General features: G+C 47.0%; 4 protein-coding genes, 1 long non-coding RNA gene and 1 other non-coding gene across 12 annotated transcripts; 2 read left to right on the top strand and 4 right to left on the bottom strand.

Moving 5' to 3' along the window:
• Nucleotides 1-42,224: 42,224 nt before the first annotated feature.
• Nucleotides 42,225-73,457, bottom strand: ERI1 (exoribonuclease 1). 2 transcript variants are annotated; one of them, XM_073340171.2, is made up of 7 exons: nucleotides 73,174-73,457; nucleotides 63,222-63,397; nucleotides 52,196-52,403; nucleotides 49,763-49,846; nucleotides 48,047-48,156; nucleotides 45,115-45,229; nucleotides 42,225-43,147 (listed from the first exon to the last, which is right to left on the bottom strand). In XM_073340171.2, the coding sequence occupies exons 1-7, from the start codon at nucleotides 73,261-73,263 to the stop codon at nucleotides 42,905-42,907; spliced, it is 1,026 nt and encodes a 341-aa protein (XP_073196272.2). In that variant the 5' UTR covers nucleotides 73,264-73,457; the 3' UTR covers nucleotides 42,225-42,904. The 2 variants fall into 2 exon arrangements, with proteins under 2 accessions (XP_073196272.2, XP_073196273.1); XM_073340172.2 differs by lacking the exon at nucleotides 73,174-73,457 and adding an exon at nucleotides 64,666-65,219.
• Nucleotides 68,824-72,005, bottom strand: LOC144930473 (uncharacterized). The gene is made up of 2 exons (XM_078852411.1): nucleotides 71,253-72,005; nucleotides 68,824-70,581 (listed from the first exon to the last, which is right to left on the bottom strand). The coding sequence occupies exons 1-2, from the start codon at nucleotides 71,452-71,454 to the stop codon at nucleotides 70,319-70,321; spliced, it is 465 nt and encodes a 154-aa protein (XP_078708537.1). The 5' UTR covers nucleotides 71,455-72,005; the 3' UTR covers nucleotides 68,824-70,318.
• On the top strand, nucleotides 73,371-85,941 carry LOC140910065 (uncharacterized). The gene is made up of 3 exons (XR_012158415.2): nucleotides 73,371-73,807; nucleotides 81,599-81,776; nucleotides 84,512-85,941. It is a non-coding gene; the product is annotated as an uncharacterized LOC140910065 (long non-coding RNA).
• An 11,801-nt stretch (nucleotides 85,942-97,742) lies between these two features.
• On the bottom strand, nucleotides 97,743-228,388 carry MFHAS1 (multifunctional ROCO family signaling regulator 1). Of its 6 annotated transcripts, XM_073340179.2 has the most exons (6): nucleotides 225,019-228,388; nucleotides 128,359-128,485; nucleotides 124,557-124,658; nucleotides 120,895-121,356; nucleotides 109,989-110,940; nucleotides 97,743-99,056 (listed from the first exon to the last, which is right to left on the bottom strand). In XM_073340179.2, exons 1-4 carry the CDS (start codon nucleotides 228,251-228,253, stop codon nucleotides 121,353-121,355), a joined length of 3,468 nt encoding a protein of 1,155 aa, XP_073196280.1. In that variant the 5' UTR covers nucleotides 228,254-228,388; the 3' UTR covers nucleotides 97,743-99,056; nucleotides 109,989-110,940; nucleotides 120,895-121,352. The 6 variants fall into 6 exon arrangements, with proteins under 6 accessions (XP_073196280.1, XP_073196279.1, XP_073196284.1 ...); XM_073340178.2 differs by lacking the exon at nucleotides 97,743-99,056 and having other exon boundaries at nucleotides 107,904-110,940; XM_073340183.2 differs by lacking the exons at nucleotides 97,743-99,056; nucleotides 124,557-124,658 and having other exon boundaries at nucleotides 107,904-110,940.
• A 23,873-nt stretch (nucleotides 228,389-252,261) lies between these two features.
• Nucleotides 252,262-252,334, bottom strand: TRNAK-UUU (transfer RNA lysine (anticodon UUU)). The gene has a single exon. It is a non-coding gene; the product is annotated as a tRNA-Lys (tRNA).
• A 9,919-nt stretch (nucleotides 252,335-262,253) lies between these two features.
• On the top strand, nucleotides 262,254-273,167 carry SPINK2 (serine peptidase inhibitor Kazal type 2). Its single transcript, XM_073340186.2, has 4 exons — nucleotides 262,254-262,383; nucleotides 262,463-262,512; nucleotides 265,051-265,160; nucleotides 271,736-273,167. Exons 1-4 carry the CDS (start codon nucleotides 262,320-262,322, stop codon nucleotides 271,779-271,781), a joined length of 270 nt encoding a protein of 89 aa, XP_073196287.2. The 5' UTR covers nucleotides 262,254-262,319; the 3' UTR covers nucleotides 271,782-273,167.
• The last annotated feature ends 15,191 nt before the right edge of the window (nucleotides 273,168-288,358 follow it).

Consider the following 288,358-nt stretch of genomic DNA (forward strand, 5'->3'; position numbering starts at 1 on the left):
TTCTGCACTGGCCTGGGGAGCTGGCCAGCTCCATGGGGGAACAGAGCGCAGTTCCAAGGGCTGGAGCAGCATGTGCATGGGGAGCTTGGCTCCTGCCAGCACAGGTCCGTGCCGTGACACAGCACAGCAGTTATGCAGCACCTGGGTGGCTTACGAGGGTCCCTGACACCAGCACGGCCATGCAGAGCCGTCACTCAGCCTTTCAGTGCCTGCGGCAAGCAAGCATATTTGTGCCCCCTAAAGGTGATGGATCGGTCATGTTCCCTCCCACCACCACCACAGCTTTCTGCCTTCCATTTAGCACAGAGATTTTCAAACTGTGGAATGCGCACACATACACACCCCGGGGATGCTCCCCATTGTTTGAAAACCATTCCTCCTGCCAGGAGCCGGTGGATTGGAAGCTGGTAGGTGGCACCCGGCCTGCTCAGGCCCCTGGCTCTCCACGCTGGGGTGAAAGTAAAGCCGAAGACGTACTGGTACAGGGGCCAGCAGTAGGGAGGAGGGGTGGGGGTGAGATTGTAGAGGGCTGGGGCTATATTTAGCACTTATGTTTTACCCAACCGTACTACTGTATCCAACACTATGTGAATAGTGGGTGCAGTGAGTTGGCCAGCTGCTACGATAAACCTTTGCAAACACGCATTCAGTCTGGGAGCAGCCATTCCCTTCAGCTACATGCATCTCCCTTCTTCTTCAGTGTTCTTAGGCCTGCAGAAATGGGTGAGTAGCTGCGTGACAGTCTGGGTATCAGCTGTTCTCCGTGGGTGAAATTCAGCTGTGTCTAGTGAGCCCGCAAGAGTCCAGAACAGATACAACCTGCAGTGGCGTTAGTAAAGCCTGTCCAAGCCCTTGAACTGCTGGGCGTATCCCAGTCACTCTGACCCCTAGGCAGTGGAGTTCAGAAAGGCAGTGAGGTCACTGCTGGAGGGAGGGTTGGGCGGGGAGGACTTCTTGTACCAGTAAAGTTGCATCAGTGTTAGTGTGCAGCTATGGTGTTGCATCAGCATATTCCACCACTAGGGACCTGTGCCACTTTGCCAAAGGGAATAACTACCGAGAATAACAGGGACCCACACGCTATTCCACCCAGAACAGGTGAATTCTACTGGTGCAACTCTTGTGCGGAGACTAGGTCCAAGGCCCACCTAGGCAGCTCTTGTGTCCTCTGCACAGCGGTGTGTTTCATTCTATTCTACTATACTACTGCACTGGGCAGCACAGCCTGGGGAGGAGGTGACCAGCCCTCTGTGGACAAAGAAGTGGTTCCGGACTATTTAGAAAAGCTGGACGAGCACAAGTCCATGGGGCTGGATGTGCTGCATCCGAGAGTGCGAAAGGAGTTGGCGGATGTGATTGCAGAGCCATTGGCCATTACCTTTGAAAACTCATGGCGATCGGGGGAAGTCCTGGACAACTGGAAAAAGGCTAATGTAGTGCCCATCTTTAAAAAAGGGAAGAAGGAGGATCCTGGGAACTACAGACCAGTCGGCCTCACCTCAGTCCCTGGAAAAATCATGGAGCAGGTCCTCAAGGAATCAGTTCTGAAGCACTTAGAGGAGAGGAAAGTGATCAGGAACAGTCAGCATGGATTCACCAAGGGCAAGTCATACCTGACTAACCTAATTGCCTTCTATGACGAGATAACTGGCTCTGTGGATGAGGGGAAAGCAGTGGACGTGTTGTTCCTTGACTTCAGCAAAGCTTTTGACACGGTCTCCCACAGTATTCTTGCCAGCAAGCTAAAGAAATATGGGTTGGATGAATGGAAAGGTTATGATCTGCTGGAAGTCATTTCTCTATCCATAGATGTGTAGCATTCATGCATATGAAGTTATGAGAATTGTGTTGTATGGTGGTCACTAAAAGAAGCTGTAAGTTGGGGAATCAGCCAAATATTAGCTTCCCAGAGGCAACAGCAAGAAAAGTAACCAACACCCAGGAGGGGTGTGAAACAACCATCAACAGCCATTGTCCAGCAAGGGAGCTACAATGCAATGACTCACCTGCATGAGGCCACAACAGGGGAATTGCTCAACCTTGCTTGGGGAGACTCAGCAATGCCCCCCAGACATGTCTGGACTTGTGCTCCAAAAACACATGGACGGAGGGTATAAAACAAACAGAGTGGACACATAGGGGACCCTTCTCCTGCCCCACATATGCTGCAAGCAACCAAGACACTTAGAAGGGACAAGACTCTTGGGGGGAGGGATAGCTCAGTGGTTTGAGCATTGCCCTGCTAAACCCAGGGTTGTGAGTTCAATCCTTGAGGGGTCCATTTAGGGATCTGGGGCAAAAATGGGGGATTGGTACTGCTTTGAGGAGAGGGTTAGACTAGATGACCTTCTGAGGTCCTTTCCAACCCTGATATTCTATGACTCCAACACAGGAGATTGGCCCACGTTTAAGGAACAAGCCTGTATATTAAAGACTGCAACATCCAGTGGGGTGAGAAAAACTGCATAGTCTAGGTGCTGCCCAGTCTAATAGGGTTGAGAGTTTAGACTGCATGCTTATATTTTATTTTATTATGGTAACCACTCTAACTTGTTATGCTTTGACTTCAAATCACTGAAAGTCTACCTTTATAGTTAATAAATCTGTTCGTTTATTCTACCTGAAGCACTGTGTTTGGTTTGCAGTGTGTCAGAGATTCCCTTTGGGATAACAAGCCTGGAATTTATCAATGTCTTTGTTAAATTGACGAACTCATAGAAGCTTGCAGTGTCCAGCAGGCATAACTAGACACTGCAAGATGGAGGTTCCCAGGCTTGTGTCTGGGACCAGAGACATTGACTAGTGTCATTCTCTTGCAAGTAGCTGGGAGCAGCTTACCTGCCAGAGGCTGTGCGTGAACAGCCAAGGAGTGGGGGTTCTCACAGCAGAGCAGGATATGTCTGGCTTCCAGAGTCAAGGATTGGAGCGGCCTAGCAGATCACTGGTCCAGACACCACCAGAGGAGAATGTCAAAGCCTCACACTGAAGATCTTCCTAGTCACTATAACGTTGGCCCCCAGGAGAGCGAGGGAGCATCCAGAGTTTATGGCTGAACCTCCCCAGACAAAATTCCCTGGGGACAAAAGGGTGCTGAGGCCTCGCCTGACGTTCATCCCCAAGGTCTCTCCGAATTCCATCAGAACCAATCTCCCAACTTCCCTGTCTTCTTCCCAGAGCCACATCTGGGACTGGAAGAAAAGAAATTGCACCCGCTGAATGTGTGGTCAGTCCTCTGCTCTATTCCATTGACAGGACTGACCCACTCAGACTGTCGCCCCCAGTGTTTCTGACTATAGCGAGGCATCTCCTCTCAAGGATATACAGACGGGTCACACACTGCTTCTCCTTGTGTTACCAGCTGGCTGGAGCACCACTCCCACTGAACAGGGAGGCTCACTCCACCAGACTTCTGCCTGCTTCAGGCCCCCACCAGTATCTGAGATCTGCAAGGTGGTGACGCCATCAAGCACAGTGCCTTGGACTTAGCTGTGAGGTCAGATGCCAAGTTCTGGAAGGCAGTACTGCAATCACGCTGGGACTGATGCAGCTGAAACTCCGCATTCTCACCATCCAGGCAGGATACTGCCTGCCAGTCACCTGCAGTAGAATCACACTGACACATACATGAAGGGGACAACTGCTTGAACCTGGGTCTACAGGGTTTATAGGTGCAGCCATGCACCAACTCTCCACCCAGCAGCCTGCTGATGCTGGCTTACCCGGGACCCATGATGCCCAGCCCCAGTCTGAGGCTCTGCCCTGCAGTCCTATTGGCAGAGTCCCAGAGCAGCTGATGGCCTGCTGGCCCTACATAAGCCAGCAGCAGGAACAGGAAGTTCTCTAAACAACTGGGCTTCATCCCATTCTGAACTGTGAGCCTCTGCTTCCTGCCCCTTCTCCCCTGGCTCAATTTCCCGGCATCCTGACCTGGCATGACCCCTGGCATCTGATTCATGGTTCTGACTTCCAGTTTTGTCTCCTGCCTCTGACTTCTCACTATCCTGACCCAACTGTCTCCTGCTTTGTGACTGCAGACTCTGCCTCTGCCTGCTAGGCCCCTCTAGGGTGACCAGACATCCCGATTTTATAGGGACAGTCCAGGTTTTGGGGTCTTTTTCTTATATAGACTCCTATTACCCCCCACCTCCCGTCCCGATTTTTCACATTTGCTGTTTGGTCACCCTAGGCCCCTCTGATGCGCATTTGAATAACTGGGTGGATCACTTGATGATAACCACAACACTAGGGGCAGGTTCGCTCACAGTAACAGGAAAGCACTGCTGCAGGTTTGTTTTCTCTAGAAAATGCGTGTGGACATGCAAACAGGTGCAGGCCAGAGTTCCTGGAGAGGAAGCTATTGTGATTTTTCTTATAAATATTGTGGGCTCTCTTGCCAGGCGCTCAGTAAGTAAGTTTCCCCCTTCCATTTCCTTGGCCCACGCCCATGCATGCATAAGAAATACATACAAGCACCTATTTAACCTTTCTGGTAACTGGATTTCACCCTCATGATTACACCACAAAGACGCTTACTTGGCAGCAAATGTTAAGGTGTCAGAGTTTAGGCTAGCTCATTATATTTCTACGTAATGACTTTCGGGGCTGAATAATTAAAATGCATTCCTTTCCTCTGGAATGTTGGCAAGCCATGTGTGTGAAGCCAGAATCTTCCTGAAGCAAAGTATGTGCAATAATTTAGCCGCTATTTGTAATTCTTCAGAGATTGCTGAGTTCCTGAGCTTAGTTTTTTTTTTTATGAGATTCAGTACTGTTGATCCTTTGGTGCTCACATGCCAGGGCAACAAATCTTTTTTGGAATGTTTTGGGTAGCAGCTGTTCCTAAGATTGTAATTGTGTAAGGCTAGACATTGAAATTCCCTATTTATAAAACAGTATTTATCATCATCCCAAGGGGAAAGAAATACACTGCCCTAGACTCCTTTATGGATTATAATATGGGGTTGAGTCTATAGCAGGGGCGGGCAAACTACGGCCAGGGGCCACATCTGGCCCTTCAGATGTTTTAATTCAGCCCTTGAGCTCCCGCCGGGGAGCAGGGTCCAGGGCTTGCCCCATTTCAACACTCCAGCCAGAGAGCGGGGTCGGGGGCTTGCCCCGCTCTGCACATGCTCTTGCTCTGTGCAGCTCCTGGAAGCACCAGCATGTCCCCGCTCCAGCTCCTACACATATGGGCAGCCAGGGGGCTTCACATGCTGCCCCCACCCCAAGCAGCGCCTCCACAGCTCCCATTGGCAAGGAACTGCAGCCAATGGGAGCTGCCTGGCCATGCCTCCATGTAGAAGCCAGAAAGGGGACACGCCGCTGCTTCCAGGAGCTGCTTGAGGTCAGTGCCAACTGGATCCTGACCCCCTCCCGTGCCCCAACACCCTGCCCCAGCCCAGAGCCCTCTCCCACACCCTGAACTCCTCATTTCTGGCTCCATCCCAGAGCCCACCCCCCCCAACCAGATCCCTCACCCCCTCCTACACTCCAACCCCCAATTTTGTGAGCATTCATGGCTCTCCATACAATTTCCATGCCCCAATATGGCCCTCGGGCCGAAAAGTTTGCCCACTCCTGGTCTATAGCCTGGGTTTATAATATGGTTAAAACAGGAAAAAATTCCACGTTGATCCTGGAATCCCTGCTAGACATGCTGAAACCTGATTATTGCTACCAAAATTTGCACCATGGTGTAGGGGTCTAAAAGACTCAGGGTGTCTTGAGCAATGTCCTCTTTCACCGACATGAAATGTTTCACCCGTCCTTTTTCCTGCAATGACTGCAAACATCTCTGCTTTGTGTTTTCCCGTCAATGTCCAGCTCCATCCCCACCAGGAGAAACAGTCTGTACACAATGGAGGTATCTAGAGCCTCTTCAAGAAGTGCACTAGAACTACCAGCGACTGTGTTTTTGTGGCTGGAGTTGGATACTCCTTCCCCACTAGCCTACTGCATTCTTGATTAAATCAAAATTTTTCATTTTGGAAATACGGTATTTCCAGAAGAAAAGGTGAAACTGACGTGAAACCAAACTGTGAAATGTGAACTGAAACAAAACAAAACTGTTTTGGCAAAAGTTTCATCGAATTTGCAATAGATGTAGTGAAATGTTTCAGGCCATTGGCTCAGCTGTTTTTGTTGGAATATTTCCAACCCGCCCTACTTTCCTCTCTTTTTAATTTTTTTCCCACCCTCCAGATGGTTTCTCAGCTCTTTAGACACCAGATTTCTTCCTGCCTCTCTGGGTTTCTTCCACAGTGGGCAAAAGATCCTTGGATCAGTCTCCCTGCTCTTCTGTGCTGAAGTGATTTTCATGTTTCAACTCAAAACCTGCCCCTTCTCTTTAGCCTATGACTCCTAAACATCACTTTGGCAATGAAATTCTTTCCCTTTGGACTCCCATGGCATTAGTATATTATGCCTCGACATGAACTTGAGACATAGAGTCTGGATCCTGAATTGGATCAGAGTGCAGATGGCCTCTGAATTCAGAATTGTTTGGGTAGTGTCAAGCCTGTTAGAGATAAGTTTGGATAAAATAAGAACTGGGCAGAATGTCTGCCCCAGAGTGGAGTTGAATCCAAACTCAGTAGGAGGCTTGGAAAAAATGGAGCAACTTTCTGAACATTAAAAATATTCAAATACCTTTGCAATTGCTGGGTTCAACCGGGGCTGGACTTAGGGCATGGCTACACTTGCGGATGTAGAGAGCGTTGCATTAAACCTGCCTTCGGAGAGCACAGTAGGGAAAGCGCTGCAGTCTGTCCACACTGACAGGAACAAGCGCACTGGCGTGGCCACATTTGCAGCACTTGCAGCGGCATTGGGAGCGGTGCATTATGGGCAGCTGTCCCACAGAGCACCTCTTCCCATTCTGGAGCTGTGGCTTGTGGGAAGGGGGCAGAGGGGGCAGGACGTTCTGGGTCTTCCCATTCTGGCCCCGTCATGCATCAGTTTTCATCCCAGCAATCCCTGTGCTTCCGTCCACATTTGGCGCCATCTTGCAACGTTTTTTGTACTGCGCGCTCTGTCTTCCCTTGCGGTCTGCGATAATAGAGCCCGAACTGCTGAGGAGTATGCTGATGGGTCGAGCCAGCACGTCACGGTTGGCAGTTGAGTTATTCCTTATGATCCAAAGTGACAGTGAGGACTCCGACAATGATATCGACTCGAGTAACGCATATGACATGAGTTTGCTTGTGGCATTCACGGACATGCTCACCACCGTGGAATGCTGCTTTTGGGCTCGGGAAACAAGCACTGAGTGGTGGGATCACATCGTCATGCAAGTCTGGGGTGATGAGCAGTGGCTGCAAAACTTTCGGATGAGAAAAGCCACTTTCATGGGACTGTGTGAGGAGCTCGCCCACACTCTGAGGCGCAAGGACACGAGATTGGGAGCTGCTCTGACGGTGGAGAAGTGGATGGCTATTGCAATCTGGAAGCTGGCAACTCCAGAGAGCTACCGATCGGTCGCTAACCAGTTTGGAGTGGGGAAGTTGACTGTTGGAATCGTGTGGATGCAAGTTTGCAGGGCCATTAATCGCATCCTCTCAGAAGTACCGTGACTCTGGGCAACGTGCATGACACTGTGGCTGGCTTTGCACAAATGGGTTTTCCTATACTGAACATAGTCCCCACATTTTCTACAGGAGTTCGTCCTGGAAGAGATCCCGCTGTTGAGGGTGACCTGGGAAGCCAGGGAGGTCTTCCGCATCTAGGCATGCATGCAGCCCTAACGCTCCTTGCCCCAAGAGCCCGCACCGAATAACTTCCTTCCTAAAATAAAAGCCACTTACCGAGCACCTCCTCTGCTGTTTGTTCTTCCCCAAGCACCATCCGTTGCAACTGGCTACTTTCCTCCTAGCTTGAAAACAGCTCCTGGCTGCATGCATCTAGGGATTCCAGGCTGTCCCCCTCCTCCTCAGCACCCTTGCTCCTGCTTTCCTCCTCCTGCCTTGTTGAACTCTGTGCTATCTCTGAAGTGTCCATGGTGGTCTTTGGAGTGGAGGTGGGGTCGCCCCCAAGTATCACGTCCAGCTCTTTGTAGAAACGGCAGGTCATGGGGGCAGCACCGGAGCAGCTGTTTGCCTCGTGGGCTTTGTGGTGGGCATTCCACAGCTCCTTCACTTTAACCCTGCACTGCAGTGCATCCCGGTCATGGCCCCTTTACATCATGCCCCTTGATATCTGCCCGAAAGTATCGTAATTCCTATGGCTGGAGCGCAGCTGGGACTGAACAGCTTCCTCCCCCCAAACACTGATGAGGTCCAGCACCTCGCCATTGCTCCATACTGGGAATTGCCTGGCGCGTGGAAGCATGGTCACCTGGAAAGATTCGCTGAGAGCTCTCCACGCCTGGCTGAGCAAACAGGAAGGGGAATTTCAAAATTCCCAGAGAATTTAAAGGGCGGGTCTGGCAGTTGATCACCTGAGGGCAGGGCAGTAGAGTTCAAAGTGATGACCAGAGTGGCTAGCACAGGCATTGTGGGACACTTCTGGAGGTCAATCACAGTGCAATAACAGACCAGGGCGTCCACACTAGTGCTGCGGCGCTCCAGCCAGGGTGCAGCAAGCATTATGCTTCTCGTCGAGGTGGATTACCAGGAGCGCTCCAGCCGCGGAGTCCGGGCACTCTACGTGCCTTGCCAGTGTGGACACCTCAGGAGTTAGGGCGCCCGGGGCTGACTTAATGCGCTCTAACTTGCAAGTGCAGCCATGCCCTTAGATCTGTTCTTGCAGGGCCTGATTGTGGAGCCTAAATGCACACTGGTGAGTGCTTCCCAGGAGTATTGCTTTGCACTCTATGGGGCTACTCGTGTGAGCAGGGCACTGCTTCAAGTGGCCTCTGCACATTCATGCTGATTAGAGGCCCCAATGGTGCAGCTGCAGAGACTGTGCAGAGTCCATCTCGAAGAACTGTGGTCACAGGCAAGTAACCATTTCCCATTTGTTGAAACTTTTATGAAGAACCCCTTTTCCCTGAAATTTCCAGCCCCCCAGATTTGGACTAGCATCCCAAAATATTGACTATCTGAACTGCACCAACGCTTTTGAAACTTGCCTATCACAAATTGTATCCTGTGGCACTTAATTTATAGTCTTATTTTGTTCTGGCTGCTCCCAGTTGCACTGATCTCCTTCCAAATGCAATTCCTCTACACATGGTTTACACATTAATTGGGTACAGAGTGCTCTCCTTTGACTTATATTTGCTATCAGCCTGAGGCTTTATAGTCTCCTAAACTCTCATATTGATCACTGCCCTCCTGTTAGGTTTTGTCTTGGGTTTGGAAGGTCAGTTAATCAATGCTATTTACTTGAGCACATGGCAATAGCTTCAGGACCTTTAATAGCACCATTGATATCTCATTGCTAAATTCTATGTTCTGGAGAGGCAGCTCACCTCCTCAGAACAGATCCTCCTTTGTTTGTGAAGTGCCCAGTTCAGGTTATCTAATCAGAATCTCAGGACCTGCTTTCATCAGTGTCTATATGAATATTATAGATGTCTGTAAGATATGCATCTCTCCATGCAAGAGTAATCTCCATTAGAGTCCATGAGAATTGAGGGTTTGCATCAAAGGGAGAACAGATGCCCTGAGGTTTTTAGCTGGCTTTGTTTTAAGGCTTAATGAAGAAAGCTGGAGAATAGAAACAACAGTAACTGGAGAAAATATTCTCTCTCCTGCCAGAGTGAAGGGTTAGGGTGACTAACCAAGCCCTGGCTCTGGATTTGAGATGAGGGAACTCGCAACCCATCATTTAGAATCTTTCTGAATTCTCGGAGGCTCAGGAGTTCTCCAAGCCTTAGGGCACTTTAATGGTTAGGGGGTGTGACGTTACTGACATAACTTGTAAACATATAGATCATTGTTGCAATCACTGTTATATATTTGCAGAAAATATTGTACAAAGGTTGTCCAGTAAGGTACCTATGAAAAGGTTATGATTTGCTAATTATGATTATGCTATCTGTGTGTGTGTATCATTTTTGTAGTTGAAGTTATGAATATTGGCTCTGTACTTGTATATCAGTGTGTTTTGATCCTGAAGTAGTCTTAGGGTATGGCTACACTTGCAGATGTAGAGCGCTGGGAGTTAAACCCGCCCTCGGAGAGCACAGTAGGGAAAGCGCTGCAGTCTGTCCACACTGACAGTTGCAAGCACACTGGCGTGGCCACATTTGCAGCACTTGCAGCAGCATTGGGAGCGATGCATTATGGGCAGCTGTCCCACAAGGCACCTCTTCCCATTCTGGCGCTGTGGCTTGTGGGAAGGGGATGCGGGGTGGGGGGCATTCTGGGTCCTGTCCCAATGCCCCGTGATGTATCGCTTCGCATCCCAGCAATCCCTGTGCTTCCGTCCACATTTGGCGCCATCTTGCAACGTTTTTTGTACTGCGCGCTCCGTCTTCCCTTTCGGTCTGCGGAATGGAGCCCGAACTGCCGAGGGGTCTCGCCAGCATGTCATGTTTGGCAGTCGAGTTACTCCTTATGATCCAAAGTGACAGTGAGGTCTCCAACGATGATATCGACTCGAGTACGCATATGACACGAGTTTGCTTGTGGCATTCACAGACATGCTCACCACCGTGGAACGCTGCTTTTGGGCTCAGGAAACAAGCACTGAGTGGTGAGATCACATCGTCATGCAAGTTTGGGATGATGAGCAGTGGATGCAGAACTTTCGGATGAGAAAAGCCACTTTCATGGGACTGTGTGATGAGCTCACCCCAACCCTGCGGCGCAAGGACACGACATTGAGAGCTGTCCTCACAGTGGAGAAGTGGGTGGCTATTGCAATCTGGAAGCTGGCAACTCCAGACAGCTACCGATCAGTCGCTAACCAGTTTGGAGTGGGAAAGTCAACTGCTGGAATTGTGTTGATGCAAGTTTGCAGGGCCATTAATCACATCCTGCTTAGAAGAACCGTGACTCTGGGTAACGTGCATGACACTGTGGATGGCTTTGCACAAATGGGTTTCCCTAACTGTGGCGGGGTGATAGATGGGATGCATATTCCAGTTCTGGAACCAGCCCACCTAGCCTCCGAGTACGTTAATCGGAAGGGGTATTTCTCTGTGGTTCTCCAGGCGCTTGTGGATCACCGTGGGCGTTTCATTGACATTAATGCAGGCTGGCCCGGAAAGGTGCATGACAAACGCATCTTTCAGAACACAGGCCTGTTCAGGAAGCTGCAAGCTGGGACTTTTTTCCCAGACCACCGTAGGGGAAGTCGAAATGCCCATTGTGATCCTTGGAGATCCCACTTACCCTTTAATGCCGGGGCTCATGAAATCCTACACAGGAAGCCTTGACAGCAGCAAGGAGTGGTTCAACAACAGTCTGAGCTGATGCAGAATGCCTGTGGATTGTGTATTTGGATGTTTAAAGGGCCTCTGGTGCTCTCTGTATGGGAAGCTGGACCTGTCTGATGACAGCATCCCCATGGTTATATCCACCTGCTGTACCCTCCAAAACATTTGTGAAGGGAGGGGTGAACGATTCAGTCAGGTATGGAACTCGGAGGTTCAACACCTGGAGGCTGAATGTGAACAGCCAGAGAGCAGGGCTATTAGAGGGGTCTAGCGCAGAGCTGCAAGGATTAGGGATGCTTTGAGGGAGCAATTTGAGGCTGAAAGTCACCAGTAATGTCTGGTGCCCTGCACGGGTGTGAAGTGCAGTGGTTCCAATGTTAGTAGGAATCTGTTTTTGCTACACTAACTTGTAGTGCCTGTTTCTTTCCTGGGCTAAGGTATCTTTTACTTTATGCAATAATAAAGAATGTTTTCAAAGCCAAAACATCCGTTTATTGAAAAGAAACACAACTGCTTGGGAAACAGAAAGGGCAATGGGGTGGGGTGGGGAACGGTACAATCACAGATTTGCATATGTCCTGTTCTCATACTCAGCCTTCCTGTCTGGAGTGCTGTGCAATGAGTGCTGCACTTCAGGATGGCTATACTGCATGGTGATGGGAGTTGAGTGCAGAGGGTAAGGGTCGTAGTTTTCAGGGTTGGGTGGTGAAGCTACAGGTGTTGGAGGCAGCTGGTGGCGGTAAGAACCCAGATGTTGGGGAAAGTGGGTTGGAGGTGACATGGGGCCACAAGGGAAAGGGAAAGCCCGCACTGAATAACTTCCTTCCCAAAATAAAAGCCGCTTACCGAGAACCTCCTCTGGTGTTTGTCCTTCCCCAAGCACCGGCCACCGCGACTGGCTACCTTCCTCCTGGCTTGAGAGCAGCTCCTGGCTGCATGCATCTATAGGGAGGAAGCTCTATGCCTGATTTCCTGCTGTTGACAGATTTTGTGAAAAGATACCTGTCACTGTTTCAAATTAAAACATTCTTTAGCATTATTGGGTTGAGAATCTGGGTAGTCTTTCTCCATACAAAATTCATGGTAAAAATTAAATAAGATGATTTACTGAATGTGAAACACACACAACACTGCTAAGAGAGTTTCATTTGGAAGCCCATTATAGATTCTTTGAAAGACTTAGCCCAATACCTTTAAAGTAATGCATAGAGATTTATGGTGTAATTCTGAGCCACTAAGTCAAAGGCAAAGCTTCCTTTGACTGCGGTAGGCGTGTGACTAGACTCTCAGTCAGTGACCCTCTTGGCAATCAAGAGTGCTGTTCCTGAAACCTCCGAGAACTCTTTGCAAATGTAGAGGCTGATGTATACCCTCTAAACACCAGTAGCCAAAAATATAGTTGTATGAACACCTTCCTCACTCAAGGTTTTGGGTCCTTTGATGATAATGATACATCTGTTGCAAGGGAAACCTGACCTGTTAGGGACGAGGGACTTATTTTTGCAGCGGTGGGATTAGTGTTCAAAATGTAGTGTGCTTGTTCAAACTAGAATCATAGAATATCAGGGTTGGAAGGGACCCAAGAAGGTCATCTAGTCCAACCCCCTGCTCGAAGCAGGACCAATTCCCCGTTAAATCATCCCAGCCAGGGCTTTGTCAAGCCTGACCTTAAAAACCTCTAAGGAAGGAGATTCTACCACCTCCCTAGGTAACGCATTCCAGTGTTTCACCACCCTCATAGTGAAAAAGTTTTTCCTAATATCCAATCTAAACCCCCCCACTGCAACTTGAGACCATTACTCCTCGTTCTGTCATCTGCTACCATTGAGAACAGTCTAGAGCCATCCTCTTTGGAACCCCCTTTCAGGTAGTTGAAAGCAGCTATCAAATCCCCCCTCATTCTTCTCTTCTGCAGGCTAAACAATCCCAGCTCCCTCAGCCTCTCCTCATAAGTCATGTGTTCTAGACCCCTAATCATTTTTGTTGCCCTTCGCTGGACTCTCTCCAATTTATCCACATCCTTCTTGTAGTGTGGGGCCCAAAACTGGACACAGTACTCCAGATGAGGCCTCACCAATGTCGAATAGAGGGGAACGATCACGTCCCTCGATCTGCTCGCTATGCCCCTACTTATACATCCCAAAATGCCATTCGCCTTCTTGGCAACAAGGGCACACTGCTGACTCATATCCAGCTTCTCATCCACTGTCACCCCTAGGTCCTTTTCCGCAGAACTGCTGCCTAGCCATTTGGCCCCTAGTCTGTAGGGGTGCATTGGATTCTTCCGTCCTAAGTGCAGGACCCTGCACTTATCCTTATTGAACCTCATCAGATTTCTTTTGGCCCAATCCTCCAATTTGTCTAGGTCCTTCTGTATCCTATCCCTCCCCTCCAGCGTATCTACCACTCATCCCAGTTTAGTATCATCCGCAAATTTGCTGAGAGTGCAAACTCCAAACCACTGGAGATTCACCCATCATGTGCTACTCTTGAGAAGAGGCTGCCAGGAGTCCAAATTGTATGGTGACAGAGTCTAAGGAGGAGATTCTTCAGTTGTGACCTTAGCAGTGGTTTGAACTCAGCTCTGCAGAGATAAAAGGGTGAGCACGTGAGCCCATGGCATCATGGCCTTAGCTCCGACTCTTCTGAGTCTAAATGATGATAGAAATAATGGTGTTCAAAAATATCATTGTGCTGGCCTGGTCATTTATGGTCATAGATGGGTGGGTTTATCCAGCCAAACTTGAATCCATTGTACTAAGGACTTCACTGGATGGTTCACATGAGCCATGTATATTTTAAGAATAACAGGCTTTGACTGTACCAAATCCTTGGGAAATGTTTTACAACTCTGTAAGGCTAATCTCAACTGCAGATGTTAGCAGGGTTCCAGTCTGCTTGTTTGTCACACACATTTTCACCCTCCTTCCCCCTGATTCCCCAGAGGCGCCTCTGTGGGTCAGCACCCGAACACATGATTTGCAGATGGCCAGAGTGCTGCAAACTATGTTCTTCAAACATGTCACAGGGGTGTCCTGCTGCCTTGTTTTCTAGTCTGGTCACACCAGTTGTCATGATGATGGATAAATGTCAGGTAATTTCCTATGGCTGTGCTGATCACAGCTCATCTCCTGGATGGCTTTGGTCATGTCATTTTCTGTTTGCATTACAGCTGATGTCAGAGCAGTAAGTTATCGCTCCATACAATTCCTGATAGGCTCTTAACATGCAAACTAAAATGTTACGTCCCCAGTCTCCTTTTCCCTACTGTCAGCTTGACAAGCTGACACAGCCTCTCCTCACCCTGCACCCTCTCACATTCCTGCCTTGGCTCAGTCCAGGATGGATCAGCCTCCATCACCAACTTGGTCCTTCAAACTTGTTCCTTTGTGCTCTTTCCCAAACTGCCCCTCACACTCAGGAGCCGGTCCCCATAAACATCCACAAAGCAAATTCCTTCTCAGCCTTCACACTCTTCTCTGCCAAGAAGCCTCCAAAACCCTTATTCCAGGCCAGGGAATCATAGAATATCAGGGTTGGAAGGGACCTCAGGAGGTCATCGAGTCCAACCCCCTGCTCAAAGCAGGACCTATCCCCAATTTTTTCCCCAGATCCCTAAATGGCCCCCTCAAGGATTGAACTCACAACCCTGGGTTTAACAGGCCAATGCTCAAAGCACTGAGCTATCCCTCCCCCCAAGGGCAAACTATGGCCCACAGGCCAGATCCGGCCTGTCAGGGCTTTCAATCCGACCTGCAGGAAAGCTCCATGCCTGCCCTGACCCCGTGCCGCTCCCGGAAGCACCACGTCTCTGCGACCCCTGCCCCACCCCACCCCATCCTCAGGAGCCACTGCCAGATATGCTTGCCATTTCCAACAGTGGCGCGGGGCCAGGGCAGGCAGGGAGCCTGCCTTAGCCCTGCTGCACGCCACTACCACCCTGGAGCTGCTCGAGGTAAGCGGCACTGAGCTGGAGCCTGCATCCTGAACCTCTCCTGCACCCCATCCCCCTGCCCTGAGCCCCCTGCCACACCCCGTCTGCACCCCAATCCCCTGCCCTGAGACCCCTCCCACACTCTGCACTCCCTTCCGCACCCCAACCTCCTACCCCAGCCCTACATTCATGGCCCTGTATACAATTTCCCAACCCAGATGTGGACCTCGGGCCAAAAAGTTTGCCCACCCCTGAGCTAGACCAATGTTTCTCAGATGCGGCCAACATGGCCGCACGCAGCCACCAGGGGCTTTTCATGTGGATACAACAGCCTCCTGGGCGGTCATGGGGGGGGGGGGGGAGGATCGGCCCCTCCCACTCCCTCCGTGTTGCTCCTGGATGTGCAGTGCCCTGCACTGCCTCTGGAGCGAGGTGTAGCACAGCTCTGCAGGAACAAGGCGCATTCTTGACCCACCTTGCGGGGAGGGGGTTTGGGCAGCAAGCTCCAGCGGAGGGACTTCAGGAGCCTGGCAGTGCAGCCCCAGGCTCCAACCATGGGGCAGTGGGTACTGACCCTCCCGCCCAGCTCTGGCCATGTGGCCTTGGACTCCAGCTGCTGGGCTTCAGCCTCCGGCCCCAGGTTCCAGCTGAGTGGCAGCAGGTGCTGACTCCTGGCTCCAGTCCTGGGCTCTGGCTACGCAGTGGCAGGTGCTGGCCACAGGCGCCGACCCCCCAGCCCAGCCGCATGGCAGTGGGCTCCAAGCATGGGGCTTTGGCTGCCAACCCGCCTCTGGCTGCAGGGCAGCAGGTGCTGACCCCCGGCTCTCGCCGTGGAGCTTCAGTCGGCCTCCAGTTCCAGCCGTGTGGTGGTGGGAGCTGGCCACAGGCTCCAGCCGAGCGGCCCCAGCCCCGGCGCTGATCCCCTGCCCCAGCTGCATGGCAGCAGGTGCTGACCCACAGCTCTATTCCCGGGCTCCGGCCACACAGTGGCAGGAGCTGGCCCCAGGTGCACTGCCAACGTCTGGCCTTGGCCGTGCAGCAGCGAGTGCTGGCTCCAGCCACGCAGCCCTGGCTCCAGCACCCAGCTCCGAGTTCTGCCATAGGGTGACAGGCACTGGCCCCGGGCGCTGACCCACAGCTCTGGCTGCACGGCAGCAAGCTCTGACCATGAAGTTCCTGTTCCCAGCTCCAGGTTCTGGCTACGGGCAGCAGACACCAGGCCCTGGCTGTGGCAATGTGATAGAGGGACTCATCACCCGTCCCCATCACCCCGGCCCCTGCTGCCTCCCACAGCCCTGTATCCATCTCCCTCCCCCCCCACACACATCGCCCCTGGATCCCGCTGCCTCCCCCGGCCCCGCATCCATCTCACCATCGCCTCTGGCCCCTGCTGCCCCCCTTTTGCCCCCTCCATCCAGGGCTTAATGGGTCTTGGGGCTTGCTGTGAAAAGTGATACTTGCATGTTTGTTAATATCATGTATCACTTTTCATAGCCTCCCAGGTAGCTAAAGTGTGCTGTGATATTAACAAATATACAAATTAGGGTGGTCGATTAATCACAGGTAACTCATGTGATTAACTAAAAACAATTAACTGCAATTAATCGCAGTTTTAATCTCATTGTGTAAACAATAGAGTACCAATTGAAATTTATTAAATATTTTGGGTGTTTTTCTACATTTTCATATATCTTGTATTCTGTGTTGTAATTTAAATCAAAGTGTATATTATTTTTTATTACAAATATTCGCACTGTAAAATAAACAAAAGAAATAGTATTTTTCAATTCACCACATAGTACTGAAGTGCAATCTTTTTGTCATGAAAGTGCAATCTACAAATGTAGATTTTTTTTTAAACTTCAGAGGCTACAAGTCCACTCAGTCCTACTTCTTGTTCAGCCAATCGCTAAGCCAAACAAGTTTGTTTACATAGATGGGAGATAATGTTGCCCTCTTCTTATTTACGATGTCACCAGAAAGTGAGAACAGGCATTTGCATGGCACTTTTGTAGAAAGGGGGTGAAGGAGCTTGGGGGGATATTTTGGGGAAACAGGAACTCCAAGTGGTCCTTTTCCTGAATCTTTGGCTAAATCATTTGGTGGTGGCAGCAATACCATCCAAGGACAAGGAAGGTTTTGTGCCTTGGGGAAGTTTTTAACTTACACTGGTAGAAATATGCTTAAGGGGTCTTTCATGCAGGTCCCCACATCTGTACCCTAGAGTTCAGAGTGGGGAGGGAACCCTGACAATGCTTGTAAAAAAAATAATTTGTTAATTAAATTTGTGACTGAACTCTTTGGGGGAGAATTGTATGTCTCCTGCTCTGTTTTACCCACATTCTGCCATATATTTCATGTTATAGCAGTCTCAGATGATGACCCAGCACATGTTGTTCATTTTAAGAACACTTCCACTGCAGATTTCACAAAATGCAAAGAAGGAACGATGTGAGATTTCTAAAGATAGCTACAGCACTCGACCCAAGGTTTAGGAATCTGAAGTGCCTTCCAAAATCTGAGAGGGATGAGGTGTGGAGCATGCTTTCAGAAGTCTTAAAAGAGCAACACTCTGATGCAGAAACTACAGAACCCGAACCACCAAAAAAGAAAATCAACTTTCTGCTGGTGGCATCTGACTCAGGTAATGAAAATGAACATGCCTCGATCTGCACTGCTTTGGATCACTATGGAGAAGAACCTGTCATCAACATGGATGCATGTCCTCTGGAATGGTGGTTGAAGCATGAAGGGACATATGAATCTTTACTGCATCTGGCTGGCATGTAAATATCCTCCGACGCCGGCTACAACAGTGCCATGCGATTGCCAATTCCAGGTAAATAAGAAGAGGGCAGCATTATCTCCTGCAAATGTAAACAAACTTGTTTGTCTGAGCAATTGGCTGAACAAGAAGCAGGACTGGGTGGACTTGCAGGCTCTAAAATTTTATATTGTTTTATTTTTGAATGCAGATTTTTTGTACATAATTCTACATTTGTAAGTTCAACGATACACTTTGTATTCTGCATTGTAACAGAAATCAATATATCAATATATTTTAAAATGTAGAAAACATCCAAAAATATTTAAATACAGTAAGCCCTGGAGGGTGAGGGGGTGGGGTGGGGGTAAAGGTGGGGGGCAGCATTATTTTTACTATTGAGTCTGCCAAAAACCCTACAAATATAAATTACACAGATTTGGATGTGTATCTGTGCTTTTTTTATTGTTTTTCCTGAAGTTAATTAAGTATTTTAGGGAAAAAGTGTCAGAGCATCCACCAGTGTGAGTTGGTAGCCGCGCTCGAAGGCCACCAAAACATTTGTGGTGAGAACCCCCGAGCAAGACGGCTCTTGTGCTAAGACCACTGCCTGTCATGCTGACGACTACTGTCATGGTCCAGTTGTCACGGCCATGGGCGTGGCAAATATTGTCGGTGTTTCCGTGTGCTCCCCCATCTGCCTCTCTGGATCCAGTTGTTGGCTCTTGTCTTAGAGTGAAGGCTCTGTAGGGCAGGGACGGTCTTTGTGTTCTGTGTTTGTGCAGCACCAAGCAGAGGGGGGCCTTGGCCTATGACTGGAACTCCTAGGCTCTATGGCAATACAGATAATACCTAAGAAGCCAGTGTTTAAATTCTGGGTTGGTTGGTGTGCAGGGTGCTGCACAGCCATTAGCTGACCATTCCCCACATGCAGGGCAGCTGAGTTGCGATGCTTGGCCTCAGTTATGGATAGGGACTCAGGCTCTGAGGTGTTAAAAATTTGCCCAGGGTCACAGAGGAGTTTGGTTGTAGAGCAAAGAACTCGGCGTTTAAAGCTCTTAGCCCCACCAGCTGACACTGCACCGTCTGGGCAGGCACCATGCACACACCCAGGGGCGGTGAGTTGTATGGTCCCGTGGTGCCCGGGCTTCAGCAATATTCAAGGCCCAGGGGCCCCGTTCCACCAATATTTGGGGCCGTGTCTCCCCTCCGGCCCTGCCTGCCGCCCCCGCCCCACCTCCCCCTAGTGTCCCCCATCACTTGCTGCCTGCGCACACCTCCCCGGGGCCCCAGAGCAGAGCGTCCCTGCCTCTCCCCTGCAGCTCCACACTGCCTCCCTGCATCAACTGCCGCCGCAGGGTCCTAGCACCCTGCATCCACTACTGCCAGGGCAGACTGACCCTGAGCCTGCCCTTCCCCCTCAGACCCTTTCATTTTCCAGTGGGACCCTCCACCAGCACAGGGGACCCCCTCCCACCCCTGCCCGCAGTCCCTGCTACTGCCCCACGCTGGACAAGGGGCAGCCGCACCCCTACTGAGGCTACAGTGAGGGGCAGCAGCAGGGGAGGAGGTGCACATGTAATGGCAGCCCCCGCACGGCACGCACTGCAGGGGAGGTGAGGGGGCTTCCTGGACCTGAGAGGGGGTCCTAGGAGCACGTGCAGTGACAGTGGTGCCGGGTGAGTGTGGTGCAGGGGGGGAAGTTGTGACGGATTTTTGTTACCAATCTGTTGCCACGTCAGGTGATCATGTTTTTTTCATGGAACTGTCCCTTTCCATGGGCACAGGCTTTGTTTCACTACCAATTCAGGAAGGAGGGTGGGCTCCTTAACTAGCCCCCACCCCTCCTGGTTCCTTTCCTTTCATAATCACCCACGGGGTGCTCTCCTCGTAGTTGGGGGTGCTGTACATACAACCTTCTCCCCCTTCACCCGCTGGACCTCTCCTTGGTCTGAATGAGGGCCGCTATAGGGGTGCAACAAGGTTCGGCCCAAAATTGAGGATCCTCACAAGGAGAGCTCAAAGCCCTCACAAGGGTCACCCGATTCATCCCCTGTGAGGCTCACCACCTGGACCGAACGCACAGCCAATTGACGTTTTAATTATTTAATTTCCTTTTTATGGCAGGCACACTGCCGTTGCGGCGTATGCTGAACATGAATGGTCAAATTGTTGACAAGTCCTTGAAGGACCAGTACTTGCTTAGCCAGTGCTTCCAGGTGGGTGCGTTTCGCCTTTTCCGCCTGGAAGTCCTGAGTCAAGGCTTGCAACTTGCAGGCATAGGCCTGGGGTTGCCGCCTGGTTAGTGATCTGCGCTTTCAGTTGCTCAATTTCCCCCCGCAGCTGTCGGGTACACACCTCTTCCCTCTTCCCAACTCCTCTTTCTGTCCCGGCAACATCTGATACCACATGGCGGCTGCAGTTCAAATTAATCCCACAGCTGCCCCTAGGTTTTTGCCCTTCTGCTTTTTATACTTGGTATACAGGTCTAACAAATCCTTTCAAGAATGCACACTGCTCTGAAGCTCCATCACGGAACCCCAGGGATTGTATCCCATCTTGGCGAGAGCCCTCTTCAGCCGGGAGAGGTCTTTACCCCCATTTGAAAGAGGCAGCAGGGTCCCGTCCCTCTTTGCTGCCTCCCCCATGGCTCGGGCATCAGATCCACCTGCCTCCCGTGAAGCCACCTGACCAGGCAGCCGGACTACCATGTACATCTGGCACACTGTACATCTGGCCTTGAACCCATCATTGATGCCATCACTCACAAAGGCAGGACTCCTGAGTTCACAGCTATACTCTTCTATTTCCTGAACATGTTGTCACAATCCGTTAGTACAACTTTTAACATCATTTAATCACTTGAGATTTTACGTTGCTTACACCTGCTCTGGGGCTAACAATGCGCTCCCTTCCTAGGCCGGAGGGAGAGATGCTAAGCCTCCCTCCGTATTACTCAGTCCAATATCACCGAGGGTCCATACACCAAAACCCTTCCCGGGCAGAGCAAGACACCTTCTCTTCTCCTCTTAGGCCCAGTCCTACTATGATTGGGGGTGTATGCATCAAAGATTATATACATGGAGTGAGATTCCCTGAGTCCTCCGCACCTCGTACCCCAGGCTGCTACAACTGGGGGGTATACCCAACTGCACCCTATCCCCGCTAACCGGGGTGGAGAGAGGAATGCAAAACCTCTCTCCAGTTCTCAGACCTGCTACAGCTGAGAGTGGGCACACCTTTAATTATAAAATCCTTAACAGTGCTGGACAACTGTAAAACCAACAGTGCTGGACAGAGCAAACATGAAATACCAAGGGCAGAACAGTTGGTGCGCTCCGCAGGGCTCCACCACTCCGCAATTCTCCACCAAAACTGTGACAGATTTCTGTTACCAATCTGCCACTGTGTCAGGTGATCAGGCTGATGTCACAGGATCGTTGGCGGGGGGGGGGAGATGACAAAACACACCAAGTGTCTAAATTTTAAAGCTTTATTAATAAAATAACAGCAGAGAGTGCTGGGAATCCTCCCATGTCACTCAGGGGAAGAAAGAAAGCATTAACACCCCAAGCCCTAACCCACTTTCATACTCACACACGCACTACCCAAGACTGGCCAGGCCTGGGTGTAATGTCAGAAGAAGCAGGGCGGGGGGGGAAGGGTGGACGGGAGTGTTGTCCTGGGCCCAGGTCGTCCAAGGATCCGCTGTTGATCTCCAAATTGCTCCAGCTCTCAGGAGGGTTTTAAGTCCTGGGCTCCTTGGGGGGTGGTGTTCTGTTCAGGGACCTCTGCTCCTGGTGCTCTTTGTGCCAGTCCAAACCGGCCTGCTGTGACCTCCTTGGTTTCCCAAAACACCCCGGCTCTGGAGACTTTGTTTTCCCTTCTATTGGCCTTCGCTGTCACCGTCTCATTTGCTCTCACTGTTCTTGCTGCTATCTCTGCAGCTCTGCTCAACTTAGTTCTCCTCTTCTCATGGCTGGGTAGCTGCTGATTTCTCATCGAGCCCATGACCTTGGGCCAGGGCCAACATCTTATCTTCACACGGAGCTAGCTGAAGTGTTGAGTTAACCCGTTCTCTGTTCTTCTTCTTTCTCTCCCCCCTGGCCTCTCGTTTTCTGCAAAGGAAACTTCCACTCTCCATTCACACACCTTTGGCCTCCCCAAAATGCTTTGCGATGCTTGCAACAGTGTTAGCCATATACAGTGCTAATCTGCCTTCCCCAGGAACTCCCCTGAGGGAGGGGGCTGTCAGGTTGTGTCAAAGTTGCGGGGGGCCCTCACCCGGAGCTCACTGCTGCCTGCAGGGAGAGGGCTGGGGGGAATCCTCCTCTCTGGGCCTTGTCCCAGGGCAGCCTGTCTGCACCCCAAACTCCTCATGCCCAGCCCTGTCCCACCCCAGAGCCCACACCCCCAGCCAGAGCCCTCACCCCCACATCCCAACCTTCTGCCCTAGCCCTGAGCCCCTTCCAATACCCCAAAGCCCTCATCCACAGCCCTCACCCCTGCACCCCAGCCCTCTTCCTGAGCCCCTCCCACACCCCAAACCCCTCATCACCAGCCCCACCCCAGAGCCCTCACATTTTTCCATTTTAAAAAATATACAGTAACTCCTTGCTTAGTAGTTCTGTTCCTGAAAAATGCTACTTTAAGTGAAACAATGTTAATCAAATCCAATTTCCCCATAATAATGAATGTAAATAGGGGGGTTAGGTTCCAGGGAATTTTTTTTTGCCAGACAAAAGAGTATATTTTATATATACACACAGTATAAGTTTTGAACAAACAATTTAATACTGTACGCAGCAATGATGATTGTGAAGCTTGGTGGAGGTGGTGGAGTCAGAGGTGGGATATATCCCAGAGAATGCCTTGCTGCTAAATGATGAACTAGCACTTGTCTGAGCCCTCAAGGGTTAACACATTGTTGTTAATGGAGCCTCAGACTCTACAAGGCAGCACGAATGGAGCGGGGGGAGCTGCGGGGCGGGGGCGGGAAACACAGCATGGAAGAGAGAGACAGAGTCACAGCATGGCAGACTTTGGGACTGCAGCTGCTGCCAGCAAGCTCCCTCCATTCTGAGCCCTGTCATGTCCCGCCCTGCTCTGTGGAGATGGGCTGTGGCTGCTGGGGAGAGACCCCCTGCTCCTTCCCAGCTTCACTTCTGTGGCTGCTTTGGCAGGGGAGAGACGCCCCTCCTTTCCAGCCCGAGCTCAGGGGCTGCTGTGGTGGGGGAAAGAGGAAGAGACACTCCCCCCCCCACCCCGCCCCGCCTCCTTCCCAGTCCAAGCTTGGGGGCTGCTACAGGGGGAGAGAGGGCACATCCATCGCATTAGAAAGGTAAGACTACGGATATTAAAATGAGTTGTGTGCTTTTATATGTAGAATAAAAGAAGTTAATAATTAAGGTTTTTTAATATGTAAGCAGTGTCAGGCTGAGCTCCACCCTCCACCCTGACATCTGGTGGTGAGGTGTGGCATGTTGTGGAAAAGAACTTCAGGGGCTGATCTCATTTGCATAGGCACACCCACCCCGCCTAGAATGAGGCCATAGCTGCCCAAATGGTCACGTTGGCTGCTGTGGGATCCCCAGTGTCTCTGTTATTGGGGCAGGAAGAATAAATTGTTATTACCCTGATTATGGGAACTGTGCTTGGAACTGTACTTGGCCTTTTGTTATGATGGAGGGACTCACCATCAACTAAGCAGACAATGTGGGGCCCTTCCTCGGTCACATTCTTTCCTGCAAATTCTGACCCTGTAGAGGGCTTCCACGGGTTCCTGGAAAGGATCAGATGATGCCTTGGTAGTGACTGACACCCCATTCAGGATAGGCAGTGAGAGATCATCATGCAGGGTTCCCCTCCACACACAGATCATGGATAGGAAGATTCCCACCCTGCTGCCTCAGTAATATGCCCTTTAACCCAGGAAGTAAATGGAAGTTCAGGCAGGAAGTACCCTTGTTTTGCCATGCTCAGATGGAATGCAAGCCCATGTGAACTCAGATCAATGGTCCAAGTTCACACTGCAAACGATTATAGTGATATAATAATGATTATAATTTTTTTGATGTAAGCAGTGTCAGGATGAGCTCCACCCTGACATCTGGTGGTGAGGTGTGGCAAGTTGTGGAAAAGAACTTCAGGGGCTGATCTCATTTGCATAGGCACACCCACCCCACCTAGAATGAGGCCATAGCTGCCCAAATGGTCACTTTGGCTGCTGTGGGATCCCCAGTGTCTCTGTTATTGGGGCAGGAAGAATAAATTGTTATTACCCTGATTATGGGAACTGTGCTTGGAACTGTACTTGGCCTTTTGGTATGATGGAGGGACTCACCATCAACTAAGTAGCACTCGCTAGGCAAGGGTCATGGGTTCTAAAACTCTGTGAATGGAGAGAGGCTGGGGACAAGTATTAATACTTGGTGGTATGGGCCCCTTGGTGAGGGCCTTACATGCTAATTGTACTTCCTCCTCTCTCCACTGTGGAATATCAGAGCTAATTTTGATTTCATTAGAAGTCTAGTTACAGGCTGCTGAGCTCACTTTGGGCTAATGGTGCACCAGCACTGAGGCTCCCCTACTACAAGCTGAATTCACCAAAGAGCTGAACTGACTAAGAGCTGAAATCACTGAGCGTTGTGTTAAGTAGTGGGGGAGCCTGAAGATATATTGTGGAGCAGTTTGCGGGATGGCTGGAGTGCCTTGTGGACAGGCTGGTGGAGCAGTTCATAGGACGGCGGGAGCTGCTTGTGGGCCTCAGAGCCGAGCGAAGCAGTTCGTGGGGCGGCTGGCGGAGCGGAGCGAAGGCCTATGGAGCTGTGGGGTAGTCAGCTTCAGATCTTGTAAGGTGCCCCTTACACCTCTCTCTCTCTCCCCCCAACCCCATCTCCACCCAGGTTGGGAGGTAAAGCTCTACAGATAAACTTTTGAACTCTGGGGCTGCCCTGACCAGGGACAGAGACTTTTGGGTCACTAGACTTTTGGGACATTTGGGGTTGCTGGATTCAAGAACCAAAGGGAAAGGGCATGCCCCAATTTGCTTGGGGTGGGTTTTTTGCTCATGGGTTGCGTTATGAAACCTGTTGGTGGTGTTTCCCCAACATAATACCACATTGTTTCTCTCTGTTATTAAAAGGCTTTATGCTACACTCAGACTATGTCCTTGCAAGAGGGGAAGTATTGCCTCTTGGAGGCGCCCAGCGGGGGTGGTATATATTTGTCCCAGGTCACGGGGTGGGAGCTTGAGCCGGTTTTGCATTGTGTTATTGGAATGGATCCCCTAGATATTGAACCCGGATCTTGTTGCTGCCAACTCTGACCGGCAGAAGGGTTACAAATATATAGCACTCTTATCCAAAGCACTTTACAATAGTTAGCTAACAGTACAAACAACATCTGGAAAGATCATTAAGTGGTCTGCCGAGACCCTCAGCAATTTTCAAGTGGTCCGTGGGGAAAAAAGTTTGAAAGCCACTGCTCTAATTGATCAGCAACATAACAAAAAACATTAACCTGGATGATTTTAAGAGAGGAGTTATTGTATGTTGGCTTACAAGGCAGCAGGACTTGGATCTGTTCTGGGCACCACCAAAAATTATACAAACCTACCGCCCCTGTACATGCCCCATGCTGCCTGGTTCCAGTAACAGCTACTGGGCCGAACTAGGGCAGAGCGAGTGGGGAAACTGCCTGCGGCACAAAGCCAGCAGGGATGGAAAAATGGCCCAATGCAGGACTGGGCCCAGTGGCATCAGCCTCCCCCGCAGGATTGGGCCAGCAACATTGGCCAGAGCTCAGGGTGCTCAGTGCCACTCCTTCCCTGCAGGATTGAGCCCAGTGGCATCAGCCAGAGCAGAGGGTGCTCAGCCTCCCCCGAAGGGTGGGGACCAGCAGTGTCTCCTCCCCCCCCCCACACACCCAGTGACTCCAGCCAGAGCAGGCTTTCCCTGCAGTGCTAGGACGATGGCAGGCAGGGTGCTGAGTGCTGCCAGCTGCCTGTCTGTGGTCCCATGTGGAGACGTGTGTCAGACGTGTCCCCTGCTGTTGTCTTCCCCCGCCCTGGCATGGTGCAAGGGGGTTGCTCTGTTCTCAGGGCCTTGGTTTTCACCCTGCCAGCAGCAGCTGCCTGCCCCAGCGCCTGGGCTGGGCTCACTTGACCAAGCTCAGGGCTGTGTGACTCCAAGCCCCGCAGCCACTCTGTGCACAGGGAGTGGGGGGAGAGTGACCCGGCTGCAATGGCAGGACCCCAAGGCAGTGAGCAGGGTGTGACTGGGCTGCTGAGAGGCAGGAGCCCTGGAGGATGAGTACTGCAGGGAGCACCTCGGGGAGCATCTCATGGCAGCCAGGCTCCATGGACAGGGGTGCCTCCAGGCTCTTTTGAGGCAGGAGGGGTGCATGAGAGGGTGGAGAGGGCTGGGGCGGTAGCGGGGAGTGGTTGCCGTGTGAGTGGAGGGCAAGGGCAATAATGGGGAGGGGTGTGTGAGAGCAGAGAGGGTTTAGTAGTAGTGGGGAGGGGGTGTGTGTGTGGGAACAGAACTAGTGCAGTAGCTAGGAGGCGTGTGTGTAAGAGCAGATAGGGCTGGGGCAGTAGCGAGGAGGGGTGTGTGGGGGCAGAGAGGGCTGGGGCCACAGCGGGGAGGGGTGTGTGGGGATTGGAGAAGGCTGGGCAGAAGCGAGGACGGGGGTCCATGGGAGCGGAGAGGTTTGGGGCGTGTGAAGGCAAAGAGGGCTGGGGAGATAGCGGGGAGGGGTGTGTGAGATGGCGGAGTGGACTGGGGCGGTAGCGGGGAGGGGTGTGTGTGAGAGCGGAGTGGGCTGGGGAGGTAGTGCAGAGGGGTCTGTGGGGGAGTGGAGTGGGCAAGAGTAGTAACGAGGAGAGGTCTGTGTGAGCGGAGAGGGTTGTGATGGTAGTGGGGAGGGTTGTGTCATAGCGGGGAGGTCTGGGGTGGTAATGAGTAGGGGAGTGACTGCAGAGGGACCTAGAGCAGTAGCGCAAAGGTGGGTGTATGGAAGCGGAGAGGGCTGGGGCTATATTTAGTACTTATGTTTTACCCTAAACGAGGCCCAACCGCACCCAGTACTGTATCCAACACGTCATTCACTGTTTTGTTAACAATAAAATTGGTCTAAGGTTACTTAGCTCACATTGTTTTTGTGAGGATTCATGTATGCTCACAGAGCAGTTCATTAGGTTGCCCAAACCTACCCATCAATTTGAGGTAGAACCAGGAGTTGATCCTTGAAGGCCTGTAGGAAAGATCTCTGTACTTGCCAATGAAAAGGCTGAGGAAGGTAAAGTCTCAGAGGTGCTAAGAGGTCTGAGATACCTTTCCTACTCTCACTGACTCGCTATATAGACTTGGACATGTGATTTAATCACTCTGTGCCTGAATATTATCTTCTGTAACACAGGGATAGTAAAACATGGTTGTGACATTTAGTTGCTGTTTTTACATTAATTTGAAAATCTTTAGTATTAAGAGTTAAACCTCCCTGTAAAGTTGACGGATGGCTAACTGCTTGGTTGTGTGGATAGATGGAGTGCTTTTTGCAGGTATTGTAGTACTCTTAACTGAGACCAAAAGTAATGTTCAGAGACTGAACAGTAGCTGCACTTCGATGGCAAAGAAATGCAGAATGAAGAGAATAGGTAACGGGGGAAAATGCAACCCCTAGTGAAAACATACAATGTCTGTTTGGTATTGGAGGGCACAAAGGTATTTACATAAGGAGGTAGGATGACAGAGAAGTGGCTAATGACATTTTAAGATATATTATGGACAACTAGTTCTGCCAAAATCTTCAAGCAAACAGAGCATTGCATCTGTCTGATCGGTCAAAGGTAAGTGAACTGAAGAGGACTGCACTGGTCTGAGGTGCAGGAAGAGAACATACACTGTAGATACTAAAGACAGAAGGGAAAGATTTCACAGAATATAGATTAGGTCTATAGGCCTCAGAAAAGGAGATATCAAGATGTGTGGTATTTGTAGCTAACCTGCTGAGCAATAGAGCAGGTTTAAAAGGACTTGGATCATAATCCAGGACATAAAAAGGAAGAGAGAATTACTAGATGAAGTCAATTTGAATGAGATCAAATTAGTTGCAGGAAATGTGTCAAATCAGGCTAATAAGAGCAAGCTATTAACAAATTAACATCCCTTTATAATAGCAGACAGGGGCTGTTTGTACAAATAACAGTGTTAAAGCAGAGACTAATGAACTCAGTGTTCCTGATGGTAGGCATATGGGTCTCAAGGCTTTATTCCTGTAATTCTGACGTAGATACAAAGCTTCTCTCCCCAGAACACAGAGGGTTTTTCATATCGCTCATTAGTGCGAGGGAAGCGATGGGTCTTGTAATTTGTTAAGACTGTGAGGGTTGTGGTCCCTCAGCTCCTGAGAGAAGGAATTCCACTGCTCAGAGCAGGAAGGTTCCCATTTCTACTTGCACTAGTCTCACTCTTGGGACAGACAGTTCCACTGATCTAAAGGAACTCGGCCAGCATGGTAGGTTTTGATTGTGGTCTCTGAGATCATCTGCACCAAAATCACCATGGATTCTAGAGATTAAGACCAGGATTTAATGCAATACAGGATTTGCAGAATTAGGCAGAGCATTCATGGGGTCAGCAGTTGGGAAAGTGCAGTGATGTGCTCACAAGGACTCTCTCAGGCCTCAGCAGGTCCGCTGTCTTTTGTAGTACCATCCACACCCAATTTTTAGTGTCTGTTGCTTCACTCTTAGGTGAAAGTGTGTTCACAGGGTTTGGGCCCCTGTTTAACGGCACCGCCATCTGCCTGTGAGGCTGGAGTGAAAGATTTCAGACAAGTTATGTGCTTTTTCTTGCCCTACTGAGAGTTTGATATCTAGAATATTTGGCACTCTCCCTGGAACTCCTGGAAGCACTTGAAGTAAGTCATAAGGGGGTGGTGTGGGAGTAGGCATCACAGCTGCATCCAGTGAAGAAAAAGAAAGGTCTTTAGGTGTAGAACAGATAGGGTTGGAAGTTTCTAGTAGATGTTGTGGAAGGTCACCACCTTTCATTTTCTCTTCATGCTCTTCTCTTTTGTCTTCCTCTAGATCTATGGAGTTCTTCTTTTGGATCAAGGGAAATCCTTCTGAATGTGAAACTCCCCTCACAGATTGCTCCATCAGAAAGCACTGTCATCGTTTTGTAAGCGCAATTAATACATTTTCTAAGAACTTGCCTGAAAATACTTAGTTTAGGTACAGTTCAACCCATATATGGCATAACATTAACCACCCCATGTTATTAATTCAGAATAAAAGCAAACCAACACACATTTCCTGCTTACAGAGAGCATTTGTTACCTGCCACTACCTCCTGGCATCAAAGTAGGAGCACAATGCACCCCTGATCCTGATCCCTTGACTATATGGGCCATTTTGCATGGGCACCTTCTCTGGCTGCCCATAATTTGGAGAATCCCTTGAATTCCTGCTCCCATCCAGCCTCCCAGATTTCTCCCTTGGTGTTTCAGATGTTGTGCAAAATATAGCAGGGACTTATTACATGAGGCACATAAAGATGAGAAATATCCAGCCCTTTCATAAGGCACCACCACCTTCCCCTCATCCTTCCAAAAGAAAACAAACAAAAAAACCCCTACACTGCTACTGACATTCTGTAGTTACTCAGGGTCATAGAGCCATAGATTTTTAAGGCCAGAAGGGATTACAAGATAATCTAGTCTGACTTTCTATCACAGGCCAGCACCTGCACACTAAACTAAATCTCCTCTCTCTTGTCCAAGTGGCTAGTGTAAGGCTTCATAAACCAGGGAAGCTGAGTCTCCCAGAATGAATCTTAACTCCATTAACATTCACAGTGTTCTGAGGAGATGTTCCTGTGCTCAATCCAGCAGACAGTCATGAATTTCTCAAGGTCTTTCCATCGTGGACATCCCCAGACCAACACTAACATGGCAAGGAGTAGGGGGCAAAGTATATGCACGTATGTCCCACCAATAGTCTCTGTGCACTGGTCCATTGCCAAGCTTTATGACAGGGCATAGCAGGCACCCTCCACAAGAGCCCCAACAGCCAATCTACTAACACCAAACTGATAACAATCAGTGATGGCAACGCAGCATTATGGCAAGGAGAACTCAGGGTGGTGAGCTCTGTGCAGATTTATAGCAAAGTTACCCTTGTCATCCTGAAGTTCCACATCACTACCCTGTCCCACCTATCAGTGCTAGTTGACTGAGCCAGAAGTGGTGCTCCACTAAGTAAATTTGCTCCAGTTATGTGCTCTGCAGAAGTAACTAATCAGCTCCTCCTCCTCCAATAGCTGTGTCATCATGGTCGCATAAGTCCTATGAAACTGCAGTCAACTCCATCTGCCTGCATGACTCAAAATGCATGAGCATCATCTTGTTCATATGAGTGACTGCAATGATCACAATATTCAACACCGGGGTCAACTATGCTGCCTGACATCAGTTCGAAAATAATGCTGGCAAAATGAATGGATGCCAAGAATCGAATCATTGGCTTGTTAGTCTGACCCAGAATGCTGAGCAGTTAATTCGAACTAACACAGAACTGAGTGAACATGATCAACCATGAAAATACTGTAACAAAGTAGTGTGAACATACTTCAATTTGCTAGTTAGGTCGTTGCATTTTATAGCAAACAGGCTACATCACCGTAACATCACTGTGTAGACATGGCCAAAGAGCAGGACCTCACTGTGCTAGGTGTTATACAAACACATAAGACAGTGCCTGTCCCAATGAGGTTTCTTTAAAACCTGGTTATAATACAGTTGGATCAAAATTGTATCAGATCTGAAACGCTGAGTGGAAAGTATAAAAAAGAAAAAAAGACAATTGACAGTAACAAAGATCCATAGGGGAGAAGTGGATTATAAGTAGAATTGAGACAAATAGCTCAAAGGAAGTTGAAAAATTCTAGAACAGAAGGATTTTACAGGTATCAGAATAGTCCCAATAATTTACTATTCGGAGATCTGAAGATGCAGGATAACAATGAGCAATTCTTCTGCCAGCCCTCATCCACCCGATACTCTCACAGCAAGAAAATGCCTTGGGTTTGCCTGTTTACTGAGGCCTGATAACCCTGTGCTGACCTTATTCTCACAGCAGGGCCTCACTCTCCAAACTGATGCTTGGCAACACATTGTGTTACTAAGAGTCAACAGTTGCCAATATAAATAATGAGAAAAAAATGTAGCATTGCCAAAGAATGAAGCAGGAATCTCAAAAGACTGTTTGTCTAATTTTCTGTTCATTTTTAGGTAGCTCTGAGGGCTCCTAGCACCAGAGTAGGGCATGCTAAATACACAATTTACGCTTTTTCTTCAATTGTATTAATATGTTATTATAGGATACAAAATTACTTGATCATGCTTCACCCAAACTCGCTCTGAAATAAAACTAAAACAAACACACGTTCCATGTGGGCATGGTGACTCAATGGCAATCATTCTCTTTGTGTATGAAAGGTTGTAGGTATTACAAGGTTGCTATCTCAACAGTCACTAAGACTATTAATAGATTTTAAGGCCAGATGAACCATTATAGCGTCTAGTCTTACCTATCTTGCCTGGTACAGCTAACTAAATATCACTACTTCTTGTTTCTCCTATCATCCCCCTCAGTAAATTGTAAGAACATAAATATACCTCGAACAAACATTTCATATTTATTTTAAAATGATTGAGTAAATAAAAAAAGATGGCACATTTCAGGTGTCTGAAAACAAGTTCTTAGGACGCAGGATATTATGAGAAAACCTGGACGAAGGATCCCTTTATCCATCTCTAAAACATATATAAAGCACTTTAATTACTGCCAGAGTACAGACACCTGACATGGCAGATGTTTAACAATTCAAAACAAGAGTACAGGTGAGGTTAAGAGAAACAAAAGGAATAATTGCTTATAGAGTACATCTACACTTCCAGCAGCGTGTAGAATACAGACACCGTATGCCCACCCAGCATGGGTATAAACAACAGTGTAAACAGTGAGGCATGGTTTAGGTGGGAAGAGTGGCCTACATGTCTGAACCCCCAGAGTACATATCCTTCACAGGCTCTCTACGTGCACAAGCAACATCTCCAATGCTTACACTGCTAAGTTTAAAGCAACATAGTGTCCCGCTGCCTCCCTACTGCCAGGGCCTTTCCCTGGTGCCTCTGCCTTTCACTGCAGTGCACAGCTACACACTGCAGTGACCAGTCAGCACGCAGCCTGTTTTTAACTGTGGCATGTATTCAACACATAGAAATAGCCACAGTGAAATAGTGATATATATATATATATATATATATATATGGTGATCTTCCCAAAAACACCCTCCTGGCCACTATGGATGTAGAAGCCCTCTACACCAACATTCCACACAAAGATGGACTACAAGCCGTCAGGAACAGTATCCCCGGTAATGTCATGGCAAACCTGGCAGCTGAGCTTTGTGACTTTGTCCTCACCCATAACTATTTCACATTTGGGGACAATGTATACCTTCAAATCAGCGGCACTGCTATGGGTACCCGCATGGCCCCACAATATGCCAACATTTTTATGGCTGATTTAGAGCAATGCTTCCTCAGCTCTCGTCCCCTAATGCCCCTACTCTACTTGCGCTATATTGATGACATCATCATAATCTGGACCCATGGAAAAGAAGCCCTTGAGGAATTCCACCATGATTTCAACAATTTCCATCCCACCATCAACCTCAGCCTGGACCAGTCCACACAAGAGATCCACATCCTGGAAACTACAGTGCTAATAAGTGATGGTCACATAAACACCACCCTATACTGGAAACCTACTGACCACATACTTATCTACATGCTTCCAGATTTCATCCAGACCACATCACACGATCCATTGTCTACAGCCCAGCTCTAAGATACAACCACATTGTCTCTGTCTGAGGGATTGGAGCAAAACACCTACAAGATCTCTGTCAAGCGTTCTTACAACTACAATACCCACCTGCTGAAGTGAAGAAATAGACTGACAGAGCCAGAAGAGTACCCAGAAGTCACCGACTACAGGACAGGCCCAACAACGGAAGTAACAGAACGCCACTAGCCATCACCTTCAGCCCCCAAGTAAAAGCTCTCCAGTACATCATTAAGGATCTACAACCTATCCTGAAAGACGATCCCTCACTCTCACAGATCTTGGGAGACAGGCCAGTCCTCGCTTAAAGACAGCCCCCCAACCTGAAGCAAATACTCACCAGCAACCACACACCACACAACTAAAACACTAACCCAGGAACCTATCCTTGCAACAAAGGCCGTTGCCAACTCTGTCCACATATCTATTCAAGGGACACTATCATAGGACCTAATCACATCAGCCACACCATCGGAGGCTTGTTCACCTGCACATCGACCAGTGTGCCAGCAATGCCCCTCTGCCATGTACATTGGTCAAACCGGACAATCTCTTTGCAAAAGAATAAATGGACACAAATCAGATGTCAAGAATTATAACATTCAAAAACCAGTCGGAGAACACTTCAACCTCCCTGGGCACTCAATTTCAGACCTAAAAGTTGCAATTCTCCAACAAAAAACTTCAAAAACAGACTCCAATGAGAAACTGCAGAATTCATTTGCAAACTGGACACCATTAAATGAGGCTTGAATAAAGACTGGGAGTGGATGGGTCATTACACAAAGTAAAAACTATTTCCCCATGCTAATTTTCCCCCTATTGTTACTCACACCTTCTTGTCAACTGTTTGAAATGGGCCATCCTGATTATCACTACAAAAGTTTTTTTTTCTCCTGCTGAAAATAGCCCACCTTAATTAATTAATCTTGTTACAGTTGGTATGGCAACACCCATTTTTTCATGTTCTCTGTGTATATATATCTTCCTACTGTATTTTAAACTGCATGCATCTGATGAAGTGGGTTTTAGCCCACAAAAGCTTATGCTCAAATAAATTTGTTAGTCTCTAAGGTGCCACAAGTTCTCCTCGTTCTTTTTTTTAGTGATATAGGGAGATCTCCAACTGACACCTAACTGCTGCAGGAAGCCACGTTAGCAAGGCAGAGCTAAAAACTAAGAATGCCTGGGGATGATGTTATGGGGCACTGTGTTGCTGTTTCAAATGAGAAACAAAACAGAAGTCCTGACCACATGATGCTTCCACAGCACTCTTCCAAGGAGCAGGTGTGTTCACCTGCATGGCCAGCCCAAAGCATTCCCTCTGAAGGGTCTGCTGGAAGAGTTATTGGTAACTTTTTGCCCTATGCTATGTGCAGATTCACAGCCTGTCCACTGCAGCTGTATAGCGCGACATCAGATGCTACTTTTCACCCAGAGATAGCTGTATATCTGTGTGGATGATTTAATTCACGTGTTTCAGGCCTTGTCTGCACAAAAACTTCACTGTTTTGACTAAAGGTGAGCCTTAAACCAAGTCACTCAAGCAGTGCATTGGCACTGGTAAGGAATGTTGTGTTGGCACGACATGAGGCATACGTGCTGGGAATGGTAAACAGTGCTGAGGAAAGGAAAGGTGCTGGCACCAAGGTCAGTGGCAGAGTTGGGTTTCCAGCCCCCAACTAGGCTTTCATGTAATATGTAGGGCCACTTGCGCAGCTGAAAAGGGCCCTGAATGATATCCTTCCAAAACATCTGGATTTGAGGTGAGGAAAGCATCCTGAGGTCGAGTCAGTTGATCCTTCAAGTTCATCTCCAAAGGGATGCTTTGAAGATGCTTTGAGACAGTTCCAAACCAGGACCAGAGCAGTAGGTATGGGGTGCAGAGTCAAGCAACAAAAAAGCATACAGAGGCATAGATAGTCGCCTTGACAGTGCATCCCACTCAGAAAAAGATAAGAGGTGGTATCAGAATCCAAACTGGTGAGGAGCCCAAGTTAGTACTGGGATGTCCAGTTTGGCTCCAGAAGAATATGGAGAAGAGGTTACAATGGTGCCATTTAAGAGTCTCCGATGTACTCCTGGGTTGGAGAGAGATAAAGCTTCCTCTTTCCCTCTATTTGTGCCACTTTTTGTGGGGTGATGTGCTTCCCATATTTTATCCCAATGGGCATCAAAGGATTTGCAGTGCTGAGGCAGAGGTGATGGGACCAGACAACCCATCTGGAGTTGATGCCAACCGTAACAGTGCCAGTGAGGAGTAAGTGATGAGATAGACATTTCCTAAGGCCTCATTAGCTGTGGTGCTGATGTAGGGAGAGAGAAAGGTATAACATGATCCAATGGCTGGAAGTTGAAGCTGGACAAATTCAGACAAGGAAACAAGGTATAAATTTAACCACTGGAACAATTTATAAAGGGTCGTGGTGGATTCTTCATCACTGACACTTTTTAAATCAAGATTGGATGTTTTTCTAACAGATCTGCTCTAGTAATAATTATGTGGCAGTTCTGTGGCCTGTGTTACAGACAGGGTCAGACTATATGCTCACAGTGGTCCCTTCTGGCCTAGCAAGACTATGCATGTATGAAGGGATGGTGCTTGTTAGATCTTCAATGCCACTTTAGATCTGACTGGTGTCAGCTTTGCTGGGTGAGGAATTCACTCTTACTACGGAGCAGAAGAGATCCTGGCCTTGAGCCCCAGGCAGCGTTGAGGACAGAGTGGTAAAGTATGTCTTCAATCGTGTGCAAGACCCCAGCATAGAGTCTGCACTTGGTACCACTGACAGGCCCAGCATACCAGGCAGTAGGTATAGGGAAGCCAAATAAACCTGGAGTCTCAACACTGGTCTCTTCTGGTACAAGGAATGAAGCTGTGGCAAAATGCAATTGAATGAGTTGTCTCACCGAGACAGAGGGCACCAGGAGCGCAGTCAGTCTGCAGCATAATAGCTGGTGAGAGATATACCTCTTGAAGCCCTTACCAGCCTCAGGATCCAATATAGTCCCCATAAAGGGCTAAAGGCTTCCAGGTGAAAGGAAAGGCTATTTACCTTAAACTATCCTTTACTACTCTAAGCAAACTATTTACAAAAAGCCTTAAGCTAGACTAAAGGAGGCTCCCCTAAGGACACAATGGAAAGTTGTTTCCACTTTATGGCGATGGTGAAGGAACTGAGTCAGCTGGGAGGTGCTCTTCTTTATAGGGAATAGTACAATGACAACTTCACCCGAGAATGCTTGTGCACCCTCCAATGGACACATCTTTTCAAGGTAGTTCTGCAGCTCAATGCCAGGGTGCTACATCCAGCAAGTAGGAACCTAGAGAGACCCTCAAACATCTTTGTTTTGCATTAACACAGATTTTCAGCCTTTCCCTATTTTTTGTTTTCAATTTTCAAAACCTCTTAGAGATGTTTTACAAAATTTAACTCATTTTGATTAATGAACTTCAGTATTTTGATGATTGTCTAAACTTCTCTGCTACTCTCAGCATTGCCCATCTTAGGGGATTTTATCTCCCTTTACCTTGTTTTCTTAAGACTACACTCAATTGTGTTTAAAGAGTTTTTCCATCTCTGTATTTTCTACAAAAAAGTTTTAAAAAAAGGGGTGGGGGGGATTACTACAGAAAAACTTTACAATAGCATCTACCATGATACCTAATGAGAGATTCCTCTATGTGTAGGACTCCTATGTAGTTTCCAGTCATAGTCACCAACCCCCAAGCAGTGCAACTCTCCATAAAGCTTTCAATTCCCCCAAATCTACAGCTCCTCTTATACCTATGGCTTCTTTGGAAACTTTTTTTTCCCTAAACTGCATTTTTAAACTACTTATCCCACAAAGTAAAGCTTTAGCATATTGAGATATTGCTTTCTTACATTTGTAAAATTTTCCCAGGGATTCTTTTGGTAGCTGAAGTCACTAGTTACTATTTTAGCAGATTGTGGCCTTGACCTCTCTCAGCTTTGTGCACTAGTACACTAACTTGCAAGGCAATCTAGCACGTTGCTATTTATGAGTTGGGATTTATTATGTAGGCATCTTTTTGTGACTCAGTTAAGTTTAATGGGTCTTAAAATGCAGTATAGCTTCCTGTTTTCCCCTCTATATGGAGGTAACCTATCAGTCTGAAATTCACACAGCCTGTTTTTATGATGTTTGAATTTTCTGTTCAGTTTGATTTCTTCTGCTAGAAAATGTTTGGAACTGGGCTCTAGCTGAAGTTTGTCTATGGCTGGGTTTTTTGTTTGTTTGGGGTTTTTTTGACTGATTTTTATAAAACTAACTAAATTGATAGAGATTAATCTGGAGTAGAACACTTGCAATGGGTAGTATAAAATATTTAAGGTCTTTTTTACCATTATTCATCACAGTTGAAAATGTATGCACCTACACGTAGCAGACAGATAAAATCTTCCATCAGGTTTTATCCTAAAATGGAGACGGTTACACACACAGCTCATAGACTTGAAGGCCAGAAGGGACCATCATGATCACCTACTCTGACCTCCGGCACATCACAGGCCACAGAACCTCACCCCCCACAGCTGCAGTTCGAGTCTCTCTGTCAATGGCTGCATTTCTTTAGCAGGTAAAAGCTTCCGTCAGTAGATGCAAAAAGAATCTTCTCCACTAAGGAGAAAGTCTGACAGAAAAGCACAGCTGCTGAGAGAGAAAAAATCTGTTAGCAGCTGCACCTGTGACACAGCTCTAGAACCACCACCCTCTACAGGTCCACAGCCCTCACCCAACACATAACCCTTGCATAAACATTAAAACACCCTAGAAAATTAATAACCATAACTGTTTCACGGTTACGAACTACCCACAGTGTGCCTGATATAAAACCACAAAAGCATAGAAGATTCCCCCATCAACAGGCATAGGATTAAGGTTGATATTCTGCAGAATGATAGATTCCTGCAATGCTTCCTCAAGGGAAGATCGTCAGGCACTGGGCTGCTCAGAAATTCCTGCATGTCACGAGAATGCCTGAATCCAGACAGAGATGTAATACAACCAAAGTGGGATTGGAGCTGCCCACCTTCCCAATAACTTTTCCCCATCACAGAAGATTAAAGTAATATAAATTAAAGATATTCCCAGATATTAGCATGGAGTATACTTTAAGCATTCATGCACTAGATAACAGAAAGTCAGTCAAAGTACACTCCTGTGCGTAGCTAGGTCAATGTACCAATGTCCTTTTAATTTGTTTCCCCCCTTCAAGTGTAGTAATATTTTTCAATCATTAAACATTTAATACCAATCTAAAATTTTATTGGACAACAACTCTCAGTCCATAATTACAAAAAAACCACTATTAAGCTGGTAACTTTTTTTGTTTCTGTTTGAAACATATTAGTTGTAGAGTATGGTCATTTAATTTTATCAGAAGAGCAATCTTCCAGGAGCCAGTAATATATCAGAAAAGAGCAAACGACAATACCAGCTGAATTTTAAAAGATTATTCATATAAAAGCAAAAATCCCAACAGATACAGAACATTAGCCATAATGCAGAGCCTGTTTCAATTGATGAAGTGACAGTTAAAATACTAGAAATACCGAAGAAGTGAATGCCAATATTGCTTGTTTTTAAAGAGTGAGTTAAGTAACTTATTTTATGAATTTCTAAACTGTTTTATTAAAGGTTCATACACTTGAGTGGTAAACTAACAAACATTATCACTTGTTTCAAAATGATTGAAAAGTAACAAAAATTTAGGGTCTGCTTCTAATATAAATTACACCAAAGTAAAGCTGGAATGGCTCCATTCATTTCACTAATTAACTGAATATAAAAAGAGCCACTTCTGATTTCCAATAATGTACACAAGAGTAGAATCTGGCCATTAATGTCTGTCCCTTATTTCAAAACGTCTTTGCCATAAATGTATTTGCCAAAAACGTCAGGTCTGTGCTTAAAATAAGTGATATCAAGTTGCAACTGTCCTTTACTTATTAAACGTATAGTATAATCTGTAACTAGGCTGGGCCTCATTGGACTGGTTGCCTCACAAAAAACAGGTAAATAAAGGAACTGCAACTAGATCTAGGGAGATGCCAATGTTTGATGAGAATGTTTGCTGGGCTCAGCTTGATTTCATCATAAAAACCTTTACTATGATCCATCATATAAAAAAAAAGTTATTTCCTAAAACATTTCCAAAAAGAGAGAACACTTTGTTTAATACATGGAAAACCAAATATATAATTAACATTTTGTACGAAAGTCTGGCAGAACATGGAAGTCATATTTGAACACGATGTGTTCATTATTTTTACTAGCCACGTTAGTTATTTAAGGGATAAGTACATTCACTGTAATCAGATATTTTTAGAATAATAAAACTCAAAAGGTTCATAAAGGGAATAATGTAAATCAGAGGTGGGCAAAGTATGGCCCACGGGACCATCCTACCTGGCCCCTGAGCTTCCAGCCAGGGAGGCTCGCCCCTGGCCCCTCCCCCACTGTCCTCCCTCCCCTGCAGCCATGCCGCCGCACAGGCAGCGTTCTGGCCTGCCGCTCCTCTCGGGCAGCCGGGCGCCATGGCTGGCTCCAGCATAGTAAGGGGGCAGGGAGCAGGGGGGTTGGATAAGGGGCAGGGGGTCCCCAGGGGACAGGGAGCAGGGGGCGGTTGGATGGGGCAGGGCACTCAGCGGACGGGGAGCAGAGGAAGTTGGATAGGGGGTGGGGTCCTGGGGGGCTGTTAGGGATAGGGGTGTGGATAGGGGTTGTGGCAGTCAGGGGACAGGGAGCAGGGGGTGGGGAGGTTGGATAGGGGGTGGGGTCCCAGGGGATGGTTAGGGGCAGGGAATCCTGGGAGGGGGTGGTCAGGGGTCAAGAAGCAGGCAGGGTTGGATGGGTCGGGGGTTCTGAGGGGGGTGGGAAGTGGGAGGGGGTGGATGGGGGCGGGAGCCAGGCTGTTTGGAGAGGCACAGCCTTCCCTACCCGGCCCTCCATACAGTTGCGCAACCCTGATGTGGCTCTTGGGCCAAAAAGTTTGCCCACCCCTGATGTAACTTGTCAAAAGGACCAATGATATTATATAAGGTAAAAATAAATGATTACTTTCAGAAACTGATCAAAATCATCTTACAGCTTGATGTCTAAAGTACCCGTAATCATACACATACACACTCTTTAAAACAAAGGTGCTCTCCTCCTGAACACTAAAAAGGAAAAGTCCTGAGATCAGATTGATTCTAGTATCTCTATTACATGAATTTAAAAAAATCAGTAATTATTTTCAGGTTTATATTGGCTTAGTATGAATATAATTCATCAAGAGTGGAAAAAAGTCCCCATCAGCTAGACAGGGATAATTTCTGAACATAGAAAGGCTAATTATGAATTCAATTAAGTATCAGCAGCTCGTTTCCTGCAAGTCTTGATTAAGGTGAATAAGCTATGAATATAGATGACAGATCGTTTGTTCTCCCAATGGCAAAAATAGTTATCTGAATGCTCCTTTCTCTGACTTTTTTGACTCTGGAATGACAAAAAATGAATTATTTTGATTTTCAGGACAAATAATTATAATTTCAAGTCAATTAATGCTCAAGTGCAGAGCAACTACCGAGCCAAACAAACAGAAGAAATCCTTGGCCTAATTAAAACATTATACATTTAAGTATCAGTAGAAAATGGAGTTGTATTATCAGCAAGGCCCCCCATGGAATTAAGTCTAATTTTACACTAGCAGATTTTGACATCATAGAATCATAAATTATTAGGGTTGGAAGAGACCTCAGGAGGTAATCTAGTCCAACCCCCTGCTCAAAGCAGGACCAACACCAACTAAATCATCCCAGCCATGGCTTTGTCAAGCCGGGCCTTAAAAACCTCTAAGGATGGAGGTTCCACCAACTCCCAAGGTAACTCATTCCAGTGCTTCACCGCCCTCCTAGTGAAATAGTGTTTCCTAATATCCAACCTAGACCTCCCCTGCAACTTGAGGCCATTGCTCCTTGTTCTGTCATCTGCCACCACTGAGAACAGCCTAGCTCCATCCTCTCTGGAATCGCCCCAACAGGTAGTTGAAGGCTATCAAATCCCCCCTCGCTCTTCTTTTCTGAAGACTAAATAACCGCAGTTCCCTCAGCCTCTCCTCCTAAGTCATGTGCTCCAGCCCCCTAATCATTTTTGTTGCCCTCCGCTGAACTCTCTCTGATTTGTCCATATCCCTTATGTAGTGGGGGGACCAAAACTGGATACAATACTCTAGGTGTGGCCTTACCATTGTCAAATAGAGGGGAATAATCACTTCCCTCCATCTGCTGGCAATGCTCCTGCTATTACAGCCCAATATACCGTTGGCCTTCTTGGCAACAAGGGCACACTGCTGACTCATATCCAGCTTCTCGTCCACTGTAATCCCCAGGTCCTTTGCTGCAGAACTGCTGCTTAGGCAGTCGGTCCCCAGCCTGTAGTGGTGCATGGGATTCTTCCTTCCTAAGTGCAAGACTCTGCACTTGTCCTTGTTGAACTTTATCAGATTTCTGGGGCACTCCACTTGATACCGGCTGCCAACTAGACATCGAGCCACTGATCACTATCTGTTGAGCCCAACAATCTAGCCAGCTTTCTATCCACCTTATAGTCCATTCATCCAATCCATACTGCTTTAACTTGCTGGCAAGAATATTGTGGGAGACCCTATCAAAAGATTTGCTAAAGTCAAGGTATATCACATCCACTGCTTTCCCCAAATCCACAGAGCCAGTTATCTCATCACAGAATGCAATCAGGTTGGTCAGGCATGACTTGCCCTTGGTGAATCCATGTTGACTGTTCCTGATCACCTTCCTCTCCTCCAAGTGCTTCAAAATGGATTCCTTGAGGACATGCTCCATGACTTTGCCAGGGACTGACGTGAGGCTGACCAGTCTGTAGTTCCCCAGATTCTCTTTCTTCCCTTTTTTAAATATGGGCACTATATTTGCCCCATGACTGTTTGGTACGGCTCATTACATAAATGCAGTTGGTGTTTCTTTGGCCATACAAAACAGTTTTTACAGAATATCCAAGTGACACTACAAGTATACCAAGCGGTACTTTACATTATGTTAAATATTGTAAGTATTTTTACTTTACCCTTTCTTTAGAGCCCTGGTGACTGGTATGGATTAAACAACTACACTTAATCTGATTTGGAATGAGAAGAGAAGAAATAAGCGGACCCATTATCTGGAAGTACATGAAATTCTGAAGATTAAAACCTTTTTACAGACAGATTATATGTACATTAAAAAAATCAATTAATCCCAACAGCTGTATGAAAGCTTTTTATTCAATGCAGTTTTTTGACACCCAACGCTACTCAATTATTTTAGAGACAGAAACTGACAACTGTATTCCTTAAAAGACCCTCCCCTCTCCAATGCTCTAACAGCAATTAAAACAGTAAAGAATGCCCCCACCTTTCCTATCTTACATAAAAAGAGAATGCTGTCTGCTGCTATCAAATGTGCACAGTAGATAAAGCCAGTCTGACCAGGGTACTGTACAGTTCTTCTGGAAGTGCAAAGGGTAGTCAAGATGCTAAAAGCTATTGCAGCACACTGTGTTTTAAACATTACTACAACCATCCTCTTTCCTATAAGCCGGGAGAGGGAGAGGGCACACTGGCTAACCACACTTTGTATTAATTATTCTACACACACACAAAAAAGAAATCTGAACATCCTGCCAGCATACTATACATCAACCTTGTATGAAAAGGTTCCAAGATGACTTACAAAAATATTATCAGCATGAAAAGTGCTGTCGCACAAGTTTTAATTAACAAGGTTCATATGCTCCCCTATTTATTTTAACAGAGATAGTTGCTTAAGGTGCTTTTAGATTTTGTATTGCAGAACTGGTGCACTGAAATGGCCACGTGATAAGATTTATTAACAATTCCTAACTTAAGTCTTCAATATTGGTCCATAATGCAGCACGTTTCGACGCCTAGTTTCTAAAACGGGGCATCTGTGGAGCAGGGGCTCCCTCTACCGGGGCAGAGGATGATACAGTCATTAGCTGCCCACCATGCATTCTCTCATTCACACGTAGCTCACATCCATCCTGAAGCATACGTATAGCTATCCGTGCAATGTTCTTAGAGTCATCAAGTCCGCTATGAGGACGCCCATCATAGTTCATTCCCAGCTTTTCAAGCATGATTGTTAGCTTGGTCTGGTTTCTGGGAACCTGAAAAAGAAAAATGAACCATGTTAAAGAAATCAGATAAAAAATATCTCAGCATGAAACACTCTACATTATCCTATATAAGTTCTCATACTGCAGTGGGTCTATGACTACCTAGCACTGCTGTGCCATTTTTGGTTCATATCTCAAAGCACTCTGCGCACAATCAAACCTCAGAACATCTCTGTGACCTAGCAAAGGAGTATCCACCTTTTACAGATGAGGACAAAGACACACAGAGAAGAGTATTGTCTAGATTATGGAAAGTTTTGCAGAAGTTTCCCACCACTGTCAACTCTAGTTCAGTTTTGCCAGTGGTGGCAACAGTAGGAGACATGGATAGACAGACTGCCACCAGTATTCCAAGCACTGTATTATCTGACACTGCTCAGAGCAGCAGGTAACTGACATGGAGCAGATTCTCAAAAATGCCCAAGGGAGTTAGAAGCACCGTGAGGGAAGATTTTCAAAACACTGGAGACTCATCTACACTTGGGTGATCAGTAATGCTGGTGACCAGTGTTAGCAATGGTGAGAAATTTTTGCAAAGATTTCCCTAGTGTAGTCAAAGCTTAAGTGACTTGTCCAAGGCACAGGGCACACCAGCAACAGAGCCCAGAAGACCATGAGTCCTGATTCCGAGTCCTTCACTTGTCTAATTACTAGATGACACTGCTGCAGTGCAAATACATAATATTCTTAATTTTCTTTAAAACGTGAAATTTGGTCTTTAAAAAAAATCCTGCAAAGTACAGGGCACTGGAAGATAGATGCCCTTCCACTTAGCACCAGCATTATCAGTGTTCTGTGTATTTGCCAAAACCTGGCAACAAGCAACTCTGATAGTGACAGTTACATAGATAATTCCTAAAAGGGATAAAAAAAATCATACATGCAAGTTGTGGGATATTTCCCTTTCACAATGATGTAGTACTATGCCAGTTCAATTAAAAAGGTAAGATACGAGATCCAGTTGTCTCCCTGAAAATTAGAGTAAGTTACCCATTACACTTTTAACATAACATTAATTATAACATCTTTACTACCTTCTACTATTTTAGATATGTTCAAGAGGAGTTTGGAAGAGATTATAAAAAAGCTTGAAATGATCTTCAACACTGCAGCCTCTTTGGATAAGAAATTGTGTGGAAATGATAAATTAATTCCAAAATTGATTTACAGTGGCTTTTACATAATCTAGTAGTTTCACTGCCATGTCGGAATCAGATGGTAAGCCAGGCCCCATTCTGATTTGAACAGCCTAACCAGGCTGCTAAACTCAGAGCTCATTAGCTCCTCAAAGGATCAAGTATAGCAGCTTAAGCTCCATCAGGATAAAAAGCAGCAGCATGGTCTAGCAGTAAATGAGATAAATATTCCTGATTTTAATCCTAGCTCTGCATAATCTGTTGCAACTTTAGGCAAGTTTGCAATCTCTCTTTCCTCCCCATGCCCCCCATGATACTGTCTCTCAGAAAATGGGGATAATGCTGCTTAGCTACTAAAATTCACATAGGAATTGTGAGATTAGCTCTTTGTAGTATATGGTTTTTGAAGACGTACAGCAGTAATTGCTACAGTAATACTAAACATGATCACATCTGGGTGAACTAGTTCCAGTGTGGTAGAGCTACACAGCTGTACAAAAGATTGCTTCAAGTTACAACAGTGAAAACATGAGCCACGATTTTCAAAGATAGGACACTAAAGTTAAAGTCTTATATCTTTATATAAGCACCTAAGCAGTGGTCTCATGTTCAAGAATTCAACAGAGGCTGTGGGTGCTCAAAATTAGCATTTTGTTAAGGCCCTGTGACCTAAATAAATGCTACTGAAATTATACAAACTGGAAGGTCTTACAGCTTGACCCTGGACAGTACAAAAATAATTTTCATAAATATGTGTGCAAGACTTCACTTATTCCAACTTTAGACTGATTTTTCCCCAGAGAATCTGCAAAAAATTCAAACCTTGTAGAAGTTTCCATAGGATTTGCGAATGTTGATCCACTTTTTGGCAAAAGAGGGATATTTGATACGGCTGATACGGCACTGGATATTCAGAAATTTACTCATATCCCAAGACCTTGGGGGGAAAAAGCAGGAGAGAGAGAAAAAGTAAAGACAAAACTTTAACAGCAAATCTTAAATGGGAGCAAAAGAGACAATTATATGAAACATTTTCAACATAGCAAACTTGTAGCACAAGTTTTCCTTGTCTTTTCTTTGGGACAATGGACAGGAGGGAAAAGACAGTGCATGAGAAAAATTTTATCACTCGTAATAAACAACATCAGCAAAAGAGAGGGACTTGTTGGCTACTGTCTCCAGTCAACTCCAGACATTAAAGCAAGCACTCTTTTTTTAGGACCTTATCCTCACTCATGTAGGATGTAGACATGGCCCCAGGCATTTCCAACTCTGCATTCTGAAGCCAGTCACCCTTCCAATCTCATGCACATCCATCCCAAAAAGTGTGTTTTCCACCTACACAGCTGACTGATAAGGAATCCTGTTGTATCTTCTCCCCTTGAGTGAAAGTCACTTCAGGAACACATTTGAACCTATAAAGGTTACTTTCCTGAATTAAGTAATGAAACTGATTTGATGACAGGTGACCATTCAAGATCCCAAAGTATTTTTTTAAATCAATAGGGCCAGTTCCCCAACTAAGTTCTAAATCTGTCAGATTTGTGGATGAAAAGTAAATATTCTGTTGTAGGAGCCTCCTCAGCACACACTACATTTAAAGTTAGTGAAAAACTTCATTATGTTTCCATTCCTGTTCTTGGTGTGGAGATAAAAATAATGTTAAGTTACTGAAAGGAAGTCAACTACTGAGCAAAACACTGGCACCTACTAAAATCTTAGACCCCAAATAAGCTCAGCCCTCTCTGTGACATCCTTGCACATTCTTCTAGGATAACACAGGGGGGTCTAGAAGGGGAAGGGGCTGCTAATGGGACAATTTAACTTGGAAAGAAAGATTGTGTCCCACTGAAAATTAGCATTTTTAAATATATTTTAAGGCTACCTTTCTACCCAGAACAGGAAAAAGACATTGGCAGAGAAAAGCATTTTGCTGACCCCATGAGAAAGGGTTCTTTACTCTTTTCTCTAAATTACATGCTTTCATAGAATACATTTATTTATCTTCTTCCGGGACAATGATACAGTGATCACAACATAAGATATACCGTTGCCTTGTTAACCCAGCCTAACAGAAAACGTTTACCAGATAAGAACATGCTCATTTTGGACACTGTGATGGTGTGTCCACCCCACGTAGGACTGAAAGGGGTTAAGATGGCCAGACAGGCCAATTAACTCCACTGGCTGCACCTGGAGGAGGAGCCAAGGAGCAGGGAACTAATTGGAAGCAAGCTCAGCTGGACAGGAACAGCTGGGGCCTATATAAAGCCAGGTAGTTGGCAGCAGAAGGAAGCTGCAGGGAAGTAGGCTGCAGTCACTCCCTGAGTGGAGGGAGTTGGGAAGTTGGCAAATCCCAATAGGGGGAAAGCCAGGAAGGTATGTGAAGGCTCAGGGGAATAGCAGCAAGGAATAGGAGTGCAGACTTGGCTGCTAACCGGATATAGCCCAGGTTCCCCTACCAGCCACTGGGGATGCGGCAAATACCAGGCAGAGGACAGTGGACTGTCTGGGACAATTTGGTCCAGGAAAGACTTTGTTACACTCCTCTCTGGAAGAGGAAACTACATAATGAGATGGCCGGAAGGCTGAGATTCCTGGAGTGAGAGAGCCATAGGATAAGAAGAGGACATGAGACCCCCCCTGCCGGAGGAAGGTGCAATGCCTGGCCAGAGCTAATCCCGAGGATAGCCAGGAGGAGGCGCCTCCAGCAGAGAGTGAACCCCATGACAGATACCATTTACCTCACTAAGGTGTGCACTATGAAGCCTGATTGGGATAATGTTAAGTTTAACATTTAAAATTGCCTGTCCTGCTTATCTCATTTAAAAAAAAAAAAAGATTGTTAAAATTTCACAGTTAAAAAGAGACACACAATTGACTGGATGTAGTGCCCTGGCCTGCACTGTGCGGGTCAGACAAGATGATCATAATTGTTCCTACTGGTCTCAAAATATGTGACCCCATGAGATGCAGAAGTGAAGATTCCAAGACCAATGTTATGTTGTCTACATTGCACATCTATCTAGAAACTTATAGAGTCCTCATCACCATTGTATCTGAGCACCTCAAAATTATTAATGTATTTTATTCTCACAAAATCCTTGTGAAATAAGGAACTATCATTGCTAGGAAGCTGAGGCACAGGGTAGACTGACTAGCATAAGAACATTCCGTGCAGAGCCAGGAACTGAATACTGGTCTCCTGAGTCCAACTCCAGTGTTCTATTCACTAGGCCACTGTTCCTAAAATGTAGTATACAGCATTTTCTATTCCTGTTTTCTAGTTAAATATAAGCACATATTACAGGTAATGGTAATGTAAAGCATAAGATGTATTATGTAACCAACATTAACATTGCTTCTAGAACATCAACTTTCATATTTTCATGACTTTTAATCTAACTACACAACCTCAATACTGCATGTTATATTTTGTATTCATATTTGTTAATTTTATTAAGGATTTGAAAAGTGTATGAAGCTTTCATTTTGGGCTCACATAAGCCAGGAGAATGCTGGAAAATAATTGGTGCCACCTAGTGGATTCAAGCTTTAGTTCCTACTCAATTTCATTGTCAGAACTATAGCCCAAATGAAAAAGTACTCTAGTGTGCTCTTAGGGCCAATGTTATATTCTAATTTTGGCAATACTGGTTACAAAAAGTAGATTAATCTAAGAATTGCTTTGCAGTTTTAAAATGCATTTGAAAGGTTACTATATAAAATTTGCACCCTGCTTTCCGAGACATACCCATCAGTCAATATGGTATAGCTATACTTGGTTCCCAGCTCTCTCTGTCTCATCCACTCTACAACATTTTGTAGAACCTGAGGAAATGCATCAGCTTTGTCTACGTGGTCCTGAGAATACATAAAAACAGAAGTCAGGTACGTTTTCTAAAAGAAAATGTGTAGCGTAAGACATTACAGTTAAACAGGAACTAACACTACATACTTCCAACAAACTAAAAACATTTAAACAAAAGAGGGGCTCACAAAACCCCTCTGAGGTGGCTACGCATTATCCCAGTTTCAGAGACAAAGAGAGCTTAAGGGCCTGATTTTCATAGGTGGTAAGTACTCACAGATCCAATTACCACCACCTATGGGGAGGGTGGGGATGAAAATCAGACCTTAGAGCCCAGATTTTTAAAGATACTGAGGCATTGCTGCACTCACTGTTAAAATGTCTAGTTGATTTAGCAGCCTAAGTCTTTTTTTAAAGTGATTTAGACACTTAGGAACCTATATCCCATTGACAGTCAATTTAGGCTCCTAAATCAGTTAGGCATTGCAACACTGAAAACAACACTGCAATACTTCTAAAAATCTGGACTTAAGTGACTTGCAGTAAGTCAAGCAGTTAGCCAGTGACAGAACTTAAACTAAAACCCAGAAGTCTGGGTCTCCTAGTCCACAACCACTACCACTCATCTTGCAACCATTTAAGATTCTTTGGGCTGGCAGGACACTGGCAGCTATAGAGGATCCACGTCCAGCCATTAGAAAGGAATTATCACTAATGCACAATCTTTATTGTTGGAAGTAAAAACAGATACCAGAAAACTCCCTTCTTTCAAAAACCAAAACACAACTATGAGTGCAGCAAGTTTTGATGTTCATCAATGTACACACTCATGAGGTCTGAACACAGAAATCAGAAACAATACCTCAGTCTATACACCAAAGACAGACTGAGCATCTACACTGAGAACAGTCCATAGTAGTTTTAAGCTGGTTTGTAAAGTGGAGAAACTTGGCTCATTACATCATTCCTGAACTAATCCAAACTAGTCAAAATATGATGAGTTCTTGGCTTTAACATGGCTGTGTAGTCGCAGCACCAGGGCTGGGAGAGAGCACTCCCAGCGCTGTGAAAAAAAACCAATCCACCCCCATGAGGGGAGTAGCAACCAGTGCTGGTGCACAGTCTACACTGCCACTGTACAGCGCTGAAACTTGCATCGCTCGGGGGGGTGTTTTTTCACACCCCTGAGCGAGAAAGTTTCACCGCTATAAGGTGAAGTGTAGACAAGGCCTAAGAAAACTATTAAGGACTTTAAGGGTTTTAGGCCTTAAACTGTACTTACTTTAAAAGCTGTATTATTCTTGTAAGTCTCCATTTCCAATTCCCCTAAGTATAACTCTTTTAAAAACCAATCTTCAAGCAAAAAGAGCAAAGATTTAATTCTTAACAGTCAAGTAATCCTTGGGCTATCTGCACAGGTTTGCATATATTTGGACTTGGAATAAATCTGTGCTTCTCCTCTGAGCTCCCAACTTTGCTGTTTGAAGGACTGATTCAGAAAGAAATTAAGTGGTGAGACGGAGAAGGGAGGGGAAAAAAATCAGGAAAGTACCGGTAAGCCCTAAAATCAATCACTGAAACTTAAGTCTAAAAACCTTGACAAAATGTAACCTTTTCATTCATACCTGTATCTGGACTCATAGATATTGAAGATGTTACCTGAGTGATTCCTGTCAGATTGATGCAGAAGTTTGAAAGCTGGGGATTAATCTCTGGTTTCACATACTGTTGAAAGGTATCCTCCTACAAGAGGAGATAAAAAAGTCAAATGTTTTACAGTGACATGGAGAAACATACAATCACAAGTCAGATTTCATAGGATTTTAGCCTTGTGCCTGAAAAGAATGGTTAACTAGCAAACAGCCAGATAATATTCATATTTGAGCCCTCTTTATTAGCCATTGTCCATCATTTGAAGTTTACCAAATAAATGGGACTGCAATAATGCAATTAATAAATGACTACAAAAATTTTGTGATATACTGTTCCAAGGTAAAAACCATTTATCAAAAATAAAATCCACATAAATATATTTTCTTCCATGCGTCATCTTTGATAGATGACTAGGAGTTGCTTGTTTTCCTTCATCAACTGAAGTTACAGGGAAGCCATGGGCTGCACTCTGATGTGATATGATTTGATTGTTGGATGACCTCTGTTCCTAAAGCTTCCTGATATATCTATCAGCTGAGATGCATATATACGCTGGGTTTCATCATGTTGCTAACCGCATGATCCTTTCTCTTTTGCACACCATCAAATGGAAGGCCCAAAAGTTAATCTTTGGCTACAACTAACTTCTGTAGGGCCATATGAAGTAGACCACCTTACGAACGCTAGCCAGTTTTGCTGGTGTAGTTATACCAGTTAGCTATACCAAAATACTCTTTAGTGTGGATACAATTCTCTCAGTATAGGAAAGCTCATACCAGTATAACTGAATATATATTAGAGTTTTACTGGTAGCTATGTTGTAAAAATAAATAAATAAAATAAATAAATAAAATCATACCTGTAACAACATAGCTATAGCAGCTAAGGTTTTAAGTGTAGTCCAGGCCTTAGAGATTATGCACTGGGGTCCCAACAGGGTAACAAACATTTGCCTTCACTGCAGAGTGAACCTGGGCTCTTATTCAGGTGTTACTCCTCATCCAGAGTCCATCCACACACAAAGACTTCTGACCCAAAATTAATGGTGCTTTCAACCTGAACTGGTTGGCTCATCCTGGGGTACATGCTAAAGATGGAGTGAGGATTTCATTTGGGTTTGTAACCCACCCACTTTGCAGTGAGAATGCAGGCTAAACCATTAAAACGTTATTAATACTCCAGTGCCTTCCCCACATTCACTTGTGTGCCCAAAAGGAAAGAAGTTCTCCCACAATTCACTGGGAAAGAATCAGATCAGCTCAACTTACTACAGCATAAAGAAAAATGGGACCCCAGTTAGTGCAGCACTAATGAAGGTATAGCTTTGAATGAAGGTGTGGCTTTGCAGTGTTGCTGCTTATACTCAGGCTAAGCTAACCTGGGTGCTGATTATCTGAGTTAACTCTGCAGTGAAGACATAACACTACTGATTAATCTCTGACCAGCGCTATAAGAAAGTCAAACTGAAGAAAACTCCATGTTTAGGAACATGCTGCCTATCTTGGAGTTGGTGTAATGAACTGAGCTCAGGGCCGGAAGCCAAGAACTCCTGGCTCCTAAACCTAGCTCTGATTGGCAGTGAGGCCTTCAGCAAGTCCCTTAATCTGTTTTAAGTATCCCTATTTTATAGATGAGGAACTATTAACTAAACTGCATACAATCCTATCAGGTAGCTAAGTGAACATCACTCTGAGGATCTAGACCACCATATACACCACCAGGTATTATTCTAGTTTTGTCTCTCTGAAGATAGAGAAGATCTTAAGGGACGTTGTCAACATGGGAAGATTTTGAGGACTCTATTCTAAATGACTGTTGGTTGAACTGGACAGAGGTATACACAAAGATACAGCAACATCTACTTAAGTCACATTTCTGCCTACAATTTTCAGCATACAATTAAGACCTCGTCCATTTTAGAAAATGTGCAGTGGTGAAACTAGATTGATATTAAATTGACTTAATTACAAATAGTACAAGTTTTCTAATATAGACTAGCTCCAAGATTACCATAACTGGGCAAAGAAAAAAAAAACGATTAAGGGGAAAAAAAGAAAAAAAATTATTTTATGCATTTGAGAGCACTGTTTCTCCTGTTTCCGTGGACTTTGGAGAAAAACAGACATTTTAAAAATGGGAAACCAAACAAGGGCAGAAGAACCAAGTAGTGAATTTATTACCCAGATATAAAAATGCAAAGTATAATTGTTTAAGGAACATGGTCAACTTCAAATCTGGTCTTTTTAAAAAAAATAAAAAATAAAAAATGCAGAAGCAAATATCATTCCTGACGCTCTCTCTTTTAAATAAAGAAAAACTGACTATATTTCATGTTAGCTGTGTCCCTTTAAACTCCAAGTTCTGTAACTATTTAAAAACTGATCAGTTCTTACTCTTTGAAGCAATGAGCACACGAGGCAAAGCAAGTAGGTCACTTACTATTTCTAGGGTACGAGTATTTAATAAAACAATAGGAAATTCAATTATTTCATGTGTAAATTCAGGCTGATTGTCCTCTTCACAGGTTGCTTCAAAGTCAATAACACAGATGTAATCATAGTAACTGTCTCCATTACTGGGCTCCTGCATCAGCTTCTGCTTCTTATAGTAGTTCTTCAATCTCTTTTTCAGTACATCTTTCACTCCCCTGTAAAGGAATGAGACAAGGTATTAGAACTCACATTCCAATCCAATTTTGTTCATATTAACTGCTTCATCACTCCAGAAATGAAGCCAAATCTACTTCTGCTTATTCAAAACAGAGTCATAAATGATGCACAAAGTCACTATGCAATCTAGTTTTATCTTCAAAACAGCTAAATGATCCTAAAGTAGAATGATTTACTTTTCAGTATTTTGAAAAACCTTAATGCTGTGATCCTGTACCCTTGAAGTCAGTGGCAATTTGGATAATGACAGGTTTCAGAGTAGCAGCCGTGTTAGTCTGTATCTGCAAAAAGAACAGGAGGACTTGTGGCACCTGAGAGACTAACCAATTTATTTGAGCATAAGCTTTCATGGGCTACAGCCCACTTCATCGGATGCATAGGATGGAACATATAATAAGAAGATATATATATACATACAGATAACTTGGAAGTTACCGTACAAACTGTAAGAGGCTAATTAGTTAAGATGAGCTATTATCAGCAGGAGAAAAAAAACTTTTGTAGTGATAATCAAGATGGCCCATTTAGACAGTTGACAAGAAGGTGTGAGGATACTTTAAGGGGGGGGGGAATAGATTCAATATGTGTAATTACCCAGCCACTCCCAGTCTCTATTCAAACCCAAGTTAGTGGTATCTAGTTTGCATATTAATTCAAGCTCAGCAGTTTCTCCTTGGAGTCTGTTTTTGAAGCTTTTCTGTTGCTGATAATAGCTTATCTTAACTAATTACCCTCTCACAGTTTGTATGGTAACTTCCAACTTATCTGTATATGTGTGCGTGTATATATCTATCTATCTATCTATCTTCTTACTATATGTTCCATTCTATGCATCTGATGAAGTGGGCTGTAGCCCACGAAAGCTTATGCTCTAATAAATTTGTTAGTCTCTAAGGTGCCAAAAGTACTCCTGTTCTTTTTAATTCGGATAATGTTTATAATGGCAGAAGGTTAAAAACTGGAGAGAGCTTTTATTTTCTAATAAAATTATTTTTAAAACCACTGTACGGGGAGTTGCTAGCTGAGAACTGCCATGTTACAAATCAAGAGGTCAACAGCCCTGTAGGCAACACATATGTGGTCTTGCTATTGCACCACAAACACTGTGGCTGCTATGTGTCCGAGCAGTTGCAGACGTGTATAGGCCAGTCTTTGGGGGCTGACTCTGACCTCTGAGATATGGTTTATCAGTGTTGTGAATCTGTGCTGTGGTAGGGATGCTTTGGCCTCTATGGTGTTGAGATGTGCCCCAATGAAGTCCAGCTGTTGAACAGGGATTAGGGTAGATTTTCTTTTGTTTTTCTGTAGCCCTAGATCCCTGAATAGAGTGATCGTTGTCTGGACTGTGTCCAGTGCTTCTTGCCAAGTTGGGCCTTTGAGAAGCCGATGGTCCAGGTATGGGAAGAGCAATATCCCTTGTTTGCGTAGATGTACTGCTACTACCAGGATGGTTTTGAAGAAAAGACTTGGTGCAGTGGCTAGGCTGAATGGTAGTGCTCTGTACTGGACGTGTTCTTGTCCTACTGTGAACCGCAGGTATTCTCTGTGAGCGAGGTGTATTCTCTGTGAGCTGGCTGTATTTTAAAGAATCCTTATTGAGGTTACAGGGACGAACCATCCCGATGTGTAGAAAGAATAGTAAATATGGCAGACGACTGGCTTGGCTTAACAGTGAAATCCTTGCTGATCTTAAATACAAAAAAGAAGCTTACAAGAAGTGGAAGATTGGACAAATGACCAGGGAAGAGTATAAAAATATTGCTCGGGCACGCAGGAGTGAAATCAGGAAGGCCAAATCACACCTGGAGTTGCAGCTAGCAAGAGATGTTAAGAGTAACAAGAAAGGTTTCTTCAGGTATGTTAGCAACAAGAAGAAAGTCAAAGAAAGTATGGGCCCCTTACTGAATGAGGGAGGCAACCTAGTGACAGAGGATGTGGAAAAAGCTAAAGAACTCAATGCTTTTTTTGTCTTTGTCTTCGCGAACAAGGTCAGCTCCCAGACTACTGCACTGGGCAGCACAGCATGGGGAGGAGGTGGCCAGCCCTCTGTGAAGGAAGAAGTGGTTCGGGACTATTTAGAAAAACTGGATAAGCACAAATCCATGTGGCCAGATGTGTTGCATCTGAGAGTGCAAAAGGAGTTGGCGGATGTGACTGCAGAGCCATTGGCCATTATCTTTGAAAACTCATGGCGATCGGGGGAGGTCCCGGACGACTGGAAAAAGGCTAATGTAGTGCCCATCTTTAAAAAAGGGAAGGAGGAGGATCCGGAGAACTACAGGCCAGTCAGCCTCACCTCAGTCCCTGGAAAAATCATGGAGCAGGTCCTCAAGGAATCAATTCTGAAGCACTTAGAGGAGAGGAAAGTGATCAGGAACAGTCAGCATGGATTCACCAACGGCAAGTCATGCCTGACTAATCTAATTGCCTTCTATGACGAGATAACTGGCTCTGTGGATGAAGGGAAAGCAGTGGACGTATTGTTCCTTGACTTTAGCAAAGCTTTTGACACGGTCTCCCACGGTATTCTTGCCAGCAAGTTAAAGAAGTATGGGCTGGATGAATGGACTATAAGGTGGATAGAAAGCTGGCTAGATTGTTGGGCTCAACGGGTAGTGATCAATGGCTCCATGTCTAGTTGGCAGCTGGTATCAAGTGGACTGCCCCAAGGGTCGGTCCTGGGGCCTCTTTTGTTCAAAATCTTCATAAATGATCTGGAGGATGGCGTGGATTGCACCCTCAGCAAGTTTGCAGATGACACTAAACTGGGAGGAGAGGTAAATATGTTGGAGGGTAGGGACAGCATACAGAGGGACCTTGACAAATTGGAGGATTGGGCCAAAAGAAATCTGATGAGGTTCAACAAGGACAAGTGCAGAGTCCTGCACTTAGGACGGAAGAATCCCATGCACCGCTACAGACTAGGGACCGAATGGCTAGGCAGCAGTTCTGCAGAAAAGGACCGAGGGGTTACAGTGGACGAGAAGCTGGATATGAGTCAACAGTGTGCCCATGTTGCCAAGAAGGCCAATGGCATTTTGGGATGTATAAGTAGGGGCATTGCCAGCAGATCGAGGGACGTGATCGTTCCCCTCTATTCGACACTGGTGAGGCCTCATCTGGAGTACTGTGTCCAGTTTTGGACCCCACACTACAAGGATGTGGAAAAATTGGAAAGAGTTCAGCAGAGGGCAACAAACATGATTAGGGGACTGGAACACATGACTTATGAGGAGAGGCTGAGGGAACTGGGGATGTTTAGTCTACGGAAGACAAGAATGAGGAGTGATTTGATAGCTGCTTTCAACTACCTGAAAGGGGGTTCCAAAGAGGATGGCTCTAGACTGTTCTCAGTTCTAGCAGCTGACAGAACAAGAAGCAATGGTCTCAAGTTGCAGTGGGGGAGGTTTAGGTTGGATATTAGGAAAAACTTTTTCACTAGGAGGGTGGTGAAACACTGGAATGCGTTACCTAGGGAGGTGGTGGAATCTCCTTCCTTAGAAGTTTTTAAGGTCAGGCTTGACAAAGCCCTGGATGGGATGATTTAATTGGGTATCCGTCCTGCTTTGAGCAGGGGGTTGGACTAGATGACCTCCTGAGGTTCCTTCCAACCCTGATAGTCTATGATTCTATAGTAATTTGAAAATAAGCATCTTGGAGGTCGAGGGCTGAAAACCAGTCCCCCTTTTGCAGTGCTGGAAGTACCGTACTCAGTATGACTACCTTGAACTTTTGAGCTTGTACAAACTTGTTGAGCTTCCTGAGGTCCAGCATAGGTCTCCATCCCCTATTCTTCTTCTGGGTCAGGAAGTAGTGGAAGTAAAACCCCTTCCCCACGTATTGCGAAGGCATATGTTCTACGGCACCTAGTAGTAGAACATGATCAACTTCTTGTTGTAACAGGTGCTTGTGAGAAGGGTCCCTGAAGATGGACAGGGATGGGGGTAGGGTAGGTGGGCGGGAGGTAAAAGGGATCATAGAATCATAGAATATCAGGGTTGGAAGGGACCTCAGGAGATCATCTAGTCCAACCCCCTGCTCAAAGCAGGACCAATCCCCAATTTTTGCCCCAGATCCCTAAATGGCCCCCTCAAGGATTGAACTCACAACCCTGGGTTTAGCAGGCCGATGCTCAACCCACTGAGCTATCCCGTCCCCAAATGGATGGTATAGCCTGACTGAACAATCTCTAACACCCATTGGTCCGTGGTTATTGATGCACAGATATGGTACAATGGGCGAAGGCGATGACCAAAGCATGGGGACAGATTGGGTGAAGGAGGTTGTTCAGAACCTAGACAAAAACTTCAAAACTGTTGTTTGGGTGCAGCCGTTTGAGATGTCAAGGGTTGAGACTGAAGTGGTCTCGGTCGCTACCAACATTATCATCTTTGCAAAAACTGGAGCTTTTCTCTGCTCCTGTTGGCTGTGTTTCTGGGTGGCCCTCCCTCAACAGTTTTTGACTTTTGCATCTTCTCTTTGCAGGTGGAGTGTAGATCCCCAAAGTGCGAAGAGTGGCTCTAGAATCTTTCATCAAGTGGAGCACCTTATCCGTCTTGGTTTAAAATAGTTTCTCTCGGTCGAAAAGTAGGTCTTTGGCTTTGGTTTGGAGTTCTTCAGGTATGCCAAATGATTGTAACCAGGGTGCTCGCTGCATAACCATGGCTGTGGCCATGGTTATAGCTGTCGTATCTGCTACGTCCCAGGATGCTTGGAGGGCTGTTCAAGCAACAAGTTGGCTCTCATTTAGAATAGCCTTAAAATGTGCTGGTTTCTCTTCTGGAAGCTCCTCAGTGAAAGAGCTCATCATATTTATCATAACCATATTTAGCTAATAAAGCAGAATAGTTGGTGACTCTGAATTGTAAAAACAACAAGGAGTCCTTGTGGCACCTTAGAGAAATTTATTTGCTTACTGTATTTTTCACTCCATGCATCTGATGAAGTGGGTTTTAGCCCACGAAAGCTTATGCTCAAATAAATTTGTTAGTCTCTAGGGTGCCACAAGGTGACTCCTCATCGTTTTTGTTGATACAGACTAACACGGCTACCGCTCTGAAACCTAAATTGTAGCGTCACCAAGGAATAAATTTTTTGTCTGAAGAGGTCGATCCTTGTGTGTTCCTTGTCCTGTGGGGACGATCTAAACCTGTGATCACCAACCAGTCAATCGCACTCGACTGGTAGATCTTAGAGGATCTCCCAGTTGATCGTGATCTCCGGCAGTGTACTGCGGCTGCTGCTAAGGCAGACTCCCTGCCTACCCCGGCCCTACACTGCTCCCAAAAGTGGCCAGCACCACCCCGCAGCTGGGGTTCTCCCTCCACACACTGCTCCTGCCTGCAAGCACCGCCCCCGCAGTTCCCATTGGCTGGGAGAGCTGCAGGGGCAGTGCTTGCAGAGAGGGGCAGTGCACGGAGCCACGTCCCCCAGGTGCGCATTGGCCCCTTCGGGGAGTGGTGTGGGGCCAGGGTAAGCATGGAGCCTGCCTTGGCCTTGCTGCACCCACCACCGACCAGGAGCTGCCAGAGGTAAGTGCTGCCTGGCAGAAGGCCGCACCCCAACCTCCATCCTTGAGCCCTCTCCTGGAGCCAGCATCCCAAACCCCCTCCTGCACCCCAAACCCCACCCTGAGCCCACTCCCAGAGCCAGCATCCCAAACCCCCTCCTGCACCCCAAACCCCCTCCTGAACCCCAAGTCCCAGCCCTGAGCTCCCTCCCAGAGGCAGCACCCCATGCCCCCTTTTGCACTCTGAACCCACTCCTGCACCCCAAGCCCCACCCCTGCAACCCTTCCCAGAGCTAGTACCCTGCCCCCCATCCTGTCCCCCAACCCCCTACCCCTGCCCTCTCCCAGAGCCAGCACCCAATACCCCCTCCTGCACTCCAACACCCTGCCCCAGCCCTGACCCTCCTCCCAGAGCCAGTACCCTGTACCCTCTCCTGCACCCTAACACTGTGCCCCAGCCCGGAGCTCCCTCCTGCACCCAAACTCCCTCCTAGAGCTTGCACCCCTCACCCCCTCCTCCACCCCAGCCCCCTGCCCCAGGCTCAGCCCAGAGCCCCCTCCCACACTGCGAACCCCTCGGCCCCAGCCAAGAGCCCACACCTGCTCCCGAACCCCCAACCCCTTGCCCCAGCCTGGTGAAAGTGAGTGAGGGTGTGGGAGAGTGAGCGACCGAGGTGGAGTGGGGGGGAAGAGATGGAGGGTGTGGGGCTATGGGGAAGGGGCGGGTTAGATCTTGGGTTGCCCTTAGATTCAAAAAGTGATCTTGGGCGTAAAAAGGTTGGAGACCACTGACCTAAACTGTTGTTGTTTTCCGTGTTGATTAGCAGTGTCGACCACAAAGGAATTAGGACACCAGTCGGAGAAGAGGAAGTCTACCCCTCTGGCGGGGATGTCGTACAGGGAATCTCAGACTTACAAAACAATTAGTTCCTCAGAATTGCGTTGTAAGTTGAAACGTAAGTCGAAACTGCTTTTCCCATAGGAATCAATGGTTTTAAAGGGGGGACTGGTTCCTGAACCAAGGCTTGATGCACTATTTTCACCACAATAACCCATAATAATGTGTACTAAAAGAATTATAGATGACTAATCACATATGCTTTGACTTTCCAGAACTTTTTGAAGGGCTCTTGGCTGGGGGCTTCTCTGAAGCCTGGGCTCCAGGTTTCTCTGGAGTCTTCTTGCAGTCTTAAAGTATCCAAGGAAGTTTGGACAGATGTTCCCTCTTCTCCTTGTAAATTTCTCTGTAGCAACTGTACGTGTTGGATATGCCCCTATTCACAGATGCAATGCGTTCAATGTTGGGAGACAGGCTGGGCAGACAGCCAGGCAGGCAGCTGCTCAGACTGCCAACAACATACTATGCAGAACTGGGCTTGCTTTTTACCGAGTTGCTTGTAAATAACTTTGTGGTCATGTTATAATGAATGGAGCTGGAAGGGGGTCCCTTGCAGTCTCTTCTTGTTTGATTGGCTTCCTCAGCCAGGCTAGCTTGTTGCCAGGTAGCCTTGCCGCTTGTTTTTGATTGGCTGAGCCCGGGGATGGGAGCCAATCAGAAAGCTTGAACAGTAAAATCAGTGATTGGCTGAGGCTCAGTATGTGATGTGTGCTGTTCTCCCTGCACATTGTAGACGAAACAAGTGTCGTAAAGTGGTTAGGTGGTCTGTAGTAGATCCCTACCGGGACATCACCCTTGTTTCTTCACCCCTTTTATCCTTACACAGAGACATTCAACAAGTCTGTCTCCTATTTCCATCTTAACCTCAGTCCAAGTATATACATTTTTAATATATAAGGCAACAGCTCCTCCCTTTTTTCCCCTGCCAGTCCTTCCTGAGCAAACTGTACCCTTCTATACCAATATTCCAGTCATGCATATTATCCCACCAGGTCTCTCTGATGCCAACTATGTCATAGTTGTGCTTATTTACGAACATTTTGAGTTCTTCCTGCTTATTCCCCATACTTCTAGCATTAGTATACAGACATCTAAAATACTGATTTGATTTCCCCCCTCCCGCCCCATTCTGTCTTGTCTCTCCTTTATCCCTGCTATAACAGCCCATGCTCCCCCCCAAATTCCAAACCTTCTCCTAGGTTTCACAGATCATAGAATATCAGGGTTGGAAGGGACCTTAGAAGGTCATCTAGTCCAACCCCCTGCTCAAAGCAAGGCCAATCCCCCCCAATTTTTGCCCCAGATCCCAAATGGCCCCCTCAAGGATTGAACTCACAACCCTGGGTTTAGCAGGCCAATGCTCAAACCACTGAGCTATAGACTTACCTGTGGGCTTTGGTCACCTGACCCTTCTAACCTAGTTTAAAGCCCACCTCAATAGGTTAGCCGGTCTTTTTACTTTAGACTCATATGTCCTTTTCTTTATACCAAAGACCTTATTAATTTTTAAAGTTGTATATATTCTTCTGTTTATTGTTCTGTGTATTTCCCTGGTCATCCACACTGAGGGGGTGAGCCACTGTCACTGACAAATACCTCTAGTGTATTACTCAAAATTAAAAAAATATATATATTTGTTTTGTTTCCCGAAACTTCAACTATTCCGATGAAGTGAGCTGTAGCTCACGAAAGCTTATGCTCAGATAAATTGGTTAGTCTCTAAGGTGCCACAAGTACTCCTTTTCTTTTTGCATCAACAGATTGTTCTGATTGTAGAATCTTTGTTGGTGATGCATAAGCCAGAAAAAAAAAAAAACAGCTTGACTTTTAAATTCCACGTTAGTTTTGCAGAGCTGGCAGTTAGGAAAGAAATAAAAGACTACAGATGTGCGCTAGAAGCCACTGAGACCCAATGATACCACTTTCAGAAAATCACTTTTCAGAGTAGTTACTTCAATACGGATCTTCAGAGTCAAAAATTCTGCAGCGAATTTAAAAGACCCCTGAAATTGAAAGTATATATTGGAAATGCTGACACACCCTGCTGCCAGCTATGTCAGAAAATGCATCACTGGTTCCACATAAACAGAGATTTAAAGATAATGTGCAAAAGAAAATAATTAGTCTTGTACTTTCTTTTTTCTGGATTGTTTACAATGTTTTTCCTCCTGCTTTTTTCTTTTTAAGTTAGGAATTCAGATCTTATCTTAGCGGGAAGACTCTACAGTGTCTGAAGAACTAATTAAGTGATAAGGAGTACTAGTGGCACCTTAGAGACTAACCAATTTATTTGAGCATAAGCTTTCGTGAGCTACAGCTCACTTCATTGGATGCATTCAGTGGAAAAGGTATTTTCCACTGAATGCATCCAATGAAGTGAGCTGTAGCTCACGAAAGCTTATGCTCAAATAAATTGGTTAGTCTCTAAGGTGCCACTAGTACTCCTTTTCTTTTTGCAAATACAGACTAACACGGCTCCTACTCTGAAACCTGTAATTAAGTGATGAAATCACAAGAGTCAAGAGAGTTAAAGTTCACTATTTCAGAAGGAAAGGGATTTTTTTAGTTAGACTTTAAAATTTGTTTTTTTTCATTAACACCTTTTAACGTGAATGACTAATTACTATTTGGATAATGGAATTCTTTAATTTTTTTTTTTTTTTTTTTTTTTTTAAGATTCAGTACCTTCACCCCTTTAATTACAGTGCTAGATCTCACAGTAAATATCACTGAAATCACCTGGAGGTCCCCCAGCAAAATCAGGAAAGACAAACTTTACATTCCATAAAGAAAAGGAGTACTTGTGGCACCTTAGAGACTAACCAATTTATTTGAGCATGAGCTTTCGTGAGCTACAGCTCACTTCATCGGAGCTGTAGCTCACGAAAGCTCATGCTCAAATAAATTGGTTAGTCTCTAAGGTGCCACAAGTACTTCTTTTCTTTTTGCGAATACAGACTAACACGGCTGTTACTCTGAAAACTTTACATTCCATGCATTTCAAAAAGTAGTAAGCAAGCAGAAAACAACCCTTTAAAAAATCCTTTCAACCCTTTGTCATAAAGAAAAAAATTCAATTTAAAAAAATTTCCTTTACAAGTGATCTTTAAAATAGAAAAGCAATAAAATTAATAATACCGTCATTAACATTTTCCAGTTTTCCTGCCTTCCAAATTAAGCATACTTTATGTTTTGTACTTTTCAAGAGCCTCAAAGACCCTCTTTATGGAGTGCAATTTAAAAGATAATATCCAGGCAATATCTGTTGGCAGCAGCAGAAGCAAGTAGGCGCAGTAGCACCATTAGGGAGAGAGAGGTAGGGGAACCAAGCCACAGTTGGTGTTATCCCTCTCAGTACTCCCGAACCCTGAACTGTGTAGGGGAGACCTCCTCACTCCAAGATCCATGGGCCCTAACCATGTAAGACTGGGGAACAAAAACTGTTGAGGGAAGGCCACCCAGAAACACAGCCAACAGGAGCAGAGAAAAGCAGCAGCAGCTGGGACTTTTGGACAGTAATGATTTTTTCAGAGTCTGGTTGCTTTTTTCACTTTTTACTCTAAACTTTCTCTCGCTTCAGCCTCACTCCACCTGTCTTCTGTGTTCCCCTATCACCTGTCCCTTTCACGCTTTGTTTAACTAATTCCCTTCCATCACAGCCTCATTTAAAAAAACCAAACATTCCCCCCACCACCATACACACGGCACAGAACCAACAGGATGCCAGAAAACATCACATTGTTCACTTGATTGTATGTTATATGCCTGCAACACTTTATCTTCTCTATTTAGATTATAATCTCTTCGTGGCAGGGGCTGTTTCTTAATCTGTGTTTGTTCAATGCCTAGTACAATGGGGCCTTATTATGGTTGGGATCCCTAGGTAGTATTACAATATAAATAATAAGGACATTTTAAATTAGTTTTCTAAACAATGAATGTTTTGAAAGATTATTTTAGAATCCTTAAAATTAACACAGTTCTTTTTCTTTGAAAAGATGACAGAAAACATCTCTTAAGAACCTTATAATTTACATGATCTTTCTATCTAATTTATGAATAAACATCAATGATTAGGACAGCACTGTTATGGGAACAAGGGTTATTCACCAAAATGTGCTATACCTGCCGGCTTTACACAACTATGTGTAGGTCTCACCAAGAGTCTCTTTTTTAAAAAAATGCTGTCTGATAATAGAGGTTACATTTACCACTTAGATACTATGGAGATGGGATTATAGAAAACCTTAAGATAAATATTTTTAAAATTAATATTCAGATTACAGAAGACTTTCCCTACTTTACTACAGCAATTTTACAAATGGAATCAAGAAAATGCCATGGCAGTCCTTCTCAGAAATGATTAACAGGCTTATAACTAAATCTTACCTGGTTTCAAGTTTGAATTCTGCAAGTTTAGCTCTGAGCTCATCTCTACTCATTCTATTAATGTAACCATTGGTCACAGCAATTTCTTTGTACACTGGGTCACTGTAATCACTTGAACTGGAAGTGCAATGTTGTTCATTATTTTCTTCGCCATCAAGTCTACAACGCTGCTTGCCCTAGAAGAAAAAGTCTGCAATTAGTTTAAAAAAGCTAAAATGGAAGTTAAGTAATTACAACTGTCACATACCTCCATCACCAAAACTCAATGTAGCCTCATGCAATTTTCCTCATGGATAGTATGTATTGGTTTATATAGCTAAAAATACATTAATATGCCAACTACTGTATCAGTTTTGAAAGGCCATCCTGTCTCCTTTCCATCATATAACTTTGCAATATACAGATGGTAGAAAAAAGAAGAGACTGGGATTTCAGATTGTTTTTTGGTATGACATAGGGATGTAAAATATTAAATGTTAAACGGTAAGCATTAGACTTACCATTAACCCACCCTAACCGTTAACCCCCGGACCAACTGGAATAGCCCCAGCCCCAGCCCCAGGTGGGCGGGCAGGCCAAAGCAGTCCCAGGCCCTCTCCCTTGAATCGATTAACCAGTTCAACGATATAATTTTAATCCTTTAAACAGTTAACTTTTTTAACGATATTTACATCCCTAGTATGACATACCACTGGGGAAAGAAAGTGGGAGCAGACATCTGTCACACTTAAGCATAATGAAAGTGCCGCCACTCCTAGAAATGTGAGCTGTCAAAGGCTTAGCTGGATAAGGGAAAATGTAAGAGTTTCTATACTAGTTTTGACCAAGATTTACACATTTGCCAGCAATAGTGTATAAAGTCAATATGACAACTAAGTTTTATAGTCATTCTGTTCAGGAAAGTAGCTGCAAAATCACATTTAATTCTACCACAACTCACTTTAAATCACTGTATCTAGGTGGTCATCTATATTAAAGGCTATTTCACCCCAGAAACTATTCTGCATTTTTGTACACATGATGCATTGTAACCTTTTCTGAAGTTTTCTCTGATTGTCAAGTTTGAAAGAATCTACAAGCTGCCATCACTCCTCATTTCTACAGATGGCTCTTCCAGCTCAAGCACACGGACAGAGTAATATTTAAGCTTGCCATCCTATTTTCTATGCCATTCTAGAGAAGATATCAGTCTTCAGAGCTGTCAGACAGGCCAGCATCTTGCATTGGCACTTAATTCATGTTACTAAGTGTTTTGATTCCCCCTGCAGGTGAAGTGTACACCCTTGGTGCATTAGCTCAGATCACATTTCTCTTTGAGGCTTTGCCGAGTTTTGATGTGAAGGATGCGTCCTTCCATATTATAATCCACCCAGCTGATCAGAAATACATCACATTGTGCAAGAGACTAACACCAACAGCAATGGATTCTACCATTTGAACTCACCACACACCAAAAGTGTTCATGAAGTTTCTGGCAGCAGTGTCAGCCCACTCGAGAAGACCTGATATTTATGTGTGGATATCCATATTTCACTGACTGGTTAATCAGAGATTATTTATCCCAAAAGATGAAATATGCTTTCAGGACAGCATCAGGACTTTCCCATCATTGGGCATAAGACAAACTTGAAAAGTTCATTTTCATCACTGCGTAAGCAGTGGAGTTTATGAAGCAGTCCTGGATTACAAATCTTCTAAAGCTATCTCCCAAAGGGCAGATTCCAGACCATGCTCAAAACGATCCTTGAGTTTCAGGTAAAACCATGAGACAACTCTCTGATTTTACTTTGGACTGTTAGCATTCATGCACATAACGTTACTGCTCTAGTAAAAAACGGCTAAGATCACTGCAAACTTGGCCAAGAACAGTTCATCAGCCCCAACTCAATTGCATGGATCTCCATACACCCTGCAAGCTGTGCTCTCCTATTGAGAAACATTGTCTAAACCAGAACATGTTTTCAAAGGCATCCACTTCACTCCAACTCCATCATCTCCTGTGGATAAAAGACATTTCAGGAATAGGCTGGGGAATTCACCTAGGTCAGTTCACAACCCAAATCCCTGGGACAGTATGGATAGCACTCGAGAAATACACAATAAAACATTATAAAAATAACAATCACTGACTGATTTCTTTATGTAAAATATGAAATTGTTTCTAAATAGTTAGGTGACTGCTCTTCAATGAAAGCTAGTGGCCTGCCAAGTACTGGGGTTAACAGGAAAGACATTTTAAACAACACAGAACCAAAGTTTGAACACATTTTACAAAAGGTAAATCAATCGTATAGAAATGAAAGCATAAAATGTTTTAGCTGAAAGAATGTGCCAGGCTTAGGGCCTGTTGAAAAAAACAGGGGAGTTGGATAAAAAAATAAAATATTTACTGCAGAATACTCAGCCCAAAACACATTAGTAACTACTCTATCGGATAAACTGCAGGATTTGGGACCACTGTTTTGGAACAATATCCATATTTTCTTGGTTTTTTTTTTTTTTTTAAATATACATGCAGATCTCTGCCTTAGCAAAGACTGTCACTAATCACACAGCACTTATGTAAAGAATTTTTTTTTTATTTAAATACATTCTCGTCATCAACTTCCTTCAAAAAGCAAGACTAGCCTAATTTAACAAGTATCTGAGGGAATGGACGTTGACCTATATAAAAAGAAAGACTAGTTACAATAATACATATTTTTAAGAGTTTTGCAAGAGATATAAAACATTGTGCTTCGGACTTAAACTGATCTCTAACTACTAGTGATCAGGAGGTGACTTCCCTGGGAGGCAGATGATCCGACTGAAGCATTTGATCGTGGGACATTGCCAGAAACAGGATATTTCAATATTTAGACCACAGGCCTGATTCAACATGGCAATTCCCAAGTTTCCTAACTGCAGTGACAAGAAACAATGGCTGCAGGCTTAATATTTTGGCGAGCTATTCTATCAGCATGAACTCATGGACAGCTAGTTGTCCTACTCCTCTCACCATGGTATCACAGTCCAGGTGCAGACTGTGCCGTCTGAGATACTTTTTCCAGTTCCCCAAGTACACCACTTAATCCAACCACTCTCCAATAGGTCTCTTGGGTTACACCTCCCATATTGCCAACTACGTCACATAGCAGGCCAACTAGACTTGGACCCTGACAAAAGTTCTCCTCCAGGGGCCTGTAGCCAGTAACAATACGCAGTGACACAGGAGTATTTTCTCCAGAACAAAATATGATACATTTTGCTCAAACAGTGCACAGATCTTAGAGAATCTGTTATTTTTAACCTACAGTACCTACAAGGACACTGTATTACTTATGGCTTTCCCCATGAGTCCCTAGGTAGACATGATTTAGCCTCAGTGGCCCCTCCCCACTCTCTCTGGGCACCAAGTTACAGCTTTGCTTGTCAGCTCACGGCCTGCTGACACTCCCTCCCATCCCCATCAACACCTGTTAACAGAGCAACCCTCCCATCAGACTTAAGGCTGAGGGGTCCCTGTTTACAGCTATAAAGCTGGTTATTGTATATGAGATGTTCTTTGTCTCGGTTACTGTTTTACCCTTCTTATTTTATTTCTTTAACAACTCTTTTTGATATAATTTCACATTCATGAAGGGTGATAATCCCAGGTACAATGAAGATCATACGTAATATATGGGCTTCTGCAATACTCACTGCCTGCAAGTCCAATCCCACACACACGCACTTTTTAGTTTGGTAAAATGAAATCAGTGGGATTTTCACATTATCTGGCTCCTACATGTGAGGGTCACAGCCTAGCTAGCAGACTGCCATTGAGCAGCCTATCTGGGGAGAGAAGTAGGTTTTCCTTCACACACTGGCTCTCCAAGATCCACATATGACAGATCAACCTGACTTCCTCATCCATGTCTCTATCCAGAGTCCCAAGCACTGACATCTCCCCCAAAGGTTGATCTTTTTTAAAAAAAAGTGTTAAATCCTGTCTTCACCAGTGTTTAAAAGCCAATAGTTGAAACAGTGATACTCAGACCCCAGTGGTTCAGGAGCCAAATTAGCAATCAGCATTACCCAAAAGAACCACAGTAGTGTGAATTCATTGTTTCATTTGCTATTTATATTATATATACTATTCTCACAGCAAAATAACCAAGTATTATTATTTTATCAACTACAATTGGTTAACAAAAAGTAAAAGCATCCTAACCTAGATTGGTTAATAATTAAATCACATTGTTTTAACATCATGTGCTGCAAAGAGCTGAAAGAGACACATTAAAGAGCCACTTGCAGTTCACAAGCCTCACCCTGAGCATCACTGGGTTAAAACATGTGAGCAAATGAGTTTTTAAAAGCCAGAGAAGTGGCTTAACACTGTAAGGGCATGGCTACACTTGCGGATGTAGAGCGCTTTGAGTTAAACCTGCCTTCGGAGAGCACAGTAGGGAAAGCACTGCAGTCTGTCCACATTTGCTGCACTTGCAGCGGCATTGAGAGCAATACATTATTGGCATCTGTCCCACAGGGCACCTCTTCCCATTCTGGAGCTGTGGCTTGTGGGAAGGGGACAGAGGGTGCAAGGCATTCCGGGTCCTGTCCCAATGCCCCATGACGCATTGGTTCACATCCCAGCAATCCCTGTGCTTCCGCCCACATTTGGCGCCATCTTGCAACGTTTTTTGTACTGCGCGCTCTGTCTTCCCTTTTGGCCTGCGGGAATAGAGCCCGAACTGCTGAGGAGTATGCTGATGGGTTGAGCCAGCACGTCACGTTTGGCAGTCGAGTTATTCCTTATGATCCAAAGTGACAGTGAGGGCTCCTACAATGATATCGACTTGAGTAACGCATATGACACGAGTTTGCTTGTGGCATTCATGGACATGCTCACCACCGTGGAATGCTGCTTTTGGGCTCGGGAAACAAGCACTGAGTGGTGCGATCCCATCGTCATGCAAGTTTGGGATGATGAGCAGTGGCTGCAAAACTTTCGGATGAGAAAAGCCACTTTCATGGGACTGTGTGAGGAGCTCACCCCAACCCTGCAGCGCAAGGACACGAGATTGGGAGCTGCCCTGACGGAGGAGAAGTGGGTGGCTATTGCAATCTGGAAGCTGGCAACTCCAGACAGCTACCGATCGGTTGCTAACCAGTTTGGCGTAGGGAAGTCAACTGTTGGATCGTGTTGATGCAAGTTTGCAGGGCCATTAATCGCATCCTGCTTAGAAGAACCGTGACTCCGGGTAACGTGCATGACACTGTGGATGGCTTTGCACAAATGTGTTTCTCTAACTGCGGAGGGGTGAGAGATGGCACACATATTCGAATTCTGGCACCAGCCCACCTAGCCTCCGAGTACGTTAATCGGAAGGGGTATTTCTCTGTGGTTCTCCAGGCGGTTGTGGATCACCGTGGGCGTTTCATGGACATTAATGCAGTCTGGTCCAGAAAAGTGCATGATGCACACATCTTTTGGAACTTTGCCTCTTCAAGAAGCTGCAAGCCGGGACTTTTTTCCCAGATCACCGTAGGGGAAGTTGAAATGCCCATTGCGATCCTTGGAGACCCAGCTTGTCCTTTAATGCCAGGGCTCATGAAACCCTACACAGGGAGCCTTGACAACAGCAAGGAGCGGTTCAGCAACAGGCTGAGCCAGTGCAAAACGATTGTGGAGTGTGCTTTTGGCCGTTTAAAGGGCCGCTAGTGCTCTTTGTATGGGAAGCTGGACCTGGCCGATGACAGCATCCCCGCAGTTATATCCACCTGCTGAACTCTCCATAACATTTGTGACGGGAAGGGTGAACAATTCACTCAGGCATGGAACTCGAAAGTTCAACACCCGGAGGCTGAATTTGAACAGCCAGAGAGGAGCTGCAAGGATTAGGGATGCATTGAGGGAGCAATTTGAGGCTGAAAGCCACCAGTAATGTCTGGTGCCCTGCACAGGAGCGAAGTGCAGTGGTTCCAATGTTAGTAGGAATCTGTGTTTGCTCTGTATGATACACTGACTTGCAGGGCCTGTTGCTTTCCTTGGCTAAAGTATCTTTTAGTTAATGCAATGATAAAGAATGTTTTCAAAGCCAAAAAATTCATTTGTTGAAAAGAAACACAACAGCTTGGGAAACAGAAAGGGCAATGGGGTGGGGGTGGGGAACGGTACAATCACAGATTTGCATATGTCCTGTTATCATACTCAGCCTTCCTGTCTGGAGTGCTGTGCAATGAGTGCTACACTTAGAATCATAGAATCATAGAATATCAGGGTTGGAAGGGACCCCAGAAGGTCATCTAGTCCAACCCCCTGCTCAAAGCAGGACCAATTCCCAGTTAAATCATCCCAGCCAGGGCTTTGTCAAGCCTGACCTTAAAAACCTCTAAGGAAGAAGATTCTACCACCTCCCTAGGTAACGCATTCCAGTGTTTCACCACCCTCTTAGTGAAAAAGTTTTTCCTAATATCCAATCTAAACCTCCCCCACTGCAACTTGAGACCATTACTCCTCGTTCTGTCATCTGCTACCATTGAGAACAGTCTAGAGCCATCCTCTTTGGAACCCCCTTTCAGGTAGTTGAAAGCAGCTATCAAATCCCCCCTCATTCTTCTCTTCTGCAGGCTAAACAATCCCAGCTCCCTCAGCCTCTCCTCATAACTCATGTGTTCCAGACCCCTAATCATTTTTGTTGCCCTTCGCTGGACTCTCTCCAATTTATCCACATCCTTCTTGAAGTGTGGGGCCCAAAACTGGACACAGTACTCCAGATGAGGCCTCACCAATATCGAATAGAGGGGAACGATCACGTCCCTCGATCTGCTTGCTATGCCCCTACTTATACATCCCAAAATGCCATTGGCCTTCTTGGCAACAAGGGCACACTTCAGGATGGCTATACTGCATGGTGATGGGAGTTGAGTACAGAGGGTAAGGGTCGTAGTTTTTAGGGCTGGGTGGTGAAGCTACAGGTGTTGGAGGCAGCTGGTGGCTGTAAGAACCCAGATGTTGGGGAAAGTGGGTTGGAGGTGACATGGGGCCACAAGGGAAAGGGTTTGGGACAAGGGCTGCAGGAGGGGGGTCAGGCACGGTAGTGTTCCGCCTACATGGCTACGAGCACCTGGATCTAGTCCGCTTGGCGCTCTATTATGCTCATCAGTCGATCCGTGCTTTGCTGCCGGAGCACCGCGCTTTTGTGCCGGTGCTCCTCATTCTGCTGGTGGATCCTCCTTTCACTGTCCCGCCACTCCTTCACTTTTTGATTTTCATTACTTGAATGCTGCATTACTTCATGCAACATGTCTTCCTTGCTTCTACGTGGCCTCTTTCTGATGTTTTGGAGTCTTTCGGCTGGTGATAACAGGGACAGTTGAGATCTCAAGGTTGCATCTGTAAAGTCAAAATGCAACACTTAACAGAGGCAGCATTGTTCACACCAGACAGAGCAATGATTCCCCATACTTAAGGGCAAGCACAGTCTACACAATAGCATAATTTGCCCGTCCCAACACAAGCACACATAACCCACAGGAGCCCCAAAATGGGGAGTAAGCACAGGGTCAAGCGTGACTGATTGTTTCACGGCTGTACTGTCCTCTGGGTTTCTGTGCCTTGGGGAGAGCCAACAGCGGCAGGGGGCCCCCTATACTGAACATTGTCCCCACATTTTCCACAGGAGTTCGTCCTGGAAGATATCTCTCTGCTGAGGGTGACCTGGGAAGCAAGGGAGGGTCTTCTACTGCAATGCAAATTCCGCCCTGGCCCATATGCAGCTTGCCTGTGTGCAGCAATGGTCCCCCCGCCCCTCACACAGCACAGTGGCACGGACAAATTAGCCTTACTGGGATGAGGACAACAGTGGTTCTCCTGAGAAACCTGTGCAAGCGCATTACCCAGCTTCTGCATGAGACCTTTGAAGAGAGATCACTGAGGCTGATTACCACGATGTGAGAGAGCACATCAACGCCCTATTCTGCATCTAGGCATGCATGCATCCCTAACCCTCCTCGCCCCAACAGCCCGCACCAAACAACTTCCTTCCCAAAATAAAAGTCCCTTACCAGGAACCTCCTCTGGTGTTTGTCCTTCCCCAAACACCGGCAGCCGCGACTGGCTACTTTTCTCCCGGCTTGAGAGCAGCTCCTGGCTGCATGCATCTAGGGATTCCAGGGTGTCTTCCTCCACCTCAGCACCCTCGCTCCCGCTTTGCTGCTGCTCCTCCTCCTCCTCCCGTCTTGTTGAACTGGGCTCTGAAGTGTCCATGGTGATACTCGGAGTGGAGGTGGGGTAGGCCTAAAGTATCACATCCAGCTCTTTGTAGAAACGGCAGGTCATGGGGGCAGCACTGGAGTGGCTGTTTGCCTCGCGGGCTTTGCGGTAGGCATTCCGCAGCTCCTTCACTTTAACCCTGCACTGCAGTGCCTCCCGGTCATGGCCCGTTTACATCATGCCCCTTGATATCTGCCCGAAGGTATCGTAATTCCTACAGCTGGAGCACAGCTGCGACTGGACAGCTTCCTCCTCCCAAACACTGGTGAGGTCCAGCACCTCGCCACTGCTCCATACTGGGAATTGCCTGGCGCTTGGAGGCATGGTCAGCTGGAAAGATTCGCTGAGAGCTCTCCATGCCTGGCTGAGCAAACAGGAAGAGGATTTTCAAAATTCTCAGAGAATTTAAAGAATTCTGACAGTTGATCACCTGAGGGCAGCGCAGTAGAGTTCAAAGTGATGACCAGAGTGGCTAGCACAGGCATTGTGGGACACTTCTGGAGGCTGATCAGAGTGCAGTAACAGACCAGGGCATCCACTCTGGCGCCGCGGCGCTCCCGCGGGGGCGCCCCAAATTTTATTCCACTCACCGAGGTGGAGTACCAGGAGCAGACCAGCTGCGGAGTCAGATTGCTCTACGTGCCTTGCCAGTGTGGACGGGTAGTGAGCTAGTGCGCCCGGGGCTCCTTTAATGCACTGTAATTCGCAAGTGTAGCCAAGCCCTAAGACTGTTTATCCAGAAATCTGAGTTTCTAGAGGTAATAGCTAGATTTTTGTAAGCATGTGTTTACATACAGAAGTTATACCAGTAAAAAGTATGGAATGACTTTAAAGCACTATAGTTACACTGGCGTAAGTCCCTGTGAGGGACACACTTACTCTGGTAACAGTGCCCTTTCCCAGGTTAGCTTTGGAAGGGTTTCAAGGCCTGGTCTACACTTAAAAAACTTAGGTTGACATAGGTACAGCGCTCAGCGGTATGAAAAATCCACAGCTTCCTGAACATCATGACTAACCTGACCTAAGCCCTGTGCAGGCACAGCTAGGTCAATGGAAGAACACTTCTATTACCTAGCGACCCTCGCCTGGGGAGCTGGTGTTTCTACAGCGATAGAAAAGCCGCTTCCACTACGGGAGTCTGCATCCCCGCTACACGGCCATGTACTGTAGCTACCTGCCTGTCGCCTGGACTAAGCTCATCATCATAGTGAACTGCTCCCCAAAAACACAGCAAACGCCTCCTGGCGTTATCGCTTAACTAGAAGAATTCTTCAGGAGCAAAGACTGTTGACGGGAGCTCAGCACACGGGGACCAGGCGCTCGCCAAGGCTCTCCACGTGCCTTTTGGGGTGTTCCGCGCTGCCCCTGGGCCCCAGCCGCTCCCTGCTAGCCCAGCGCTGGGCTGAGAGCAGCGCTGCTCTCCTCCGTGGCCAGGGCCGGGAGCAGCCCGCGGGAAGGGCGGGAAGCAGCGCGGCATGGGGGCGGGGGGAGCCCTGTGCCCCAGCAGGCGCGCGGGCAGACCCCCAACCCACACGGCGTGACGGCGCAGGGCACCCCGCGCGCGCCCGCACACACGGCGTGAGGGCAGGGAAGTATCCCGCCGCGCGCGCGCGCACCCACACACAGTCACAGCCGTTGTGGCGTCACGTGACGGCGGTGAGGCCCGTTGGGCCAGGCGGTGGCGAGGGTTCCCCGCGCGCGAGCGACACTGACCGGGGTGTGGCTGGGGAGGGCGGGCCGCTCTGCGCGCGCCAGCGCCTCATGGCGGGCTCCCTGCGGCCGGTTCTCCTTCTGCTCCTCCATCGCCCCGCCGCTCGCCCCGCCGCTCTCGGCGCTGGGAAGAGGCGGAGCGGCCGCTCCCTCGTGGCACGGACACGTCGCCACGCAGCCCCGCCTCTCCGGGCGGGCGGGGCGCCGGCGGCGTTTCCCGGGCCTACAGCCGGTGGCTGCGTGGGAGTCGCTGGGGCGACCCCGGGCGGTGCCCGCCGGCCCCTTGGGCCCTTGCCCCGTGGCCCTGTCACCTCCGGCCCTCGCGCGGTCTCCCGCGCTCCCCGGGACGCGCCGCAGCCCGGCCGGGGCAGGCCTCGGCGGCGCCCCAGACTGGGAACGGCCTGCGGCCCCCCGGGAGCGGGGCAGCGCCTGCCTCGCCAGCCAGGGCGGGCGGCGGGGGAAGGCAGCGCGGGCGGTTAGAGCGGCCCGTCAGTCACGCCCGGGCCGGGCGAGCGGCCCCCGGGCATTCTTCTGCCTGTGCTCCTGGGAGAAGCCCTGCGGGCGGCGCGGTGCCCTCTGCACCCTTAACTGCGTGGCTGAGGGGTTTCCCGCCCCTGAGCAACCTGGTTATGGCGATGTAAGTTTATCGGGTAGACCTGGCCCTGGACTTAGCAAGTTTCACCACTTGTGCATAGAATTATCACCCCTTGTGTAAACGTGCAGCTTTACACCTGAACGCACCAAAAGCGGGTGAAGGGTTGGTCCCCTCCATTTACCAATTCTGGCATGGAGCCAAAGAAATAGTAAAAGCTGGTATGCTTCTTAGGGTTAGGGTTAGGATCAAAAAGAAAAGGAGGACTTGTGGCACCTTAGAGACTAACCAATTTATTTGAGCATAAGCTTTCGTGAGCTACAGCTCACTTCATCGGATGCATGCCATGGAAACTGCAGCAGACATTGTATGCGCACAGAGATCGTGGGGCAGTGCCTCCTCCCACCCCACTGTCCTGCTGGTGGTGGCTTGTCTGGAGTGATCATCGGGTTGGGCCATTTCCGGCACAGGTCCAGGTTTTCTCGCCCTCCACCCCCCCACACACAGACACGCTCTCCTGCTGGTGGTGGCCCGTCCAGGGTGGCAGCTCTCTTCACAGTGTGCATGGTGGTCAGGGTGGGCCGTTTCCTGCACAAGTCCAGGTTTTCTCACCCCCTCACTCCCCTCCAAAAACCACACACACAAACTCACTATCCTGCTGGATAGTAAAGAGAGTGGTCACTTTGGATGGGCTGTTACCAACAGCAGAATGAGTTTGGGGGGGGGGGGGGGGAGGGGGAGTGAGAAAAGCTGGATTTGTGCTGGAAATGGCCCAACTTGATTATCATACACATTGTAAGGAGAGTGATCACTTTAGATAAGCTATTACCAGCAGGAGAGTGGGGTGGGAGGAGGTATTGTTTCATGGTCTTGCTGTATATAATGTCTTCTGCAGTTTCCACAGTATGCATCCGATGAAGTGAGCTGTAGCTCACGAAAGCTTATGCTCAAATAAATTGGTTAGTCTCTAAGGTGCCACAAGTACTCCTTTTCTTTTTGCGAATACAGACTAACACGGCTGTTACTCTGAAACCGGTTAGGATCAAGGAACTATGAAGGCTCCAGATTACCTTAAAGCCCTCAGTCCCCTGGTTTGAATGCTCCCGTTAGTATATGTTCATAGTCCAGAGGCTGGAGCAGGAAAGAGGCAAAATGTTCTGCTGAGAACAGGCAGGCTCAGTGCACAGTACAAGCCCAGCACTACGGGCACCACAGAAGGAGGGATGAAAACACACTCTGAGATGAATGAAGCTGTTCATACCTCTCAGTGCCATTGTTCCAGGCTGCATTCATCTCCATGGTAGTTCAGATCTGGGCTAGGCACTCCACATCACCATGCTCCTGCTCTCTCCTGCCTCCAGCTGGTACATGCCCCCGTCACAGCCCCATGACCTCTCCAAGTTCACAAGGGTCACAGAGAAGTAAGGAGGAGGGCGGAGTTGGCAGGGTGTGCGTGTGGTGGACGAGGTGGAGTAGTTTTTGTCTGTCGTGGCAGTGATGGGGGAGTATGTGGGAGGTTGGAGCAGTGAGGGGGGTGGGAGGGCACTGGAGAAGGGTAGGGACTGTGCCAGTTGGGAGGGGAATTCTACCCCTTGGCCAACCTTTGCCCCTTAGGGCTGTGCTCTGACACAGCTACTGAGCTCTGAGGGACCAGTGCAGCCCTAGACAACGACCCCTATCAGCGGAAGGGACCCCCAAACACTGTTCTTGTGACTAGAGCATTGAAGAACTGGGGTTTCCAAAAACTATTCTTCCACAATCTCTCACTGAATAGGGGCTCATCCTCAAAGGAACGTTTGCTCCCTGGGAACTCAGAAAACAGCAAAACCACAAAGAGAGGGAAAGTTGGGCATCTTCCTTTCAGTAACATTTGCGGGGGAGTGGAGTGCCCCTACCCCTTATCTACAAATACCCCTAGCGTTTACAATTAGTCTTCATGGCTATTGCACCAAGCCGAAGGGGAGTGCTCCAGGGTTCCCCTTCCTTCCACTGTTTCTTGCTGGGGGAAGGAACCCAGAATTCCTGTCCTTCCACATGTGACCTCCGCCAGCTGTGAGGAGGGGGCTCCAGGCTTCCCTGAATGCTGCTGCTTCGAGGGGAAAGGGGAGGTCAGCACAGTGCAGGGGGAGAGGGGGGGATGGAAGTGGGTCAGAGCTGTGCAGTGGGAAATATAAGGGGAGTTTCAGTGCTGGCCTCCCAAAACCACCTACATCCATGGCCTTCCATTTCTACCCTCTTCGAAAATGTCCTCCCTTTGAGTCCATGCCAGTCCCTGCACTATTCCTATGTCCTCTCTCCAGCTTCTCAGCCTGCAGGGCCTCCACCAGTGCCCACCCTTTGGCTTATCTGTATAAATAAGTTAGCTTGAGCTTTTGCAGAAGGCTCACATATATCTGGGTGCATTGGCAAAGCGCTTTGCTAACTTATTTATACAGATAAGCCAAAGCAAATTTAGCATAGGAGACAAAAGGAAGCAGAAACTGACAAATATACATACATATCTTATTTGCATACTAACGTTTACCAATCTCCTAGCTCAGTAGGAGCTCTAAGTTAATTAGTTTGAGGCCCATTGTCTCACACTCCTTAATGTTTCTCTTCCTGACAACTATATTTCAACAAATCTTTCAAGCAGCACTTCTTTAATGAATTATAATTTCAATATAATTCATTCTACTTTCACAATCCCTCCTTTTGGTCAAGCTACGCAATGACCAACAATGACTGGGTTCCACATGTCAATCGTTCTTTATCTCTTTGTTCATCAGTGATATTTAAAATCATCAAATTAGCGCTCTGGTTTGGGGCAGCTATCTGTGTAGCATGCCTGACACAATTTTGGATACAACAGGAAAGTAACTGAAAACATACAAAAATTATTAGGATTCCAAACAGGAGAGTTAGGGTTCCCTGAAACAACCAGTTTTGTCAGTACCAATTGTATTTGTCTGTGTTTACCTATATCTTGTTAGGTTTCAGAGTGGTAGCCGTGTTAGTCTGTATCAGCAAAAAGAACGAGGAGTCCTTGTGGCACCTTAGAGACTAACAAATTTATTTGAACATAAGCTTTCGTGGGCTAAAACCCACTTCATCAGATGAATCCACTGGAAAATACAGTAGGAAGATATATATAGACACAGAGAACATGAAAAAATGACTGTTGCCATACACTAAAATGAGAGTGATCAATTAAGGTGAGCTATTATCAGCAGGAGAAAAAAACCTTTTGTAGTGATAATCAGGATGGCCTATTTCCAACAGTTGACAAGAAGGTGAGCGTAACTGGGGGGTTGAGGGGGAAATAAGCATGGGGAAATAGTTTTTATTTTGTGTAATGACCCATCCACTCCCAGTCTTTATTCAAGCCTAATTTAATGGTGTCCAGTTTGCAAACTAATTCCAATTCAGCAGTTTCTTGTTGGAGTCTGTTTTTGAAGTTTTTTTGTTGTAATATTGCGACTTTTAGGTCTATAATCGAGTGACCAGGGAGATTGAAGTCTTCTCCAACTGGTTTTTGAATGTTATAATTCTTGACGTCTGATTTGTGTCCATTTATTCTTTTGTGTAGAGACTGTCCAGTTTGACCAATGTACATGGCAGAGGGGCATTGCTGGCACATGATGGCATATATCACATTGGTAGATGAGCAGGTGAACGAGCCTCCGATAGTGTGGCTGATGTGATTAGGCCCTGTGATGGTGTCCTCTGAATAGATATGTGGGCACAGTTGGCAACGGCCTTTGTTGCAAGGGTAGGTTCCTGGGTTAGTGTGTGTGGTTGCTGGTGAGTATTTGCTTCAGGTTGTGGGGCTGGCCTGTCTCCCAAGATCTGTGAGAGTGATGGGTCGTCCTTCAGGATAGGTTGTAGATCCTTGATGATGCGCTAGAGAGGTTTTAGTTGGGGGCCGAAGGTGATGGCTAGTGGCGTTCTGTTACTTTCGTTGTTGGGCCTGTCCTGTAGTCGGTGACTTCTGGGTGCTCTTCTGGCTCTGTCAATCTGTTTCTTCACTTCAGCAGGTGGGTATTGTAGTTGTAAGAATGCTTGATGGAGATCTTGTAGGTGTTTGTCTCTGTCTGAGGGGTTGGAGCACATGTGGTTGTATTGTAGAGCTTGACTGTAGACAATGGATCATGTGATGTGGTCTGGATGAAAGCTGGAGGCATGTAGGTAAGTATAGCAGTCAGTAGGTTTCCGGTATAGGGTGGTGTTTATGTGACCATCACTTATTAGCACTGTAGTGTCCAGGAAGTGGATCTCTTGTGTGGACTGGTCCAGGCTGAGGTTGATGATTTAGTTGGGGATTGGTCCTGCTTTGAGCAGGGGGTTGGACTAGATGACCTCCTGAGGACCCTTCCAACCCTGGTATTCCATGATTCTATGATGGTGGGTTGGAAATTGTTGAAATCATGGTGGAATTCCTCAAGGGCTTCTTTTCCATGGGTCCAGATCATGAAGATGTCATCAATGTAGCACAAGTAGAGTAGGGGCGTTAGGGGACAAGAGCTGAGGAAGTGTTATTCTAAGTCAGCCATAAAAATGTTGGCATACTGTGGGGCCATGCGGGTACCCATAGAAGTGCAGCTGATTTGAAGGTATACATTGTCTCCAAATGTGAAATAATTATGGGGGAGGACAAAGTCACAAAGTTCAGCCACCAGGTTTGCTGTGACATTATCGGGGATACTGTTCCTGACGGCCTGTAGTCCATCTTTGTGTGGAATGTTGATGTAGAGGGCTTCTACATTCATAGTGGCCAGGATGGTGTTTTCTGGAAGATCACCAATAGATTGTCGTTTTCTCAGGAAGTCAGTGGTGTCTCAAAGAAAGCTAGGAGTGCTGGTAGCGTAGAGCTTGAAGAGAGAGTCCACGTAGCCAGACAGTCCTGCTGTCAGGGTGCCAATGCCTGAGATGATGGGGCATCCAGGATTTCCAGATTTATAGATCTTGGGTAGCAGATAGAATACCCCTGGTTGGGGCTCTAGGGGTGTGTCTGTGCAGATTTGTTCTTGTGCTTCTTCAGGGAGTTTCCTGAGCAGATGGTGTAGTTTCTTTTGGTAATCCTCAGTGGGATCAGAGGGTAATGGCCTGTAGAATGTGGAGTTAGAGAGCTGCCTAGCAGCCTGTTGTTCATATTTCGACCTATTCATGATGTATGACAACACCCATTTTTTCATGTTCTCTGTGTATAGATATATCTTTCTACTGCATTTTCCACTGCTTGCATCCAATGAAGTGGGTTTAAGCCCACAAAAGCTTATGCTCAGATAAATTTGTTAGTCTCTAAGGTGCCACAAGTACTCCTTGTTCTTTTTGCTTATTAGAAGATTAACAATGTGATCCAATTAGCTTGTAGATGTTAAACTTCAGTTCCTAACTGTAATGTCTGTTACTATATTCTATTGATTCAGAGATCAAAAAGGAATGTTAACTTTAGATGAAACTTGGGTGTAATAATATCATTGTCTATATATCTCTTTGAAGTTTGTGGTAAACTGTTTATGAACTGCTTGAATGGTTAATTACCTTATGCTAATGAATGCAGCTAGTTACCGGTGTGAGCCTAGGAAACAGAAACTTACTTCAAAGCAACAATGTATGTTACCTATTCTTCATCCAAGAGATCCGTGCTGTGGTGTCTGCTGTCAAGAGGCTCTCACAACCTGCTAGAGAACTGTAAAAGAACTCTAGGGCTTGATCCTTATCTCAGATCTACTTGAACTTTGTCAGGGGCAGTTTAAGTCACAAGACTTAGATCTCCAGGTCCACCGCTAATTCTCATGGAAGACTTGCACTTGCAGTGGTTCTCAACCAGGGTTACATGTACCCTGGGGGTACACAGGTCTTTCAGGGGGTACATCAACTCGTCTAGATATTTGCCTAGTTTTACAACAGGCTACATAAAAAGCACTAGCAAAGTCAGAACAAATGAAAATTTCATACAGACAATGAGTTGTTTATACTGATCTATATACCTTACACTGAAATGTAAAAAGAAAAGGAGTACTTGTGGCACCTTAGAGACTAACCAATTTATTTGAGCATAAGCTTTCGTGAGCTACAGCTCACTTCATCGGATGCATACCGTGGAAACTGCAGCAGACTTTATATATACATAGAGAATATGAAACAATACCTCCTCCCACCCCACTGTCCTGCTGGTAATAGCTTATCTAAAGTGATCATCAGCTGGGCCATTTCCAGCACAAATCCAGGTTTTCTCACCCTCCACCCCCCCACACAAATTCACTCTCCTGCTGGTGATAGCCCATCCAAAGTGACAACTCTTTACACAATGTGCATGACAATCAAGTTGGGCTATTTCCTGCACAAATCCAGGTTTTCTCACATCCCCCCCACCTCCATACACACACAAACTCACTCTCCTGCTGGTAATAGCTCATCCAAACTGACCACTCCAAGTTTAAATCCAAGTTAAACCAGAACATCTGGGGGGGGGGTAGGAAAAAACAAGAGGACACAGGCTACCTTGCATAATGACTTAGCCACTCCCAGTCTCTATTTAAGCCTAAATTAATAGTATCCAATTTGCAAATGAATTCCAATTCAGCAGTTTCTCGCTGGAGTCTGGATTTGAAGTTTTTTTGTTTTAAAATAGCGACCTTCATGTCTGTGATTGCGTGACCAGAGAGATTGAAGTGTTCTCCGACTGGTTTATGAATGTTATAATTCTTGACATCTGATTTGTGTCCATTTATTCTTTTACGTAGAGACTGTCCAGTTTGACCAATGTACATGGCAGAGGGGCATTGCTGGCACATGATGGCATATATCACATTGGTGGATGTGCAGGTGAACGAGCCTCTGATAGTGTGGCTGATGTTATTAGGCCCTGTGATGGTGTCCCCTGAATAGATATGTGGACACAGTTGGCAACGGGCTTTGTTGCAAGGATAAGTTCCTGGGTTAGTGGTTCTGTTGTGTGGTATGTGGTTGTTGGTGAGTATTTGCTTCAGGTTGCGGGGCTGTCTGTAGGCAAGGACTGGCCTGTCTCCCAAGATTTGTGAGAGTGCTGGGTCATCCTTTAGGATAGGTTGTAGATCCTTAATAATGCGTTGGAGGGGTTTTAGTTGGGGGCTGAAGGTGACGGCTAGTGGCATTCTGTTATTTTCTTTGTTAGGCCTGTCCTGTAGTAGGTAACTTCTGGGAACTCTTCTGGCTCTATCAATCTGTTTCTTTACTTCTGCAGGTGGGTATTGTAGTTGTAAGAATGCTTGATGGAGATCTTGTAGGTGTTTGTCTCTGTCTGAGGGGTTGGAGCAAATGCGGTTGTATCGCAGAGCTTGGCTGTAGACGATGGATCGTGTGGTGTGGTCAGAGTGAAAGCTGGAGGCATGCAGGTAGGAATAGTGGTCAGTAGGTTTCCGGTATAGGGTGGTGTTTACGTGACCATTGTTTATTAGCACTGTAGTGTCCAGGAAGTGGATCTCTTGTGTGGACTGGACCAGGCTGAGGTTGGTGGTGGGATGGAAATTGTTGAAATCATGGTGGAATTCCTCAAGGGCTTCTTTTCCATGGGTCCAGATGATGAAGATGTCATCAATATAGCGCAAGTAGAGTAGGGGCTTTAGGGGACGAGAGCTGAGGAAGCGTTGTTCTAAATCAGCCATAAAAATGTTGGCATACTGTGGGGCCATGCGGGTACCCATAGCAGTGCCGCTGATCTGAAGGTATACATTGTCCCCAAATGTGAAACTGAAATGTAAGTACAGTAGTTATATTCCAATTGATTTATTTTATAATTGTATGGTAAAAGTAAGCAATTTGTCAGTAACAGTGTGCTGTGACACTTTTGTATTTTTATGTCTGATTTTGTAGGCAAGTAGTATTTAAGTGAGGTGAAACTTGGGGGTACGCAAGAGAATCAGACTCCTGAAAGGGGTACAGTCGTCTGGAAAGGTTGAGAACCACTGGCCTGTTGAACTATAACCGATTGAATTGATTCTGGAAGGACTTTTGCAAATCAGCAGGTCACCATTTCTACTATGAAACTGACGTAAGAACTTTATTCATATCTATAAGTATAATGATCTTTTAACCATAGTAACTCTTTTCTTTTTTAATGTATCTTAGTTTTGTTCATAAAAATTGACTGTAAGCGTGTATTTGGGTAAGATCTGAAATATACATTGATCTCGTGGTGGGTAATGTGCCCAATCTTTTGGGATTGGTAGAACTTTATATTAGTGAATAAGATTTTATGTAATCCTCACCATATTAGACTTGGTTGCCTGGTTGGGAGCCAAAGGATGGATTGCTTAAGGGGAACCATATTTTAGCTTCTTGGTAACCAGTTTTGTTACTGACTTGGTGGCTCTAATTATTGGAATAAACCACCAATTTTGGGAATCGTCTACCCTGTTCTTTTCAGTTTGCCCTGATTGAGCCATACTTTGCAGTATCGGGTGCTAATGCTACAGATAAACGCCTGAAGCCAGCCCCTCTTCTCACTGACATCAACAGCAAACCACCTTGCCTTTTCTGGACAAAAACAGTGCCTCACAGCAAAACTCTTGGAAACTGGTGACATATGGGACAAAAATCAGTGATGGCCCTCAGTGACCATGGCTTAGGCTGAGCAAACCCCCAGTAGGCATTAAAGCTGCCTAGAATTAGGGTGACCAGATGTCTCGATTTTATAGGGACAGTCCCAATTTTGGGGGCTTTTTCTTATATAGGCACCTCTTATATATCTATATTATATTATTCTATATTATATTATTATATATTATATATATATATCTTATATAGGCACCTATTTTCTTATATAGGCACCCCCACCCCCTGTCCTGATTTTTTACACTTGCTGTCTGGTCACCCTACCTAGAATCCATGTGGAAGATGCTCAGTCTAACAAGAGAGAAGACTAACACAATGTAAGATTGCTGCATCTCCAGGCCAGGGTGCCCCCTGTGGCAGCGTGCGGGTTCGGGACACACACCAGATGAAGCTGTAGGTGGCTCACAAATGATAGTTCAACCTACCTGGTGCAGGTTCAGCATGTTAATAGGCAGTCTATATCGTGAGCCTCCGAGGGTGAGGGCTGAGCACTTAAACCTTCATGAGCTCCGGCCTCCTGGCTGGAGCAGCCAATAAGAGTTGATGGCTCAGACTTCCTAAGATGAGGGCTGAACAAACAAACAGGTAGCATTTCCAGCCACTGGCCTAAAAGTCAGAGCACACCCAGATCTGCATATGGGGCTGGAGGTAGGTGGACCCGGGCCCACCCTGCTCCAGCCCAGGGCCCTAGAAGTGGTGTGTGACTCTGCCACAGGGTCAGCGGGAAAACATGCAGTCTAGGGGGACCATCTTTTTGAAATGCAAAAATAGGACACATGCAGGAGCCCCGCCCCTTCTTGGCCCCATCCTTGCTCCTCCTTTCCCCCTGAGGCCCTGGCCAGGCCAGAAGCCAGAGCTCGGCACTGGTAAGAGCTGCCCAGGGAGCCAGGCCATTGTGGGGAGCCTGGACCCTCCATCTGTCCTGGGTGGGGCCTTGGTGGGGGGAGAGGAGCAGGAGGCATGGCCTTGTGGCAAGGGGCGGGGGGCTAAGGCCCACCTCAGCCCGCTCCCGCCCCCACCAAGAGGCTGGTGCTGCCCTTGAGCCTTGGGCAGGCATGGAGCAGTGCCACAGGGAATCCAGGACAAATGTTGTCCCAGAGTCATTCAGCCTGGGACTGGGACTTGAAATGTACATTCTGGGACTGTCCCGCCTAATTAGGGATGGATGTTCACCCTAGTGTGGTTGCTACCTTGCATCCTGGCAGTACCATCGGACCCAAGTCTTGTTTCCCTCGCCTTCTTCCTACCAGCTCCAGCAGGTGCTGCTCCATCCCTGCTGGGACCTGGCTCTCAGCCTCCTGGTCAGGCAGCCATTCCACTTGTTTCTCTCTGGGGTTGTCCAGTTCCTGGGACAGTGGGTCGCCTTTCCTCCCTGCTGCCGGTTGCGGGCTCAGCTGAGGGCTCAGGTACCTGGGATGGAGGTCTGCCTCCTAATCTGGTCCAGGCCAACTGAGTAGCAGGGCCTTGCCCTTATACTGCCTTCCCTGCACTGCACTTCCTGTGAGGGAGTCGGGTGAGCTGAACCCCCCAAGGCAGGGTTAATCCCTCTGTGCAGGAGGGAGGCCATGCTGCTTCACTACACACAGGAAGACTTTTAGCAATGCTGAGTTTGGTGAGTGCCCCCATGTGATGACCAGACTGAAGAGGGCATATCCCAGAAATAACTATACTCAGCCTGCCCTACGTTTAATCCATTCTAGGGCATTTTCGCCTACATGATCATTAAGGTAATGTCAAAACTGACAAATGAGGGATTCATTTACTTACTGCACCTGCCTAGCCAAAGTAGAACACTGATAGCAAAGCTGAGCTACTGACAAAGAGATCAGGTACCCGCGATAATACGTGTTCACTGCAGGAGCAAGAGCACATACCATTGTATCAGCAGCACAAGAATAACTGAGTTAGCCTCAATGTGGGACAATTGCAAAACACCCTACTTGGAACTACTCCAGGAGAAAAAATAATTCACAGATATAGTGACTCCCCTAGGCTGGATGAACAGACAGCTGGGCTCACAGGCAGCCACTGCCTGAAAATGGTAATCACGCTCCCCCTGCCACTCAGACATATCCCTAGCTGTAAGAGGCAGACTGTAAACTACGCATTCCACTGTTGCCAACTCTCCTGATCTTATTGTAAGTCTTGCAATAGTTGATGTTTTTCTTAAAGGCCCAGCTACTGGAGCCATGGGATTACATAAGAATTCCAGATTTCAGCTTCCAAGAAAAGGTTCTATCTCCCTGTGCTTGTGAAGAAAAGCTTGACACCATGACCCCTGCAGGCTGCAGCACCAGGCAGCCAGGAGACACACCCCACAGTTCGTACTGTTAAAACCCCTGGGATTTGTGGGCCTGATGTGTGATTGGGACAGCTCAGGGCTGGCACCGTTGAGGAGACGTTGAGCAGACAATGCTGGTGACGGGGAAGGGCTGGCTGAAATACATCAAGAAGCAGACGCTCCACGGCAAAGCCCAGCTCATCCATTGTGTGGTAACAAAAGGGCTCTCACAGAGCGAAACAGGCCTCCATGCTCAGAGCACTCAATCACCTGCAATTTCATCACTAGGGAGGGCCGTTCCCCAAGGGCTCCACTCGATTACCTCCCCTGGGTTTGGGGGGAGCTTAACCCTTCCTGCCTCTAATGAAAATCAGTGGGGCTGCCGGGGGCACTGGTGCCCTGCTGGGAGTCCAGGGGGCTCCAGGCCTGCCCTGCCAGCAGGGGAAAGCACCAAATGGCAGAGAGGAATTATCCCGTGGGCAGTCTCTTACCAGCTTCCTCCTTCCTGCAGGGAGATCATAGAATATCAGGGTTGGAAGGACCTCAGGAAGTCATCTAGTCTAACCCCCTGCTCAAAGTAGGAGCAATCCCCAATTTTTGCCCCAGATCCCTAAATGGCCCCCTCAAGGATTGAACTCAGAACCCTGGGTTTAGCAGGCCAATGCTCAAACCACTGAGCTATCCCTCCCGCTAGAGCAGGGAAGGGAGGAGCCTGCTGATTCCAGCCCTCCTTCCTTCCAGGGGAAGAGGGAACTCTGCCCCACCTCCCCCCTGCAGGATCCAGGGCGGTCGAACAGCACCGCCCCTGCTGTCCATAGAGAGGGCAGGTGGGAACAGGAGGGCTGAGCCCTTACACAGCTCCACACAGCAAACACACATGCAGGGCTGCTGAGGGACACATATATTCCCTTGCCCCTGTTCCCTGTGCTGAGCTGTCCCATCACCCACCACGATGGAATGTCATGCACCCTCCAGAATCAGTGACCTCCCTCGGTTCACCTCTTTGAACCTATTCACATGCTTTATTACATAATGGGTCCAAGCTGAGCTCACAGTCTCGATTGTGGGTAAACACGACCGTTGCCCATCCTATTCGTTACAAATAATCATATCAGCTGGAAAGTGAACACCTGCTTCTGCCCCAGTATTTGCCATAGGCCCATCAGCAACCCATTGAGGTGGTGCACCCAGATAAGAATGTCTTATATAAAGATAACATGGCCAATGAAATTATTGTATTTCATGCCCCTGGCAAGGCGCTTACGGTTCTGGCTCCTGTTATGTGCTCAGATCCCACTGTCCACGGGTAGCTGGCAAAATTAATGAGATGCATTTTTCTTAACTTTCGGGAACCGACTACTCATCCCAATGGACTGAGCTAACTTTCAGCTACTGGAGATTCCTATGAAACCCAGCCCTGACCAAATGTTATGAAATGACTTCATCCATTAGAAACTCCTTGGATCTCTTCTGGATGAGGCCCCACGCCCAGTCGCCCCAGATTTGTATTTCTGGGCTACTGCCTTGTGGTTTGGATTCTAGGGGCCTCCCTTACTGAAGATGTCATGTTCTTTTTGAGGTGTCTCTGGAAGGGGATAGGGGTCTCAAAGAGTAAGCCTGATCAGATTGGAGAAGTATGAAATAGTCCCATGCAGATACTCACTGGGTTACAGCCCCGGGAGAACAGAATGCTCACTTCCACGTATAGACTCAAACAAACAGCAATTGTTGGGTACAAAGTAGCTGCCTTTTTGGAAGCATATTCAAATTGGCTTCCATATCGCCTCCCATTATCCAAGGCAACAATTTCTCTGGACACACTAGGCTTCCCCACTCACCTCCATGCAAAATTTAGAACCGCCTGTGAAACACAGTGGGGAACCTACAAGCTGGAGCAATGGCTTGAGGATTTCCAAACTAGAGCTGGGCCAAACGTGTGTCAGACACGCTGATGAGGGCTAGAGCCCGGGCAAGCTCAGCCAACTAGGTGACTATGAAATCAGGTCATTCGCAGAGCTGGGGAGCCGACAAATCTCTCCCCACCAGCTGCCCTGTGGCTTCTGAGGATATTCATTGTAGGAATGTGAGCGAGGACCCCAGCATTTGTTGGAGGACAGGGTCATTTGGAGAGGCCTTTCTGGGGCCAGCCCATTTGGTCTGGCAGCAAGAAGTCTGTGCATAATTGTGTGTGACTCTGTGGGAAAGCTGCAGTTATTTTAGCACAGCCAATCTGAGGAATTTGCTGAGATTTCCTAGCTCACTCCAGATTGTTTTTAATAGTGTCCCTTTCAGGTTCCATTAGGGGTTTGTTAATCTGAGTGATTATTGCTCATTTCTGTCACCAAGTTAGGGCTATATAAATATGCCACTGTTTTAATGCCTATTTTATAAGTGTGTAATATCGGCATCTGGAGAGAGCAGCCTTCACGCACACCCTTAGACAGGCAGAACTGCAAGGTCTCACTGCATGGATGAAACAATGGTGGAGGGAAGAGGGGGATTTAGGTTGATTAGGAACTGCAGAAGCTTTTGGAATAGGAGGAGCCTATACAGGAAAAACAGCCTCTACCAAAACAGAATTCAATTGCTGGCAAGTACAGGTACAAAGGTTGTAGAGGAGTTTAGAGGAGTTTTCAAACTAAAAGCCAACACATGAAGAGGAACACATGATTTGGACAGACACATCCCTTAGGGGAAGATTTATTAAAGGGAAGTGTGGGCCCCTTACTGAATGAGGGAGGCAACCTAGTGACAGAGGATGTGGAAAAAGCTAAAGTACTCAATGCTTTTTTTGCCTCTGTCTTCACGAACAAGGTCAGCTCCCAGACTACTGCACTGGGCAGCACAGCATGGGGAGGAGGTGGCCAGCCCTCTGTGAAGGAAGAAGTGGTTCGGGACTATTTAGAAAAGCTGGACGAGCATAAGTCCATGGGGCCGGATGCGCTGTATCCGAGAGTGCGAAAGGAGTTGGTGGATGTGATTGCAGAGCCATTGGCCATTATCTCTGAAAACTCATGGCGATCTGGGGAAGTTCCGGATGACTGGAAAAAGGCTAACGTAGTGCCCATCTTTAAAAAAGGGAAGAAGGAGGATCCTGGGAACTACAGGCCAGTCAGCCTCACCTCAGTCCCTGGAAAAATCATGGAGCAGGTCCTCAAGGAATCAATTCTGAAGCACTTAGAGGAGAGGAAAGTGATCAGGAACAGTCAGCATGGAATTCACCAAGGGCAAGTCATGCCTGACTAATCTAATTGCCTTCTATGACGAGATAACTGGCTCTCTGGATGAGGGGAAAGCAGTGTTGTTCCTTGACTTTAGCAAAGCTTTTGATATGGTCTCCCACAGTATTCTTGCCAGCAAATTAAAGAAGTATGGGCTGGATGAATGGACTATAAGGTGGATAGAAAGCTGGCTAGATTGTCGGGCTCAACGGGTAGTGATCAATGGCTCCATGTCTAGTTGGCAGCCAGGGGTCCCCAAGGGTCAGTCCTCGGGCTGGCTTTGTTCAATATCTTCATAAATGATCTGGAGGATGGTGTGGATTGCACCCTCAGCAAGTTTGCAGATGACACTAAACTGGGAGGAGAGGTAGATACGCTGGAGGGTAGGGATAGGATACAGAGGGTCCTAGACAAATTAGAGGATTGGGCCAAAAGAAATCTGATGAGGTTCAACAAGGACAAGTGCAGAGTCCTGCACTTAGGACTGAAGAATCCCATGCACCACTAGAGACTAGGCACCGAATGGCTAGGCAGCAGTTCTGCAGAAAAGGATCTAGGGGTTACAGTGGATGAGAAGCTGGATATGAGTCAACAGTGTGCCCTTGTTGACAAGAAGGCAATGGCATTTTGGGATGTATAAGTAGGAGCATTGCTAGCAGATCGAGGGACGTGATCGTTCCCCTCTATTTGACATTGGTGAGGCCTCATCTGGAGTACTGTGTCCAATTTTGGGATCCACATTACAAGAAGGATGGTGGAAAAATTGGAAAACATCCAGCGGAGGGCAACAAAAATGATTAGGGGACTGGAACACATAACTTATGAGGAGAGGCTGAGGGAACTGGGATTGTTTAGTCTGCAGAAGAGGAGAATGAGGGGGGATTTGATAGCTGCTTTTAACTACCTGAAAGGGGGTTCCAAAGAGGATGGATCTGGACTTTTCTCAGTGGTAGCAGATGACAGAACAAGGAGTAATGGTCTCAAGTTGCAGTGGGGGAGGTTTAGGTTGCATGTTAGGAAAAACTTTTTCACTGGGAGGGTGGTGAAACACTGGAATGCATTACCTAGGGAGGTGGTGGAATCTCCTTCCTTAGATATTTTTAAGGTCAGGCTTGAGAAAGCCCTGGCTGGGATGATTTAGTTGGGGATTGGTCCTGCTTTGAGCAGGGGGTTGGACTAGATGACCTCCTGAGGTCCCTTCCAACCCTGATATTCTATGATTCTATGATAAGAAAATCTACAAAAACAGAAAACACAGTAATAATGGGGGATTTCAACTATCTCCATACTGACTGGAATGACACCCCAGGATGGGATGCAGAAATAAAATTTCTAGACATCATTAGTGACAGCTTCTTGGAGTAGCCAGTTCTGGAACCCACAAGGCGAGAGGCAATTCTTGATTTAGTCCTAAAAGAGGCACAGGATCTGGTCCAGTCGGTAACTATAGTTGTACATAGCTTGGTAATAGCGATCATAATGTAATTAAATTGAATATCCTTTAAGGGGGGAAAATACAAAAGAAACCCACCACAATAGCATTTAACTTCTAAATGGGAACTACACTTGTTAAGTGGAAATTAAAAAGAACAGTCATAAGAATGACATGCCTCAAGCTGCATGGAAACTTTTTAAAAACACCACAATAGAGGCTCAAATTGTAAGTATACCCCCCCCAAAAAAAGTAAAAGGAGCAAAAAAAAACCCCAAGACCAAAAAAAAAAAAAAAAAAGGTCACCATGGCTAAACAACAGAGTAAAAGAGGCCATTAGAGACAAAAAGGCACCCTTTGAAAATTGGAAGTCAAATCCTACTGAGGAAAATAGAAAAAGACAAACTCTGGCAAGTGAAATGTAAAAGCACAATTAGGCAGGCCAAAAAAGAATTTGGCAGTTCACTAGCAAAAGACACAACAGCTAACAGCACCATTTTTATAAGTACGTCATCAGCAGGAAGCGTGCCAAACGAGGGGTGGGAGGTGGGGCTAGGCACACAGGATGATCCAGGCACTAAAGCACTCAAGGAAGACAAGGCCACTGTGGAGAAGCTAAATGAATTTTTTGCATCAGTCTTCACTGCAGAGGATGTGAGGGAGATTCCCTCATCTAAGCCATTTTTTTTAGGTGACAAATCTGAGGAACTGTCCCAGATTGAGGTGTCAATAGAGGAGGTTTTGGAACAAATTGATAAATTCAACAGTAATAAGTCACCAGGACCAGATGATATTCACCCAAGAGTTCTGAAGGAACTCAAATGTGAAATTGCAGAACTACTAACTGCTAACTACATCAGATGCATCTGATGAAGTGAGCTGTAGCTCACGAAAGCTTATGCTCAAATAAATTGGTTAGTCTCTAAGGTGCCACTAGTCCTCCTTTTCTTTTTGCGAATACAGACTAACACGGCTGCTACTGTGAAACCTGCTAACTACTAATGGTTAAATCTACATCTGTACCAAATGACTGGGAGATAGTTAATGTCATGCTCTAAAAAAGGCTCTAAAGGTGATGCTGGCAGTTACAGGCTGGGAAACTTAACTTCAGTATCTGGCAAATTGGTTGAAACTATAATAAAAGAACAGAATTATCAGACACACAGATGAATACGTTACGTTGGAGAAGAGTCACATGGCTTTTGTAAAAGGAAATCATGCTTTACCAATCTGTTAGAATTCTTTGAGAGGGCCAAAAAACATGTGGAGAAGGGTGATCTACTGGATATGGTGTACTTGGTCTTTCAGAAAGCCTTTGACAAGGTCCTACACCAAAGGCTCTTAAGCAAAGTAAGCAGTCGTGGGATAAGAGGGAAGGTCCTCTCGTGGATTGGTAACTGGTTAAAAGATAGGAAACAAAGGGTAGGAACAGATGGCCAGTTTTCACAATGGAGAGAGGTAAATAATGGTGTCCTCCAGAACTCCAGGGGTCTGTACTGGGATCAGTGTTACTCAAGAGATACATAAAAGATCTGGGAAAAGGGGGAACTGTGAGGTGCAAAAGTTTGCAGGTAATACAAAATTACCCAAGATAGTTAAGTCCAAAGCAGACTGTGAAGAGATACAAAAGGGATCTCACAAAACTGGGTGACAAGCAACAAAATGGCAGATGAAATTTAGTGTTGAGAAATGCAAAGTAATGCACATTGGACAACATAATTCCAATTATACATATAAAATGATGGGGTCTAAATTAGCTGTTACCACTCAAGAAAGAGATCTTGGTGTCACTGTGGATAGTTCTCTGAAAACATTCACTCAATGTGCAGCGGCAGTCAAAAAGGCTAACAGAATTTTAGCAGCTTTTAGGAAAGGGATAGATAATAAAACAGAAAATATCATATAAGCCACTGTATAAATCCATGGCATACCCACATCTTGAATACAGTGTGCAGTTCTGGCCACCTCATCCCAAATAAAACATATTAGAATTGGAAAAGGTGCAGAAAAGGACAACAAAAATGATGAGGGGTATGGAACAGCTTCTGTATGAAGAGAGATTAAGACGATGGACTGTTCAGCTCAGACAAGAGACGACTCATGGGGGATATGATAGAAAGGTCTATAAAATTTTGGCTGGAGAAAGTGAATAAGGAAATACTGTTTACCTCTTTTCACATAACACAAGTACCAGGGGTCACCCAGTGAAATTAATAATTTAAAACAAACACAGGGAAGTATTCCTTCACACAATGTACTGTGGAACTTGTTGCCAGGGGAAGCTGTGAAGGCCAAAACTATAAATGAGTTAAAAAAAGAATTAGATAAGCTCATGGAGAGTAGGGCCATCAATGGCTATTAGAGAAGATGGTCAGTGATGCGACTCCATGCTCTGGGTTTCCCTCAGCTTCTGGCTGCTAGAAGCTGGGACTGGATGACGGGATGGATTACTCAATAAATTGCCCTGCTCTGTTCATTCCCTTTGAAGTGTCTGGCACTGGCTACTCTCAGAAGATCGGATACTGGGCTAGATGGACCTTTGGTCTGACTCAGTATGGCCGTTCTTATGTTCTTGAGTTAACACAGGGCTCATCTTTAAGACTGACACCTTCAAAACTGAATGTTTAAGTTAGGTACCTAACTCCTCTGGCTTTCAACACAAGTCACACATACTCACCACCCAATTAGGTCCCTTCTAGTTAGGTGGCTACATATGGATTTAGTTGCCTGCCTTCGTTTGAAAGCACCGGCCTTCCACACATGGAGTGTTGTTCAGTGCCCCATTCACAGCATTCGTTTAGAATATTGGCAAGCTAGACATGGCATGTGCACCTCCCTGGGCCCTCCGCTTAGCACAGTTTTACAGTCTGGTTTTTAACAGTGCTCTGTTCACATACAGATATCTAACCTGGCTGCCATGCTGCTCACGTTGAGTATTCCCTCACTCCAAAAGTGAGATTCGGAACAAGACTGGCACAACCAGCTTAAGGGGCTTGACATGGTTAAAGAGCCTAACATTTATTTTGGGGGGCAGTAGTGCCATTGACTTCAATGGAGCGAGGACATCACCCATTGAGTTGTATCCTACTGTATTTTTTGTATCCTATTATATTGTCATTGAAATCAGTAGGACTACTCGAGTAAAGTTGGCACGCTCTGTCCAGGAGTGACCATTAATGATACTGTACAGCTCTTTCAAGCTTCAAAGCAAAGAGATATTTGAAAAGCAAGTCACATCCTAAGCAGTACTAGCAGACAGTGCCTGCGAACAGGTTCACATTCAGGACAGTTGTTTGTCTGCAGTTCTATTCTATCCCATATCGGTTCTTATCCTGCTCTCATCACTGTAGTATTGGAATGCTTTCCAGTTGTGCATTATGCCAACGACTAACATCTCTACTGTGTGGGGTTTTCTCTCATCACCTTCCCAGGGACAGAATTGTGTGTGCAATGTAGGGCGTGATTTCGGAAGGTTTTGTTTTGTTTACATGTCCACGCTGCTCTTTGTTTGCATTAGAGAAGGCAGGTTGGCACCGTGCACCTGGTAATCCGAGGGAAAAGTGAGGAGGTTTGTGATGGTTCTTATCACCTGGAGGAGTTCATTCCACCATCTCAGACTGGCACCTGAGAAAGCTCTGTGTCTTGCATAGTTTTACCCTACTGAAGAGTACCATGGTGCCTGAAGAGCAGAGCTGTCAACCGCAGCCTGCATCCTGCAGCTTTAGACTCTTTTAGATACGCCTTGGAACAGCTTGAAGATAGTGACCGAGATCTTGAATTTGCCTCACTATTCTATGGGGAGCCAGTGTAGAAACGGAGGGGATAGGTCAGATGATGGCTGAAAGGAGCTGTGTTGCAGGAGCTGTGTTGCAGTCTCCTTTACTAGTTGGAGTCTCCTAAGGGCTGCTGGCTTCATTCCCATTTTCTTCCATCATCTCAGGGAGACATGGAGTAGATGTAGTTTCACAGGTTGGCAAGCTTGCACTTGGAGATCATGTTTGTCAGAGACCCTGGAAGTGCTGCATCCTGTCCCTCTGCATTGCACCACATAGGGACCCTGTAACATATAAGGAGAACATTGTGACTAGAAGAAATGTTACCAGAGCTCTCTTGTGTTATGGCCCACAACAAACTAGGGCAGGCTGTCAGGGGAGCAGCACATCCCACTGCTCTGGGAGGAGCAGCTGGCCCGGTCGGGAGTCTCGGAAATCTCCAAGGCTAGCCATCAATTCCAAAGAGTTCTGTGAAGAGCAGGGAGAGGCCGCTGCTCCCCTTGCACTGCGTTGGGCTCCTCGCCGCAGCTGCCAGCCTGCCCACTGTGCAGCAACGTGGTCAAAAAATGTGAGGGGGGCACAGGCCAGAGCTGGCGAGCCCCGAGCCGTTCGCAGCCCAGTGGGGACTCCGCACTTCGCCCTCACAACGGGAGCCCCCAGGGGTGGCAAGCCTGCTGGAGGCGCTTATCTGGAGCCAGAGCAGGTGCACACAGGCAGGCCTCGCTCCCACTCTGGACTGGGCTCTCACCTCGCGCCTGCCCAGCAGGCTGGACTGACAAACCACCTTGTCCTGTTACTCCTGGGGTTGGCGGGGGGAGACAGGAGCTTGGCCCCCTTCCTGCTGCCCTCCACAGGGGACAGCGACCGGGGCATTTGTCTCTTCTCCTCTCGAGTCCCACCTCTCCTGTGTCAGCCCTGCCCTGGGGGGGCGCAGTAGGGAAAGGACACTGTTGGTAACAAGGATTTCCCGGGTCTACATGGCAACAATGAGCCGGGCTCCCCACGTGTGGGTGCTCAGCCCCTCTGGCAGGTGGGCCTGGGCACAGCAGGTGTGAGAACTGCTCTGCCAAGGGAAGATCCTCCACTCACAGGCCAGCAACAGGAGCAACCCCATGGGGCAGACAGGTCCCGGGAGCCCCCCCCACCCGGGGAGCTGGCACCAGCCTGAGACAAAATCCTCCCCCACTCTTTGGGTGCAGGTTGGTGGAGCGACTTGTCAGGGAGGGACTCCCGGGGAATAGAGGGGCTGCCCTTTGTGAAGTAGGAGGGAAGAAAGGGGGAATACCCTGGCTGGCCGGAGGAGGAGAGAAAACCCCAGAGAGCTAAAGACAGTCTGATGGTCCCTTTGCTCAGGTCCCTGTGTTTCCCTGTGTGACTGGTCTGGAGCACTGGGGGACCGGCTGGGCCACATGCTGGTACTGAGGGAAGAGTGACAGCTGTCCATGGGGAGGTGGACTGGCCGAGATTCGGGCACCTTAGCCGAGATGAGAGGGGACCACCGAAGGGCATGGCAGTCAGGTACAGTGGTCAGGAGTTGGCATTGCTGCAGCCGGAGACAGACAGTGTGTGCCGATGGGCTGTCAGCGGAGGAAGGGCGTGACTGCTGAGACCCAGGCCAGCTGGGCTATTGGCAGGCGTTGTGGTGTGAGTGTGGGAAGGCTGGGTGGGAATTGCCCTGCCGCAGAGAGAGATGGGGACACTTCTCAGGAAGTCACACGCAGCTGCTACTTATTGCTCCTTCCCACACTAGCGCTAGGGAAGGGGCTGAGAATGCCCTTGTGGAGCGGCTCCACCTGACGCATGCCAGTCCCACCGCAGGCACCGTGTGAAGGAACCATGGGTGGCTCTGGCTGGGTTCTGGGCACCGTCACAAGGCAGGCATGCACACCAGCCTGCAAGCACCGCTCCTGGGACTGGCTGGCCAGCGGAGGTGGGTTCACTGCCTCTTTTGCAGATGATCCCAGAGCAAGGGGTGAGGAGGTGGGCTTGTCCTGCCCGTGCCTATCATGGGGAGTACAGCTCTCCCCTCCCTCTTCACTGTGGGGCTGCAGAGTCACCAATGTGTGGGTAGCACTCTGGTCTGCATCAGACACAGCAGTGTCTGTGCTCTGCTGCATCCTGCCAGGCTGGGGAAGGATTTCTCCCCTGGCTGCAGGAAGCTCTGCAACCCCCTCCTGCTTCCTGCACCCATTGCTCCTCAGCTGCAGGGGGAGGGATACCTGTACATGGAGCTGCTGCCCCATCTGCCCAACCCCTGTGCATCCAGATCCCCTCATGCCCAGATCCTCCCACCAAGCCTCACCCCCCTGCACTCAGAACCCCACGAGGAGCCCACTCCCCCTGCACCTGGACCACAGGGCCGAGCCACCCACACCCGGATCCCCACTCCACCAAACCCCAACCTGAATCCCCACCCCACTGAGTCCCACTCCCCCAGCATCTGGACCCCCCCCCACTGAGTCCCCCACACCCAGACCCCCCCGTGCAGAGCTCTATCCCCTCCACACCCAACCCTGCTGAGCCCCAACCAGCTGCATTCACCTGGACCCCCCTGCAGAGTCCCATTACCGTTGCACCCAGAACCCCCCAACAAGCCCCTGTGCATCCAGATCCCCCCATACCCAGATCCCCCACTGAGCCGCCCAAACACAGGTTGCCCCATGCAGAAGCCTCTGAACCCATGCATGGATCCCCCCACACTAAGCTCCTCCACACTTGGATCCTGCCTTGCTGAGCCTGCCTGCCCACACCTGGTGAACCTGGCTTGGAGGGGCAGGGCCCCGAGGTGCTTCTGGGGCAGGCCCAGTCCTTGCACTGTGTCAGGCTTGGGTGCAGCCTCACCACTGAGTTGGGGTCTGTACAGTGATCTCCCACCTATGTGCAGCCAGTGGCCTGTGCTCCCCAATGCCATGGTGGAGCCTCCCCATTTATTTGACAAATACAATTTGCAGAATTTTAAAATATTGTGCACAGAATTTTAATTTTTTTGGTGCAGAATTTTTAATTTTTTGGTGCACAATGCCCTCAGGAGTAAATGGGTTGGATTGGGAAGTCAGCTGGGATCCATGCCCCAACCTTTGCAAACATAACCAAAGTTATATACATAGAGATGCCACAGCCTAGATGCCCCAGAGTGATCCACTACAGTGACCCACTACAGCAGGGCTTGCATATTTGTTATCAAGGAGAAACAGATTTGGAAGGGAATTGCCTGGCTCTTTGGGAGGATTTGGAGCACAAAAGACAATTAAAAAGCAGGCTTGCTAGTGAGTAAAACCTGCTGTTTGCTAGTGCCTGTTAACTCAGTAGGTGTCACTGGAGGCACATGGAACAAACAGCCTGCAGGCGAAAAGGCATGAAAATCAGGCGGATAAGAACACACTGTGGGTCCTTTACTGCACTGTGGGGAGCTGGTGCGTACGCTGGCAGACCAGGCTCATGACTTGGCTCCATCACCCGGTGACCTTGGGAGTTCCCCATTGCAGGGTCTGGCCTCACCACAACTCCATTCTCCGGAACTGCTGTTGGCAGGGGAAGCCACCAAACCGCCTCCAGCCCCAGCTGAGGGCGGGATCCACCCAGCTTCTGTGGAACATTTCCGCGAGTGACACTGGCTGGCGGCACAGGCGATGGACAGGTGTTTGCATAGCTCAGCCAGCCAGTTCACTTACTGTTCTGGGGGACGCATGGCGCCTCTGGGAAGCACATCGCATTTCAGAGTGAAAGGGGAGCTCTGGGAGGCTGGTCAACTAATCCTTCACTCTGCCGAGCTTCCTAGCCCCCGGGCAGGGGGAGGAGCCGGCAGCACAGCTGCCACCCTGGCTTGCCCAGAGGAGCATGTTGAGACAATGAGGCACAATAGATGCTGTGGCTGCAAGGCTTGTGTACGAGAAGTGACGGACTCAAGGAGGACTGGCCTGGTGAAATGTCCAGATGTGTAACAGGATGTAGAGGCCAGGTTATTAGCAGTAATGATCACTGTGGTGGAGTGGTAGGGAAAGCCTCCAGTACAAATGGAGACTTGTCAAAGTGTCTATTCTAGCAGCAGCAATGACAACTACAGAACAGGCTCCAGAGCGGCAGCCGTGTTAGTCTGTATCAGCAAAAAAAACGAGGAGGACGTGTGGCACCTTGGAGACTAACACATTTATTTGGGCATAAGCTTTTGTGGGCTAAAACCCACATCTTCAGATGCATGCTGTGGAAAATACTGTATTTTCCACAGCACGTATCCGATGAAGTGGGTTTTAGCCCACGAAAGCTTATACCCAAATAAATTGGTTAGTCTCTAAGGTGCCACAACTACAGAACAGGTACTATCCCCATGTCGATCCCAACGCATCGCTTTCAGCTACTTAGTACTTTCCAGAACTATTAGCTTCCCAGGTCTGGTCTTTTCCTGAACATTCCCCCCCACCCTCCCAAATTTGAGAAAACTGGATTGTCCAGCTGCGGGTGTGAGATTAACGCTAACAATAAAACAGTTCTCCAACCTCTCTTTGAAAAGCTCTAGCACTCCAATGGCTGAGAGCAGGAAATGGAAATCTGGCAGGGAAATAGCTTCCCTTCATTTGCAAATTGGATACTATTAACTTAGGCTTGAATAGAGACTGGGAGTGGCTAAGTCATTATGTTAGGTAACCTATTTCCCCTTGTTTTTTCCTACCCTCCCGCCCCCCTCAGACGTTCTTGTTAAACCCTGGATTTGTGCTGGAAATGGCCCACCTTGATTATCATACACAATGTAAGGAGAGCGATCACTTTAGATAAGCTATTACCAGCAGGAGAGTGGGGTGGGGGGAGAGAAAACCTTTTGTAGTGGTAAACACCCATTTTTTCATGGTTTGTGTGTATAGAAAGATCTTATGTACTTTCCACAGTATGCATCCGATGAAGTGAGCTGTAGCTCACGAAAGCTTATGCTCAAATAAATTGGTTAGTCTCTAAGGTGCCACAAGTCCTCCTTTTCTTTCCTTCAGAAGTGCCTTTGCAAGAAATGAGGTAGAGATTATGGCATAGAAAGGAAAAGACATGAGAATGGAACATGAGGCCACGAGCGGGAGAAGATACCAGACAAAGACCTTCCAACATGTGAGATGTGAGCGGACAATAAGATGTGACCAGATAAGGGCCTTTAGGGTGAGCAGCCTTCTCTCCACCCCCATTTCTGGGCTTTGGAGACTTTCGCTAAGCAACGTTAGTCCCCTCAGTTTTGTCACCTGACTGAGGGTGGAGTAGGGTACTGTTCAGCTGAACGCGCAACTCAGAGTGAACAGATGGCTCCAGATGCAGCTAGCAGAAGTAGACTTTTTTTTTTAATGGCGTAACAGAGTTTAGTCGGGAAAACTGAATTCAAGATTTAAGCCACAAAACTCTCTGGGCCACAGTGTCCATTCACAATAGTGCTCAATGGAGGGTAGTGAAGGGTAAGATCATCCTATTAGGAACCATTGCTGCAAGACTTGCCCCACACATTTTCAATTTGTCCTTGCAAAAAAGGCGGGAGCTGTGGGGGCCCCAGAGTCCTGAGCTAGCTTCTGAAGCAATATCAGTGCATGACACCTGGCTGGGGCCAGCAGACTAGTTAGCTGAAGTCTGATATAATCGCAGCAGAAAGGCTCTTCTTTTGGCGCATCACATCTTTGGAGCTGCCATGATCTTTCAAAGGCCTGATAGACATCTTCCCAGCAACATCCCATCACGGTATCACTGAAAGCCAAGCTGCAGCCTTGCAACGTTAGCTGAAGCCTTTCAGCATAGATTAGTAGTGACCAGATGTTCTTACATTTGACTTCTGCTCTCTGGCCCATGAAATGAGTTGGTGCCTCCATCCAGTTCCTGCTGGACCGGCTTCCACAGAGGTGAAGTAGCCAGTTAGCCTGAGCACTGACCTGCCCAAGGCGGGTAGCTCCACAGTACGTTGAAGCAAATCAGCATGTACGTTGACTGGCAAATGCCCACGGCCCGGGCTGTGCTTGTTCAGTGAACGGATAGGCTCTCAATCCAGCACCTGCAAGCAAAAACACACATGAAATGTCCCAGGTGACTCAAACAGCTGCTTGGAAGAGCTGGAGGATAATATTTTTGCAGAGAAGTTGAAAATTATTGCACCATGTGCATCATGCATCATGATTGCCATGGAAATGTTTTATTAATAAATCCAAGTGGAGACAGCAGAAAGCTTGGTCCGGGAATCATGTTTACTGGGAGGCTGGGGGTAGGGAGAGGGAAGCAATCTCTGGCTGCAGGTCCCTCACAGCAGGACAGTAATGGTAATGATCTCAAGTTGCAGTGGGGGAGGTTTAGGTCGGATATTAGGAAAAACTTTTTCACTAGGAGGGTGGTGAAACACTGGAATGGGTTACCCATGGAGGTGGTGGAATCTCCTTCCTTAGAGGTTTTTAAGGTCAGGCTTGAGAAAGCCCTGGCTGGGATGGTTTAGTTGGGGATTGGTCCTGCTTTGAGCAGGGGGTTGGACTAGATGACCCCCTGAGGTCCCTTCCAACCCTGATATTCTATGGTTCCATGAGTGTGGGATGCCATGAGGATTGCCTGCCCACACCCTTTGCTGTGCCCCAGAAGACCACTCAGCCTCTTAGTCCAGACGTGTGGAGAGCAAAGGGGACAAAACCACCACTGATTCCGGGCTGCAAGAATGTTCATCTGTCCATCCTTTTCCCAGAGATCTCTTTGGGACTGGTCTTCCCTGAAGGTTCGGTAAGTTAGCCAGGTGTCCGCCTCCATTGCGTGTCACCCGTCATTCCTTAGCACAAAGGAAAGACTGCTCCTAAATCAAATCCCAAGAGAGGGGAATTCCCACTATGCATAGCGAGGACCCATCCTTGCCAAGACAGAAGCCCCTCTCTGAAAGGGGTAGGGCCTCTAAGGAATCCCACACTTACCTGCTGACAGCCCTAGATCATTACTAACAGCAATAAGAGATGTGCACTGTTCCCCATCTACATCCTGCTTCCCACTTACAGAGAACAGCTGCATAGGGACTGGCAGCATGTGCGTACCCCTTGCTGTGCCTTGACCAGATCTCTCCCACCTAGTGCTGGGTTTACAATGGCGCCAGTGGCTCCATGGAGCCAGGCCCAGGCTCAGAAGGGGCCCCGACCTGCTCCGCTTGCACTGAGCCCCGAGACCCCGCTGGCTCCCCACCCCCGCCCATCATTTGCTCCTCTCAGCCTGCTCAGCAGCCAGCCAAGGGCTCCTCTCCACCCCGTGGCCCCCCTGCCAGCTTCTCTCTGCCCCCTGGCCGGACCCCAGTGCATCTTCAGCTGCAGGCCTGTGGGGCCCCACTTGTCTCCCTGGAGCTGAGCTGCTTGGGACTGATGCAGAAGCCTGGCCAATCTCGGCCGGTTAGGGAGGGCAGTTGGGGGGGAGGGGGGGCTTGTCTGGGCCCCTCCAGGCAAATGGGTCCTGACAGAGCCCGGCAGGGGCAGATCCTGGCCTGGCTGATCGTGCCACTTCTGAGGGGCCGGAGTGATTCCCCGCCCCAGGTCCAGCTCTGGCTGTTCAGCCCAGCAGACACAGTCAACTCCCAGCAGGGCCGGTAAGTGGGGCCGGGAGGCAGGGCTTGGGGGATTAGGTCTCTAGAGGGCCTGGCCGGGGCAGGTGGGGGTGTGCTGGGCTGTGTGTTGGGGCACAAGGGAGTGGGGGATCTGTGGTGTTGTGCTGGGCGCTGTGCATTTGTGGCAGGGTCTGGGGGGGAGGCGCTGGGCATAGCGGGTCCGGAATAGGTCATAGGGAATCGGGGGTGGAGGGGTTGTTCTGGTGTTGGGCAGGGGGGCTGTGTGGCATGGCATGGGCCCACCCCCGAGGGGAAGGGGCACGCTGGCAGCACAGGGCTGGGTGGGCCATCGTGCATCTGGCAACTGCTGGTTTGTAAATAGTGCCCTGCACTGGGCGGAGCGGGGCTGCCCCTGCCATGCCATATTGCCCGACTGGCTCCTCGCTCTGGGGACCGACACCCCCCGCCCCATGCTCGATGCACCATTGCCCCCCCGGGGGGGCCCACAAATATGTTTGGCACCAGGCCCACCAAAGGTTAATCCGGCCCTGCTCCCACCATGAGAGAAACATCTTTAGGCCTGGAACCTGAGCGGTTGAAAGTGGCAGTTCCAAAAAGCCATGGCAGGGTATTATCAATTGATGTGAATTATCTTAATGGATTAATCTATTTCTGTTACAAATTCAGTCAGATGCCTGTAGCTCCCTCTTTACTGCCATTGGGCAGGGCCCCTCAAAATGTGAGGATTCCAGTCTGTGTGATGGAGTTTTTCAGTATTATCCAGGAGTACATAACATCCAGCATGTTATCCTCTACGGGTGCGTTCCTGCTTTAACCACAGCTCTGCCTCCGAGCCGGCTGCACCAGGACAGAACTCACTAATCTAATCTAGCTGGCTGAAGCCAGAACGAAAAGGAGTACTTGTGGCACCTTAGAGACTAACCAATTTATTTGAGCATGAGCTTTCGTGAGCTACAGCTGTAGCTCACGAAAGCTCATGCTCAAATAAATTGGTTAGTCTCTAAGGTGCCACAAGTACTCCTTTTCTTTTTGCGAATACAGACTAACACGGCTGTTCCTCTGAAACCTGAAGCCAGAACCTAATTCCAAGCCTGGTAGCTGGACCCAGACTCGTTACCAAATGCCCAAAGCCCAGTGGAGACTGGAGGTACCTTTCTAGGTGCCTGGAGCTCATGGTTTCTCTAAACGTTACCTTTTTCCTGTCCAGATTTTTATTGCTGATGCCGTTGCTCTTCGAGCCATTTAGTGCCTGGGATTGACTCTAACATAGGAAGTGAGAAGCAGGAAGAGAAAATAATGCTACTGTTCCCTCCATTTCAAAGAGGGAAACAAAGGTCAAAAGTCTACGAGAGATGTCATCACCCCAGGGCACTGGGGTTTGATGAATCAGAGACACACGGGGCTATCCTAAGGGGCCCATGAGTGGCAAGAACAGGTTTCTAGAACCAGAAACACCTCTATATGATTGCCTGAGCATTGCTTTCCAAGTCTGTGATCTCAGCACAAATGTCTCCCTAAACCGGTCAGTAACATTTAGTTAACCATTTCTCCTACAGAATCTTGCTGTTTATACATTAATCCTTGTAAAAGTCTGGTAGTGAATTAGGAGCAACTGACCTGTATTTGACAGCCCGCCTGATCTCCTGCTGGCAGGAGAAAAGCAGCATATGCCACCCTCACTTCACGCTGGGCTGGTGGCCTGGCTTGCACTTTAAAGGATGAAACTGCCAGGAACTGTAGCTGCAGGGTCAGGGGAAGTCTACAGCCACTGCAGAACCAAGCCAGGGAGCGCAGAGCTGGGAGCAACAGGACGTGTACACCTTCCCTCCTGACACGACACATCATTGGCTCCCAAGATGTAATCCACCTAGATACCAAGGTCTCAGTGTGTCCCCGCTTGCTGTTGTCTCTGAGTGCCTTACAACACCTCTGAGGGAGATGCCACTGGTCCCAGAGATGTGACTATGTGATCTTGGGCAAGAGTCTGTGGTGAGATGGAAAGTGACCCTAGGTCTCCAGTTCCAGGCTAGTGTCTAACCACTGGGCCATGCTGCCCTCCACAGATCACCAGTGGCCCCTGGGGCACTTGCAGGTTGTCCATGGCAAACTGGCTGGTCACATGGTATGGCTCTGCCTGTTTGCATCTGCTGCCCCACATCCCTATCGGATGTCATTTCTTCCCCAGGAGGAGGGCAGGAGGTCACTGCAGCCCCAAATGGGAAGGGACGTGCCCAGACCATGAGGCGGCAAGCCACCGACAGCTGGAATTTAGATGACAGCCCACATTGGTGAAGTTCACCCAGCCAGGCTCCCAGTACCCATCACAGTTTGGAGTCTCTGCCCTGGCTCGATGCCTAGGACAAACTGCAGAGGGAGGCTGACCCAGTCTGGTAAATGCCTCTGAAAACATTTATTCTGGCCATAATTGTGCCACCTTTTAGCTTCCTGCCCCGCGTGCTCCCTGCAGAAGGAGGGTGCTGTGGGTGGCAAACCCCCGTCCCCATCCCTGCACAAGGTCCCCCTCCGATTCCCCCTGCAGACAGCGGGTGCTGAGGATGCCAGAGCCCCGTCCCCATCCCTGCACTGGGTGCCCCTCCGATTCCCCCTGCAAGACTGGGATCCCCCCCTCCTTCTTATCCTTGCATTTGGCTGCCCCTCCAGCCCTCCCTTCGGGGCTCTTCTCCCTGGGGGCACGGCTCAGATTCCCTTAGCTCCTGCAGGGATGAGCTGCCTTGGGCAGAGAGAACCTGTATCCCCCAGAGCAGCTGTTGCCTGGAGAAAAGGCTCCTACAGAGAAAAGGCTCATTCCACGCTGGCCAAGAGGGAATCTCAGGGAGTCTAAGAGAATCTGTGCCCCCAGGGAGCAGAACTCCGCAGGGGGGATTGGAGGGGGATCCCGCCCTGCCCCATATAACCAGGACAGCCAGAAACCCCTTGCCAGCCCCCTACCAGCCGAGAGACACCAGCATGGGAGGCAGTGACCATGAGATGGTCGAGTTCAGGATCCTGACACAAGGAAGAAAGGAGAGCAGCAGAATATGGATCCTGGATATCAGAAAAGCAGACTTCGACTCCCTCAGGGAACTGATGGGCAGGATCCCCTGGGAGAATAACATGAGGGGGAAAGGAGTCCAGGAGAGCTGGCTGTACTTTAAAGAATCCTTACTGAGGTTACAGGGACAAACCATCCCGATGTGTAGAAAGAATAGTAAATATGGCAGGCGACCAGCTTGGCTTAACAGTGAAATCCTTGCTGATCTTAAACACAAAAAAGACACTTACAAGAAGTGGAAGATTGAACAAATGACCAGGGAAGAGTATAAAAATATTGCTCAGGCATGCAGGAGTGAAATCAGGAAGGCCAAATTACACCTGAAGTCAGCTAGCAAGAGATGTTAAGAGTAACAAGAAGGGTTTCTTCAGGTATGTTAGCAATAAGGAGAGTGTCAAGGAAAGTGTGGGCCCCTTACTGAATGAGGGAGGCAACCTAGTGACAGAGGATGTGGAAAAAGCTAATGTACTCAATGCTTTTTTTGCCTCTGTTTTCACTAACAAGGTCAGCTCCCAGACTACTGCACTGGGCAGCACAGCATGGGAAGGAGGTGACCAGCCCTCTGTGGTGAAAGAAGTGGTTCAGGACTATTTAGAAAAGCTGGATGAGCACAAGTCCATGGGGCTGGATGCACTGCATCCGAGAGTGCGAAAGGAGTTGGCGGATGTGATTGCAGAGCCATTGGCCATTATCTTTGAAAACTCATGGTGATTGGGGGAGGTCCCAGAATACTGGAAAAAGGCTAATGTAGTGCCCATCTTTAAAAAAGGGAAGGAGGAGGATCCTGGGAACTACAGGCCAGTCAGCCTCACCTCAGTCCCTGGAAAAATCATGGAGCAGGTCCTCAAGGTATCAATTCTGAAGCACTTAGAGGAGAGGAAAGTGATCAGGAACAGTCAGCATGGATTCACCAAGGGCAAGTCATGCCTGACTAATCTAACTGCCTTCTATGACGAGATAACTGGCTCTGTGGAGAGAAAGCAGTGGACATGTTGTTCCTTGACTTTAGCAAAGCTTTTGACACGGTCTCCCACGGTATTCTTGCCAGCAAGTTAAAGAAGTATGGGCTGGATGAATGGACCATAAGGTGGATAGAAAGCTGGCTACATTGTTGGGCTCAACGGGTAGTGATCAGTGGCTCCATGTCTAGTTGGCAGCCGGTATCAAGTGGAGTGCCCCAAGGGTCAGTCCTCGGGCTGGTTTTGTTCAATATCTTCATGAATGATCTGGAGGATGGCGTGGACTGCACCCTCAGCAAGTTTGCAGATGACACTAAACTGGGAGGAGTGGTAGATACGCTGGAGGGCAGGGATAGGATACAGAGGGCCCTAGACAAATTAGAGGATTGGGCCAAAAGAAATCTGATGAGGTTCAACAAGGACAAGTGCAGAGTCCTGCACTTAGGACGGAAAAATCCCATGCACTGCTACACACTAGGGACCGAACAGCTCGGCAGCAGTTCTGCAGAAAAGGACCTAGGGGTTACAGTGAACGAGAAACTGGATATGACTCAACAGTGTGCCCTTGTTGCCAAGAAGGCCAATGGCATTTTGGGATGTATAAGTAGGGGCATTGCCAGCAGATCGAGGGACGTGATCGTTCCCCTCTATTCGACATTGGTGAGGCCGCATCTGGAGTACTGTGTCCAGTTTAGGGCCCCACACTACAAGGAGGATGTGGAAAAATTGGAAAGAGTCCAGCAGCGGGCAACAAAAACGATTAGGGGACTGGAACACATGACTTATGAGGAGAGGCTGAGGGAACTGGGATTGTTTAGTCTGCGGAAGAGAAGAAGGAGGGATTTGATAGCTGCTTTCAACTACCTGAAAGGGGGTTCCAAAGAGGATGGCTCTAGTCTGTTCTCAGTGGTAGCAGATGACAGAATGAGGAGTAATGGTCTCAAGTTGCAGTGGGGGAGGTCTAGGTTGGATATTAGGAAAAACTTTTTCACTAGGAGGGTGGTGAAACACTGGAATGCGTTACCTAGGGAGGTGGTAGAATCTCCTTCCTTAGAGGTTTTTAAGGTCAGGCTTGACAAAGCCCTGGCTGGGATGATTTAGCTGTGGATTGGTCCTGCTTTGAGCAGGGGGTTGGACTAGATGACCTCCTGAGGTCCCTTCCAACCCTGATATTCTATGATAAACTCAGCTGCCAAGACGATCCAGCCGGAGAGGGACCACCCAGCACTGCTGCTGCTTTCTGCTCAGTAGCTGGGATCGGCCTCTCGCCCAGCACAGGTTGATATAGACAGAGAATTTGCCATTGAATTCTGTGGACATTTTGTTGTGTGACATTTTTGATGCCTTTTGAATGCTCAACTAACAACATCTAGCGACTTTCCAGGGCTTCTCTGGCAACTTCCTGCCATGTGGAGTTGACTCAGACTCCTGCTAGTGCCTCAGACAGCACCAGACTGGGAACACGGGTAGCCCGGCCTTCACAAGCAAGGGCAGCGAGGAGAGGACGTATGTCCCAGGACCTTCATTCCATAGCCTTCGCTCTCCCACCACAGAAACACCTGCCCCCGCCCCTAATTCCTGCCAGGGTGGGACACGGGGTCAGCGTGGCGGAGAGGAATGTGCCTGGGAAAGGCACCGGCACTGAGCGCTCTCACTAAGCCCTGCTAAGTGGTGCCAGAAGCAGGGATCGAGACCGGGCTGGTAGCAGCTGCAGATACAACAGCTCAGCCGTGGGGCCTGCCTAGCACGCGAGGCCGCAAAAGCGAGGTTAGGGCAATGGCAGGGGTGAGGGAAGGGGGGGCGGCAGGGCCACGGGGTGGCGGGTGCAGAGGCAGCAGGGGCCAGGAGTGATAGGGAGGTGGGGAGAATACAAGTGCAGTTCCCCTGCAACTGTGACTGGTGTTTTATTTCCTTGTTTCGGAAGGCACTAAGCCAGCAGAGAACTTACATGGGAAGTCCAAGCACTTGAGCAGGTCCAATGATGTCAATGGACCATGCCACTGCTTATAATTGAACATATGCTTACAAGTTTGCTGGATTGGGGCCTTAATGTTAGAATATATTATAATAAATAATAAGAACTAGAAAGTCACACTCTTAAACTTTGTAATGTTAATAGCAAAAGGGGGTCAGTTGTGAAGCTTTGATCCAAATTCCAGTTCTTAAACTTCGGATCCAAACCCACCTGCTTCACAAAGAGGGTTGGGATTTGGGGTTCTGAACTGGCCCATCATAAAATAAACCTGAGTTGTGAAGTTGAAATCTAGAGCTGACCTTCCTTGTGGTTCTCAGTGGTTTAGACTCTGTGTCCTACTTTCAGGGTCCATCTCTAGTTAGAAATTAACTGTAGAGAGAGAATTGAATTGCAGGAAAGCTCAGAAACCTGCCTCGAATGTCACTGTTAATTGGCCTAGGCACATGCGATTAACAGAGATTTCTGTGCTCTCTTTACTTTCCAAAAAACCTTTCAAACCACTATTTTCCTGCTATGAAATCTATTTTTCCAGGTTTGCTAATGATGCCATACATTCAGCATTCTTTGATACTACAGCTGCCAGAAGAGACATCATAGCCACCAGGAGGGGTAGCAAGAGATTTCTGGTACTTGTGATGACGAAGGGAGCTCAGGTCTCCTTGTAAACCCACAAGAGCGAATGGATTCAAATGGAGAGGCAAAATAATTTGATATAGTTACATTGGAACAGATTCCTGACATAATTATTGGGGGCAGTTATTATCACAAGAGCTCAAAAAGGATTGTTTGCAAATATCTCTGTTCTTCAAATTAGTGGCTCAACCATTCCAAACTACTGAATCCCTTTCAGCCACGGGCAGCAGGGCTCAGGCTTCAGCACGTCTCTCAACTTCGCGGGGCCCCTGCTTGCCAGCCTGGCACTTCCAACCCCTGAAACTCATCCTCCCCCCCCCAGGTTGAGAAACACCAATACTGTATATACAGCAGTATAAACAAGCCATTGTCTGTATGAAATTTCACTTTGTACGGACTTCACTAGTGCTTTTTATGGAGCCTGCTGTAAAACTAGGCAAATATCTAGATGAGCTGATGTACCCCCTGGAAGACATCTGCGTACATGCACCCCTGGTTGAGAACTGCTTCCAACTGATAATATGCCAGTACAATCCAGAGCTGCTTCAGAGCTGTGTAGCTCTCTTTTAGAAATGTCTCCATCTGCTATTACATAGTATTGCAAATCATGACATCAAAAGTAGCTCTAGAAATCAAAACTCCTTTGTCTCGATTACCTGCAGACCACCAGAACCTTTAAAAATTGTGCCCCCCCCCCATATCAGCAGTTACCAGGTGCCTCTGCCTGAACACCTCATCGATTATTAATCTATCCCTCCCATTCTTTGTGGCTCTGATGTCTCCTTCAGTAGAGCTCAAGTTTTAGAGACTGTACGTGCAGACAATCTCTCTACACTTACTGTGAGTGAGTGCCATTTGGAGGAACAGCAACAAAAAGAGGTGGAGTTTATATGTTCTCTAGTATTTAGATATAGGAACAGGGACTGTGGGAGCTCCAGAGGGCCACACATGCTGTTACAGAACAAGTGTTTGCGGTCTGTTGAGTTATATGATCTATCTGAATTTGAATTTTACCACAGTAATTAGTACTCAGCCTCTGGCTCCACCATCAAATCCCAGTTATGCAGGGTGTGCAGCAATCTTCTATGTTCATAGTTCAAAAATATAACTAGGACCTGGGTCTTCAAAGCCAAAAATCAATTTTGGGGGGGGGGGGGGGAGTGATGGAAATTCTGAGATGAGTTAAATGAATGGGAAGAGTTTTGCTTTGTTTCAAGTTAAGATCAGATTTATTTTCAATCTTTTTGGCGAGGATATTTTTTAAATTTCTGCCCAGTTATGGAGATTAATGGATAACTGTAGCTGCAGCATCAGCTTTACACCACCAGCACTTGCTGTTCTTGCAAGAGTGCAAATCACAAGGTCAGTTCCCACAGAAGCAAGTGAACCTTTTAGGAAGGAAAAACACATGGGCAGTGCCTTGACACAAACTACCACAAGAGGCACAAGCAGAAGACAGAACAGCCTCAAGGAGAAGTTTCTGGCCTGGGGGGACCTGCCTGGTCAGAATCGTTGCTCTTGTGCTTACTGGAGTAGAAATTTTCCTTTTCCTGAAGAGCCTGACACAGGTCTTTCAGTGATGCTGTCCCAACAGGATCCAGCCTGGGGTTGCAGCAGCTGAGCTCCCTGGGAGTCTGGCTGTAAAGCTCCTAGGTGAAGAGACAGAAAGGAGCTTCCTGCACAGAAGGTGAATGTTCCTGCCCAGCGAAGGAGCATTTCCAATTGTTTGTTTCTTCAGCCATTCTCACACATTTCCTGCACCCTGCCAGCACAGCGCCTGTCACACCTGGGCACAGGCTTTGCCACTTCGGCACGGTTAGGTAACAGCACACAAAAAAAAATCATCCTGGTACGACCCCCATTGATCAGAAACCCTATAGCAGGGACCAGGCATGCGCATGTCCTCAGAGAAGCTGAACACATACACCTGCCTTTACTTTTAAGGTTTACAGTTACACGGGGGGGACTGCCCAAGGGAAACCATCTCCTTTAGTTCTGACTCCTGTTGCACAAACCCTGAGCTGCCTTCAGAGCCTGCAGTACAGACAAACCCGGTTAACCCTAATTAATTCTTAGACATCAGCTGTATTCAGATTTAAAACTGAGTCCTAAAGCGTTTAACAAAGGCCGAACCTGGAGAGAACAATGCACGTTGAAAAGGGACTAGTCAGCCCAACCCTGGCCTTAGCCTAAGCAGTCAGCGGAAACTGGGGCTATGGAGCCAAACTCCTCTCTGGTAAGAACTCCAAAGGTGTCAATGCAGTTACAACAGGGATGTATGTGGTCCAGCAACAATCCAGTATTGCAAGAATACTCCAGATTTCTCACTATACAAGGCACGTAAAGTAAAATCCACTGACAGAGTTCCCACCTTTCCATGCTCTCACTGATTACGTACATGTAGTTATGCACATTTTCTGTCAACACACAAAGTAAGCTGCTGCATTTGAGCTTCATTTAACTGGAACTGCCTCTTCAGTGCTGGGATTCTGCTTTTAAATGCAATATAAGATGCTACTGGTCACATCCCAAAGAATAATGGTGCTGTCTGCCTCCCATTGTTGCCCCAAGGGTAAATGATTTATTGGTTTGCCCTTCTGAACTGTGCTATTTATGTAGAACACAGATCAGACAGCAACCTGAAGACTGGCAACCGGTTAGTGAGCACAATATTCTGCTCTCTGGTTGAGAATGTCGGCTTGACCACAACAGTTCATTAACTCCCAAGCATAGTATGACAGTGAGGAGTGTGCATGCAGGCTGAAAATGTATGTTTCCCTGCCCACCTTAGCACCGTCTCCTCCATTACGAGGTCAGCGACACCAATTTCACTGATCCTTGGCCTGTGATTAGTCACAGATTATTTTCATTGAATGCCTAGTCCCCCTGCTCCTTGCCATTGTGCTGTGTTGAAGCATGGCACTTGGAAGTGAAGGTATTCCCAAACTAGTATCTTCTGGCTGCCTTGTTCTGCCTCAGGCTGGGGGGTTCTTTTGGGTTTCTTGGAAGTGAAGAGAGACAGGGATGATTAACATCAGGCAGCATATCCTCACCGCGGAGAGGGGAGAACGTCCCCAGAAGCAGCCGCTCCTGTGAGCTGCTCAACAGTGATAGTCTGGAGTGTACTTGGTGAGCTAACATTGTGTGTGAGGGACACAAGAACAGTGATAGATACTTGAACATATCGACAACAAACCAAGAACCCACGGACTATTTGACAGGGCTACCAAGCAGAATATTGCACCCAGTGGTCACTAATGCTAGAAGCTTTAAACTGTGTAGAAAATTAAATGGTTTTGCACATTACAAAAATAAAGACAAACCACATTGTTCCACACCAGTTAAGGAACAGCAGTGAACTTCAGGTGAATGATCCCGCTTCCACATGAAATAGAAACAAACTGGAGTGCTCTAAATACTGCCATCAATCCCAACATTATGGCTATTTGTGTACAGCAAACAGAATCCCTGAGAAGCCGCTCACACAGTTCGTTTGTCAAGCAGCTCTTCCTTGGAGGATGATCATGATTCTAAGGTTCAGGTGTAAAACATTTACTCAGTTCTGCTTTACCAAGCCACGGCATTTATTCCTTGAAAACATCTGAACTCTTCTTGTTAGTGTGTTCATAGATCACGCCGAGTTATCAGGAAACGGTCTTCCAGCTGGGAAAGAGATTCAAGTCCGGGGTTTTCTTTTCCTCACTTAACATCACAGCAACAAATCACTAGTTTCTTCCTCTGGGAAAAATAGAGAGTGAGAGAGACACATCAGTGGCAGTGAAGAGAACAGGAGAATGTTTCCAAATGTGGTAAATGATAGGAGATCCTTTCTATATATCCAGCCCCAGCGCTGGGCCCAAACAAAGCCTATATCCATGTGGGCATTCTGTGCCTCTCCTGCCCCCTCCAACCAGTGACACTGAGCTCCAACAGCTGGAGAACATACAACCTGTAAAACTGGCCTTGTCTCTATGCCCCTTTGAACATCTGTGTCCTCCCACTCCCCCAACATTTGCAGGTGAATTTAGTTCACTGGTGGGTTTTACGACAGTGCTAAGTAGACCATCACTGGAGAAGGTTTCAACATTAACCTGAAAAGACAAGTTTATGTAGATTAAATTACTGTGTCAACAGAGCGCTGTCCCCAAGCCATTCTGCTCCTGGAGAAACCTCCTTTTTATTGAGCCAGAAGATTTGGAGCTTTTCCCCAAAACCAGAGGTAGGCAGTTCTTAGTCCAGACTAGCATTCCCAGCCCTCTCATGTTGGAAAGGTTTTGCCAACACCTAATACACACTAGCTGTTGCTGATAAGATCACTCAAATAGTTAAGCTATTGTAAAGAAGCTAACTAAACTTGTTTACAGTTAAAATAACGTAAAGAAAGAAAAGAAGCCAGCTACACATTGCCCACTGACTGGCTTGTAGGGCTTCGACTGGTCATGACTAGAGATTGGTCCAATCCAAAGCTCCATCTGTGAGTGCCTGTGTTCCCGACTTGTGGGTGCACAGGTCTTTGCAGCTCAAGCTCAGGTTTAAGTATGGGACTTCCAGAGAAGCTGAGGACTCAGTATTCATCCAAACCTGACCAGCACCAGCCGTGGCACAGTTCAGGGGAACAAAACACCAAACTATTCCTGAAAAGGAGGCAAGGCCTTCCCATTTCACTGTGTGCTTCGTGGCTCTGTAACATGTCTCGAGCTCTCAGCCACAGGGGCACTCAATACTCCAGGGGGGATCCTGCGCCACTGCGCATGCACAGAAATATGTCCCCCCACTGATTCTCTTCGCTTCCTTGCAGAAAAATGGTTTCTGTGGGGAAGCAAAGAGAAGCTTTCCCAGTGCTCACTGTGACGAAGCAGGGATTTTTCCTTCTTATGTTGTATGTGAGCCGATGTGAGTCTTACTGTTTTGCATGAAGGCTGTGTGTGCCTCAGTTTCCCCATGTACTGCACCAATGTCTAGGTGGTGGGAATAAGGGTGTGTGAATTATGCGGTGGCTGCTCCAGCTGCCTGCATGGATGCCATGGCCGTCCCCTTCATAAACTTGAGACCTAGGAGGGGGATGTGACCAGTGACTCTTGGCCTGGAAAGCAAGACAAAGACCGGAGGAGGAGCAACAGGCAGGGCAGTGGCCAAGCAGCTGGAAGCAAGTCAATCTCAGGTGACTTGGGGGAGGGCCAGAGCCTTAGCTCTGGGCTCTCCACCCCCAAGATGAACTTGAATGAAAGTCACTGATTTCTGTGCTAACAAGTTCTGTTCTACGCTGTGTTTCTGTCAACTAATAAACCTTCTGTTTTACCGGCTGGCTGAGAGTCACGTCTGACTGCACAGTTGGCGTGCAGGGCCCTCTGTCTTCCCCAGGAGCCCCAGCTGGGTGGACGCACTATGGGAAGTGCACCGGGAGGAAGGGGATGCTGAATGCTCCAAGGTCAGACCCAGAAAGGTTGAAGCTGTGGAAGCTTCTTGCCCTGGTGACAATATGCTCAGAGAGAGGAGGCTCCCACAGAGTCCAGAATGGCTTCATATGGAGTCATTCCAGAGCATTGACCCGGTGACTCCGTGACACTCACTCACCCCTCCCTGGCAGTGCAGACACATCGGTTCGGGAACCTGGAGCAGCCACGGGAGACACAAGTCAGCTGGGGGGAAGAGTCCAGATGCATGGGCGTTGGCCAGACAGGGGGAGCAACTCCCCATACAGTGATTCTCCCACCATTTCCTGGCCCCATCACTCCTCAGCCAGGGGGGAGCAGTCCCTGTACAGGGAGCTTCTCCCCCTATCCACCCAACCCCCATGCATCTAGAGCCCCCTCCCCACACCCAGAACCCCCCCATGAGGCCTCCCTGCATTGGGAGCCCCTTGCAGCCTCCAACCGAATTCCCACCATGCTGAGCCTTACCCCTGCATCAGGAGCCTCCTGTACCCAGACCTCTCCACACCCAAATCCCCACCCTCCAGAGACTCACCCCATGCATTGGGAGCCCCCCACACCCAGACCCCCCTGCTGAGCCCTAACTAGCTTCACCTGGACTCCCCTGCAGAGTTCCATTCCCCCTGCACCCCTGTGCATCCAGATCCCCTCCCCCACACCCTGATTGCTCCACATAAAACCTGGCACTCTTGAGGGAATTCCAAACCAAAATTTAAAAAGTGTGCCAAAAATTACAGGTTTTAAGATTCTGCAAAATTCTGCATATTTTATTTGTCAATATAATCACATCATTTTCAATTATTTTGGTAATTTATTTCAAAATACTTGTCAGCAAAGAACTGAAAATAGTGTGATGACATTGCGTTATTCTGACAAATACTGTTTGCAGATTTTTGAGAATTTTAAAATAGTGTGCAGAATTTTTATTTTTTTTGGCACAGAAGTCCCACAGGAGTAACTCAATGTGGGGTGCTGCCACGGCATGCCGACTCAGCCGTTGTCTGTGCGGGAGCACCTCAGGAAGCCCTTGCAACCGAGGTTTCTGGACTTCAGTGGAAAAATCACAACATACCGATTACCTTCCACAGCACAGACATGTTTAAACTGCAGCTTGAGGAGTGTAGCGTAGCAGCTTTACCTTCTGGATCAGCACTTTAGATGCTACAGAGAAATCATTTTTATTACTATAAAAAAACCTCTTCAATCAAGCTGGCTGGAGCTGCTCAGCAGACCAGCACTCCCCTGGCCACGCACACGATCAGTGCATTTTACATTCGTGCTGAGCAGTGCAGTGGCCTCCAGCGCCCAGGTGGCTCACTGACTATTTGATCAGACATGGAGGGTCGAGGTCAGCCTACATTTTTCTTCTCCAAGTAGCTTCCTAGTGACAACCCCTTCCCGGCTCTCACAGCAAGTCCACATCTCAGTAGTGCTGAACTGCTCTTTCTGGTATCCGGTTATTTCAGGGGTCACCGACCCCAACTGATCTTTGTTGTTTGATAGGCCAGGATGAGCCTAAAATGCTCCAAAACAAAACCATGGAAAGCACCACAGTTAGCACAAGGGAGACAGAGCACTCGGTTTTAGGGCAGACTCTGAGCTATGCAGAGTGGTTCCCTGTCCTAGAACAGGACGGCCATACTGGGTCAGACCAAAAGGTCCATCTAGCCCAGTGTCCTGTCTTCCTACAGTGGCCAATGCCAGGTGCCCCAAAGGGAATGAACAGAACAGCTAATCATCAAGTGATCCATCCCATCGTCCATTCCCAGCTCCTGGACTCATTCCCCAGCTCCTATTATGTTTGTTCTCTTCTCTTCCTACCAAGTCCCCGTTCCCCCGCCCCGCATCCTTCTCCACAGGAAACATCCAGGTGGGAAGCCAATCCCTCCCCAGAGCTGTGGGGAAGGGTCCCCTCAACCCCACTATGATCCTGTTCCTGGAGCCTGTGCAGGGGTCTTTGGGGTCAGCCTTCGGTGGGTTCTAGATCATAGAATCATAGAATATCAGGGTTGGAAGGGACCTCAGAAGGTCATCTAGTCCAACCCCCTGCTCAAAGCAGGACCAATCCCCAACTAAATCATCCCAGCCAGGGCTTTCTCAAGCCTGACCTTAAAGACTTCTAAGGAAGGAGATTCTACCACCTCCCTAGGTAACGCATTCCAGTGTTTCACCACCCTCATAGTGAAAAGTTTTTCCTAATATCCAACCTAAACCTCCCCCACTGCAACTTGAGACCATTACTCCTTGTTCTCTCATCAGCTACCACTGAGAACAGTCTAGATCCATCCTCTTTGGAACCCCCTTTCAGGTAGTTGAAAGCAGCTATCAAATCCCCCCTCATTCTTCTCTTCCGCAGACTAAACAATCCCAGTTCCCTCAGCCTCTCCTCATAAGTCATGTGTTCCAGTCCCCTAAACATGTTTGTTGCCCTCCGCTGGACTCTTTCTAATTTTTCCACATCCTTCTTGTAGTGTGGGGCCCAAAACTGGACACAGTACTCCAGATGAGGCTTTACCAATGTCAAATAGAGGGGAACGATCACGTCCCTCGATCTGCTGGCAATGCCCCTACTTATACATCCCAAAATGCCATTGGCCTTCTTGTCAACAAGGGCACACTGTTGACTCATATCCAACTTCTCGTCCACTGTAACCTCTCGGTCCTTTTCTGCAGAACTGCTGCCTAGCCACTCGGTCCCTAGTCTGTAGCGGTGCATGAGATTCTTCCGTCTTAAGTGCAGGACTCTGCACTTGTCCTTGTTGAACCTCATCAGATTTCTTTTGGCCCAATCCTCTAATTTGTCTAGGGCCCTCTGTATCCTATCCCTACCCTCCAGCATATCTACCTCTCCTCCCAGTTTAGTGTCATCTGCAAACTTGCTGAGGGTGCAATCCACACCATCCTCCAGATCATTTATGAAGATATCGAACAAAACCAGCCCCAGGACCGACCCTTGGGGCACTCCACTTCATACCGGCTGCCAACTAGACATGGAGCCACTGATCACTACCCGTTGAGCCCAACAATCTAGCCAACTTTCTATCCACCTTATAGTCCACTCATCCATCCCATACTACTTTAACTTGCTGGCAAGAATACCGTGGGAGACCGTGTCAAAAGCTTTGTTAAAGTCAAGCAACAACACATCCACTGCTTTCCCCACATCCACAGAGCCAGTTATCTCGTCATAGAAGACAATTAGATTAGTCAGGCATGACTTGCCCTTGGTGAATCCATGCTGACTGTTCCTGATCACTTTCCTCTCCTCTAAGTGCTAGATAAACCCCTCTGCTTCAATCATAGAATATCAGGGTTGGAAGGGACCTCCGGAGGTCATCTAGTCCAACCTCCTGCTCAAAGCAGGACCAATCCCTAATTTTTGCCCCCGATCCCTAAATGGCCCCTCAAGGATTGAACTCACAAGCCAAGCTCTCTCTCCCCTCCTGTCCCACCCAGGGACCTGACAGCTGACAATGCAGGCGAGGAGTCCGCTGTCACTCTGCTTCCCCAACACAGCTCGCAGGTCTGTCTTTGATGCTACTCACAGCTTTGCCAAGCAGCAGAGTGAGACTGCCCCTATTCTCGGTGATGTTACTGCTGCTCACAGCTTCAGGAAGGCAGTTCTGCACCACGCCCCGCACAGAACGTTGCTGCGAGTTTCCCTTAGGAACCACAGGGGTACAGCCCTCATGAGCAGGAAGCAGACCCTTATGGTCTGCAGAAGCTGAAGGCACTTGGCAAAGGGAGCCATGGGCTCCTCCAAGCCCTGAGCTCAAGTCTGTGGCTGAATAGCCCTGGTAGACTGCTCTTCTTCAGGCTGTTACCAGCTCGCTACACAACGTGACTGCACTCCGTGGCTCCCTCTGTGGAGCAGCGACTGCACATGTGAGTGCTCCACAGCAGCTGGTCAGTCTGACACTCCTGCCACGTGTGCCCACACCAACAGATCTGGTTCCAAAGGTGCCCGAGAACGGGGAGTGTGCACTTTTCCAGCCCAGCTCCCGAGGACAAGCCCAGCCTGGCAGCTTTCAGGCCACTGTGCGGTTTGCCGAGTAGGGACACACGACTGGCAGTGCAGACCCCAAGGGAGCTCCAGTTCCCAGCCAGGCAGTAATTCTGTCAGGGACTTCAATGATCAAGTCCGGTTCCTTGTTTACAGGACAGGCTCTTGCTGAGCAAAGTTTTCAGGAGGACACCATGCATTTGTCTGGGGTTAGAATGCAGGAGGGTTCGCGCAGCAGCCAGCCCTCTCTTAGCAGTGACAAAGGGAGTGTGAAGGCCTGATTCTCCCCACTTTCCTAAGCTGGCGGCATTTCACACCTGCTCTGCATTGCTGTAAGTGGCTGCACCAAAGGCAGGGCAGGGTGAATCGGCCCCGGCCCCTCCCCTCCCAAGATAGCTCCTAGGACTCCATTACACTAGTGGAGCTGTGCGTCCTGCCTAGTGAGAAACTGCTACTTCCTTTTTCCACCTCACCCGTTGGCAATGGATGGCCAGAGCCCAGCACACACAGTGTAGGACTCTTCAGCTGTAAGATGGCAGTTGCAGCCCCCGCAGGCCGGACCGCCCCTTAGTGGCCCACCAGGAACAGGAGCCAGCACTTTGCTCTGGGTAGCAAAGTGTCATATCCGGCAGCACACCCAGAGGAACGGGGAGAAGAGCTTTCAAAAGCATCTAGGTCTCATCACAAGGCAACAGTGTTTTTTCCTTTCCAGAAAGCCTCAGTGAATTTTAAGAGCTTCCAGTCAATATCCAGCTGATCCCTAGCTGTCCCTGTCAGACACAATACTCAGGCACACTACGGGGACTGAATTCATCCAGTCTTCTGTGCAGTCCCTGCAGGAGGCTGATGGGAACTCTGTTAGAGTCTGCCTCCTACGAACACATAAGGAAACCACATTCAGAGAGAGGCAGTTCCCAACAGATTAACCAAACCAGCACTTGGAGGAGTCTGAACAGGTCTTTGTGGGGGAAATGTAGAATTGCAGGGGATCTCTGAGCAGGAAAGGATTCCTCCTGCTCTTTAGACTTCGCCAGGCAGCCCATCCTCCTAGCGAACACACATTTTAGCTTTGCTATTAGCTTTCCTGTCCCGGCATCATCTTCTACCAATCAGATCAGCATAGTTACCACAGTGGGATCAGTAAAGGGTAATGTTACTAGACACTAAACTGGGTTTGGGCACATGCAACCGAATAGGTGAGCCAAGCAGACCAGTTCACATAAGACGACCTGACTCTAGTGCCAAAGAGCAATGCTCGCAGCTTCTGAAAGACTTCTGTCTCTCCCCACCTCCCTCCCCCAGCATGATTTGCTGAGGAACCTACTCCATGGGGAAAATCGGACAGCAGCACAGGGGCTAATGTAAGGAACGCCACACCAGTTAAATCCCACACAGTGGCTACACTGGGAGCCACTGGCAGTGCAGCCTAATAGGGATTCCTACACATGCCCTACAAACCAGAAAGGGTCTCCAGGCTGGCTCCACAGGCTCCAGCAGCAGGGGGGTGAGGGCACAGATCTGTAGCGTTTACACAGCTCCAATGGCTGCGATACCCTGCTCCACCGGCCAGGAGATGCTACAACTGCGCTCTGGATATCACCTCTCCTGATGCTCAGCGCACGACCAGAGCACCCAGGCAGTATGTGGGCAGAGGAAACTTTATACTAGCTGGCGCATTGGGTATTTATCAGCCATGGGCAACGGCAGCATGCCTGCAGCTCAGACCACCATGTGCGAGACACATCCGGAAGGGTTCTCAGGAAGGGCGTAGTTCTGCTCTGATCAGTGACTGAAAATGGCATTGTGGGGCTTCCCGTTCACTGTGCTTCGATGTGTCTGCCCCAAATGCCCAGCGTCTGAGCACTGTGGTGGGTAGCCAACCGCCAGCCCTGCAGGGGAGCGAAAGCCACGCACTCTGCCTGGTAAACCATCGTCAGCACCAGAGACCCGCAATCGGAAGGGTTAGACCAGTGTGTGTGATGCACAAGCTGGAAGAGAACCCATCTCACTCACCCAGAGGTAAAGCACTCATTTGCCACTGAAATCTGGGGACGTGTCTGACCAATAAGTGGCGCTTTTGCAGTTGCTTTTCTCAACACATCTGCACGCTGAGGAGGAGGAGAGGAGCAGTAAGAAGCCCAAGAGTTGTCTGCTTTAAAAGGTGACTGACAGGGCCCTTTGGAGGGAGTGGAGTCAGTCATATTAAGCCGGCTGTGGTGGTGTTCTCCCCTATGTTAGCCCATGTAAGATGGGGTAGTAGCACCTAGTGGTCAGTCTACCCCACCCCCTGGGATGACCCTTTAAGGATCTCAGAGTAGCAGCCGTGTTAGTCTGTATTCGCAAAAAGAAAAGGAGTGATTGTTTCATGTTCTCTGTGTATATAAATCTCCCCACTGTATTTTCCACTGAATGCATCCAATGAAGTGAGCTGTAGCTCACGAAAGCTTATGCTCAGATAAATTTGTTAGTCTCTAAGGTTCCACAAGTCCTCCTTTTCTTTAAGGGTCCAGCACATACAGAGAGAGACCTAACCAACTAAAATCTTCTTCTGCCCTGGAGTTGTGTCCCACCCCCACTGACTTGGCTTCCCCTGGATGGGACAAGGTGGCTCATGCTTCAGCTCTGCCCTCCCCTCCTAGAAGCAAGGAGAGAACTGGGAGGGAAGAAAGAGTGCTGCCTTTTTCAGAGATGCTATTGCCCCCTGCCATCCATGAACAATGTATTGCCCAGCAGCTTCCTCCATACTCCTGCCACCCCTAGCCAGTCTCCTGGCAGCTCCAGTCCTTGCAGGGACAGGGAAGACAGGGGAAATCAGCATTCACTGGGAGAAGGCAGCCAATGTTAGCAGTGTGGAGGAGCGGATCGCCAGTATTCACTGGATGGGGGTGTGGAGTAGCACATTGCATTCACTGCAACGGGGTGTGGCATCAATATGAACTGAGCCTGCATGGGGCACAGACATGACTTGGAGGTGAGGGAGAAGGGTGCTTGTCTCTTAGAAGGACACTATAGATATTAACTCAGCTGCACCCAGTCATGTAATGAGGTTGGGCTTAGAGCCAGTGAACACTGATACTCATAAAAGCAGTTCTGTAATGCCAGCCAGGAGATGGGATTTCTGTTCTGCAAAAAAATTGAGTTTGAGGGAAAGAGTCATCCCGAATCAGGACAAAAAGCCACAAAACTTGAATTTTTTTGTGGGGATGAAATTCCTAAATTTTTTGCTTTGGAAATACTGACACATTCCCTCAGTGGCACCACTTCAGTGTTTCCAAAACAAAATGTGCTCCCTGGAATCACCTGCTCTGCGGTAGCCGAAGGAGCTGACAGTCTGGGAAGCCCACCAGGTGAGCTGCGGAGAACAAGGGAGCCCCAGTGGCCAGTCTGCCTGCCTGGTGCCCAGCAAAAGTGCTGGCGGAATCAGCCTGTTCCTGCGGCACATTCCGACCCACCAAACCAGTCCTTTCCGATGGAATGTCCAGCCAGCACTCGGAGTTTGGTGGGGACCAGTAGTGAATGGAGGATTCATCTCGTAAGAGAACAGGTGGAACTGAGAAGGGCAGGGGCATCTCCCTAGCCCCGTACCAGTGAGTGTTGTTTGAGTGGGAAGGGTTAGGATAACGTCCTATCTCTACACCATAGCGAATTTAGGAGAGGATTCAAAGTAACAGATCTGGCTGATATTTAAAGAACTTCAGTTCAAGGTTCACAGACTATTCCTCTTACAAATGCCACAGAAAGCAGGATACGTACAGACAGTGTGTGGGTTTGTGCAGCACCAGCACGTCAGGGACTTAAAACACGTAGCTGATTGGTCAGCTGCAGTTCAGTTGCTCCTAAACTCAACCTGCTATAGACCAAGCATCATGTGTCAACTATAACCTAGCACATGCCAGCCCAGAGCTGAACTGTCCTCTTATTCCATCTCAACCTTTGATATGTGAAATCCACTCGCGAGTGAATTAGGTTCACGTACATTTACAACCTCATAGTTAAAAAAGGCATCTGCAGTTAACTGCCCGGGACAGTAATTTTGTTACTGGAATTCATACCATGTGAAACTCTATTAACAAGCTGCCCCAGTCCATCCCTCCACCAAATTATGGGAGGAACATTTGTGCCATAGAGTGCTACGGTGAAGAGGAGCCAGATCCCACTGGCCTGCTCTACCGGTCTGCTTTTAAAGTGATCCGATAGCTACATGCATGCTGTCAAACCCCACTGAAACATGTGACTGATGCAACCCCAAACACTCACCTGTGTGGGAGCAACTCCAGGAAGCTCCACAACAGCAAGTCTCAGCTGACTTTTCTTCAGTTACATCTGAATGAAACAGTACTCAGAACATTTTTACATTCATCAACAGGTCCAAATGGGTGCACAGCAGGTAATCGAAGGGTCAATAGAATTTCAATCCCAGTGTTTCATCTCCGGCCATTAATGATGCCATCTGATTGCTGCAAGACTATTGTTTCACATCACATCTGGTCATCAGTGACCCTCAGATTGCGCTGTACACTTCAGTTCTCAAGGGTATCTCAGGATAGACACACTTAGCTGTGTTCCCACTTCAAATAGTTCAGAGTTCCAAAGTCTGGTCTTCCTGTAAAGGCAGGACTCCAAACCCAAGAGAGACAGTAGCCCTACAGATCCTTCAGCCACACCACGGTTTCACACGCCGCCCGATATAAAACCTTTAGCACTAGCATTGTCATTCATCTGGAGGAGAGAAGGACAAAGAAACTGTCACGTAGCAGCAGTCTTTCATGGCTTATAGTGTTCATCATGAACAGATTAATACACATTTTGTTTTCTTCCAGTTGCCAAATATGGTGAGTACTCAGTCTAAATAAAATGGCTCTTTTTCAGAACATACAGTGCTTCTTTTGTCATAGGTTTGCTGGCAAATGAGTCACCACCACAGCTACTATGGACTGGGGCATGAGTGTTAGATGCTGCCTAGGGCAGACTGAATATTTGAGGGACAAGCCTTACAGTGTTTGTGTTCCATCTCAAACTGTTTAGTTTGAGGGTAGAAATGTATTTGCTTCCGAGATCTAACACAGTGTCAAACTAACAAAAGGAGATGTGGTTCAGGGGCTTCAGGAGATGAAAGGTCTACAGACAGAGCTGTGTTTGAAAACTGCATTAACACACAACTCAACACAGCTTCCCCCCTCTCCCAAGCTGCTTTAAACACAGTTGGTCCATTGCAGGGAAACAAGGGCAAACTGTGCTCAGAACTAGTTTCAGATGGTGAACAAGACCACTGAGGATCTAAAAGCAGGAAAGAACACCAAGGTTGGTACCCAAGATGAGAACAGCTGGCCACATACCCAGCTGACATTCTTTGCACATCTTTGTCTGCTACTGTTATAGAGCACACCCCTCCCCACAAGGGGGCACACATGAAACATGAATCTCTGAAGAGGGACTCAGCAAAAGGTTTGGGAACCTCTGCCCCACTGCATCCAGAGAAGCAAAGACACCATTTTAAAACCTGGACCTTTCTATCAAGTGACGTGTGGTTCCTATCTGTATTCCATGCATGGGGCAGGCATGTGCCCTATGTGCCCAAATCCAGAAATTTTAACAAGCAGCAACAGTTGGTCCGCGCACGCACAGTAGATCTCCTCATGCTCCCGAACAAGGGTACAAGAGGCAGTGCGAGTCGATGCCCCCTCAGTTCCTCTTCCTGCGAATTTAACCAGAGCTGAAGCAGAGGGGATGGAGGGCGGGTCATGGAATACAAAGAGGGACAACACATCTCAAAGAACTTCCCATTACAGTCAGCAACCTCCATTTCTTCTTCAAGAGCTGGTCCCTACATGTATTCCATGCATGGGTGATTGGCAAGCAGTCCTCAGACTGGAGGTGGAAGCAAGGAAGCCGGCAACAAAGATGCGTGCACTACTGCAGATCCCACTGCTGCATTTGTAGGAGAGGTCTGGACTAGTGTGTAATGTATAGCAAATGTGTTTCTGGAACTCCAGATAGCTGCTCTGCATATGTCCTGCATTGAGACTTCCTGCAGGGATGCTACCATGGCAGCCTGTGCTCTCGTGGAGTGTGCTATTATGCCTCCGGGAGGCGAAATGTGAGCTAGAATGTAGCACTTGATAAGCAGCCAGAAACCCACCTAGAAATCCTTTGAGACAATATAACTGTGACATTCTACACCTTGGGGGAGCGTCCTGGAACCCCCATAGTCCTCATTTTTATATAATTGTGATCTTATATTTAAAGCATGACTTGTAAGGTATCAGAGGAAAGGTTATGATCTGCTGAAAGTCATTTCTCTATCCATAGATGTGTATCATTAATACATATGAAGTTATGAGAATTGTGTTGTATAGTGAAAAGAAAAGGAGTACTTGTGGCACCTTAGAGACTAACCAATTTATTTGAGCGTGAGCTTTCGTGAGCTACAGCTCACTTCATCAGATGAAGTGAGCTGTAGCTCACGAAAGCTCACGCTCAAATAAATTGGTTAGTCTCTAAGGTGCCACAAGTACTCCTTTTCTTTTTGCGAATACAGACTAACACGGCTGTTACTCTGAAACCTGTTGTATAGTGGTCACTAATACAAGCTATAAATTGGAGGATCAGCCAAATATTAGCTCCCCAGAGGCAACAGCAAGAAAAGTAATCAACACCCGGGCGGGGTGTCGAACAACCCATCAACAGCCATTGTCCAGCAAGGGAGCTACTATGCAATGACTCACCTGCATGAGGCCACACCAGGGAATTGTTCAACCTTGCTTGGAGACTCAGCAATGCCCCCAGTCATGCTTGGACTTGTGTTTTCCAAGCACATGAACTGAGGGTATAAAACAGACAGAGTGGCCATATGTTTGGCCTCTTCTCCTGCCCCCACCTACACTGCAAGCAACTAAAACACTGAGAATAAGACAAGATTCCAGCAGAGGATATCAGCCCAGGTTTAAGGAACAAACCTGTATATTAAGGACTGCAATATCCAGTGGGGTGAGGAAACTGCTTAATCTAGATGTTTCCCAGTCTAATAGTGTTGAGAGTTTAGACTGCATGCTTTTATTTTATTTCTTTTGGTATCACTTAAAATCTGACTTTTGCCTATCACTTAAAATCTATCTTTTGTAGTCAATAAATTTAACTGTTTACCTTTACCAGTGAGGTTGTAGAAAGCGTGTGGCAAATCTGCTCAGGATTGACAGAGGCTGGTGTATATCCACTTTCCGTTGATGAATTGGTGAACCAATTAATAAACGTGCACTGCTCGTCTTGCAAAGTGCAAGACGGTATATTCCTGGGGTACAGTCCTGGGAGCTGGGGGGATTTGGCTGTGGTGCCTTTCCTTGTGTGATTCATGAGTGGCTCTGGGAGCATTCATGCAATCTAACTAGGTGTGGGGCTTCACATGCTGTTGTGCTGAGTGATGACAGCTCCTGGAGCGGTTTGTTGTTGGTCACTAGCAGGGCATTATGAGAGACAGCCCAGGCTGGAGAGAGTTCAGGAGCTACAGTGGTCCCAGAAGTCCCAGACTGCACCCTGGGGATCCCATCACAATAGCTTGACCTCGGGATCTCTCAGCTATCATGATAGAGTGCCTTGGTGACTTTCTGGTGGGTTTAGTTCTTTGCAGGTAAAAAGCCAGTGAATGCTGGACATCAAGGGAGTGAAGTCTCTTCTCTTTGGGAGAAGTGTGGAGTTTGGGAAAAGAGACAGGTAAGTGAATACGCTGGTTAAAGGTGAAATTCAGAGACTAGCCTGGGAAGAAATTCAGGGTGAAGGCAAAGCAATACCATGTCCTTCTGAAATACCGTAAAGGGAGGATCTGCCATGAGGGCTCCCAATTTGTTGACCCTCCTGGCCAAAGCGATGGCCACAACACCACTTTCATGGATGGTGGCACAGGGAGAGGGAGTAGAGAAGCGTACCTTTTTAGGGTTTGACCATCGAATGAAGGAGGCAATGATCCTGGTGGGAACCCTGGAGTTGATGTGGTCCTTGTTGGGTGAGTAGACTGAGTTGAGCCAGGCCTGTAGGCAACATAGATGAAGTCTGGCAAAGTGTGTCACATTAGAACACGCTGCCACATGGCCTAGCAGCAAAATGCACATTCTCACTGTAGCATTTGGTCTGTGGGAAATTAAATAAATCAGGTTGCATATCATTTGAAACCTTTCTACAGGGAGGAAGGCTCTTGCAGAAAGAGTTCAATAAATTTTGTCGGCTTCATGAGGGATAAAATGGATTTTTCTCTGTTCACGCAAACCCCCAGTGCTGTGAGAAGCTGAATGAGGAATTGAATAGCTGATGTGATCTTCCGCCGAGAGGATCCTAAAAGGAGCCAGTCATCCAGATACAGAAAAACTGTATGGCCCTGACATCTCATCTGTGCTGCCACCACAGAAAAAAATCTTTCATAAACACTCTGGGTGCTACCACTGGTCCAAACGGGAGGACCCGGAATTAGAAGTGTTCCTTACCCACCATGAACTATATAAGCCTCCTGTGGCAAGAGTGAATATCTATATGAAAATATACATCCATTTTGAGAGCTACGACCCATCTTTCCTCTACTGATGCCAACGTAACCATCCTTTATTTTGACTTTCCAATGAAGATGCTGAAGTGCTAAAGATCCAGATTGGGTCTCTACCCTCCGTGTTTTTAGGGACTAGGAAATATGGACACTAGAACCTTCTTCCTTGATACTGAGGCAGGATGTGTTCTATTTCCCCTCAGTATAACAGGGATTCTACTTCCTGTTGAATGGTCATCTAGTGAGACTGGTCCCCAAAGAGGGACCGGAAAGGGGCTTGTGCGGAGGGAAGGGGAGGAACTCTATGGAGTATCCCTGATGGATAATCTCCAAAAACCCAACCAGCTGTCGTGATTAGCTCCCAGTTCCAGGCGAAAAGAGTAAGATGGCCCCAAAAGGTGATGGAAAAAAGGGTAGGTGGCATCAGAGATGGCGTTTAGGTCTCAACTAAGATGTCAAAAGTGGTTCCTAGCAGTGGGCTGGGAATGGGTAATGGTTGAGGTGGTAGAGGGGGCTTAAAAGCAGGGCCTCTCAGTCGTCTGTTGCTTGCATGGAGGCTCAGCAGGATGCTGGTAGTAAAAAGCATGAGGAGGAGGAGGAGGAGGTGCTCTTGATTTATAGGTCTGCCTCTAGTGCTTCCTTCTTGGGGCTGGTGGGCAGATCCCCAAGGAGCAGAGGGCAGACATCAAGTCCTTTGACGAATAAAGAGAGTCATCAATTTTTTCATTGAAGAGGTTCAACTTGTCAAAGGGAAGATCTTGGATAGTATTCTGCACTTCCCTGGGAAATCCTGAGGATTGCAACCAAGAATCCCTCCTCACAACAATACCAGTGACCAAGCTTGTTGATGCTCTATCCACTGCATCAACTGCAGCCCAAACAGCCATTTTTGCCACCAACTTGCCCTCCTTTAGTAAGGACAGGAATTGGGCTCTGTCACCAGGGGAAAGTTTGTCCTGAAAGGCCACCAGCCTAGAGTAGTTGTTGAAGCTGTACTTTGGTGATGCGGAATTGCAAGCCCACAAAGAAGACCTTTCTCCCCAGGAGGTCTGATCTCCTGAAGCCTTTGTGTGACGGGATGGTCCCTAGGTATAGTGCCCTAGTCCTTTCTGTAGCAACCTGGACCGCCACAGAGTCTGGAGCAGGGTGGGAGAATAAAAATTTGCCTCCCTTTGGTGGGACCAAAAAGTGCCTGTTGGCCCTCAGAGATGTGGGAGTACAGGATAATGGGGTGTGCCAATCTTACTAGTTCCAATATGGCCTCATTAACTGGGAGGACCACCTTACTTGGGCCCTGAGGCTACAGAATGTCTAACAGTTGGTGTGGGCCTTGGGTTTCCTCCAGAGGTATCTAGAGACAATTAGCCACTCTTCACACAAGTTGTGGTATTGCTGATGATTGTCCAGTGGGGATGGGGAAGAGGAGATTCCCATTAGGACTATCTGCACCTGTAGTTCTGGTTCGACAACCTCTTCCTCCTCATACACCAGTGAATCTGATTGTGGGTGAGAAGGAGAAGAGTGGAAAGTCTCCTGGGTGAGTCCCAGGCATCTGCTATCAGGATCCTACAGTCCCCAATAAGGCCAGAAAGAGGGGCCAACTGTTTGAGGGGGACCCTGTGGCATGGGAAACTGTCAGTCCCTAGGAAAGTCACGACTATACAGGTAGCAACTGTAAGTCCTGGATTGCCTGTTTGGGCTTGGCTGTCTCGGGGGTGGATGGGGTGGGGGGGGTGAGAGAATGAAGGAAGAGCCAGCTCATCAGATTCATCTGAATCTGAAAATTGCTCCTGTTGGAACGGCAGAGCTGGCAGCACCAGGCCAATGCTGCCAGATGGTTGTAAGTGAGATGGTTCCTGGGACAACAATGTACTGTCATCTTCTGGTCTAGTAATGTCCTCAGGAGGGTTGGGCCAGAGAAGAGGGGAGACTGTGGATAGGGGAAAAAGGTATCCTCTGGTGTGTTATAGGTCTGAGTATGTCCCAATGCACAGGGCGTTCAGATGGTCGGCACCAACAGTACGGGTACATTCCTGGGCACGATGAGGTCTTTGGGGAGGTAAGTCAGTATCAAAGAGTCTGGATCGTTGTGGACAGGACCAGCAGATTGCTGTCTTTATGTTTCAGTGCCAGAAACACAAGTGCATTCTTCTTCCTACATGCTTTACCCTCAAGCCTGGGTTGTGTGTGGTTTGTCTTTTTGTTTTTGTCGTGGGTTTTTGTTTTGTCCGTCAGAACTGGTTCTTTAGGATATGTAAGGGTTTGCCTGACCTCAGTGGGCTCAGGGAAGGAGCACATCTCTTATGGACAGTCACTTATGGCGTCTGTCCTTGTGCCCATGAGTGCCCCTTACTTTTGTGGGAAGCCCTGGAGGACTCCACTCCTAAGCATGTGCTCATAAGGGCGCTGCTCATTTGTTGAGGCCAAAGTACACGGGTGTCTCCCTGGCTGGATCAGAGAAGGGCCTCATGGCCTTCTTCATCAAGCATTCCTAAGGCAAAGCTGAAAGGCTTTGTGATTTCTCAGTGGAAACAAGCGACAAAATATGCATCTCACCCAAACAGTAGAGGCAGCATTGCTATTTGTCACTGACGGAAAAGGATCTAGGGCGGGAGATGCAGTTTTTGATGCATGGGACTCTGGGAGAAGTCCTTGGTCCATGGAAACAAACTACTCTAGAACTATAACTGTACTAAACTAAAAAGAACAATTATTCACCAACCATTTTATTTACAGGTTTTCTGAAAAGCTGAAGAAAGAGAAGACACTGGATTCCGACTCAGGACATGTGGTGGTTAGAAGGAACTGAGGTGGCATCTACCCGCACTGCCTCTGATCTCCTCGTGCTCCCAAGTTGAGGATATCTACTGTGCCAAAGGACACTGCTTGTTAAATTCTCTGGGCATGGGAAGACAGTGCGCATGTGTACCCACACATGGAATATGCACACAGACCAGCACTCAAAGAAAAATCACCAGTTAGTCAAACATTTCCTTCATTCAGCAAAACAAACAGAGGATTTTGCTTTACTGTACCTTTATTCTGAGAATGGGATGTCCACATCCCACTAATAATTAGAACAGTCCCTGGGCTCTGTGGTGGCTAGTTTTCAAAAATGCTTAGCAAGGGCTTGTCTTATGTAGGGTTTTTGGCGTGTACTGAAATTGGGGGTCCGTGCGTCTCTCAGAGCTCACTTGGAACAAGGGCTGATGACTGTCGGGGTGGGGGGGTAAACCAGTGCAACATTGACTCGCTCGCTGCCATTCCTGGGGCAGACGATCTCCGTCACTCCCTCTGGTCTAGGCTGACTCAGCAATTCTCCTGAGAGAGAGAGAGAGAGAGAGAGAGAGAGAGAGAGAGAGAAAGAGAGAGACATTGAGCATCACAGCCATATTCACAAGTCAGCTCATTTCACAAAGACTCATAAGGGAGGCACCTAAGACCAATGTCATAAAATGTTCTATAAGGAATTTTATTTTTCAACCCAACAAAATTCTCATCTGCATAACCATGATGGTGATTATAGCTGGAATAATGTTGCTCCAGACAAAGGCAACATCTGCCATTACACCCTGCTCCCCTAAACTGCATCACCACAGACGGACTCCAAAGATCTTTAGCGAGACACGGTAAATTGAAGTGGGTCTCTAGAGTCTAATGAGGCAAGGACTGCAGAGTAGGTGTTCCTAATTAGGATTCAAGGGCAGATGGGATCTGAAATTTACCTTCCAACAAAGCTCTGCATACACTATATGAATTGCAGGTGTCAGTAAACCAGCTGGCAGACCAGTGGAGAAAGTTATAGTCATCCCCCTATTACTTGTGTCTATGCAGTACAGTGATTGGTACTCTAACCCGCCATCCCCACCCCACATAGAGAGACTACCCTATCATGGAATAAGTCCGTACAAATCTAGCTATGGGATTCTATGACTACCCAATGGAGACTCTATTCCTTTGCATAAACCAGCAGTGGCCAAATTTGAGCTTCATTAAAAATTTAGATTTGGGGATGCAACATTCCCAGGGGCTGCTGCTCTCTAGCTCAGAGATCATGCTGCACCAGGCTGCTGGCTCTTTGTTTGCTGGCTGGAGTACGTGTCCTACGCTCCCATTACAGCAAAATGCTGTGTGTCAAATCCTGCTCCCAGACACTCCTGCACAACCTTCCATGCAGTCAATGGGAGTTCCAGGGGTGCATTCCAAGGCAGAACGTGGGCCTCTTACTTTGACCTTTGCACAAAGTACCCATCTTCTGCATTGGCCCTTACGGAATTAAGCAAATACAAGAGCATTCCGCAGCTGCCTGCTGAGGGGCAGTGGTGGTGCATTTCTACAGCTGACCCATTCACCAGGGCTCCCTTCAGCAACTATGCCATGAGTCAGTCAAGTTCATTTGTTTGATAAAAAGCTACTCCTGATTAGCCAGTTCCTGACACCCCAAATCACAGAGAAGTCAAGGGAGGACCCTGCACCAGGTACAATCATGTGACGAAGATATAAGTGAAGAGACAAATGGACCAAGCCCTGAGTGTTTGATCCTGGAATAAAGAGCTGTTGTAGCAATGTCCCTTTATCCTCAGGGATGCACCATTTAACACCCCTATCTGGAACCATGGTCTGCACTTGGATCTAGAACTGCAGTTCCCAAACTTGCCCAGGGAGTACCAGTGGTCTGCAGGGAACTGCTGTTCTAGGAGAGCTGGCTGATCACAGAGTGCCAGTTACTCTGCATTTTCAGCTGCTACATCACATTAAAAGCAGCTAAAAATACATTAAATAATGTCCCTCATTTTACTTTTCCATGTAAGCAACAGCTGCTGATGCCAGCGGAACCTTACCTGATTGCTTATGGCAGCAGCCCATGCCATGGTGAATGGGAGGGCACTTGGCCAGGCGATGCTCTCTATTAAGATGTGGTCTGTGGTATGGAAGTTTTTGGGACCCTCAGATTTAACCCCTCTACTCCCATCTCTGGGAGCAACCGCTGGGACAGTGAGCTGGGTTTCACCATTTGTAACCAGCCCATTAAACAACACCACAGACATTGATGATCATTCAAGTGAGAAGAGAGAGAACAAGAAGAGCCCATACCAGGCTCTCTTAAATGTCCAGTTAAGAACAATAGACTGGGAATGACACATGCACTTGCTTACACATTAAGTAAATGGGGGGGGGGAGGAAGAGAGAGAAGAGAGCGACAGGCAGGCTAAATCAAAAATAGAACAAAAAGTCACATCTCTGGAGGTTTGCCCATCTCCATTAGGAGAGAACTCTTACTTATTTTCCAAGCCTCACCTTTAGTCTTTAGCTTGTGCAAATAGCCTTCCCACAGCACGGCTCTCATTTGTAACCTTTCTAGCTTCTCTAAACTAGGAGTGATAGCTGAGTGATTTCAAGTCTAAAAGTTCACATCATGCCATCCTACTGTAGTGTTCTCTTCCTGGGCATTGCTCCTGACCAACAAAAGTCTGATTCACAGCCCAGGGTAAAACTTGGCATTAAACTATTTCAGAATAGTCATGTCTAATTCAGGTTTCCTTCACCCAGTAATGATTATCCAAAGCACGACTACGGTCCCAGGTTTCAGGCCACAGATGCAATACACCATTAACAGTTGCCTAGTAATGAGAGATGTTGGACTGAGAGCACTATAGCGATATCGTGCAGACATCAGCACTGCAAGTACCCATCCTACTTGACAATGTCTCCACTGTGATGTAGTGGTGACCGTTTTACCAGTGATAAGGTATATCAGCGTCCACTAAGCACTTTGCCTGTTTGCCTAGACTGCTGACAAAGATGCCAACTGTCCCAATGCTGAGGGTTGTGTGTGTAAGTCAGACAACTGTACACCAGCAACAGGACTGGGATTACCAGCTCATTTTACAAGGCCACCTGTCAGACGGTAACAAGCAAGTTACTACTGACCTAGATCAGAAGTGAAGTACTGATGGAACAAGATGGCAATTTCCTGCCATATCCTGGACAAACCTAACTGAATTAGGTTCAAGTATCTTAGGAGTTTGTTATATTAAAAATGTCAGTGTTTTTATGTATTATTATGGGTTTGTATATAACAGGGGTGGCCAAACTTACTGACCCTCTGAGCCACATATGACAATCTTCAGAAGTTTGAGAGTCAGGGCTCAGGGCTTCAGCTTTGTGGGAAGAAGGGTTTTGGGGCTGAAGCCCTGAGACACCCCTCCCTGCTGCACAGAAGTCATTCCTAACCCCACCACCCCACTGCAGGGTGGATGCCCTGAGCTCTCCCTCCCTAGTTTGGTAGGCAGAGAATGGGGGGAGGGGCCGTTGGCAAGCCACACTAACTGTAAAAGCTGCAGTTTGGCCACCCCTGGGATACAACATCTCTAGGGAGACATGACTGATGTAAACCCTGGGAAACGGTAAGAGTGTCAAAGGGCTACGTGAAACAAAAGGCCAAGCTAGAAGGAACTTTCAAAGTGAAGTGGGTGTCCCAGGAAATCTCTCTATGTACGCACACAGACCCCTTCCGGCTATGCAAGAACTCAGCCTTCTGAATCTTTGCACTTAGGAAGGGTTCACTGGCTGCTGATCAGCTGTTACACGAGGACAAGATCAAAGGCCCAAAAATGGTATAAAGAAGTGACCCTCAGATTCCTGGGGTGCTTGTTCTGAGCCAAGTGGTTATGTGCTTGTAACCACAGAAAAACCTTTTGGTGGGGTCTGAGAGATTAATCACCAGCCAGAACCCTTGCTGGAGTTCAGGGAGATCTCTCTCAGCTTGTTGAGTAGTTTCTTTTATTGGCTTGAATGTGTGTTGTCTGCAACACTTGTGACCCTCAGAGCGGCTCAATGCCAGCTGGCAGAGGGCCCACCATACTGTAACTCATGTCAGGCCCGACACACTCACTACGCCCCCCCCCACTTTCTGTTGTCATATCAGGTATCACATGTAAACCCCTTACACACTGGTCTCAGAAGTCACTGCGTGAGGTATGTACAGGTGGTATTCAAGAGCTTGTGGGTGGGCTGGAAATATGTTCTTAGAATACGTTTGGGCGGCAGTGCGTACACCAAGCCTGACAGAGGAGTCTGGATTCACCTCTCTGACTGGCGTGACCTGAGGAAGAGCTCTGTGTAGCTTGAACGTTTGCTTCTTTCACCAACAGAAATTGGCCCAATAAAAAAATATTACCTCACCCATCTTGCCTTAGTTACTGGCAGAGAACAATGAAAGTATATTTACATATAGGTAAACAAAGCCAACAAGCTATCAGGCTGTGGGTCAGAGTGTTTCTGGCTCTTGAGGCAGAGGATAAAAAGGACATTTTAGTTACTCATCGCTTAGAGAACAAAGGGAACAGCACCCTCTCATTCTGTGAACACTGGATCTTCTGACCTGGAGGGCTGGAGATGCTGGTAACATGAGGTAAATGAGAAAATTGCTCAGACAAAGATTGTAACTTACTAAGATCACGGTTCAGTCACTAGAAAGCTGGTTTGGTTGTTTGTAACCAGACTTGTCTCTTTTTCTCTTGCTTAATATCACTTAAATCTCCTTGTTAATACATTTATTATTGTTTTCTTACCAAACCATCTTAGTGCTGCTATTCTGAATGAAAGCTTGAGTCGTCAGCTAACCTAACAGGCTGATGTGTGCGTCGTTTCCTTGGAGGAAACACACAATTTCTGTGACTGTCCAGTGAAAGGGACACTGCAGGGGGGGTATCTGAGGGACCCGAGAATTGGGATTTGCTGGTGGCTACCTGCAAGACAAGGGTTAGACTGGCAGAGTCCCAAGGAGTTTACTGGCAAGGCAGACAGACTGTTGTGTCCAGACAGATCCTCACCGTGGCAGAGTTGGCGGGATGACTCATTTGAAAGCACTGAGATATGCAAAGACCCTCCACAGACTGAGAAAGCAGAAATGACCGCCGTGCTGCAAAGCCACAAGCAGGTATCTTCTAATATGCCAGGGATGATGCCAATTTCATCTTAAGCATCTGCCTGGGACAGCCTATGAGGAGGAGGCAAAGCAGGCTGGCTGAGGCAGCCTGACTTGCTGGAGAATACACAGTATAGCCAGGGAACTGTGCAGCCTGGGAAAACCCAGTCTGGAGGCAGAAAGAGGCAGGCCTCTGTGCAAGAGAGGTGATGGCAGGAGAGCAGGGTGGATTGATTTAAATACGCAAGTGGAAAGCCTCAATTTAAATCACTGATGTTAATCAACTTTTCCATTTGTACTTCAGTTTCTAAAAAGCACTCTCACAACTTGATCTAGCCATTAAAACATGCTGATTTACAAGTGGAGCCTTTACGCTAAATTTGGTGTATCTTTTTGCTACCTAGGAGGGTCCACTACAACTATATACATTTACTTAAGCAATTATATAGCTTAACATTTTCAGATTCTTCCTAATCGTACACTTTAGTATGTTAGAAAACGGTAAATGATATATTGCTTATTTATCCGTTAATTAACTTTTTGCTCATGATTTGGGTCAAGCTGCAGTAGCATGGTAACTGGAATTTTAATTATACACACAAAACAGCACATCAAATTTATTTTTACTACAAAAAGCCATTAACACAGTCCAGGATTTATTGTGCCATATTTATAAAGCTTGACCTCAAAAGTCAGATTTTTTTCTGATTCTTTATATAGACAAGCGGCCTTTAAGTCAAAGATTTTGATAGAAACTCGTGGATTGAGCATATTTATTTTTTTTATTTAAATGTTTTAAGAGATTATTAGTAGTTTATACACGTTATATTAAATTCATCTTTTATTTCAAAACAGATTAAAAAATAATTTAAATAAAAAAACCACCACCACTGATTTTTTTATCCACCCTCTTGAGAAGCCAGGAGCCTAGAGTGGGTGCCTGGCCGGACCACGGGGGGGACGGGGGAGACGACGACGGGACGGGACAGGACGCAGGCGCAGTTGCTCTGAACTGTGACACTGACATCATCCACATGATGTTATCAACTATTCTCATTTGCTAAGCAGCAACGATGTGCTGACATGTTCCCATTACCAACCCCGAGCCATCTGGGCCCAAGAATAAATTTATTCAAAGCATTCTGCTGATAAATCTTGCTGTTAAGTTTAAAAAAAAAATCCTATTACAAAAGATACCCCCTGCCCATAAAAGCCAAACAGAACAACTACACTGGCAGTGACACCAAAATAAGCACAGTGAAATTTAGCGCTGTTCTTACCGCATTTTTTTTCTGTTGTGGTTATCTTCTCCATTTTTGTGAGCAAGGAGATGTACAAAATTCTTGGTCTTTAAAAAACAATCAAAGCAGGATTCTTGTAAATTTCAGTTCGTTGCTTGAAAAAGCAGCTGGTTTGCAAAGTGCAGTAGAAAGCACACATGTGCACCCTGAGTTTGATATGATCTATCGGGACTCTTCCCTTCTCTTCTATCATCCTAATGAATAGCTGCTAATTCAAATGTTTCCCTGACAGTCTGTATAGTGACCAGTTAAATTCAAGTTAATGGAGTATTTACATAAGTCTCTCACCTATATTTTATCTTCAAAAACATTAGTTGCCTTTAAGGCGCACCCACTTTCCTGGAATAGAAGAACATTACCTTCTAATTGAAATTAAAAGTTAATTCTAAAACTGTGCCGTCAATTATATGAATGAAAAGTCCTAGGTTAACCAGGATATAAACTAGAACAACATACTAAAGTGCACCTGCACGACACAATTCCAGACCCATTTTTGAGCACCAGGGCAGCTGCAATGCTGTTAGCAGTGGTACAAGCTCTAACACAGAGTGTAGATGTTCTCAGAGCCATCAGGAAATCAGGTCAGGTACAGAGCAGGGGTTCTCAACCATTTTCTCTCAGAAGACCCCCTCCACATGCTATAAAAACTCCAGGGCCCAGCAGGGGTAGGGGGGGCCTTGGAGCAGGGGCCTTGGGCATAGGCGTAGTTTGACTTCTATTCTGGGGGGCAGGGGCCAGCGGGGCTCAAACAACCTCTGCATGGGGGGGGGGTGTCTAGGGAGGGAGCACCAAATCCACCCCCAACTCACCTAAGCAGGTCACCAAGCCTGTCTGGGTTGGGGGAAGAGGGAGCTGCAACCAAAAATTGTAACTGAAAAGGGGGGCTTAGTTCAAAAATTTGAAAACAGCCAGGTAGCTAGGGACTGTGTGCAGGCACAGGAGTAGCTCAGGGTGCAGGAGGCAGTAGCTAGGGGATGTGCGCGGGCAGGAAGTGTAGCTCAGTGTGCAGGGAGAGGGGTAGCTAGGGGCTGTGTGCAGGCAGGGGGTAGCTCAGTGTGCAGGGAGAGGGATAGCTAGGGGCTGTGCGCGGGCATGGGGGTCGCTCAGGGTGCAGGGAGAGTAGCAGCTAGGGGCTGTGTGTGGGCAGGGGGTAGCTCAGGATGCAGGGAGGGGTAACTAGGGGCTGTGCGTGGGCAGGGGGTAGCTCAGGATGCAGGGAGGGGTAACTAGGGGCTGTGTGAGGGCAGGGGGTAGCTTAGGGTGCAGGCAGAGGGTAGCTGGGATTCTGTGCGGACAGGAAGTGTAGCTCAGTGTGCAGGGAGAGGGGTAGCTAGGGGCTGTGTGAGGGCAGGGGGTCGCTCAGGGTGCAGGCAGAGGGTAGCTGGGGTTGTGTGCGGGTGGTGGGGTCGCTCAGGGTACAGGGAGAGTAGCAGCTAGGGGCTGTGCGTGGGCAGGGGGTAACTCAAGATGCAGGGAGGGGTAGCTAGGGGCTGTGTGAGGGCAGGGGATAGCTTACGGTGCAGGCAGAGGGTAGCTAGGGTTCTGTGCGGGCAGGAAGTATAGCTCAGTGTGCAGGGAGGGGGGTAGCTAGGGACTGCATGCAGGCAAGGGGTAGCCTCAGGGTGCAGGGAGGGCATAGCCAGGGTGCAGGGAGAGGGGTATTAGGGGCTGTGAGATGGGAAGGATCCCCTGCGGTCCCCATTCCCGGAGGGGTCTGCCAGCCACAGAGCCGGGTCTCTCCACCCGGGTGACTCTTACCGGCTGCCTCTGCGGGAGCAAAGGGTGCTGGGAACTGAGGAGCAGCTTCAACTCCCAGCACCAGCAAGAGATGAGGGAACGCTGCCGCTGCCTGCTCCATGGCACCAGCTGCCCTGCACTGCCTGGCTCTGGCTTCAGCGTCCTGCCTGCGACCTGGCCAGGGAGCGGGGGAGAGGAGACGGGGGAAGGTGTGGTGCTACCCTCAGGACCACTGTGCTCTTGCGCTGCAGTTTGTGGGGGGAACGCCCTCCATGTCCCCAGCTCTGCCCATGGGCTCTGGGCTTCTGCCCTGTGGGCGGTGCCGGGGATCAGGGCTTCAGCACCGCGCCTCCCGGCTTCAGCACAGGGGGCGCTATGGTTCAGGCTCTGGGTTTCAACCATGGGGCCCTGCGGCCCCCTTGAAAGTGTTCACGTTCCCCCAGGGGGCCATGGACCCCCGGTTGAGAACCGTTGGTATAGAGGATTCAAGCAAAGTCGACAGAAGTGGTTTCTCTTTCTTTCCTATAGCAGTTTTCTCTGTACAAGTGCAAGTTTTAAAAGGTGCTCCAGTGGGTTTCAAATAAATTGAGTTCCTTCTCTCTACTAGACTAATACCCACATGCTTTCAAGAAACTGCAATTGCCCATGAATGTGCAGCGAAAAGTGGGTTACTTGCCTGTAACTGGAGGCTCTTCGAAATGTGTGGCCCTTATCTGCATTCCATGGAGGGTTATGCGCATGCACCCAGAGCCGGAGCTTTCAAAAGTAGTCGTGTCCATCGTTCCGCACACGCAGCCTTGTACTGCCTCACGTTTTTGACCGAAGCGCCAAAGGGTGAGGCAGACCAACTGCACCATCAGTTACTTCTCTACTGCAAATCAACCAGATCCACAGCAGAGGGGAAAGAGGGTGGAACTGGAATACAGGTAGGGACCAGATATCTCCAAGAGCCTCCAGTTACAGGTAAGTAACCTCCTCTTCCTCGAGTGAAGGTCTCTACTGCATTCCACTGAGAGTGATTTAACAAGCAGTACCCAGATAGGAGGAGGGTGCGAGGAAGATGATGGAACCATGGAATGGAGAAATGCTGCACTGAATAAAGCATTCGTCACAGAGTCATGCACCAGGGCATAATGGGGAGAGAAGGTGAGTATGTCTGTAAGAGGCATGTCACGAGCAGGGCCAGTTAGACGGGCAGAACTGCGGGGTCTTAATGTGTGGATGAGATGATGGCGTAGGGGTTTGGATTTATTAGAAACTGGGGAAGCTTTTGGGAAAGCGGGAGCCTATACAGGAAGGATGGCCTCCACCTAAACCAAAATGGAACCAGATTGTTGGTACTTAAAATTAAAAAATCATAGACCAGTTTTTAACTGGGGCTGGGGGAAAGCCAACCAGTGCAGAGGAGCACGCGGTTCGGACAGAGACATCCCTTGGGGAGGATCTACTCATGGAGACTGTCTATGTCCTAGTAAGGAGGAGGTGATGGAAGATGATAAAAAACAGGTAGGATCTGATGAGAAACAGTCAAATAAACAAAAGTCTCATTCAATTCTATCATGTAATGGGAGACAGCTAAAAAGTGACATGTTTTTAAAGTGCTTATATACCAATGCTAGAAGTCTAAATAATAAGATGGGTAAACTAGAGTGCCTTGTATTAAATGAGGATATTGATATAACAGGCATCACAGAAACTCGGTGGAATGAGGATAATCAATGGGGCAAAGTAATACCAGGGTACAAAATATATCGGAAGGACAGAACAGGTCGTGCTGGTGGGGGAGTGGAACTATAAGTGAAAGCAAGTACAGAATCAAATGAAGTAAAAATCTTGAATGAACCAAACTGTACCACAGAATCTCTAGGATAGTAATTCCATGCTCTAATAATAAGAATATAGCAGTAGGGGTATATTACCGACGACCTGACCAGGATGGCGATGATTGTGAAACACTCAGGGAGATTAGAGAGGCTGTTAAAATAAAAATCTCAGTAATAACAGGGGATTTTAGCTATACCCATATTAACTGGGTGCATATCACCTCAGGACGGGATGCAGAGATCATGTTTCTTGACACCTTAAATGACTACAGACTAGGGACCAAGTGGCTAGGCAGCAGTTCTGCAGAAAAGGACCGAGGGGTTACAGTGGATGAGAAATTGGATATGAGTCAGCAGTGTGCCCTTGTTGCCAAGAAGGCCAATGGCATTTTGGGCTGTATAAGTAGTAGCATTGCCAGCAGATCAAGGGACGTGATCGTTCCCCTCTATTTGGCATTGGTGAGGCCTCATCTGGAGTACTGTATCCAGTTTTGGGCCCCACACTACAGAAAGGATGTGGAAAAATTGGAAAGAGTCCAGCGGAGGGCAACAAAAATGATTAGGGGGCTGGAGCACATGATTTATGAGGAGAGGCTGAGGGAACTGGGATTGTTTAGTCTGCAGAAGAGAAGAGTGAGGGGGGATTTGATAGCAGCCTTCAACTACCTGAAGGGGGGATCCAAAGAGGATGGAGCTAGGCTGTTCTCAGTGGTGATGTGACAGAAAAAAGAGTAATGGTCTCAAGTTGCAGTGGGGGAGGTTTAGGTTGGATATGAGGAAAAACTTTTTCACTAGGAGGGTGGTGAAGCACTGGAATAGATTACCTGGGGAGGTGGTGGAATCTCCTTCCTTAAAGGTCTTTAAGGTCAGGCTTGAGAAAACCCCGGCTGGGATGATCTAGTTGGGGATTGGTCCTGCTTTGAGCAGGGGGTTGGACTAGATGACCTCCTGAGATACCTTCCAACCCTGATATTCTATGATACTCAAGATGGTTAAGTCCCAAGCAGACTGCAAAGATCTACAAAAGGATCTCTCAAAACTGGGTGACTGGGCAACAAAATGGTAGATGAAATTCAATGTTGATAAATGCAAAGTAATGCACACTGGAAAACATAATCCCAACTATTCATATAAAATGATGGGGTCTAAATTAGCTGTTACCACTCAAGAAAGATCTTGGAGTCATTGGGGATAGTTCTATGAAAACATCCACTCAATGTGCAGCGACAGACAAAAAAGCGAACAGAATGCTGGGAACCATTAAGAAAGGGATAGTTAATAAGACAGAAAATATATTGCCTCTATATAAATCCATGGTACGCCCACATCTTAAATACAGCATACCGATGTGGTCGCCCCAGCTCAAAAAAGATATATTGGAATTGGAAAAGGTTCAGAAAAGGGCAACAAAAATTATTAGGGCAATGGAGTGTCTGCCATATAAGGAGAGATGAATAAGACTGGGACTTTTCAGGTTGGAAAAGAGATGACTAAGGGGGGATAGGATAGAGGCCTATAAAATCATGACTGGTGTGGAGAAAATAAAGAACGAAATGCTATTTACTCCTCATAACACAAGAACCAGGGGTCACCAAATGAAATTAATAGGCAGCAGATTTAAAACAAACAAAAAAGTATTTTTTCACACAACGCAGTCAACTCCTTGCCAGAAGATGTTGTGAAGGCCAAGACCATAGGCGTGTGTACGGGGTGTGCCCAGGCACACCCTAATGCAGGGGTCGGCAACCTATGGCACGGGTGCCAAAGACGGCACATGAGCCAATGTTTAATGGCACGCTGCTGCCTGCCGGGTCTCAGCTGTTGGCCCCGCTCAGCCCACTGATGAACCCAGGCCAGCAGCGGGCTGAATGGGGCTGGGAACCCGGCAGGCAGCAGCGTGTCATTAAAAATCCTGTCCACCCCGGCCTGCTCTTCTCTGCCTTGTCCCCCCCCGGCAGGGGCAGGGTGAAGAAGCTTGGCCCTGGCAGCTGCTGCTGCAGGGCAGGCAAGTTCCTCCCCCCCCCCTTCCCCCAGCGTGCTGGGTTCCTGTCCCTCCTCCTCTCCCTCCCTGCCACCCATCAGTTGATGACCCTTGCGAGGGAGGGGGAGAAGCGGAGCCGCAGTGCCCTCGCTGCTCCAGGGAGAAGGCAGAGAAGAGGTGGGGACGGGGCCTTGGGAAAGAGAGGTGGAATCAGGGCATATCCCCTCCAGCCCCCTGCTGTGAGCCGCTCTGGGCAGGGGGCTGGGGGTGTGGGCTAGGGTCATGGGGGTGCTTCCAGCCCCCTGCATTGATCCCTACACCCCCACACACACACTCCCAGCCCTCTGCCCTGACTCCTGCACCCTCCTCACACACCCCCAGCCCCCTGCCCTGACTCCTGGACCCCTCACACATACCCAGCCCCCCCCACACCCCATGCCCTGACTCTTGCACCCTCCCACATTCCCACCCAAACGGGAGCTCCTGCACCCCCCACCCCCACATTCCCACCTCCATCCCTCCCACCAAATGGGAGCTGCCCAGGCAAGCACTTCACACCCAAACCTCCTGCCCCAACCCTGAGGTTGCCGACTCCTGCCCTAATGTCTCAAAAAAAAAAAAAAAAAGTGGCTTTGTGTTTTAATTGAATTGCATGATATGCTCTTTTTAGTTTTGCATGTTGTACAATGCAATAAGCACCGAATTGCGTAATCTAGATGTTGCAGAAAGGTATAGAAAGCCCGCATTCGCTTGCAGTATGCGCCCCCTCTACTGCGGCGCTGCATTACCATTGGTCCTCCCCTCCCCTCCGACTACTATTCTAGAAAATTCTTTGACCTATATAAGCGGCCACGTCAGGTGTGCCCAGCGCAGTGTCTACAGTGTCTGTAATCTTTGTCGCGTGTACTCTACTGAAATACATAACAAGCCCGTGGCTTTATGTTTGAATTCAATCGTATGATACCCCCTTTTAATTTTAAAATATGGATCGGTTCGTTAAGATAAGGAAAGGAACAGACAAACTGAATTATAATGAATGTGCTGACCGTAGTGAAAATACCTCGGACTCCTCAGTTAAGAAATTACATGAAGATAATGCCGCCACCAGTTCCAGTGCGTGCAATAAACTGAGTAATGACCAACAGAAACAGACTTTGCCTCTTAGTTCAGGTCACTGCAGTTCCTATTCAAAGCCATCAAACATTCCATCTGATGGCCCGGTCTGTGATATTCCAAAAAATAGTTTAGAACACCAGTCTCGATTATCTAGAGGTTCTTATCAGCCTAGATTGAGCATGTTTCCTAGAAGTAAAATAGGGAATAAACAAAGAAGTTTTCAGTCTGATTGGTATGAAAAGTATAGGTGGTTAGAATATAGCCCAAGAAAGGACGCAGCATTTTGCTTTTACTGCCATTTCTTCTCCTCTAATGATGCAGCAAACAAAGGTCACACTGATCCAGCATTTATTAGTAAGGGATTCAGAAACTGGCATAGGGCTAAAAAATGTTTTAAAAATCACCAAAATCTCATGTGTTGAGCTGTTCTTCATGGTCAAGTTTTAACGAAGGGAAACCTATTGATGTATTTATTGTTAGATGAGGGCAAGCAGGCTTATCTGTCTAAACAAGAAGAAGAACGGTGCCATAACCAAAGTGTAATGGAGCGACTGATTGACATTGTTCTGTGTTTGGCGAAAGGTGGGAGACCATTCAGGGGTCACAGTGAAAAGGTGACAGTTGTGAGAAAGGTTTATTTCTAAATCTTGTCAATATGTTCCAAAAATATGATCCCATAATGGCAAAGCACGTGCAACAATCTCCTCGAAACGCTACCTCTCTGAGTAATCGCATCCAAAACGATTTAATTGTAGCCTTGCACAACCTTGTGCAACAAAAGATTGTATCTTCACTAAATGGAAAAATGGTCTCAATAATTGCCGACGACGCTACTGACTGTGGACACCATGAACAGATGTCCATTGCGGTGCAGTATTTTGACAATGAAAAACATAGTCCAGTTGAACATTGTGTGTCTGTTCAGAGACTATTAACAGTTGATGCTCAGTCTATTTTTGACCAGTTAAATGATGACCTTGGCATTCTTAAAATGACTGGTCATCAGTGATGTCTGTCTGTTTTGATGGCATCTACTATGGCATAGTAGATGTTTTGATGGCATCTACTATGTCTGGAGGTACGGCGGGAGTTCAAATGAAATGTAAAGAAAGAAACAGTGAAATACTCTATGTGCATTGAACTGTATCCTAGTAGATGCATGCACTTCAAGTAAACAAAACAGAACTGTCTGATTTTTTTGGTGTTATTCAGACTCTTTATGCCTTCATGGAGGGGAATCCTGTGCGACGTGCAGTAATGGAGAAGATTTCACAAGAAGTAGGATCCCAGTTGAAGACTTTGAAGTTCCTGTCAAACACAAGATGGGCATGCAGAGCAGAAGCAGTGGCTGCTGTAAAACAACATTACTCCACCATTTTACAAGCTTTACATGAGATTATAGAAACAAATTTGCCTTGCTGACGCTAAAATAAAAGCCAGGGGCCTTATCCATGAACTAAATTCATTCAAGTTCATCTTTGCCCTTCACATGATGCACCCTATTCTCCAGATAGTCGTAAAAGTGAGTAAGGCTCTTCAAGCTCCAGATCTCAACTTACTTACTGCAATGACAGGGGTGAAAAGCTTGTGTAACTCTTTGGCTGCGATGAGAAGTGGCCCAGAATATTTTCAATCTATTTTCAATGACAGTGTGAAAATGTGTGCAAAGAATGATATATCGATTCCTCCAGTTAAGAAGAGAAAAACGTCCACTCGTATTGATGACACGTTTGAGTCCCAGCATCACTTTGATACAAAAGAGGAGCAGGAGAGAATAACTTCATTTTACCCACTCCTAGACTCAATGATTACCAGCATTGACCAGCGATTTGAACAGGAGACTTGTAAAATTGTGACTGCAATGGGAAAACTGCTGAGCTTAGACATTAGCAGGGACAATATGAGAATCGTTGCCAAAATATTTAAAGTGTCCTTGGATGAGTTGGAAGCTGAAGTCAGATTGCTTCGGGGTTATGACGGATCTGTTCCTAAAGGTAGCATTACGACCACCACCAGAGAGTGGCTTGATTGGCTAAAGGAATCTGATCGGTCTTCCATGTTCTAGGCCTTTTACAAACCTATTCAATGCTTTGCAGACTTACCTGTTACAAGCTGCTCGTGTGAAAGCTTTTTTGAAACTAGCACATGTAAAAGACAAACTAAGAAGTACAATGTCCCAACAGCGCCTAGACTCACTCATGATTTTGTACATTGTTAATCACTTCGTCAGTTAATTACAATGATGTGATTGAGGAATTTAAGTCCATAACACCTGATGAGCGATGTCTCATTCTCTAGGACAGGAAGATGAAGAAATGTTAATCTGCTTTGGTCAATTTGGATTAGCTCATTATCTGGTTAAAGATAAAGATTGTGAAAATTGACTGTATCTTTGTATATGCCTGGATATCATGACAGCAAAAATTTGGTATTTTGTGTCTCATTTTTTAAGTTTGTATTTTTTAAGTAAAGTTTAGTTGTTAATTTTAAAAAAATTAAGTTTAGTTAAGTTTTAGTTTCTTTAGTTTGTTCGATGAATAAAAATAATGTCCTTTATGACTGAGTATTCAATAAATGTTCGCCTTTTAAAAAAAAAGATTATAGCAGGATTAAAAAAAAACCCTAGATAAATTCATGGAGGATAAGTCCAACAAAGGCTATTAGCCAGGGTAGGCAGGGATGGTGTCCCTAGCCTCTGTTTGCCAGAAGCTGGGAATGAGCGACAGGGAACGAATCTCTTGATGATTCCCTGTTCTGTTCATTCCATCCGGGGCACTTGGCATTGACCACTGTCAGAAGACAGGATACTGGCTAGATGGACCTTGCTGCTCTTATGTCAGTAAGTGTGGCAGTAGTTGATGCTCATGCTCTCATAGAGTGGGCCCACGTCCCACAGGGATGAGACTGATATTTAACTGATAGTAGAGTGTAATGCACCCCAAACCCACTTGGAAATCCACTGAGTGGCGATAGCGTGGACCTTATTTGTTCCCGCTATGGCAACGAATAGCCTCAGAGACTTCCAGAATGGCCTCGTCCTCTACAGGTAAAAGACTAGGGTCCTATGGACATTGAGGGAGTAAAGATGTCGTTCCTCTTCTAAGGTGTGTTGCTTCGGAAAAAAGACACGTAAATGTAGGGTTGGAAACCATGTTTGGCAGAAAACTTGGTTGTAAATGCATGGAAAGTTTGTCCTTACGGAATGTGGTGAAAGGCCCCTAGTTCACCAACCCTTCTTGCAGAGGTCATAGCTCCCAGGAAAGCGACCTTCATGGAGAGAAGAGAAAGGGAGCAGGAGGCCAGGAGCTCGAAGGGCGAATGCTGTGAGGACTGGGAGGATATGTCCACATAAGGCCCTTCCACAATAGAACAGTCAATGGGTGAGTGAAAACCGAGTGCCCCTCCACAGGGGAGTGGAAAGCACTCGTGGTCACTACATGCACCTTGATGGAGCTCAGAGCAAGCCCCAACTCTTTCAGAGACAAAAGACAGTCCAAGAGAATACGGACTTATGGCCTATGAGGAAGGCCTTTCTCTTGGTCCCAGGAGGTGAAACATTTCCAGTTGCCTTGATAGAACTGCCTCATGGATTCCTTCCTGCCACTTGAGAGCACGTCTCACGCTGCAGATGAGCATTCCCAAGTTAGCAAAGATGCCCACGGAGACCTCACCTCGTCCAGGGCAAACAGTTCATGAAACAACTCAGAGGCAGATTCATGTCTGGTCCATGGAGGGAACCAGAATGGGAAGCTGCATCGGAACGGATGATTCACAGGACTTCGGCTGAACTGGTGCAAAATGGATATGCTGCTCAGGCACCAGGACTAGCAGATCTGGCGCGTGGTGCAACGTTTTGTCATGTTTGTGGGCCTTGGAACGCACCACTTCTCCGAGGCTGGAACTCATGGATTATGAGTCATCTTTCTTGAGCCTTGAGGAAGACTTACTGCCATACTTATGCGCACGCTTCCTTGCCTTATGTCTAGGCCTAGCACAGTGTTGATAGTGCTGGTACCAGTGGAACTGGACTGGAGCTCCGCAATAGGAGGGGCACTCCTGGATTGCTCAAGCTGATGTACATGGGGGTCCTAGTCCAGGATCTACTGCGGCCTCAGGGCAACCTCCTTGAGGTGCTTCTCAAGATGGAGAGCCCGGCCTCCAGGTACAAGAGGCAGATACTGCACCGGGACACAACATGGGCTTCCCCCAAGGAGTACAGACGGCGGTGGTGCTCATTGCTAATCAAAAACAAGTGAGAGCAGGAAGCACAGATCATGAAACCCGGCATCTTCAGCATAATCCAGTACCGAGATGCGTCACAAGGGACGAGAGCTGCAACTCAGTCCATGCGGCTGAGAGAAGGAACTGAAGGCGCGGTTGATCTGTCCCCACCCCCATCCCCTCAGTCAAAACCATAAGGCAGTACAAGGGCACATGCATAGCCCAATGGACATTTCTATTTTGAAAAGCTCCAGCTTTGGGCACATGTGCATAACCTTCCATGGAATACAACTGGGACCGTCACTCGAAGAAGAGCGCAGCTGAGCACAGAATGACTGCTCCCTGTGCTTGAGCTTCAGGACCAATTTTCAACTTGCTGGTTTGAAAAGTAACGCTCCCATGTTAACAACCCTTAAGGATGGACTTACTGAATGGAGAGCACAGTTAACTAGAAATTGGTACCTCTGTTGCGTGTCCACACTGTGTTCCTTGTGTTGCTGGAACGCATCCACACTAACAGCTCTTGCATCAACACAGACAGCAGTGCACTGTGGTAGCTATTACCCTGCAACTGGCCGTGCGGTGCTTTGGGAAGGGTTTGCAATACCTTATGGGGCAGGTACCGCATCACATGATGCAGGTTTCTCAATCACATTGTCCAATGGGCATCCCACTAGATTGACAGCCGCTTTTCAACTGAAGTGTGTGTGTGGGGGGGGGAGCGTGAGAGACAGGGAGCGTGTGGCAGGGGGAGGGAGGAGAGTATGTCGGCATGCTGTCTTGTAAGTTCAGAGAGCTACCCTGCTGGAAGCAACCAGTCCTGAGGCAGGGGAAAACCCTGACATCAGACACGACCACCTCGCCTCCCTCCCTGGCTCTGCACAGCAGAGAGGCTCTCTGTCTCACACACATCCACCCCAGCCTGCCTGCCTCTGTGTTCCTAGTGTGGAGAGAGCAAGAGCATCCCATGTTAATGATTTATTTCCCGTTGCAGAGCAGCACAGCAGATCAGCGGGAGGAGGAGCGCATGCCTGCTGAGTTCAAAACAAGGAGCAGAGTGGTCACTGCAGGTTTTGTGGGACACCTCCGAAGGCCAATTGCAGCAATAAAAGCAATCAAGGTGTTTACACTGGCACTTGGGGTGCTAAAGCCTCTACCCAGAAAGCCTTACCCTCTTGTGGAGGTGGTTTTACTGCCGCATTGCAACTGAGGAGTTTCTTCGCAAGAAGTGGCTTTGCAGTGGGTACACCTCTGCTGCTTCAGCGCCAAAAGCTGCCTTTTGGCACAAAAACTTGGCAGTGTAAACCAGGCCGTAGATGGACGTGTGAATCGCAGTTACATCTCATACAGCAGGCTAGGACTCTGCCAGTCACAGGGAAAACAAACACAGAAAACAGTTACATACCTTTTCGTAACTGCTGTTCTTCAAGATGTGTTGCCCACGTCCATTCTACGGTAAGCGTGCGCGCACCCACGTCCGGTCGGAGATTTCTGCCCTCGCAGCGTCCGTAGGGCCGGCTGTGGCACCCTCTGAAGCGGCACGCTCATGCGGCAGTACTTCAGGTGCTGCCGGCCCTACACCCTCTCAGTTCCTCCTTGCCAGCAACTCCGCCAGAGGGGCAGGAGGGCGGGGCATGGAATGGACATGAGCAACACGTCGCCAAGAACACTAGTTATGAAAAGGTAGGTAACCGTTTTTTTCTTCTTCGAGTTCTTGCTCATGTCGATTCCATTCTAAGTGACTGACAAGCAGTATCCACAGAGCTGGGCTCAGAGCTCACAGCTTAGCGGCTTGCAGCACTACCGAAGCCAGCATCGTCCCAGGACTGCCGGGTAAGTGCATAGTGGGGTGTAAAGGTATGATCAGACAACCAGGTGACCACTCTACAGATGTCCTGGATAGGGATAGGCACTTGGGCCATAAAGGCTGCCGAAGAGGCTTGTGCCCTTGTAGAGTGGGCGGTGACGATTGCTGGGGCAGCATCTTCACTTGATCATAGCAGAAGCGAATGCAGGCAGTGATCCAGGAGGAAATCCTTTGAACGGATACAGAGCAACCCTTGATCCTGTGAACCACAGCGACAAACAATTGTGTCAACTTATGGAATGGCTTGGTCCTGTCGATGTAGAAGGCCAGAGCCCTCCAGACATCCAGGGCATGCAGCCTATGCTCCTCTTCCAACTTGTGCAGCTTTGGAAAGAAGACTGGTTAGTAAATGTCCTGGCTCGAATGAAACTGAGAGACTACCTTGGGAAGGAACGCCGGGTGCGATCTGAGCTGGACCTTGTCCTTGTAAAAGACTGTGGAAGGTGGTTCTGAGGTGAGTGCCTGAATCTCAGATACTCAGAGGGCTGATGACACAGTGACCAGGAATGTGACCTTCCAGGAGAGAAGGAGGAAAGAGCAAGAAGCCAGACGCTTGAAGGGGGGACCCATGAGTTGTGACAGCATCAGATTCAAGTCCCACAGAGGAACTGTATCCTTGACATGCGGGTAGAGGTGCTCCAGACCCTTAAGGAATCCGGCCATGATATCCTGAGTGAAAAACCGACCTGCCTTCGAATGGCCGCTGGAAGGCTGAGATGGCCCCCCAATGGACATTGACTGATGAGAGGGACAGGCCCTGGAGCTTGAGACGCAGGAGGTAGTCTAGCATGACCTGCAGCAAAGCTCACTTGGGACGGACACCTTTATCCACGGTCCAGAAGGTGAACCGCATCCATTTGACCAGGTAGTCACTCTGGTGGAGGGCTTTCTATTTCCCAGTAGGACTTGCTGGACCTCAGCTGAGCACCGCTGCTCCTGTGCGTTTAGCCACGCAGCAGTTAAGCCCTCAGATGTAGCGCCGCCAGGTTCGGGTGCAGGAGACTGCCATGGTTCTGGGGCAACAGGTCTGCCCTGAGAGGCATCTGGAATGGAGTCGCCACCGAGAGGTCCAGCATAATGCTGAACCCAGTGTTGGCATGGCCACGTTGGCACTAGGCAGCTGACCTTCACCCTGTCCTGTTTGATTTTCATGAGGACTCTGAGTAGCAAGGGCACCAGAGGGAAAGCGTACATCAAAGCCCCTGACCACGGGAGCAGGAAGGCATCTGACAGAGATCCTTTGTCCATGCCACGAATTGAGCAAAAAACGTGGCATTTCCTGTTCTGCCTGGATGTGAGTAGGTCCACCCAGGGAGTTCCCCACTTGTGGAGGATGGAACTGACCACCTCCGGGTGAAGGGACCACTCACGGCGAGATGAGAATGTCCTGCTGAGGCGGTCCACCCAAGCATTCCTGGCCCCTGGGCCGTGAGCAATCACAAGATTGATGTCGTGTTGCAGACAGAAGTTCCAGAGCCGGAGGGCTTCCTGGCAGAAGGCAGACAACCTGGCTCCACCTTGCCTGTTGATATAGAAGACTATGGCCATGTTGTCCATCGTGACCTGAACCACCATGCCTTGTATGTGAAGCAGAAAGGCTTGACAGGCTAGGCAAACCACCCTGAGCTCCCGGATGTTGATGTGCAGGGACCAGTCTTGACTGGATCAACAACCCTGAGTACTGAGATAGCCCAGGTGGGCTCCCCAACCCAGGTCTGAAGCATCAAAGATGAGAGTCACTGACGAGACTGAGGCCGCGAACGGGACTCTCACCAGCACCGACATGGGATCTTGCCACCAGGTTAGAGACGACAGTACGCAGTCTGGAATCGTTACCATGCTGTGCCAGTTGGGGGACATAGACCGACACCAGCCATGCATGCTGAACCACGTAAGTGCATGCCGCCATGTGGCCCAACAGCCTCAGGCACATGTGGGCAGAGGTGAGCAGGTGCGCTCGCAGAAGCAAAATGAGGTCCACCATGGCTTAGAACAGAGTCCCGGGGAGGATGACCCTGGCCCGAGTGGAGTACAGTACCGCCCTGGTCACAATAGGTGGAACAGACCAGATTGAGATGCCTCTGCAACTGATCCAGGGACCAATCCTTTATCAACCAGTCGTTGAGGTACGGGTAGATTTGGACTCCCTGATGTCGTAGGTAAGTGACCACTGGCACTATACACTTTGTGAATACTCTCGGAGCCAACGAGAGACCAAAGGGCCGTGAACTGGAAGTGGTGCTGGCCCAACATGAAACAGAGTAAATGCCAGTACCCCGGGAATATGGAAATACGTGGCCTTTAAATCGAGGGCGGCGTACCAGTCTGCCGGATCCAGGGATGTAATGATGGAGGCTAGGGAGACCATGCGAAACTTCAACCTCTTGAGAGACTTGTTGAGGTCTAGAATAGGTCTGAGGCCCCCTTTTGCCTTCAGAATTAGAAAGTAGCAGGAGTAGAATCCTCTTCCATCCATGTTCTGAGGAACCTCTTCCACTGCTACCAGCCGCAGGAGGTTTTCGACCTCCTGGACAAGGAGTTGTTCATGAAAAGGGTCCCTGAAAGGAAGGAAGGTTGGAAGGGCTGGTTGGCTATAAATTGTAGGATATAGCCCCAAACTGTGTCGAGCACCAAACAGTCAGAGGTGATACGGGAGCAGGCCGACTGGAAAGGGCAGAGGAGGTTGAGGAAGATAGGAAGCGGATTCGGTGAATTGACTGGGGTGTCGTCCTTGGGCGCACCCTCAAAATGCCTGCTTCTGGCTGTGTTGGTCCCTGGAAGGACCAGGCTGGGCAGGGGGACGAGATCATGATGGGTGGCACCGCTTAAAATCCTTGTGTCTGTCCTTTTTGTAGGAGCTGGCCCAAGGGGTACCCCCCCAAGACCGCAATGAAAGCGGAAGAGCAGTGGGCAGAACGGCTTTCTGGCCTGCTGAGGAGTATGGAGACCCAACGTGTGAAGGGTAGCCTGGGACTCCTTAAGGCCATAGAGCCTTCCATCAGTAAGCTCTGAGAATAGCCCCGTTCCCTTGAAAGGGAAGTCCTGGAGGGTGGACTGCATCTCCAGGGACAGCCCGGAGGTCTGTAACCAGGAGCTGTGCCTCATGGTTATTGCAGAGGCAACCACCCTGGACGCAGAGTCCGTGGCATCCCAGGCCATTTGGATAGCACCTCTGGCCACAGCCTTGCCCTCTTCCACCAGAGTGGCAAACTCCTGTGCCCAATCCTGTGGGATGTTCTCCTTGAACTTGCTGGAGTCCCACAGGTTAAAATTGTAACTGCAAAGTAAGGCCTAATGGTTAGAGACCCTAAATTGGAGGCTGGCTGTTGAATACATCTTTCTGCCAAGTAAGTCCAGCCTCTTGGCATCTTTATTTTTGGGACCATCACTCGCCTGCTCCCTCATTGACGGCGACCATGACCAGGGACCCCACAGGAGGGTGCGTGTACAGGTATTCAAACCTTTTTGTGGGGATGTAGTACTTCTTTTCCTCCTTCTTAGATGTGGGCGGAATGGAAGATGGCGTCTGCCATACAGACTTGGCGACCTTTAGGACCCCTGGGTGGACAGGCCGTGAGACCTGGGCTGGGGCGGAGGAGGGGCTGACACTGAAGAAGTCATTGGACTTCTCAGCTAGCTCCTCAACCTCCGAATACAGGTTGGCTGCCACCCTCTTGAGCAGGGCTTGGTGTTCACTGAAGTCATCGGGGGGGCTATTGGTTTGCGAGGGCCCCGCCACTGCCTCATCCGGGGATGATGAGGACAACTGCACTGCTGGAGGGTGGAGAGCATCCCCTTGCTCAATTGGGGACCACTCTGCAGCCACTAGAGACTGCCGCGAAGCTCCCACGTCAGACTCGGCACCATGCTCCGACTCCGGTGCCAGATGCACTGGCCGTAGGTTGTCTGATGCAGCCAGGGAGGAGCAGTGGGAGTACAGTGCCGGCATAACAGGTACACACCACAGGTTCCAGTATTGCCACTGGGTGGGCCATTGCCCTTGACCCCGTGCTGGTGACGCAGGCACTTTGGCGGGTTCCCGGCTAGGAGACTATTCGCCCTATACGGGGGAAGAGCTGAACTGGCCCTCCAACCCTGACCACTGGCCTTCTGGTGACCAAGGCTGTCGAAACCTGAGCTTGTCAACTGATCCTACTTGGCAACCGGTGCAGAGAAGGCGAGGACCGGCACCTGCCCGCAGAACGGTCCCGGGGCCCCGGTGACCGGTGCCGCAACCAGGATCCTGTAGGGGATCAAAGCTTGGGAGACTTGTGAGGTGATAGTGATTGGCGTGTCCTGGCGATCTCTGGAGGGAGGTTTGACAGTACCATGAGTACGGGGATCAGCGTCGCGACTCTGCGGTCCCATGTCTTTTCAGTGGGGACCATGGAGTCAGAGATCTGGGCCTCCTGGCCAGAGACTGAGACTGCGGTGCCAGAGTCCTGGCTGCAGTGAAGGGGAACGATGCCTGCGGTCCGCAGACGCTCTACTGCCTTAGGGGCTGGGACCCCCTGCAACTCTCCCGAATTGGAGTCGGGTCCCTGGCTGGGCTAGGAGGTCTGACCACAGTGGCGGACACAAGGCCTAACACAGGTCCTTTGCCCAAAGTTCCCTTCTTGTGCATTACCTGCAGACCAGTCGACTTAGACCGCTTCTTCAGTACCGGCGAGGGGGACGGTGCCAGGCGGATTCCGGTGCCGGCAGTGCCCTGCAAGCTGAAGTGCCAGGCGTGGAGTCTGAGTGCGAGGGCTCCAGTGCAGTCTCAGAGCAGCCTCCATGAGGAGAGCTCTCCATCAAATGTCCTGCTCTTTCTGAGTCCGGAGACGGACGTTTCTGCAGATCTGGCACTTGTCTTTTCTATGCGATTCCCCCAGACACTTTAAACAGCTATCCTGAGGGTCACTGATGGGCATCAGCCAGCTGCACTCAGAACAGGGCTTGAAGCCTGGGGAACGGGGCATGCCCTGCTCTGGAACAAAGTACTAAACTATTTCTAAAACACGTAACAGCTAAGTAATCACTGACTAAATACCGAAGGAGAACTATCTGAACAATGAAGAACCGCTAATGCCCTTGCGATGCAAGACCAGGTGCTCCAACCCCACTGTCATGGGCGATAAGAAGGAACTGAGAGCGCGTAGGGGCTGGTGGCGCTTGATATGAGCGCATCACTCCAGAAGGCACCACAGCCAGCCCTACGGATACCACTAAGGCAGAAATCTCCAACAACTGTGCACATGGGCAGCACACACCTACAGTGGAATCGAGATGAGCAAGCACTCAAAGAAACAGTTACCTTCTCCAGCACATGTGACCAATGGCTATGGTGTGATTTTAAGAGCAGCAGCAGAGCAGTTATGTTCATTATTATGTATGCAAAAACTCACCCTTACAGTACTCTCCTCAGCAGAGATTCTCTCTACCTTCACACATGCACACACTCATTTTTTAAAGTCTACACACCTATACTATTAACTAATTTGTAGTTTATTTTTTCCCATCTCTCCCCTACTGATTGGACACACACACATCCGACAGCATACTTTGCTGCTTTTCCACCAAAGCACTACTTTCCTTTCTGTTTGCATGTCTTCCTGATGAGAGCCCATTTCTGCTGAGAAAGAATGCTTGTGTTGGACCAAAATGGAAGTTTGTGTCATACCAAAATGGAGGCTTGACACAAATTCTTTGCTGACAAAGAACTTTTAAAGTCTATTTAATGTTAAAACAATTTTAGGACCCCACTCAAGTGTAACTCTTTAGTATTTCAATTCCTTACCATTTCTGTTTAGAGTTGTGATGTTCTTTGAGCTGGAGAAAATACTGATATAAAAACCTTTCTGTAGGAAGCAGGACTGGTGGGATGGGATGAAGTAATTTACCGTGCTACTATTCAGTAAAACCAGACCACTGGCATGCCTGTTTATTTGGGGTTTTTTAATCATAAAATCCTACACAGTCTGAGCAGCCCCCTCTTCCTGGAGGGATTATTCTGTTCTCGTTTGTTTCCATGAGGGTTTTTCCCTCTCCCTCGTTCCAGTTCGGAGTCTGCCACTTGGCTGGTTGTTTGGTGCCAAGGGTTATATAAATATAAACCCACCTAAGAAAGGAAACACACGCCATTTTCCTGTTCTGTGGCATAAAGTTCCTGTCACTTGGTGACGGATTAGACATGCTTTGTGGGGCAGCAGTGTCAGGAGAGGGTCACTTGGAGTGAACATGCCCCTCCTCTCTCAAAGCACAAGAAAAAAGAAACCCAGGCTTTTGCTAGCTAAAATGTTTAACCAGTCACTCTGTATTTTGATGGTGCATTCTTTCAGCAGCATGTCACACGCTCGTTATTGGAAACTTCCCCTCCTACCCCCCCAAAGAGTCATACTGCAACAAGCACATACATAAAACATTCACCGACATATTTTTCTATTCTCAGAACCACTTTCCTCTTAACAGTAATATACAGAGAGTAAATTAAAGCTTTGACCTTAAAGATTGTTGGGTAAAATGCTGTCTTTAACAGTGAGGATTAATTAGATTCTTTATAAAAATTAAAATGATCGATTTCTAGGAATTAATTAAATTTCTTAACAGGAGCAGAGGTAACAGGAGATTTAGGTAACATTTTCAAAAGCACACAAGTGACTTAGAAGCTTACATCTCATTTTAAAATGCAAGTTAGGTATTTAGGAGCTTAAGTCTCACTGAAAGCCAAAATCACTTTTGCAAATGGGATTTAGGTGCTTTTGAAAATGTTCCTCTTCGCAAACAGAAAATGGGGAATACACAAGACTACCATCACAGAACTCTGCTAACGCACCTGAACTTTGCCATGCATCATCACTGCTGTCCTGGCCCCAAGCCTCCCAAGCAGAAACTGAATCACACACAATTGCACATCAGTGTCTGTGATATAAATGAAGACTGACTATGAAACCACTGAACTCATTTTCAGCTTCGACATAAGCCATATATGAATCCATGCATTCACTGCTTTAGCTTACCGTTCCACTAGACCCATGCATTTGTGGAAACAGGAAAAATTTCAATTTTATATTTCCAAGAAAAAGTTTCATTTTCATTTATAATTAGTGGGGCTGTCAAGTGATTTAAAAAAAATTAATCGCGATTAATCGCACTGTTAAACAATAATAATACACAATTTAAATATTTTTGGACATTTTCTACATTTCCAAATATATTGATTTCAATTACAACACAGAATGCAAAGTGCACAGTGCTCACTTTATATTTATTTTTATTACAAGTATTTGCACTGTAAAAAACAAAAGAAATAGTATTTTTCAATTCACTTAATAAAAGTACTGTAGTGCAATCTCTTTATCATGAAAGTTCAACTTACAAATGTAGAATTATGAACAAAAAAACCTGCATTCAAAAATAAAACGATGTAAAACTTTAGAGCCTGCAAGTCCACCCAGTCCTACTTCTTGTTCAGCCAATCACTCAGACAAACAAGTTTGTTTACATTTGCAGAAGATAATGCTGCCCGCTTCTTGTTTACAATGTCGCCTGAAAGTGAGAACAGGCGTTCCCATGGCACTGTTGTAGCTGGCATCGCAAGATATTTAGGATATTTCTTTTGTTTATCATTTTTACAGTGCAAATATTTGTAATAAAAAATAATACACACTTTGATTTCAATTGCATCAGAGAATACAATATCTATGAAAATGTAGAAAAAGATGCAAATTTTTAATAAATTTCAATTAGTATTCTATTTAACAGTGCGATTAAAACTGCGATTAATGGCGATAAATTTTTTTTAATCGCGATTCATTTTTTTCAGTTAATTGCGTGAGTTAACTGCTATTAATCAACAGCCCTAATAATTAATATACTGCTTGGCATTTCCTTACCACCTACGATATTGCAGAAGCAGCAGATATCTATTTGGGAGAGGTTTGAGTGGGTTCTCCTGAGTTTATGTGACACAAAGAATGGTTACTTGCTTTACAGTAACTAGTTCTTTGAGACGTTTTGCCTGTGCAGATCCCACTAAAGGTGCATGTGGGCCTCCGGTGTGCAAGCCCCTTGGACTTACCAGATTCATGTACACCACAAGCAGGATCCACACAGACAAAACATCTCAAAGAAGAATTTTCTGTCCCAGCTCCTCTAAAATGAAGACCACACAGACAGACCGGAGATCACCAAGAAAGCTAGTCAGCCACCACACTGAAGGTCGACAGTCACACATTCCAAGCACTGAACGCAGCCCTAGAAGTGCTTTAATCTCCACTATTGTTACTTAGGTGACTGAACGAGTGTGGCACTTCAAAGCCCATGCCTAGGATGTGCAGGGCTTCACACCCAGTACTGTCATTTTCGCAGCATTAATGAAATGAGCCTTCTAATTGTTTTGCATTTCACAGATGGGACACTGAGGCACAGAGAGGCTATCACACTGCAATCCTAACGCAGCCCTGGAGGCAGAACCCACACTTTGTGCACTTTAGCACCCTAACCCCAATCATCTCCTTGACCCATCCCATCTGATGCTCTCTTACATCTCCCTGTGCCCGGAACAGCCTCTGAAACAACAGCCACTAACAGCCCTCCAATTCATATTAGCACAGCCACACCCCCTCTGTGTATGGCCTATACAGTCTATACAGACTGCAGACTGCGAAGAGCTACAAAAGGATCTCACAAAACTGGGTGACTGGACAACAAAATGGCAGATGAAATTTAATGTTGATAAATGGAAAGTAATGCACGTTGGAAAACATAATCCTAACTATACATATACAATGATGGGGTCTAAATTAGCTGTTACCACTCAGAAAGATCTTGGGAGTCACTGTGGATAGGTCTCTGAAATCATCCACTCCATGTGCAGTGGCAGTCAAAAAAGTGAACAGAATGTTGGGAATCATCAAGAAAGGGATAGATAATAAGACAGAAAATATCATATTGCCTCTATTTAAATCCATGGTACACCCACATCTTGAATACTGCGTGCAGATGTGGTCGCCCCATCTCAAAAAAGATATATTGGAATTGGAAAAGGTTCAGAACAGGGCAACAAAAATGATTAGGGGTATAGAACGGCTTCCATATGAGGAGAGATGAATAAGACTGGGACTTTTCAGCTTGGAAAAGAGGCGACTAAAGGGGGATATCACAGAGGTCTATAAAATCCTGAGTGGTATAGAAAAAGCAAATAAGGAAGTGTTGTTTACTCCTTCTCATAATACAAGAACAAGGGGCCACCCAAATGAAATTAATAGGTAGCAGGTTTAAAACGAACACAAGAAAGTATTTTTTCACGCAACGCACTGTCAACCTCTGGAACTCCTTGCCAGAGGGTGCTGTGAAGGCCAATATTATAATGGGGTTCAAAATGGAGCTATATAGATTCATGGAAGATAGGTCCATCAATTGCTATTAGCCAGGGTGGGCAGGAATGGTGTCCCTAGTCTCTGTTTGCCAGAAGCTGGGATTGGGTGACAGGGCGAGGATTACCTGTTTGTTCATTCCCTTTGGGGCACCTGCCATTGGCCACTGTCAGAAGACGGGATACTGGGCTTGATGGACCTTTGGTCTGACCCAGTATGGCCATTCCTATGTTCTTTGCTCGTGGTTTTAGATTGCCAGCCCTTCTGGTCAGGGCACTGACCTCCCCCTTGTTCACAGCAGAAACAATTGCTGGGAACAGACCATGCTTAGGAGATTCTTGCAGTAAGTAAAACACACAACAAAGGAACAGGAGAAAGGGAGACATTTTGAATGCTATAAATTTAGGAACACAGTTTTAATACCCTACATAATGAGGCCTATTACTCCCCATTGTCATTAGTATGCCTCATGCAGCTGAATCCCTATGATTACTGTTGAGAGTGTATGCCCCAGAAATATAACTCTCACTGCAACTGTTTTTGCTGTTCATGCGAAAGCTTGTTTTACAGTATAATTCAGCCTGGTGGGAGGCTGCAGTCCTATATACTGCAGACCCTAGAACCATTTATGTAGGTTGCAGTCTGGAAAATACTAGCCTCTATAGGTTAAAAGATGTTGCTTGTTACAGATTTAGCCCATTAACTGATGAACCTGAACTGCAGTGTAGGATGTTAAAAAATTTAAATTGCTGAAGTTGATGCTATTCAATTTGACAAGCAACAAAGTGGTATGTTATAAATTTAACATGTTTTCTGTGTTGCTCTACAGAACTAACTAAGAATTTTTGGTGAATGGCCTGAAAAAAGGTTTGCAGGCAAGCACCAAGCCTTTATTTCACTCAGGATTGTATACTTGCAACTTAGAATCATAGAACTGGAAGGGACCTTGAGAGGTCATCTAGTCCAGTCCCCTGCACTCATGGCAGGACTAAGTATTAGCTAGATCGGGGTGGGCAAACTACGGCCCGCAGGTCACATCCGGCCCTCAAGTTCCCGCTGGGGAGCACCCAGGGTCTGGGGCATGGCTCCTGTCCGGCGCGCCAACCAAGAAGCAGGGCCTGGGGCTGCTCCACGTGGCTTCCCCTCCAACTCCTATGCATAGGGGCATCCAGGGGGCTCCACTCTGCATACTGCCTCCACCCCAAGTGCTGCACCCGCAGCTCTCATTGGGAGCTGGCCAATGGGACCTGCAGGGGTGGTGCCTGTGGATGAGGCAGCATGTGGGGCAATGTGCAGAGTCGCCTGGCGACACCTCCGCGTAGGAGTTGGAGAAGGGACATGCTGCTGCTTCCGTGAGCCGCTTGAGGTAAGCGCCACCTGGAGCCTGCACCCCTGAACCTCCTCCCAAACCCCAACCCCAGCCCTGATCCCCCTCCTGCCCTCCAAACCCCTCAATCCCAGGCCGGAGCACCCCCTGCACCACAAACCTCTCATTCCCAGTCCCACCCACAGAGTCTGTACCCTCAGCCAGAGCCTGCACCCCAACCCCCTGCCCCAGCCCTGATCCCCTTTCTGCCCTCCAAACTCCATGGTTGCAGCTTGGAGCACCCTCCTACACCCGAAGCGCCTCATCCCCAGCCGGAGCCCCCACCTCCCCGCCCCAGCCCGGAGCTCCCTCCCGCACCCTGAACTCTTCATTTCTGGCCCCACCACAGAGCCTGCACCCCCAACCACAGCTCTCACCCCCACCCACACCCCAACCCCAATTTTGTGAGCATTCATGGCCCGCCATACAATTTCTATTCCCAAATGTGGCCTTTGGGCAAAAAGTTTGCCCACCCCGATCTAGACCATTCCTGACAAGTATTTGTCTAATCTGCTGTAAAAAATCTCCAATGACAGATTCCACAACCTCCCTAGGCAATTTATTCCAGTGCTTAACCACTGTGACAGTTAGGAAGTTTTTCCTAATGCCCAACCTAAACCTCCCTTGCTGCAACTTAAGCCCACTTGCTTCTTGTCCTGTCCTCAGAGGTTAAGAAAAATATTTTTTCTCCATCCTCCTTGTAACAATCTTTTATATACTTGAAAACTGTTTTGTCCCTCTCAGTCTTCCTTTTTCCAGGCTAAACAAACCCATTTTTTTCAATCTTCCCTCATAGGCCATGTGTTCTAGACCTTTAATCATTTTTGTCGCTCTTCTCTGGACTTTCTCCAATTTGTCCACATCCTTCCTGAAATATGACACCCAGAACTGGACACAATACTCGAGTTGAGGCCTAATCAGAACAGAGTAGAATGGAAGAATTACTCCTTGTGTCTTGCTTACAACACTCCTAATACATCTCAGAATGACGTTCGCTTTTTTTGCAACAGCATTACACTTTTGACTCATATTTAGCTTGTGATCCACTATGACCCCCAGATCCCTTTCCACAGTACTCCTTCCTGGGCAGTCATTTCCCATGTTGTATGTGTGCAACTGATTGTTCCTTCCTAAGTGTAGTACTTTGCATTTGTCCTTATTGAATTTCATCCTATTTATTTCAGACCATTTCTCCAGTTTGTCCAGATCATTTTGAATTTTAATCTTACCCTCCAAAGCACTTGCAGCCCCTCTCAGCTTGGTATTGGCCACAAACTTTATAAGTGTACCCTCTATGCCATTATCTAAATCATTGATGAAGATCTTGAACAGAACCGGACCCAGAACAGATCCCTATGGGACCTGACTTTTTATGCCCTTCCATCATGACTGTGAACCACTGATAACTACTGTCTGGGAATGGTTTTCTAACCAGTTTTGCACACATCTTATAGTACCTCCATCTAGGTTGCATTTCCCTAGTTTGTTTATCAGAAGGTCATGCAAGACACTATCAAAAGCTTTACAAATAATAGAATCAAAGAAGATTAGGGTTGGAAGAGACCTCAGGAGGTGATTTAGTCTCAAAGCAGGACCAACACCAACTAAATCATCCCAGCCAGGGTTTTGTCAAGCCGGGCCTTAAAAACCTCTAAGGATGGAGATTCCACCACCTCCTGAGGTAACCCATTCCAGTGCTTCACCACCCTCCTAGTGAAATAGTGTTTCCTAATATCCAACCTAGACATCCCACACTGCAACTTGACACCACTGCTTCTTGTTCTGTCATCTGCCACCACTGAGAACAACCTAGCTCCATCCTCTTTGGAACCCCCCTTCAGGTAGTTGAAGGCTCCTATCAAATCCCCCCTCACTCTTCTCTTCTGCAGACTAAATAACCCCAGTTCCCTCAGCCTCTCCTCATAAGTCATGTGTCCCAGCCCCCTAATCATTTTCATTGCCCTCCTCTGGACTCTCCTATTTGTCCACATCCTTTCTGTAGTGAGGGGCCCAAAACTGGACGCAGTACTCCAGATGTGGCCTCACGAGTGCCAAATAGAGAGGAATAATCACTTCCCTCGATCTGCTGGCAATGCTCCTACTAATGCAGCCCAAAATGCCATTGGCCTTCTTGGCAACAAGTGCAAACGGTTGACTCATATTCAGCTTCTCATCCACTGTAAACGCCAGGTCCTTTTCTGCAGAACTACCACTTAGCCAGTCGGTCCCCAGTCTGTAGCGGTGCATGGGATTTTTCCATCCTAAGTGCAGGACTCTGCACTTGTCCTGGTTGAACCTCAGATTTCTTTTGGTCCAATCCTCCAATTTGTCTAGGTCTCTCTAGACCCTATCCCTACCCTCCAGCTTATCTACCTCTCCCCACAACTTAGTGTTATCCGCATATTTGCTGAGAGTGCAACCCATCCCATCATCCAGATCATTAATGATGATATTGAACAAAACCAGCCCCAGGACCAACCCCTGGGGCACTCCGATATCTAGTTGGCAGCCGGCATCAAGCAAACTGTTGATCACTACCGGCTGAGCCCGACAGTCTAGTCAGTATGGATTGGATGAATGGACTATAAGGTGGATAGAAAATTTTTTTAACTTGCTGGCAAGAATACTGTGGGAGACAATATCAAAAGCTTTGCTAAAGTCAAGATACATCACGTCTACTGCTTTCCCCATATCCACAGAGCCAGTTATCTCATCAGAGAAGGCAATCAGGTTGGTCAGGCATGACTTGCCCTTGGTGAATCCATGTTGACTGTTCCTGATCACCTTCCTCTCCTCCAAGTGCTTCAAAATCGATTTCTTGAGGACCTGCTCCATGATTTTTCCAGGGACTGAGGTGAGGCTGACTGACCTGTAGTTCCCCAGAGCCTCCTTCTTCCCTTTTTTAAAGATAGGGCACTATATTTGCCTTTTTCCAATCATCTGAGACCTCCCTCAATCGCCATGAGTTTTCAAAGATAAGGGCCAATGGCTCTGCAATCATATCGGCCAACTCCCTTAGCATCCTTGGATGCATTAGATCTGGACCTATGGACTTGTGCATGTCCAGCTTTTCTAAATAGTCCTTAACCTGTTCTTTCACCATTGAGGGCTGCTCACCTCCTCCCTAAAGTCAAGATATACCACGTCTACTGCTTCCCACTATCCACAAGGCTTGCTACCCTCTCAAAGAAAGATATCTTCTTCTAACTTAAGGGAAAGAAATGAAAAACAAAAAAGGTTAGACCCATTGTAACTGCTATGCCATCTTTCTGAAGAGGGCATATCACAGAGTCAAATAAGATACCCATAAAATGCCACATAAACCTCTGATTGGCCAAGGTTAAGAGGAAAACATGTTCCAACAATGAAAATTGCGTATTGACAAGAGCATTAAATTACTGCATCCTGGCACCTGAGCCAGCCAGCTGCCTCCATTTGGTGGTCTCTAGTACCCAGAAAGTTTACAAACAGGAAAAGGTGAATTGACAAGTGAAATGCTTCCAAAAAGTAGAGTTTACAGATGGTGTGGGAAATCTACGTAAGTCCCCACCTTCCCCCAACACACACGCTACTGATTTCCAGAGAAACACCAAACAGCACGAAGTTCCCTATGCCATTTATTCTGTATTGTACTTACCCTTTTGTGTCATCAGATTGCAAATTCTTTTCCACAGGGATCTGTTCAGCACATTCTCCCCATTGTACAGCTATGTACACATCTATGGTTTTATATAAGTAAACATCAAGCTACCACTGGGTCACAGCCACGATACTACATGTCACAGATTACTTTGCATCTTTACAAAAGTACTGATCGGTTGGGGGATCTTGCAGGTGAACTATCAAAGAGACAGACAGGTGCTTAGCCAAACAACCACTGAGGAAATAGTGGGGTCCCATGGATAGGGCACTTAGAAGAGGGGTCAGGAGATTGGTGGATCCATCTCCTCATGACCTGTGACTTGCTGTGTGATCCAAGGAAAGTCACTACACTTTTCCTCATCTCAAACTGTGAAATGAGGTAAAGATTGTTTTTATTATGGGGAGCCCCAGATAAAACCTCTGTGCACTGTTTGAGAATGTTCTCCCTAGATACTGATAAATGATAGCAATAGAAATGTGGGTCATTTATGATCTCACATTTCCTATCTGGATTTCCGTAAATTATGCTCAACAAGTTTAAAAGAAAAAAAAAGTCAAGTTTTCCAAACCCGGGTGCCTAAAGTTCACCTACTGAATCCAGATTTGACACCTACATAGAAGCAACTTGGTTGTCAGAGAATGTTGAGTACCTGTCGCTCTTATTAACATCAACAAAAGTTGGGGTTCCAGCTGGGATCACTGGGCTCCTCTGAAAATCAAGTTGGGGTGCCGAAATATGGATTCAGGAACCTACATTTAGGCACCCAGGGTGGAAAAATTTGACCTAAGAAAATGGCTTGCCTTAAAAGCTGTACTACACAGCGGTAGCTTTGTTCAGAACACACAGGAAAACAGAAGCACTTATTTCTAACTATTATACTGAATCTTCTGAAGTCAGAATTCAGATTACACTATGACACATGGCTTGCAAACAGCTAATGCCCAGCATCCTACAAAAGGATCAAACCACCGCTACACAACTTCAACAGTTAACACTTACAGTACAGGGCTGTTCTGATTTTGCACTAGCAGATAAGCCAAGGTAAGACGCTGCCCTTTACATGATATTCTTCTGCCACCATTAAACAGCTTTTAAAAAGTTGGCCTTCAGCAGCAGCAGCAACACTATCCCTAATCAACAGCTTTCAAAAGGATTTCATGGCAAGTGCGTGCTGCACTCCGAACACCAGTTCTTCCGCCTTCAAAATGAGGAGGGAGGGCAGCCCACAAAGCACAGAGGGAGACCCACCACCGAAGCCTATGGGGGACACACTGGTTCTTTTGCCAAGACAGCTCACACATGCCTTTCTTCACTCCATGCAGTGTTCTGCAGCTAGAGGAGTGTTACCCTCCAGACACACTAACCATGTCACACGTGTGGACATACACACGCCAATGGGCCCCTTGAAACTGCATAAAGTTCTACCTCATCTCCATTTACTGTTCTGCACAGCTCTGCCTGCCTATATCCCATCCCTCCCTCGCTCTGCCCACTGCTCTCCTGCTCCTCCACCCACATTCACCTCTGTGCTTTCTACATGCTGATCCCTAGGTCCAGAACAACCCACCTTTGCCCGTCCTCCTAGGCTCCACACTCCTCTGCCCTCTTCCGCCTTGCCCCATTAGAGCATGGCGCCCTCATCCCACCTTAAACGGCAGTTCTTCAAATATCAGAATTCAGGAGCATTTTTTACAGTATAATGCAGCCCATGCTACCTTTGCTTGTTCCACCTCGTCTTCCCCCTCCCTCCCCTGTACCCTTCCCCACCACTACCTGTTGCTGATTTCCTGAGTCTGACGCAGACTGCAAGATCTGCAGAACTGGCATCACATCTCATTTTCTCTCTCTCTCCCTCCCTCTCTCAAGCCCTGCAAAGAGATGACACGAGAGAAGCACTTTTCCTCCCATTCTGAGCTCTCCATTATAAATTACATACCTCAATAAGGCTTGGCCCCCTAGAACAGCCACAGAGAATGGGATGCACTGGAGAGGCCAGGCCCCAGATTCCTTAGTGCGGCTGCTCCTAGCTAAGGCAATGAACGTGACCCAGGAGGTAAACATTGGCGTCACCACACCAATGACCAGACAAGTGCCGATATCATCCCACTGTGCGGAAGCTTCTTGTAAGATGTGCACCAGATCAAGTAAAGCAATAAATAGGGCAATATTCCTATATTTGGAGAATAACCTAAAGAGACAGGATGACTAATTTTATACACCCTTGCGGCTTATATTGTTCTGTATGCTTTTAAGATCAAGTTAGTGGTCAGGAGAAGAGGCTGTTTAACTGCAAAGTGTAAGGGAAAAAAAAATCTTATTAAAGCCACTATAAAAAGAAAAAAAGAAAAGGAGGACTTGTGGCACCTTAAAGACTAACAAATTTATTTGAGCATAAGCTTTCGTGAGCTGCAGCTCGCTTCATCGGATGCATTCAGTGGAAAATACCACTGAATTTTCCACTGAATGCATCCGATGAAGTGAGCTGCAGCTCACAAAAGCTTATGCTCAAATAAATTTGTTAGTCTCTAAGGTGCCACAAGTCCTCCTTTTCTTTTTGCAGATATAGACTAACACGGCTGCTACTCTGAAACCTATAAAAAAAATAAAGTTGATGATTTCATGTTTGTTTCTTTTTTAATCTATGCAGGGTAGGGATAGATAACAGAGGGTCCTAGACAAATTAGAGGATTGGGCCAAAAGAAATCTGATGAGGTTCAACAAGGACAAGTGCAGAGTCCTGCACTTAGGACAGAACAATCCCATGCACAGCTACAGACTAGGGACCGAGTGGCTAGGCAGCAGTTCTGCAGAAAAGGACTGAGGGGTTACAGTGGACGAGAAGCTGGATCTGAGTCAACAGTGTGCCCTTGTTGCCAAGAAGGCCAATGGCATTTTAGGCTGTATAAGTAGGGGCATTGCCAGCAGACAGAGGGACGTGATCGTTCCCTTCTATTCGACATTGGTGAGGCCTCATCTGGAGAACTGTGTCCAGTTTTGGGCCCCACACTACAACAAGGATGTGGAAAAATTGGAAAGAATCCAGCAGAGGGCAACAAACATGATTAGGGGACTGGAAAACATGACTTATGAGGAGAGGCTGAGGGAACTGGGATTATTTAGTCTGCGGAAGAAAAGATTGATAGCTGCTTTCAACTACCTGAAAGGGGGTTCCAAAGAGGATGGATCTAGACTGTTCTCAGTGGTAGCAGATGACAGAACGAGGAGTAATGGTCTCAAGTTGCAGTGGGGGAGGTTTCGGTTGGATATTAGGAAAAAAACTTTTTCACTAGGAGGGTGGTGAAACACTGGAATGCGTTACCTAGGGAGGTGGTGGAATCTCCTTCCTTAGAAGTTTTTAAGGTCAGGCTTGACAAAGCCCTGGCTGGGATGATTTAGTTGGGGATTGGTCCTGCTGTGAGCAGGTAGTTGGACTAGATGACCTCCTGAGGTCCCTTCCAACCCTGAAATTCTATGATTCATGCTCCCAAGACTCTTTCCTGTCTGGACTGCTTGAATCTTAGGTATCATCACAGCAGAGATCATGGAAGGCTGGCATGACAGGTGCTGCTTATTAAACATTTGCATCTCAGGGCTAGTCTCTGCTCAAAGCAAGGGCAGTGATTATTCCCCTCTCTTTGGAACTGGTGAGGCCACACCTGGAGTATTGCGTCCAGTTTTGGTCCCTCCGCTACAGAAAGGGTGTGGACAAATTGGAGAGAGTCCAGCGGAGGGCAACGAAAATGATTAGGGGGCTGGGGCACATGACTTACGAGGAGAGGCAGAGGGAACTGGGGTTATTTAGTCTGCAAAAGAGAAGAGTGAGGGGGGATTTGATAGCAGCCTTCAACTACCTGAAGGGGGCTCCAAAGAGGATGGAGCTTGGCTGTTCTCAGTGGTGGCAGATGACAAAACAAGGAGCAGCGGTCTCAAGTGGCAGTGGGGGAAGTTTAGGTTGGATATTACGAAGAACTATTTCACTAAGAGGGTGGTGAAGCACTAGAATGGGTTAGAGAGCTGATGGAATCTCCATCCTTAGAGGTTTTTAAGGCCCGGCTTGACAAAGCCCTGGCTGGGATGATTTAGTTGGGGATTGGTCCTGCTTTGAGCAGGGGGCTGGACTAGATGACCTCCTGAGGTCCCTTCCAACCCCAGTATTCTATGATTCTGTAAGCACTACAGCAGTGCAGCTCCATCGATGACACTGTAGCACGTTGGCGGAGACACCCTATGCTGACAGGAGAGAGCTCTCTCGTCAGCATAATAAAATCACCTCTGCAAGCGGCATCACCTATGTTGATCAGAGCAGCTCTCCCGCTGACTCAGCGCTGTCCACACCAGCACTTAGGTCGGTATAATTCACGTCACTCATGGGGGTGGTTTATTCACACCCCTGAGTGACATTAAGTTATATCGACTTAAGCCCTCAGCATATGTCTACTCTGCAATAGAAGACCTATGGCTGACCCAGGTCAGCTAGTTCGGGCTTGCGGGTCTAAACACTGCAGTGTAGACATTCAGGCTCATGCTGGAGCCTGGGCTCTGAAACCCAGCAAAGACTCAAGCAAAGACCCAATGTTTACACTGCAGATTTTAGCTTTGCAGCCCAAGCCCCACAAGCCCAAACCAACTGAACCGAGCTCAGACTCTGTGCCACAGGGTTTTTATTGCAGTGCAGACATACCGTCAATGACTGTCTCTACACAGGCAAGCTTGTTCCTCCAAACATCCCATGGGAGAACTCCCTTTGCGCTGGTGGTTATGCATTTTTAATATACTCCTCACAATACTGTGCACAAGAGTTAGACTTACATAGATTCTACCCAAGCAAGCCAATGCTTCCTGCTTTTCCCTTGAGTAATATTTGGTTGTGAATAAACATGGACAATACTGAACTGAAGGATTTGTTCTTCAATGAGTAGAAATCAGTTTTTGTAAAATTTCATTGACTACTGAAGCATTTGTGGGGCATGGATTTAAATCCTGCTTTTAGGGCACCAGCATGCTCGGAGTAAAGGAGGTAAGCCATCACTTATAATCCTTTAGACTCGTCACCAACTGGGGTTGTATTAAATTTAAAAAAAAAAAAATCTAATCTTCAAGCACATTAAAGCCAGACCGCTGGTTATTGCTGTGAGTGACTGCACTCATGAGGTCATATCAACCAAATTCCGGCGCTGCATGGAGGCAGTCAGCAAACTCCTCCTAACATGTAGGTCTCTTCCCAGCAAAATTGTAGAGTTTTCTAGAGCTGGCATCATTTCATAGGATGTAAAATATTTGTAGAACTGCACAATAGTGCCCTCCACCTACTCCCTGCAGCCAAGGCTCTGCCAGAACTTGGTGACTGATGTGCGTCACAGCGCATGCCAAGATATTAATCAGAGCAGGGCCCAGCAAACCAGGGTGAGGCAGGACATGGTAGGAACTCACGTAAAAGTTGTTTTAAGATAGAAATCTGTAGAATGACTTTCTCATCCTGGCAATTTGAGGAGTACTTCTGAACTACTCCTCCCAGCAAATACCCTGGATTTTAACTCCACTTAACCAGGTTTAAGTCTCCATACTACGTATGTGGAGAGGATGTGGGATGTGCTCACATCTGTCAAAGAGTGCTATTCTACACAAGTAGCTGTTTCATGTAAATTTATGTTTTCTTATCATCAGTTGTAGGAGCACGCCTATAAGAGTTGATTTTTACAACCCCACCCCCAAATATACAAGATCGACTTCCGCATATGTTAACAGAAATTACAGTGAGCACCAAACACAGAGCATTATAACCATGCAAACATAAGCACCAGAGGAGGTAAAGATAAAATAAGAACTGTCCTATTCACAGACAAACCTCCCACTAGTAGAAAAATTCTCCTCATGCTAGCCAATTATTTCAAGCAGTTTATCACCAGAAAAAGCGGTCAGCTGCTAAAAATTAAACAGAAATGATGGTTGTACCCAGTCCCAGCGTTAGAGATGTGAGTAGCACGCTGAAAACAAATCAGTATGTCATTAAGGCCTTCCACATCAGAGCCATGACTGCCTTCTCCAGCTCCAGCCCACATAGTGATATCATGCATAATGTATGGGCTGAGAGTTCACAAACCGCTGTTCTACTTTCAGGTGAATTTCTATGGTAGAAAGAAAAAATATGAAGTCAAATAAAATTGCAGAAATTTAGTTTCCATATAGAACAAAATGGCTTCTGAAAGTAATGTAACTCAGGAGCGTATGGTTAGACTATTTTTAAACACATTTTTCATCCACAGACACACAGCACACCCCCCCTCCCAATGTTATACACCTGCATATACTGCATGGAAACATACGTAGATCTGGCTATAACTGCTAATTCTGCTACTAGTTCTGAAACCGAAATCCACAAATAGGCTAGCAAGCCATTAGCTGAAAGATTCTGTAATCAAAGACATCAACTGATCAGGCATTAGTAGCATCTTTAGAGAAACAATCATTTCATTCATTCCGTTAGGAATACAATCTAATTTACACACATCTTTCTTAAGCATATTCTGCTGTCACACGATCTCTCCTAAACGCTATTAAATATTCTGTACATGGAATACCACACTTTGATACAGTACACTATTATATTTACATATGGCAGTTTATAATGTGATTACTTTTGGCAGTATTTCCATCACTAAAACTAGACCTTTTCTTGTTACTATTCCATGAATGGTGCAGCACAAGCCGACAGCTCAAATGCAATTGTATTTAGCATCTAACAGAAATGATCCTTGACATATTTTGCCTCTTTTTGATTTAGAGCACCGAAGATGGCAAAAAGGTCATAAATTTGTAGAAATCAATTGTTGTAACCACTGAAAAAATCCTTAAAAGGGATTAATTGCTTTGCCTTTGCTTCTTCCTACTGGTCTCTATAATCATTGCAAACCCCCTCCTCCCCATCACTCTCTTTTCCTATTTCCCACATCCACTCCTCATCCAAATCCCTCTAGGTTACCTAGAATTTCCCCTTTTTTCCCCCACAGAAAATACTTTGCCATGTCTGTCTGTGCCTCAGTGATCCCATCTGCAAAAATGGGGATATACAGACTTCCTGCCTCCTATCTACTGCTAGTCTTGTTCATTGAGGCCCCAGTCCTGCAGACACCCGAGTAATCCCATTGACCTTAATGAGTGCTGTTGGATGCTTAGCACTTCTGAAAAGCAGGTCAGTTATTTGCACTTCGGAGCATGACTGTAGAATTGCAGACAATTTTAAAAGCTTTCCATAATGGGAACCTAGACACTTTCCCCCTTTTTTAAAAGAAAGGCGTTTCAGACAGCAGTGACTTCATACTCACAGTTACATTATTTAACGAACTGAATTTCTGAGCACAAACGTAATGTCACAGTAACCTGTGGGTACTGTGCAGAGCTGCTCCCATCTGCATGAGGTGCTTGGTCTCTCCCACGGAAGGATCATTATGACTAAAGTCCCCTTTTAAAGTGGTACTTCTGAGCCTGTATATTTAGTGCAGTGGTCACCAACTGGTCAATCGCGGTTGACCCCAGAGGCTCTCCCAGTCGATTGTGATCGCTGGTGGGGCTGCCGCTAAGGATCCCACACTGCTCTTGGAAGCGGCCAGCACGGCCCTGAGGGGCGCAGGGATCTCCCTTCACACGCTGCTCCTGCCTGCAAGTACCACCCCGGCAGCTCCTATTGGCCGGGAACAGGGAGCTGTGGCCAATGGGAGCTGGGGAGGCAGTGCTTGCAAAGAGGGGCAGCACGCAGAGCCACATGCCCCTCGCCACCTCCCCCAGGGGCTTCAGGGATGCGTTGGCCCCTTTTGGGAGTAGCGTGGGGCCAGGGTAGGCAGGGAGCCTGCCTTAGCGGCAGCCACGCTCCACCACACACCGGGAGCTGCCGGAAGTAAGTGCTGCCCGGTGGGAGGCCACACCTCAACCCCCAGCCCCAAGCCCCCTCCTGGAGCCCAGCACCCCTTACCGCTCCTCAACCCAAGCCCCAGCCCTGACCCCCTTCCCAAAGCTCGCACCCTGTACTCCCTCCTGTATCCCAACACTGTACCCCAGCCTGGAGCCCCCTCCTGCACTCAAACTCCCTCCCAGAGCTTGCACCCCTCACCCCCTCCTGCACTCAACCCCCTGCTCCAGGCTCAGCCCAGAGCCCCTTCCCACACCGTGAACCCCTTGGCCCCAGCCCAGAGCCCGCACCCCCTCCCAAAGCCCAACCCCCTACCCCAGCCTGGTGAAAGTGAGTGAGAGTGGGGGAGAGTGAGCGACAGAGAGAGGGGGGATGGAGTGAGAGGGGCAGGGCAGATCCTGGGTTGCCCTTAAATTCAAAAAGTGGTCTTGGGAATAAAAAGTTTGGAGACCACTGACTTAGTGCAACTGCATGGTCAACAGAGACCTAAAACAACCACCACAAGCAGACTAGCAACAGCATCAAACAGACATATATGTACACTGCGTGCAATAGTCGTGATTCAAGGCTCTTAAAAGAAGTCAGCATGAACACAAAAACAGAAACAGCAGAAAGAGAAGCTCTACCATTAAACTGTTTGATTCCCAACACTTCAGACAGAGCACTGGTTCTTCCTCTAACACAGTGGTTCCCAAACTTTAACAACCTGTGAACCCCTTTCACTAAATGTCAAGTCTCGCAAACCTGCTCCTAAAAATGTATATTTCCAGGGATTTTCTCCTTTACCTGAGTATAAATTATAAAAGCAATGATCTTGGAAATATAAAATTTGTTTTTATGACATGCTTATTACACACTATTTATTATTAATTGTTATTTAGAATTACAGTATTTTTATTACATTATGAAAATGGCAACACTCTTCCAAGATCTCACTTTCGTAGCTTGTATCACTTTGAATAAGCCTGATATAAGACAAGGCTCCTAGGTTTCATCAAGGAGTATCAGATGTGAAACAACATGAAGGTATTTAAGAATCCAGCTCAAAGAGTTCCTCCTACACAAACATTCAGGTCTTGAGCAGTCCAGGCAAACAACGCACGTTCCAACAAAGCTTAAACTTGTTCTTCACAATAATTTTAAAAACAATACTAGTAGCCTATTTAATTTTAAAAAACAGCAAAAAATGTCCACCTCCCTTTCCATTTCTTATAAGGAGTCTTGAAGTTTAAATCTCCTCAGTGTGACAGAAATGCTTGCTTTGATCTGCTTAGCTCTTGGAAGTCCAGGGGCTCTGGGCTGCTGGCCCTAGGGACAGCTCTGTCCGCCATTAGGGATTTTTTTTCCCCGAGAAGTCCCTGTAACATTTTGTAAACCCCAGTTTGGGAACCAATGCTCTAACATAAGGCAGCCCAAGGCTGGGACTTCCTAGCATCATTCCCCAGAAGGATGCTGTGAATAAAGCCCATCAAGGAAGGTACTTGTCTGTCACAAGAAGCAGACATAATCACCGGTCCATTTGCACGCACTTAATCAAAATAGTTAAAGCAATACAATGTTTAAAAATGTAACGATGCTGTTTTGAGAATGCAGAGTGCAAGGGGAGTGCTGTCTCTCAGCATTATACATTTCATGGCAAAGGACTGAACTAAAAAGACCCTCTTAAAAAACCCCCCTGAGCACCTAAATCAGTAAGAGCACGTGCGAAAAGGTTTAAAAACGAACAGTTTAAAAAATCAATGCCTCCTTTGCCTAGCAAGCCCTAGAGTGCAAGACACCAAGAGCTGAAAGATGTGTACCCAAGTACTTACCTCTTAGACACCCTCTCCTGCTTATGCAAACATTAAAAGAGCCCCCAACCTGTTTAATGTTCTCTCTCATGCGTCTGCGCACACACACGCGCCAAGGCTTGCATTAACTACAGTAGGGCAATTGCTATCATCACTGGGACTGGTGTAATGACTTCCCTGGGGAACACACAAGCTGACGGCAGGAAGGAGGTGTCTATGAGAGCCCTGTGTGGTTTCAGTTCCCAGCCCCTCTCTCCTAAAGGTTCTGGAACATATTGTCAGGTAGGGAATCAAGACATGACTGGTGCCGTGATCTGATCTCTAATTCCCTTTGAGTCTCCTGCTCAGGGGCCTTGTGCCAGCCACGAGCCCAAGGTACCACCCCCGAGCACAGTGCTCGTCCCACCCAGGTGCCTGTGTGCATTTGTCCCTCTGCGACTGCATCTAGGGTTGCCAGGCATCCAGTTTTCAACCAGATCATCTGGTAGAAAAGGGACCCTGACAGCTCTGGTTAGCACCGCTGACCGGACCATTAAAAGTCCGGCTGGCAGCAGAGTGGGGCTAACGCAGGCTCCCTGCCTGTCCGACGTCATGCAGATCCCAGAATGGACGGCATGTCTGGCTCCTAGGCTCAGGGGCAGCCGGGGAGGTTCCACGTGCTGCCTCCACCCTAAACACCAGCTCCGCAGCTCCCATTGGCCTGGAACTGCGGCCAATGGGAGCTGCCTGGCATGCCTCTGCCGCACATGCCAGTTGCTTCCGGGAGCAGCCTGAGGTAAGCGCTGCCCGGCTGGAGCCATTATCGCAAACTCCCTGCCCCAGGTCAGAACCCCCTGCCCCCGCAACTCCCTCCCAGACCCCGCACTCCCTCCCACACTCCAAACCCCTGCCCCAGCCCTGAGCCCCCTCCCTCATACCAAACCCCTTGGCCCCAGCCCGGAGGCCCCTCCTACACTCCAAAACCCTCATCCCGGCCCCACCCCAGTGCCCATAACCCCAGCTGGACCCCATACTCCCTACCGCATCCCACCCCACTGCCCCAGCACAGTGAAAGTGAGGGAGGGGGGCTGGGCTTCAGAGAAGGGGCAGAGCAGGAGGTAGGACAAGGTTGTTCTGTTTTGTGCAATTGGAAAGATGGCAACCCTAACTGCATTACTGCACACTCATGCCACAGCACTCCTCCATGACAACTCTGCAGGAGGGCAAGGGTTAGCCATCACTCCAGGTCACTAGTGCCAAGCACCAGAGCAGCAGCTGTCCTCCTAAACCCACTGGTACCAAACTTTACATTATTAACATGGTTGCTAACCTCTATTTTATTGGCAGCATTCGAGTTTTCATAGAATATCAGGGTTGGAAGGGACCTCAGGAGGTCATCTAGTCCAACCCCCTGCTCAAAGCAGGACCAATCCCCAATTTTTGCCCCAGATCCCTAAATGGCCCCCTCAAGGATTGAACTCACAACCCTGGGTTTAGCAGGCCAATGCTCAAACCACTGAGCTATCCCTCTCCCTCTCCCCTTTGCTATGTAGAGATACATGGCAGTGCAGCCCATCAGCTAAGCATGCTGGCTTTCCTTCCCCTCCCTCAGCAGAGCCTGCCCTCACGCTTGCAATCCAGCACAGCCGGCAGCATCCTACAAGCTGGGTGAGGGACACTGGCTGGGAAGCAGAGAGCTAGGCTGCAGCTAGCAGGGGCCTGCAGCTTACATGATAAGCAACAATAAGCAGGAGGCATGGGGCACCCACTATGTGTGACTCCACCTAGGAGAACTTACAGATCTGTACTTAGAGGTAATTACCCCCAAGTACTGACTCAGCTCTGTATCTGCTATGGGGCTACAGCCTAGGGGAGATTTAAGCTCTACTCTGCCCCTTCTGTTGTATCTGACTAAGCCATTGAATCAAGGGGGCATCTGCCCCCTTTTCTGTATCTCTTACTTCTAGCTGGCTGTGAGAGAGCTACTTTCTTGACTTTAGCAAAGCTTTTGACACGGTCTCCCATAGTATTCTTGTCAGCAAGTTAAGGAAGTATGGGCTGGATGAATGCACTATAAGGTGGGTAGAAAGCTGGCTAGATTGTCGGGCTCAACGGGTAGTGATCAATGGCTCCATGTCTAGTTGGCAGCCGGTATCAAGTGGAGTGCCCCAAGGGTCGGTCCTGGGGCCGGTTTTGTTCAATATCTTCATAAATGATCTGGAGGATGGTGTGGATTGCACTCTCAGCAAATTTGTGGATGATACTAAACTGGGAGGAGTGGTAGATACGCTGGAGGGGAGGGATAGGATACAGAAGGACCTAGACAAATTGGAGGATTGGGCCAAAAGAAATCTGATGAGGTTCAATAAGGATAAGTGCAGGGTCCTGCACTTAGGACGGAAGAACCCAATGCACAGCTACAGACTAGGGACCGAATGGCTAGGCAGCAGTTCTGCAGAAAAGGACCTAGGGGTTACAGTGAACGAGAAGCTGAATATGAGTCAGCAGTGTGCCCTTGTTGCCAAGAAGGCCAATGGCATTTTGGGATGTATAAGTAGGGGCATAGCGAGCAGATCGAGGGACGTGATCGTTCCCCTCTATTCGACATTGGTGAGGCCTCATCTGGAGTACTGTGTCCAGTTTTGGGCCCCACACTTCAAGAAGGATGTGGATAAATTGGAGAGAGTCCAGCGAAGGGCAACAAAAATGATTAGGGGTCTGGAACACATGAGTTATGAGGAGAGGCTGAGGGAGCTGGGATTGTTTAGCCTGCAGAAGAGAAGAATGAGGGGGGATTTGATAGCTGCTTTCAACTACCTGAAAGGGGGTTCCAAAGAGGATGGCTCTAAACTGTTCTCAATGGTAGCAGATGACAGAACGAGGCGTAATGGTCTCAAGTTGCAGTGGGTGAGGTTTAGATTGGATATTAGGAAAAACTTTTTCACTAAGAGGGTGGTGAAACACTGGAATGCGTTACCTAGGGAGGTGGTACAATCTCCTTCCTTAGAGGTTTTTAAGGTCAGGCTTAACAAAGCCCTGGCTGGGATGATTTAACTGGGAATTGGTCTTGCTTCGAGCGGGGGGTTGGACTAGATGACCTTCTGGGGTCCCTTCCAACCTGATATTCTATGATTCTATGATACTTGGGAACCCGCCAGAGTCATCGACAAGACCCCAAGGGCGACAGCACCCCCGGAATGCTACCAACTAACCACAAAGCAACCCCGCCAGCCAAAGGGATCAGTTATTGTACCTCTATTTTTACTGCTACTAGGATTGAAATAAAAGCAAAAACAAAAAAAGATGGGGAAAGAAGAGAACAGAAAGTTAATAACTAGAGCTGGTTGAAAAAACCAGTCTGTCTTGGAAAACTGATGTTTTGACATTGTTCCCATTTCCCCAGGGTCAAAACAGATTTCTGTTTTTCATGAAATTTTGCATAGCACTGAATTTTTACACAAGTTTTGTTTACTAAAAATCCAAATCTCTGTAAGAAAACAGTTTTTGGCGAACAAAGAGGTTTTATAATGGTTTGGGTAAACGTTTTGGTAAAAAGATGGAGGAAAATGTCATGAAAATAGAAAATTGCAGAATTCAAGAATTTATCACACAGGCCTTTTCTGAGCAAAAGCTTTCAATACAAAAACCCAACTCTGTGAAGAGCCCCTATTTTATTATTGATCCCCCTCACTGCTCTCTGTACCACCGTGCCCTGCAGCACTATCCCTGGAACCAACACTACAGAGCTCTGGCTAATCCTGCCCTCCCAGTGCCAGAGGAACAGGAAGAGCAGCGCGGCTGCTTCGAGTGCTGAATGCACATAACTCGAAGCAGCCATCTCCAGAGCATGCCCACGCAGCACCATGCTCGAGCTGAACAGCGGCATCGTGGTCCCTACTCTGGAAAGATGTGCATCCTACGTTTAATTATTTCCCTTTGCAGTTTCCACAGCACATGTGCAGCTATTAAATCAGGTGATGCTAACGCAGGATCACAATAACTCAAAACCAGACACATGACCATCTGTGAAATGAGGCACAAAACACTCCAGTTGAGAGCAGACATGCCAAATGCCAGCCTGAAAGAATTAACTTGCCTATTTAATGCCAGAACAAATAGTAATCCTACATTTCCACCCTGTGTCTTCATATTTGGTCCTTGCAATCCCTCATTCACCACACATTCCCAGCAGCCCAACTTGCTCTTGTTGTTGTTCTCAGAATTATCCTCCTATTTGTCTATGGGTAAAGTTTTAAAAAGCACGCGTTTTAGGGGACAAGCTGACATTAAAAGGCACTGACAGTTCGGCTCTCCAGCCATCTCTGAGATGGGACTTTTGAAAATTTTACCCTACATCTCTCTTGCTATAGCACGGTAGGTGTGATCTTTTCTTAGCCACCTGGGGAAGGACTATTACCTCCTTGCTCTGGGATGAAACCACTGCATTATTGCGCAAAGAGGTGATACAGTTTGAACACTGCATGGCTGGAATGCCAGCATGAACAGTACTTTTCCAGACCATCTGGAGAACTGCCAGAAGCTAAGAGAAGAACACTGAGGATTTTTCTATTCTTACTACAGATGCCCTCTTCATAAGATGCAAGTTTGAAAGTGTATTTCTTTCATGCTACCAGAAACTACACATGCCCGAAAGGGCACTACTCTATTTGGACCTAAAAGGGTTCTCACTTTTCCTAACACACAACAAACTGATTTAACTGCAGCCCATGCCAAACTACCCCCAACTCTCTGGAACGAAAAAACCCTCAAAATGTAAGAACGTGACTGGCTCATAATAGCTAAAAGGAGCTGGATGATGTGATTTATTAAGTGCTGACAAGTTTGGAGTCCATCTTCTAGCAAGCTGTATAATTGGCTTTACAGGTATTCCTGACTCTGACACAATCACTTGTTGGATTTTCCTTAATATTTTTAGTTTGTAGGTACAGTGGTCTCCCCTTTATACAGTGCTTTCCATTCAAAATTATTCCAAAGCACTTTGGGTGGACTGATTTAAAGTGAAAAGCCTCAATTTAAAATCAACTTCTCCATTTGTATTTCAGTTCATTTCTAAAAACGGTGCATTGTCATTAGCTGATCTAACCATTAAAACATGCTGATTTACAACTAACTAGAGCCTTTACACTAGATTTGGTGCATCTTTTTGCTACCTAGGAGAGTCCACTACAACTATATACATTTATTTAAGCAATCATATACCTTAATGTTTTCAGATTCTTATTAACTGTACATTTTTAGTATGTCAGAAAATGGTGAATGATGGGTGGAGTCATAAATATTCATAATTTCAGAACTGAGAAAATCAGAGCTCAGATAGGGAGAAGCTATAAAACAGGAGTATGAGACCACCCAGGTGGGCTCAGTGGGTGATTCTGATGAGCTAAATGACGACGTCTCCTAGAGTCAGAGGCCAGGTCCCAATATCTCTGATGACTTTTCCAGCCTCTTGCTCCGAAGAGCACAGCCCCTGGGTCCCCCCACAGGATCAAGCCCTTAACACAGCACGTGACCTATTGTGCCATATTTATAAAGCTTGACCTCCAAAGTTAGATGTTTTCCCCCAATTCTCTCTTTATACAGAAAAGCAGCCTTTTAACTCAAGTTTCTGACAGGGGCTCACGGGTTTAACAAAGTTTATTTTTTATTTAAATGTTTTAAGAGATTATAATAAATTCAGCTTTAACTAATTTTGTTTTAAATTCAGATTTCATTTTTTTTCAAAATAACTATGTTTAAACATATTGTAATTTAAACAAAAATTAAAAAAATAATTTGTTTTTAAACATTGATTTTTATCCACCCTGCCTTGCAGATTCATTAGCACACAAAAGGATCATTTAATATAATCTAACACAGAAATGCAGCCACCTCCAGCGTGGAGCACCCAGGACAGGATGAGTAGCAGACCATGTCCTACTGAAACTGCATGAGTAATATAGATAGGCAGAATGCAGTTACCCATATTCCTTTTACACAGAGAACCATGATATCTTTAAATGGTCAACTGGCAAGTTATTTTTCTGCGAATTGGGATAGGGAGATAGAGAAAAGTGTGTCAAGTGCTAAAATTCATTTAAAAAAACATCATGCCCCAGCACGACTGACCACATCTTCTGACACATGAATGGGAGACTCTTACCTATGCCTGCACTGCATTAAACAGAACAGCACCACCAGCCAAGCTTCTCCAGCACACACCCTGCACAAGGGCGTGGCAGAACGCAGGTGGGGAGCCCAGACATTGCACAAGACCGCTTTAGCCTCACGGCGAGAGGACATACCAAAGCAAACAGAAAAGCCAACAGAACATGGCAGGGGCAAGAGGGGTGCACACTCACAAACTGGTGGGGCTCCCTCTGCAGTGCATGAGCTGGGAGTCCCAGGAGGAACATGGGCTGGGTTGGCTTGCATTCCCTGGGACACCTCCAGCAGTATAGCCCCAGTCACACCACCCTCATACAGGGCTGGAGTCCTCCCTCAGCTATTACCACATTCACGTAGAGCTGAGTCTAAACTGCATTCAAAAAGTCAGTCCCCACCTCCAGACCAAGAGTAAAACAAGATGCCAAGTACAAAGTTTAACTCTCCACCTCAGCAGTCTGTGTTCTCGGCCATGCTGACAAAGCCCTAGACCCCCCTCCCCTGCCCTTCATTCAGAAAGTATGTGCCCTTCCCCCACTCACCCGCTTGGGGTGGGCTGAGTGCATAGCCTCTGTTGCTGCTGAGTGAATTAAAGGGCTTTCCATTCTTGCTAAGAGTTAAACATCCCCCCTCCCCCACTTTCGGTGGGCTGCAAAGATAATGGCTCCAATCCTGAAATCACTGCTCTCTCTCTCTCTCTCCCTTATCGCCAGATCCCAGCGGTTTGCATGCAATCCATTTTACTTTCGTCAATTATGCATTCCTAACAGCTCTAAATGCAGGTTTTTTCCCCGTCCCCTGAAAAGCAATGGAATACAAACATTAAAACTGGAGAAATCTCAGGCACAATGCTGGGCATTCCTGAGCTGGATTATTTGGGACAATCCATGCTCCCTCCTTACACTAAGGAAATTCAGGAAAACGTGCATGACTGTATGTTAGAATCAGCTGCTAAAATAATCAGCCGAATTAGAGAAAATGTTTAAAATACTAATTCTGATTTTAGGTTGCATCTACTAATTTTCATGAACAAAATTTGATGAACAAACATCTAACGAAAGCTATGTGATAAGAAGCCACCTATTTAAAGGTAACTGGGAGAACCATATATTCATGTAAGATGCAGTGGTTAATTCTTTATTTGTATGGCACATACAGATGCTAATAGTCTTGACTCCCAATGTGATTTTTTTTTAAATGCACTCCATAAACACTGTATTCTCTTACTGTTTAACTGCAGAGAAAGCTCTCCATTATTCACACTTGCAAAGCACAGTGGAAAGTCCTCCACACAACCACAACAGCAATCTCTCAGGGCTTGTCTACACTGGCAGTTTACAATGCTACAACTTGCCTGCTCAGGGGTATGAAAAAAAAAAACCCCTTGAGCACCGCAAGTTTCAGCACTATAAAGCGCTAATGTAGACAGTGCACCAGCACTGGGAGGTGCTCGCTGGCGGAGGTGGTTTTTTGAGAGTGCTGGGAGAGCTCCCTCCCAGCGCTCTGCCGTGACTACACAAGCCATGTTAAAGCGCTGCCGTGACAGCACTTTCGTGTTGCCAGTGTAGACTAGCCCGCAGATTTCACCCAGAACTCGGAGCAAACCCTGTTATTACTTTGCTATTATATGGGAAAGAATTCTGAATACTTAGCTTAGAGCTTCTCATTTGAATCCAAGATTTTAATTAAGTTATAACAAACCACGTCTTTATCTGGATAGTAATTCACCTTTCTTCAGGAGAGGTTAGGATGACGAGAGAGCTCTATCTTCCGATAACAAAACAAGACAACGACAGAAAAAAAAGCAGTCTCCCTCTACCTAGCACTGGTACTGGGTGCTCACGTTATGCAGTGCAGTGTGGGGGTGGCTTTAGCTGCCCCCCAGCTCTCAGTGATGAGCAATGCAGACAAAAATGCTTTTTCAATGAGAGAATTTTCACCTTTAAGACAACATTTAAAAGTATTTCCCAAGTCATGCATTGAGCTATTAATTTAGGTCAGGGGCAACTAAAAGGATAGCGTAAAGAAACCCCAGAAGGTTGCAGTGCTCTCCAGACCCTATTCATGAGTCATCTGAGTTCTGCACTCAAGAGGCCTCTCCTCGCATGGCACTCAGACTTTCAACTTAATCTGGGCAAAACAAGCCTTCGCGATCCTGGACTGTCCCCAAACCGCTTCGCTCATGGTAATGACAAAGGAAGAGATGCAGAGATGGTAACGAAGGTCTAAGTTGCCTGTGCATCACATGACCAGTACCAGCCAAACCTGATATGTCTCTGTATGAGCCACTTGTTTCATGAAGTGTAACAGATGCCTACTTAATTTCTTTTTACTAATCCAAATGCAGCTACCTGCGCTGCCAGTAGGTTTACTTTGCTATTTCACATTTCTCATGAAACATGAAATGTTAAGAGCACTTATGTGCTATCCCCAGACTCAGCAGTTCATTTTCCAGAGTTATCTGGTGCGGAGGAAGGGGATTGTGATCATCCCCAATTGGGGTGGGGAGGGGGAGAAGGGAGGAAACAAAAACAAAAACTGCACACCTGTCCCCTCCCCCAAGACAAAAGAAAAGGAGGTAAAAACCTGAAAAAGCAACAAGGGTGTTTATGAAATGAAACACACACACAATATACGTAACTGGCTCGTAAGAATATTTTTCACACATAAAAGGGAAACAGACTGCCCATAACGAAAACTAACAATTCTGACTGTAAAACACAAGAGTCCACCCAGCTGAACTTTACCATTAGCTAACGCCCTTGGATGCCAACACAGTTTCCCATGGTGCTCAGGTTCACTAACAGCCACTCTGAGAGCAGTATCAGAACGTGTGTGGTTTCCACAGACCCACTATTTTACACAAAGTTACAGGACCATATCTGTATTGGGGTCTTCAAATCATGCAACTTTCCTTACCCCACACTTTGCTGCTGGACTGCCCCCCACCCTGAATATTCTGGATCCCACCCCCAAGGGACCCTATCTCCAGATTAAGATTGCGAAGGCAAAAACATGCTATTCCCACACAGTCAGCATCAGCCAGGGTTGATTTGGAAATTCCCAGAGCAACACCCTCCCTCATGAAGGGAGATCTGACGTAGACACCGGGTTTAGTCTTGAAATCTGTGATAAAGAGCTTTCTATCTCCATGTAAATCCAGACAGTACTTTCTCCAAGCACACCTTCGCTAAAACCCATAGTCTATTAGACAGGCCTACTAGTGTGTGGAATTAGCTACATCTAGAGCATGCAGCTCTCCAACACATGCTGCACGTCTCCATTCCATGATCCGCATTCCTTCCTTCCAATTACACAGACTGACCAGAGATGAGAACTTCCCCCAACTTCAGTGCAAATCCAGGAGTTCCAACTCCTTTGCAAGGTGGTTGAGACCGGTTTTAGCTCAGCCGTTTCTTTTACGCACAGACAGCTCAATGAGCCACAAGAGCTGATATTTCACATCTAACAGAAGCAGCTCAATCACTTTTAAAAGGTACTCAGTTTCTAGGAGATTTAATGAATATTAAAGCTGTGTCTTTTCAAGACACCTCTAGCAGGCTAGCAGAATCGTACAATTGCGGCTCAGGCTAGGCTGCCCGACACCCAGTGGGACAGCTCCCTGTGTGTTGCCTTCCCTCCCACCGCTGTATGCACGCGCAGACTGCAGCGCTCCCTGCTGGGGCACTACTGTGCTAGGACAGTGCCCCCATAGCCACCTGCATGAACTGTTCTTCTGAGCGAGGCAGCCCTCGCCCAAAGGCTGCAGCAGCTCTTTGGGTCTCCTAGCCCAGCAGAGTGGGTCCTTAGACCTCTCCCGCATCCTGCGAGCCTCCCAGCCTTCACCTGTCTCCCCCTTGCCCAAGCAGGGCAACTCCTGCAGCCCCTGCCCCTCTGAAGGAAAGCAAGTTGGCAGGCACAAGGAAATGCATGACTGGAGTAACCAGATTTGGGGGTGGAAGACTGAAGGGAACAAGGGGGTTAAGGGGAATGACTGGAGAGGCAGAAGCACACAGCATAAGGTGGCAAGGGAGTTAAGAAGAGGGAGAAATCAGGAGAGCTGAAAATCCCACAGGTGACAGATGGAAAGAGGCAAGCAGACACAGGAGGAAAGAGAAAAGGGAGTGAGTGCACCGAGGGGGAGAAGGCCAACCAACGAGGGTGGAGCAGCAAGTTCAATATATTTACATTGGCATTGAATGGTCTATGAAACCAGGTGTTACCGTAAATGACACTATCCCTTGGGGTACACAACTGTGTCAGAGAGAGGACTGGGAGACCTGGCTGTAGTGAATACACCAGTGGGGCCCACAATTTTCCTTTCAGCCCCCCCTCCCCCTTACCAGTCATGGAATCTGTTCACCCCCCACTCCATTACTGCAGAGGCACCTGGGCTGAAGGCAGAGCTGGGGGCAGAACTGGGCTAGAGGCAGAGCTGGCCTGGGGGCAGCGGGGGGTAGGTGGCACTGCCTCCCCATCCCTTGTGGAGGCTGGCCTGGGACCCACCACGCGCCTGCCTGAATGCTCGCCCACGCACCCCTACAGTTTGGGGACCACCGGAATAGACAGATTTTAAGCTCTTCAGGGCAGGGATCACGTTTCTGCTGTTTGTGCAGCCCCTAGTGCAATGGGATCCTGGGGCTCCTAGTGCTACAGCAATACAAATAATAATGGATGGGGCTTTCCTTGGGTGGGGGGGGGGGTGAGCAGGGGCATGGTTTAAGCCTCTGGGTGCTCCAGGTGTGTTACATACTCTAATTTCTCCAAAGGGAGAACCCCTCCAGAAGTGGTTTATCATTCCTCCAAAGTCACTGGATACCTTGCAAGCTGCTCAGATGATGTTGTGCAGGCTTCTTGTACCAACCAGTCCAGCCATAAACAGATCCTTGCGGCTGGCACAGTGCAGAGTGCTGTATTACAATCCATTTTTCATAACTTGGTTGTGCAATAACATAATTCATTAACATTTCAGAACCATGTTAGCTGAAGTTAAATGGGCACTGTTGGCATTACAGTCTAATCTAGCAGGCTCGGTGAAAACAATCATCCCCAAACAGAAACAGGCAACAGAGTAATAGTGCCTAGAATCTGCATCTGGGTTATTTCCCTACCCTAGACACCATTAGCTCAGAATCTGCCAAGACAAAGAATCAGAACCAAGGCCAACCCGCAAGAACAAGCTGACAGACTCTCATGATGCTGCTACTTAGTCACCCACCAAAGACAAAACAAACACACACCCTCCACCTGCACGTTGGACATTTCTGCATGCAGCCAATCCAAATACTTAACTCACATTAACTATGAATCCAGATTTCCCACACAATGCATAATCCCCAGACAATGCAGTCTCCAGATCTTAGTGCATGTACCTAGCCTTTCTTTGGGACTGTAGGAATGCTGCATCAGTTACCACTCATGGAAAATGGTCTGCATTACAAAATGCTATTGTGTTATTAGAAGTTGAATTAGCCAACACGATTTGCCATGGTCTAGGCAGAGGGGTTAGTCAGGGTCAGCAACTCGCCATCTAACTTGACTCTTGGCAACTGGGTTTGGACACATTTTGTACCATACAGAAACCCCTATGGCAGCGACAATGCACTCAAGCATTCTGACACAAGGAGAACCCACTGAACAAGAGCTGAGTTAAGAAACTGTTTCAAAGCGTCCTTAAGTCCTCAGTGACTAAGAATCCAATGGACTTCTACCCTTATACAATAAATGGGCACAGCCAAGGTTGCATCCCTACCTCTTCTAAACTGAGAACAGTGATGCAAACTCCTGAGACATTTCTTCTATGAAACTCACAGAAAGTTTTAATTAACAATGGCGTTACATGCTAGACACAAGTTCGATCACGAACGAGAAGCATTCACAAATAACCTGAAATAGTTATGCTGTTGAAGATATGATTGTGACGCTGGCAGATGAGGTGCCAACTCAGGCCAAAACCTCAGGCCTCACTGAATGTTACAAATGCTCAGCTGGGAGGCAGGCCAATTCCCTTGCGTACTAGTATAGATCAAAGTTATTCTTAAATGTACAAGAATGTTGTTGGTGTTTAAAATTCATGAAAACTAATGAGTCTCTGCATGCATTGTTTTCACTTATCTGTACCCTGTTATAAAGTAATAGCAAACATTTACATTGTATATACCCCTGTAACTAAAATAAACCATCAAATGAGAAAGAAGCCTTGTGTAACTCAAATGAACTTTAACTGGAAAGGGCTATTTTTTGCACATTTGACAGCAAGTGATCATTGCGTGTGAGGATCAGAGATCAAAGACTCTAAATGTGCTCCTCTCTCCCCGCTTCAAAGAAAGAGCTGAGGCAGCTTGTTTGTGAGAAGCAGCTATAAGTATGGACTAGGGCTGTCATGTGATTAAAAACATTAATCTCAATTAATTGCACTGTTAAACAATAATAGAATACCATTTATTTAAATGGTTTTGGATGTTGTCCACATTTTCAAATATATTGATTTCAATTGCAGTAACTCCTCGGTTAACGTTGTCGCGTTGCTGATCTAGCAGGGAACAGGCACATTTAAAGTTGCACAATGCTCCCTTATAATGTCCTTTGGAAGCTGCCTGCTTTGTCCACGGCTTGCAGGAGTCTCTGGAAGAGCAGCCCCCCCCCCCCCTTGTGGGGACTGGAACCAGGGGACTAGCAACTCCCTCCCCCCTCACCTCCCCTAAATTCCCTGTAAGGTCTGTGGCTGGGCAGCTGCTCAGCAGCAGTTCAGCTGTCCCTCCCCGCACTGCAGTGCTGCCCTGCCCTGCCCTCTGCCTTGGAGCTGCTCCCAGGAACTTCCTGATATCAGCACCCCTTTCTCCCCCTCCCAGCAAGCAGGATGTCCCCCTGCTCTTCCCCGCCCCCTGCTCCGTACCCCCTATCTACAAAGCAGAGGAGGGGGACAGAAAGGAGGGAGCTTGCTGGAAGCTGCTGCTTCCTGTCTGAACTGGCTGATCTACTTAAAAGGGCAACGTAGTTGAAGTGGGGTCAAGCACTTAAAGGGGCAATATACCTCACTCTCTGTCAATCTCACTCATGCACACCCCCCCTCCAGCACTTTGAAGAGTCAACACCTGTGCAGCCGTGCATGTGCTGTCAGGAGGAGGGAGTGGTGCGCTCCAGCTGGATAGCGTGGGCTCATCATCATGTTCAGTTTTTGCAGGGAAGTATTTGCAGCTACTGCCCTGCATCTGTTGTTTCCTCCCTCCTGCGTCAGTCCATGCTGCCTTGTAAAGAGTGAGGCTACATTAACAACAGCGTATTAACCCTTGAGGGCTCAGCTGAATGCTAGTTCATCATTCAGCAGCAAGGCATTCCCTGGGAAATATTCCACCCTCTTACTCCACCACCTCTACCAAGCTTCACAATCATTCATTGCTGTGTACAATATTAAACTGTTTGTTTAAAATAGTTTAAAACTTATACTGTGTATGTATATAATGTATTTTGTCTGGTGAAAAAAATTTCCCTGGAACCTAACCCCCCCCCCCCCCCATTTACATTAATTCTTATGGGGAAATTGGATTTGCTTAACATCGTTTTGCATAAAGTCGCACTTTTCAGAAACATAACTACAACATTAAGTGAGGAGATACTGTACAACACAGAATACAAAGCGTATAGTGTTCACTTTATATTTATGTTTGATTACATTTGCACTGTAAAAAACAAAATAGTATTTTTTCAATTCACCTAATAAAACTACTGTAGTCCAATCTCTATCATGAAAGCTGAACTTACAAATGTAGAATTATGTACGAAAAGTAACTGCACTCAAAAACAAAACAATGTAAAACTTTAGCACCTACAAGACCACTCAATCCTACTTCTTGTTTAGCCAATTGCTCAGACAAACAAGTTTGTTTACATTTGCAGGAGATAATGCTGCCTGTTTCTTGTTTACAGTATCACCTGAAAGCGAGAACAGGCATTCACATGGCGTTGCGTTGCAAGGTATTTACATGCCAGATGCGCAAAAGATTTATCTGTCCCTTCATGCTTCAATCACCATTCCAGAGGACATGCATCCATGTTGATGACGGGTTCTGCTCGATAATGATCCAAACAGTGCAGACCAACGCATGTCCATTTTCATCATCCGAGTCAGATGCTACCAGCAGAAGGTTGATTTTCTTTTTTGGTGGTTAGGGTTCTGTAGTTTCTGCATCGGAATGTTGCTCTGACTTCTGAAAGTCTGCTCCACACCTCGGCCCTCACCTCGGCCCTCTCAGATTTTGGAAGGCACTTCAGATTCTTAAATCTTGGGTTGAGTGCTGTAACTATCTTTAGAAATCTCACATCGGTACCTTCTTTGTGTTTTGTCAAATCTGCAGTGAAAGTGTTCTTAAAACGAACAACATGTGCTGGGTCATCATCTGAGACTGCTATAACATGAAATATATGGCAGAATGTGGGTAAAACAGAGCAGGGGACATACAATTCTCCCCCAAAGAGTTCAGTCACAAATTTAATTAACGTATTATTTTTTTAACAAGTGTCATCAGCATGGAAGCATGTCTTCTGGAATGGTGGAAGAAGCATGAAGGGGCATATGAATGTTTAGCATATCTGGCACAAATACCTTGCAATGCCAGCTACAGAAGTGCCATGGGAACATCTGTTCTAACTTTCAGGTGAAGTTGTAAATAAGAATCGGGCAACGTTATCTTCGGCAAATATAAACCAACTTGTTTGTCTGAGCAATTGGCTGAACAAGAAGTAGGACTAAGTGGACTTGTAAGCTCTAAAGTTTTACATTGTTTTGTTTTTGAGTGCAGTTATGTAACCAAAAAAAAAATAATAATAAATCTACATTTGTAAATTGCACTTTCACAATAAAGAGATTGCACTACAGTTCTAATATGAGGTGAACTGAAAAATACTATTTCTTTTGTTCATCATTTTTACAGTGCAAATATTTGTAATAAATAAAGTGAGCACTGTACACTTTGCATTCTGTGTTGTAAATGAAATCAATATATTGGAAAATGTAGAAAAACATCCAAAATATTTAATACATTTCAATTGGGGTATTCTATTGTTTAAGAGTGTGATTAAAACAGTGATTAAGCACAATGAATTTTTTTGAGTTAATTGTGTGAGTTAATTGCGATTAATCAACATCCCCAGTATGGACACAAGGGAAAATTCTTCATATCTGGACTGTTTGGATACTAACAGGGCAGAATAACTGAACAAGACTATGGCTATCCCCAGAGTTATTCTGGGTAGCCCTGAGAGACTTTTGGGAATACTGGCAGATTACTATATCTCTGCTACCATTTGGAATTATAGACTGACTCACCTGATTTAACCTCTCAATAACTCTCATTCCTTTTTCTTAGCTAACTAGTTAGTTTACTAAGCACCAGCAGTGGCTTTCGTGTGCGATCTAGGATACAAACCGACCTGGGTGACTGACTGATCTCTTGGAACTGGGAGTAACCTGGAATATTCATGATTTTTGGTGTAAGTGACCACTGATCACATCGTCCAGCTTGCCTGGGTGACAAGATAGACAATCCAGTCTAAGGGTCTATGAGTGTCTATGGCTCCATTAGAAGACTATGCTGGTACTTTAGGAGCTCACGTCTATTACTGGTTTAGGGCTTGGCTACACTTACGTCTTATAGCGCTCCAATTTGCCAGCTCAGGGGTGTGAAAAATCACCCCCTGAGCGCAGCAAGTCAGAGCGCTTTAAAGCGCTAGTGTAAACAGGCTCCCAGCGCTCGGCGCTAATCCCCTCGTGGAGGTGGATTACCAGCACTCTCCCAGTGCTCGCGCACAACCACACTCACACTTCAAAGCGCTGCTGGGGGAGCGCTCCCGTGACAGCGCTTTGAAGTTTCCAGTCTAGCCATGCCCTTAGTGAAATCTAATTATAGAACATAACCACCCGTTTGGGGTCTCCGCCGTGCCTGACAGCCTGCCCCGGAGGTAGGCACTCTCAGTGGTGAGCCACTCCAGATGGCATGACAGAGCTCCAATGTATTTATTTTACTTACACACATTTAAGGCACACTGAGGTTATGACACAAAAGAGAATATTTAAATTTAAGCTTAAAAGCTTCTCATTAGTTTGCTTGTTGGAATCTTCTCTCTCTCCACAGTGATGCTGCCTTAATTTTTAATTACCTGGCTTTCGACAGAGGGGGTGAGCACACGCACACACACACTTGAACAGTTTTTCTTGTGACTAAATAAACTTTTCCCTGAATAAGATAACGTGGCTCTCTAGCAATGGCCTTTGCTGCAGGGCCATTCCAAAGCTTAAATGTGTTTAGTAAGCAATTGATCCGTCAGACTGGGGTTTTCCTAAAATTCACGGTTGTCCTGGCTTTACTGAATAGCATTGTGTTCACTTTTCTCTAATTTATATAACTATATTATGTATGTCACTTTAAAGCTATTTTGGTCCATCTTAAAGCTATATTCAGGGTTTTAACTGAATATATTAAGATTTGTACAGACTGGGCAGTAGAATATGCAGCCAGTCTGCTTGATAACAGTAAGAAAATTCTTTCCCCTCATTATCAGTTGATCTTTTTGCCCAACTTAGAGGGACACAAAAGAATCAATGTAAAAGTTCTGTCTAAACTTTTAGAAGTAACATCTAAAATGACCACTTAACTGAAAAAGTAGAGAAAAAAATTGAGTTTATTTTGTGCATTTGTTATCACTTTGTCTAGTCAGTTTCCCAGTTTCCTATTTGTATCTGTAGTAACAGAACCTACTGTTGAATGACTCAGACTGAATTCATGCCTTCATTTTTTCTATCAAGTCTTCTGACATTTCAACTAGTTACTCAGCAACACCATATCATGCACTCTATAGTTATTTCTGCAGCAGCAGAATTGTGCATAGGCAGACATGAGACAAGAGCCTATCCTGAAAAGTTTACAAGCCAAGTGTCCGGTTCTCCAACAACTCAGAGAGAGAAGGAACTTGCTGGATCAAGACCTCAACCCCGACAGAAACAGAATGGAATTCTAACTTGCCTTCTTCACTTGCTCAGAACCTTCTCAAATGTAAAATTTAAGTGCAAAAAGGAACTTAATGTGCTGAATTACTGTACTGAATTAATGTCCCTCCTCTAAAGCAGAGAGGGCATAGCAGCATGGGTCCCTTGTCTCGTCATAGATCTCTCTTTAAACCTGACTTGTCAAGGCACTACCGTACAGTAATCAGCGTATGCAGAGAATGAGGCATCTCTCCATAACCGTTCCCAACAAGCTGAATTAAAAATGTACAGAATTCCTCTAAGTGTAGGGGCACAGCTGGCTTCTATGCCAGATGCCTCTCTCCCAATCCAGCATAGGGATTGGGTAGGGCATGCCCACACTACACCACTTCACAGACTACATCTATGCTGCATCTAAGGCTACATCTATGCTGCAAATCTTTTTCGGCAGCATGTAGGGTATGAATAGCTACACACCACAGTGAAAAACAGGCTACATCCATCCTGCTTTGCATAGCTACATGTGTCAGTGAAAGGCTGTGGCAGGAGGGAGGCAGAGGAGAAAGGCTCCGGCACCTCCCCATCGCAGGAGCCTTTCCTTGCAGTGAGGAAAGAATCCAGCAGCAGTACGCTACACTGCTAAAAATACCAGCGTAGATGAAAAGGCAAGGCTTCGGCAAGTAGAGAGTTCTGTGGGTATTTACTTGGGTACATACCCACAGGCTCAGGAGTGTCTTTACTTGCCTAAGCAGTGCCTCACCACCTACACTGCTATTTATACACATGGGAGGAGAGAAGGAGAGGGGAGGGGTATGTAGTGTATGTACTATGCATTCATGGGCGACGAGTATAATAGGCCAGAGGAGGCTCTGCCTCCTCCAGCACTGCCGCAGCTGCCGGACCCCCAATTGCAGGGTTTGGCAGTGAAGTTTTTGCTTTATTATGCCCCATGCAGGTTCTGGGGTGGTTGGGGAGCTGCCCTCAGCTGCCCTGGAACCTGCATGGGGCATATCAAAAGTATCTTCTAACAGATGCTTTTCCCCTGCGTGGGATGGGTCCAGGGAGGGGAGGCACAGCATGGCTTCTGCCAGCCCTGAGCTACTCCAGGCAGGGGGGTTGGGCTCCTCCGGGGGGGGGGGGGGGGAGGAAGGGGAGGGGAGCAGAGCCGGGAAGGTGGCGGGGAGGGGGCGGGCTCTGGGCTTCGCCAGCCTGGGGCTCCTGCAGTTGTGGGGGGAGGTGCAGAGGGTCTCGGGACTCCAGCCATGAGGAGAGCATGGGCAGAGGGGTGGAGCCGGGGTCTAGCCTCCCCAAAGCGAGTCTCCACCTGCTGCCCATGTGGACATTCCTCTGAAAAGAGTGCGCCGTACAGACATTCCCTAAGCTGCTCTAACTTACACTGATGGGCCAGCAGAGATACATGAGAATCAGAGAGGTGAATCTTGCTCCATGTCCCTTCCGAACTCCTGTACCAAGCCTATGTCAAGCCTAGAGTCTCTCCCGCACTGTCTCCCTATGTGGCTCTCTTTTTTCTAGACGGAAGGTGGCTCTGCAGTACACATGGTACTACTCTCACCGTGAGACAAGCTAGGCACCGCCCACACATCTACAGTACCCCTTTACCCGTAAAGCCCTTTGTGGAACGTATCCTGTTGGACTGTGCAACACTCCCAAGAACAGGCAACTATCACCGCCCCATTTTGTGACTCTGGAAATTGAGCCATCCCCCCACACTCTCCTCTCAGTGCCACGGTTGCCGATGCAGAGTAGAACCGCTGAAATACATGGGGTTACACTCGACGTACCCCATCACGAGGCAGGGCAGGATTTAGTCCAACTCTCCTGTTCACACCAGTGAGACTCCACGATCAACTGTGCACTACTATGCTACACGGCTCCCCTCACAGACAGGTTAAAGGTGGCAGATTTCCACAAGAGCTCAGCACCAGGCAGTTCCCGGACAGAGGAGCTCTTTTTAAAACCTGGCCTAGTATCTTCTGTTTGAAAGCATTTCCTTCTTTTGCCTGTTGCCTTTTAATTTCATAAACAAACTGCTAGTCTTGTATTGAAAGAAAGGGTAAATAGCTTCATTCTATTTGTCCTCTAATACCAGCATTGTTTTAAAAAGCTTATCAAATATCTCCTCCTATTTGTCTCCTTTCCAAAGGGAACAGACCTAATCTTTTAAATCCCTTTTTGTGCTGAAGCCCTAAACCCCAATGTTTCCAATCAATTCACTGTCCTTCTCTAGACGTTTCCATTTCTGATGTCTCTTAAGATGAGGTGACTAAAACCAAGCTCTGTAGTCAGGCCAATGATGTAGCAGTTATTTAGAACAGCATTTTCATACTTCCTGCATTATTCTTTATTACCTTGACTTTACAAGGTAACATCTTACTCACTTTTGACTGATGAAAAACAAAAACAAAAAACCTGAAAGTTATGGCCACTTAACTCTTCTGAGACAGAAGCTGTTTTTAAATCAGTAAGTTATGTAATTTTAGACAGTAGCTAAGCTACTTTGCTCTTTAGTTCCTCCAGTATTCTCAGATAAAGGCCATCTGTTCTGGGTCACTTAATGCAATTTTTTTTCTTTTGCTTTAAGATCTCTGTCTCCTACGGCATCTCATCCTCATTACCAGAAGAATAACCTCGAGAGCAGTAAATAATTCATCAGCCTCCAAGGCAGGTGAAATCTGATGCCAAAGAATCATTTAGCTCCTTATCTTCTGATTGTGCCCCTTCCACCCTCCTGGCTTAAGGGTCCCCCATCTCTCCTATGGGATTCTTAAAAAGAAAAGGAGGACTTGTGGCACCTTAGAGACTAACCAATTTATTTGAGCATAAGCTTTCGTGAGCTACATCACTTCATCGGATGCATATTGAAGTGAGCTGTAGCTCACGAAAGCTTATGCTCAAATAAATTGGTTAGTCTCTAAGGTGCCACAAGTCCTCCTTTTCTTTTTGCGAATACAGACTAACACGGCTGTTACTCTGAAACCTGTCACTATGGGATTCTTGTATTTATTCAAAACTTAGCCTGGCTTTATAGCTATATGATTTGTTCTTCAAACTGTCTCAACCTCTATTTTACATTTTGCCTGCATGTTTTATTAGCGTCATTTAGACAGGAGATCCATTTTTAGAGGGACATTTTTGTAGCTAAATAAAGTCATGAACTTTCATGCAAGCATGTTTGGATTTGCTTCTTTCTACACATTCCCCCTTAGCACCAATACAGCATTCTTAAGACGCTTCCCTGCTGATTGTGTGGATTTTTGCTTGCCAACTTCTCCCTTCAAGCTGTTTCTATCTTCGTTTTAAAAGCCCCCGCCTCCCCCCCTTTGAGGTTTAGCGTCCAAGTGCCAGTGCAGAGGATGATTACCCCGGGAAGGTGATAAGCAGCTGAATTATTCAAGGAAGAGTGTTATGTAGTGGATCAACCATAGAGACTTTCAGAACTCAATCCTGTTGGCTATTTGGAACTAAACCAAGGAGTCTCTCCTCTTATGCTGCAGAATTCCTTACCCGTTAAATTAATGGTTCTCAAACTTTTGTACTGATGACCCTTTTCACTCTGAGTGCAACGCCCATTATAAATTAAAAACACTTTTTAAAATATTTAACACTATTATATATGCTGGATGCAAAGCAGGGATTGAGGTGGAGGCGGACAGCTTGCAACCCCCTATAGAATAACCTCGCGACCCCCTGAGGGGTCCCAACCCACAGTTTGAGAATCCCTGTGTTAAATCTCTCTGTGGCAGCCCAGAGAGCAAATACTACAGTCCTGCCAGGAGGTGGAAATGGAAGAGAACACAATGCTCATGTGAAGTCACTCGGATAAAAAGGGCTGCCTAGCTGGCCCTACTCACTTTGGGAGACAGTGCTACAACCGGAGCTGCAGATCTTGACCCGCCTCTCAAGCCGGAGGGAAGGTTCCAGCGCCATAGGCTATAGAGGCAGCATGCATAGATAAGGATCATTGAGAAGTCTGTTTGTAATGACTCACTTTTCTAGGTGACTGCTTCTTCTGCTGGCCACCACAAGAACGGCCACACTGGGTCAGACCAAAGGTCTATCTAGCCCAGTATCCTGTCTTCCGACAGTGGCCAATGCCAGGTGTCCCAGAGGGAATGATCAGAACAGGTAATCACCAGGTGATCCATCCTCTGTCGCCCATTCCCAGCTTCTGGCAAACAGAGGCTAGGGACACCATCCCTGCCCATCCTGGCTAACAGCCTCTGATGGACCTATCCTCCATGAATTTACCTAGTTATTTTTTGAACCTAGTTATTAGTCTTGGCCTTCACAACATCCTCTGGCAATGAGTTCCACAGGTTGCCAGGATTGCCTCTGGAGCCTTTTTAAAAAATTGGCGTCATCTGGTGCAGAAGCTGATCTAAGTGATAGGTTACATATCACAGTTAGCAGTTCTGCAATTTCACATTTGAGTTACTTCAGAAATCTCAGGCGAATACCATCTGGTCCTGGTGAGGCATTACTGTCTGGTTTATCAGTTTGTTCCAAAACCTCTAATGACACCTCAATCTGGGACAGTTCCTCAGATTTGTCACCTAACAAAAATGGCTCAGGTTTGGAAACCTCCCTCATCCTCAGCCGTGAAGACCAATGCAAAGAATTCATTTAGTTTCTCTGCAATGGCCTTATCATCCTTGAGTGCTCCTTTAGCATTTCGATCATCCAGTGGCCCCACTGGTTGTTTAACAGGCTCCCTGATGTACTTAATTTATTTGCTATAACTTTTTGAGTCTTTGGCTAGCTGTTCTTCAAATTCTTTTCTGACCTTCCTAATTATATTTTTACACTTCATTTGCTAGAGTTTATGCTCCTTTCTATTTTCCTCAATAGGATTTAACTTCCACAGATTAAAGGATGCCTTTTACCTCTCACTGCTTCTTTTACTTTGTTGTTTAGCCACGGTAGCTCTTTTTGCAGACACTCTTTTTTTAATTTGGGGTACACATTCAAGTTGAGGCTCTATTATGGTGTCTTTAAAAAATTTCCATGCAGCTTGCCTTTTAATTTCTGTTTAACTAACTTTCTCATTTTTGTGTAGTTCCCCTTTCTGAAATTAACTACCACACTGGGCTGCTGTGGTGGTTTCCCCGCCACAGGGATGTTAAATTTAATTATATTATGGTCACTATTACCAAGCAGTCCAGCTATATTCACCTCTTGGACCAGATCCTGTGCTCCACTTAAGACTAAATCAAGAATTGCTTCTCCTCTTGTGGGTTCCAGGTCTTACCTACTCTAAGGGCTTGGCTACACTTGCGAGTTACAGCGCATTAAAGCAGCCCCGGGTGCCCTAGCTCAGTACCTGTCCACACTGGCAAGGCACGTAGAGTGCGCTGACTCCATGGCTAGAGCACTCTTGGTAATCCACCTCGGCGAGAAGATTAACGCTTGTTGCACCTTGGCTGAAACGCCAGGGCGCCAGTGCAAAAAAGGTGTTGCATTACTGCGCTCTGATCAGCCTCCGGAAACATCCCATAATCCCCTTAAGTCGAATGGCCACTCTTCTCATTGTTTTGAGCTCGCTGTAGGAATGCGGATATGCCCTTTGAAAGCTCCGTTTCTGAAGGTCGGCATTCTTATCTGCTCCGAGACAAAGCAACCATTAGCGTGGAATGGTGTGTGAGAGAAAGAGGGGCGGAGTGGGGGTCTGCTGCTGTCTGAACTTACAAGACAGCATGCTGACATGCTCTCAGCCCCCCAAAAACCCACTCTCTCTCTCCCCACATACACATAAAACACTCCCTGTCACACTCCACTCCACTCCACCCCACCCCCATTTGAAAAGCAAGTTGCAGCCACTTGCATACTGGGATAGCTACCACAATGCACTGCTCTCTGTGGCTGTTGCAAGAGCTGCTAATGTGGCCACGCCAGTGCGCTTGTAGCTGTCAGTGTGGACACACTGCAGCGATTTCCCTACTGTGCTCTACGAAGGCTGATTTAACTCAAAGTGCTCTACATCTGCAAGTGTAGCCATACCCTAAGAAGCAGTCATTTAAGGTGTCAAGAAACTTATCTCTGCATCCCGCCCTGAAGTGACATGTACCCAGCCAATATGGGGAAAGTTTAAATCCTCCATTAGTATGGAGTTTTTTATTTTTATAGCCTCTCTAATCTCCCTGAGCATTTCACAGTCACTATCACCATCCTGGTCAGGTGCTCGTAGTATACGCCTACTGCTACATTCTTATTATTCAAGCTGGAATTACTATCCATAGAGATTCTATGATACAGTTTGGTTCACTTAAGATTTTTACTTCATTTGACTCCATGCTTTCTTTCATGTACAGTGCCACTCCCCCACCAGCATGACCTGTTCTGTCTTTCCGATATATTTTGTACTCTGGTATGACTCTCATTGATTACCTCATTCCACCAAGTTTCTGTGATACACCTATTATTATAATATCAATATCCTCATTTAATACAAGGCACTGTATTTCACCCAATGTTGACTTCTAGCATTTGTATATAAGCACTTTAAAAAACTGTCCCTTTTTAAATGGTCTGCCATTATGTGATGTAATTGAATGGAACTCTTTCATTTGAGTGTTTCTCTTCAGATCCTACCCATATTTTATCTTTACAATCTTTACCACAATGAGGGTCACAACTTGCTATGGGACACATCATTCTATGTTGTGCCTGCAGGCACCTGTTCTCATGTGCAGGTCTCATTGTCTACCCTAGTACTCCTCTGGACCTACCAGCTCTCCTCCATCAGAATTAACTAGTGTTTGCTGCCAGCTCGCTGGTTCACATCTGGTTAAGATGGAGTCTGTCCCTTCTCTATAGATTCTCCTTTCCCTAGGCTTTTCCTTGATGTCTAAAGCATAAATCTCATCCTCTCTATTTTATCACCTCAGCCTCCCATTGACAGCAACTTTCAGAGAAAGCAATCACAGAAACCCGAGCTTCTTTATCTTTAGCTTCTTCCAGTTTGTTGCCCATGCCTACACATGGCTACTTGGCAATCAGCAATACTTTCTGCGCTCCATCCTGTGCTAATGCTGGTAACTTGCCCCACCCACATAAACCGCTGCTGGCCTTCTCTGCCCTCAGCCCCCCCTAACTCCACGAGGGTTTTAGCTCAATGGCTAGTTCTTAAGGAGGTCAGGAAACTAACTAAGCAAACTTTGTTTATTTTGTGGCTGGCTGAGGTTCATTTATTTCTGATGGCTAACCATGAAGTCTCTACCTCCCACTCAGGGCCAATGGACTCAATCCATTTCTACTTTGCTCAGTTGCTGGCCTCGATGGTACAAGTTTGGGTCAAGAGTAAATTTCCCCAGGCAATACACTAGCCCTGAAGCGGTGACACATCAGCTCAGCCTCAGCTCCAGGGATCAGGAAGTGAATTCGTTCAGTAGTCAGAGTTTCAGGCCAGAAGGGAACACCAGATCATCTAGCCGGACCTCATGTAGGCCACGGGCCATCCCCCAGCACCAGCACACTAAAACCAACAACCCAGACTAGACCAGCATACTGCAGCCCATAACTGTGCCACTGGCCGAGAACAGAAGAGACCAAGGTGTCACCAACGCCTGAGACCCCCACAATGGCAGGGAAAGGATTAAATGAGATGTACCCAGATAATCCTGGCAAGTGACAATCCATGCTGCAGAGGAAGGCGAAACCCCCTCCCCCAGATCACTGCCAATCTGACCGGGAATGGGGGGGGGGAAGGGGCGCAAATTCCTTCCCAACCAGACATATGGAAGTCAGCAGAATTAGTCTGGCTGGCTATATAGAGTTAGGTTCTTCCTTTCTCCTTTCACATACAACATCATCAAAATCCACACATGGGGCTAACTCATGAAACTCCCAGTACAGACAGTTTATTGACTGGATATTAGAGACATGAAACTTTAGAAAACAGGATGTGAATACAGAAAAAGAAAAAAGTCAAACCACCTAATGTTAGACATTAGATTCAGCACTGAGGCTCCCTAAACATGCTGGGATAGAGTCCCAGAAGGTATGCACACCATAAGCAAACAGAGGAAACTGAAAGGCAAGGGGAAAACCCTAATATGATTAAATGGTTAGAATCAAAAGATTATGACACAAACAAAAATCCTCCGGAAACTAGAAATCCAGCCCAAATGAAGTCAAGAAAAAAAAGCCTTAGCAAAGGCAGGTAGAATGTCAGATGGAAATTAGGAGATTCAGAGTTGGAAGAGCCAAAGGCATAAAAATGAACAAGCAATACTATCGGTGTATCAGAAGCAGGAGCCAATGAAAGAACTGGTGGGCCTGCTGGACCACTGCAGAGTGACAGGAGCAGTGAAGGGGGTCTGGCCATTGCAAAGAGGCTGAATGAGATCTCTGAATCTGTCTTCACCACAGGAAAGGTTACAGACATACCAACCCCGGGCCAACTCTGTGTAAGTAGTATTGATAAGATACTGTCAGGCTGACATGTTGAGAGGGGATTGAACAAGCTGATTAATTGCCACTCAGTCCTGGGGAGTCTGTTCAAAGAATTCTGAACAATCTTAAAGGGGCTAAGCTACCAACAAAAATATGCAGTCTTATTAAAATGAGTGACACCAGAGGTCGGCACAACATTTGCTATCTGTGTAGGAGACACTGTGGATGACCCTAGGAATTACAGGCCGGTTAATCTTACTTCATGATCCAGTAAACCAGTGGAAATAATCAAATTAAAATGATAAAACAGCTAGATGGACAGGCTAGGATAGGGTCTAACCAACCAGCCACTGCAAAGGAAAATAGTACCACTACTAGAAACCAAGTAGTCATGGGCTAAGAGGCAAAGTAATGTCACTGAACAGAAACAGCCCCGGGGGAAAACCGGAAGTAAGAATAAGTGGTCAACAGGAATCATTTAATATAGTAATGATCTTAAAAAGAGGGGTAAGCAAGGAAGCTACAAAGTTTGCAGATGACAATTACCTAGGTTGGTAAGAACTTCAGAGGGACCTAATCACAGTAGGTGAACAGCCAGCACGTCAGATGAAATGCAATGTTGCCAAACTCAAGGGAATGCCCACTGGAAGGAATTAATGAGAATATCCAAGTTATTTTAGACAGGATTTTAATAAACAGCAATATAAGCCCTCATGCTTCAGAGCACGAGCCAGCCACGACCTGACGGGTTAGGAACAACCTACCCCTTCCTATGGGCAGGTTATTAAGGGGAAGATTTTGAAAACCCAAGACACCTAACTCCCACATGCATCTACAGGTTCTTTGCACCGTTCTTTGAAGTGTTTGGCCCATTAGATACAGGACTAGATGGACCTCAGATCTGACCTGGGATGGCAATGCCTATGCTAACACCACATTTTATAACTACATCACTGCTTGCCCAGGTACTAAGCATAGTAATCCCTTTCCCCCGTGATCTCACTCTGCCACATCTGCCTCTGCCTCTGCCTGCCAGCCTAGTCTCTGTTTAACTACAGGACTGAGAGGGCAGCGTTCCAAGCAAGGCAAAGCTTTATTTTTTAAAAATAATTTCTGATTATAGGAGTTTTAAATCTTTTGGTGCTGACAAGCAGATTAACTGACTCAGGCACTACACAACTAAGGATAAAGCACGACAAAGACTAAAACAAAAACACAAGTTCATGTTTTCTCAGATATCTAATAGCCACAATTTTTCAAACAATTCTCAATCCAAGTGTCTACATGAAAGCTCAGAGGGGGATTCTGTGTGCTGTATATGTTCCAAAGAGCAGACCCACGTACAACCCAGTAGTCTGTTACAGTGCAGCCAGACCCTTTACAGGTTATGTCTGTACTACAAACAAACTGTTGCACTGTGTCTCAGAGCCCGGGTCAACTGACTTGAGCTTACGCTACAGGCCTAAAACTACCAGTGTAGAAGTTTTGGCTCGGGGTGGAGCCTGGGCTCTGAAACCCAGAGAAGAGGAAGAGTCTCAGAGCCCAGGCTCCAGCCTGAGTCAGAACTTCTACACTGCTGTTTTTAGCCCCATACCTTGAGATTTGCGAGCCCAAGTCAGTTGACCCAGGCTCTCAGACTCACTGCCACAGGTGGTTTCGGGTTTTTTTGCTGGGTGAACGTACCCCTAGATAGAGTCTGGATTCCTCCTCTTTTTTAAGAGTCTAAAGACTGTAGTGAAGAATGAGAACTAGGTGCCACATTGGAGCAGTGGGTGGTCCAGCATATTGGTAATGGATTACAGAGCCCGTCATCTCCGGAAGGCCAGTGTAGCTACCCAAGTTAGTAATGACTTTGCTGCCACCATCCAGCTGCTGACTCACAGCCAATGTGAAAGGAGTTCGTGGTCTCAACAAGCTTCCAAAACCTATCACTAACACCCAACATTCTCATTAGCATTCTCAACAGGACAGGGTTAGGCCAATGGGACCTGACCGGCTTTTAACAGCCCAGTCGGCAGTGCTGACCAGAGATGCCATGACTCAGTGCCTTACATTCCCACGGTTTGAAAACCACTGCTCTAGACTGTAAACTCTCAGGCAAAGAATCACGTGTGTAGAGGGCCTGGCATAATAGGACCACAAACCTGGTGGGGATCACTCTAGTTCAGCACAAAGTTATTGGGCTGGGTGCAGGAATCCCTAAGCAGGATTCTCTGGCCTGTGCTATGCAGGCTAGATGACGATCACAATGGTCCCTTCTGACCTGAACATCTATGAAGCTTTGGCACTAATGTAAAGCATGTAATAACATGCTCTAGAGGGAGTTCTTCCACATCAGAAGCAAGCAGGAAGGGAACGCTTACAGTACTCCTGCTGCCAGAGCTGCATGTAGGCTAGGGAGAGAGGCTTGACATTCCCAGTGTTGTCAGCCTGGTATCCATCACCTGGGGTGTGAGCGTGGGTATTTTAAAGTGAGAGAAATTGTAACGTACAGACAACTCCACTTCACCTTTACCACAGTATGAAAAGAGGCGACTACAGGGGGATATGATAGAGATCTATAAAATCATGAGTGGTACAGAGAAAGTAAATAAGGAAGTGTTATTTACTCCTTCTCATAATACAATAACAAGGGGCCACCAAATGAAATAAATAGGGAGCAGGTTTAAAACAAACACAAGAAAGTATTTTTTCATGCAACGCACTGTCAACCTCTGGAACTCCTTGCCAGAGGGTGTTGTGAAGGCCAATACTATAACAGGGTTCAAAAGGGAGCTAGGTGGATTCATGGAAGATAGCCACTGGAATGGTGTCCCTAGCCTGGGTTTGCCAGAAGCTGGGATTGGGTGACAGGGCATGGATCACTTGATAACCTGTCTGTTCATTCCTTTTGGGGCACCTACCATTGACCACTGTCAGAGGACAGGATACCGGGCTTGATGGACCTTTGGTCTGACCCAGTATGGCCATTCTTATGTTCTTTTTGAAGCCAATGCTCCAGTCCTCAACAGTGCTATGCTGAACACCTGAATTGTACAAAGAGATAACATTCTGTCCCAACACTGATTTATTCCATTAAAAGGACAGGTAGACAACACTAAATCAAAAATCACACGAACAACAAAAACAGCAAATGTCTGCTCTGACCAAAGGCTGTTCAGTCAACACTACTTCAGCGTAAAGAACTTTATCACAGTGCTGTATTGCAATTTCTAACACTTGCATGATCTTGCTTTGTTTGGCAAAATGTTCTTAATATTTTATATATTCAGAGTGTCTAGAGAGAAACTAAATATAATGCATTAGGCTCTCCAGAAGGCAGACTTCTGCTGGGGGAGGAACGAGTAGTTTACTTCATAAAGGCCAAGGAAAAAGTTAAGAATAACAGGTACCTTCAAAAGAAGAAAGGGCTCTAGGTAGATTTCTGGAAGAAAAAAAATTACTTCCTATTCTCCCACAGGAAGACTTCAAATTTTAGTTAATCAAATATACAAAATAATTCCGGGCCAAATGCTTCAGTGCGTGTATGGGCACAGCGCCCTTTGAAGTCCATACCCAGCAGCAACGGACTACGTAGGCAAGGAATGTTTTGCCCACACAAGCACAGCATCCTTGACACAGTTAGTTAAGAGAACAAATACAAATAAGGATAATGTTTGCAAAACATCAGTTTTTATAAAGACATAAGAGCCAATTTCAGCCCTTCAGCAGATTTAAACCAGAAATAAACTTGGCCCAATAGGCTTTAGGATGGCCACGTCTTGCATTACTATTTTCCCTTTTTATATGGTGGTTATGAAAAAGCTGAAGTAACTGCTAGAACAGAAGCAGCATGAAAGAGGAGACAGTTCTCTACTGCCAATGACTGGTTCTGTATCTACCTGTGTTTTCTGTAACAATTACTGATCAAAATAAATGGTTCTCTCACTCCTGAGTTTCCTCCTTTTCTTCCGTCTTTTCTTCAGAGATTGCTTGGCACCCTAGCAACTGCTCTACGTCCTGCACTGCAAGGCAGTATCGAGGACACAGCCTGCAGTACTGAGCCGCTCTAGCTGCAAGCTCTCTTTCACTTCCGCCATGCACAAAGCCAGGTTTGGCAGAGGGGAGGAGGAGGAGGAGGAAAGAAGGTCAGGCAAAGATGCTCATCAAGAATCTCCCTTTTCTGGCACACTAAGGCTCAGAATCTCCCTCCAGTCACACCTATACTGATTTTCCAAACAGTCTTAGCACTTAGGAAACACACAGTTCTTGCCACGAAGTTCTAACACAGTCCGAATATGCTAAGTCAATGAGGCGATTCAACAAGTTTGCAAATTCTTGATCTAGGACTTGAGTGAAATTCTCTGGTGAGAATATCTGCAGCATCTAACATAGTCATGTCACCAGACACACTGCAGTATACACACACATTACCTATCTGTAAGGATATAGTAGTGATGAACCATCATTACAACGCAAATGCAGGTTTCAGAGTAGCAGCCGTGTTAGTCTGTATCTGCAAAAAGAAAAGGAGTACTCGTGGCACCTTAGAGACTAACAAATTTATTTGGGCATAAGCTTTTGTGAGCTGTATCTCCCCACTGTATTTTCCAGTGAATGCATCCGATGAAGTGAGCTGTAGCTCATGAAAGCTTATGCTCAAATAGATTTGTTAGTCTTTAAGGTGCCACAAGCCCTCCTTTTCTTAACGCAAATGCAGTGCTCCTAATGCACTGCTATAGTTAGAAAATAGGCTAAAAAACTAAATTGCAAGGTTGAAAAGCCCTATGACAACTCCCTGGAGCTCAACACACAGCCTTATTTCAGAACTGGAAATCAAGGCCCCCTGAACTCTATTTTTGTCACATACCGACTATTTCTGCATGCTGTTCCAAGGTTTCACCATCAAAGTAAGATCATCTGTTAGCTTAGAATTGGTTCAGCTTGGCATACTGGATCAGAATTCCAGCTGCTGACCTTCCATGCAAGGCAGGGAAGATGATGAGTTTGGGAAAAGCGTGAGGTTGCTATTCGTACATAGGGAGAGACAGACCAGAACTGATGAACTGGTCTGGAAGAGGTTTGTATTTGCCTCGTCAACGAGATTCATAGAATCCTAGAATATCAGGGTTGGAAGACACCTCAGGAGATCATCTAGTCCAACCCCCTGCTCAAAGCAGGACCAATCCCCAATTTTTGCCCCAGATCCCTAAATGGCCCCGTCAAGGATTGAACTCACAACCCTGGATTTAACAGGCCAATGCTCAAACCACTGAGCTATCCCTTCCCCCAAATGATCCCTCCTCACCCATCCAGAAAATAACCCGACAAATCATTCCCTCTAAACTCTGCTACCACCGCAGACTGCAGCTCAGAGGCTGGCAGCACACTGTGTCCCTCACAAAGCCAAAACAGCCACCCAGGAGTTCAGGGGTAGGAGGAGAGACTCCTGGCTACTCTGGTCCATACTTCTGCCCTTCATACCTCCCTGTCTTTCTCCCTTTGCAACTTTGTCTATTTCCTTCCCTCTTCATCTCTGTCTCTCTCAATCCCTTCGCCTGCTCCCCACAAGTGCAAAGGAACCCCAAATACATAGGGAGGCACACCCTGAGCCATTAGTGACCTCTCCCCCACTCCTTCCAGCAATCGCTGCTGTGAGCAAGAACAGCTAAAACTACTCCAGCTCCGGAAATGTTTGCTCTATTCTCATCAGCACCCAGATGACCAAAGCACCAATCTGAACAAGTTCTTCAGACACAGACCTAGCACAGGAGTAGATGGGGAACTCCCAACACTCAGGAACCCATAATGTAACTCTGTAAGCTATGAGATTCAAGAAGCCTGTATTCAGAAGTGCTTCCATTAATCACAAGCATTAAAACACTGAGAATCCAAGACGCTCCCAGATGAACACTATGTCTGGGCCAAGTGCTTTCCCAACTCTCAGATGGTTCATAGCCAAATCTTGCATATTAGAATAATTCACCTAATTTTCATACATTAAATGAAGTAATTAGTGGATGAAAGACAAACTGAATTGGAGCCTTGACTGGTCCTTGAGTGTTCCTATTTTATACAGTATTTTACTACTCCTATGTATCGCCTCAGGTTTCCCAGGAGTTTGAGTCTGGCAGCCAGAGATAACGTGAAGGCAAATAGTTGCTATTCTGCCTGCACTCGGTACGAACGCTCCCAGAACCTTGGACCTGAGAACCTGTGGTACTGGAAGATGAATTGTTGGCAAAGGCACCAGGGTATTTTTTTTTTTTTAAATAAAGTATGCTCTTTAAAGATCCTTAAATTCCCCTGGTGAGAGTCAGGGTAGACTCTAGTTTAATGATTCTTTGAAGGCCAGCACTTCTAAAAGTAAAGCAGCACTGCCATGCAACTCGGTACCACGCTAACGCAAGCACTGGTATGAGCCCTCACACCCTCTTCCCCCCTAAACACACTGACAGAAATTAGTTATTGCTTAGGATGTTGCTATCTTTTAGTGCTTTCCCAAACTACATTCAGCGGTCAAGTGTCAAAATACTGCACCCACCAGAATACACCATCTCAGAAGCAGCAATGTGGTTGTGCTCTGTTAGATCATTTCCCTACTTTTTTGTAGCCACCTGTAACCCAATGGACCGGGTTTATCTAGGTGTTTTCTGTGGCTAGAATATATGCTGCTCCTGAAATGAGTCTCAAATCTCTCTCAACTGGACAACTTCAGCTTGTGCTAAAGGAAAACACAGATTTGCAGTAAGAGAGACATGAAAACCTGTCCACTTATATAACATTTTTTAATTAGTCCTGGTGCTTTCTGCAGCCTCTTGTCTTTGGATATTTGTCACTGAATGCCATGGTTCAGTACTTCAGCTTTGACTGCTGCTCTGCTTTAAAAATCCATCACTGTAAGACTGAGAAAACAACAATGCAGCTTGGAGAGGGAATTCAAATGGAACATTACACTCTTTTGCTTCCTGCTGTAACACGCAAACTTTTTCAGACAACTATTTCATCCTGCAAGCTAGTTCAGGTTGGACCAGTTGTCTTTCACACTCAATTAGAAGCTTTCCTGGAGCAGTATATTTAATCTAAAGGCAATATAAAGCTCACCAGGGTATGCAAGTAAAATCCCACTTCAGATGAAGTCACTGAAATTTCCCACACCATCCTGTACTTCCTATAAAAATCTGGGTTCTCCAGACCGTGACTTCTTTGTGCAGTAGTGATCTGACTCCTATCTTTGACTGATCACTTGATATATTAATGAATAACCTAGAATGACACCAACATGGGATCATTCACAAGAGACATTGGCACTCTCATGGGGTTTACTACTCGCCCTTGGGGCGCCCTCATGTGGCTCATCTGGGGATTAGCTCTCCCCAGATTAAGGGGATTATGCCCCCTCCTTCGGTTGCTCGCCCTGTGGTCGGTCTCTCTCTATGCACTCAGGTTACTCTCTCTTTGTGACACAGCCTTCTAGCCAGGCACTACAGCCCCCCCCCTTCCGGGATAACAAAGGTCTACCAGCCAAGCACGATCTGCAGACTCAGCCTTCCAACCCACTGGCCAGTCTGTGCCACTTTCCCAGTGGTGGGCAGGGGAACCCAGACCCACCCATTTCTCCAGATTCCAGCCCAGGAACCCTAAACCCAGAAACCACAGTCTGCTTAAGCTCTAACCTTGTCGCTTTTCCCTGGACTCTTTCTTACCTTTCTTCCCTATCTTCTGGGCCTCCCCCCGGGTTACCACTGGAGCTTCCTCTACTCCCTGAGGCTACTGCACCCCACTCAGGTTCTTGCCAGAGTCTGTAGTACAAGGTAGGATCCCAGGGGTCATTCTCCCCTAGACCGCCTTGTATCTAGCCAACTCCCTGCTCTCTATGAAACGACTGCAGATCTCCTCCCTGCAGCCCCTGCTTGCTCTACACTTCTGGGTTTTATATTTGCTCCGCCTACCCCTGCAGGGCTTCATCATCCACTAGGTCTTCTCAGCCCCGATCTCTTCCTGGGGCAGCCCGTCACAGGTTAATTGGCCCTTTTTCCACTCAGGCCTTGTGTGGGGTAGACACCAGACCTCAGGCACACAGTGAGGAGGGAGAACAAGAGGAGGACTGTCACTAGTTAGGGCAACTGCCCCTGTATTCCCACTCCACGGTCCACCCCGGGCACCTACTCTAGGCTCCCAGCCATCACCTCTGCCGTGCGGAGATCCGCATCTCTCCTCCTCCCCACTGGGGGTTTTAAGGCTGTACAGCTCCCTGATCTACACGGATAGCCCCTAAACAGCCTGGCTTTCTCTGAGGACATGAAACAGTGTATTGCCTGCAGTTAAAAGTTAGTGCACAGCTCCTTCTGAGCAAGCACACATATTCTTAAGGTGAAAACATTACACAGAAAACACATTTTAATTGCAAAAGAACCTACATGCATGCTGAAAAGCTTACCAGAGGTCACACTAAACTGAAACCTACCAGTGCCCTACGTTGTAGTCTTTCACAATTATAAGTGGGTTTTCCCTGTGGTTACAAAGTTCACATCCATCTGCAATCCAGAACCAGAACCAAGGCTGGGCAGAACGGCTATTTCTTTATGCTCCTTGGGCAATTTGATCTTGGCATTGTGTAACAAGTGATCAGCAGATAATGGCTCTCTCAGAGCAGAGCTTCAAAAGGCTTGGTTTTTACATAACCAGAGCGGGGGAATTTGCATTAACTTTCCTGGGGAACCCCTATGGAGAATCCTCTTAACACTTATTGTCCCAAAGTCCATACTCGTCTGGCACATTTTCAATATGGTCATTTGTCACATCTCCCCCTTAGAGAAGTTACACACAATCCAGGCCCACAATAATACATAAACTTAACACAACAGGGTCTTTCAAGAACACTGAAGGAAGCAGTCATATCTGTCAGACTCCTCTCATATTTTAACAGCTTAAGGCTCTCCATAGTTTGACACCAATTAACCACCATGCAATCTGTCAATGGTTTGTAAACATGTACAACGAACACTCTGAATTACCGGTGTTCAGGGTCTGGGCTGATGGTAGGCGTCTCTGAGTGCAGAATCTATCTGTCGCACTCAGCTCCAAAAGGCTGCACCATGGACACACTAGAATAGAAGATTTGGTTCTCATATGGCGAATTGCCTTCCTCATTGCCATTCACCTAAGCCCAGTTACATTCTCCTAGCGTGCTCATTCAGCTAAGTTGTGACAGGGGAAAGCAGGAAGACTTCCCCACTTATTATCTGCATCTCCGGGCCACTTCGCGCGGGGCAGTGTTAGTATATAGGCTTGTTTGTCAGCCTGAGATAGAATTTTGGGTTTGACTTTTTGATACTCTTATATCTTATACGAATATGTGTAAACAAAAGGACAAAGACACTGTGTGTTACATCTGCCCACAAGCAGATGGGGGTGAAGAGAGATAGGAGATGGAACTAAAGTGTTACAGGCTATGGTAGGAGTTTAATATTTGGGAATACACTGGAAGGCTGCCTGACTCTTCTCTCAAGGCAAGGTCGAGCAACCAGTCGGGAGGGACAATGGCGGATTGGGGTGGAAGGTATAAAACACTAAAACGCCAAAGAAATGCCTGTCCATAACCGTAGCACCACCTCACTCCTCACCCCTCCCATAGGATACAAAAGAGGTGGAACGAAGACCCTAGACTCACAACTCTCCAAAATGGAACATGACCATAAGTTGTGTGGGGTGGGACTGAGGGCATGCACTGTAGGTATATTTGGGCCTGCTGGGGGGGGGGGGGGAAATTGGATTGGTGGAAATGGAGACACAGGGCAAGGCTCTGTGATGTCAGAGCTGGGAAGCTGGGGGGAGGGATAAACACTCTGTGGCATCAGAGCTGGGAAAGGGATACTGGGAAACAACGCTCTGTGACGTCAGAGTTATGGGACTCATGCTTGCTGGAAAGTAATGCCAATAAACATCGCATTGCCTGCACTATACACTTCTGGTCTTCTGTTTTCTGTCTCCGTAACATGAACCAGGGGAGGGGGCGAAGGGAAAGTCCTTTAACATGAGGAGTACAACACAACGGACAGGGGAGCACAGGGTAACGATGAGATGATTGCTGCCTATGGCAGCCATTCCAACGCCCCTTTACTCATAAGTGTGCTGTCTTCCTTGCTATTCAGACCTTCATTTACAAAGAATCTAATACATTAGGGCTCTAAACATTTTCTGATTTGAACTGTAATAACCCCATTTAGCACACAGCATCTGTGCTACTGTACACTTATCTCTAGTGGTAATGCACAAAAGGAGGTGGGTGCCTAAACCCCAGTCTAGGGACCACTGTGATGCATATAATTCTTGCTGAATCCTGTAGGCACTTAAACTCATTTGGCACCTAAGTTTGTGCAGTAAAAGTCTCCTCAGCACCCACGCTTCTGCCTCCAGGTATGCACACTGCTGCCTCCCTCTAGGCACTTGGGTAGCTATTTCTCACCTACGCCCCACAGCAATTCACAGAATTCTCTGGCCCAAATTACTCTTTAAAAGACAGAGCACACAGCTATAGAATGACTCCGCAGCCTGGGGGTTGCAGCCTTCACCTGGCAGGTGGGAGCCCCAGGATCCAGTGCCCTGCTCCAATCACTCTGATTATTTATCCACAGTGCAACAGCTTCAATAGGAGAGACTAAGGGAGCCCCATGGTTCGAGCCCGCCCCGAGAGGAGACAGAGCTCTGTTTCAGCAGTGGAGGACTAGAAATGGGGCTCTCTCACATTCTAGGTGAGTGTCCTACGCACTGCGCCAGAAGTTCTGCAGGAGCTCTTCCTCCTCCCAGCTTCTTGCCAACAGGGTAGGCGCCTACCGCCAAGGGAGAGTTTGCAGCTGAGAATCCCAAGCAGAGGGATGTGCCTACGGATCCTAACACCAACAGAGGGGCAGGGCTTAGCACCCACCCCCTCGTTGCCATCTCTCACTGTCTACCTTAAGCAGCTCCCCACGTAGATGCTGGCTTTTGTCACTCTCAATCTAAGATACCTCTTTCCCCCATTCATTGTATAGGAGCTTAGGCACCTAACTCATCCTTTGTGAATTGCAGTGATTTTCTAGGCACTATGACACTGAATCACAATGCCTAACTCCTTTTGTGGGCAGTGGTGTTGTAGCCATGTGGGTCCCAGGATATTAGAGAGACAGGGTGGTGGAGGCAACAGCTTTCACTGAACCATCTTGTCTCTCTAACAGATGCTGGTCCAATAAAAGATACTACCTCCCCCATCTTGTCTCTCTAACTCCTTGCGTGCATTCAAGCTACAGGGACTATTCAGTATTTCTGCTCCGCAATTAATATGCACTAACCATTGTGCTTATTTGGAGTGTAAATGCAGGAGTGACTATCCCTGTACATGATTTGACATCTTAGCTGCCCTAATTGAACTTCAAGTCACCATCTCCCACCAGGCTACTCCTGGAGCACTGCACCAACCAAGCCCTTCAGTAGATGCTCACTGCACCGCCATGCACAAACCCTAACCATGAGGCATTTCAAAGCTGGGGGGGAGGGGGGGGGTTTGCAGGGGAAGCGGGGGAAACCTGGCCAGAACACACATCCGATAGGCTGTGACTGAGCTGCGTGCTGGTTATACAACTCTGAAAACCTACACTAAAGGCAAATTCCTGAAACATCCATCCGGGGGGCCGCTTTCCCTGACAGCCCAGAACTGCCAGTGCAGAGGCAGAGTACAATACTGAAATTCAAAAGGAAAACGTGCCCCTCTGCTCTGCACAAGCAGAAATGAACATGCAGACAGCCCCAGGCCACCCAGCAAAGCCCATCTTCCACCACAACGCCAGCTGCAAGACTATTCTCCTTGCAGGAGACAGAGGTATTCCGCCCTTCCCCCGCTGCAGTTCTCTGGACAGCTGCTGGAACTGATTTCAGTGCCCTTAGCACTCAATGAATCCCGCTCGTGAGAATGGTGTAGACCCTTCTGCCACCTTGGTCTTCTCCTGGCAGTTCTATGTTTCTCGTCTGCAGCTCTCATGGCAATGTTTGTCTGCAACTGACTGTCCCTGCAAACACCCAGGAGCCCAGGCTATGGGGACCTGGAATTTGCAGAGTTCAAAGGATCATGGCTGCATATAAAGTCTAAAACACTGGCTCAGGCCCATCCCTCCACCTACACACATGGAAGGGGACTGATCTGGAGTGGGCAAGGGAAAGGCATGAGTGCCAACTCCAGGACATAGCCCTCTCTTCTGCCATGAGCCATGCCAGCAGAAAGTCATCAACAGGAGCTCCATGAAGTTCAGACTATACAGGGCAGGAGGGACTGGGCATTTTCTGCAGCGCTGCCCGCCTCAACCATACAGAAAATACATGAGTAAGTGAATGCTGATCCGTCAAGAAACACCTTACTCCCCTTCCATGCTCTGAGCCCCTTTCTCCCACCAAGAATCTCTCTGCTAAAAGCCCGGACTTTCAGCAGCTCTCCTGAGATCTACAGGTGAGGAGAGCCAAACCCCTCCTCTTCTACAGGGAAAACTCTTCACTCCCCCTCAATGCTCCCTTAAAAGGGACAATCAGCTTCCTGAACTCCATACTTAGCATTTCCAGTACCCTATGAAGTAGAATGGTGCCCTTACTTCATTTGATTTATTCTTGCATTGGACTTCACATTCTTCTTTCATATTTGTGCAGATCTCTGAGTGTTTCACTGAGCACCGTGAGGCTAGGCCCTCATCTCATGAGACACCCAGTCTGCTCCTTTTCTAGATTTTAAACTTTGATCAGTATAACTGGTCCCAGTGCTGTGGAGGGGGTGAGGAAACTACTCACTGCTCTGCAACACGCTGAACTAGGTAACTGCCCAAAATGGGAACTCTGACATTTTTTAAACTGCTGAAGTGGAGTGAGAGCTATTCTTTGCTTCCATGAGGGATTTTCATGCTGCATAGAAAAAAAGATACCAGTGAAATAACCAAGCAAGTTAGCAAAAAGAAGGAGGAGGACTTGTGGCACCTTAGAGACTAACCAATTTATTTGAGCATAAGCTTTCGTGAGCTACAGCTCACTTCATCGGATGCATTCAGTGGAAAATACCACTCACGAAAGCTTATGCTCAAATAAATTGGTTAGTCTCTAAGGTGCCACAAGTCCTCCTTTTCTTTTTGCAAATACAGACTAACACAGCTGCTACTCTGAAACCAAGTAAGTTAGAACACCCCTTTTCGGTCCAGGCCAATCCTTAAGATAAATGCTGCTGGGGAAATCAGGGCTGGTACATTTTTAATGAAACACATTAACAACATGCGCAGCTTTATGGCAGCATGATCTGTGTCACATTGCAGTCTAATGCTCACTAAGTGGTACTAGTAACAGACATCTTTGTCACCACAGCACGGAGCACAATGAGCCACAGGATGCGCACCTGACGGAAAAACGTTTCCCTTAATAGTCAGCCAGTTACACGGTGAAAGTCCTAAAGAGAAATTATAGAGGAATAATGCTCACATTAGGTGCCCCAATGTCCAGTTTGTGTTAGTTACATTTGGCATGAATTTTATAATCAAAGCAATTTTTATATTCCTGGAATTTCCCCTCGGCCCCATCCCACCATGATGGTTCTTGATAATTATTTCCTTCCTATTACACGTCTAGTTGGTGGGACTCTGAAACCTCATTACAAAATAAGACAGAAAAGCATCTGGGTAGCTTTGGGTCCCTCATCCGTGGCACAGCCATCTCGTCATAACAGACAGCGACTCAGAAAGTGCCATCTTGTGAATGGTACCAAGAAGTTATAAGACGGTAGCTACAAAGCAAGTTTAGACAGATGTACTATAATAGGGTGAGTTAATAGTGAAATCCCATTAAGTAGAGCTTTGTCAAAGCACGGCATCATCTGAACTAAACGATTTACTTCAAACTAAAATCAACAGTGCCAAGTTATCTGAATTAACGAACACTGAGGCCAGCATTACATCCAAATGGCTGCAAGCTGAAGCTAGACAAATTCGAACGGACGTGTTTGTTTTCCACAGTGAGAGTAATTAACCATTGGAACAATCTACCAAAGATGTGGCTGACTCTCTTTCACTTAAGACCTCCAAATCAAGTTTGGCTGCTTTTTTAGAAAGAAACTCTGTAGCTCGCCCAGGAGTTATTGGCCTTGATGCAGAAGTCACCAAGTGAAACTCCATGCCTTGTGCTATGCAGAAGGTCAGAACAGATCATCATAATGCCCTCCTAGCATCAAATCTATGAAGCCTCATCACTTCACAATGAGAAGATGTTCTCAGTTGCACTATCAGCTCTCTGGTGTGCATAAGGAGAGCTCCTACTTAACTGCGTCTATTTGGAAGGGTTTTTTTTTTGTTATCTACACCATATGAAGTCTGCTTCCAGACCAAAAGAAAAATCTCATCAAACGCATAACATGAACTCCAACTTAATTATCATCATTTACTAAAAGTGACGTTTGGAGCTCTCAACAGACTTTCAGCTTTGTAATGGTTGTCTGAAGTTAAGGTTACACTTATACCCTAAACAGCATTATAAAGTCTAGAAATGTGCAGAATACCATCTGAACAACCTTGGGGCTCTGCCAGTCTCTGGCTAGTCTTGCGTATCAATCGCAGTCTGCATTTTACATGAGGTGTATCTGATGGGCTTTGGGTAGCATTTCCACAGCTGTGAGCGGTGATCCTCAGTCTACTGCATTTTCCACAGTTGGCCTGTGGAGTCAAGGAATTACGAAGTCCACGGTTTTGGGGTATACATCTTTATATGACACACAGGTTAGGTGGCCCCATCACCCAACACCCCTGAAATGTAAGCAACATTTTAATCCAGTCCTCAAAAAGCTAGCATCACCAGATGCAGTAGGTATGTGCCAAGTGGTACTTAGTAGTACTTCAAGATAGTCCTTTGAAGGATGCCAAGTCTCCTCATGTTCACAGCCAGACGTTTTAGAAATGCACAGGAAACAAACAGGGGTGGAAGTCTGAACAAGCCTTTCATTCCAAGAGCCTGTCCCCACTACAGTCTCACCAAATCCAAGACACAAATGCAAGAAAAGGTTTGCGCTCCTGGCACAATGTAGAATTACCATACAATGGAAACTCAGCCAGCCACCCTCGGAGTCTGATTGGATAAAGGATATCAAAAACATAACCCCACTGGAGAGAGACTACTGCTCAGCTACAGAAAATAAAATCGAATTCACACACAGGGCAGCACTGAATGCTCATGGACCCACCTATATTCCCACAGTTCTTGCCTTCCTCTTGATGGAGCCTAAAGCACCATGGTGATTGCATCCTGGTTTGCATGCCCTAACTTTAACAACTTCAGGAGTCTTTCTGAAGGAAGGACATTAGTCGTCTCCCATAGCCCATTTCCAAATGCCCATTCTGTTAGAAATTCTCCACCTACTCTTTGTTGTAAAGCTAAAGACCATGATTTTGATCATTAATTTCTTATTGGAGGCATTAACCAGGAATCAGCTCTGTTTTATCTAATTCTCTTTATTCTCCTTTAAATCAAAGAAGGATCATTGGCAAATGCACATTAATCTGCCATATTACAATCCCATCAAATTCCAATGATTGACTCCTTAAATTAAAATCAGGTCCTTTGTTTATAGTAAAGTGCACTATGGTCGGAAGTGCTTCAAACCAGTTACATAATTTTCTTAAAAAGAGAAATATTCATACCTAGCCGCAAACCCCAAGGTACCAAGGTGGTTGGTTTGCTTGTACATTTACATGATATTTTTAGGACTCCATTAAGCTTTCTGTCAGGGTGGATGTGATTTAAATCACTACTCAGGAAGCCTTGATTTAATCATGGATTTCTACATAAAAGCGCATTCTTGTTGGTTGTTATAACCTTAGTACATATTGTTCGCAACTCAGAGACAGACGTAGGTTTCATTTTTAGAAGGTACACACTATACATTTTTAAAGTGATTTATTTTGAAAACTTTTCAGATTAGTTTTACAGCTATATCAGAAAATGAATGATTGTTTGGTCATTTCATTTACCAAAGGTAATTGAAGCAAATATTTATGAAGTCATTGGGAGGTGAACTATCATTAATATTTGGAGGATTTTCTTGCCATGCTGTATTAGGAGGAGAACATCTCCAGACAGACATTTAAATTGTTTTATTGAACTAAAACAACGTTGCGTATTCTGGATTTTTTTTCTTCAACAGCAAACATATAACATTTTAACAAAACAAGAAGATGAATTTTTGAATTTAGTTAAACATTCAAGTTTTTTAAAATCAGGTTTGTATTTGTTAAAACTGTATTTACCTAAAACAGTTAAATGAAGTTAAAAGAAATTAAATTGACTATGTCAGCCAGGTCAACATGAGAAACTTAAAATATTAGCTTCTGCAGCTAACTCAGTCTCTTCACCTTCATATTCCTGTTTGTTCACAGTCTGGAAAAGAAAAACAAGCTTTCCTGCTTTTTCAGGTCCCAAACGATTTCTCAATTGGAATGAATTAGTCCAAAGGAAGCAAATATTCTTTCTACACCGGCAGAAGAAGCAACTGCTGTTAAAAATGAGATCATCACTTCAACAGTCTCTGAATCCAAGTGCTTAAGTGACTTCCACCAGCTCACTGGTATGACTTTCTTTAAAACATCATCAGCAAACATATTTCTTGAATGGTTCTTATTCCCAAACTCGGTTTCTTTTACGGCCTGCTGCCATGATAGGTTCCCTTCTAGTGAGAGAATGGTATGGTAGATCTCAAATCAATGAAGGCTATACTCAGAAAGACCTCAAGGCTTCTGGAATATGCTGCTCAAACACTTCACTTTTGTTTCTACTGCCTGTCCCTCCCCTCTCACATTTATCTCCAGACTTCTCCTCCTTGTCCAGATCTATTCCACCCCCAACAATCTTCTATTCATTGAACTTTCTGAAACTTTGCACTTTTAGAGAGAGGTAAGGGATTGTACACAAATTTGCAGAGGGACAACAGGGTTGAGGTCTGTTATTTCTCACCTCTATATATTATTTATTTTAAAACATTTTTGCTGTTAACAAGCATATCATCTCTGGAGAGATAAATCCACAGTTTGAGAACTGCAACACTAAGCATCTCTGATGGTACCTTCTAGTCTGAGCACTGAGTCCCATTGGGTAGATAGAAAGATTAACCTAAATAATCTATACAGAAGCCCCTGGAACCCCATAAAATTGGGTCCCTAATCCATGAACTATTGGAACTCATTTACAAAACTTTTCTTAAACATTACATTAATATATTGTCTTATACTTTTGAATTAGAATTTATAATCTCTATTCCATGATGAGGTATCTTTGAGCTATAATGTATCTTAATTAAAAACCTATCTTTAGATAGGTTTTTCCCCTCAAAAAGCATTTTATTTTAAAAAATCCAATTTTTTTATTTAAAAAAATCATTGATTTTTATCCTCCATGTTTTTTGTAGGATTTCGCTCTCCTTTCTGTAATCAGATGACAAAAACAGACTGAAAATAGCATAGCCCTTAATCGGTGTCCTGTAAGCTCACCTGGGCCAACAGACCCATTCAAATAGCTATTTGACTTCAGTTAGTTCTCTTAATTCTCTCGGTGGGAAGTGGGGATGGGAGATATGTAATTTTCTTATATTTAATCCAAAAACTATTTTAATTAGACAAATGTAGTTATTTTTCTGCATTCAGACTCCAATCATAACAGAAAAAATCAAATAAAAAAACAGGACCAAGAACTTGTTTGGTTGACTACTCTCTCGCTTAATTTTTCCCAGTAATGAGCCAGAAGGAAGTAAGTGACAGCCAATTAGTCTGTGCTGTCATTAACCAGAGTCCTGACTAGAGCACAGGCCAAGCTACTGTAAGCGGATAGCTGCTTAATACTCCAGCATCAAGGAGACTGCAGAGCACAAGACACTGCCCGAATGTTAGACCTGTATTGTCCATACTGTTGCACAGCTGTTTACATTTGCAAAGCACCATACAAACATGCATTAGATTATCCTCCAGTGAGATAGGTAAGAATGATCATCCCACTTTACAGATGGGGAATCAGACACAGATGCAGGCTACATAACTCTGGCAGATTAGCACTTGAGAGCATCCAATGCCCAACTCAAATCCACAAAGCCACACTGCTCCTTAAGTGGCATTTCAACATCTTTCTAAGCTCAGATCTGACAAACAGCAGAAAGTGGAAGAGAACAGCTGTGTCTGAAGTGATATAGCTCAGATCAGTTCCCAATGTGTCTTGGCTTAGGTGGAAAGCAGCTCTTGCTTGGTTATGCAGTGAGAATTGGATTTCCAATACCAATGAGTCGCTGCCACACAAGGTCATTTGACCAACTGTCTGTTCCTCATGTCACCTCACCACTCTCTTCACTCTCTCTAGACCTCTATTTCCCTCCCACTTCTCCCTTGCCTTTTGCTCCCACTATTCAGAGTAACACTCCACAATGATTCTGACAGTATTAATAGTATTTTCCGCTGGAAGAGATACACACAGGGTTATTATCTTTAATGCTAAAAACAAACATCTCTTCAAAGGATTTTTCACAAAACCAGTGATGTTTAAAGAAATTTGAACCTTTTCGCTGTAGCTTACGTTACAAATTACTCTTGCTCTGCACGAGCAGATTATTCATAGATTCCTGTATAAACAGAGGCACACACCTTTCCCAAAATAATTCCTAGAGCAGATCCTTTTAGAAAAAACACCCAGTCTTAAATGCAGTTCCACTCATACTGTTGCCAATGGCACGCATGTTGAAGACATGAGGTTCTAATCACACTAAGCCTACTGAATTGTACCCTAACCATGTAAATTACCACCACTAGAACTACCAATCATCACGTTTTTAAACCAAGCAGGCAATACAAGATTCTGATACACCTGGTAAGAGATGGAGGAGATCACTACAGACATGCAAACTAGATACCATTAACTTGGGTTTGAATAGAGACTGGGAGTGGCTGGGTCATTACACATATTGAATCTATTTCCCCATGTTAAGTATCCTCACACCTTCTTGTCAACTGTCTAAATGGGCCATCTTGATTATCACTACAAAAGTTTTTTTCTCCTGCTGATAATAGCTCATCTTAACTAATTAGCCTCTCAAAATTAGTATGCACAAAAAGAAAAGGAGGACTTGTGGCACCTTAGAGACTAACCAATTTATTTGAGCATAAGCTTTCACGAGCAAAAGCTTATGCTCAAATAAATTTGTTAGTCTAAGGTACCACAAGTCCTCCTTTTCTTTTTGCAGATACAGACTAATAGGACTGCTACTCTGAAACCTGACAATTTGTATGGTAACTTCCAACGTGTGTGTGTGTCTGTGTGTGTCTTACTTTATGTTCCATTCTATGCATCCGATGAAGTGGGCTGTAGCTCACAAAAGCTTATGCTCAAATAAATTGGTTAGTCTCTAAGGTGCCACAAGTCCTCCTTTTCTTTTTTGGATACAGACTAACATGGCTGCTACTCTGAAACAAGTACTCCTGTTCTTCTTACTACAGAACAGTGTCTCCAGACAGTTCACAAGACTCATTAGCAGAGATGATGAAACACAACAGAAACAAGTCTTAATATGAATGCAGTCAATCTAATCCATAAAGCAAAAATCTACACGAGCTTTACACCAACAAAATAAACTCAAAGGTGGTTATTAATTAACATTTATGTAACAGAAAACAAAGACCAATTCAAAGCAGTGCATCCCTTTTACAGGTCACTTCCTGCACAAACAAAATTTCCGCAAGTCTAAAAAGTAATGCAATAAAGGCACAGAATTCTGTTTTGCTTCACTAGCCAAACTGAAAGATCCATTCAACTGAACACAGTATTACACTATCGTCACAGAGCTGGGGAATCATCATAAGGGCCTACAGCAAGAGATGACTGTCTACAAGGAATGTCATATCCTGCCACACTGGCCCAAAGACCACCAGCTGACAAGATTAAGGGAAACTTTGCTGAATTAATAAACCCATTTTATATTGTTTATCCATGATTCCTTAACAAAGTATAATAATTGTAAGTTTTCCTTATTGTTTAAAAACTTTTTTTCCTAACTGTAATTTATAATACTGTATAGTTCCTTCCTTGACAATTTGCTTTCATCACACGCAGAAATGTGGACTATTTACTGAAGTGTTATTTGTGAATTGGGGCCATCCAAACATTTTAAGAAAAGGGGTGGGAGGGAGGAGAGGGAAATAAGGGTTTTACAGCATTTATTTTTAGAAATTAATTTAAAAAAATCAAGCGTTATTTGCATTAAAAAGGCACAGACTCTGCGCCAACATGAAAAAGGATAGGCCACATTTCCAGACTACCAATCTTCTTTCCTTTACATAAAGAAAAGTTTTATTGAACTACTGCTTTTCTACACAGTTGTTACAGGATTTTTACCCAATCAATAATCAGCATTAAGCTTATCAAACTCCAGACAGCTTAAATGTGTAATAATTGTTGCACTGGGAACTTTTAATATGTTGGCAAGTGTCCTACTGCTTTAGTAACATTTTATCAAAGACCGTTACCTACCTTTCGGTAACTGGTGTTCTTCGAGATGTGTTGCTCATGTCCATTCCATGCTAGGAGTGCGCGCACCCACGTGCATAGCAGCAGGAGGTTTTTCCCTTAGCAATATCCGTAGGGTTGGCTCTGGCACCCTCTGGAGTCCCACACTCATGTGTCAGTATATGGGGTGGCATCAGCCCCACACCCTCTCGGTTTCTTCTTGCTCCAACAGCAGGGATGGAGGGCAGGTCAAACAACAGATAACTAACTATTCAACTATTTACAGGAAACAACTCAGAGTCCAGAAACAACGCTAAGGCCACCATCACTGGTGGTAAGAGGGAACTGAGAGGGAGCGGGGGTCAGCAGTGCCCCATATACCAGTGCATGAACGCGGGACTCCAGAGGGCTCCAGAGCTGGCCCTACCAATACTGCTAAAGGGAAAAACCTCTGGCCACCGTGCACATGAGTGCGAACACACCTAGCATTGGATGGACACGAGCAGGCACTCAGAGAAGAAAAAAACAATACAGTAGAACAATGGTGGGGCAACCTGCAGCCCATCAGGATAATCCACTGGCGGGCCGTGAGACCATTTGTATACATTGACTGTCCGCAGGCACAGCTCCCTGCAGCTCCCAGTGTCCGCGGTTCGCCATTCCTGGCCAATGGAAGCTGCGGGAAGTGGCAGCCAGCACGTCCCTGTGGCCTGCGCCACTTCCCGCAGCTCCCATTGGCCAGGAACGGTGAACCGCAGACAGCCATACCTGCGGACGGTCAATGTAAACAAGCTGTCCCGCAGCCCGCCAGCGGATTGCCCTGACAGGCTGCAGGTTGCTACGAAGACCAGAGTTACGAACTGAGCAGTCAACCACGCACCTCATTTGGAACTGGAAGTATACAGTCAGCAGCAGCAGAGTCAAAGAAAAAAAAGCACACAGTACTGTAGTGTGTTAAATATAAACTACTAAAAAAATAAAGGGAAAGTTTAAAAAAAATTGAAAAGGTAAGGAAACTGTTTCTATGCTTATTCATTTAAATTAAGATGGTTAAAAAAAGCATTTTTCTTCTGCATAGGAAAGTTTCAAAGCTTGTATTAAGTCAACGATCAGTTGTAAACATTTGAAAGAACAGCCATAATGTTTTATTCAGTTACGAACATTTCAGAGCTACAAACAACCACCATTCCGAAGTGTTCGTAACCCTGAAGTTCCACTGTATCAAGGAATCCATGAAGTGCTTGGCACAGTAACTTTAACCCAGGGGTCGCTTTCTAAAAAGTATCAGTATTTTTACAAATAACTTGTACATTTCTGCCAACACGTGCAGCAAGTTCATCTGCATTTTCCATTCCCTGTGGTGTAAGCTCAACAGAGACACCTTTAACATGGATAATCTGGGCCTCAATCCTGAAAAGAGGTAGCAACCAGTAGTTCTTTCTCCCAGTGACTTTTAGTGCCAGCTGGCAGCATGAACAAATACTGATATTTTTTTAACTGAACAAAATCTGATTTAAATCAAAAATCCAATTTTTTAATTTAAACACAGGTTTACATTTTTGAAATAAATTTATTTCAGATTTGAAATTATGACAATCTATACTAATGCCTACATTTATTGTAACCTATTAAAATAATTTAAAATAAATACAAAAATAATATTAATGTTTGCTGTCCCGTTTTAAAGAAAGTCAGACCACTGAACTGGTGGAAGTCTCGGGCTAAGCACCTGGAACCAGAGCTTGCTGAAGGGCTACACCAGCTTTTGACAGCAGTAGCCTCTTCTGCAGCTGCAGAGAGAGTATTTGCTTCATTTCAGTTTATTCAGCTAGTTCATTCAAAGTTAAGAAACCAATCTGGAGTTGAAAAAGCAGGAAATCTGAATAAACTATAGAAGGGATAAATTCTACTAGCTCTAAAATCTTGAAGGACATGGGGATCAGAAACAATTAGTTCAATTCATTAGCTACAGATATTTTCCTTGCTTAATAAATCAACTAGTTTTAAATGCAAAATATGTTTTGATCAAGTTTTTTTTCCTAGAGAGAGAGAGCACGTGCGTGAGAGCAAGCACACTTTGGAGTAATTTTAACAAAAAAATAAAATGCTAGTTGTGTATTTTTAGTGGAATTTTATTTTCCATCCAAATAGGGCTTCACAAATTATAAATAAAAAAATTAATCTAGTAAATAAGAAATGCATTGTTCACCATTTTCTAACATAAAAATATAAACATTAAGATGAATCATAGTAAGTTAAGCTATTTAATTGCTTAAAATAAATGTAGATCTAACATATCCTCCTGATCAGCAAAAAGAACCACCCTGTAGTGTAAAGTTTATATTTAGTTGCAAATAACATGTTTTAATGGTAACCAAGGAGAATCAACCTTTCTTTAGAAAAAAAACTAAAATGTACAAGTGCAAAACATGATTAAAATCAATCCACCCTGCAAAAGCTGGGGACCTAACTGATCTCTGCATTTCTGACAATCTCTCCCATAGAATATGTGGGCTTTCCCAATTTTCTCCTCTTTGTAATATTTCATTTAGATTTATTAAACATAGAACAAAAATACATCATCCATCCCAGGTGCTGGGCATCCTCAACGAAACGTGAAATTCATAGTATGTATGTACAGTTTGTGGTGGGCATTTTGGCTTTTTTCCTGTAGATCTGATTGAAGTCTTTGGGGAAAACAGAGTAGTTTGTATCCCATTATTTATAGCAAACTACATTATCCAAACCCAACATTCAATAGTAGGGAAAACCTGAACACATTTAACAAACAGCGCTAGAGTTTTACAGTTTACTTACATTTTACAGCTAATCTTCTATCCTCTTAACCCAACTCAACAGAACTGATTCAGCTTGATCCGTGACTTTCCACAGTCTAACCCTTAAACACCCAGTAGTTATATAAAAGTAAGCCTTGCCCCACAGATTTAGATGAGATTGACCTCTTGCTCCATTAAGACAAATAACATCCTTTAGAAGAATGCAAGTCTAGGACAAAACAGCTACAGCAGCTATCTTTAAAATAAGGCAAGAAAAAAGCCCACAGCAGGCTATGTAAATGCTGCCACATGCTAGACTCAAGCTCTATTTCAGGAGATGTTGCTGCACAGCAATTGGGTCTATGAAAAACAGCAGCCTAGAATTTAATAATAAATAAAGGAGAGCATGTTGACTCCCGATATTGGGCTTTCATTCAGAACCAACTCCAATTTTCAGAGTGAACTTCAATGTGAGTCACCTGGTGCTAAATCTTCAGAAGAGCTCAGCTTCCAGCAGCTCCCACTGAGAATGACAGAGTTTTCTCCCCTTCACCCACCTGAGAACAGCAGAAGCTCCTAGCCACTGAGCATCTTGGAAAACATGGGTCTGATCCAGCCTGGCAATTCCAGATGACTTCAGGTGGCAGTGAGCTCACATCTTGCGTGAAAAAGTATTTCCTTTTTGTCAGTTTTGAATTTCCCAAATTTCATGGCACATCCCCTTTTAATTTTAATTTCATGGCACGTCCCCTTGTTCTTGTGATCGGAGACAGGAAGACCAAAAGTTCCTGATCTATCTTTTCTAGAAGACATTTCATTATTGTAGGTACATTTATCCTGTCCCCTTCTCATTCATTTACTGTCTAAGAACAATCCCAGTCTTTTCAATCTCTCTTCATGGGAAAGTTTTTCCAGGCCCTTATTCATTCTCACCCCTCTTCTCTGAGCTCTTCCAGTTCTATAATAGCCTTTTCAAGATGAGGTGACCAATACTGCACACAGTATCCCGAAGAAGCTTCTGCTTACCTTTGGCCATGATGAAAGTTGAACATTTCATCCTGTTCTTTGCTTTCTGTATCCTAGCTAGGTTTTTTCCCCCTCCATGAAAATTTGGCCACTTCTGTCCCACCACTACCATGTTTGACCAGTTCTCTGCAACTGATACAACTGCCAATCTGAGACAGTCGTGGGCTGTATTAATGTGGACTTGAAACGTCAGCTTAATATGCAAAAACACAGACTGCTTTCCAGCAGTGAAACTTAGAGAGTCCCCATAGGCTCCTCCATGCCACTTAAACCCTCATTAAGGGTTTCAAAACTCACCCCAAAGTATGTAGAAGTATCCTACATAAACTGCAACTTGGATGAATGCTAGCTGGCTGAGATTCAACCAAGACCAGCACAAGACTTCCCCACTTTGAGAACAATGGAACAAAACCAAATCAGAAATAAGATGTTAAATCAGACATTCTCACAAATACTCTCCAAAAGCAAACAGATCATTTTAATTCTTTGATGTCTGACAAAGGTTAGCAAAGTAACCCCCCCAAATGACACAAATTAAGGCTTGGTCTCCACTACAGCTTACTTTGGTATAATCCATACCCCTGAGAGACATAAATTACACCAGCCTAAGCACCGATGCGGACAGCGCTATGTCAGCAGGAGAGCTTCTCCGACCAACATAGCTACTGCCTCTCATGGAGGTGGAGTTTATGCCGAGGGGAGAGCTCTCTCCCACTGCACAGAGGGTCTTCACCAGACACACTACAGCAATGCAGCTGACTTTGATAAGTCAACTTTTAAGAAAACAATACTTGAATTTTGTCAACAGCATATCATTTCACACAATCAGAAGAAAAAGAACACACACATTACAACCTCTGTAGTAAAACGCAGAGACCAACTTCTTTAAAAAAAGTAGAAGCTTTGAGTCAATGGGCCCTGCCAGGTACATAGCTTTTTGAAAATCAAACCACCCTGGATCCTGGCTTTGGGCAATTCTGAAAATCTGGACATAGTGTTTTCTTGGGTGTCCAAAATTACATTTTAACCTACAGAGTGTAGAATACTCTTTTGCCTTGTAATAATTCTTAACTGAACAAAAAGCTGCCATATCTCTCAGTCTTTCCGGTTCATAGGATACAAATTTCAAATATTTTTAATCTATTTCAAACTAAAGACTGATCCTGTTAAAATTTTCCAAGTAGAAGAAAGTATTTCAATTACAATATCTAATCTTCTTAGAGTTGCAACAGATTCTATGAACATACAGGAGCCATTCCAAGCACCTTTTAACTAGTCAAAGGATTCACACAAAAGAGTAACACACACAATTTATCAGTATTACTGATGCGAGTTTCTTGGAATCTGTATGTGTACGCAACTGAGATTTCAATTAATGTACTCTTTCACACAGCTACAAAAGAAAAAAGTCAGGGGAAAAATCAGAGTGCAACAATTTCAGGAGACTAAACACAAAGAGGAAAAGGGATTTTTTAGGTCTGAGTGGGGGTTTTGTTATGCCTCCCACTCCGGTTGGTGGAGAGTACTCAACACCTGTTGCCAATATTGAGAGAGAGAGAGAGAGAGAGAGAGAGGGGTTTTCCTTTGTACTTGATGTTTAGATGCATCTAGTTCACCTGATAAGTGCTGGAAGCGGAGTTCTCCATTTATCAACACCACAGTTACAGCCCAGGAATTATCGCTGCTGGCCCAAGCAGGGACCAGGATGGATCATGGGGGAGGGTTAGCGAACACCCACCAGACCGAGATGCAGGCACAGGCAGTGCTTACGGCTGTTATTTGTGCATTTTACTTATGTTTTTTGCAGTTAATTTTTTTGCTTTGCTTTTAATTAATTCAATTTAGTGTAAACACCAGATTGGTCAGCAGTCAAGGAAAACTGTACTGTGTGTCCACACAAGTCCAGGTATGCACCTCATATTTAAATAGCTATCAATGGCTCACAGAAATGGAAGCTCACGCTCTCCCTTCAGTCACTTACATAACTTAAAAAGAAAAGGAGGACTTGTGGCACCTTAGAGACTAACCAATTTATTTGAGCATAAGCTTTCATGAGCTACAGCTCACTTCATCGATGAAGTGAGCTGTAGCTCACGAAAGCTTATGCTCAAATAAATTGATTAGTCTCTAAGGTGCCACAAGTCCTCCTTTTCTTTTTGCGAATACAGACTAACACGGCTGTTACTCTGAAACCTTACATAACCTAATACACTGAGTCAGAGACGTAAGTGACTGAGCCAGGACATAGGCTGGGACACAACGAGCAGCTCTCTGCTTAAGAAATGTTTAAATTGTCCACATTATACCACATGAGCTGAAGCAGCAGCCCCACTATCCTCAGTTTAAGTACTATTCCACCTCCTTTCCAATTAAAAATCTTTATAAATAAAATATATTGCAAAGTACTTTCATTATTGGGGGAGGGGGGAAGACAGCAAGAAATCTCAGAGCATTGCTTAAGGTCGAGAGTTTACTTTGATTTTATGCCAGCATATGCACAATTGCTAATGCATCCTTTTCTGGTTCTCTTTGAGGCTGCAGTAGTAAAGGTGGCAACAGTTCTATGAAGTGAGATAGCAGCATCTGCATACGTACTAAATGAAACAGAATCTAAACCAGACGCCATCTGAAAATTTCTGTTTCCTAAATATGTACTATTGTGATACTATCACCTCTTTCAAACATTGGTTTTAAAGCAGAGGTGGGCAAACTACGACCCATGGGACTGTCCTGCCCGGCCCCTGAGCTCCCAGCAAGGGAGGCTGTCCCCCGGCCCCTCCCCCGCTGTCCCCCTCTCCCGCAGTCACGCCGCTGCGCGGGCAGCGTTCTGACCCACCGCTCCTGTCGGGCAGCCTGGCAGGCTCCAGCATGGTAAGGGGGTGGGGAGGAAGGGGGTTGGATAAGGGGCAGGGGGGTCCCGAGGGGCAGTCATGGGACAGGGAGCAGCTGGATGGGGCGGAGGTTCGGGATGGGGGGCAGTCATGGGACAGGGGGAGTTGGATAGGGTCCCAGGGAGTAGTTGGGGCAGGGGTGTGGATTGGGTCGTGGCAGTCAGGGGACAGGAAGCGAGGGGGGGGGGGGTTGGATAGGGGGCGAGGTCCTGGGGGGCAGTTAGGGGCAGGGGGTCGGATGGGTCGGGGGTGGATAGGGGGCGGGAGCCAGGCTGTTTGGGGAGGCACAGCCTTCCCTGCCCGGCCCTCCATACAGTTGCGCAAGCCCGATGTGGCCCTCAGTCCAAAAAGTTTGCCCACCCCTGTTTTAAAGTTTCACATATATTTTAAAGCATCAATGAAAATTTGTTTTAAAAAATGTTTTGGAGTTATTCTCCCAAACAATGACTCTCAAACCAAGGTCTGAGACTCACTTCTAGGTGGTCTGCAGAGCTACTTAACAAAGATGATGAAGCACCCTTCAGTATTCAGGAAGCGACTATTCCTCCTAGATCTAGACAGGAATTTGAGGTTTTCTGAAGGCTTTTTTTAAACAAAAAAATCAATTCAATAAAAACCTTCTTTGCATTCATAGCTTCCTTTTTTGTTTTTTTGAGTATGTAAATTCAAACACAACTGAGTTACAGAAAGCCCCAAAGTGAAGGGGAAGCAATAAAATGTGAACATAAAAATGCAGAGTAGGGAGCACAGGCAACTTGGGGGTTAAGTCTTACTCCCTGAAGACCCTACCCTGAGGGACAAAAATAGACCATACAGCTAGAAAAGGGGGGACAAAGGGAAATACGACCATGCAGCAGCCGCACATCTCAAATTAAGTTTATTTTGATCCTGTTTCGTTCAGACCATACTAATGTTCCCTCATGTAACCACGTACTGTAGTTGTGGGGAAGGGATGGAATTAGGCTGGGAAGAGAATTACCCCCAAAAAGTTACCCAAAAACCAAACAGCTTTGAAAACCAGTGCTCTGAAAGAATGAGCGATACTGAAATTATGTAAAGGCTGCTAAAGCCAAGCTGAATCACACCTTACCTGGAAAAGCGTATGGGTTTGGTGATCCTCTTTTAAGGCACTTGGAACAGAGGACGTGCACGGTGTAGTACAGACCTGGCCATTCTTGAAGCAGTACATTCAGTTCTTCCACTAAGGGGGTAATAGCTTGCCAGGCTGTCCATATATTTGGTAGAGATGCGTGACTAGCAATAGACAGAGTGTCTGGCTGCTGAGTGGTCCTAGCAGGCCTGTAACTCACCACCACAGGTACCTTCCCCCTGTAGGCATAAATCTGGTATTTGCCATCGGACCGCTGAACCACATGGCTGTTAATCTGGACACTGTAGCGTGCAAATAACCCAGATGGGAAAATGAAGGGGAAGGTGTATTCAATCTGCAACTGTTCAATGACAAGAGACTGTCCGCTCAGGTTGGTACCATTAATCCATGCCTCTGCATGGGGCACCTCGTTCTTCACATAGCAGGGGAACTTGTACCAGGCAGTGGCCCCATTCAGGGGTTTGCATTTGGGCTTATTGATGCAGTAGCAGAGCCCCATTTTCTCCAGCAGCTCCAGGATAAGCTGCAGGTCCTCCCGGCTCTGGATATGGGGTTTGAGAAGCAGGCGGATAACATGGGCAGGAAGAAGCCCATGCAGCAGGAACCCTTCCACGTAGTGGTGGAGCTGGGTGGTTCTCAGTTCATCTATATGGGTGTCACTGAGCAGTTTCTGGAGCAGCACCGTGGTGTCCCGCTGGCAGAAGACGTTGAGGATGTCAATGAGCCCAGGCAGATTGTGGAATACGTACTCCCGCAGAGTCAGATGTTCCTCGAAGTACAGGAGCTTGCCACTTTCATGCAGATAGGACAGGGCGCTCTGGAGTCGGTCCTCGGTCAGGCCCGCCTGCAAGCCCAGCCGTGCCGAATCCCACCAGCTGAGCCACAGTTGCTGAGCCTGCGGCTGGAAGTGCAGCTCTTCCAGCACCTGCCAGGACTTGGGTAGCACCCGGTGCAGGTTTGGGAAGATGTCCCGGTGCTCAGCTACGGAGAGAAGCTTGTCCCGCAGGCGGCGCACCTGGCAGTGGTCCTGGCAGCTAATGGGCAGCACCGGCGAGAGGATCTGCAGCCGGTGGTTGAGCAGATACTGGAACTGGGCCTTCTTGCGCCGCAGGTTCTTGTCTGAAACCCCATAGAAGGCAGTGTGGGGGCTGGAGCAACGCAGGTCGAAGTCCTGTCCCAGGGCATTGTCCACCTGCTGGGCCAAGCTCTGGAGTCCCTCGGCATCCCGCTTCTCCTGAAGGGCAATCTGGTGGTGGATGTCCAGGCACTTCTCCTCCAGCTCCCGCTCAGCGCACAGGTCAGCATGCGTGCCCACCATGCACACTACTGCATGGGGCACTTTGGCGCCTAGCCAGTGCAGGAAGTAGCCCACTGCAGAGTAGAAGCAATGTGGGGTGTAGGCACTCAGGTTCACCACCAGCACATACAAGGCTCCCGGCGAAAGGAAGAAGGATTGGATCACGTCGTAGCTAGGGTCACCCGCCAGCTCATACACAATGAAAGTCAGACCCCGCTCTGCATCTGCTGTCCAGTCCGTCACCTCGATACCCTGTCTGGTGCCGGTCAGGCCTGCTACCAATGGCGTTAGGGGGGCATCTCGCTCCAGCAGCATGGGGAAGTGTCCTGTCTGGGCTTCCCCATTAACTTTTGGGGATGGAGACAGGCAGACGTCCTGGTGCTCTAACCTGATTTTCCCAGCAACTTTAAGGGACGAGGACAGCAATGGGTCCTGCTGCTCAATGGAGGTATGTCCTACCGAGGAGCCTTTTGAAGTCGAAGCATCTCGGGGCTCAGTGATGGGGCTGTGTCCTAGCTGTATTTTCCCACCACCTTCAGGAGTCAGGCCCAGAGCGATGTCTTGTTGCTGCTGGGTTCTCCCACCATCTTTGCCAGCTGCAGCCAGGGGAGAGTCTCTCTGCCTCTCCTCCTCCATCAGGCACCTTCTCAGCAAGGTCTTGCCAGCATCCTTCAGGCCCATGAGGACCAGCTTGAGCCGGGGCTTGAGAGCAGGCTGGGAGTGGGCCAACTCCTGCTGGTAAGCAGCAATGTAGGGGATGCCCTTCATGCAAACCTCGTAAGGGGGCTGAATGAGCGGGTTGTCCTTGATCTTCCAGAGGGTGACCCGGGAGAGCTGCCCAAAGCCCTCGGGCAGGATGGCGATCTGGTTGCCCTGCAGCACGAGTTCCTCCAGGCTGTGGAGCTGCACAATGGAGTCGGGCAGGTAGCGGATCCGGTTGTTGTCCAACCAGAGGGTGCGGAGCTGGTGCAGCTGGCAGAGGCGGGCAGGCAGCAAGGGCAGCTGGTTGCGGCTCAGGTAGAGCTCCTCCAGGCTGGGCAGGGCGAGCACGGCCTCGGGGAACTCACCCAGCAGGTTGGAGGAGAGGTTCAGCATCTTGAGGCGCTGCAGGCGGCCGAAGCCCGGGGGCAGGACCCGCAGCTGGTTCCCATCCAGCATGAGGCTCTCCAGGGCGCCCAGCTGGCACAGCCCCTCGGGCAGCGCGCCCAGCCCCGTGCCGCTCAGCCACAGGATCTTGAGGCAGCGCAAGGCGGCGATGCCCTCGGGCAGCACGCGCAGCTGCCGGTTGCCGGAGCAGTCCAGCTCCTCCAGCGCGCCCAGCTCCAGCAGCGGCGCCGGGAAGGCGGGCAGCTGGTTGTGGTCCACGTCCAGCGAGCGCAGCCGCGGCAGGCGGCCCAGCGCCTCGGGCAGGCGGCGCAGGCGGTTGAAGCTCAGGTCCAGCTCCTCCAGCCGCCGCAGCGCGCCCAGCCGCCCGGGCAGCGCCGCGCCGTCCGCGCCCAGCTGGTTGTGGCTCAGGCTCAGCTTGCGCAGCTCCCGCAGCGGCGCCAGCGCCTCGCCGTCCCCCAGGCCGCCCAGCCGGTTGTGGCTGAGGTCGAGCTCGGCCAGGCGGCCCAGGTGGCGCAGCGCGGCGGGGAGCCGGGACAGGCGGTTCCTGCGCAGGCTGAGGACGCGCAGGCCGCCCAGCGCGGCGCCCAGCCCCTCGGGCAGCTCCTCCAGGCCGCGCCCGCTCAGGCTCAGCGCCGCCGGCTCGCCCGGCCCGGCGGGCAGCGGCGGGCGGCGCGGCGCGGGCGGCCCGGCGGGCTCCGGCTCCTCGCGGGGGCCCAGGCTCAGCTGCCGCAGGTTGCTCCGCAGCTTCCGTGCGCGCAGGGCGGCGTCTCGCCACCGCCGGGCCGCCGCGGGGGGCTCGGGCTCGGCCATGGCCCGCCGGGGCGGGAGTGCGGCTGCCCTACCGGCCGGGCCTGGCCGCGGAGCGCTCGGCGCAGCCCCCTCTCGCCGCCGGGCCGGGCCCTCCCCAGCCCGCCGGCGCCTCGGCAGCCGCCAGCCCCATGCTCCGCGCCCGGCCGGCTCCGGGAGAGGGGCGCGCCGCGCCGCGCTGCGCCGCCCCGCCGGGGGAGGGGCCCAGGCCGGCCCGCCCCCTGCCGGAGGCGGGACACAGGCCGGGCCCCAATCGCCGCCCCGGTCCCCCGGCGCCGGGGACTGCGCCCCTCCCGCCTCCTTCAGCGCAGCCCGGGCTCAGCCTCCCGCACCCCGACCGCCCCGTCGCCCCGGCCGGTCGCCCCACGCCCCAGCTGCTCGGGATCCAGCGCACCGCCCGCTTCCCGGGCTGAGGAGCCTGCCTGCAAAGCGGCGCCGCCGCCTGCGGTCTGCTCAGCGAGCGCTTCGGCCGGGGCGCGCCAGGCTGTTGGGTTCGCGGCGCAGCCTTGGTCCCCTGGACTTAGGCAGTGTCAGGGAGCCCCCCGGCGATGCTCGGGAGCGGCGCTGAATGAGGCCGGTCAGGGCTCTGGTGGAGCGAGCCTCCCTGCTCTGAGCGCAGTGTCTGGGTCTGAGCTCAGAGCCTTCAGCATCCCGGGGTCACCGTGCGCTTCCCGCAGCGCGCCCGCCTGGGCTGGGCCGGGCTCCTGAGGAAGCCGGTGCGGCCTGCGCCCCAATTCCGCAGTCAGCCATGCGAGTAAAAGCGAAGGTTTATTAGTCCACGGGAGCACACCATAGCACAGAAATCAGTGATTTTCAGCCAAGTCCATCTTAGGAGAACCCCAGACATCCTGGACTCCCCTCTCCTTCAGCCCCGCATGGTAGACTGCCCTGGACCCTGCTGCCTGGGCTCTGACATGCCCATTGCTCCTCCTCCGGTCTTCGTCCTACTTCCCAGGCAAGGTGTCACCTGGTCGCATCCCCCTCCTGGTTCTCAGGTTAGGAAGGGCCCCGGCCATAGCTTACGTGCAGGCAGCTGGAGCAGTCTCACCTACCCTGAGGGCCCCAGCAATAGTCACACACCCAATTCCCACCCCCTAGGCATTGGTGCAGCACACAGGGAAACTGGCGTACACACAGTGTTCATACAGGACAGTAAGATTCACATGCAACATAACAAGGGGGAAAATCCCACTTTGTCACACAGGGGTTGTAGAATCAGGCTGTCACTTTCTCTGCACCCCAACTGTTGGGGGTGGGGGAGTGACTTTTGCCACATATATATAATGATGGGGTCTAAATTAGCTGTTACCACTCAAGAAAGAGATCTGGGAGTCATGGTGGATAGTTCTCTGAAAATATCCACTCAATGTGCAGCAGCAGTCAAAAAAGCAAACAGAATGTCCCTGGGAATCATTAAGAAAGGGATAGACAATAAGACAGAAAATATCCTATTGCCTCTATATAAATCCACGGTACCTCCACATCTTGAATACTTGTGCAGATGTGGTTGCCCCATCTCAAAAAAGATATACTGGAGTTGGAAAAGGTTCAGAAAAAGGCAACAAAAATGGTTAGGGTTATAGAATGGCTTCTGTATGAGCAGAGATTAATAAGACTGGGACTTTTCAGCTTGGAAAAGAGATGACTAAGGGGGGATATGACAGAGGTCTATAAAATCATGACTGGTGTGGAGAAAGTAAATAAGGAAGTGTTATTTACTCCTTCTCATAACACAAGAACTAGGGGTCACCAAATGAAATTAATAGGCAGCACGTGTAAAACAAACAAAAGGAAGTATTTCTTCACACAACGCACAGTCAACCTGTGGAACCGGTTTCCAGAGGATGTTGTGAAGGCCAAGACTATAACAGGCTTCAAAAAAGAACTAGATAAATTCATGGAGGATAGGTCCATCAAAGGCTATTAGCCAGGGTGGGCAGCGATGGTGTCCCTAGCCTCTGTTTGCCAGAAGCTGGGAACGGGTGACAGGGGATGGATCACTTGATCTTTGTCCTGTTCTGTTCATTCCCTCTGGGGCACCTGGCATTGGCCACTCTCAGAAGATCGGATACTGGGCTAGATGGACCTTTGGTCTGACCCAGTGTGGACATTCTTATGTTCTTATTTGTCAACAGATCTTTGAGCCTTTGTCCACTGAAACATTAACTGATCAAAATCCCTCTCCAAGGAGAAGCTGGCTTGTGAGTGAGTCCTTGGGACTCTGCTGAACCTGCCCCTATTACTACCTCCTGCGCTCACCCTGCTCTAGCAAGAGGTCACTCCCAGCTGCTGAGCAGAAAGCAGCAGCAGCAATGCTGGGCGCTCCCTCTCCGGCTGGATGGTCTTGACAGCTGAGTTTATTTTGTTATCACTGACTATTTCTATTGGCACCTCTCGGCTGGTAGGGGGCTGGCAAGGGCTTTCTGGCTGTCCTGGTTACACAGGGCAGGGCTGACATTTGGCTGCCCCTCCAGCCCTCCCTTTGGGGTTCTGCTCTCTGGGGGCATGGCCCAGATTCCCTTAGCCTCTATGGGGATGAGCTGTCCTGGGCAAAGTGAACCTGCCTCCCCCAGAGCAGCCATGCCTGAAGAAAACGCTCCTGTGGAACTCATTCCTCGCTGCCCAAGAGGGGCAGTTTGGTCTAAGGGAATCTAGGCTGCACCCCCAGGGAGCAGAGCCCTGATGGCAGAGCTAGAGGGGCAGCCCAGCATGGGCGGCGGGTACCATAGGCATGGGAAGACGTTGCCTTCCCAAACAGCCTGATGTCCCCCCACCCGTGCTCCACCCCCAGGCTCCATCCAGCCTGCTGTTCCCTGGAGCAGGCATGCTGGGGGCCGCCCCACGCCGCTCATCCTCCCGGCGCTGGGGCCTTGCTGCCTGCCCAGCGCTGGGGCTGGGGGCACTCTGGCCATGACGCCTGCCCGAGGCTGGAGGCACTCCGGCCAAGCTGCTTGCCTGCCTGCCCACTGAGTGCTGGGGCGAGGGAGGCCAGCTGTCCAGGGGTCAGGCCGGGCAGCATGACCCGGGGAGGCTGGGCCATGCTGCCCAGCGCTTTGGGGGGCGCTAGCCTGGAGCAGGGGCCAGCAGCCACAGTGCGGGGGGGCTGGGGGCACTGGACAGGGGCCAGCGGCTACAGTGGCGGCTGGGCTCTGGTGGGCGCAGACGGGGCAGGACCTCAAGTGGAAGGGGAGGGGCTGGGGAGCTAGCCACCTCCCCATGCTAGGGGTTCACCCACCACCCATGCAGCCCAGTGCCAGGTTAAGAAGTAAGGGGGACCCCAGCCCTGCCCCGTGTAACTAGGACAACCAGAAACCACTTGCCAGTCCCCTCCCAACTAAGAGACATCAATAGAACCAGTCAGTGATAACAAAATAAACTCAGCTGCCCAGACGATCCAGCCGGAGAGGGAGTGCCCAGCACTGCCGCTGCTTTCTGCTCAGAAGCTGGGAGCGGCCTCTCGCCCAGCACAGGTTGATATAGACAGAGAATTCGCCATTGAATTCTGTGGACATTTTGTTGTGTGACATTTTTGATGCTTTTTGAATGCTTAACTAGCAACATCTAGCGACTTTCCAGGGCTTCTCTGGCAACTTCCTGCCGTGTGGAGTTGGCACCACTGATCTGGAAGAATATATAAAATCATTTCTGGGAAAGTTAGGAGCTGTCACGCAGATTGATAGAATGGTAAATAGTGAGAAGGACAGATCAGTCATACAGAGAGATCTGGATCATATGGTAAGGTGGGCTAACTGTAAGTTCATAAATCTAAGAGCCAAAAGTGTAGGCCATGGAAAGAGGACTGCATTCTGGAAAACAGTGGCTCAGAAGAGGACTTAGGGGTCATGATGGAAAGCAGTTGACCATGAGCTCCCCATGTGGTGCCGTAACTAAGAGAGCAAATGTGATGCTTGGATGAATAAACAGGAGAATGTTGAATAGGAAATGCGAGGTGGTATTACCACCATATATGACATCCGTGCGACCAGTACTCGATACTGTGTCCTGTTCTGGTGCCAACGCTTCCAAGGATGAACTGATTTTTCAACTAGTGTGCTTTAAAATATATTTGTGATTTTCAAGTCAATGCCCGTGTTTTGAAGAGAGAAAAAAACAAACATGATTTTAGCTTGTGCCTTTAAAATATCAGTAGAGATCTGGCTTAAAACAAAAAAGCCAGGAAATTGAGAGGTTATTTGGCAAAGATAAAAGTGTCCCACACATCAGGTAGTCCAGAGACATCTACGCATGATGGGACACCGTCAGTACCAGGTTGAGTAATCGAGAACGCCAGTCAGGGAAATAACCCACTTCCTCCCCTGATGAACCCCACCCATGTATTTATTCACTACACCAATACTGACGTGGACTTTAAATACATTCAGTGGGTGGCGTACCCGAGACCACTTATCCACTGACGTTTTAAAAACTCCTGCAACACAATCTGGGTCTATGCTGGTTATGTGCTATGTATGTATCCTGTAATCTTGTAACCAATACTTGTAATCCCTCAAAACTCAAGCCTGATCCCAGATGTATAGTACCTTTCGTCTTAACTTGTGTAAATTTGATTTTAAACATTAGCTTTAATAAACTTTTAAAATCTGTTCTTATCAGTTTAAAACAGGGGTTGGCAACCTTTCAGAAGCGGTGTGCCGAGTCTTCATTTATTCACTTTAATGTAAGGTTTCACGTGCCAGTCATACATTTTAACGTTTTTTAGAAGATCTCTCTCCCTATAAAAGTCTATATATGATATAACTAGACTATTGTTGTATTGTAAAATAAGCAAGGTTTTCAAAATGTTTAAGAAGCTTCATTTAAAATTGAATTAAAATGTTGATCTTATGCCGCCGGCCCACTCAGCCCGCTGCTGGTCTGGGGTTCTGTTCTCCTAGGCCAGCAGTGGGCTGACCAGGGCCTGCGGCCCGGACCCCAGCTGGCAAGGGACCGACAGCCAGAACCCCAGACCGGCAGCAGGCTGAGCAGGGCTGGCGCCTGGGACCCCAGACCGGCATTGGGCTGAGCGGCTCAGCCCGCTGCCGCTCAGGGGTTCCATCTACCAGCTCCTGCCAGCCGGGATCCCGGCTGCTGGACTTGCTCAGCCTGCTGCCGGTCTGGGGTCCCGGCCCTGCCCACATAGAGTAGGTACCTACCTTCTCCTTGGTTCTGGCCCATTCTCTTCCTCTCTCTCTGCACTGAGCTGAGGGTGGGAGTGCACTGAGCACAGGGTTGGGGGTGAAGGAGCAGGCTGGGGGTTGCGGTGCAGGGTTTGGCCAGGAGCTAGAATGCGGGAGCGGGCTCAGGGTTGGGACAGGAGGTTTGGATGTGGAGTGCTTACCTGGGCAGTTCCCATTTTGTGGGAGGGGTGCAGGTGGGAATGTGTGGGGGGGGGTGCAGGAGCTCCCGTTTGGTGCTCAGGGTGGGGGTGGGGATGTGGGGGGTGCAAGAGTCAGGATGTGGGGGGTGCATGGGGTGTGGGGGACTGGGTATTTGGGGGGGTGCAAGAGTCAGGGCAGAGGGCTAGGGGCCTGTGTGGGGGGTGCAGGTGCCAGGGCATGGGGTGTGGGAGGCCTGGGTACGTGTGGGGGTGCCAGAGTCAGGGCTGGGGTTGTGAGGGGGGTGAAGGAGTCAAGCAGAGGGCTGGGTGTGTGTGAGGGGGGTACAGGGCTCAGGGCAGGGGCCTGGGAGGTGTGCGGGGCTGCAGGGCTCAGGGCAGAGGGCTGGGTGTGTGTGAGAGGGGGTCGGGGCAGAGGGCTGGGGGTGTTGGCTGGGATCGTGGGGTGCTCATGGCAAGGGGCTGTAGGGGGTATGCCCCGCTTCCACCACCCCCCTTCTGCAAGGCCCTGCCCCTGCTTCTTCTCTGCCTCCGCAGGGAGCAGCGAGCATGCTGACCCCACTCCTCCCTCACCCCCTCGCAAGGGCCATCAGCTGATCAGCCATCAGGGAGGGAGGGAGAGGAGGAGGAGGAGGAGGAGGGGCAGGAACCCAGCACACTGCGGGAAGAGGCAGGGGAGCCAGCAGGACCAAGCTTCTGCCTCTTGCCTTGCCCCCTGCCCCCGCGGGAGGGGGCAGGGGGCAGAGAAGAGCGGGCCAGGCAGGGCAGGGCAGGATTTTCAGCAGCATGCCATTAAAAATGGGCTCGCATGCCATCTTTGGCACGCCTGTCATAGGTTGCCGACCCCTGGTTTAAAAGTTGATACATCCTTTATTGAAGGGTTATATCCTGCCGGAACAAGGAAATGGTTCAATGATCGAATAGATCTTTTTCTTTTCTCACTACCATTGCCCTAGATTTTGTGTCCCAATTCACCTGTTGTGCCTAGATATTTTAGCTCCTATTAAATGTAAGACCATCCTGTATTCTAAGTGTCCCTTCAACTGATGTCTATGCAAGCTGCACAGCCTGCTGCAATGGGGTGAATTAAGAGAGAAATCTGAGCCATTATGTAAGTTTCCTTTCTTTCAGAATCAATATAGAATCATAGAACTGTAAGGGACCTCGAGAGGGCATCTAGTCCAGTCCCCTGCACTCATAAAAATACAATAAAAGCTTTGTGATCCAGCATGTTGGGGACATGGATCCAGCATGTTGGAGACATGTGCCGGTTAGTCACAAATTCTGGTTAACTAAGAGTTATACTTACCAATGAAATACCAATTTTCAAAGAATCACAGTAAAATGAATAAAGTATAAAATAGTATACAGGTACTCACCAATCCAGTAGTAGTCCTGCACTGCAGCGTGGTTGGTTTCTTGAAGCACTTAAGTGTATACAGGTAAAGTTTACTTGACACTACATATTACTACGGGGAGCACATGGCATACGCCCAGGTCACTAAAAATACACAACCCTAAAACGATATTGAATATAATTTAATCTTTCTTTGATGATTCAGAAGGCTCTTCAGGATCTTGCAGAGCCTCTGGGTCATCATTCTCAACATCGATTATCATTGTAGATGTAGCACGTGTAGGAGATTGGGCTGAATCGGTACTGACCCTATGACACACCCTGGAAGCTGCTTTTTTGAATAAATCCCTGATATCAGCTTGCTTACTTGTCTTTTGTCTCTTTTGCATAAAAGGAGAGTTCAGAATGTGCAATTGCACAACCTCCTGGGCAGTATGCTAGTCCCAGTTACTAGATTGAAGAATTGTATTGAGAGATATCAGAAATGCCAGTTAATAGAGCTTTCAGGTTAATAAAGTGCTGGATAACACAGCTTTTACTGTAGTCTGGTGAGAACATCTCTATTTAGGAGTACTTTATGGGAGTGTGTGTCTGTGTTCAAGAGTGCTCAGTGTTGGCCTAACTGCTCCAGTTGATTTCAGTGGCTGTTTTACCATTCATGTAAATGGGGCCAGGATTTTACCCCAGGTCTTCAGTAGAGAAACTGCCCTTTAAGTCAATGGGAACAACAGAGTTGGGCCAATCCTGAGTGATTTTGAAAATCCCATCCCTAAAAGTGTATCTATGAGCCAAAGGACACAAAAGTCTACCAACCTTACTAATACTTCTAAAAAGTATTATTATGGAAAGATTTGACTCTCGGTAACATTTCATTTTTCTAGGAATAAGGGATTCCAGTTTTCAGTTTAATCTGAAAACGGCAGATATAAAATGATGATAGTGTTTCAAGAATCGTTTTTTAAAAGAATTTAAAGAGGAGAATTTCTTGAAAGGAGCTTTCACTGGAATTTAGTTCTGGTTCATGCTATCCACTGCAGCTTATGTAATGTCTTATTCCTTCCTACTGCTATCACACATGATGCTCGTTGTAGTTCATTTCTGGGTTACTCAGAATAACTCATCCTTATCCACTGTGTGGGAATGGAGAGGCACACATTAAATGAGATTGCTTATGAAGGCTCCAGAGTATTTTTGAAGCTTTTGTGTTTGAAGCAAGCGTTTTGTTTTTTCAGACACGTATCGAGTTGTAATTCAAATACACCTATCATTTTTTTTCTAGGATTTTTTTCCAATCCTGATTGCAAAATGCTAAAGTAACTAAAAATAAATACAATTTTATTGAGTCTGTTATTTTTTATTCCTAATACGAGGGTAAAAAGAGAGTTCTGGGTATTCAAAAATGTTTGCAAGTTGTATTTTATTATATTTCCAATTCTTTATTTTAGTCTTTGAAAAAAAAATTAAACCCTTGCCATTTATTTGTACCTTTGACTGGTCTAGAACTATTTCTTGCAGCCTCTGCTACTGAGTCATTGTATGTTTTTTTCTACATTTTAAGCTATTTTTAAATAAATAATTCGATGCGTTGTTAGAAATATTGAACAAAGTAAAATTTTGTTTGGTGAATTGTATGCCTGTTTAAATACTAACAGTGACGATGATGATGATTTGTATAACCAGCAGTATTACAGTAGCACCCAGAGGTCCTGTCTGAGATGAAGCCCTCAGTTTGCCAGGTGTTATAGATACAGATAGTAAGAAACAGTCTCTGCCCAGAAGAGTTCACAGTATAAGGTCACAATCCTGCTCATACTTATATACATGCCCAACTGTAAGCACATGAGTGACTTCAGCAGGGCTACTCACATGCATGGAGTTAAACCTGAGCATAACTGTTTGCAGGATTGGGGTCTAAACAGCCAAAGTGTGCGGGAAAGGAGTATGGTTGTACCCACCCTTAACCCTTTTGAAATGGGTAGGACTAGTCAAATGCGTAAAGTTGAGCCAGGATCAAGATCTTACCATGAGCTGGGGATTGAAGCCAGACCTCTTGTGACCCTAACCTTTTTTGTATCTGTACAATGCATTTGCAGGAGAGGTTCGGAGATGCAAACATCGTATAATACTTTTTGCATGTGTTGGGTCAAACTCTGCACCATCTTGCACACCATGCTACTTCACTGGAGTCAACAGGAAAACCTGAGGGGCTGCCAGAATTTAGCTGTAACAATCCCCTCCCCCTTCCATTTTAACTCTATTATTTAGATTCCAATCTGCAATGTCTACAGTGCTGCATCTCTTTTTACCCAAAAAGAAAAGGAGGACTTGTGGCACCTTAGAGACTAACCAATTTATTTGAGCATAAGCTTTCATGAGCTACAGCTCACTTCATCGGATGCATTACCCAGTTAGTCATACAGTGCTGCAGTTGAATGCTGGGGGAGCACTTATTCCAAATAAATGTCACCATCGGAGCCCCAGAAGAACATGCACTTTGCTGCATGCTTTCTATAGGCTTCCTGGGCTGAAGATCTTTCGCAACTATGTTTTATAAATTCCATGTCATGTGTAGAGATTATTGATAGAACCAACATATTTTGTGAAGTTAAAAAATGTTTCTAACTAGAGAAAAAAACCCTGCCTTTCCTCATCCTGAGATTCATGTCACAGTGGTATCTAGGGCATTATAGAATGAAAACTAAATCAGTCTACAATGCCACAAGGGACAACAGAAACAACCCTCTTCCCAGGTAAACACCATGCCCACATAGGGCAAATCACCCTGGCTCTAACCCCAAGTCAAGCAAATGCCATATTTAAGAGATGTGGCTCCCAACATGCTCCAAACACATAGGACCAGATTCAGAAGTGGTGCATAGGATGGTGTCAGACCCCCTTCTACTAATTTAGGCTCCCTTACATCTACTTACACACATGCTGCCAGTGCCTAAGGTCTGGTCTATACAAAGAAGTTACACCAGTTTAACTACATTGGTTTAAAAAATTATCTAAAACAGAGCTGGTAGGTGCAGAAAACAGGTCCCCTCAGTCAGGTCCATCTGGGTGGGTGGGTTTTTAAGGAATACAGCTCCTTGTATAAGGCAAACTAATAACCTTCTGTGATTTAAAATTAAACAAAACCCTACCCTGGGTGCTCTTTTGGCTTCTGGGAAAGGCTGTTGCTTCCTCCCAGGGGCTGCAGAGGAAGGAGTTCAGATAGGGATGGGACTTTGCCACCTCCTCTATCCCACACTAACAGCTCAGCCCCTCTGCACCAACTGCGGCAGGAAGCTGAAGACTACAACTCCCAGCATGCTGTGGAGTTAGAGTGCGAGCCCAAGGAAGGCACTTGGGTGTCCTGAGTAGATGGTTGCCAACCCTCCCGGAATCGGCTTCACTCTCCCGATGGCTACTGAAAGTCATCCGGCAGATTTTAATAGGCCAAAGTCCAGTCAGTGGTGCTGTGGGGCTAAGGCAGGTCCCGACCTGCCCTGGCTCTGTGTGGCTCCTGGAAGTGGCTGGCACGTCCCTCTGCCTCCTAGGAACAGGTGTGGCCAGGGGGGTCTCTGCATACTGCCTGAGCGCTGATTCCGCAGCTCCCAATTGGCTGGGAACAGCAGCCAATGGGAGCTGCGGGGGCAGTGCCTGGAGGCAAGGGCAGCACACTGCCATCCGGCTGCCCCTGAGCTTAGGAGCCGGAGGGACATGCCAGCCGCTTCTGGGAGCCACCCAAGGTAAGTGCCACCCGGCTGGAGCACGCACCCCGAACCCTCTCCTGCGTCCCAACCCCCTGACCTAGCCCTGAGTCCCGTTCTGCACCCAAACTCCCTCGCAGAGCCCGCACCCCTCATTACCTCCCACACTTCAACCCCCTGCCCCAGGTCAGAACCCCCTCCCACACCCTAACTCCTTCTAAGAGCCTGCACCTTGTCCTGCACCCCAACCCCCTGCCCCAGGCTCAGCCCCCTCCCACACTCCGAACCCCTTGGCCACACCCCCAGCCCAGAGACCACACCCCCTCCTGCAACCCAACCCCAATCCTCCACACTAATTCCGTCTCAGAGCCCACACCTGCTCTTGCACCCCAAACCTCTGCCCCAGCGCTGAACCCCCTCCAGCACCCAAACTCCCTCCCAGAACCGGCACCCTGAACCCCCTCCTGTGCCCCAACCCCTGCCCCACTCCTGAGCTCCCCCACACCCAAACTCCCTCAAAGAGCCCACATCCCCTCCTGCACCTCAAACCCCTGCCCCAGGCTCAGCCCCCTCCCACACTCCGAACCCCTTGGCTTCACCCCCCAGCCCAGAGCCCACATCCTTTCTTGCACTCCAAACCCCTGCCCCAGCCCAGTGAAAGTGAGTGAGGGTGGAGGACAGCGAGCAATGGAGGGAGGGGGGATGGAATGAGCAGGGGGCAGGACCTCGGAGAAGGGGCAGGGCCTTGGAGAAGGGGGCAGAGAAAGTGTTTGGGTTTGTGCCATTAGACAGTTGGCAACCCTATAGGCAGTTGTTACTGAGGAAGATGCAGGTGGGTCTGAGCACTGGTGAGTTGGGATACAGAATTGGGGACTGAGGAGGTGGGCAATGATCTATGTTCTGCGGGGCATGGGACAGGGCTCTGGGGCAGTTTGAGCCCCAGAGGGTTACGCCTGTAGGAGACTGAGGGAAACATGTTTTGCCGAAGCCCTAAGGTGCCCCGTCCTGGGGCGAAGACAAGGGAATGACACCCCCAGAAGGGACCCTGATAGAGACCCCATTGTGTTCATTAGCGGGGAGCTGTAACCCTGGTGTCCTGGCTGAATCCCCACTGGGATGATTCTAAATGTTCCCTACAGTTTCAGCTGGAAGCAGGATTATCTTTCACTTCCTGGCCAAAAGGCTTGTGTGGCATGCTGTTTGGCTGTTAAACAGCCCCTGCGCCCTACCCCAGAGGCAGCTGCATCTCAGTGCTGGACGAGCAATTCCCATATAAATACCTAGGGATGTAAAATAGCTGGGAACTTTGAAGGCTTGGGAAAAACATTCTTTGCTGCTTTTGGGCAAAATGGAAATGTTGGGAAAAATTGAAATATCTGCAGTAGTTACTTGCTTATTGAAATTAAACTTTCTTTACTTCTTTAAGAATGAGACATATTATACATAGTTAGAACATACAAAAGGCCTGCTTGGTGTATTTATGAACTAAATATAGATTAATTAGTTCTGATTCAAATAATAATGACAAAAATACCTAGTATTAGGGCTGGAGTTGCAGCTGCACAATAAGGTACTTAAATGGTGGTGGTCCGGGGGGGGGGGGGGGGGGCAGGGGCGGTTGGTTTGTTTGTTTGGGGTTTTTTTGTATGTTGGTGTGATGTTATTGACATGAACTGTGACAGTATAGAGAGTGCAATTAATCCCATGATCCAGATCATTAATAAAGATTTTGAAGAACACCGGCCCCTGTGAGGGCACACTGCTGACTCATATCCAGCTTCTCATCCACTGTAATCCCCAGGACCTTTTCTGCAGAACTGCTTCTTAGACAATTGAACGAGTCTTCCAAATCTGTGGATGTACTCCAGAGACTTGATTTAAGCCTGCAGTTTATTCCATCACTGCTACAAGCCTGAACCAAGACCTTTGCCTTTCTTGTATGTATTTGATTCCATTTAACCAATTTTAACTCTCATTTATATTTCTTTCTTTTATGTATAAACCTTTATATTTTAGATTCTAAAGGATTGGCAACAGCATGGTTTGTGGGTAAGATCTAACTTGTATATTGACGTGGGTCTGGAGCTTGGTCCTTTGGGATCGGGAGAACCTTTTTTCTTTTACTGGGGTATTGGTTTTCATAACTGTCAAGGTTCCTTCCCCACTCTGAACTCTAGGGTACAGATGTGGAGACCTGCATGAAAGACCCCCTAAGCTTATTCTTACCAGTTTAGGTTAAAAACTTCCTCAAGGTACAAACTTTGCCTTGTCCTTGAACCCTATGCTGCCACCACCAAGCGTGTTAAACAAAGAACAGGGAAAGAGCCCACTTGGAGATGTCTTCCCCCCAAAATATCCCCCTAAGCCCTACACCCCCTTTCCTGGGGAAGGCTTGATAAAAAATCCTCACCAATTTGCATAGGTGAACAAAGACCCAAACCCTTGGATCTTAAGAACAATGAAAAAGCAATCAGGATCTTAAAAGAAGAATTTTAATTAAAGAAAAAGTAAAAGAATCACCTCTGTAAAATCAGGATGGTAAATACCTTACAGTGTAATCAGATTCAAAACATAGAGAATCCCTCTAGGCAAAACCTTAAGTTACAAAAAGACACAAAAACAGGAATATACATTCCATTCAGCACAGTTTATTTACCAGCCATTTAAACAGAAGGAAATCTAACGCATTTCTAGCTAGATTACTTACTAACAAGTTCTAATACTCCATTCCTGTTCTGTTCCTGGCAAAAGCATCACACAGACAGACAGACAGACCCTTTGTTCCCTTCCTCCCCCCGCTCCAGCTTTGAAAGTATCTTGTCTCCCCATTGGTCATTTTGGTCAGGTGCCAGCGAGGTTATCTTAGCTTCTTAACCCTTTACAGGTGAAGGGGTTTTGCCTCCGGCCAGGAGGGATTTTATAGTTCTGTATACAGAAAGGTGGTTACCCTTCCCTTTATATTTATGACAATAACCATTCATCCCTATAAGCAGTGGTGCTGGTGGTGACACAAGGGAACTGGAGTATCTGAAGGAATTGCTTGTATGACTTCTGTTTGGCTGGCTTGGTGTGGCTTAGAGGTGGAGAACCACCAGCCTGGGGCTGTGACTGCCCTGCTCTAAGCAATTTGTCCTGAACTGATACTCTCAGTAGTGTCCCGCCAGAGGTCGTGTCATTACAGTTGGCAAACAGGAAAAAATATAAAATGTTGACAAATGGGAATGGGCAACAGGGGATGAATCACTTGATGTTTCCTATCTGGTCATTCCCTCTGGGGCACCTGGCACTGGCCACTGTCAGAGGACAGGATATGGGCTAGAGGGACCTTTGGTCTGACCCTGTATGGCCGTTCTTATCCATGTTTTTGTGAACAGCAAGGAAGGTTGTATACTGTGGGCTCAGAAATGGTGTGTAGATAGACCCGACCTGACACTATGATGCAGGCAGAAGACACTCATGTTTCTAAGGAAACATTTTATTCATTTTAAATACTGATTAGTTATTAGTAGAAAACATTTCGAAGGGGTGAGGGGCAGCAGTAACAATGCTATTTTAAACATTACTCTAAAATGTCTTCTACTGCTTTTTGAGAGACAATATTTCATATGCCATTTTCTTTTCAATTTTTCCCATACCAGGCTTCAGAAAAAAACATTAAAAGTTTTTTTCCCAAGACAGTTTGCGTTTTTTGGGGGGCCCTCACATCTCTATAAACAATCCCCACACCCTACCCCAGAGGCATCTGCCTATCTGCACCAGGCGGGTGAGGGATCCCTGTAAAAACAGCCCTTGTGCCCCACCCCAGAGGTGGTTGCAAATCTTCCCCCTAAACCTTGAGAGGTTCCTTCACTCCCCATTAGCAACCTTGTTCTGCATGGAACAACAGAATTGAAGGAATTGCTAACAAAGCAACAAGAAGTGCCCCTGGGGTTGTCCCACAAACAGAGCTCCTCTGGGAGTCCGCAGAGCAGTGAGACTGAAAGTTCACACCTGGATGTGGGAACATTCATCCGATAAAATCAAGGACCCAAATCTGTATGTAGGGCTCATTTTAATAATTGTTTACCTTAGAACATAATTTTGGCCCCATTACTATTGCTCTTCCCCAGTGTGCCTGGCATTTTAACCGCAAAATATTATTATTATTACCAGTTTTAAATCTCAACTCTATTTTCTGCTTAGACTATCAATCCTCTGCGGGTGGGGACCCTCTTTTTGCCCTGTCTCTGTACAGTGCCTAGCACAATGGGGTCCTGGGCCACAACTGGCTCTCCTTAGAATCATAGAATCATAGACTTGAAGGTCAGAAGGGACCATTATGATCATCTAGTCTGACCTCCTGCACAACGCAGGCCACAGAATCTCACCCACCCACTCCTGTAACAAAACCCTAACCTATGTCTGAGCTATTGAACTCCTCAAATCGTGGTTTAAAGACTTCAAGGTGCAGAGAATCCTCCAGCAAGTGACCCATGCCCCACGCTGCAGAGGAAGGCGAAAAACCCCCAGAGCCTCTGCCAATCTGCCCTAGAGGAAAATTCCTTCCCAACCCCAAATATGGCAATCAGCTAAACCCTGAGCATGTGGGCAAGACTCACCAGCCAGACACCCAGGAAAGAATTCTCTGTAGTAACTCAGATCCCACCCCATCTAACATCCCATTACAGGCCATCGGGCTTATCTACCGCTAATAGTTGAAGATCAATTAATTGCCAAAATTAGGATATCCCATCATATCATCCCTACCATAAACTTATCAAGCTTAGTCTTGAAGCCAGATATGTCTTTTTCCCCCACTGCTTCCCTTGGAAGGCTGTTCCAGAACTTCACTCCTCTGATGGTTAGAAACCTTTGTCTAATTTCCAGTCTAAACTTCCTGTTGGCCAGTTTATATCCATTTGTTCTTGTGTCCACATTGGTACTGAGCTTAAATAATTCCTCTCCCTCCCTGGTATTTATCCCTCTGATATATTTATAGAGAGCAATCATATTGCCTCTCAGCCTTCTCTTGGCTAAGCAAGCCAAGCTCCTTGAGTCTCCTTTCATAAGACAGATTTTCCATTCCTCGGATCATCCTAGTAGCCCTTCTCTGTACCTGTTCCAGTTTGAATTCATGTTTCTTAATCATGGGAGACCAGAACTGCACACAGTATTCCAGATAAGGTCTCACCAGTGCCTTGTATAATGGTCCTAACACCTCCTTATCTCTACTGGAAATACCTCTCCTGATGCATCCCAAGACCACATTAGCTTTTTTCATGGCCACATCACATTGGCAGCTCATAGTCATCCTGTGATCAACCAGTACTCCGAGGTTCTTGGTGCTATCACAATACAAATATTCTCTAATATGCTGCTTCCTACCAGAAGATGATGAAGAAGAGAACACACAGTTTTCAGCACACCAGTTCTTCTGGTCCCATATAGAGGTTATATTTCCATTGCTTTAATCTGACATACTGGGAAGTGTCTGCTGGATGATTAAACTCCGAATGGTTTTCACTGTTTTATGGCAGAGTCAGTGTAATTCATTTCTATTGCACTTTGACATTCAGTGATACATTGGACCTCCCTTTAGCAAACATATGGGATGATACATTATTCATCATCGTTAATAGTTACATCTGTTTCACAAAAGTCTGTGCTCTTCAATTGGAAGTGAATCTTCAGAGCGCCCGTACAACATGAGTAGTGTAAGTATCAGTGTTGGCTGTGACATTAGAAATCAGTGTATTTCCTTGGGGATGGTTCTGAGCTCTGGTTGGATGATATGCATATCTGGATGATATGATATGCCCTATACAAGTGTAGCTTATTCATCAAAATCTGACGTGTTTCTGTTCTCAGGAAAAGTAAACAATAGGCCAGCAATCATTCTTGGTTAGTGAGGAAAAAAAGTTACTCGTGTATCATTTTTCAAGCTGAAATTTTTATTAAAACATATTTTATCCATTTGCCACATAGTCACCTGAATTTTTCTCCTTTGCTTACTCCAGGAGTAGATTTTGGTGGTGTCATAAATATAAAGGGAAGGGTAAACCCCTTTGAAATCCCTCCTGGCCAGGGGAAAGCTCCTCTCACCTGTAAAGGGTTAAGAAGCTAAAGGTAACCTCGCTGGCACCTGACCAAAATGACCAATGAGGAGACAAGATACTTTCAAAAGCTGAGAGGAGGGAGAGAAACAAAGGGTCTGTGTCTGTCTGTATGCTGGGTCTTTGCCGGGGATAGACCAGGAATGGAGTCTTAGAACTTTTAGTAAGTAATCTAGCTAGGTATGTGTTAGATTATGATTTCTTTAAATGGCTGAGAAAAGAATTGTGCTGAATAGAATAACTATTTCTGTCTGTGTATCTTTTTTGTAACTTAAGGTTTTGCCTAGAGGGGTTCTCTATGTTTTTGAATCTAATTACCCTGTAAGATATCTACCATCCTGATTTTACAGGGGGGATTTCTTTATTTCTATTTACTTCTATTTTTTATTAAAAGTCTTCTTGTAAAAAACTGAATGCTTTTTCATTGTTCTCAGATCCAAGGGTTTGGGTCTGTGGTCACCTATGCAAATTGGTGAGGCTTTTTATCCAACATTTCCCAGGAAAGGGGGCGGTGCAAGTGTTGGGAGGATTGTTCATTGTTCTTAAGATCCAAGGGTCTGGGTCTGTAGTCACCTAGGCAAATTGGTGAGGCTTTTTACCAAACCTTGTCCAGGAAGTGGGGTGCAAGGTTTTGGGAAGTATTTTGGGGGGAAGGACGCGTCCAAACAGCTCTTTCCCAGTAACCAGTATTAGTTTGGTGGTGGTAGCGGCCAGTCCAAGGACAACGGGTGGAATATTTTGTACCTTGGGGAAGTTTTGACCTAAGCTGGTAAAGACAAGCTTAGGAGGTTTTTCATGCAGGTCCCCACATCTGTACCCTAGAGTTCAGAGTGGGGGAGGAACCTTGACAGGTGGTATGTTATTAGGGAGCCAGTAATCTACTTTGATTCTTGTGCTAATAATCCCCTTGTCCTGTCAGTAGAATGTCCTTTTCTCAGTTACAGTAAGTATTGCCCACGCCTATGGCTCAAATGTTAATTGGAGCAGAGATTAAAATATGTTTATTGTGGATGGCATCTTACTGAGTGTTAGTAACCTGGATCCCACCCTTCCATTCCCTCCTGGGCAGAGACAGCCCCCTCCATAGGCGCTGACTCCGTGGGTGATCCGGGGCTGGAGCACCCATGGGGAAAAATTAGTGGGTGCTGAGCACCCACCAGTAGCCCTCCCATCAGCTCCCTCCTTCCCCCCAGCACCTCCCACCCACCGGCGGGCCCCACCAATTAGCGCCTCCCTCCTCACTCTCTGCGCCTCCTGTCCACCAAGATCAGCTGCACACTCAGGGGAGGGGTGGAATGGGGTGGAAAGTAAATAAGGAAGTGTTGTTTACTCCTTATTACACAAGAACTAGGGGTCACCAAATGAAATTAATAGTCAGCAGGTTTAAAACAACCAAAAGGAAGTATTTCTTCACACAGCTCTCAGTCAACCTGTGGCACTCTTTGCCAGAGGATGTTGCGAAGGCCAAAACTATAACAGGGTTCAAAAAAAGAACTAGATAAATTCATCAAGGATAGGCTACTAGCCAGGATGGGCAGGGATGCAAAACCACATCCCTGCAGTCCAAACTGTGGGGCAGGGCAGGCGTAGCCCTGAGTTACAGTTGCTTCTCAGGGCTTCTCTGTACAGGGTAACTATGACTCCGTGTGTGGATGCTCTTATTTCTGGAATGAGGCCTTTTATTCCGTATTACTGTAATCCACTTTGGAAGTGGATTGGGTTAATCCAGGATAAGAGCACTCGCACAGGGAGTTAATGAGGAATAGCTACTCTGCTTTAAATTCACACTTACCTTAATCTGCATTAAATTCACTGTAGACAGGGCCTTAGTCTCCAGACCCTCCACTTCCCCATAGGTTCAGGACTGAGGCTTTTAACCATTTCCAAGTTCTTTAGTGTTGGTGATGAGCTGTCTACAACCATTATCTGCCTTTTTGCAGATGTAACTCTACCTGGATCTTAGGGCATGGCTACACTTGCAGATGTAGAGCGCTTTGAGTTAAACCTGCCTTCGGAGAGCACAGTAGGGAAAGCGCTGCAGTCTGTCCACACTGACAGGAACAAGCGCACTGGCGTGGCCACATTTGCAGCACTTGCAGCGGCACTGGGAGCGGTGCATTATGGGCAGCTGTCCCACAGAGCACCTCTTCCCATTCTGGCGCTATGGCTTGTGGGAAGGGGGTGGGGAATGCAGGACATTCTGTGTCCTGTCCCAACGCCCCATGATGCATCAGTTCGCATCCCAGCAATCCCTGTGCTTCCGCCCACATTTGGCGCCATATTTCAACGTTTTTTGTACTGCGCGCTCTGTCTTCCCGCTCGGTCTGTGGGAATGGAGCCCGAACTGCTGAGGAGTATGCTGATGGGTTGAGCCAGCACGTCACGTTTGGCAGTCGAGTTAGTCCTTATGATCCAAAGTGACAGTGAGGGCTCCGACAATGATATCGACTCGAGTAACGCATATGACACGAGTTTGCTTGTGGCATTCATGGACATGCTCACCACCGTGGAATGCTGCTTTTGGGCTCAGGAAACAAGCACTGAGTGGTGGGATCACATTGTCATGCAAGTCTGAGATGATGAGCAGTGGCTGCAAAACTTTCAGATGAGAAAAGCCACTTTCATGGGACTGTGTGAGGAGCTCACCCCCACCCTGCGGCACAAGGACACGAGATTGAGAGCTGCCCTGACGGTGGAGAAGTGAGTGGCTATTGCAATCTGGAAGCTGGCAACTCCAGACAACTACCGATCAGTCGCTAACCAGTTTGGAGTGGGAAAGTCTACAGTTGGAATCGTGTTGATGCAAGTTTGCAGGGCCATTAATCGCATCCTGCTCAGAAGAAACGTGACTCCAGATAACGTGCATGACACTGTGGATGGCTTTGCACAAATGTGTTTCCCTAACTGTGGCGGGGTGATAGATGGCACACATATTCCAATTCTGGCACCAGCCCACCTAGCCTCCAAGTACGTTAATAGGAAGGGGTATTTCTCTATGGTTCTCCAGGCGCTCAAGGATCACCATGGGTGTTTCATTGACATTAACGCAGGCTGGCCCGGAAAGGTGCATGACGCACGCATCTTTCGGAACGCTGGCCTGTTCAGGAAGCTGCAAGCCAGGACTTTTTTCCCAGACCAGAAGATCACCGTAGGGGAAGTCGAAATGCCCATTTTGATCCTTGGAGACCCCGCTTACCCTTTAATGCCATGGCTCATGAAACCCTACACAGGGAGCCCTGACAGAAGCAAGGAGCAGTTCAACAACAGGCTGAGCTGGTGCAGAATGACTGTGGAGTGTGCTTTTGGCCATTTAAAGGCCAGCTGGTGCTCTCTGTATGGGAAGCTGGACCTGGCCGATGACAGCATCCCCACTGTTATAGCTGCGTGCTGTACCCTCCATAACATTCGTGAAGGGAAGGGTGAACGATTCGCTCAGGCATGGAACTCGGAGGTTCAACACCTGGAGGCTGAATTTGAACAGCCAGAGAGCAGGGCTATTAGGGGGCCCCGTGTGGGGCTGCAAGGATTAGGGATGCTTTGAGGGAGCAATTTGAGGCTGAAAGTCACCAGTAATGTCTGGTGCCCTGCACGGGAGTGAAGTGCAGTGGTTCCAATGTTAGTAGGAATCTGTGTTTGCTACGCTGACTTGCAGTGCCTGTTTCTTTCCTGGGCTAAGGTGTCTTTTACTTTATGCAATAATAAAGAATGTTTTCAAAGCCAAAAGATCCATTTATTGAAAAGAAAATTCATTTATTGAAAAGAAACACAACTGCTTGGGAAACAGAAAGGGCAAGGGGGAGGGGTGGGGAACGGTACAATCACAGATTTGTGTATGTCCTGTTATCATACTCAGCCTTCCTGTCTGGAGTGCTGTGCAATGAGTGCTACACTTCAGGATGGCTATACTGCATGGTGATGGGAGTTGAGTGCAGAGGGTAAGGGTCGTAGTTTTCAGGGCTGGGTGGTGAAGCTACAGGTGTTGGAGGCAGCTGGTGGCGGTAAGAACCCAGATGTTGGGGAAAGTGGGTTGGAGGTGACATGGGGCCACAAGGGAAAGGGTTTTGGGACAAGGGCTGCAGGAGGGGGGTCAGGCACGGTAGTGTTCCGCCTACGTGGCTACGAGCACCTGGATCTAGTCCGCTTGGCGCTCTGTTATGCTCATCAGTCGATCCGTGCTTTGCTGCCGGAGCACCGCGCTTTTGTGCCGGAGCTCCTCATTCTGCTGGTGGATCCTCCTTTCACTGTCCCGCCACTCCTGCACTTTTCGATTTTCATTACTTGAATGCTGCATTACTTCATGCAACATGTCTTCCTTGCTTCTACGTGGCCTCTTTCTGATGTTTTGGAGTCTTTCGGCCGGTGATAACACGGACGGCTGAGATCTCAAGGTTGCATCTGTAAAGGCAAAATGCAACACTTAACAGAGGAAGCATTGTTCACACCAGACAAAGCAATATTCCCCCGTACTTAAGGGCAAGCACAGTCTACACAATAGCATAATTTGCCCATCCCAAAACGAGCACACATAACCCACAGGAGCCCCAAAATGGGGAGTAAGCACAGGGTCAAGCGTGACTGATTGTTTCACGGCTGTACTGTCCTCTGGGTTTCTGTGCCTTGGGGAGAGCTAACAGCGGCAGGGGGCCCCCTATACTGAACATTGTCCCCACATTTTCCACAGGAGTTCGTCCTGGAAGATATCTCTCTGCTGAGGGTGACCTGGGAAGCAAGGGAGAGTCTTCTACTGCAATGCGGCTTCTGCCCTGACCCATATGCAGCTTGCCTGTGTGCAGCAATGGTCCTCCCGCCCCTCACGGCACAGTGGCGCGGACAAGTTAGCCTTACTGGGACAAGGAACACAGTGGCTCTCTCAAGAAACCTGCACAAGCGCATTGCCCAAGTCCCGGATGAGACCTTTGAAGAGAGATCGCTGAGGCCGATTACCACGATGTGAGGGAGCACATCAACGCCCTATTCCGCATGTAGGCATGCATGCAGCCCTAACCCTCCTCGCCCCAACAGCCCGCACCGAATAACTTCCTTCCCAAAATAAAAGCTGCTTACCAGGAACCTCCTCTGGTGTTTGTCCTTCCCCAAGCACCGGCTGCCGCGACTGGCTACTTTCCTCCTGGCTTGAGAACAGCTCCTGGCCACATGCATCTAGGGATTCCGGGGTGTCTTCCTCCGCCTCAGCACCCTCGCTCCCGCTTTGCTCCTCCTCCTCCCGCCTTGTTGAACTGGGCTCTGAAGTGTCCATGGTGATACTCGGAGTGGAGGTGGGGTCGGCCCCAAGTATCACATCCAGCTCTTTGTAGAAATGGCAGGTCATGGGGGCAGCACCGGAGCAGCTGTTTGCCTCGCGGGCTTTGCGGTAGGCATTCCACAGCTCCTTCACTTTAACCCTGCACTGCAGTGCATCCCGGTCATGGCCCCTTTCCATCATGCCCCTTGATATCTGCCCAAAGGTATCATAATTCCTACGGCTGGAGGGCAGCTGCGACTGGACAGCTTCCTCCTCCCAAACACCGGTGAGGTCCATACTGGGGACCGCCATACTGGGGATCGCCTGGCGTGTGGAGGCATGGTCACCTGGAAAGATTCACTGAGAGCACTCCACGCCTGGCTGAGCAAACAGGAAGGGGAATTTCAAAATTCCCAGAGAATTTAAAGGGCGGGTCTGGCAGTTGATCACCTGAGGGCAGGGCAGTAGAGTTCAAAGTGATGACCAGAGTGGCTAGAACAGGCATTGTGGGACACTTCTGGAGGCCGATCAGAGCGCATTAACAGACCAGGGCATCCACACTGGTGCCGCAGCGCTACAGTGGGGGTGCACAAAATGTTATTCCACTCGCCGAGGTGGAGTACCAGGAGCAGACCAGCCGCAGAGTCAGTGTGCTCTACGTGCCTTGCCAGTGTGGACAGGTAGTGAGCTAGTCGCCTGGGGTTCCTTTAATGCGCTGTAACTCACAAGTGTAGCCAAGCCCTGAGTCAGATCTGTGCATCATGTAGCAGACAGCATGATCATCATTGAATAGACCGAGGTAGAGAGATCCACAAAAAACAGATTTTCCATGTTCTTAACAGCATGTTTCTGGAACCATGCCAAATGGCATGTCTAAAGTGTATTGGGGCACAAAATCTACCTGGAAACAAAGCTTAACTATCATGTGAAATAGAAAGGGCTGAGGATGACTTTTCAGGCCTGACTGAACACACATAACTCCATAGAGAACACAGGTTTTGGATGAGCATAAACTGCTCCTCCTCCATATCGTCTCATGGGGTTCTCTCCTTTTTAGGACAACCTGTGAAGAAGACGACTGGTCAGGTTTCAAAGCCAGTTGCCTTCCATAGCTAGTGGTGCTTGTGCAATATTTTATCAACAAACCCCCCCAATAGCCTCAGTGCCTAAGGAGGGGAGGAGGATGGTTTTCTCTTCAGTGCCCCTTCCTCTGCTCAACATGGCAGCTGCATTAACAGCTTTGCAGTTGGCAGATAGTAGTTACTAGCTTGGGATAAGGGTACAGAGCATGCAAGGCGCTCCCTGTAGAGACAGCGAACGCTTCTATAGTAGCTACCAGGCTTTCCTTTCCTTTCCTTCTCTTTTACGAAGAGGGCCATGGCTTGTTTTGTGGGAACTAGGAGCCTTTGTCTGTTCTCTCTTCTACAACAACCTTCCCTTCAAAAGTCTGTTTGTAAAGAACTCTTCCAAGAAGTCCCCTAAACCAGGGATTCCCAAACTGTGTGTATACCCCTGAAGGTATGCAAGCCATCTCTGGGAAGTATGAGTGGGAAAATTGTATAATGGTGGATTTTATTTTATTTACTGCATTTTTATACTAGGCTACTCAGCCGAAGCTTTAAAACTGTGTGAATTTGTTGTTTAAAATACAGTCGTTAATTTACTTCAAGATGTCCCAGTAAGAACACAGACGCTGACATACACCTCAGTCACCATATGGCGGGGTTCAGTTGCTCAGCAATTGTCCGGTCTAACTGAGCTCAGATCTTAGTGAGGGTTGTGTCTTTTTTTTTTTTTTCTGGTTGTATACGTCGCACTATAACTATCTGCACATAACAGTGAAATATGAGTAGATGTCTAAAGACAGGCGTGTTAAGAAGAACACACAAGGTATCAGTGATGAGAAAGGTAGGAGTACATCGGCAACTGGTAACTCTGGAAGTGGGTAGGCAATAAGAACAATTTGGGAACCTCTGCCCTAGACTGACCAGTGCCTACATTCATTGCTCCATTATTGCATCCCAGATGCACATAAGCTTAGAATCATAGAATATCAGGGTTGGAAGGGACCTCAGGAGGTCATCTAGTCCAACCCCCTGCTCAAAGCAGGACCAATCCCCAATTTTTGCCCCAGATCCCTAAATGGCCCCCTCAAGGATTGAACTCACAACCCTGGGTTTAGCAGGCCAATGCTCAAACCACTGAGCTATCCCTCCCCCCAAAGTAACCTCAAAGAGCTGCTTCTTGATATTCTTGGGGGACACCACAAAGGGAAAATGATCCTCCTCTACACCTGACCAGGGACTTGAACCCTGGACCCTCAGATTAAAAGTCTGATGCTCTACCAACTGAGCTAGCCAGGCTCCCAGGCTTCTCTTCCTTCTCCCAAAATCCCAATAAGGCCTCCACTAACCCACTTGACTCATGGACCTCTAGTGGGTGAGACTTCTGTCTAACCCTAATGTAGCTATGCTTTGGGAAACTGTTGCGCCAATGTTCTTCCCTCTCTTTCTAAACTTAGAGAGCCTTTCTGGTCCTGTAGTTCCCAAAAGCTCTGTCAAGGCTGAATCCCCACTCTGTCACTCTGAGTGCAGAAGTGGGGGTGTAGTGGAGCAGTTACCCCGCTCCCGTGAAAGGCCAGGCTGATTGGGGAAGCAGCCAGAGCTGGGGCCACGCCCCAATCAGGCCAGAGCTGAGCCTATAAAAGGGCTGTGAGCCAGGAGCTGGGTCAGTATCTCTCCAGTGGTGGAGAGAGAAGGACCTGGCTGCCTGGGAGCAGGGTACCAGAGGTAGAGTAGTGCTGGGGAGCTCCAGCCTGGCAACTCCCCAGAATGCAGGCCTTGTGCAAGGCCTAAAGAGAGGTACTGGGCTGCAGGGAAAGGCAGCAGGTCCAAACCCCCCTTGCCAGTGATGAGTGGTTTACAGACTGCAATCTGCCCCAGTGAGTGGGGGCTAGATAATGACTGGCAGTAGCCACTGAGGAAAGGTGGGGATAGAGGGTTGGGGGTTCCCCTAGGAGGGGAGACCCAGATTGTGGGTTACTGCTGGGGGCAGGACCCCAAGGGAAAGGGCACTGGGACATGGGGCCAGCGGTAGGTGAGACACTGGCCTGCAGAGGGTGCTCCGTATGCTGGAAAAGAGCTAATTCCCAAGACAACCAGCAGGAGGCACTGCACTGGTGAGTCTTGACTTTGCTACAGGGGGCCTGCAAGGATTTTTAAAGCTAATGCTTGCCATTCTGGGCTTGTATTACACTCCAAACGTTACAGCTTTTCTCTGACCTTGGTTTGGTAAACATTGCCACCACCCAAATGCAAAAAAAAAAAAAAAAAAACCCTTTTAACCCAGGAAGGAGAGCTTGGGAATTCCTCCCTGTGGGGTACCCTCAAGCCCTTTCACACCCCCCTCTGGGGAAGAGCTGAGGAAAAAAAACAAAGGAAATTAGCTGTGGCTACCAGCTAATCAAAGAACATGCACAAACCCCTTAGGACACCAAAAATCCAATCCTGTTCTTTAAAAAGGTAAAGTTTATTAAAACAAAAAAGAAATAATTACATCTAGAACTTAGGCTTATGCTAGATTTTAAAAGAGCAATGCCAAAACTCAAGCACCGAAAATGGCTTTCTTGGGGGTTCAGCTTAAAGGTTACAAGCAAACAAAAGTATCTGGGATTAGCACAGAAGAGATCCACAAGCTGAAATAAACCTGATTGTGTCTGTCTAAACATTCCCTATCCAAATTTCTTCCTGGTATGGAAGATGAATTTTCATACCTGGTTCAAGCCTTACACAGCATTGCTGCTCTGTCCCTATAGCCCAGAGAACAACAAAGGGTAAGTTTTTTTTCCCCCAAATTTAAAAGTTCTACCCCATTTGCTCTTTTGGTCAGGTGCCTACTCCTTTTCTTTTACCTGTGGCCTTGTTAACCCTTTACAGGTAAAGCAAATAGAGAACAGACCCCAAGAGGGATTTTATAGCTAACTGGCTGGTGGGGTGCCCATCAAAGGGAGCTACTCCCTTGCCCCCCTTCATGTATCACGTGGTCTGAGCTGGCAACAGAGAAGAGAGCTCAAGACTGTGAGAAGTCCAAAATGCCAATAAGACCTCACTACACTAACCTAGTATACTTTTTCAGTTCAAGTATTTATCATACGCTGTATATGCTTTTAAAATGTGTATTAATGTTTCAATTTCAATTCAAATTTCCAACCAATGACCAAATTGGCAACACTAAGTGCATGTAACTAGTTGATCACTGGGAAGCGGGGGGTGTAGGGAAACTCCTGAAAAAAACAGTTTAGTTGTATTTCCCTGAAAGGTCTTTGTGGGATCACATGTGTGCACACGACCATTATGCTGTCTAGGGAGACACCTAGTGGGGGTAAAATCCCAATGAATAATTGATCATATGGATGGTCTCTCTGAAGCAATTTTGACATTCAGATTTAATGTGTGCCATTTTTTGCCTATTTTACTGGGAGTGGGATATCTTGCTTAGTGCAAGTCTGATCTGTTACTGAATCACTGAAAGCAATAGATGTATGTTTGCTGTCTTAATTCAAATGTGCTGCTAATATAGTGTATTTTGTATTATTTTCTTATTTATGTCTGTTACTTGGGGGAAAACAGGCAGAAGCCTAAAATGCTTTGTTTTCAGCTTATGAACCATTCTTACAGTTACATCCCAATCCTGCAAACACTTCGACACCTGAGTTTAGCTATGTACCCGCACGTAGCGCCAGTGAAGTCAATAAAGTTAAGCACCTGTGTAGGCGCATGAAAGGTCAGAGTCTTAAGAGGGTTTTAAGTCACATATGGTCTTAATTATCTGTCCTAATTAAGATATTTTCTGCTAACTGCACACATATAAATATCTGCTGATCTGAATACAGCATTTACAGTTTCTTCATAAACAATGTAATGAACAGGAGTACCTTCCTGATTAAATTACATATAACACTTTCTTAAGCAATTATAAGTACTTTATAAATACTTTGATAATTAAATATTATTTAATATTTTATTAGCTGATAAAGCTACCCACTTAGCAGTATATCTTAAAGGAAAATATTTAATTAAATTCTGAAAATCAGAATAACAAATATAGTCTTTTAAAGAACAGTCCATGGGTCAGAGTTATGGCTGTTGTGTCATGATGCCTTTTAACAAACTCATAATTACTTGTGTGCATGAGAAAATGTTTTGTTTTAAACTTTAAAGAACATGAAAAAAATGGATATGTCATTTATGACCTGATCCTGGAACCAAGAATTAACACAATTCTAATCTTACCTTACAATAGAGTGGAAGCTGTTTTGTGTTACTATAAAAGCTGAAGACATCAAAGCATTGGTCTCCAGAGAAATATAGGCTTATATTTCAGTACTTTGAATTAAGCCAATCTAACTTTACATGGGCAACTAGCAGATAGATATTTCTCAACTCCTCCAACCGACACATCATGTGAATCTCGAATAAATATGCCATCAAAGCCACTCAGAAAAGTGCACATTTAAGTGGACTGAAAAGTAGTTAATAGACAACTTTGCTTTTGCTTTAAATTGTTTACTGACCTTACATTTAACCATAAATAAGACTGTCAACATGTAGCACTGGAAATTCTAACTCCTGGCATGAAAGGATTAATACCTGCACAGGGAAAGGTCTGCTGAAATTGTGAGAGACAGTCACTGATAGTTTGTCTACAAAGAGTCTTTGTTGAATGCTGGAATAAATGGTTTACTGGGACACAGCCAATTAACATTCTTGACTGTTTTAGTACGTAGATAAGTGGAGGAACTCAATACTGACTGCTCTTCAAGCCAGTATTTTGAAAACAACTATGTATCAGGCTACCCCGAAAGGTATTTCAACCTTTTCTTCACAGAGGATTTGTTTAAATGAGAAATGCTGCTCTCATAGACTTTGACTTGTCAATGAGGCTTCTTAGCTCTCTTGCAACTCGGAATGGTTTCATTCTGAAAGAAAAATAACAGCATAAATGTCTGTGTCTGTGCAACAACAGGGTATGAAATGGCATGGCAAAAGCCACCCAATTCTTTGTGTGTTCATAGTAATAATGTGTGCCTATATAGTACCTTTCATCATGCCCAAAGCACTTTACAAACACTTTGGGCTAGATCCACAAAAGGATTTAAGTTCAAACTTCCACTTTAGGCAGCTAAATTCAAAATATAGAGCCTCACAACCCCCATTCAGCTGCTGCCTAACCCTGTAGTGCCTGAAGTCCTAAAGTCCCTCAGTGCCTCTATAACACACACGTCTCCTGGGTGTGGTGGTGTGTCCCATCTAGTGGCACTGAGACCACTTAGAGAGAGAGAAAATGATCTGCTCTACATCCTTCGCTAACAAGCAGTTGGCTTTTAGTTCATGTGGTAGAGGCTCCTGCACTAAGCTCCAGAGGTCCCAGGTTCGATCCTGCCTACCGACGACTGGGGTCTGTCAGTATCATAGAATCATAGAATATCCGGGTTGGAAGGGACCCCAGAAGGTCATCTAGTCCAACCCCCTGCTCGAAGCAGGACCAATTCCCAGTTAAATCATCCCAGCCAGGGCTTTGTCAAGCCTGACCTTAAAAACCTCTAAGGAAGGAGATTCTACCACCTCCCTAGGTAACCCATTCCAGTGTTTCACCACCCTCCTAGTGAAAAAGTTTTTCCTAATATCCAATCTAAACCTCCCCCACTGCAACTTGAGACCATTACTCCTCGTTCTGTCATCTGCTACCATTGAGAACAGTCTAGAGCCATCCTCTTTGGAACCCCCTTTCAGGTAGTTGAAAGCAGCTATCAAATCCCCCCTCATTCTTCTCTTCTGCAGGCTAAACAATCCCACTCCCTCAGCCTCTCCTCATAAGTCAAATTATTAAGTCCTCATATTACACCTACATTTCTGCCAACAAATCTCCTGTCCCCTAGGTGCCTAAAAAATCTGCCAGTGGGCTTTGATAGAGCTGCCCTAACTCACACCTAAATCCCAGCAGCATTTTCAGATTAGGCATTCCTTTGCCTGTCTCCATGGACTAGGCCTGATCTGGCAGGTGTTCTCAGAGGCTGTCGTAAAGCACATCTGCTGAATCAGGCCCTGCCTAAAAGATATAAGAGAGCTAGCACCCCCTCTATCTAGCAAGTTGTTAAAGCTTTCGCCACCCAGGATGTGGGAGACCCAGGTTTTATTCCCACACCCGCCTGCTTCGGAGCAAGGATCAGAGCACAGGTCTCCCAGGTCGGATTCTAACCACTGGGCTACAGGGTATTCTGGGGTGGGTGGATTTTCAGTCTGTCCTGTTGAAGCCATTCCACTCATAATAAAACAGTAACTAGAACAGGCCCTTGAACTCTGGCCAGTGACAATTTAATTGGACAAACTGGAATGTCTTCAACGAGAGAGCTGGGGCATGCTGCATCCCAGAATATCCCATGGCCCAGGGCACTTTCCTGAGACATGGGTTCAAATCCCTGCTCCAAGTCAGGCAAACAGGGGAACTGAACCTGAGTCTTCCTAACCACTGGGCTAAAGTGTGTAAGGGGGATACTACCATGTTACCTCCTCTAGGGAGAGAGGGTTTAGGCATCTAACTCCAGCAGAGGGTTCACAGCTGTGACTCCTGAGTGGAGATGGGCACCACCCTCCAATCCAGACTTAAGTACCTAAATCTCTTTGAGGGGCAAGGCTTAGGCTACATCCATCTCCTCAGCATTTCTTATTGGTTAGCTTAGGTGGCTCCCCACTCAGCTGGCTTTTGTGGATCCTATTCTCAGGTGCCTAACTCTCCCAATGTATTGTATAGGGAACCTGGGCACCTAACTCCTGGATTCCACAGGTGGTCAGGTGCCTAAACTTAGGGTCTGCAACACTAAGCCTAAGCCACCCTTGTGGCTCTAGCCCTTAACTCTCACAACAGCCCTTTGTGGGGTAGAGAAGTACTATAACACTCCATTCTGTGGATGGGTTAACTGAGATACACTTGGCTGGTGCATGGAATCGCAGAGCCTGAATCTGGGAGGAGTTGAATACCTTCAAGATCTAGCGGGAGCCAGTATTTTATGAAGATCAGAACTGGTTGTGCTATTTGTCTGATCAGGAACGTAATGTCCATTTTGTTGTCTATAGATCATATACAACCATAAAGGCACCTGGAATTGGCACACCCACTGAATGATTAAGATTAATGTGTTCTAATTTTTGCAGCATCTGCTAAAATGAAGCTATGTTATAGATAATTTTTTTTATTGCCTCAGGGCTTAGCTATATGGGCAGCTATGGTAGTTCAGTTATCTTCACTATAAATTTCTACACTTTCATATATTTCTGTTTCTTGCAAGTTTATCAACTCTGGATTTTGTGATAATGGGACTGATCAAAGGGACCTTTCCGGCTCATTACTATGAAACCTTTTCCTCCTAAATTAGGTCCACAGTGATGCGCATGGTATTAAACCTAGAGAGACTGGATGTAGTGGATAGCTCTTAGGATTCTGGTAGCATACCAGTATTAATGCATATGTCCATAAGGAATACTTCAGCGGAGACTTGAACTTTATTTTATCTTGGAAAACACCAAGCCCTGTGCAGAAATAAATGCACTTCCACAGAATTGCCTATATGTATCTAGCCTTTGGGCAAAGTCACTGCTCAGTGCTTGGCAGGTATTTCTTACCGTGGTGGCTGAAGGAGGAAGCTCTGGTATCAGAGAGACAAGGTAGGGGAGGTAATATCTCTTATTGGACCAACTTCTGTTGGGGAGAGTGACAAGCTTTCAAGCCACACAGAAGTTGGCCCAATAAAAGATATTACCTCACCCACCTTCTCTTTCTAATATCCTACTTGGCTACAACACTGCTCTTGTATGTCATTCTCTTGTGATCAGCATTCAGTGTGGTCAGCATTCAACTGACTGGCTAGAAGCATGCGGTGCAACAGTGAAAGACTCAACAGTTGAAAAAGTGAAGAACTCTCTCACCATGTTCAAAAAAATTTGCATACAGGGCTGAAGAATGCACCGATGCAAATTGGCATCAAGTATTGAGTCACTGTATACATTATCTTGATGTCAGTGGTAGGCCAGTAGATGCATTTCTAGATGTTCAAGTTACAGAAAACACGTTGGCTGCATCTGTGACAACCCACATCTTAGAAGAGTTAAATGCTGGTCAATTGGACCCCAAACAGATGGATGGTTGTGCATTTGATGGAGCTGCAAACTTCTCTGGAAGACATGGTGGAGGACAAGCTTTGCTCAGAGAAAAGTGTAACTCTAATCTCTCCAACATACACTGCAGAGGCCATCTACTCCAACTAGCGCTAGTACGAGCTGCAGAATCTTCAAAAGACATTAAAAAGCCTATAAATTTAATGTCTTCATTATATTCTTTTTTCAGCAAGAGTCCAAAAAGACTGAATACCTTGGAAAATATAGAAGATACACTGGGACTGAAGTTCAAATTAGTCCAACCTGGGAAAACCCGCTGGCTTTTTCATCAGCAATCAGACTGCTGCGCTGGGCATCACAACATGGGGAATAGATGGCCAGCCCTCTGTGAAGAAAGAGGTGGTTAGGGACTATTTAGAAAAGCTGGACGTGCACAAGTCCATGGGGCCGGACGAGTTGCATCCGAGAGTGCTAAAGGAATTGGCGGCTGTGATTGCAGAGCCATTGGCCATTATCTTTGAAAACTCGTGGCGAACGGGGGAAGTCCCGGATGACTGGAAAAAGGCTAATGTAGTGCCAATCTTTAAAAAAGGGAAGGAGGAGGATCCTGGGAACTACAGGCCAGTCAGCCTCACCTCAGTCCCCGGAAAAATCATGGAGCAGGTCCTCAAGGAATCAATCCTGAAGCACTTACATGAGAGGAAAGTGATCAGGAACAGTCAGCATGGATTCACCAAGGGAAGGTCATACCTGACTAATCTAATCGCCTTCTATGATGAGATTACTGGTTCTGTGGATGAAGGGAAAGCAGTGGATGTATTGTTTCTTGACTTTAGCAAAGCTTTTGACACGGTCTCCCACAGTATTCTTGTCAGCAAGTTAAAGAAGTATGGGCTGGATGAATGCACTGTAAGGTGGGTAGAAAGTTGGCTAGATTGTCGGGCTCAACGGGTAGTGATCAATGGCTCCATGTCTAGTTGGCAGCCGGTGTCAAGTGGAGTGCCCCAGAGGTCGGTCCTGGGGCCGGTTTTGTTCAATATCTTCATAAATGATCTGGAGGATGGTGTGGATTGCACTCTCAGCAAATTTGCGGATGATACTAAACTGGGAGGAGTGGTAGATACGCTGGAGGGCAGGGATAGGATACAGAGGGACCTAGATAAATTGGAGGATTGGGCCAAAAGAAATCTGATGAGGTTCAATAAGGATAAGTGCAGGGTCCTGCACTTAGGACGGAAGAACCCAATGCAAAGCTACAGGCTAGAGACCAAATGGCTAGGCAGCAGTTCTGCGGAAAAGGACCTAGGGGTGACAGTGGACGAGAAGCTGGATATGAGTCAGCAGTGTGCCCTTGTTGCCAAGAAGGCCAATGGCATTTTGGGATGTATAAGCAGGGGCATAGCGAGCAGAGCGAGGGACGTGATCGTTCCCCTCTATTAGACATTGGTGAGGCCTCATCTGGAGTACTGTGTCCAGTTTTGGGCCCCACACTACAAGAAGGATGTGGATAAATTGGAAAGAGTCCAGCGAAGGGCAACAAAAATGATTAGGGGTCTGGAACACATGACTTATGAGGAGAGGCTGAGGGAACTGGGATTGTTGAGTCTGCAGAAGAGAAGAATGAGGGGGGATTTGATAGCTGCTTTCAACTACCTGAGAGGTGGTTCCAGAGAGGATGGTTCTAGACTATTCTCAGTGGTAGAAGAGGACAGGACAAGGAGTAATGGTCTCAAGTTGCAGTGGGGGAGGTTTAGGTTGGATATTAAGAAAAACTTTTTCACTAGGAGGGTGGTGAAACACTGGAATGCGTTGCCTAGGGAGGTGGTGGAATCTCCTTCCTTAGAAGTTTTTAAGGTCAGGCTTGACAAAGCCCTGGCTGGGATGATTTAATTGAGTATGGGTCCTGCTTTTGAGCAGGGGGTTGGACTAAATGACCTCCTGAGGTCCCTTCCAACCCTGATATGCTATGATTCAATCCTTGGCTGTTGTCTTAAAATTACTCCAGCCATTATTACTGGCTTTGGAAAGTATCTACCAAGATGGGATGGATCTAAGTAGTGGGGCTGGTGGATTACTTTTGCTACTACATTCAGAGAAGACTGAAGCTTGGGGCTTCAGCAGGCATGAGGCTGAAGCCCTGACCCCCAGCAGGCGCCTCCTGTGCGGCTGAAGCCCCGGCAGTTGAGCCCCAACTCTCAAACTTCTGAAGATTGTCATATGTGGCTCAGAAAATGTGGCCACCCCTGTTGCATACAACTGAAAACAGGGTCTTATAATGGGAAGCAACCGTAATAATGAGTGGTGCTAGCAGTCCTGCCTATAATAAAATGTCACACTTGTCACAGCATTGAGCAACTACCCCCATCTGCTGCTCAGAAGAGAGGCAGTGCAGGACCATGCTGTATGGACTTGGATGCAGAAGAGCTTGGTTCAGTTCTTGGCTTGGCCACAGTTTCCCTGTTGTGAGCTTAGGCATGTGACGTCATCTGCTCTGTGCCTCAGCTTACTCTCTGTAAAATGGGCACCGTGCCTTCTTGCCTCGTGGGGTGCGAGGAGGTCGGCTGCACTGATGGCTGGGAGGTGCTAGGGACTGTATAAGGACTTGGACAGCTGGCATCTCTCACAAAGGGAGTCACTGAATTTTGTGGGGGGGTGCACCAGGATGCCTCTACCCAAGCCAGCCGGGGGGGAAAGCTGAGCCCGGCAGCAAGGTCCCTGCTGGCTCCTTGCCCTGTGGACTGCTCCCACCGGTGCCACTGACCCCCCCGCCATTCTCCTTGTACCATCCCCCCACCCACAGGAGCCACCCCCCCCCTACTCCTATTGGAGCCAGCACCCCACCCCAACTGGTATCCCAGCCCCCCTACCCCACAGGAGCCCCACCTCCTCTCCTCACTCCCATGGGCACCACTGACCCTGCCCCCATCCCCCGGGTGGGGGGGGGTCTCCGGGGGCGTGGTCGGTGGTGCAGGGTGGGCGGGGCGAGCGAGGACGCGCCGTGGGGGGGTCTCCGGGGGCGTGGTCGGTGGTGCAGGGTGGGCGGGGCGAGCTAAGACGCGCCGTGGGGGGGCCTCCGGGGGCGTGGTCGGTGGTGCAGGGTGGGCGGGGCGGGTTGTGACGCCAGCGGGCACGTGCCCTATAAGCGGGCGGCCCGCGCCGCCGGCCGCTGGGTGCGGAGATGGGGGTGCGCTGTGGCGTCGTGCGCGCGACCGCTCTGCTGCTGCTGTGCGGGGCGCTGGCAGGTACCGGCCGGCCAGGCGGGGGCGGGGGCGGGGGCGGGGGCGGTTGCCGTTGTAACACTGCGCTCCTCTTTCCTCACAGGGCTTCTCCTGCCGCCGCCCGCGCGGGCTGCCGCCGCCGCCGCCGCCTGGGTGAGTGGGGCCGGGGCAGCCCGCGGCACCGCCCAACACCCCCGGGTCCCCAGTGCCCCGCACTGCCGCTGCGTCCCGCAGCATCCTGCCCGCCTCCCAGCGCCCCGCCCTGGCACCATCCCCCGGCGGGTGCCTGCGGGCAGGGGCCCGTGCCCATCCCCCCGGCACAGGGCAAGCCCCGGGTGCGCCCCCCCCTTTCCGTCCCAGGGAGCCCGCGCTGGGGAGCCGGGCCCTGAGCGCCGGGGTGCCCTGCCCGCGGTAGGGCGCGGGCAGCCCCTGGTCCGGCCCGGCCCGCCTCGGCGGGGAGCGGGCCGCCAGCTGGCCGGGCTGGCTGGGGCTCTCGCCGCCTTGCGGGCTCTGTACGGCGGCGCTTCCGTCGAGGCTGCCCTGCGCCCCGGCTGGCGGGGCTTGTCTGGCTCCCCGAGGCCCCTCAGCCGCCGCCGCGCGTTGTAACCCCGGCGGAGACCAGGCCGGTAGCTGCTTCCTTCGCTGTAGTCAGTGCTCCGCGTCCCCCTCCTCCCACCTGAGCTTGACCCCCGCTAGCTGCGTCGGGATAAAGATTTTACAGCGGGGTAGTTGAGGCTTCAGCTAGGGATACGTCTACACTAGTTACTGCGTGGTAGCCATGCCAGCCTAACCTGAAATGCGGACAGGGCCTGCGCCTGCGGGGGGGTTTCCCCTTGGTGTAGGAACACCATCTCCCTGGGCCACAGCCGCTAGGCTGCTGGAAACCTCCTTCCGCTGCCCTAGCTATGCCCACAGCCGGGGTTAGGTCAGCATGGGATATTTAGCATGTGGCTTTCTCACCTCCCTGACCAACATAGCTGTGTTGACTAACAATTTAAGGGTAGGATTTTATAGCAAGATAACTAGCTCCAGATAGCTTATTCTCATTATAAAACCTCCTATTCTGGCCCTAAAATGTTATGCGAATGTGATTTTGAATGGATTCCATCTTACAGTACGCTGTTGATTTGTTAAGTGACCATGTTCAATATCTTCATAAATGATCTGGAGGACGGTGTGGATTGCACTCTAAGCAAATTTGCGGATGATACTAAACTGGGAGGAGTGGTAGATACGCTGGAGGGCAGGGATAGGATACAGAGGGACCTAGACAAATTGGAGGATTGGGCCAAAAGAAATCTGATGAGGTTCAATAAGGATAAGTGCAGGGTCCTGCACTTAGGATGGAAGAATCCAATGCACAGCTACAGACTAGGGGCCGAATGGCTAGGCAGCAGTTCTGCAGAAAAGGACCTAGGGGTAACAGTGGAAGAGAAGCTGGATATGAGTCAGCAGTGTGCCCTTGTTGCCAAGAAGGCCAATGGCATTTTGGGATGTATAAGTAGGGGCATAGCGAGCAGATTGAGGGACGTGATCGTTCCCCTCTATTCGACATTGGTGAGGCCTCATCTGGAGTACTGTGTCCAGTTTTGGGCCCCACACTACAAGAAGGATGTGGATAAATTGGACAGAGTCCAGCGAAGGGCAACAAAAATGATTAGGGGTCTGGAACACATGACTTATGAGGAGAGGCTGAGGGAACTGGGATTGTTTAGCCTGCAGAAGAGAAGAATGAGGGGGGATTTGATAGCTGCTTTCAACTACCTGAAAGGGGGTTCCAAAGAGGATGGCTCTAGACTGTTCTCAATGGTAGCAGATGACAGAACGAGGAGTAATGGTCTCAAGTTGCAGTCGGGGAGGTTTAGGTTGGATATTAGGAAAAACGTTTTCACTAAGAGGGTGGTGAAACACTGGAATGCGTTACCTAGGGAGGTGGTAGAATCTCCTTCCTGAGAGGTTTTTAAGGTCAGGTTTGACAAAGCCCTGGCTGGGATGATTTAACTGGGAATTGGTCCTGCTTCGAGCAGGGGGTTGGACTAGATGACCTTCAGGGGTCCCTTCCAACCCTGATATTCTATGATTCTATGTCTTCACTGCTAAAAATGCTGTGGTGGCTTTTTTAATCTTTCAGGGTAACTGAAGTGCATGAATGATCCTGAGGTAAAAACAACAGTGAAGACAAAGCACTTCAGTTTTACCAGGAGGTAAATTTGTGGAGGCCAGCCTTACACACCCAACTTGGGTTGACTTCTGAGTTTATTTCGTGCAAAAACTAAAACCTTTTGTCTCCACTGTACTTCTATTTTGGGAGAGCTGCTGTGCATTAGTTATCCCAAGGTTAAAAAACACTCCTTTTTTTAGCAATGTTGATTAAGGTCCCCTTGACTGTTAAGCAAGATAAGTATTTAGCTAAGTAATGGTAGGGAGCAGTTAGTATGTGAAGCCTGAAGTGATACATTTCCACATAACTAGGAAAGTGATGCAATATCTCACAACCCCTCCACAAATTTTTATGAAATGTTGATTTTAATTTTGTATATAAGTACATTGGTATGCCATTGGAAGATGGCAGGATTTGTTAAATTGCTTAATCCAAAAAAAAAAAAATCAATTAAATTGCTTAAAGGTTTCCAAAATGCTGTTTTGGAGTTGCTTATCCTAGACTGTTTCATAAGTTTGTTTCCTCTCTAGCCAAAATGCTACTTGTATGGTTTGCCTGGATGTCCAAAGAACTTTAACCCAGTTTGTGGGACTGATGGGCACACTTATCCAAATGAGTGTGCACTTTGCCTTTCAAACAGGTAATTGTGTAACTTGGACACATCCTATCTTTTTTTGTCTGAAATATAACAAACTTTGCACATAAAGTAGTGACTCTTTTTCATTTTCCAGGCTGCGTTACTGAAACAGACTTCAGCTCTCTCACACTTCTTAAACTGTATGTGTAGGAGTATTTCCTCAAATATTGATCTCCTATAGCATACTTTTTATGGTGTCACATGCAAATGATATAGTTTGGATTCTGTTAGCCACAGATGCTGCACGCTCACTTATGTATCCTGCAAAACTAGTGGCTTGTGGGAATTTTATTCTGTTGTGTTACATAACTCCTGCTCGCTGCTTGATAAGACCCAACACCCTACCAGCTTATCATAGAATCAGGGACCTATAGAACATGAAAGGTATCCCCCAAGAGGGAGTGGGATGAAGCTATCCCAGCCTCAGAGATGCTTTTACTATAATTTTTTTTTGGGGGCTCTAGACTTAAACTGTTCATAGTTTCTTATGCAGGGAAAGTGGCTGAGTGACGAAAGTTGAGGGCATAGATGATACTGGAAGGGCACAGTCTAAAGGGGAAGATGTGACTGCCCCACATGTCTCCTGTGCCCGGTGTCATCCTCGCCCTGAGCCCAGCCTGGAGCTCCTGTGCTCTCCCCACCCCACCAGAATTACCTGCAGGGGGAGCTTTTTCCTTCTTCTGTTGCGCCTCTCTTCCCCCCACCCCCCTTCCCCCAGCATGTTCAGCTGCTCTTCCTGGCAGCCAGGCCTGGGTGGGGAGTGGGAGGGAGCCACTTCTCACAGCAGCTGAAGGTAGCCTGGGTCACTGACTCTGTGCAGCATGGTGGCTGCCTGAGAGAGAGCCCCTCTCCCCTCCCCACCCCCCTGGCACGCTTCTGGCTCACTCAGCCCCTGTCCCTAGCAGCCAGGCCTGGGCAGGGAGCAGAGGGGGCCAGGCAGGCCACCACGTCAGCCAGGCTCTCTTGCAGGCAGCTGCTGCTCTGCACAGAGCAGCGACCCAGAGCAGCCCACATGGAAAGCAGCTGGTCCCACCCCTTCTGCTCCCCACACGGGCCTGGCTGCCAGGGACAGGGGCTGAGCGTGCCAGGGGCAGGCCCAGTGGAAGAAGGACAAAGCACCTCTTCCTCCCCCCCACCCGCCTTGTAGGCCAAGCAGTAAACTTGGGGGGGGGGACATGACCCCACATACCCCCCCCCCCATGCATTGCCTATGGTTGAGAGGGGAAATATTTTCATAGAATATCATGGTTGGAAGGGACCTCAGGAGGTCATATAGTCCAACCCCCTGCTCAAAGCAGGACCAATCCCCAATTAAATCATCCCAGCCAGGGCTTTGTCAAGCCTGACCTTAAAAACTTCTAAGGAGAGTTAGAACCACCTCCCTAGGTAACGCATTCCAGTGTTTCACCACCCTCCTAGTGAAAAAGTTTTTCCTAATATCCAACCTAAACCTCCCCCACTGCAACTTGAGACCATTACTCCTTGTCCTGTCCTCTTCTACCACTGAGAATAGTCTAGAACCACCTCTGAGGTAGTTGAAAGCAGCTATCAAACCCCCCTCATTCTTCTCTTCTGCAGACTCAACAATCCCAGTTCCCTCAGCCTCTCCTCATAAGTCATGTGTTCCAGACCCCTAATCATTTTTGTTGCCCTTCGCTGGACTCTCTCCAATTTATCCACATCCTTCTTGTAGTGTGGGGCCCAAAACTGGACACAGTACTCCAGATGAGGCCTCACCAAAGTCGAATAGAGGGGGACGATCACGTCCCTTGCTCTGCTAGCTATGCCCCTTCTTATACATCCCAAAATGCTATTGGCCTTCTTGGCAACAAGGGCACACTGCTGACTCATATCCAGCTTCTCGTCCACTGTCACCCCTAGGTCCTTTTCCGCAGAACTGCTGCCTAGCCATTCGGTCCCTAGCCTGTAGCTGTGCATTGGCTTCTTCCGTCCTAAGTGCAGGACCCTGCACTTATCCTTATTGAACCTCATCAGATTTCTTTTGGCCCAATCCTCCAATTTGTCTAGGTCCCTCTGTATCCTATCCCTGCCCTCCAGCGTATCTACCACGCCTCCTAGTTTAGTGTCATCCGCAAATTTGCTGAGAGTGCAATCCACACCATCCTCCAGATCATTTATGAAGATATTGAACAAAACCGGCCCCAGGACCGACCCCTGGGGCACTCCACTTGAGACCGGCTGCCAACTAGACATGGAGCCATTGATCACTACTCGTTGAGCCCGACAATCTAGCCAACTTTCTACCCACCTTATAGTGCATTCATCCAGCCCATACTTCTTTAACTTGCTGACAAGAATACGGTGGGAGACCATGTCAAAAGCTTTGCTAAAGTCAAGAAACAATACATCCACTGCTTTCCCTTCATCCACAGAACCAGTAATCTCATCATAGAAGGTGATTAGATTAGTCAGGCATGACCTTCCCTTGGTGAATCCATGCTGACTGTTCCTGATCACTTTCCTCTCATGTAAGTGCTTCAGGATTGATTCTTTGAGGATCTGCTCCATGATTTTTCCGGGGACTGAGGTGAGGCTGACTGGCCTGTAGTTCCCAGGATCCTCCTTCTTCCCTTTTTTAAAGATTGGCACTACATTAGCCTTTTTCCAGTCATCTGGGACTTCCCCCGTTCGCCACGAGTTTTCAAAGATAATGGCCAATGGCTCTGCAATCACAGCCGCCAATTCCTTTAGCACTCTCGGATGCAACTCGTCCGGCCCCATGGACTTGTGCACGTCCAGCTTCTCTAAATAGTCCCTAACCACTTCTTTCTCCACAGAGGGCTGGCCATCTACTCCCCATGTTGTGATGCCCAGCGCAGCAGTCTGGGAGCTGACCTTGTTAGTGAAGACAGAGGCAAAAAAAGCATTGAGTACATTAGCTTTTTCCACATCCTCTGTCACTAGGTTGCCTCCCTCATTCATTAAGGGGCCCACACTTTCCTTAGCTTTCTTCTTGTTGCCAATATACCTGAAGAAACCCTTCTTGTTACTCTTGACATCTCTTGCTAGCTGCAGCTCCAGGTGCGATTTGGCCCTCCTGATTTCATTCCTAGATGCCCAAGCAATATTTTTATACTCTTCCCTGGTCATATGTCCAATCTTCCACTTCTTGTAAGCTTCTTTTTTATGTTTAAGATCCGCTAGGATTTCACCGTTAGGCCAAGCTGGTCGCCTGCCATATTTACTATTCTTTCGACTCATCGGGATGGTTTGTCCCTGTAACCTCACCAATTTTGTCCCACTTCATACCATCTATACTGAAGTCACAATGTGATTGCTGCTCGAGTAGTTAGCTTTGGTCCCAAAACAGTGAAGCTGCAGCAGGGCATACTTCAGCATGGACTCTACAAGGCCACCTGGAACACTGGATAACTACTTGCAGGCCTATCCCATGCTGAAGTGAGTGCTGACACAGCTTCACTGGTCTGGGACCTGAGCGAGTTAGATTAAAGCTAGCTCTAATATGTCTACTCAAGACATACTATCAATATCAGTCAGGGTGGATAAAAATCCATGATTTAAAAAAAAAACAAAAAAACCCTCCCAATGATTAGTGATTTAAATCAAATCTAGCCTGATACCAGTACTTATATAGTGAATATCTTAAAGGAAATTTGTTTCCCTTCTGTATTGTCTGCATGTTGTCTCAACTTTAATACTTAACGAAAATTTTCTCCTGTTTGCCACTTAGTTCCAACGTAGTTCTAAATAGATGAAATTGAGATTCGTAAATAGGTCGCTGCACAGCACCCTATCTTGTAAGGGTACAGAGAAATCCAAAAGAAGTTTCTAAGCGAAGTCCTGATTACTTTCCCTGCGTCTATTAAGAAGTAATTTATGATGTCTAGTGATGTATACTGCTCATGTGTAATTTTTATATGGTTTTGTGTGTGCATTATGGGATTGACACTTCATATAAATGAAATGGTACCTTAAACCCTCATATTTGATGGCTTATGAAATGCTCAAAAATGTCTTTTGGATTGAAGATTCATGGGTATCAGCTTGAAAGTGGATTTTTTTTTTTTTAAGTTTCATTACAACCCATTTGGCAGTTTGCTTACTTGGCTGCTTTGTAGCACACTGATCGTTTGAATGACTTTGTTTTAAAACTTTTGACTTTGAAATCCTTATTCATCAGTATGTTTATTCATACTTCCCTTGTTTAGCTTTGAAAAAAGAGTTATGGATATATGCAGTAGTCACTTAATTTCAGAAGAGTGCAGTGTCCAAATCTTCCAAGTTTCTCAGGAAGGAGAACAGTGGGAAGAGCTCTTACTTTCATACAGGAAGCTTGTATACTCTCTGACATGTTTGTTGCTTGACTTTCATCCATGTGAGCTCTGCTTATTGTGCTTTCTCCTGCACTAGTTACCTGCCACCCTCAACTTTGCTTAATTTAACTTAATGTCTGTATAGCAATTTGTAAGATGTTTACAGTGACTGGTATATCTTAAGTGGCTGAAATGAGTTCGCAGATAGGTAAGTACATCCTATTTGAATAAGAAATAGGAGTTAGTAAGTTGCAACTAGAGATAGTATTCTGACTGCAATGAATGGCTGCTTTGCAGTTCTGTTGTATCATCTATCAGAAGATCTACAAAAGCTTTGCAAACAATACTTTTAAGCTGCAAATACCCTTGTAAGAGAGTTGACAGAATGGGAAATTGACGCATGGAGATTGCATGGCAAGCCCAAGATTTTACAGGAAGTTCGTAACAGAACCAGGGATACATCCCAGATCCCTTTACACTCGGTGCTCTCTTTTAACCATAAAATCCAGGTTTGTGCTTTTTTTTAAAGCTGAGCAAGTTTGGGCCTGGTTTATTCTTAAATGGGTGTTCGGATGAGAGTTGTATGATGGCAGTGGCTAATCTTTCATCTTCTAAACTCTAGGGATCTTATTCTCATTTGCACTAAAGCCCCTTTACATTGGTGTGGTGCTGCAATAAGGCTTTCTTTTAAACAGCCAGAGATGTCTAAAGTGACCTTAATGTAACTTAGAAGAAGGCCCTGTGTCTTTGGTTGGAATTTTTTGTTTATAGTATTCATAAACAGATACTAATGTTAGAAAAGTTGATCATCATTTCAACTCAGTAAGTGGCTCTGTTACTTTCAGATAAAAAGATTTCTGATTCAGCCATTTGTAACATGAATTCCTCAAAAGTAAGGATGAGCATCTTCCATTTGACTGCTATGATGAGTAAAATAAATCTCGATGTTCTACAGATGGCTTGATTCTGTTGTGGTAGAGAGGCCATAATAGAAACTCCATCTTGTATTCACTATGGATCTTTGTATTTTTTAACCAATATGAATAGTTGAACAAATTATTTGTAAAAACTATAATCAACATTGTACTAAAGTGTGGTTATGGTCAGGAAAGTTACTATACAGAAACACCTTATTCCTTGTATCTCACATACACCTGTTTACTAACTAAAACAAGTTTTTACTCTTGTCAAAATGGAAGCTAGTGTCTGCTCTGCTTTTTCGACACAATTGCCAGTTCCAATTGTAAAACCTCATCACTTTAAGAGGTGGGAAAAAAAGTCCAGCTTCTAATTCCTCTCATTTTCAGTGCAGTCAGAAAAACTTGATTTGTAAACAAAGCAAATTTAATATCATACCCCAAAACAAAACTCTGTTAGATCTTAACTTTGCATTCCCTGGTTTGCTCCCTTCAAAATGCTGAAGAGGGATACAAGTGTAAAAGAGGCAGGGGAGGGGGAGAAATGATCACCTAAAATGGGAATGCACTGTTCAGAAGATGTACCCCCTCCACCACCATTCTCCAGTGGTTTTTTGGACGAGGCCAGGCAGTTTTGTAAGGTTTAAATTTGGCTCTTTTCACTCCATGCATCTGAAGAAGTGGGTTTTTTACCCATGAAAGCTTATGCCCAAATAAATGGAGTACTTGTGGCACTTTAGAGACTAACCAATTTATTTAAGCATAAGCTTTCGTGAGCTACAGCTCACTTCATCAGATGCTGTAGGTCATGAAAGCTTATGCTCAAATAAGTTGGTTAGTCTCTAAGGTGCCACAAGTACTCCTTTTCTTTTTGCAAATACAGACTAACACGGCTGCTACTCTGAAACCTGCCCAAATAAATGTTAGGTTTTTAAGGTGCCACTGGACTCCTTTCTGTTTTTGTGGATACAGACTAACACAGCTATCCCTCTGATACTTTGCAGGGAGTGTGAGCCTGTCCTACAAGATAATATTCTTGGATTATTGACATTTTGGCATTCATTTTAAGCTTTCTCTATCACAAGTTAAAACTCCTCAGGTTTATAAACTGTTACCAAGTCGTGCATGGATGACAGATTCAAAAGTAAGGCGTTCTCTAATAAGTCATTTAAGCATGATGTATAAAACTTTATATTGTAGTTTTGCAGTAAGATTTGCTGAAAACATCACTGAATGTGATTCTACTTGTAAGATGTAGAAAGAAGCTGAATACAATTCCACTGTGGAAAGTGTGTGTTTTGTTTGCCACTCTATTAGAATCTATCTTCTAATGTTTTTTTTTTCTTTTTTTTTGTTCTGGTTACAGGGAAAATAGGAGGGATGTCAAAATTCGCTGGAAGGGATACTGCTAATACGGTAGTATTAAACTTGAAGAACATGGAACAGAGGAAAGCCAGATTGAAGAGGAAACCGTGCCTTAAATTTGCTGTCTGTGTAGTTTAGTCTGATTAAATAAAATGCCTATTTTGCTCTTATACCACTTTTGAATAGACATAATACCATTATTTTATTAAAATAGAAGTCATGTTTATGAATGTACCTGTAAGATTCATTTTTATTCTCATAGTCTATATTTCCTTTTTCTTTGGAAGATACTACACTATTGAAGATTTCTGAATTTAATTTGATTTTATTATCTATGTAGAATTTGTCTGAGATGGCATGGTTACTTCATAGAGCAGCTGAGGCAGCTTGGTATGTGGGGATCTTGCAGGTTATACTATACCATTGCTGCACCATCCATGTGGTGTGCCACCTCCCTAGGTGTGGCATAATTTTTACTTAGAAGACCAAATTTCTAAGCGTGCTGTATGTTCCACATCATCCCCTACCACTGCAAAGTCACTGGTATGAAGTTTATTTTATTTTTTAATTAAAAAGCCAGGATAACTTGTTCTAGTTACAAAAAACTTTTACCTCCCCTGAGATCTCGGCTGGCTGCTATAGGCAGGGGACTGACTTTTCCACACTGAATTTGCAATACAGATTCTTCTTGGTGGTGTGTGGGCCCTAGCAGGAATACAGCTTACCTGCTGCCCACAATGCTTAAACTTGTTTTGTAACCATTTGATTCTGTTGTTGAAAGCCACAGTTTTTAATTGTCAGTAAGTTTTATACCACACCTATTTTTAGCTTTTATCAGTCTACACACTGCAAACTACTTATGCACGCTTTTCACTTTGATGTATGATTCCATCTTACTTTGAATAAAATATCTTATTTCTGCATTAGTCAGTAGCAAAAGCAAAGTGCCAACTTAACATTCCCCACATTCAATTCTCACTATTATCAAATAAGAACTTCAGCTTAATGCATTTCCACCTTAGTGATGTCTTATGATACTGATGTTAAAATATATAACTTTAGCCCCAGAGGGGAACATATTACAGTCTAAGCCCCTGATGCTGTATCAGGAACTGCTAGCATAGAGCATCATTGGGGTGTCCATTCACTTTAATGAGACTCTTCCTGGGCTCAGGAAGATGATAGCCAATTCCAATGCAGAGTCTAGGCATAAACTAGTAAGTTAGCTGTTTCAGAATGTTACTTGGTTGCATAGAAGGATTAAAAGTGTTTTTGGTTTTTTTAGTTAGATGTTGTCTTACCAAGATTTCTACTGTTAAACTGTAACATTAGTGTTATAGGATGATTATTAAATAGTTTCATACCCCAGAAGTGGGAACCTTGTTAATGAATAAGGAACAAAAATTCAGACCAATAAAAATAAGTTCTTCGAATATGTGTCAGTGTGGCTTCCACTCTAAGTTGACCTGTGCCCCATGTATCCAAGCTCAGAAGCTTTTGAATAGCAGTGTCCTGAATGTTCTGGTTCCACCCACACCACCCAAAAGCACAAAGAACAGAGCAGCTGCAACCATCCCTTCGTTCCCTCTTACCACTGATGGCAGCTAAACAGAACAAGTGGAGTCCTTGCATTACCCTTAACCAAATCTACTTCTAGAGTATTAGTTAGGGGTAATTCCCCTCAAAATATTAGCCTCTTTTATTGTTCTGGTCATACCAAGAAAACCGAACAATCTAAACTAAATTTGTCCCTTAGCACCTCTCTCCTCCTTGCTGGGGTGTTTGCTCCATATAGGTGAATAAAGAGTTACGTGTCTGAGAGCTGAGTTAGCTCACCTGACTGCACCTAGTGTGTCAGGCTTGATTTGTTGTTAGACCCAACTGGAGAGGAGCTGGGTCACTTTCATAAAATAAGGATGTGGACGCTATAGGGAATATGCAGGAGAGAGGAGGTAGGGAGTTCCCTCTCTGGGAAGAGCCTGGGGAAGGCAGACAGAAGGAGGTCACAGGGACAGAATCAATCCCTGTGATGGGCCCTGGAAAGAAGCCATGGTGAAGGGCCAGCATTCCAACAGAGAATGGAGCTGTGAGGACCTAGGGAGAAGCCCAAGGCTTGGGACCCAGAGCAGAGGCTGTGTTATGCTCAGACTGTAGCGAAGCAGAACAAGGGGCTTGGAGATAAGAAGCAGCACAGGGAAACAGCAATATGTATGAAGGAGCAGACATAGCTATTTCATATGGGGTCCCTAGTCCAGAACTCGGAGCAGAGGTGTGCCTGGATTCTCCTACCAGCACTGAGAAAGGGGCATAGAAGCCCAGTGTAAGAATTATGGAGCCCAGAGCAGGGCAGAGGACTAAATCTTATGGGGAGGATGAGGAATAGTCCAAGAGGGGTCAGAGGATCTTTTTCATCCGGGCATTTTTTTGACTCTTGTACTTTTACATCTCCAACCTGGTCTCTCTAATATCTCTTATTGGACCAACTGCAGTTGGTGAGAGAGGCAAGCTTTTGAGCTTACTCTTCAGGTCTGGGAAAACTTTTGTACATTTATTACCATGGATGAGCTGGGACTAAAATGTGACCTGGCCAGAGGGCCAAGTCCTGAGATGAAGTGGATCATCACAGGATGAGAGTGACCAGCGGCGGGGGTGCTACAGAGGAAAGAATGGCTATGCCAGCAGTTGGGGTGGGGTACCAACAGTGAGTCTACTAAACCCATGACAGAGTTGAAGCCCTCTGGCTTAAACCTCTGTCCTATGCCAGTTTAATTCCACCCCTTTACAGCCACAGCTTCTGTCTGTCTTGTCTTGATAAGAGCCATGTGTCGGTGGTTTTGAGTAAGAACAACTCCAGGGACACCCATTTGAAGCTATATTGCCTCAAACAGTGTGAGGTGAACTTCAGACCCTCAAGAGGAAGCATCAGCTTCCAAGGCAGATCTACTCTCTTCCGCTCCTCCAAATTTGAGGCACCTCACTGCCACCTGCCCTTCACATGACGCAGTTTTGCAAGAAGGTGGTCAGGGAAAGTGTGGGACCATTACTGAATGTGGGAGGCAACATAGTGCCAGATGATGTGGAAAAAGCTGAAGTACTCAATGCTTTTTTTGCCTCGGTTTTCAAAGACAAGGTCAGCTCCCAGACTGCTGCACTGGGCAACACAGTATGGGGAGGAGGTGAGCAGCTCTCAGTGGTGAAAGAAGAGGTTAAGGACTATTTAGAAAAGCTGGACATGCACAAGTCCATGGGTCCAGATCTAATGCATCCGAGGATGCTGCGAGAATTGGCTGATGTGATTGCAGAGCTATTGGCCATTATCTTTGAAAATTCATAGTGATTAGGGGAGGTCCCGGATGATTGGTAAAAGGCAAATATAGTGCCCATATTTAAAAAAGGAAAGCAAAAGAACCCAGGGAACTACAGACCGGTCAGCCTCGCTTCAGTCCCTGGCAAAATCATGGAGCGTGTCCTCAAGAAATCCATTTTGAAGCACTTGGAGGAGAGGAAGGTGATCAGGAACAGTCAACATGGATTCACCAAGGGCAAGTCATGCCTGACCAACTTTCTATGATGAGATAACTGGCTCTGTGGATATGGGGAAAGCGGTGGATGTGATATATCTTGACTTTAGCAAAGCTTTTGATAGGGTCTCCCCTATTCTTGCCAACAAGTTAAAAAAGTATGGATTGGATGAATGGACTATAAGGTGGATGGAAAGCTGGCTAGATTGTCAGGTTCAACAGGATGTGATCAACGGCTCGATGTCTAGTTGGCAGCTGGTATCAAGCAGAGTGCCCCAGGGGTCGGTCCTGGGACCAGTTTTGTTCAACATCTTCATTAATGATCTGGATGATGGGATGGATTGCACCCTTAGCAAGTTCGCAGATGACACTAAGCTGTGGGGAGAGGTAGATACTCTGGAGAATAGGGCTAGGGTGCCAAGCTTGGTAGGTCAGCATTACAATCGTTTAGTTAGTGACAGTCAGGAGGGACTTCTCAATCCCACGTCCCAGACGGGCTCTGCTTGTCAGTCTCCTAGAGTTGGCACCACACAGCTGCAGAATTGAACAGGGACACCCCCAGAAATTTTTCACCTGGTACTCACAATGCATGGTGCCTCCGGGTTCCAGCCCAAAGTTTCTTCTCCAACAAAATCCTGTCCAGAGCAAGGAAACAAAACAGAATCACACACTGAGACCCATCACTGGGCCCTAGGCAGAGCCTGTCATGTCTGCCTCTGCTCGCCCTTCAGGGCGCCCCACTGCCCCTCTCCCAGCCGGGTCCCTCACTCAGACCCTCACCGCAGCACCTCATCCTTGCAGCAGGTCTTGGGGCTGACATTCAGCAAATCCTTTTGGCAGAGTGGAGGGGACACAGGCTGCTGGAAGTGCAGAAACGCCATCCAGACCCGCAGGTGAGCCCTTGTGCAGGATCCAGCCCCATGGCAGGGGCGAGGAGAAGCAGCCCGGGCTACCTCCCTGCCCGCTCAGGTTTGGCCCCGGGTCCTTCCGTCATGATGTGGGGGCAGCAGGGCCAGGACTGAGTGAGCAGCATTGTGATCTGGTGCATAGGGGTTGCAGTGCTGCTCAGGTTTGGGCCCATGACCCCTCTGTCAGAATTGGGGAGGGGCGGAGGGGCCAGACCTGAGCAGGTAGTGGACGTTGAGTGCTGCAGCTCCTGGTAGCTGCCATGGGGACAGCTCTGCCCCTGCCAATGGTACCCACTGTGCATCGCATGCATACAGCTGTGGGAGCCATGGACTTGAAGAAAGGTTACTTACCTTAGAGTAACCGTGGTTCTCGGAGTGGATCCCACAACCTACCCTATAGCCTGGCCTTTATGGAGTCCCCTTTATCTAGGCTTCTGAATGAATGAGGGAACTGAGGGATCCCTTTATTCCTGTGGAGGGGCACAAGAACATGCCCAGTGCAGGCACAGCCCAGCACACCCTGCTGTTCAAAGACTGTGATCTCCCGTGCCTGGGGTGCATGTGCTCCTAGTGTGGGATCCATCCAGCTCAAAGAGACCCCATTACGCAGCAAGGTAGAGAAGTTCCCGAACAATTAGAGCCAGTGATCTGTTGGTGCCAGAAGTTGAATGTCTGTGGTAGATTGAAGGCCTCTTTCTGCTGTATAACACTGTAGTTCTATTTGGAAAAACTTGTGGGGAGGGTGTCTGTGGAAGACTCTGTCCTCATCACTCCCACCATTATTGAATGTAGCTGGTATTTTTGGAAAGATCTCTGGTTTTCGCAGTAACTTGAACAAATCACAAGCAATGGATATATCCAAAGGACCAGTTTCAGCATTTTTCCATTTCAAATATGCAAGGAAATAACTTATGTAGGTGTTAAAATTTGTCCTAGTCTTCCCAAAATTGTTTCTATAAATATGGACTATCTATTAAAAGAAATTTTCAAGGATGTAGAGACGTGGCATCTCCTCCTTCTATTTACTGGGGAGAATAGAAGTAGCCAACATGAATATCTTCCCAAAAACGACTCACATCATTAGCCTATTGCCTTTCAAGGCCTCTCCCCTCCTCTTTGCTGAAATCAATAGGCTTAGTATGCAATTTATATGGGATAAAAACAGCCTTGCTTGTCATACAAGATCCTTAAAAATCTTGGGCAACTGGAGGCATGGGGTTGCCAGATTTGTACCTGTTATCTAGCATTCCAAATGTGCCGCCCTGTAAGGTGGTTCCCATCCAGTAGTTCTGCATACATTCTGGCCTGGTTTGAGATGGAAAAAAGCTTAGCTGTGCCATTTGGTTCCCTCTCTTCTGTTATATACCTTAAGAGGCTACCCACACCTTAAGGAAAAATCCAGTCTTTGCATCTATGTGGGGCATCCTGCAACGCGATACAATGGTTACAGCATCCGATCTTACTAATTATCTTCTCGTACCACTTTGAGATAACCTCAGGATCAGGATCAAGGCCAAGGACAATTTGGATAGAGAAAGAATTCACAAAAATTAAAGATGTAATACAAGATGATAGACTGGGCTCCATCAATTACATGTGTGACAAATATCAGCTGCCACTGTCTCACGGTTCCTTCTTTCAGCTGCTGTGCTCAAGGATTCATGCAATAAGAAATATGGGAACAAAAGTCACTTCGCAGGAATTATTTCTCAGTGGCTTAATGCTTTGCATTACCCCCTCAGTCTGTCGCAAAGCAAAATGGAAAAAAGAACTTGCCTTACTGTCAAAACAGAAACTTGGGAGGAATCTGGCTTCCTGTGAAAGATCCTTCAACTGCTTTCTCCTTGCGAGTCTTCCAGAACAAGACATTAACCAGGTGCTACTGGACTCCAGAACGTTTGTTTAAGGCAAGATTGGCGACATACTGTGAGTGTCTGAGATGCAAATAGCTACATGCCAACCTTCTGCACCTCAGTAATCTCTATACCTGTCAAACATGCATGTGTTCTGCATTCATAGTCAGTGGTCTCTGTCTTTCCTTCTCCAAGCTTGTGTGTTTTAGGGTGCTGGATGAGTCAGTGTTAACATTAAGAAATGGAACTTGCAGTAACTAATTTTAGTAGCCAGAAGAGTTATTCTGAGAAATTGGAAATCTGCAATTCCTCCCTCATGCACAGGCTGGCTTAGTGAGCTCTCTGCTATTGCATTAATGGAAAAAATGACGTTCTCTGACAGAAATGCTTGGAAAAATATGAGGATGTCTGGTCACACAAATTACTTTTGCAGTTTAGTATATATTAGTCCCAATACTCAAAGGCCATTTCTCACTTATTTATCTAGATAGTCACTTTAATAATTGATGCCCTGCATGACCTCTATGAATTGGGGTTGGGAGGGGGGATTGTTTGTTTGTCTGCACAATATTTATATTCCAAGTGATTTATTTTAGAATTATACAGTAAAAATGAAAAGTCAGCAATTTGTCAGTAACAATGGGCTGTGACATGTCTGTATTTGTATGTCTGATTTTGTAAGCAAGTAGTTTTTAGTGAGGTGACACTTGGGGCAGACAGCTCAGACTGCTGAAAGGGGCACAGTCATCTGGAAAGGCTGAGAGCTCCTGTTGTAGATTAGCTGCCTTGTGTTGAAATGTTTTAGACTCTCTACAGTTCCCTCTTAGCTCACAAAGGCAATTTAATGCCTTCAGAATGGAGTTTACTATGACAGGCAGTCACTGGCGAAACTATAAAGATAACTGTAAACTGAACACTCATAGTATTGTCTAAATTTTTTGTTCTCTTAGGCACACACACCTCCTAATGAACCAGGTCCCCAGAAGTGTCCTATACCAAGGTTGTTGCTTAACTGCATAAAGGAATAATATAAATCGCCCTGTGCCAGACTTTATGGGGGGCTACCAACACTTACACTGTTATGAATATAAAATGATGTTCAGTCTTCCCACAAGAAGCCTGCTGATCAAAGGGCCAAAATATTTTCATCCTCCCTTCCCCACCCACACAAAAAAAGTATAACACTGAGATTCTCACCACAGGGTACTCTTATGTAAATCTGTGAATCACTCCTATAGACACCTTTCAATTAAGTATAATTGACTTTGTACCATAAATGGAAGGTTTTTAATACAGACAGTGTTTTCATGGTCAAGTTCTAGATCCAGATCCTCAGCTAGTGAAACTCAGCCTAGCTCCATTGATCTGAATGGCGCGAGGCTGGCACACTCTAGTGGAGAACCTGACCGCTAGTTCTGACAGAGAGTGTAAATGGGGGTTGTCGCTGAATATGCACTTTTCAGAGAAGAAGAAACATGGATCTGAGAAATTTGTTAGATGTCCTGCACTTGCAAGTATTCCATGGAGATTTATTTGTGTTCGTCTGATGCCCCTGGTACACCTATCTCGAAGATTTGACTATCTTTTTCACCAGAACTGCTTTGTTTATCATACCTGACAAATAACTCCTCTCATGTCTATGCCTGTGGACTTGCCTATGGACAGAACTCTGAGGTTTTTCCATGCCATGTGATGGACAGCTTGCCTTTGGAACAAAGAAAGAAACACCACCTGGCAAGAGACTATAAAAGGCTGATGCCTCATCTCCATCTTGTCTTCAATCCTGCTTCATACCTCTGGAGGAACTTTGCTACACAGAAGCTTTGAACCAAGGACTGAATGACCCATCCCAGCTGGGGATGTTCTCCAGAGACTTGATTTGAACCTGCAGTTTATTCCATCACTGCTACAAGCCTGAACCAAGAACTTTGCCATTACTGTATGTCATTGATTCCGTTTAACCAATTCTAGTTATCATCTATGTCTTTTCCCTTTTATGAATAAACCTTTAGATTTTAGATTCTAAAGGATTGGCAACAGCGTGATTTGTGGGTAAGATCTGATTTGTATATTGACCTGGGTCTGGGGCTTGGTCCTTTGGGATCTTCTAGAGAACCTTTTTTCTTTTACTGGGGTATTGGTTTTCATAACCATTTGTCCCCATAACGAGTGGCACTGGTGGTGATACTGGGAAACTGGAGTGTCTAAGGGAATTGCTTGTGTGACCTGTGGTTGGCCCGTGGGGTAAAAGCAAAGTCCTCTCTGTTTGGCTGGTTTGGTTTGCCTTAGAGGTGGAAAAACCCCAGCCTTGGACTGTAACTGCCCTGCTTTAAGCAATTTGTCCTGAATTGGCACCCTCAGTTGAGTCCCGCCAGAACTAGCATCATTACCGTTGTCCTGCCCCTGAAGGAGGTGAGGCAGACAGCCAATCAGAAGCCAATCCCCCCTTCATTTTCCCCTTCCCAGCCCCCACTCTGTAGGACTCACATTTGCTATCTTAATCTGGCTTTTGGGGAATGGAATGTGACTCAGGCATGATATTTGAAAGGGGCCACATCCCAGAGAGCAAACATACAGAACGCCATCTGGCTCTGACTCCAATTAAAATACAAGGGAAAGATTTTTGTTCTCACATGGAGTTTTTCAAAAAATTGGAGTATGGAATTTGTATGGGAATCTGAAGTCTGTTTGCCATTATTAACATCATTTGGAACAAAAAAAAGGCCTGAAACAGAGTGCTTAATTCCTTAAAGGACACATTTTTAATTAATTGGAACACAGATTAGTGGATTGATGTGTAAATTCTTAGAGAATTCAATTTGTACTCAAAGAACTGTAAGATGGGGAATGTTCTTGTCACTTTATGAAGTAGGTGCCCACCAGTCAAGGTGATGGGCACCTTATAAATATGCAGTGTATAAATCCAGTGTTTAGAGCCTTATGACTTTCCCTGCATATCAAAATTCAGCCAGTGACCGGAGCATTAGAAACATAATAGCAACTGTTACCCTGCAGTTTCCTATAGGACTTTCAATGACATTTACTGCTGCTCATCTCCCTCACATTTTACAAACACTAACCCCTCACAGTGCTGCTGGGAGACAGGCAAATCTTATGCCCATTTTCACAGAGGCGAAGGAGTTAGGGCTTGCCCAGTCCCCAGGGTGGGAATCAGTGTCAGAGCTGATGTCGGAACTCAAGCTGTCTTAGTTAAGTTTCTGCTCAAACCACACTTCTTTTTTAGCTCAGATAATGCTCTGAAGTCAAACCAGTCAAGCTCTGCATATCCTTAGGGAGGGCAGTGGTTTTTCAGTCTTCAGTCAGATAAATGGCACAGCAGCTAAAAGGAGCCGTGCCTGTCTCTGTCAGAAGTTTGATGGTCGTTTCCTCTTACTCCCAAGGGCCTGTGTCTGTTAACATCATCTGACAACAAACCCACCGCAGTTTGAGAGGAACCAGAAAATGACCTTTTACAAACTACTCTGAAAGCAGAGGCTGCATTACCAAACTGGCATCGCTACAAACACTTCTACTGAAACTATTGATCTCTTTCTGCATAGTTTGCTTTGTGTACATTTTAAAATACTCATAGTACATTCTGGTTTTATACCCTGCTGTGCTGGCATATTCTTATTTGTCCCCTTGGGCCTTATCTTCTGAAATTTAACATCAGAGTTTTAATAGTCATAAGAACATAAGAATAGCCATACTGCGTCAGACTAACGGTCCATCTAGCCCAGTATCCTGTCTTCCGATAATTGCCAATACCAGGTGCCCCAGAGGGAATGAACAGAACAGGGAATCATCAAGTGATCCATCCTCTGCTGCCCATTTCCAGCTTCTGGATCCTGTGCCCCAGTTAGGACTAAATCAATAATTCCCTCTCCAGGACTAGTTGCTCCGAGAAGATGTCATTTAAAGTGTCAAGAAACTTTATCTCTGCATCCTGCCCTGAGGTGATATGTACCCAGTCAATATGGGGATAGTTGAAATCCCACATTATTGTTGAGTGGTTTTTTTTAATAGCCTCTCTAATCTCCCTGAGTATTTCACAATCACTATCACCATCCTGGTCAGGTGGTCGGTAATGTATCCCTACTGCTATATTCTTATTATTAGAGCATGGGATTACTATCCTAGAGATTCTATGGTACAGTTTGGTTCATTTAAGATTTTTACTTCATTTGATTCTACACTTTCTGTTATGTATAGTGTCACTCCCCTGCCTGCACGACCTGTCTGCCCTTGAGATATATTCTTGCTAATCATGTGTGAACATGCTAAAAAATAGCCTCTCACTAACTGCACTCTGAGCCACTAATTAATGCAAGGCTACTTCCGGCCCCTAAATAAAACAATTATGGGGGAGAGGCTGGGACCCAGGTACCCCTTGATGCCAACTGGCAGAGGGCATGGAGGGTTCATGGGTTACTACAGGATCTCTCTGTGTCGGACAGCTGCACAATAGTTCACCAAAGAATGGCATGTGAGGTCTCTACTGAGAGCCAATAGCCTGCTGGGTGCCATAATCATTGCAGAACGGCTGTATAGCTAATACTTAAGGAGTTATGTGGCCATACTGAAAATTATACTCGTAAGGTCTGGGAGTTCAGGCAGGTCACCAAGAGGTGACATACATTGACACTGTTCCATTTACGCAGAGGGAATCAACACCTGTCTCCCTGTCTGGCCATTGGTGTATTGTAGGCTTCATACAGTACACCTATGTGCATATAGAGCCAGGTGCAAATTGCGATGAGGAAATCTACAGGCAGAAACAAACAGCAGGGAGTGTCCAGCCCAGGCATAAAGACAAAGGGTTGGTTTTGTATATCTTGGAGTGCAAAGGGACACGCTGAAGCTGTCACCTGGGATGCAAATGGACAGCTTGCATGTCTCGTGAAAGGAGGGTCCCGGTCAGCCTGGGCACCACGTGCTGCCAGGACGCTGGATGAGCAGTACTGGATTAGCCATTGTTAATTTATTAACTTGTTAATAAGTCTAGGCTCTAGACTGCCTGTTAGGGTTTTATTTGCTATGTACCCCCTTTGTTTCCAACACCTGAATCCATGTGCTTTGTGAAATAAACTTATGCTCGATTCCTCTAGAAACAGGTCAGAGCGCTGTGTGTTCAGCAGTGTGGTGAGTGGGGTGGAACGGGGGAAGCTGGGCTTTCCTGTTTCTTTGGAAGCAGCAAATCTGTGGATTTCCAGTGGCCCCGGGGCTGGGCACTCCAGGGTGATACTCAGAGGCCTCGAGTTGGGGGTGCCTGTCACTAACCTGCAGCATATCAATGGAGCCTGCAGTGGCCTGGAAGGCAGCGTGTTTGCTGTCTTCGGAGAACTGACCAACAGCTAGGGTTGCCAACTTTCTAATTGCAGAAAACCTAACATCCTTGCCCGGCGCCCTGCCCCGCCCCTTTTTGGGGCCCTGCTTCTGCTCTACCTCTTCTCTGAGGCCCCTCCCCCACTCATTCCATCTCCCCTCCCTCCGTTACTTGTTCTTCCCAACCATTACTCACTTGCTCATTTTTAACAGGCTGGGTCAGGAGTTTGGGGTGCAGGAGGGGATGAGGGCTCCAGCTAGGCATGTGGATGTGGGTTTGGGGTATAGGAAGGTACTCCCGGGCTGGGGCAGAGGGGTTTGGAATGTGGGAGGGGATGCCAGCCTGAGGCAGAGGGTTAGGTTGCATGAAGGAGTCAGAGCTCTGGCTGGGGATGCGGGCTCTGGCTGGGGATGAGGGGTTTGGGATGCAGGAGGGGGCTCCGGGCTGGGGTGTGGGGCCGAGGGGTTTGGAGTGTAGGAAGGGGGTCCAGGCTGAGGCAGGGGGTTGGGGTATAGAAGGGGGTACAGGCTCTGGACTGGGGGTGTGGGCTTTGGGCTAGGGACAAGGGGTTCGGAGTTTGGGAGGGGGCTCAGGGCTTGGACTGGGGGTGCGGGATCCAGGAGGGAATTAGGGTGTGGGAAGGGTCTTAGACCTGGGGCAAGGGGTGTGGGCTCTAGGAGGGAGTTAGGGTGTAGAAGGGGGCTAATGGCTGGGGCAGGGGGTTGGGGTTTAGGACGGGGTTCAGAGTGTGGGTCCTGGGTGGCACTGACCTCAGGTGGCTCCCAGGAAGCGGCCAGCATGTCTCTCCAGCTCCTAGGCAGAGGCGTGGCCAAGGGGTTCTGCGCACTGCCCGCGCCTACAGGCACTGCCCCCACAGCTCCCATTGGCCCTGGTTCCCAGACAATAGGCGCTGAGAGCCAGTTTATGCCTGGGAGCCAGAATGATATTCCGACCATTTCCCTGGAGCCACGCTGACCCAGTCAGGGAGCCTGCCAGCCCCGCTCCAACTGGACTTTTGATGGCCCAGTCAGCAGTGCTGACCAGAGCTGCCAGGTCCCTTTTTGATCAAATGTTCTGGTTGAAAACCAGACACCTGGCAACCCTATCAACAGCAGGCCCAGACGAGGCTCCCTCATGCTCAGGGAAGGTAATAGCGCGGTGCCTCACAGCCATGGGACCCCACAGGTCCCTTCTACTCAGTTTACTCTGGTCCTACATTGGACATGGCAGAGCAAGGGCACAGAGCTGAGGTTTCCCTCCTCCTGGTCTGGAACCCAGCCCACCCTCCCAAGCCCAAGATCACTGGGCTGAAGCAGAGGGAGGTCCCATCCAGTCTGGGACCAGTGCTGGAAAGCCCCTTTCCTGCCACCCTCACCAAAGTGTCTTCTATGGGGGTATGTCCCCAGACACAACCCCCTGAGAACAGAGCTATGGGCATGGGGACCCTCCTCCCACCCCAGAAGAGGACTCTATAGCAAAGCCCTCTGCTGGAGTGACAGCAGATGAGGCTCACAACCCCCAGGCCTCAGGTGGGGTGGCTGGGTCCCCCCAGGACACCCTACTTCAGCCAGTGACAGTAGCAGCAGCCTCTCCCCTAAGAGCAGTGGGGGTGCTGGAATCATCTCTGCAGGCTTGTGAAGACATCACTGGGAAAGGATCCTTTGCAACCGTAAGAACTTTCCACCCCCACCTCCCCATGCCCTTTTTAAATGAAGGTGGCAATTCTGCAGAGTTTGATGGCATTCACCCAGGACAGAGCCCAACACACCCTGGGCAAGTGGGGTTTTCAAGCCCTGAAATTTTTAACACTGAACCGGGAGGGACCACGTGCAAGAGCTAGAAACAGGAAACTAAGTGCCAGGAGACCAGGGTTCTTTTGCCAACACTGTCCCGACTCACTGTGAACTTGGACACATCACTTCACTGCTCCGGATCTTCATTTCCACTTCTACAAGAGAAGGATAAGAACACCCAGCTTTGGGCATTTCTGAGGAGCCGCTATCACTTGGAGATCAGCCTATCAGAAAGGGAGTCCTCAAAGCAAGAGACCACTCTTACTGGCTGCTGCAGTGATCAGCTTCCCCATGGATTTTCCCCAATGCCGCTTAATTACCGGAGCAGTGACCCTGGCCCAGCACCCGGTTTGATCTTTGAGGCAGCTATTGTCATTGAGAAGCAATCATAAACTGCCATAACATGGGTATCCGGTTCATGCTGCAACGTGTAAAAACCTGCCTGTGTCTTTAAAAGGTTACTGAAAACCTGAGCAACCACAGAGCCCTGGGCCACTCTGAAACTGGTGGCCTGCAGAGCAGATAAAGCCCTCTTGCGCTGCATGTAAGCAGGCCAATTTCAGCTGCCCCCGAGTTCTCCTCACAGGCACTGGGAACATTTCCTGCAGGCTGAGGGAGCTGCCAGCAAAGGCAGGATGGAAGGAATCAGGCTGAATGTTTCAGAGGCAGTTATCAGGCCAGTTCTATTAACCAGTGGCACAGCCCTTACTCGTGTGATTATTCCTGTTGTCTTCAGTGGAACTGCTCGTATGAGCAAAGGCCATAGGACCTAGCCCCACATGGACCAAGTAAACAATTTGGTAACAAACTATGTTCAGCTGCAAAACACTAGTCTATCTATTCAGAACGGGCTCTACCCTAACATCTGGTGGTGAGCTGTGGAAAAGGACTTCAGGGGCTGATCTTGTTTACAAGGGCACACCCACCCTGCCTAGCATGATGGGACTGCTTGCCCAAATGGTCACTTTGGCTGCTGTGGGATCCCCAGGCTCTTTGTTATTGGGGCAGGAGTAATAAAGCGTTGTTATCCTGGTGATGTGAATCAAGGACAGTAGAACTGTACAGGGCATTTTATGACAGAGGGACCCACCCTCAACTAAGTAGCACTTGCTCGGCAATTGAGAAAGGTTGGGGATAGGTATTTGTATCTGGTAGGGTGGGCCTTAAACACTACTTTGACTTCTCCTCTATTCCATGGTGTAATAACAGAGCTAATTTTGATTCTATTAGGAGTCTTGTTACATGCTGCAGAGCTGAAATCACTGATATCTAGGTCTAAGCATTATTGCTAAAGTTCCAAAGAGGTGAAATCACTGAGAGCTGTGTTAAGGGGGGGGCCTGAAGACATATTAGTGAGCCACTAGCAGGATGGCTGGTGGGGAGGCGCGGCTGGTGGTGAAGATTGCAGCAGAACCCCAGAGAGAGGCATGGCAATTGGCCGTTAGCATAAGCAGTGTTAGGATATAGATATTCAGGCCTGTCTGCAAAGGCATGTACTTTAAGAATTTAGGTGTATTCTTATCACTTGGCTAGTGATAGAGGTATAAAAGAAAGAATCAAAATCACTGTCTGCTGGTGTAAGGGCCTTCTCTTACTGTGACAGTGTGAGGCCCTGTTCTTAGGCTAAGGCCTTTGGCTAAGCAGCAGAGGCAGCCACAAGCTGGGAAGCGAACGGTCACATCCTCACATTCCAAACTAGTCACATTGAAATAAGGTGCTATTGGGCTGTTAGGCACTATCAGGACAGGATTGTATTCCTATCACCTCCAGAGAAAGGGAAGTGCCTAGAAAATGTAAAAGGAAACTTAGTTTGATAGCATCCTGTCTGGCAAGAACTCACTTATCAGTACTGGGATGTGAAATCCTCACTTCTGTATTGTTTTGTCATTATAGTTCCCACTTTACTATTGTTTGTCTGTATAATCTCTGTCTGGTTCTGTGATTGTTCCTGTCTGCTGTATAATTAATTTTGCTGGGTGTGAACTAATTAAGGTGGTGGGATATAATTGGTTACATAATCATGTTACAATATGTTAGGATTGGTTAGTTAAATTTCAGGAAAATGATTGGTTAAGGTATAGCTAAACAGCACTCAAGTTTTACTATATAGTCTGCAGTCAATGAGGAAGTGAGTGGGAGTGGGAGGGAGGGGATGGGAACAGGGAATGGGGGTGCGGAAATTGAAATCATGTTTTGCTAAAGGGGGAAATGGGAATGGGGGTAAGGAAATTGGAATAATGTTTGGCTAAGGGCAGAAATGGGAACAGGGACACAGGTGTAAGGCTCTGTGGTGTCAGAGCTGGGAAGGAGGGTACTAAGGAAGGACACTGGAATCATGCTTGCTGGAAGTTCACCCCAATAAACATCGAATTGTTTGCACCTTTGGACTTCGGGTATTGTTGCTCTCTGTTCATGCGAGAAGGACCAAGGAAGTAAATGGGTGAAGGAATAAGCCCCCTAACAAGCAGCGGAGCATGTAAGGTGCTCCCATACCTCCCCCCCCCACTTCCACACAACCTGGGAGGTAAACTCTGCAGATGAAATTCTGAACTCTGGGGGGGGGCTGCACTGACCAGGGACAGAAACTGTGGGAGGGGTGACTTTTGGGTTGCTGGACTCAAGAACCGAAGGGAAAGGACACAGTCCAATCTGCTTGTGGGGTGGGTCTTCTGGTTCATGGTTTGTGTTTATGAACCCTAGCTGTGGTGTTTTCCCAATTTAATGCTGAGTTGTTTACCTCATATTATTAAAGATTTTTGCTATACCGAGACTCTGTGCTTGCGAGAGGGAAAGTATTGCCTCTTTGAGGCACCCAGGGGTGTGTGTGTAATTTTCCCAGGTCACTGGGTGGGGGCTCAAGCCAGTTTTGCATTGTATTGTTGAAAGGGAACCCCTATGTACTGAACCCGGCCCTTGCAGCTGTCAACTCGGCCTGGCAGAAGGGTTACATATATATATATATACACCCCTTCCTATTCTGTCTGGGGCTAGTGTGATTAGATACTGTTCAAAATGCTTTACAGAGGAAAGATCCAGTCAGTCTGGTGTATACCATGTACATAGCTATGATCTCCATGCTGAGTTGCAGAGCCACAAAAATTTTATTTGACTGCCTCTAATCCTGCCACTAATCCTTCTTCCCTGCGTCCAACATTGCTGAATAGTTTCTAAGAGCCACTTTTAGTCTAGTATATACAGGTTTTTATACTGCACTCATCACCAT

The sequence above is a fragment of the Lepidochelys kempii genome, chromosome 4, assembly GCF_965140285.1.
Source record: "Lepidochelys kempii isolate rLepKem1 chromosome 4, rLepKem1.hap1, whole genome shotgun sequence".
NCBI lineage: Eukaryota > Metazoa > Chordata > Testudines > Cheloniidae > Lepidochelys > Lepidochelys kempii.

Bases quoted from the DNA above. Each gene is read 5' to 3' on its own strand.
- LOC144930473 (XM_078852411.1), bottom strand. From the start codon at position 71,454: ATGGACACTTCAGAGCCCAGTTCAACAAGACGGGAGGAGGAGGAGGAG. The intron at 70,582-71,252 runs GTAAGGGACTTT...TTGACTTTACAG, and splicing joins AACACCAGAGGAGGTTCCTG to ATGCAACCTTGAGATCTCAA.
- ERI1 (XM_073340171.2), bottom strand. From the start codon at position 73,263: ATGGAGGAGCAGAAGGAGAACCGGCCGCAGGGAGCCCGCCATGAGGCG. The intron at 48,157-49,762 runs GTAACATCTTCA...ATGTATTCTCAG, and splicing joins ATCTGACAGGAATCACTCAG to GACCACGTAGACAAAGCTGA. The intron at 45,230-48,046 runs GTATGTCTCGGA...TTTCCCCCCAAG, and splicing joins TATACCATATTGACTGATGG to GTCTTGGGATATGAGTAAAT.
- MFHAS1 (XM_073340179.2), bottom strand. From the start codon at position 228,253: ATGGCCGAGCCCGAGCCCCCCGCGGCGGCCCGGCGGTGGCGAGACGCC. The intron at 128,486-225,018 runs GTAAGGTGTGAT...TCTCTCTCTCAG, and splicing joins AAACCCATACGCTTTTCCAG to GAGAATTGCTGAGTCAGCCT. The intron at 124,659-128,358 runs GTGAGCTCTGAG...TGTTGCCTACAG, and splicing joins GTCATCAGCCCTTGTTCCAA to GCCTGGCTCAACTCAGTCTA.
- SPINK2 (XM_073340186.2), top strand. From the start codon at position 262,320: ATGGGGGTGCGCTGTGGCGTCGTGCGCGCGACCGCTCTGCTGCTGCTG. The intron at 262,384-262,462 runs GTACCGGCCGGC...CTTTCCTCACAG, and splicing joins GCTGTGCGGGGCGCTGGCAG to GGCTTCTCCTGCCGCCGCCC. The intron at 265,161-271,735 runs GTAATTGTGTAA...TTCTGGTTACAG, and splicing joins GCACTTTGCCTTTCAAACAG to GGAAAATAGGAGGGATGTCA.